The sequence below is a fragment of the Camelina sativa genome, chromosome 3 (genome assembly GCF_030686135.1).
Source record: "Camelina sativa cultivar CO46 ecotype springtype chromosome 3, ASM3068613v1".
In the NCBI taxonomy this organism is placed as follows: Eukaryota; Viridiplantae; Streptophyta; class Magnoliopsida; order Brassicales; family Brassicaceae; genus Camelina; species Camelina sativa.
This window is the reverse complement of record NC_141882.1, coordinates 12,591,076-12,842,312: the sequence shown is the minus strand read 5'-3', so window position 1 is coordinate 12,842,312 and position 251,237 is coordinate 12,591,076. Positions and strand designations below refer to the sequence as shown.

The 251,237-nt window shown below is 34.7% G+C and overlaps 34 protein-coding genes, 2 long non-coding RNA genes, 1 other non-coding gene and 9 pseudogenes across 75 annotated transcripts in view; 24 read left to right on the top strand and 22 right to left on the bottom strand.

Moving 5' to 3' along the window:
- The first annotated feature begins 1,173 nt into the window (after nt 1–1,173).
- On the top strand, nt 1,174–3,059 carry LOC104777035 (F-box/kelch-repeat protein At1g30090 pseudogene; annotated as a pseudogene). Its single transcript, XR_015595523.1, has 2 exons — nt 1,174–1,333; nt 1,583–3,059. The product of XR_015595523.1 is annotated as an F-box/kelch-repeat protein At1g30090 pseudogene (transcript).
- A 9,443-nt stretch (nt 3,060–12,502) lies between these two features.
- LOC104777034 (glucan endo-1,3-beta-glucosidase 11-like) lies at nt 12,503–14,811 on the top strand. Its single transcript, XM_010501220.2, has 4 exons — nt 12,503–12,661; nt 12,766–13,108; nt 13,303–14,029; nt 14,428–14,811. The coding sequence occupies exons 1-4, from the start codon at nt 12,586–12,588 to the stop codon at nt 14,512–14,514; spliced, it is 1,233 nt and encodes a 410-aa protein (XP_010499522.1). The 5' UTR covers nt 12,503–12,585; the 3' UTR covers nt 14,515–14,811.
- A 2,774-nt stretch (nt 14,812–17,585) lies between these two features.
- Nucleotides 17,586–19,202, top strand: LOC104777033 (uncharacterized). Its single transcript, XM_010501219.3, has 5 exons — nt 17,586–17,892; nt 18,165–18,320; nt 18,422–18,661; nt 18,762–18,821; nt 18,938–19,202. Exons 1-5 carry the CDS (start codon nt 17,782–17,784, stop codon nt 19,037–19,039), a joined length of 669 nt encoding a protein of 222 aa, XP_010499521.1. The 5' UTR covers nt 17,586–17,781; the 3' UTR covers nt 19,040–19,202.
- A 396-nt stretch (nt 19,203–19,598) lies between these two features.
- On the bottom strand, nt 19,599–21,192 carry LOC104778948 (uncharacterized). The gene is made up of 2 exons (XM_010503351.2): nt 20,817–21,192; nt 19,599–20,732 (listed from the first exon to the last, which is right to left on the bottom strand). Exons 1-2 carry the CDS (start codon nt 21,000–21,002, stop codon nt 19,758–19,760), a joined length of 1,161 nt encoding a protein of 386 aa, XP_010501653.2. The 5' UTR covers nt 21,003–21,192; the 3' UTR covers nt 19,599–19,757.
- A 3,855-nt stretch (nt 21,193–25,047) lies between these two features.
- Nucleotides 25,048–25,583, bottom strand: LOC104777032 (gibberellin 2-beta-dioxygenase 2 pseudogene; annotated as a pseudogene). Its single transcript, XR_015595524.1, has one exon. The product of XR_015595524.1 is annotated as a gibberellin 2-beta-dioxygenase 2 pseudogene (transcript).
- On the bottom strand, nt 25,048–27,249 carry LOC147946868 (gibberellin 2-beta-dioxygenase 2-like). The gene is made up of 3 exons (XM_087508945.1): nt 26,679–27,249; nt 26,117–26,459; nt 25,048–25,586 (listed from the first exon to the last, which is right to left on the bottom strand). The coding sequence occupies exons 1-2, from the start codon at nt 27,095–27,097 to the stop codon at nt 26,174–26,176; spliced, it is 705 nt and encodes a 234-aa protein (XP_087365071.1). The 5' UTR covers nt 27,098–27,249; the 3' UTR covers nt 25,048–25,586; nt 26,117–26,173.
- Nucleotides 27,250–34,201: 6,952 nt separating this feature from the next.
- On the top strand, nt 34,202–37,259 carry LOC147946867 (uncharacterized; annotated as a pseudogene).
- Nucleotides 37,260–43,606: 6,347 nt separating this feature from the next.
- On the bottom strand, nt 43,607–47,308 carry LOC109132266 (nuclear intron maturase 1, mitochondrial). The gene is made up of 2 exons (XM_019243731.2): nt 44,819–47,308; nt 43,607–44,216 (listed from the first exon to the last, which is right to left on the bottom strand). The coding sequence occupies exon 1, from the start codon at nt 47,138–47,140 to the stop codon at nt 45,002–45,004; it is 2,139 nt and encodes a 712-aa protein (XP_019099276.1). The 5' UTR covers nt 47,141–47,308; the 3' UTR covers nt 43,607–44,216; nt 44,819–45,001.
- LOC104777031 (uncharacterized) lies at nt 43,830–44,471 on the top strand. The gene has a single exon (XM_087508948.1). It carries the CDS (start codon nt 43,830–43,832, stop codon nt 44,259–44,261), a length of 432 nt encoding a protein of 143 aa, XP_087365074.1. The 3' UTR covers nt 44,262–44,471.
- A 16-nt stretch (nt 47,309–47,324) lies between the features above and the next one.
- LOC104777030 (mannosyl-oligosaccharide 1,2-alpha-mannosidase MNS3) lies at nt 47,325–50,593 on the top strand. Its single transcript, XM_010501218.3, has 6 exons — nt 47,325–47,612; nt 48,070–49,007; nt 49,117–49,378; nt 49,488–49,685; nt 49,792–49,940; nt 50,031–50,593. Exons 1-6 carry the CDS (start codon nt 47,535–47,537, stop codon nt 50,275–50,277), a joined length of 1,872 nt encoding a protein of 623 aa, XP_010499520.2. The 5' UTR covers nt 47,325–47,534; the 3' UTR covers nt 50,278–50,593.
- A 152-nt stretch (nt 50,594–50,745) lies between these two features.
- Nucleotides 50,746–52,436, bottom strand: LOC104777029 (prefoldin subunit 6). The gene is made up of 5 exons (XM_010501217.3): nt 52,237–52,436; nt 52,064–52,134; nt 51,782–51,906; nt 51,380–51,440; nt 50,746–51,030 (listed from the first exon to the last, which is right to left on the bottom strand). Exons 1-5 carry the CDS (start codon nt 52,313–52,315, stop codon nt 50,974–50,976), a joined length of 393 nt encoding a protein of 130 aa, XP_010499519.1. The 5' UTR covers nt 52,316–52,436; the 3' UTR covers nt 50,746–50,973.
- Nucleotides 52,437–53,727: 1,291 nt separating this feature from the next.
- On the top strand, nt 53,728–56,649 carry LOC104777028 (protein BIIDXI-like). Its single transcript, XM_010501215.3, has 3 exons — nt 53,728–54,066; nt 55,332–55,856; nt 55,955–56,649. Exons 1-3 carry the CDS (start codon nt 53,949–53,951, stop codon nt 56,542–56,544), a joined length of 1,233 nt encoding a protein of 410 aa, XP_010499517.1. The 5' UTR covers nt 53,728–53,948; the 3' UTR covers nt 56,545–56,649.
- A 264-nt stretch (nt 56,650–56,913) lies between these two features.
- Nucleotides 56,914–61,590, top strand: LOC104777027 (large ribosomal subunit protein eL20w). Of its 3 annotated transcripts, XM_087508946.1 has the most exons (7): nt 56,914–58,466; nt 58,563–58,616; nt 58,753–58,831; nt 59,490–59,604; nt 60,391–60,506; nt 60,609–60,672; nt 61,092–61,590. In XM_087508946.1, exons 1-7 carry the CDS (start codon nt 58,283–58,285, stop codon nt 61,431–61,433), a joined length of 954 nt encoding a protein of 317 aa, XP_087365072.1. In that variant the 5' UTR covers nt 56,914–58,282; the 3' UTR covers nt 61,434–61,590. The 3 variants fall into 3 exon arrangements, with proteins under 3 accessions (XP_087365072.1, XP_010499516.1, XP_010499515.1); XM_010501214.3 differs by lacking the exons at nt 60,391–60,506; nt 60,609–60,672; nt 61,092–61,590 and adding an exon at nt 59,701–60,011; XM_010501213.2 differs by lacking the exons at nt 56,914–58,466; nt 58,563–58,616; nt 58,753–58,831; nt 59,490–59,604 and adding an exon at nt 60,141–60,300.
- Nucleotides 61,591–70,885: 9,295 nt separating this feature from the next.
- On the bottom strand, nt 70,886–71,710 carry LOC104777025 (agamous-like MADS-box protein AGL62). The gene has a single exon (XM_010501212.3). The coding sequence runs from the start codon at nt 71,600–71,602 to the stop codon at nt 71,057–71,059; it is 546 nt and encodes a 181-aa protein (XP_010499514.1). The 5' UTR covers nt 71,603–71,710; the 3' UTR covers nt 70,886–71,056.
- A 198-nt stretch (nt 71,711–71,908) lies between these two features.
- Nucleotides 71,909–72,941, bottom strand: LOC104777024 (uncharacterized). Its single transcript, XR_766198.2, has 3 exons — nt 72,781–72,941; nt 72,298–72,408; nt 71,909–72,138 (listed from the first exon to the last, which is right to left on the bottom strand). It is a non-coding gene; the product is annotated as an uncharacterized LOC104777024 (long non-coding RNA).
- A 225-nt stretch (nt 72,942–73,166) lies between these two features.
- LOC104777023 (transcription factor bHLH144) lies at nt 73,167–76,427 on the bottom strand. Its single transcript, XM_087508949.1, has 4 exons — nt 76,074–76,427; nt 75,323–75,483; nt 74,886–75,057; nt 73,167–74,290 (listed from the first exon to the last, which is right to left on the bottom strand). The coding sequence occupies exons 3-4, from the start codon at nt 74,991–74,993 to the stop codon at nt 73,511–73,513; spliced, it is 888 nt and encodes a 295-aa protein (XP_087365075.1). The 5' UTR covers nt 74,994–75,057; nt 75,323–75,483; nt 76,074–76,427; the 3' UTR covers nt 73,167–73,510.
- An 8,803-nt stretch (nt 76,428–85,230) lies between these two features.
- On the top strand, nt 85,231–93,599 carry LOC104777021 (DNA-directed RNA polymerase I subunit 2). The gene is made up of 27 exons (XM_010501209.3): nt 85,231–85,637; nt 85,737–85,822; nt 85,938–86,057; nt 86,157–86,233; nt 86,325–86,388; nt 86,529–86,599; nt 86,711–86,788; nt 86,878–86,923; nt 87,031–87,211; nt 87,289–87,341; nt 87,591–87,664; nt 87,757–87,874; nt 88,069–88,162; nt 88,341–88,456; nt 88,574–88,701; nt 88,801–88,880; nt 89,243–89,484; nt 89,573–89,728; nt 89,808–89,972; nt 90,052–90,126; nt 90,247–90,350; nt 90,433–90,508; nt 90,716–90,844; nt 90,934–91,074; nt 91,153–91,365; nt 91,510–91,764; nt 91,870–93,599. The coding sequence occupies exons 1-27, from the start codon at nt 85,457–85,459 to the stop codon at nt 92,317–92,319; spliced, it is 3,573 nt and encodes a 1,190-aa protein (XP_010499511.1). The 5' UTR covers nt 85,231–85,456; the 3' UTR covers nt 92,320–93,599.
- LOC104777019 (chlorophyll a-b binding protein 1, chloroplastic) lies at nt 92,599–93,586 on the bottom strand. The gene has a single exon (XM_010501207.3). It carries the CDS (start codon nt 93,531–93,533, stop codon nt 92,730–92,732), a length of 804 nt encoding a protein of 267 aa, XP_010499509.1. The 5' UTR covers nt 93,534–93,586; the 3' UTR covers nt 92,599–92,729.
- A 1,420-nt stretch (nt 93,600–95,019) lies between the features above and the next one.
- On the top strand, nt 95,020–96,135 carry LOC104777017 (chlorophyll a-b binding protein 1, chloroplastic). The gene has a single exon (XM_010501203.3). It carries the CDS (start codon nt 95,162–95,164, stop codon nt 95,963–95,965), a length of 804 nt encoding a protein of 267 aa, XP_010499505.2. The 5' UTR covers nt 95,020–95,161; the 3' UTR covers nt 95,966–96,135.
- A 172-nt stretch (nt 96,136–96,307) lies between these two features.
- On the bottom strand, nt 96,308–100,804 carry LOC104777018 (carbamoyl phosphate synthase arginine-specific large chain, chloroplastic). Its single transcript, XM_087508942.1, has 3 exons — nt 98,868–100,804; nt 98,047–98,739; nt 96,308–97,955 (listed from the first exon to the last, which is right to left on the bottom strand). Exons 1-3 carry the CDS (start codon nt 100,209–100,211, stop codon nt 96,432–96,434), a joined length of 3,561 nt encoding a protein of 1,186 aa, XP_087365068.1. The 5' UTR covers nt 100,212–100,804; the 3' UTR covers nt 96,308–96,431.
- A 4,589-nt stretch (nt 100,805–105,393) lies between these two features.
- Nucleotides 105,394–108,560, top strand: LOC104777016 (glycine--tRNA ligase, mitochondrial 1-like). The gene is made up of 9 exons (XM_010501201.2): nt 105,394–105,723; nt 105,862–106,238; nt 106,344–106,461; nt 106,538–106,732; nt 106,827–107,051; nt 107,166–107,225; nt 107,301–107,381; nt 107,486–107,891; nt 107,980–108,560. The coding sequence occupies exons 1-9, from the start codon at nt 105,463–105,465 to the stop codon at nt 108,210–108,212; spliced, it is 1,956 nt and encodes a 651-aa protein (XP_010499503.2). The 5' UTR covers nt 105,394–105,462; the 3' UTR covers nt 108,213–108,560.
- Nucleotides 108,561–109,117: 557 nt separating this feature from the next.
- On the bottom strand, nt 109,118–110,638 carry LOC104777015 (WRKY transcription factor 71-like). The gene is made up of 3 exons (XM_010501200.2): nt 110,230–110,638; nt 109,920–110,066; nt 109,118–109,764 (listed from the first exon to the last, which is right to left on the bottom strand). Exons 1-3 carry the CDS (start codon nt 110,565–110,567, stop codon nt 109,383–109,385), a joined length of 867 nt encoding a protein of 288 aa, XP_010499502.1. The 5' UTR covers nt 110,568–110,638; the 3' UTR covers nt 109,118–109,382.
- A 4,538-nt stretch (nt 110,639–115,176) lies between these two features.
- On the bottom strand, nt 115,177–117,292 carry LOC104777011 (uncharacterized). Its single transcript, XM_010501198.3, has 7 exons — nt 117,109–117,292; nt 116,372–116,437; nt 116,194–116,255; nt 116,023–116,087; nt 115,776–115,867; nt 115,579–115,650; nt 115,177–115,485 (listed from the first exon to the last, which is right to left on the bottom strand). The coding sequence occupies exons 1-7, from the start codon at nt 117,109–117,111 to the stop codon at nt 115,453–115,455; spliced, it is 393 nt and encodes a 130-aa protein (XP_010499500.1). The 5' UTR covers nt 117,112–117,292; the 3' UTR covers nt 115,177–115,452.
- A 119-nt stretch (nt 117,293–117,411) lies between these two features.
- LOC104777012 (uncharacterized) lies at nt 117,412–119,064 on the top strand (annotated as a pseudogene). Its single transcript, XR_015595522.1, has 6 exons — nt 117,412–117,547; nt 117,931–118,013; nt 118,108–118,229; nt 118,336–118,498; nt 118,588–118,681; nt 118,759–119,064. The product of XR_015595522.1 is annotated as an uncharacterized LOC104777012 (transcript).
- Nucleotides 118,760–120,898, top strand: LOC104777014 (uncharacterized). Its single transcript, XM_087508940.1, has 7 exons — nt 118,760–118,898; nt 119,302–119,549; nt 119,767–119,849; nt 119,939–120,060; nt 120,148–120,306; nt 120,396–120,504; nt 120,573–120,898. Exons 2-7 carry the CDS (start codon nt 119,400–119,402, stop codon nt 120,757–120,759), a joined length of 810 nt encoding a protein of 269 aa, XP_087365066.1. The 5' UTR covers nt 118,760–118,898; nt 119,302–119,399; the 3' UTR covers nt 120,760–120,898.
- Nucleotides 120,899–121,514: 616 nt separating this feature from the next.
- Nucleotides 121,515–124,702, bottom strand: LOC104777010 (uncharacterized). The gene is made up of 8 exons (XM_010501197.3): nt 124,578–124,702; nt 123,490–124,158; nt 123,073–123,261; nt 122,872–122,963; nt 122,669–122,728; nt 122,510–122,579; nt 122,140–122,343; nt 121,515–122,045 (listed from the first exon to the last, which is right to left on the bottom strand). Exons 2-8 carry the CDS (start codon nt 124,114–124,116, stop codon nt 121,677–121,679), a joined length of 1,611 nt encoding a protein of 536 aa, XP_010499499.2. The 5' UTR covers nt 124,117–124,158; nt 124,578–124,702; the 3' UTR covers nt 121,515–121,676.
- A 94-nt stretch (nt 124,703–124,796) lies between these two features.
- Nucleotides 124,797–127,186, top strand: LOC104777008 (pterin-4-alpha-carbinolamine dehydratase 2, mitochondrial-like; annotated as a pseudogene). The gene is made up of 7 exons (XR_015595521.1): nt 124,797–124,938; nt 125,050–125,099; nt 125,481–125,560; nt 126,187–126,272; nt 126,350–126,473; nt 126,598–126,666; nt 126,817–127,186. The product of XR_015595521.1 is annotated as a pterin-4-alpha-carbinolamine dehydratase 2, mitochondrial-like (transcript).
- On the bottom strand, nt 127,150–129,909 carry LOC104777009 (uncharacterized). The gene is made up of 6 exons (XM_087508939.1): nt 129,737–129,909; nt 128,537–129,436; nt 128,179–128,379; nt 127,896–128,091; nt 127,471–127,651; nt 127,150–127,381 (listed from the first exon to the last, which is right to left on the bottom strand). Exons 1-6 carry the CDS (start codon nt 129,737–129,739, stop codon nt 127,336–127,338), a joined length of 1,527 nt encoding a protein of 508 aa, XP_087365065.1. The 5' UTR covers nt 129,740–129,909; the 3' UTR covers nt 127,150–127,335.
- A 797-nt stretch (nt 129,910–130,706) lies between these two features.
- LOC104777007 (putative methyltransferase At1g29790 pseudogene) lies at nt 130,707–132,828 on the bottom strand (annotated as a pseudogene). Its single transcript, XR_766197.3, has 2 exons — nt 131,343–132,828; nt 130,707–130,838 (listed from the first exon to the last, which is right to left on the bottom strand). The product of XR_766197.3 is annotated as a putative methyltransferase At1g29790 pseudogene (transcript).
- A 2,197-nt stretch (nt 132,829–135,025) lies between these two features.
- Nucleotides 135,026–136,583, bottom strand: LOC147946866 (uncharacterized). Its single transcript, XR_015586957.1, has 2 exons — nt 135,763–136,583; nt 135,026–135,673 (listed from the first exon to the last, which is right to left on the bottom strand). It is a non-coding gene; the product is annotated as an uncharacterized LOC147946866 (long non-coding RNA).
- Nucleotides 136,584–139,113: 2,530 nt separating this feature from the next.
- LOC104777006 (uncharacterized) lies at nt 139,114–139,782 on the bottom strand. The gene has a single exon (XM_010501195.1). The coding sequence runs from the start codon at nt 139,780–139,782 to the stop codon at nt 139,114–139,116; it is 669 nt and encodes a 222-aa protein (XP_010499497.1).
- LOC109130531 (uncharacterized) lies at nt 139,775–140,285 on the top strand. The gene is made up of 2 exons (XM_087507276.1): nt 139,775–139,963; nt 140,223–140,285. The coding sequence occupies exons 1-2, from the start codon at nt 139,841–139,843 to the stop codon at nt 140,283–140,285; spliced, it is 186 nt and encodes a 61-aa protein (XP_087363402.1). The 5' UTR covers nt 139,775–139,840.
- A 718-nt stretch (nt 140,286–141,003) lies between these two features.
- LOC104777005 (uncharacterized) lies at nt 141,004–141,936 on the bottom strand. Its single transcript, XM_010501194.2, has one exon. The coding sequence runs from the start codon at nt 141,934–141,936 to the stop codon at nt 141,085–141,087; it is 852 nt and encodes a 283-aa protein (XP_010499496.1). The 3' UTR covers nt 141,004–141,084.
- A 591-nt stretch (nt 141,937–142,527) lies between these two features.
- LOC104777004 (seipin-2-like) lies at nt 142,528–144,662 on the bottom strand. The gene is made up of 2 exons (XM_010501192.3): nt 143,306–144,662; nt 142,528–143,129 (listed from the first exon to the last, which is right to left on the bottom strand). The coding sequence occupies exons 1-2, from the start codon at nt 144,338–144,340 to the stop codon at nt 142,659–142,661; spliced, it is 1,506 nt and encodes a 501-aa protein (XP_010499494.1). The 5' UTR covers nt 144,341–144,662; the 3' UTR covers nt 142,528–142,658.
- Nucleotides 144,663–148,104: 3,442 nt separating this feature from the next.
- Nucleotides 148,105–156,391, top strand: LOC104777003 (putative LRR receptor-like serine/threonine-protein kinase RFK1). 5 transcript variants are annotated; one of them, XM_087508935.1, is made up of 24 exons: nt 148,105–148,618; nt 150,478–150,652; nt 150,938–151,006; nt 151,085–151,153; nt 151,227–151,298; nt 151,606–151,677; nt 151,785–151,856; nt 151,945–152,016; nt 152,098–152,169; nt 152,293–152,364; nt 152,451–152,522; nt 152,697–152,765; nt 152,849–152,914; nt 153,010–153,072; nt 153,164–153,208; nt 153,347–153,390; nt 153,570–153,958; nt 154,057–154,252; nt 154,371–154,517; nt 154,722–154,840; nt 154,931–155,141; nt 155,236–155,473; nt 155,562–155,712; nt 155,805–156,391. In XM_087508935.1, exons 2-24 carry the CDS (start codon nt 150,555–150,557, stop codon nt 156,171–156,173), a joined length of 2,847 nt encoding a protein of 948 aa, XP_087365061.1. In that variant the 5' UTR covers nt 148,105–148,618; nt 150,478–150,554; the 3' UTR covers nt 156,174–156,391. The 5 variants fall into 5 exon arrangements, with proteins under 5 accessions (XP_087365061.1, XP_087365059.1, XP_087365062.1 ...); XM_087508933.1 differs by lacking the exon at nt 148,105–148,618 and adding an exon at nt 149,130–149,772; XM_087508936.1 differs by lacking the exon at nt 148,105–148,618 and adding an exon at nt 149,273–149,772 and having other exon boundaries at nt 152,098–152,147.
- A 963-nt stretch (nt 156,392–157,354) lies between these two features.
- LOC109132264 (putative LRR receptor-like serine/threonine-protein kinase At1g29720) lies at nt 157,355–162,789 on the top strand. The gene is made up of 25 exons (XM_087508938.1): nt 157,355–157,504; nt 157,618–157,795; nt 157,886–157,957; nt 158,053–158,124; nt 158,206–158,277; nt 158,373–158,444; nt 158,558–158,629; nt 158,723–158,794; nt 158,890–158,961; nt 159,079–159,147; nt 159,238–159,309; nt 159,391–159,453; nt 159,550–159,618; nt 159,711–159,761; nt 159,844–159,885; nt 159,963–160,006; nt 160,090–160,478; nt 160,560–160,755; nt 160,841–160,861; nt 160,983–161,138; nt 161,217–161,308; nt 161,395–161,605; nt 161,718–161,949; nt 162,030–162,183; nt 162,284–162,789. Exons 1-25 carry the CDS (start codon nt 157,399–157,401, stop codon nt 162,632–162,634), a joined length of 3,000 nt encoding a protein of 999 aa, XP_087365064.1. The 5' UTR covers nt 157,355–157,398; the 3' UTR covers nt 162,635–162,789.
- A 6,069-nt stretch (nt 162,790–168,858) lies between these two features.
- Nucleotides 168,859–171,157, bottom strand: LOC104777001 (uroporphyrinogen decarboxylase 1, chloroplastic). 3 transcript variants are annotated; one of them, XM_010501188.3, is made up of 6 exons: nt 170,825–171,157; nt 170,156–170,521; nt 169,786–170,070; nt 169,467–169,702; nt 169,182–169,378; nt 168,859–169,101 (listed from the first exon to the last, which is right to left on the bottom strand). In XM_010501188.3, the coding sequence occupies exons 2-5, from the start codon at nt 170,480–170,482 to the stop codon at nt 169,222–169,224; spliced, it is 1,005 nt and encodes a 334-aa protein (XP_010499490.1). In that variant the 5' UTR covers nt 170,483–170,521; nt 170,825–171,157; the 3' UTR covers nt 168,859–169,101; nt 169,182–169,221. The 3 variants fall into 3 exon arrangements, with proteins under 3 accessions (XP_010499490.1, XP_010499491.1, XP_087365058.1); XM_010501189.3 differs by having other exon boundaries at nt 170,156–170,541; nt 170,825–171,045; XM_087508932.1 differs by having other exon boundaries at nt 170,156–170,559; nt 170,825–171,001.
- Nucleotides 171,106–174,496, top strand: LOC109132265 (uncharacterized). Of its 4 annotated transcripts, none has more exons than XM_087508930.1 (5): nt 171,163–171,686; nt 171,875–172,036; nt 172,144–172,209; nt 172,295–172,368; nt 172,468–174,496. In XM_087508930.1, the coding sequence occupies exons 2-5, from the start codon at nt 171,888–171,890 to the stop codon at nt 174,249–174,251; spliced, it is 2,073 nt and encodes a 690-aa protein (XP_087365056.1). In that variant the 5' UTR covers nt 171,163–171,686; nt 171,875–171,887; the 3' UTR covers nt 174,252–174,496. The 4 variants fall into 4 exon arrangements, with proteins under 4 accessions (XP_087365054.1, XP_087365055.1, XP_087365056.1 ...); XM_087508931.1 differs by having other exon boundaries at nt 171,203–171,674; XM_087508928.1 differs by having other exon boundaries at nt 171,106–171,686; nt 172,295–174,496.
- Nucleotides 174,497–178,491: 3,995 nt separating this feature from the next.
- On the top strand, nt 178,492–186,000 carry LOC104776999 (putative LRR receptor-like serine/threonine-protein kinase At1g29720). Of its 17 annotated transcripts, none has more exons than XR_015595514.1 (26): nt 178,692–178,906; nt 180,793–180,825; nt 180,925–181,102; nt 181,218–181,289; nt 181,369–181,440; nt 181,521–181,592; nt 181,691–181,762; nt 181,848–181,919; nt 182,014–182,085; nt 182,179–182,250; nt 182,338–182,406; nt 182,492–182,563; nt 182,642–182,704; nt 182,790–182,858; nt 182,969–183,019; nt 183,103–183,144; nt 183,219–183,262; nt 183,349–183,737; nt 183,830–184,025; nt 184,112–184,132; nt 184,232–184,378; nt 184,481–184,572; nt 184,663–184,873; nt 184,954–185,190; nt 185,276–185,429; nt 185,505–186,000. XR_015595514.1 is itself a non-coding variant. In XM_087508925.1 (26 exons), exons 5-26 carry the CDS (start codon nt 181,406–181,408, stop codon nt 185,859–185,861), a joined length of 2,604 nt encoding a protein of 867 aa, XP_087365051.1. In that variant the 5' UTR covers nt 178,722–178,906; nt 180,793–180,825; nt 180,925–181,102; nt 181,218–181,243; nt 181,369–181,405; the 3' UTR covers nt 185,862–186,000. The 17 variants fall into 17 exon arrangements, 10 of the variants coding, with proteins under 10 accessions (XP_087365048.1, XP_087365051.1, XP_087365049.1 ...); XR_015595516.1 differs by having other exon boundaries at nt 178,698–178,906; nt 181,218–181,243; XM_087508925.1 differs by having other exon boundaries at nt 178,722–178,906; nt 181,218–181,243; nt 184,959–185,190.
- A 679-nt stretch (nt 186,001–186,679) lies between these two features.
- Nucleotides 186,680–193,658, top strand: LOC104778946 (putative LRR receptor-like serine/threonine-protein kinase At1g29720; annotated as a pseudogene). Its single transcript, XR_015595509.1, has 25 exons — nt 186,680–186,911; nt 187,003–187,180; nt 187,269–187,340; nt 187,943–188,014; nt 188,093–188,164; nt 188,247–188,318; nt 188,408–188,484; nt 188,986–189,057; nt 189,146–189,217; nt 189,297–189,362; nt 189,455–189,526; nt 189,976–190,038; nt 190,114–190,183; nt 190,282–190,332; nt 190,416–190,457; nt 190,568–190,611; nt 190,776–191,161; nt 191,270–191,468; nt 191,622–191,642; nt 191,738–191,875; nt 191,981–192,099; nt 192,180–192,390; nt 192,513–192,743; nt 192,836–192,986; nt 193,075–193,658. The product of XR_015595509.1 is annotated as a putative LRR receptor-like serine/threonine-protein kinase At1g29720 (transcript).
- Nucleotides 193,659–203,303: 9,645 nt separating this feature from the next.
- On the bottom strand, nt 203,304–204,299 carry LOC147946865 (uncharacterized protein At2g29880-like). Its single transcript, XM_087508919.1, has 2 exons — nt 203,943–204,299; nt 203,304–203,864 (listed from the first exon to the last, which is right to left on the bottom strand). The coding sequence occupies exons 1-2, from the start codon at nt 204,297–204,299 to the stop codon at nt 203,304–203,306; spliced, it is 918 nt and encodes a 305-aa protein (XP_087365045.1).
- Nucleotides 204,300–209,906: 5,607 nt separating this feature from the next.
- LOC104778945 (putative LRR receptor-like serine/threonine-protein kinase At1g29720) lies at nt 209,907–214,188 on the top strand (annotated as a pseudogene). Its single transcript, XR_015594664.1, has 15 exons — nt 209,907–209,953; nt 210,630–210,692; nt 210,794–210,862; nt 210,968–211,018; nt 211,099–211,140; nt 211,276–211,319; nt 211,459–211,844; nt 211,954–212,152; nt 212,282–212,302; nt 212,383–212,517; nt 212,614–212,732; nt 212,817–213,027; nt 213,121–213,352; nt 213,438–213,588; nt 213,806–214,188. The product of XR_015594664.1 is annotated as a putative LRR receptor-like serine/threonine-protein kinase At1g29720 (transcript).
- A 196-nt stretch (nt 214,189–214,384) lies between these two features.
- Nucleotides 214,385–219,701, bottom strand: LOC104778944 (uncharacterized; annotated as a pseudogene).
- A 6,487-nt stretch (nt 219,702–226,188) lies between these two features.
- Nucleotides 226,189–226,295, top strand: LOC147946864 (small nucleolar RNA R71). The gene has a single exon (XR_015595690.1). It is a non-coding gene; the product is annotated as a small nucleolar RNA R71 (small nucleolar RNA).
- Nucleotides 226,296–230,155: 3,860 nt separating this feature from the next.
- LOC104777000 (putative LRR receptor-like serine/threonine-protein kinase At1g29720) lies at nt 230,156–243,474 on the top strand. 3 transcript variants are annotated; one of them, XM_010501187.3, is made up of 25 exons: nt 230,156–230,431; nt 230,578–230,764; nt 230,869–230,940; nt 238,078–238,149; nt 238,250–238,321; nt 238,395–238,466; nt 238,595–238,666; nt 238,909–238,980; nt 239,075–239,146; nt 239,220–239,282; nt 239,383–239,454; nt 239,841–239,900; nt 240,000–240,068; nt 240,182–240,229; nt 240,321–240,362; nt 240,492–240,535; nt 240,632–241,023; nt 241,138–241,336; nt 241,439–241,459; nt 241,560–241,691; nt 241,763–241,881; nt 241,990–242,200; nt 242,305–242,536; nt 242,623–242,773; nt 242,869–243,474. In XM_010501187.3, exons 1-25 carry the CDS (start codon nt 230,326–230,328, stop codon nt 243,244–243,246), a joined length of 3,030 nt encoding a protein of 1,009 aa, XP_010499489.2. In that variant the 5' UTR covers nt 230,156–230,325; the 3' UTR covers nt 243,247–243,474. The 3 variants fall into 3 exon arrangements, 2 of the variants coding, with proteins under 2 accessions (XP_010499489.2, XP_087365044.1); XR_015595510.1 differs by lacking the exons at nt 241,763–241,881; nt 241,990–242,200; nt 242,305–242,536; nt 242,623–242,773; nt 242,869–243,474 and having other exon boundaries at nt 240,637–241,023; nt 241,439–241,573; XM_087508918.1 differs by lacking the exons at nt 230,156–230,431; nt 230,578–230,764; nt 230,869–230,940; ... (3 more) ...; nt 242,623–242,773; nt 242,869–243,474 and adding an exon at nt 237,912–237,995 and having other exon boundaries at nt 241,439–241,688.
- Nucleotides 243,475–246,394: 2,920 nt separating this feature from the next.
- Nucleotides 246,395–251,237, top strand: part of LOC104776998 (putative LRR receptor-like serine/threonine-protein kinase At1g29720) — a 7,088-nt gene continuing 2,245 nt past the window's right edge. For all 3 annotated transcript variants that reach the window (XM_087508917.1, XM_087508916.1, XM_087508915.1), the window contains exons 1-18: nt 246,395–246,655; nt 246,769–246,946; nt 247,044–247,115; nt 247,961–248,032; nt 248,110–248,181; nt 248,269–248,340; nt 248,434–248,505; nt 248,748–248,819; nt 248,914–248,985; nt 249,059–249,121; nt 249,222–249,293; nt 249,680–249,739; nt 249,839–249,907; nt 250,021–250,068; nt 250,153–250,194; nt 250,329–250,372; nt 250,579–250,970; nt 251,085–251,237. The exon at nt 251,085–251,237 is cut by the window's right edge and continues 46 nt beyond it. In XM_087508917.1, the coding sequence (XP_087365043.1) occupies nt 246,553–246,655; nt 246,769–246,946; nt 247,044–247,115; nt 247,961–248,032; nt 248,110–248,181; nt 248,269–248,340; nt 248,434–248,505; nt 248,748–248,819; nt 248,914–248,985; nt 249,059–249,121; nt 249,222–249,293; nt 249,680–249,739; nt 249,839–249,907; nt 250,021–250,068; nt 250,153–250,194; nt 250,329–250,372; nt 250,579–250,970; nt 251,085–251,237 (1,728 nt within the window). In that variant the 5' untranslated portion in view covers nt 246,395–246,552. The remainder of the gene's footprint in view (nt 246,656–246,768; nt 246,947–247,043; nt 247,116–247,960; nt 248,033–248,109; nt 248,182–248,268; nt 248,341–248,433; nt 248,506–248,747; nt 248,820–248,913; nt 248,986–249,058; nt 249,122–249,221; nt 249,294–249,679; nt 249,740–249,838; nt 249,908–250,020; nt 250,069–250,152; nt 250,195–250,328; nt 250,373–250,578; nt 250,971–251,084) is intronic.

The following is a 251,237-nucleotide window of genomic DNA, read 5'->3' as shown; positions in this document are numbered from 1 at the left end:
AGATGTCGTCGGGTTTAGATATGCTTGGTGATCAAGTAGGCTAAATCTGCGAATATGGCAATTTAGATTTGATTAGTTTTGATCATATTTCCAAACTATCGGGATTTCTGTATTTATTTTGATTGTTTTTTGATTATGATTGTATGTAAAAGGTAAATGTGGTTAATTATAATATTTTTAATCAATAATAACAAACCACAAAAAGAAGCAAATATATTCTAGATTCTAAATTTTAAATTTTTTTAAAAGTTAAGTTTTTGTCGACAATTGAAGCGCAAATCTTTTATTCCTTAACAATTAAACTGATTTGGTGGACGATTTACCATATTTTACTTATTGACTTTCTGCAAATATGTAGGTATCAATTTTGTAAATAAAATTTTAAATAAGCAAAACTAAAAGGATAGAACTCATAATGTACTTCAAAAATATATATATAGATATTCAGTTTCTAAAGGAGATATATACATAAATAAATGTATTTTTTTACTTACAAAGTTAAATATTTGTTAAACTTTGATTTTAACCATTTGGGTTACCATGTTTATGAACGTTATCTTCGTTATAATTATAATTGAGAATGTAATATATTATTTCTCAAAGTCCCTCGAATTACATTCAACTATCATAAAGATGTATTAAAATAAGTTTTGAGCATTTAATCTCGATCTCTTAAATGAGGGTGTAATTCTGTATATGGCAATAACCGTAAATAAATTTGATCGATTAATATAGTTCTATTAATTGAGTTATGTAAAAATGTTATTTTAGGAAAATCTGCAAAGATTAATTAAATAGAAATATTATTTTAGGAAAATCTGTAAAGATTAATGTTGCAAAAAGCAAATTAAATAAAATAAACTTCGAAGGCATAAACCAAAATATAGTTCAAAAATGTTAATATAGATGTACTTTTTATCACCAAATGTAACAGGTCAATTATATCACGTAGGCCTAGTAATAAGCCCGTTTAAGTAAAAATCCCGCAAAAGGAAATATATTCCTTGTTAATTTACAGTTTCGTACGTAATCATTCTTTACAAACTTCTTAAGATAATAATTAATATATTACTTACTATAAGGAAACATCTACAGAAAAGATTTGCGGCAGTTACTTAAAAATAAAATAAAGAAATTGATACACACACATTTCTAATATATAGATGTATTATCATATAAATTGATAAAACAAAAGCATATATTATAATTTGCCCAAAACGATCACGTCTGATTAAAAAAAAAAAAAAAAAAAAAAGCAAGAGCTGAAAGATTCGCGACGAAGCAAAGACAACAGTGTTGTGTTGTTATATCATCTATCGCCGCCCTTTGTTCTGTAAGACTATGAAATCAGCTGATCATTTTTGTCTTCTTTATGTTCTTTAGCTTCGATCACTTGTTTCTCTGTTTCTTTCATCGACTTGGCTTCTTCTTGTGTGTGTTTTTTTTTTGCCCCTTTTTCTATTAGGGTTTTGATTCAATGAATTCGAATTTGGAATTTTTAGTTAGTTCAATCGATTTCTATTACAAAATCTGGAATTTGATTAGTCTTAGTGTTAGTGATGATACTAATTCTTCATTTCAGGGTGAACAAGAGTAGAAGAACCAAAGTTGGAATCTTTGAGCTTTTCCCACTGTTTTAAATAGTAAATTACTGATCCTTAGAATCTGGAATTGAAGCAAATTTGAGTGTGGATAGAAGAAGAAGAAGAAGAAGATGCAAAGGGTAAGGGTTTCATCTCAAAGAGCAGCTGTGCATAAGCTTGGTGACTCTCAGATGACTTTATCTCCCAAGTTTAGAGTAGCTGCATCTGTTCAATCCACATTATTCGATAGATCATCTGAATTAGAACTGTCTCTTAGTGGAGAGCCTTTGATTCCGGGTTTACCAGACGACGTTGCGCTTAACTGTCTTTTAAGGGTTCCAGTGCAAAGCCATGTATCTAGTAGATCCGTGTGCAAGAGATGGCATCTCTTGTTTGGTACTAAAGACACGTTTTTCGCCAAACGTAAGGAGTTCGGGTTTAAAGACCCGTGGCTGTTCGTAGTTGGGTTTAGTAGATGCACTGGGAAAATCCAATGGAAGGTTTTGGATTTGAGGAACCTCACTTGGCATGAGATCCCTGCTATGCCTTGTAGAGACAAAGTGTGTCCTCACGGTTTCAGATCGGTTTCGATGCCTCGTGAAGGTACTATGTTTGTGTGTGGAGGGATGGTTTCTGATTCTGATTGCCCTCTTGATCTGGTGTTGAAGTATGATATGGTGAGGAATCATTGGACTGTCACTAACAAAATGATAACCGCGAGGTCGTTCTTCGCTAGTGGTGTGATCGACGGGATGATATATGCAGCTGGTGGGAATGCTGCGGATTTGTTTGAGCTCGCTTCTGCTGAGGTTTTGAACCCTTTGGATGGTAGTTGGCGGCCAGTGTCGAACATGGTCGCACACATGGCGTCTTATGACACTGCGGTATTAAACGGGAAGCTACTGGTGACTGAAGGATGGTTATGGCCGTTCTTTGTATCCCCACGAGGTCAAGTTTATGATCCCAGGACTGATCAGTGGGAAACAATGCCAATGGGGTTAAGAGAAGGATGGACAGGGACGAGTGTCGTGATATATGATCGGTTGTTTATAGTGTCGGAGCTAGAGAGAATGAAGATGAAGGTTTATGATCCGGTTACAGATTCTTGGGAGACGATTAACGGACCGGAATTGCCTGAGCAGATTTGTAGACCGTTTGCGGTTAATTGTTATGGAAACAGAGTATATGTGGTTGGCAGGAACCTTCATCTGGCGGTTGGGAGTATTTGGAGGTCGGGGAATAAGTTTGGTGTGAGGTGGGAGGTTGGAAAGTCGTCAGAGCGTTATGCAGATATAACTCCATCGAATTCGCAGATTCTTTTTGCTTAAAGGAGCTGGTTGGTTTGGATTACATATTGTTATGAATAAGTAAACATGTCTTAGAAACACCATGATGTTTGTACTATTGTATCATATGCATATGTGTGTATAACTTATGTCCGAAAGAAAGTGTTATATAATATACATGGATTGAAAATGTTGTTTTCTACAAAGACTGTAATTTTTCCATACATACTTTCAAAAGTCTGTATCACACAGTATAATTCATACTACTGATTCAAAAGTCTGTATTACATGAATACTACAAAAATTCTATTAGGGATTTGATCAAACTCATCTTAGCCATAGATTCTATTAGGGATTAATTCTGATATAATTGATCAATGGAATTCTTTAATTTAAAATATTTTATTGGTTAGTTTGTTATTAACTACTGAAAATTATGTAGATAGAAAAGACAAAAATTGTAGATGCATTTGTGGAAATGGCAGCTTTTGGATGCAGTTTGGATCATTGGCTTAAACCAAAATGATATGGGATCTTCTTCCCTTATTGCATAAGCCTAAAGAAAAATGTTTAAGTTGTTGTGGATAAAGAGATTGCAAGATTTAGCTGGTCTAAAATCCACAATTTGACACAGCTCCGACCGGCGGCTTCAAGAATCTACCACCGCACTCCTTCATTTGTATTGTGTAGTACTTTTTGACTTTGGATTCCTTACTAAACTGCTAAATACATTTGTAATTAGTTAGAGGTAACTAACAAACTATTGTGCTTCTTATCTACCAACTTTTTACCAACTCACAAATAAGAGAGCTAAAATCTATCAGAAGATAGTTATGCATATGATATTCACACATAATGTTTAATACATATTAATTAACTATGCGTCGATCATTAATTATGATTTTCATATAATATATAACCAAGTTGGACTAATACTGTTTACGAAATGGATAACAGCCTAAAAGAAACTTAAAATAAATAAAAAGCGTCGAAGGTGAAATCCAATCTTATCGAGCTTCTAATCAAACCAATAAGCATTCTTGCTTTTCATTTCTCTCATTAGCTTATCTAGTTATCTTATCATTCATAGCCTCAACTCAATCATAGTACAAAGTATACACACATATTGACAATACACTATACGCATATTGACATATACATTTGCTATTTAATACGATGGCAAAATGTTTTTTTTTTCTTTTTCTAAAGGATGATCGGATCGAGCTATGAAATAAAAAGCTATTTATATAAATTTTCACTCTGAAATTTAAGGGTGTGATAAGAAGCTAGGATTACGAATTTATGAACATTCTTTTTCTTTTGTGTGTGTTCAACTTATGTATTTTATATTCTATGTAGATATTTTCGTCTATGACTAAGTTATAACTATATGAAACATCTAAGTGGTTAACTTTAAGTTTAACCAACGATCTCTAAGTCCAACTAAAGATTCAATGCAATACATATACATATAATATTTTTTTTTATATATGACACTGAATGTAATTAAAATCATATATACAATGTTGCTCGATATTACAACCTGCCAATGTTTCAATAAAGCAATCTATATAATTTAAAACTCACTGAAACATGGTCTAAAACTCAAATTTAAAAATTGACCAAATTAAAATTTATCTTAGATCGTTTTTTTTATTTGGTTAAAATAATTTAAGGAAGCCCTAAATTATTATTCCATACTTTTATTTTTACTGATATTTTCGAATTTCCCTTTTTATTTTATTTTAAGTGATCTTTTTATGAATTTGACTTTTTAACCATTTATAATTTTATATTAGACAGTTTATTTTAATTGGTTGAATCAGTTTTACTAGTGATATTTTTATGTGACAGAAGTAAATAAAATGAAAACTTATATGATTTTAAATCTATGTGAAAAAACCTTAAACACCATTTATAATAAAATAGAAAATGCTAATTTCTCATATTGCTTATAACTTTTTTAGAAATTATTCAAATGAAAACAAACCTTGGCTACTGAATTTGATGATGATTTGATAAGTCATCCCACAAATTAGAATTTTATAATATTGTATTTTCTTTCATTTAAAATTTTACTTTCTTCTTTTGACTTTAGAGATAATCCAAAAACCATCTAGTGCTTGTAATAGTTAAAGTCTAGTTAATTAGAGATTGATGTATAAATAGTTATATAGATTGCTTTATTGAAACATTGGTTTCCAGTATGACAGAAATGATTAGTAAAACATAATATGATGAATGATTTTTTGACAGTTTAACGAAGAAAAACAGAAAATATTGATGATAGATTTATAAAATTTAATATAAGAAAGAGTTTTAATGTATCTACGTTTTTATTTTATTTTTAAATACTGTTATTACCAATAAAATAATTTTACATCAGTAACAAATGTACAAAAAATTTCAACACACAAGTTCATGGGTTGAGTTTAGTCAATTAATAAACTTATATACCTTTGGACCTATTAGGTAACGAGTTGAGTTGGATTATCTATTTTGACACTCTTATATGTATTGTTATTCGTAAAGTATATATTTTGCAAGTATAGCACAAACCATATATACCACATTCTTGTCTAAATCTCAAGTTGTTAAAGAAGCAAACAAGATTAAAGAGAGTCAAATGAAAAAGAAACATGTCTTTAGAAAAACACTACACACACATGCACATGCTCTCTCCCATCTTCTCCCCCCTAACTTAGCCTTTCGTCTATTGTATATTGACATTTCAATTTATTTTTCTAAAAATAATGCTTATCTTTGTTATCTCCTTTTTGTTATTGTACTTTTACTAAAGTATGTTTCCGATGGTGATCCTCCTCACTAAGTTAATTTTAAACAACATACATATATATATATATATATTATATATATAATCTAGATATACCATGTATGTTGGTTTAACGAGTGTTCAAAGTATGTAGATCATCAGATCATGTACATCTACATTCCTATACAAATATATATATATATATATATATATATATATATATAAAAGCTTTCACGAAAAACCTTAGTATTTGGCTATAAAGTAGGTAATACTTATTTTTTTAGTTTGGCTTTACACATAGATAACGAAATAATATACTTTTTTTTATTTGATCATAAAAGTATTATTTTAATAGTTGTGTCTCCTGTTTTTATTTTATTTTAAATAAGAATATTATAGGGCAATTGGAGAAGGAAAGATATATGGTTATTGGTTAGATATGACAGTGTCATATATATCCTTCAAGTTGTAATGGTCGTGATCTTTATCAACATACAAACTTAATTCGAACATGGGAAATGATGGATTGACCACATTGGTCTTTACTCTTTAGATTTTGTAGATTCATTGCTGGAATAAAAGCAATGGAAGATACACAAGCATATGCTTTCTTCTCTTTTCTTCCCTTCTTTTTGCTTATTATTTTCATTTCATTTTTAATGATATTTCCTACTAAATCTTTTTAGGAAAAATGGTATTCTGGATACAATGTTTTAATGTGTTCATATTATCATATTCATGTTTTCTCTCTAGAACATGTTGTTAACTTTTCTTGTTTGAACATTAAAGCTATTTTCATTTTTTTTTTTTGAATTACTAAGAGGTTTTGGACCTAAGTCCGTACATCCCTCAGGTCAGGGACCAAAGCATTTGATATGGTTCTTTTCCAAACGCCGTCTCTCGAACCGGCGACTTCTACACTTTGGTAGAGAGTCTTTACCAGTTTCTTTGCTATCAATGCTTGGTTCATTTACTTTTTCAAGCTTTCAGTTTTCAAATTTTCTTTTACCAATCAGATCACATGCTGACATAAATATAATAGTAATATGACTTTTTTTCCCACACAAAAAAAAACAAGGCAATTCTTATTCAAACTACTGCTAAAGAAAACAATGAATTATTGACACTAAATCTACCATAAGCACCAGGCATGGTCTAACCATAAAACAGAGCTTTAGAACATTTCCTCTATACATCAAGCACGACATCTATGGAGTTAATCTTGTTAGCATAAGTACATTCAATCTGATCGATGACATACTTTGACGTAAAACCGAGTCTGGATTTTTTAAGGTTCAAACAAGATATTTAAGTGTCACTACGAAAACCGCTAAATAAGAGTAAACAAAACGAACAATAGCTAAATATTTTTATGATTTGATTATTCTTTGAGATTTTTTTGGACCGCAAATCAGTGCTCGACCGGATTAAAGTTAGGGTCAGTCTGGTGCATATACAGTATGTTTAGCAAACAATAACATTGGTTGGTGACCACTATGGAAAAACATTGAGATCCGACAAGTTTACAAGGTTACCCACTTGGCTGGCTTAACCTCCGAAAATAGTTTGAATAACAGTAGGTTTGCGTGATTTTTAGATTTTTAGATTTTTGGTTTTAATAGAAAAACTTATATATTCTCCAACTAAAATTTTAAAATTTTACTTTTTGCATTTTTTATCTTAAGATTTTCTATTTTATTTAAAAAGCTAAGATCTAATTAATTTTTCTTTTCTGAAAAATCTACCAAAAACAAAACATAAAACCTCATAGCCTCAAACATGAGTTGTGTCTAATGGGGATTACAAAGCCTCAAAGATCTTCACCTTGATCCGTGTGAAGTTTTGTAACATCTGCGAACCGGAAACTGCAATTTTGGTCTGAGTGTCGATCGACACCATGGGTGTGTCGATCGACATCATCTTTTTCGGTTTCGACCGGTTTGATTTAATTGTGGTTTGGTTCGGTTTGGTTCAATTTGAAATCCCTAAATCGTTATATTTAAGGGTGGGTCGACGAAAGGGGTTAAAAAAGTTCTCTTTTGTCGCCGCTTAAGTGTTTGAGAGAGAGAAAATGAGATTTGTGAGTGTTCTTGAGTTTTGGAGAGATTGTGGTGGTTTCTGGGGAGATCTATTGATGGGATTGCATCAGAAGATTGCTAGGAGTGTGGTACAGCTGTGTTTGAGTCAGATTCTCCTGCAAAAGAGGTGAGTGCATGACCATGGCTTATCTAAGCTTGAGAAATCTATGTTTCTTTGTGATTTTGAGTTGTTTGATTGATTCCTTTTTTGCTTGTGGTTGTTTTGGTGTTTTTACATCCTTATATGGCTTATGGATGAGTTTGAGATGAATGGGAGTCTTTGGGAAGCGGGGATCTGCGAGAGAGCGTTGAGGCAGACGATGCTCGGCATCAGTGTCGATCGACACCTTCGGTGTGTCGGTCGACACTTGTGCAAGGACGGCTCGGGAATCTTTGGGAGTGTCGATCGACACCATGTGGAGGTGTCGATCGACACAATTAGGGTTTTCGGGAGGTGTCGAGCAGGTGTCGGTCGACACCAGGTTGTCAGTGTCGATCGACACTGGTATGGTGTCGGTCGACACCAACCTTTGTTGGTCGACGATTGCTTGTTTTCGGGTTTGATTGTTACTGTTGATGATTGTTTGACATTAGATTCTCAAATGCTTGTGTGTATAGCACAATAGATGGGAGGATTGCCTCATTGTGTATTTTTAATAATACTCATGCATCTCAATATGTGTTTGTGGTGCAGGTAAAGGCAAAGTGTGATCGTGGAATCAGGGCGATGAGGAGGAGGATGTTCTAGAGGCTTGATTGATTGTGGTCTAGCCATTGTTAGATTGCTAGAATTGAGCTGATAGAACATTGTATGATGTTGGAACTTGGTTATTTCTTTGTTAGTTTTGGAGTATTGTTTTGTTGGTCATTGGATTGTTAATGTTGGAATTTTTATTGGTTTATTGGAACTGTTTTGGTTATCCGTTGTTGTTGATTGTTGCTAGGTTTTTAGTGGGTATGAGACCACTAGAAAATTAAAAAAAAAAAAAAAAAAAAAAAAGGTTGTTTCAAGTTTGGCTGGATTGTCATGCTGCATTCTCAGCTTTAAAATCGTCTTTGAAGTGACCAAAGTATCGTTCTGATTTGGATAAAATCATCAAAATATTACAGGTGATGGGTTAACCTCTCCTCACCTAGAGCCAATGCATTGGCAAGGGCTATTGCTTCTAGTGTCACAAGAGATAGATGACTTACTTCTTACCTTGCGGTAGATTGTCCGGCTTTGTTGCAGAATAAGGTTGAGCAGGATCGAGGAGGTTGAGTTGTAAGATTTTTGGCTATGGATGCTTTGTTCTTGGAGCTCTTGTCTGAAGTTTTACTTGTTGCTTTTACATTTATTATGCTCTTTCTTTGTTAAAACTATCATTTGATTGCTAATGAATACGTGTTTAAAAAAAAACATAAAGCTGCAACCATTCAAAGCCTTCATCACTCTCTTTTTAATGTAAAACGTATATGATCTAACTTTCTAATTTAAGAAATATATTTCTTTATACACGTATATACATATATATATATATATATATATCTGTGTGTTATTTATAAACGAGATTAGATGTATTTTATTTTATTAGGTTTTGCGCGTCTCTGTTTATTACTAACATACAACTTTTATTGAATTTTTGGTTTTCTGGTTTCTAACCGATGGGGGTGTTACCATTTTTATATGAAAGATCAAATAAATGGAAAAGGAGCCACAGATTGGTTCCTAACCATATTACTTAACTCGAAAGGTTTAATTAGTGGATTGTTAGTGACATAATTATCAATTATTTTGTTGAGTAATCAAACATGTGCTCTCTCTTTGCTTTCCCATGGAAAGACAAATCTTTTTGCTCCTCTCTCTCTCTCTTTTTACGTCGAATTTTCACCTTGGCTGATTTTATAATTGTCATAAGTCATAACCACCAACCTCACTAGTCACTAATTCATTATCCATCCATCACATCTATCACCATAAATAGCAATGTTCGTTATTTTGTTGGAAATAATATTATCAAAACTTTCTTTCTTACCAAACTATTGGATAAACGTTGAAAGATAACTTTATATTGTAGTCGTCGACGTTAAGAAAACGAATGTTCAATTCTGTACGAGAAAATATATGATATTTCATTTTACTCTGCTCCGGTATAATATAACTACTGATAATGGTAATTGGTAAGTTAAAAGAGCCTCGTAGAGAACAAAACATTTTTCTTCTTGTTATCATTTACATTGAAAACAAGCTATATCAAAAATTTCAGATACCTATACAAATTGGTAAGTTCATCATGCATAGAATATCGACTAGCAACACGATTTAACAACCTATTTTACTTTTAATTTATAACTTTGATTACATTAGAATCTCGCGTTGAGATTAAGGAAAACAAAGATTAGTGATTAAATCAGATCGGAGGCATCTAAGATGTCATAAAGCGCACCACTTGCATCAGCTCATTTGTCCTATTCCAAAACAAGCACACACGCATATTCATGTTAGATTTCAATTTTGTTACTGTATGTATTTTTGGGTGTATATATATATATATATATATGTGTAAGGTTTAACAAATAACAAGTATGGTTAGTGGAATTCATCTTCCAAAAAAGTTACTAGATTCTTGGGATAGTTACGTAAAGATAAAAATTGGGTCACTTTTGTTGCATCATTTCATAAAGCTACTTTATATATTTTTCAGATCTCTAATGTATTTAATCTAGATTTAAAACTTCAGAAATTAATCAAAATTCGATATAGTAAGTCGTTCTATAAGAAGCAACAAGCCAACAACACAATTTCCAAAAATATCGTAAAAACAAACCTTTATATGAAACAAATTGAAGTTGGATTACAATCACCATCCAGTGCATAGTTAAAGATCGGAATGTTTTTTCAATGTTTTTAATATCAAACTGAAAAAAATTGTACTAAGAAAAAAAAATTACGTACTAGCTAGACAACTTAATTTTTAGTTTGGACCAAGGCTCTATCAAATTTATATATCGACTATGTTTAGTTTTTATTCTTGATGTACCTAGTTTAAATCAATTTTCTTTTTAAGTTGGGTATTTATAATCGATTAATATTTTTGAATTTTATCTCTGAATTTTGTAAAAATAAATTATGAACCAGTGTACAACACAAATGTTTTGTTAATGTTGTTGGAGCGGTTTTGAAAGGACGTGTTAGATTGAACTTGTAAACGTTTACGTTTGTACAGTAAAACCTCTATAAATTAATAATGTTGGGACCAAGACATTTTATTAATTTATAGTGATATTAATTTATCTATAAATTAATAATTATTAATTTACACTGTAAATTAATAATTATTAATTTATAGATATATTTTTAATTTTTTATTTTTTTTAATTATGAATTGGAACAATTATAGCAAAATAAGATTAAACTTTCGGATGTTATAAATTTTATGGTTTAGGAATTGAACTTGTAATATTTATAAAACATTATTGACAATAAATTACAAATACTATAAACAAATTGACTTATACACATGACATACATAAATTCAAATTTATGAATAATAATAATATTAATTCTCATATTTTAATAATCTGTCTAATTATCAAATTGTAAATGATGCATATCTAAAAATTAAAACTTTAAAATTTAATTATTTGTATGACATGTTATAAAATATTTTAGATATCATTATAGTTTGAAAATACAACATTACAAATATTCTATAGAAATGAGTTTTAGGAGAAACATACACTATTATATCAGTATATATATATATATAAATTTACATGATTATTAATTTATGATATTATTGGGACCATATTTTACATTGAGATTTCAAAAAAATTATTATCTTATTATCTTATCGAATATTGTTAATTTTTACACTGGCCCGACTTGGGACCAGCAAAATTTATTAATTTATAGTGATTATTAATTTATAGAGTATTAATTTATAGAGGTTTTACTGTATGTAGGTGACTATAAATTCTGAATTTAATGTCAATTAGTTTTATATATGCGTAAGTTAAAATCAAAATCCAACCTAACCTAGATAGATTATCAAATTTAATAAATTTCATACTCTATTTTTATGTGAAATATAATTCTAACAATATAGAACAAAAAAAAGGGCGAAAGGAACTTTGATTTCACAAGATGCAAAAAATATATATATTTAAACTGAAGATAAGAGCACTATCCTTCTTATCATAATGAAGGTGTGATTTCTACTCTTTTATTTCCCATTATTTCGTTCACCCAACTCCCAAATTTGGGATCCTCCAGTTTCTATTGCCCAAAGCCAAAGACATATTGCTAAGATTAAAAACCCATTATAGTGGGCAATTCAATCTTTCCCACCTTTGCCTTTCTCTGAAGAAAGTGTCTTCTTTAGGCCACTTTTTCAATTTTATTTTTATTTTTGGACTGACATAGTTGGCAATGTGTTGGAAAGAGACAATCTCAGATGTCATATTTTTTTTGGCTTGGGTCCAAAATGTTTTATGAAACCCATGTTGCCTCACAAAGAATGTTTTCGACAAACAGTATCTCATTTTTACAATAGACTTCCATAAGATAAACCTATTGCCAAACCTACTCCCATCCCATTACCAAAATAACGAGTAAAATGAAAATAATACATTTACTTATTATTAAAATGAATTATTATACCTTTTACTATAGAAGACCCTATGTCTCACAAAATAAAAAGAGGCAGGCAGAGTAAAGTATTATTATCTCTAAATTATAAATTAATAATTATTCGTCTCCTACTTGGTCCCATATCTCTCAAACCTTCATCTCTATATCTATCCCCACATTTCATTGCATTGATTCTCTTACAAGCACTTTCTCCTTCAGTCTTTATCTCCCTCTCTCCTCCTCCAGTTCTAAAATGTTTAGAAGAATTGCCATGACCATGACCATGACCAACTCTATTGTTCTTCTTCTATTTTCCTTAACTTTCTTAGGTATCTTTCCTAATAATTGCTTACTTCTGCCTAACAAAAGAAACCATTATCTCGAATTCAATTTGTCAACACATTTATTTAATTTCTATTACATTTTTTCACAGAACGTGGATTGTTGTTTCAAAGGGTCTCCTCTCTTGGCATAAACTACGGTCAAGTCGGCGACAACCTTCCTCCACCGGACAAAGTTATACAACTCTTGAGCTCACTTCATATCAATAAGACAAGAATCTACGACACAAACCCTCGAGTCTTAACCTCATTCGCCAATTCCAACATCGAGCTCTTCGTCACCGTCGAAAATGAAATGCTTTCCAGTTTAGTCGACCCTCAACAAGCTCTCCAGTGGGTAACTACTCGTATAAAACCCTACTTTCCGGCCACCAAGATCGGTGGTATTGCCGTCGGCAATGAACTATACACTGACGATGACTCAAGCCTCATAGGGTTTGTTACATACATCCTCTCATTCCTATGTTATCCTTTTCAAATCTTGGCACATTAAGAATCTACCTTATTAACCAAATCATGGTAGTCAAGTGGTTATCATCTTGTTGAGATCGATTTAGATCGTGTTTTGTTTTGTGATCCACTAGACTAAAAAAAAAAGTATTCAATCTTGTTATTGCTATTTTTCGCAGATATCTTGTGCCTGCAATGATGAGCATTCATAGTGCTTTGGTCCAAACCGGGCTAGACAAGTACATTCAAGTATCGACTCCAAATTCACTATCAGTCCTTCAAGAATCTTACCCTCCCTCCGCCGGATGTTTTAGGCCGGAAGTAGCCGGAGTAATGACGCAGCTACTAACTTTCTTGCGTAACACGAAATCCCCCTTTTGGATTAATGCTTACCCTTACTTCGCTTACAAGGATAACCCAACTAAGATCCCATTAGAATACGTCCTCTTCAACCCTAACCCTGGAATGGTTGACCCCTTCACCAAGTACCACTACGACAACATGCTCTACGCTCAAGTAGATGCTGTGATCTTCGCCATGGCTAGGCTTGGCTTTAAGGATATTGAAGTTGGGGTCTCGGAGACAGGGTGGCCGTCTAAAGGTGATGGAGATGAGGTTGGAGCCACCGTGGCCAACGCAGCGGTTTATAACAAGAATCTTCTGAGGAGACAGCTTCAGGGTGAAGGAACGCCATTGAGGCAAAACATGAGTTTTGATGTTTATCTTTTTGCTCTCTTCAATGAAGACCTCAAACCAGGACCAACCTCTGAGAGAAACTATGGACTCTATCAGCCTGATGAGACCATGACTTACAATGTAGGTTTACTATCATCTTCGTCATCAACATCATCATCAACATCTACTTCTTCAACTTCTATTATTTCCCTCACTTCCTCTGCCTCCACGGTATGTTTTAACATTTGACTTTACCTACTCTGTTTCTTTTATTTCTGTCTTATAAATATCACATTAAATCCATTAGAAAAAAAAAATCTTTGATTGAGAAACATTTTTTTTTTAAACAAATTCTGACTGAGAATACTGTTGACGTTTTTTTCTTCTAATTGTGACGTTTAATACTTGAAAAGTTAGGCGCTTTTCTAGAACATATTCCTCTATCAAACATATTTCTTAATTAATAACGATAAAGTTAGATTTTTTTTTGGAGCGACATGATTAGTACTTACTACTAGTCATGATATTTATGATTATCCTCACCATCTGATTTTTTTAAAACATTAACTAATTGAAATTTGTGGTCTTAATTATTACTTATATCTGTTCGTATTTTATTCTATAAACAGGCTATCAAGAAGGGAACGCAAAATTTGATATATTGGACATGCATTTATTCGTTGGCCATTCAAATGCTAATTAGACGACCGTACTAGAAGCAAAAACAAATTGAAAAGAGCTTCTATGTGTAAATAGAAAGAGAGTCCACTAATGCGGTTCATTTTTTCAACGAGAAGAATTAAAATCTCAAAAGTGTTCTTAGATGATTCTTTGAAGGAAAAAAAAATCAGAAAATTTGTTCCGAGTAATTAATTAATTAACTTGAGGAGGGGATGATGCAGTACTGCGAAACGAATCCAATGTATAAAGAAAAAAACTGACGATTCATATTATAGTTATGTATTTGTATTTGTCTTATTAGTAAATAGTTACGTGTTAATTAGTTTTCATCATCTAAATTCTAACATAAAAATGTATAGTTGGGTCTGTCCATAGACATAAAGACTTATATATACGACAATCAGTTTTAATTATTTTCAAGAAGATACAATTTAAAAATAACATTTTAATCAAACTACAGAAGCTGGTTGGTTAAAAGCTATTTTAATCAAAAGTTTATTTAACTCTAGGTAGGTATACAGTAATGATTCATGATTCATAAGTGACGATCGTGTTTCTTGTTTAAATCGAAAGGAACAATGTCATTAGGCATCTAAAATCCACATTCATTAGGCAATATTGCAACATTTCATGTATATATAATGGTTGATTTCATATTATATATATACTAGTGTACATATATATTATATTTCATAAATTAAAGGAAGAGAAATAACTCCAAACAAAAAAGACTATATGTATATATATATATTACTAGTTTACTACGGTTACGTGAGGTAGAAAATAAAATCATTATTACTAAACAGGAAACATTTATCATTTTTCAACACTCCAAACATTACTTTTTTCTGTTTGGTTTAAACATTACTTTTAAGGACAGATTATATAATGATATCAGATCTTTTTATATACAATTTCTTGATTGGTTTACACCGAAGGTGATGGCTCTTTAATCTTTTGGACGTGGAATCCATAAACCTTAGACATACGATACCTTCCTTTTTCATCTCGATCACCGTCAACATTCGAAACTTATGTTGTCTGCTCTTACATACACACATGCATGCATTATACATATATATATGTACGTGTGCACTCACATGACACTACTCATACATGCAGACATGACACATGTATGAATATGTGTACATTATGTAAGGATTTTTTTTTGTTTATTTTCTTAATTATAAGGCCTCAACTTAAGAGTTAATTTTTTTTAAAAAACCTTATTTTTTTAATTTATTTTTAGTTGAGACCTCATTTTAAAAATTTCTTTAAGCTGAAGTCCCATTTAAAAAATTGCATTAAATTTTTTGAGAAAAACAATTTTAAAAAAATTATTATCAGACTTTATTTTAAAAGTACAACTTTTTTTCGTATTGAGTTTCCAATGTTGGTGGACAGGCACGGTGTATGTGGGATATTCATTCATTCACCAATTGATCTAATCAATAATAGTTTTATTTTTTGTTTGGACGGTAAAAGACTAAAAAGAGTAATGCTCCCTTTTTCTAACGGCAGAAAAGGAGGAAGTAAAAAATAATCAAACGTAAACTACTCTCATTATTTTATTAGGAAGCATATAAGTAGATATGGATGGTCCCAACTTTATTCCACGACCATGTTTTAAGTCGTCAGCATTTTGACAATAGTCATTTGGCCGTCCCTTTTCAAAGGAGCTTTCTCTTTTTTTATGAATTCTCTATTTTCTGCTTTTGTCATCTCGACTCAATTGTTACTTATTTTTATAACCAACATGTTTATTAAAATAATGAATATCGTCATCGCTTTTCCTAGTCCTTTCTGGTTTTGTATAAATTCATCACGGTTTAACTTAAAATTGCTACTAGCTATATCGAGTTTTACTCTGGAATGATTATATTGTTCGTATTTAAAGTTACAATTACTCGATAACACTTTGGAATCAAGGATTTTTCGAACATCAGTTTTATTACATTTTTCAGAAAACAATAACGTTTTCTAATTTTTGTTACACTTAAATAACGCCATCATTTGGATCTGGACTTTTTTGTATTGCTATTTGATTTGAAGTTTAATATTAAATGGAAACATTGAGTGGTGTCTTTGTTTGTTGACAGCACAATGAGTAATGGCTAATATTAGAAATTTAGAACCATTCATTCTACCTGGCATCAAGTTAACTCATGTGACTCTTTTCCTACGAATGAAAAATTAATTTACATCTACAAACCCACCCCATCAATATTTATTTAGACCACACCCATCATGTGAAATGAGAGAGTTAAGTTTATTTTGTATAAAGGCATACGCAAATAATTAAAATCCATGTAGTTAGAAATATTAAAGATCATATAATGTTACAAGAGAATCTGTTTCTCAATTGTTCTTCATACTTATATTGTGAACTTAAGATATCACGCCAGGTATGTGCATTTGGTAACATCCAATTCAAAAATATATTCATAGAATATAATAATTCAAAAGAGAAAAGTGAGAATTAGTTATACAGAGATGTCAATCAAACTCACCTCCATGTTAGCACATGGGGATACCTTTGGCAACTTTACGGTGCAAGAATAAAATCGTTAGATTCTTTATAGTTCATGTATGAATATTGTAACACTGAATCTTCTACTTTAAAACAAAATAAATCTAATCAATCTGTATGATAATTGATACACGTATTACTCTCTAGTTGGGCGATTCTGTTTTATACCCCTTCTTTATAGGGAACATGCAATATTTTACCAATCCAAAAATGGTGACAATCGTCTCTCATTTTTTGTGGCTCGATGAATGAGTTCAAGATTGTTGACTACCTTTATGTATTTAATTTTTATTCTGAGTAGAGAGTAGGACCGTGACTCGAAGATACTCACTCATAGGGGAAATGAAAAGAAGTATAAGGAGAAGAAAAAAATGGGACTCTCTAGATAGTAGAAGATCACTCTCAAGTCTTAAGAGTATTTTTCTTAACCTTCTTCAGTTAAAAAAATTAATCACAAGGGGTTTTACTTGGTTGTTGGCCTTATCAATATACCCTCTTGTCGGCCTTTCTTTTTGTAAACCCCTTTTTAAGGTCAAATTTTATTTAACGGGCTTGGCTCGGTATGCAATCTAAAAGCCCAATAAGCTTAAAAACTAGGCTTCTTCTAGTACGTTCCAGTATCCTCCACAAGACTCTCTCACTCCCTTCCTTCGCTTTGTGTCTGTCAGTAATATAAAAGACAAATTTGCAGCTTTTTCTCTGTGCAGACTCTTTACGTTTCGTATCCTCCTCTTTAACAAGGCTAGGCTGCTCTAACTGAGATTTCATATCCATGGCGGAAGAGTTAGGGCTTGATTTGGAAGAACTCAGACAACTCCAGAACATAGCCAAGAGACCTCGTGTTCTCAATCTCATCAATTCCGAGATTTCCAATTTGGAGAAGGTACCTATCCCACTTTTTTTTACCCCTTTTCTCGTCATAAATCGTTTTGTTATAAGTAGTTTCTCTTATCTAGAAACAGAACTTGGGATTAGTTTTGAGAGTTTAGAGAAGAACTGTTTCATTCTTTGTATTTGTGACATGTATGTGTGTCTGAATAATTAACAAGGAGAAAGGGGATAACTTTTGGAGTTAGACTTATCTCTTGGATTGAGTTTATGAAAATAAAAACCTCTACTTTGGTTTCTGATTAGATTGAGTCGTTCTTTTCGTAGCTGAGACACTCTGCTGCAATCACTTCAAATGCAAAGCCAGAGGCACCAGTGACAATTCCTGCACCAGTTTCTACTTCGGTTAAGCCGGTTTCTCCAGCAGTGAGCTATGTAACTCTTGGAACATTTAGCTGGGATCAAGACAATGAAAAAGTCAAGGTAGAAACCAATCAGTTTAGTCCGTAATCTAGAGTAGACTCAGTTTAGTCCCACAAGTGAAGGTTTTGGTTATGTTAATGAGGTGTTTTTTTTTAAAACAGGTGTACATATCTTTGGAAGGTGTTGATCAGGACAATGTTCACGCTGAGTTCAAGCCAATGTCTTTGGATATCAAAATCCATGATGTACAAGGGAAGAATTACCGATGTGCGATCCCGAAGTTGAATAAGGAGATTGTGCCTGAGAAATGTAAAGTGCTTGTTAAGCCTAAGAGGATAGTTATCACAATGTTCAAGTCTTCCCGAGGTAACTGGCCTGATATACACTACAAAGAAGATAAGGTAATAATACGAAAACTCGAGTACTAAGCTATCGTCTTAGTATAGTGGTGGAGCTTTTGTCTGGTGGAAACGAAACTAAGCTATTTTTTTGTTTGTTCAGATTAAACCGAGTTTGGAGAAAGAGAAAGACCCAATGGCTGGAATTATGGGTTTGATGAAGGTAAGGATCTCTTTCATTCGTGTGGTTGTCTGAGATATATGTTTGTGCATCTTCTCACTAGTTGCTTATGATTTTTTTTTTTTTTTTTTTATGTTTTGATGTGAATAAAACTACAGAACATGTATGAGGATGGAGATGAAGAAACAAAGAAGACAATAGCCAAAGCTTGGACAGATGCTAGGTCAGGCAAAGGAGCAGGTCCTCTTAAAGGACTATGAAGCTTCTTTGACCAGTAATCATCATCATTCACTAGTTCGTCTTTTGTATCCGAGCAAATGTGCTTTCATGTTCTAGTGTGACCGTATCTCTCTGAAAGAACTTAACAAAAGCAAAACATCTGTTTTTGAGTTTAGTCGAATGTTGCATTTGCTGTTTTGGATATTAGTTTCTTGCAAGCAAGCATTCGAACTTTTGTTTGATATTCCTAAGCAACTAGAACTAGAAAGCCTTTGTTTTCGAAGTTGAATATTAGATTTTGGCAGCTAAGCTTTGAAATAACTTCAATTCTGAGACGAGGCCCTACCCGTCAGTTTAGATGGGCTAAACGGGCCGCACCAGCCTGTACATGCACACCTACCTACCGCGCCAGCCTGTACATGCACTCCTACCTGAACGGGCAGCACCAGCCTAATTGACCAACAACTACTCATTTTTCAGATTTATAAATACGTAAGACGTGGCTACTTGTAAGTTGATAAAAGAAAACTTAGAGTCCGTTACGCCGTGAAAGTCGAACAGTTCACAACATCCAAAAACAAAATCGATAAAACTTCCATAGGAAAGAATGATTCACATTTAATGGATGTAAGGCAAAAAGAAAATGCTCATAACTCAAGAACCAAGTTATTATAACCAAGAACAAAATTGTACTAAACAAACAAATTATCCAAAACAGACATGATCAAAATGGTAGTAGTAATAAAACTCATTGATATACTAAACAGAGAGTTGTGACGATGGTCTCTTACCATCATCTGTGTATCCCAAAGAAGGTGGTCGAACTGGTTTAGGACTCTCGACGGCAACATCACTAGCTGAACTCTGCTGAACCAAAACCGGATAAATGTCGGTAGAAACCGAGAGCCGAGAAGGCGAAGCAGGGGAAGAAGGCGAAGGCGAGACCGATGGCAGTTCAGAAGCCGAAAACGAAGCCATAGAAAGAGTTCTAGTGATTGAAGGATTCACTTCAGCTACTTCTTCAATACCTTCATCGATATACACAACATCTTGCATAGTCAACTGATGGTACTCGACGATTTCTCTCAAGAACCGGTTCTCTCTAGCGTAAATGGAGTTTTCGTGAGCTAATCTTGCTTTCTCTGCCAACAACGTCTCTAGCTGAAGCCTGATTAGGTCATCATCAGCTGGATTGTTGTTACCTTTATCCCGGTTATCTCTTAACCGTTTGTTTTCTTCTTCCAATTGAGAGCACCGTTCTTTAGCGAAAGCTAAATCGGCTTTAACCGTTTTCAACTCACGGAGGAGAAGCTTGGCTTTAGCTGCTGTAGCCATGGCTACGTCACGTGAAGCTTTGAGTTGAGACTCGTGTGGGTTTGGTTGTGTTAATGGTTGCCATGGACTGCTTGATCCAGAGGATTGGTTATAATTGTTGTTGTCTGAATCGATTAGATCGGATCCTTTACGTCTGATTTGAGAAGCTACGATCGTACGACCTTCTCCGAACGCTTTCTCGAAACTGTCTCCGATCTGATTCAGAGAGGTTGTGATTTTGTCTATGCTTTTGCGTATGGTTGGATTCGAGGGTTCGGGAACGACGTCGTTATGTTGCTGTTGTTGTTGTTGTTGTTGTTGCTCTTCTTCGTCTTCGAGGATTGATTTAGCTTTCTGAGCTAGGATCCCCCAGAATCCACGGCTCTCGCTCTTATCCTCGTAGGCCGTGAATCCTTGAGCCTGAGATTTGGTGATGTTTCAGGTTTCTTGCAGGAAAAGTTATCTTATCTCATGAAAAGAGAAAAAGAGATAGAGAGATCAGACCTGAGAAGAGGCACGGATTGCTTGAGCGGCAAGGGAGGAATGAGAAGAGAAAGATTGAGAAGATCTGAAGGATCCGCCATTGGAGTGACCTTTGAGATCACCATGATCGTGATCAGGTGGTTGATTATAGATGTCTTCTTTGAAGGTTGAAGCCCTCGCGATCCCTTGTCTTCTCCGATACGCCATTTTTTTGTTTGGTCTTCCTTGTTTTGATTCTTTCTCTGTTTTTTTTTTTGTTTGTTGTTTTTTTTTTTTTGATGTTGTTATTAAGAAATGTTATTTATTGCAATTTTTACAACCTCTGATCCTCTGGTTTTACGTAATTCACGTTCTTAATAAGTTGATTAATCAGAAAAGGATACAAACATCAAAACGTGGCTTCTAAGGAAATGGGTTGACTTCTAAATAGTAAATAGGCATGTTATGAGTTGATTTTATGGGCTATAATAGTGATGGCCCAATGGCTCACAAAAGCTGAGTGTGAATCAATGTTGTAATGTCTAGAACTGACGACTATAAGACAGGCTAAATAGCATACTTTTTTTTGTTTTTTTTCTCTTTATACTTCTTTTAAGTTTTGTAATGAAAACGGTCGAGAGGTAGTGCTATTTTAATATTAGCTTTTTTAATCAATTATAAAGTTAAGAAAAATTTCAAGAAGATGACTTGGAACCCATAAAAAGATTGATTTGATAGAGGTTTTTCTAATTCGAAGGTTCCAAACTTTTCTATGCAAAAGAATGTCTAAAGGTTTGGGTAAAAAGGAAAAAAAAAACATCACGCAAGAATGTCAAAAAGATTCGGTCTCACCTTCTTCCATGAGACAGAAATTGAGGAGTGGGTTACTGGGTTTAGGCCTTGGGGTATAGGAATGACCGGTTTAGAGTTGGATTTTTGAAGTTTTCTTACGAATTAATTTACTTTAATTGAAGAGATTCAGTATTAAATTTTTTTCTGTGACCAATTTTCACGGTAGTCGTCACTCACTATAGTATTATTCTTGTGAAGCATAATTTATTCAATTTTGTGATTTAATTGCAAACTTTGAATGATTGAAAAATATTATATGGTTGACCAAATTTTGAATTTTGCTATATGTTTTACTAACTAAAACATTAACTTTTTCGAGTTTTCATGTTATTTTTAGATTTTATGTTTGATAGTCAAAGAAATGGTTAAGGATATGGTAGGTCACCAGTTTGATCCGTCTCGCGTGGACGTCCAATTAATTTCATGATTTTTTGGATCAGATTTGAATTTTTAACAAAAGTGATTTTTATATTTTTAAAAAGTAAAATTTTCACCAATCAATAGTAATTTAAAATTTTATATAAAGTAATATTTCATAACTGTCATCAATCATATATAATTTTTACTAAAATATTATATATCGGTTCAAAATCTAGTATATTTAAAATGTCATGATTGAGTCATAGATATAAGCAGTTTCGTACCTATTATAGAAGGAATGTTACCCTTTCCATTTCTCTTCGTAAATAAAACGATCATAGTGTAATTTTTCAGGGTGTAGATATTTCCCTACAGACACCGGAGAAATGCAAATCTACAACAGACAACGGGCCAAATATGAGCTGGCTTTGGACCCGTAGTTGCACTAAGAAAAGCTGCATGCAGTCACATCGTGCTCTTTTCCATTTAATGAAAATAATTTCACATGGAATATTAGGATACAATTCTGTTTTATAAATTTTTTAACGTGGCAGAAAATTCACCTATATATATTTCGATATGAATCATCTAAGAACACTTATAAATTGATGTTCAAGTGGTAGCTTTGGTTTTATTATCATTATTAGACGGTATTAATATTTTCGCTATTTATTTTTAGGAATCAAAGGTGTAAGTACTAAAATGTGTACATATTACATAGTTTGAAAGTGTGGTATATATATATATGCACAAGATTGAGAGAAAGTGTATGATTCGAAAGTTTAGTTTACATTAAAAAAAACAATCACATAATAAAAACATGTCATTTTAAAATTATTATGGATATATTTTAAGTTTTAAGTGAGCTTTTAATATAAAATTATTTTATTATTAATTGAACAATATCAAATTGAAAAAAAAAATATTTGTAATTTATATTCTTTTTTGTTTGTTTTAAACCTTATTTTCTTATCTTAATTTTTTGCTCTTTGTTTTAATGTCGTTCCGGGAACGTGTTTTTTTCGGTGGCTTTGTATATTTTTTTGATGTTTAAGAATATTAGATGACAAAGAAAAAGAAAAAAAAATCTTTGTGTATTTGCTATTGAAAAAAATATCTTTTAATATTTTAAAGAACTTTTTTTTCCAAACGGAAACCCACACAAGCTTTTTGATGAAAATATCCAAACAGTTCAAAATATCCAGTTTTTGTGACCATCACGGTAGTTGTCAAATGGGAGTACAATAGCTACCTATCTTGGATATATTGGAACAGTCGACCCATCAATCTTTAGTCTTTTGTACTACAACCACAACTTTGTTAAAATGAGAATGTTTGGTATTGAAGTAATGTAACTAGATCAATTAATTTACACATAAAATGTAACTAATTTACCTAAAAAATTTCGGGTTGGTGAGTATAGCCGATTCTATTAAAGTAATTTAAAAAAAAAAAAAAAAAACAGTATGAAACATATATCGCGCTTGATATTTGACACACTACCTGAAAGTCTGACAAGAGACAACCAAAAACTGTTGTCATACCAAATTTACTGCTCCATGTAAATTAAAGATCTTGCAGGTTATAAATTCAACGGTTTCAAAACTTTTTTAGTGACATGCTTGTTTTCAAAAACTTCTTCAAACCATAACTCTCTTACAAATCAACTAAAAGTTAAAAATAAGCTACGAGAATTGTTAATGTCGATGAGATGTTACATAACGATGAGAATATGAGATGTTACTTATGTATATGAAGATATAAAGATAAAGAGATTATGATATATTTTGGTATCATGAAAAAACAAGTAAAATGAAAAAATGGGGGTACTGGTGTCTAAATAAAAGTCGTAACCAACGACATTACGACAGTAACTGTACAGTTCGCTGTTCCGTTTCGTACAGTTCTAAAAGCTGTAAGAATCCCTAGCACGTAGCACCTGTCTCTCCTTTTTCTCTGTGGTCTCCACTTTTATTTTCCCCAATGCTTATTTTAATTTAAAACAATTGTTGTTTTATTCTCTGCTCTTTTTTCTTGTCAACTTTCAAACGTTGTTTTAGGAAGAAAAAAAAAATGAAAAAAATGTTTTAACCTTAATTGTCTTTCTAGATCTTTAAATACAACTGTTAATTAAGTCAGTATTTCCTCAAATTTAAAAATTCATTAGCTTTTCATTTTTTTCTTAATTTCATTGGCATTTGAATTGAGGGGGTGAGATGGGGAGAAAACTATTCTACTCTTTCTTTTGCTAGAGTGCCTTCCTATATCCATTATCCACATTCCACAATAAGATTTTGTTTTTTTTACAGCACAATAACATTTCGTTGGCTCTAAATAGTTCCACACAAAACTAGAGTAACAAATTCAAATAGAAATGATAGTTTAATGATGCGACTTAAAAGTTATTATTCATCGATGTATCGCATCATCGACTTCCTGTTTTATAACATTGACCGCATGTTCGATCTAAATATGTTTCTAGTTTAGCTAGTGATTTTCTTTGGTTTGCCATATCAATACAGTTGTTGATTTGTAATATGAATGAATGCTAAAATGAAAATTTCTATTTGGATTAAAATAACATAAATCGCAAAATTTGATATCATTTGTTCAAGATAAAATTAGTTATTAGGATTCGATATATCACAAATTATTCACAATTTCACATGGGCTAATTCCATAACACATAAAAACCTGAAGAAAAAAGATCTTCCGCATATGTGCATAGAGATAGACAGATATCATATCATTACATTGAGAAAGATATGCACGCAATGCAGAATTTGTTATATCACCAATTGTTTAGCTGAATTCCATATGTTTGACGGCGAGGAGCCCATCAAAATAGGAGAAAGATAGAGACATAGCAATAATTTCATTACATGAGGACACGCTGAGGACATTACATAAAGCGGAAGACTTGTATTTTGTTTTGTTTTGTTTCGTCTTTGTTAAAATGTAAATTTAGTTCAACACATTTGTTATATTTTAGAACCAAAGAAATTGATGCAGGAAATGGAAAAAAAAAAGGAACGAATCAAATCTTATATGAAATACTGTATAAAGAGAAGAATAAACACTAATTGCTATTTCCAAGAAAGGCAAACAAATTATGGTAAAAAGAAAAAGGAGAAGAAGAAGACGAGAAGATACAAAAGTTGGTTTGGTTGGGTCAAACTCTAAGCAAAGCCTAATGCTTTTTGGACCTAATGAAAAACATACCAAAAAAAGAAAAAACTAATCCAAAAGACTATCCGTTTCCATCTTTTTGTGATTATGACTTTTTATCATACAGAGGATGACAAGGATCATCACGATTCACGACTACTCTCATACAATAGTTTTATGAGTGAGAAGAGGTTGTTTCTCAAAGAGACCAAGTCTATAATCACCAAGCTTAGACTTGTAAGCAGAAGACTTGTACTGAGACCAAGTGAATTCTTTGTAAAGCCAATCCTCTTGCTCAGGGACAAGGCATGGCAATGGTGCGATCTTCTGGCTCAATGGCGGTCCCCCGAAATATATCATCGAAACCCTTGATCTCCTTGTATCAGCTAAGACTCTGTGTTTAACACTCTTGAACCTCCCGTTAGTCATAACCTGCAAACACCGAGTATTGTTAATTTATGCGTCCTACTTATATGGGAAATGGGAATTAGACTTTGAAGTTCAGAATAAAGACATTCTATATTATACTATTTCTTTTGCTTTTGAAATGTCTCACTTATAACAGAATATTATATTGCATACATGTCTATCGTGTAACAGTAATTGTCACGTGAGGCTCAATGTCTACAAAGATTTTCTAGACGTACACACAAGAAAAAGGAACTTTAAAAAACATCTTTTTATTTTCAACAAAAAAAAAAGAAGAGACGAGAATGAGCACTTTATCCCAAAAAAAAAAACTGTATATTCATTTTTTAAAAAGTATTTGAGTTTTTGACCAGCCAAAATACAAGGAATGTTTCAAACACAAACCATAAAAAATTTCTTAAACAAAAATATCAAATCAAACCTTAAATACATAAAATAAAATACAATAAAATAAAATTATCAAACCCTTACAAATTTAGATTTATATATATATATATAAAAAAAAAAGAGAATAAAAAGAGAAGAAAAGGTACCTGAAGAGCATCTCCAACATTAATGAAGAAAGAAGAGTGATCAGGAGGGACAGCGACCTAACTTCCATCTTTCACACAGATTTGAAGACCCGCCGTGTTATTGGATCTTAGCACTGAGATTATCTGTGGGTCTGTGTGTTCTCCAAACCCCACCTTCACCATCTTCTCCGCCTCTTCCTCCGCCGCCGGATAATGGTTTAGTCTCAGGCACGAGTCGCTCTTCTCGTCTCTCAGCATTTTACTCAGACTGTCCCTTGGTTCTATCCCTAGTTCTTCTGCAATCATCTCCAACAGCTTGCACGACACTTCTTTTATCTCCTTCATGTACTCCTCCACTGCCTTTCTGTTCAAATATCACTTACAACGGTTAGATTCCAACGGAGAAAACAGAGTGGTACTAGCTAGCTAGAGCGTGAATAAAAAAAAAGAGTGCTCTGTTTCTTGAAATGTATCAAGAAAAGGAGTGACGATTTTTTTTAAGAAATAATTTCCTTTTTTAAGTGATATTTTGAAGAGAAGAAGTGATGTAGTGTTTTTTTTTAGATTAAAGATAAATATTTACCGGAAAATTTGAGGGGTTTGACGGAAGACGGCGGAGGTTTTGGGAGATGAGAGCTGAGGGTTAGCATTGAGGAGGATATACTCAATCCAACCAACGTCACCGTTTGGTCCAATCCGTTTACTACCATAACCGTACGGTTCAGGCGGACCGGCTTGGTTTTTAAGAGACTGAGGCAAGGCAAAGAAGCCAATAGCCTCCTGCTCCAACCGAGTCATGAGTTCGGGTCGGACGCCGTGGTTTACGACCTTGAAGAACCCGAATTCCTCACAGGCTTTTACTATCCGGATTTTCGCCTCGGGGTCGGTTAGGTCCACGACGGGGATTGAATGTGAAGTTAGAACCGGAACCGGAACCGGTTTGTATGTTTGGAGTAGGGAGATGTGGTTATCTAAAGTGACTGGCTGTGGCAAAACCACCATGTTTGGGTTTTGTTGTTTTACAAGTTAAATTGCAAAATCTTTATTGGAAAAAAAAAAAGTCGTTGAAGTTTGAAACAAAGGTTGAAGAAGAAGAAGAAGAAGAGTTGTAGAGCTATATGATTTAGGAGCTATCGAGGAAAGCTATTTTGCTTGGCATTTATAGGGAGTGGTATGTGGGGGAGGACGGAGAAAAGGAATACGAAATTTTTAGAAAATGTTACTATTGTGATTTTTTTTTTAATTAGAGGATAGATATTATATGATTAATTATTTGGTCATATTTCTTATTTTTATTTTGCATGTCGAGTCTATTCTTGTATCTCGCACACATGGAAATACAGCGTGGAGTTTTTGTTTTTATTTCTTATTTGGGTTTATGAAATCGAAGTTGGTATAGTGAGAAAATGGTATTGGTATGGTCCTGTTTTATGTTTTTTTTTGCCTTCTTGTTTTGCCTTTTTGCATTTTACATTGACTAATCACGTATTCACGCGTATGGGTTGTTGACAAAAGGAGAAAAAGAATCACGGGTCGTAGTTTTTCTTAATTAATTTTTTTGACTCAAATTGTTTCAATAATTTTCGACTATAATTATTTAATTATAAGGTATGCTTTATCTAAGAAAAAACTATATTATGAAAATACTTTTTTTTTTCTTTTGTTAAAATGAAAATGCCTTTTTTACTTGAAAGAAAACTATTTAGTTTCCAAAAAGAAATTAGAGTGCGACCAAAAACAGAAAATAACAATAGTAAAGAAAGTGACGAAATGCTTTTTATAGAAAACATATTATTTGTTGGATATTTTTGAAGATAAAACCCAACCGCAAAGTCTTCTATATATAGTTATTTAAGAACGTCCTTCTATAAATAGGAATTAAATTGAGCAGGATTATATTTTAGACGGTGATATTCACACGATAGAAAAAAACGATTGCATCTTGCCAGTCTTCATTAAAACACTATTATTTGATTTTTAAAGTTCAGTTAAAGCAATGTGAAGTCGACATATTTCCGGTGGCCAGGACTTGGAGACCAAGGCTTCCCTCCGACGTGCAGTAATTAGCTTTTGTTTACTCTAATTTAATTTCTCTGTTTAATAATATATACTTTAAGTGCATGTACATATTTTAATTGGTTTTGGGAATGTATTATTATATACGGCTTTAAGGATGAATATAAAATTTAGAATATACAAATTGGAAGGTTTAAATCAGAATACCAGAAAGAACTCTTAAATATATATACACAAGAATAAATTGTTTTAAATCGATATATACTAATCGCACGCCCGATCCATAGGGCAAGCATGTAAAGCCAAAGATTAGGGCATCAAATTTTTTAGGACATATTTTAGCCCAAATAATTCATACATTTATGTAGAATTTTTCTTTTTTTCTAAATTTAGTTTTTATTAGATCTTTTTAGAAGTAGCAAAGTTAATTAAATTTAAAGTTTTATATAAAAAATAATATCTTATTTATGTAGATATATCAAATTTATTGATGGAGTTTTATTAGGTTTATGAAAAATATTAACACATCTTTTGAATTGTTGGTAAATGATCATTCATTAATGTTAATTAAATTTTTTGTCAATGAATTTAAAATTAAAATTTAATTTAGAAAAACAAATTTATAACTCTAATAAAAAAAGTTTTCATATTTGAAGAGTTTTAAACAATAATGAGTGATTAAACAATATAATATTTATTTTCATATAAAATTTTAAATGAACATAAAAGACAAAGAAAAATGAAAAAAGGAAGCAAGCAAAAGGAACATACAGTATTTGGGTTTATGATTTTGAATCTAAATTATGAAAATAATTATTTATATTACTATTTTTTTATTATATATAAAATAATAAAAAATGGTATTTTTTTTTTTTTTGGCGTAGGGCATCTAAAATTATCGGACCGGCAATGACTAATCGTGATGATTAAATCTTGCACTCAAAACAGCTGATTCGACTGTTATATATATTAACGATATTTCTGATACATAATGTAATTTTCATTGTTTCCAATAAAAATACGAGTGGTGAATATGATGTATAGTAGTAGGATGTATAAGGAACATGGTGTAATTGGTTAAGGTCATAAACTCATGTGTTTTCCAGGTTTTAGTTTTGATGCGATAGTACGTACGTGTATATTGTAGTATTATCATGATATGATGCTTTATGGTTCAGAAATTCCGATTACCTTAATAAATGCAAACTTCAGATAACATTTTCCACTACTTTCTCTCACATAATATGCAATGTAAGGATACGTATCTTCGAGTTTTGGTTTGATTCAGTTAGATTGGTTCGGTTGGTAAAAAGCGTAGAAACATTATCTTCTTTCAGTCTTTGATATAATAGTATAATTTTAGGCTTATATTTTGGTTCAAAAAGCTAAAGATCTTCTGAATGTTTTATGTTACTCATAATTCTCCTTTTGGTTTGTTTGGATAAGTATTGGAAGTATGATATAAATGGAAAACCAAAATAATTCTTCAAATATTGTAAGAACTCAAAAAACATTTTGCCATTTTAAACGTCTAATAATAATAGGGGGGGGTAAAAAAACTAGTATAGAGATGAGAGATCTATTTGATGGAGATGACTGGATCTCACGAGTCACGTCTAACCCCACCGATAAAATCTTCACCACTTTTTTTTTTGTTTTCATGGTTTTAGGAATGAGTAAAATAAGATACATATCCCCTACACACAGGGGAAGTCGTAGGAGTAAGGATGGTGATGTTGAAGAATAAAGCCTACCCATCAAAGAGGCCCAAGGCCAGCTTTCCTACACGTTTATTTTATTTTATTTTTGTTATAAAAATATAAATAAATAAAAACATCCTTATCCTCACTCTGTTCAATTCCACGTTCCCGTAGCATCGCAAATAATTGGTGCACCCATCTTTGCACTCTTCTTTCTATAAAAAATATATCACCAATGCACGTCCTTCTCTTAACTTTAACTACCTTACCTATATGTACAAATCATATATATGATTTTGATATTGCAATTTGTAAAATCTTTAAATTACTCATAACTTTTTTGATCATATTTTTGGCGAGCCTAAGTATTCTTTGAGTTAGTAGTAATCCTAAGTTGTAAATAGATGGAAGATATATATATATAACGTAATTATTACAAAGGAGATGAGCCGTTTAGTTACAGCCAATTTATTTTATATTGTAATATGAAATGCATCTTAATAACTTATCAACTTTAACAATTTCTGATATTACTTTAAATGCATCTTATATATTTTTAATACTCTCTCTCTTCACAAAGAATGTGACATAATGCACACAAGTTGAAATTTTTTATATTTTACTCATAAATACACTAATTTTTTTTTCTTTCTAAGGTCAAATAATAGTGATAAAAAATAAAAAACTGCATTGAAAACATAAAATAACACTCTTTTTGTAACAAAGAAAAAATGTGAAAATGATTCTAGAAACAATTATTACACAACAAATTTAGAAACAATTATAATACAAATCTTGAACATGATTCTAGCTCAAAGTTATTAACAGTACTCATAATTATGTTAGGTAGTTTTTTTTTCTTGGTTTTCTTTTTGACATCATGTTAATTTTTTTTTTAATATACTGAGTGGCTAATTCTACTATAGTCAAAAAGGCTCTGTTAGCTAGCCATCGAAACTCTAGCTAATGAATTTCTTTCTTGACAAAGATAGTACATAAATATGTTTTCCTTCATATTGATTTGGACTTTTCTTCACAATAATGATGTAGCAAATCATTTGGTGGCATTTAAGGTTATTTATGAGAGCATTTATTCTTTTATTTTTCTTGATATAAAATTATGAAAAGTCTAATAGGGAACCCATATTTGTTCCGGAAAAGAAAGAATCGTACAAAATTAAGTCAGCTATGAATTGTGAGAAAAAAAAAGTCGGCTGAATAATTGAACCATAACCACATATCATAAGATGATCATGACCTCTTATCAATTCTGTCAAGTCTAAATGTATCAAATCAGATGATAATCTTGAGGAAGTTGATATACACACAAATCTCTTACTATTTTTCTCCTCCCTAGAGTTTTCATATGTTTTTTTTAAAAGATCTTTGTCGTCCAATCTAGTTTGCTTTAGACATCAGATCTTTCCTATAAGTTTTCAATGATGAAATGGAGAAACAATCATCAATTCTCACAATGAGTGGTATATCTCGTCCAATACGTTGCCGCCATTTGTATAGTTTCTGGATGTGATCTTTTTGTGGCAGTAAATGTTACACACTTACACTTAAGACATTGCTCTAATCATTATTTGAATCTCACTATATATACCTTAGTGCTAAAGAACGAACGTATTTCAAGTTTTCAACTATAGATTTGCACGATTTTACGTCATTATCACTTAATAGTGGATCCCTATTCAACACATGATAAAAACAACAGTACTAATAAAAAGGAAGAGAGAGAGAGAGAGAGAGAGAGAGAGTAGGAAAAGATTGTCTAAATAGTTTTTATGGATTTTGAACCAATTATATAGTTTTTATGGATATGTGGTACATATAGAAAATCATGTTTTTTTGTGTGTGTGTGTGAACCATATCAATCATTCAGCGATGGATACTATTACACTTGACATCGGAAACCGAAGCTTAGAAAAGAACACAAGTTATAAACAAAGGAGTCATCGATAAGGAGATCACATATTGTGCAAATTGTACTGGCCCCTGAACTTTATTGTCATATTGTTAAGTTTTGGTGGTCGGAATGATTCACACAATGCTGCCTGAGTAGTGGTGGCTCGCTAGCAAAATCGTTTTTGTTACATTTAAAAGAATCTTAGAGACATTTTTCTCTCCTCTATGGCTCTATGCATAATCACATGAATTTATTTGGGAGATAATTTTTTTTTTCACCCACTGAAGTGCGATAGTTTCAAGATAAATTGCCTTAATTTATTAATAAGCTGGATGGTCTAGTTCTTCTTCAGGTTTAAATGAAGTTTGAAAGTTTATAATCACATTATTGCGTTTCTTTTGTTTCTTGTTTGAATAATATGCATGATGGTCACTTTGTCACACGAGTACATAACCTTATCTTTTCAAATGTGAGCTCTTCTAGTATCAGATTGGTTCTCCCAAAAGTGTTTTACAAGTCAACATTTTATAGGGGTTTTTATATGATGAAAAATAATCTTTGTGGTCAATTTTTAAAGTAACTAAATGCATATATTCTTTAGTTCCTTTGTCGATCTTTCTATTTTACCTACATATAAATTGTGCAAGTTATCCTCCATAGTTTATATTCTTCTTAAATTATGAATAAAACTTTGATAGTATTTGTAGTATTCAAACGAAATTTAAACTAGTACATGATTTTAAACAACGAATACATAATTGCATTTACGTAATATTTATCAAACAAGACTAAACTACCCAAATGTAGATGATCCTTTTGTTTGATGGTAGCCATTTTCTCAATCATTTGAAATGAAAATGGAAAAATCAGCCGACCAAACACGTGATGATTACAAAATAGTTACTATACATATATATATATATAAACGTACCAACACATATATATTTGTATACAATAAGTGACAATAACTACTCGAGGTCCCTGAATTAAGTGTGTTGGTTGAGACAAAATGAAAATTAAATGGGTTGGGTCGTCTTTAATTAGTTATGGTTCAAATGATTCGTTTTTCGTCAACCAATGATACAAATGATTGAAATAACTATACACTTTCACTTGATATTTTCATTCATTTAATTAATGTAATTAAATGTTGGATATGAGTTTTGCCTCATTACATTCCTGCTTGGTCTATACAAACTACGAAGATTAGGATTGTTCAGATTAGTGAGGATTGACCGAAAGTCAACCAATAACGACCCGTAATTAAGAATATGCCCATTAACGTTCAGTCCATCATCGGCCCTTCCGTACATGTCTTCGTCGCCACAAGTTAAGGCGAAAAGAAAACCCACATCCATGAGGTAAGGGAGGGTTATGAGACAATTGTTGAAGTAAGAGTTAGAAATATTACACGATTCTAGCTCTAAGACTAAGCTCGACAGTTCGACGACTAGTCTACTGACATTTCCTTTATTTGTACTTCTATTAAGAGGCTCAAGGTATTACAAAATCGGACATATATCACATTTTCTTCTTGTACTTCTATTTAGAGGCTCAAGGTATTACAAAATCGGACATATATCACATTTTCCCTTTGATCGAACGAAACAAGAGGAAAAGCATACGTTGAGAGTTAAATTTATTATAAAAAAAAAAAAAAAAGAGGGCATCTTTAGAATTTTTTTAAAGATAGCCCTCATAGAAGTTAATGATGATCTATAGATCATTGGGCGTCACAGGTTAGTGGTATAGATAAAGCTTAAATTGATGTCGACTAATTATTCTCCTTCGTTCTTTGTGATTGTCTTTCTCATCGTGTCTTAATCAAGTTTCTTCAAATGCCTAAAAGACTCAAAAAGTTGCATGATGAACGATAACTACTATTGTGTGTAACAAAGAATATCCCCTCTATGTAATTCTATAATCAACGAATGAATAGGTGGTCCCAAATTTTTCAATCAGTGACGTTATTGCAAATCCATCTACATGCGTGTTTATTCGTCCGTTTGACTCGGAGTGAGTCTTTCTGCAAGGTGTGTTCAGTGTAAAGGAAGTTGGAATTGGAAATACTACTAATTCGTAATCAAAAATTTGATTTTAAAAGTAATTCACCATAAATATACGGAAAAATTCAACTAATTAAAATTTGTCAAAAAAAACACAGACTAATTTTTTGATGATATTAAAAACATCAACTTTTCCGATTTGCTGATTTCACATTATCTTCGTTTAAACCGTCGACAACATTAGACGGAATCGAGATTACTATTAAACGAGGTAATTAAAATACACTTATACCCTATTCTTCTTTTCCCTCAAATCTTAAACGAAGCCAAAAACCCCCAAATCAAATTATAGAAAAGAAAAATTAGGGTTAGGGTTCTCCCAAATCGATTTGGGCGTTTTCAATGTTCTCTCCCAAATCGAGCTGAATCAAGTTGTTTGTGTTTGAGAAGACATATAAGTTCACTGGAGAAGATGAGGTATGTGTTTAGAAATGTGATTAGGGTCTTTATTTTGTGAAATCGAATTGAGAAATGGGTAATGGGTTTCGGATTTGAAATCGAATTGGGGCTTAAGGTTTTGTTGTTTTTCATGTTGTGGAATAGATTAACAACGATTTGCCCTATTAATGCAGTGGCATTATGAAAGTGAATATGCATTATGGTGGATATGGTTATGTGAAGCAAGATATCTTCGATTACAGAGGAGGAATAGTGAAGGAGGACATGATTATGGACCCTGATTATGTCACATGGTCCATATTCGACGAGTTTTGTAAAGAAAATGGGATGTGTGGGGTGGTTAAGAAAGTATGGTATAAGCTACGACATGAAGAAATTGGGTTAGCAAGGCTTATCTTTGGAGATAAAGATGCCCATATTAGGCAGATGTGTATGGAAGCAATGACATCAACATGTGAGATTGATATATACATTCATCAAATGGGTTGCGGAGAGCATGAAGAATCTGATGGTGAGGAACAACCTGAGTTAGTAGCTGAGGATAAAGGGGTTGAAGACAAGGGTGAAGATCCGGTTCAAGAAGTAGGTAATGATGATCCTAGGTTTGCAGCTTTGTTTGATAAAGGAGTGAATGAGGCTGAAGCTACTGTCATGAATGAGGCTGAAGCTACTGTCAGGAATGAGGCTGAAGTTGTTGTTGATGATCTAGAAGATGATGTTGAGTTTGAGCGACAATGTATTGATGATGAGCACCCTAACCCTGCACTTGACACAGACGATGAATGGGAAGCGTTTAATAAAGAAGAAAGATCAGTTTCCATAACCAATTATGTGAAAGATCAGCCTCCATAATTGTGGTTGAAACAGAAATTTCAAAGTGGGGAAGAGTTCAAGAATCAGTTGCTGAGGTATGTGTTAAAAACCAATTATGATGTGAAGTTATGTAGATGGGGTAATACACAACTGGCAGCTGTATGCAGGAATGAGAACTGCAAGTGGAGAATTTTTTGTTCTCTTGAGAAGCCGAAACAGAATTGGATGGTGAAAAAATATACTGATGTGCATCACCATAACATTTCTTCAAGAGCTAGGATGTTGAAACATGGGGTTGTCGCAAAACTATTTAGGGATGAAGTAAGAAGAAGGCCTATGATCAGATGGACTGATATAAAAGATGAAATAATGATGAGGTACAATCTATCAGTGTCTAAGTGGATATGTCAGAAAGCAAAAAGATTAGCCCTCAATATGGTTATAGAAACTCAGGCAGAACAGTTTTCAAAACTTTGGGATTATGTAGCTGAACTAAATCGATCTAACGAGATACATACAAAGATTGTCACAATTCCTCAGGCTGATGGTAAGAAACTATTTGATAAGTTTTATGTCTGTTTTGAGGTACTGAGAAAGAAATGGAAAAAGCTGTTGTAGGCCTATTATTGGTCTTGATGGAGCGTTTCTGAAGTGGGAGTTAAAAGGGGAAATATTAGCAGTTGTTGGAAGAGATGTGGATAACAGAATTTATCCTATAGCTTGGGCTATAGTAAGAGTAGAAGATAATGATTCTTGGGGTTGGTTTGTTGATAAGTTGAAGCATGATTTGGGTTTAGGGCTAGGCAATGGTTTTACCATTATTTCGGATAAGCAAAAAGGGTTGATAAATGCTGTCACAGACAACCTTCCAAACGCTGAGCATAGGCATTGTGCTAGATACATTTTTGCTAATTGGAAGAAGGTGTATGACGAGCTTGAATATGAAAACTATTTCTGGGCTGTTGCATTTAGTGGAAATGAGGGGGACTATAACTACAACATAAAAGCTCTGAAAAGTTATGATCCAAAAGCATATGAAGACTTGCTGAAAACATAACCGAGGACTTGGTGTAGATCTTTCTTCAGCAGCAATGCAGTTTGTCAGAATGTAACCAACAACTTGTGAGAGAGTTTCAACAAGACAATTAAGGAGTCACGAAAAATGCCTGTTATTGACATGCTTGAAGATATCAGAAGACAAACCATGAAGCGTGTACCTAAGAGGTATGAGAAAGCAAAGAAGTGTCATTCAAAGTTTACACCACACATAATGACATTGTATGAGGCAGCCCGCAATGCCGCAAAGTTATGTCAAGTATTAAAAAGCAGTGAGTCTTTATATGAGGTTAAAGAGGGCAAGGCAAGCTTTGAGGTGAATATTAGTCAGCGCCATTGTGGTTGTAACCAGTGGAACATCACCGGAATTCTTTGTCCTCATGCAATAACTATTATCACTGAACACAACCGTGATCCAGATGAGTAAGTATTTCTTCTCATTTTAATTCCTTTAAACGAGTTATTCATTGAATTTGTTGATTTAACTTTATATGTTGCAGCTATGTGGATAAACACTTCTTGACAAGTGTGTGGCAAGACACTTACTCAGACAACATTAAACCTGTAAGGGGTGAAAGGATGTGGAAACCACAAGATAAGGGACCTATTCAAGTGTCAGAAAAAAGGAAGCAAAGGGGAAGGCCAAAGAAGTATGCTAGGATAAAAGAGTCTCAATCGAAAAATCCTAACAAGTTAACAAGAGACGGAAGAACCATGATATGCTCCAATTACAAGAGAACTGGTCACAATAAAAGTACTTGTGACAAACCAGCTGCTCCCTCATATTCTCCAAGAAAGAGGGGGAGACCAAGGAAAAATCAAGTAAATATCCTACTTTGGTTGTCTTTGTAGTGTTGAGTTTTCTTTTGTTGAATGGAGTTTGCTTTGTTATATAGATTGAAAAAAATGATCCATGGAGTATACATAATGCACCTAAACGGTTAAGGACAGTTCAAAGCCAAACCATACCAGTTGTTCCTTTAAGCTAATCAACACCAACAGCTCCACATCCATCAACAGCTCCAACTTCTACTTCAATAGATCCTACTAAAAAAGCTCGTCGTGGTCGTCCTCCTGGTAGCCGAGGCAAGGGTCGTGGTAGGGGCCGTGGTCGTGAATCATATGCACCAAGACCTCCGGTGTTTTTCATGTCACCTTGGACTAACACTGTTTTTGACTCATGACGACCTCAAGACCTTTAACTCAAATCTTTTAATATTTTCTTTTGTATCAATACCATTATGTGTTCTTTTTTTGTCAAGAGTCACAACCATAATGATCCTTGTATCAGATGTTAAGTGTTGTTTTGAACCTTGATTAACTATTTATGAAGGAATCAGTTTATTTAGCCATCATTACACATCACTTGATTATAACATCATATTTAACAAGATAATTTGATTTGGGGATTTTTGGCTTCATTTAAGATTTGAGGGAAAAGAAGAAGAGGGTATAAGTGTCTTTTATTTACCTCGTTTAACAGTATTCCCGATTCCTTCTAACGCCGTCGACGGTTTAAACGAAGATAGTGTGAAATCGGCAAATCGGGAAAATTGATGTTTTTAATATCATCAAAAAATTAGTCTACGTTTGTTTCTGACAACGAAAAATTTTTGTGTTTTTTTCTGGCAAATTTTAATTAGTTCATGTTTTTTTGGGAATTTTTCCATAAACATACTGGATGGTTTACTGAATGGATAACAATTCGTTAACCAAAAATATAAATTTACATAATCGATAATTACTGTAAAAATAAAATCATATTATTGATTTTGCTAAACCAATACCCAAACGTATGTGCGAGTTTTTAGTTAGATCAATAATTTGTTCGCTACAACAATTCAACTGATTCATTTAAATTGATGCAAATTCTATTAATTTTATGTTTATGTATGCTTTTATAAAATTAGATACAATTAAATTTAAATTAGTTATTTTGTATATGCAATTAGCAATGTAGAGATAATGCATGGTTTAATTTTTTGAACCAAAGAAAATAAAATAATTATACATGTAACATGATGTTGTAACAAGTTAGGCATAGTGTCTTTCAACTATATATTATATTAGGTGTTAGCCGAGACGTTGTTACATAATCCCTCGCTATTCTAATTTGAAGAAATAACATAAATTAATTTGTTATTTTTATTTTGCTTTTTTTATTGTTTTGTATATCAAAATATTTTATTTATGTTTTGTTTATATTTTACATAAAATTTTATGCTTATTTTTTTTTGTTAATTTACTTTTTCATATTAAAAATATAAAAATATATGTTTGAAAGTCGACAACTCAACTATTTGTGCGTCTAATGGTCCTTACTCCTTACTGCGTAAGTGTTCCGTACCTCTGGAACTTGCCAATTGTCGATTGAAACGTGAAGCAAAAGAACTAAGACCACTGACAATCTTTGCTCGTTTTTGACCATTAGATAGTAGGCCTCAGTCAGATATAGTCCTATTGCTTAAGAATGGAAACCACCATGTTCTTTAATACCATGCCATTAGAAAAAAAAAAAAAAAAAAAAAAAAAACTGTTTTTGCATTAATTAATACTTGATATTTGTTATATCAAGGATTAGATTAGAGGATGTAGGTGGCCAGAAAGAAAAATTTTCCGACACTAGTTTTTTCAACTTATTTAAATTGCATATGTGCGTATGAATCTTAATTTGATGGTAACGTGTCTTTGATAACTTAATCATTGAACTCTTGAGAAAATTTTAGATTTTTAGTCACAAACATAAACTTCACTGCCGTAGTCTCGTAGAGTCACAAAGATGCAAACCAATTACCACATATAAAAAGAACCAAAATACGGATACGTGATCTCTCCAATTATAAAGAATCGTAATCTCATGATGGCTCGTACACACTTAACTACATACGAAACAAATACTTTTATATAGATTCGCATATATGAAAATGGAATAACCGCGAAAAAGGAAGTGATAATGTTGGAAAGCAGAGAGATGACTGGTGAAAGCATGTGCATGCATGTATATGTAAACTTTAATATTATTTACCTTTTGAAAATAGACCATTCGATGGACCGTTATTTTGTGTGGGGCACGCGTATAAATATGTACATATTAATAGTAAGAAAAAAGCGTTTCGTTGAACAGATGAGTCAAACAAACTGGAAGAGAAACCCAACTTGCACAAAAGGTCGATAATAAGTGACCGGACGACACAGCTTTCAGGTAAAGCAAAAAAAGAATAGTTAATCAAAAAAAAAAGTCTATAACATAATAAAATCTCAACGGTTTTAGCAAAGTATTTAGAAACCAGTTTGGCAAACCAAATTTGAATTGAATTCAAACTCTTGATTAGTTGTAATATGATCTTTGTTCAAAAAAAGAAAAAGATTAGTTGTAATATGATATGATAGTATAAATATCCTAGACATGTCGATTTTACAATAAAAGACTTTTAATTGCCTCTATATATATTCTTTTTTTTAATATATAGGATGTTTTAAGTTTTATTTTCGTTCTATTTTATTAGATTTTCTCAAATTTCTGTACATAATTTTTATTAATATAATTTCTAAAATTATCAAAAGAGGAAGGAAAAAAAGAGGAAAGAAGTGACTTATCATAAATGAGGTAATAGCTGATGAAAACTAAAATGGTACGTACGTGGAGAGCCAGGGTGCGTGAAGTAAGATGGGATGACGTGGGTTTTCATATATCCTCTCCTTTATGGATTGTTTCTTGACAAAGATTTTTGTCGCTCTCCCCATTTCCAAAAAAAAACTACACTCACCAAAAGATTCCGTGCCCTTTTCTATTCCATTGCGCCTACAAAAACACGTAACACATTATTCAACTTCTCATTTTTTTTTTCCTGATAATGCATCTTAACAGCTGAATTTGATCAGTATCTAGAATATTCAGAATTTAGACCGAATTTGGATGCTTTCCGCCCCCTAAGTAGCTCAACCGGTTGAATTTTTGGCCTCTCCACAAAGGAAAAGTTTTGAGTTCGAATACTGTAAAAATAAATAACTTTATATTTATCTTATTATGGTATTCGGTTCGAGGAAATATAAAGGCCGAAAGTCTTCAAATGACTACAACTTGCTATTTTTTTCTCGTATTTATGGTTCTCTGCTTTAGTTTCCTTTTTTTGCGACTAAACTGATAGCTAGTGTCTTAACCTTAATTAGACCAAGACAGACACTTGTATACATATTGATATTTTTTTTATGTTTAACTTTTTTTTTTCCAAAACTATGAATTTAGGATTAGTTTTCTGATCAATTAACAACACTAACTAGATTTTTTTTTATCTATACAACAAATTTATGTCTATGAAGCTTTATGTAATCCAATTATGAAAAAACATAAATTCAAATCATCTATATAGAAGGTTAATTAATACTATAAGAACTTATAAAATCTAAATATGTATTTTTCAAAACTACCAAAATATTTAAAAATTCATATAAAATTTAAGAAAATGTTTTGATAATTTGTCTTAAACAAAAGTTTTTAATAATCTCATTGTTGACCAAAAAATTTGTGGAACTTTCGGAAAAAAAAATCTGAATCGTACTATGGTTGTCTGAAATATATATATATATATATATTTACTCAGTTGTACGTTGTATATGTACTTGTGGTATCTATTCATCACTACTCATAGTAGAATATAAGATTTCATTTACTCTGAAATTTTAGACGGCGCAGCAAACTATTGTGATTTATATTGAGGACCACATATATTTTTTTCCAACACCATTTACATATATGTCCACAGACTGAAATTCATATTTGATTGAATTTATAGGGATTTTTTTCACTTCTCTTATTAGTGTTGATGGGATTATTTTGTTTATCATATGAAGAAGGGTTTTCAATTACGTGAAGAAAATGGTTTGAACACTGGACCGAGCCAATGCATTATTACAAATTAAAAATCAAAAAGGGGTAATTAATGAACACCATTCTAAGCTCTCATTTTTAAGAAATAAGAACTACTTATATTTATTTACATATAAAATCTGTAAAATCTTTGGTTGTATGCGACCCAACATAACCCCATACACAATCACGTGGCCCATGCATGCAGTTATTCAAAAGACTAATCAAAGTACCATATGCCGCACGAATTTTGACGACTACTTCATTTTTTTAGTTTTTTTTTTTTACCTTTCTCATAACTGTATGAACAATAAATCTCATTCATGAAAAAAATCTGAGCTACTGACTAGACTTAGAAGGGAGGAAAGGTCAGGAGGCCACTAAACGATCTGAGCTACTGATAACGATCAAGTTTTAGTTTTAAAATATTTTTGTTTTAAACAATCTAAATTAAAACACAATTTTTTTTGGAGAGAAATAATCGTAAATGACAAAAAATGATTTCTGAATCTTAGGAAAACCTGCAAGCATTTTAAAAAACTTGAGCGGTGATCTACAAAAGAAAAAAAAATGAAAATCTGCAAGCATTTCAAAACCATACTTTCGATATATCAAGTATTTTCACCATGTCAATTTCGAATTCGTTATTGCAGGTGCAGGATATAGGTCCCGATTATTTCTTTGCGTTTATATTGATATATTAGTGAGAATGCATTTAAAATGAAGCCACAATTTTAATCGCATTAAGTAAAATATGGTTGTTGATTGTAATATTAAACGTTTCACGTATGGATGTTTATGCTTCAACTTTGCAAAACATATTTGTGCCAAGAAAATGCTTATATCTCAAAACCGTTTTTTTTTTAATCTTAATATAAACGCAAACGTAAAACGTTATAAGTTTTATTTGAAACAATAGAGATCATAGCCGGTCTCTCTTATTTCAAGTGATCGTTCATGATGATTATGAATCTAAAAAGATTACGCAGCCTTTTTTTCATGCTACTTGCAGAAGTTGAGTCATTGGACACACTGTCCCATTTGATATATTTCACGTGATATTCATGCAGCTTTCAATATATGTACACGTCGATATACCTTAGTGGGCACATACGTTCGCGTTACGTGTACGTTCGTATGCAAATGGATATGCATGTTCGTTATTATTATTTGCCTTTGTCTTTTATATTTTGTGTTAGATTCGAGAAAGAAACCCTAGATTTGTGTCGAATTTTTAGGAGGCATATGGTACTGTATATATTCCTTTATTATTATTATCTTTTGTATGGAATATGCTTTATTTGGCCGGAAAATATCTCTCTTAGATGTATCATTTTTGGACGGCAGAGCTAGCGGATGTCTACAAATATACGAATTCCTTACACTAATATATTTCCAATTATTTCGTAATTTACTGAACTTAAAACAAAAGTTTGATTGCAACGTAGATTAAACATGTATATAAACATCATAATCGTGTTTTCTTTTCTTGACAGACAACTACCATGTTTTTAACCTTGATATATATAAAATCATAGAAACAACAATGTTTTTTTAAATCCGATTCCAATAGTTAATCAGTTTATTTTCTGGTTCACAAAATTGAAATGTTGTGAATCAATTCAAAGTTTTTTTAGTTACAAAAATCAATCACATGAACCATCTTTTTTTTTTTTTTTAATCACCATTCTGCTCACGTTCTTTAAGTGGCAATGTGGCATATATAGTAGAGTTCATCAAAATCTAAGATAATCACAAATAATATATATATACAACTAAAATGTAGTACATAAGAAAATTTAATTGATATTTTCAAAGACAATTTGTTTAATAAGTAATGCAAGCTCAGATTTTATGAATTTTACCAGGTTTTAAAGTTAGCAGATTGTAGTACTGAATCTAGTCCGGATCAATGATCGGGTCATTAGGTTTACCGATACGACCACAGATCCGCATTAGACCGTCCGAGGTTATGGTTAACCTTCGTCAGCAAAATCACAACATCTGGATCATCGTAAAATTGATAATTAACCACTTCACTTCATCAGAAATAAAAGCTGACTCGGAAACCTAAAAAATAAAGAAAAGCCCACTAACTCAAATAATATGGATTACATTGGGCCGAGATAGACGAGCTCATTGACTATACGATCTTCCCTATAAATGTAGGAGGTGTATTCAAACCATAATTTTGGAGAATTTGATAGAATTTAGAAAATTTAGAATTTGATAGATTTTAGAGAAGTTCACATGATTTTCTGTAAAATTCTTTCAAATCCCACATAAAACCATGAGATTTGGATTTCTGTATTTTTAACTAAACAAATCCTCCAGAATCCTAAAAATTATTAAAATCCTAATCCACAAAACTGTTTTGAATAACAGTAGATTTTAAAGTAGATTTTTAAATCATCAGTTCAATAACAAGGGATTTTAATAGATTTTCAAGTAGATTTTTAAATCATCAGTTCAATAACAATGAATTTTAATAAACTTTTTAAAATTCATGATTGAATAACATAGAATTTTAATAGACTTTTTAAAATTCATGATTGAATAACATAAAATTTGTAAATTTCACACAAATCACTTAAAATGTCAAGTTGAATACACCCCTCGTAATCTCCATTATTTTCCCATTTTAGTGAATCATCAAATAAGTCCTAAGTAGAGAGATGATAATGAAGAAAGTTGCAAAAAATAATATATATCACACATCACAGTGTTATGAACTTATGATGCAGCCAAATATGGGGCCTGAAAATGCTCATCACACACCTTTCATGTTCCACATTACGTACTCAAATACATCAAATGTTCCATAGAAACCCTACTATTTAGTGAAGAAACCAAAAGTCTGAGTAGAAGCATTCGACAATAGAAACAAAGTGATTTATCATCTATTATGGCGTTAAGAGAGATGATAATAGATGAGAGTGATGACACAGAGAGCTACAGTGACCAGTCTCTTTGTCTAGATAAAGCCAAGGAGCTTCTTGCTCTCATCAAGCTTCCCACGGGATTGTTGCCACTCAAGGATATGACAGAAGTTGGGTACAACAAAACGAAAGGGTTTGTGTGGATGAGGATGAAAAACAAGATTGATCATACATTCCGTGCAATAGGTCGCAGGGTGTTATATGACACGGAGATAACTGCGTTTGTTGAGGACGGTCGTATGAGGAGACTTACCGGAGTCAAAAGCAAGGAGCTCATGATCTGGGTTCCTGTGAATGATATCTTCATCAGAGAGAAAGATCCTGAGAAGATCACCTTTGCTAATTCCACCGGCCTATCACAAACATTTAAAGTTTCAGCATTCCAATGTGAGGGTTGATAATATCAGAAGAAAAGGGGAGCAACCAATATAGAACAAAACTTGTTCCATATTTAATAAGAGAGAGTGTAACTAAATATCATAAAGATAAGTCCTCTCTTACAGTGAATTGCTTATGGATCGTAAGACTAAATGAACAAGTTAAGATCATGCCTTGATGTATAACCGTTAGTTTCTAATCAACATATTAGAATCGATTCACTGGTTAAATATGGCGGAAGATGTGTGTTATGTTCTTTATCTATAAGCCAATACATTATTTCACCTTAAAAAAAAAAGGAAAGACACGCTAAACCTAAACAATCAGATGGATTAAACAAACAACATGAACGATTGACTATATATCTGAACTACAAACAAATTGAGATGCAAAGATTATATATAAAGAAAGAGATGTAAGCTTCAAAGTTTAAACAGCGTGCACATCCTAGGATTCTAGCTAAAGTAAAAAACATGGAAATCTGCTAAGTGAAATCTATCAACTTAACCAAACAAGACATAATGCATAAGCACCTTTTCCTAAGTTTTTCACATAACCTACGTCAGAAAATACTCACCTCTGGGAAATGTCTATGAAGTGAGACAATGCTTCGCTGAGTAAGGAAGCCAAATCCATAATCAGGGCCTCTCTTGAGAAGAAGGGGATCAAAGAAAGAAACTGCCCGCTAAAGCTCTCAGTCTCTCTGGTGTATCAAGATCCTTGTACCAAAACCACAAAAAATGGAGGCAATTGTATATAATTATGTTGGTGAGTCTAATGTCTCCAACCCATCATCTGCTTCTCTTTTACTTCCATCCTTTGATCTCCAAGCACCAAGAGTCTTGAAATCCCACACAACCTCTGAGATTTCATCCTGAGGCAAGGTTAGACCTTCGCGTTTTATTGACCTATGCAACTCACAGAAGAATTTAGGGTCTTGTAGCCTGATGTACTCCTGCAAAAGTTGCTCATGATTTGGGATCCAATTCCTAGGGAATGGAGTATAATCACATGACGGAATCAAAGACATGCGAGAGAATTGAACTCCTTCTATAGCATCCACAAGTCCCATCCTCAGAAGATCAGAGTATTCAGGTGCAGAATTATTACTACTCTCACTTAATGGATGGCTAAGATCCCGTGAGGCAATGCTGTACACTTTGGCACGAGATTTAAGTCTATACCTAGCAGCGTATAGTTTAGCCAAAGAGCTTCTAATTACATAAGCACAGAACCCAACAGCCTTCTTGCGATTGTCAGCATATTTATACCAATCAGCCATTGTTTCAAGAAACTTATTCATCTGAGAGTTACTATGAGACTGGCTTGAATAAAGCATTGGGTTACACGGTAAAGGCTCAGGATCTTTATCACCTTTAACAAACGCAAGCCGTCTAAACTGGCGGATACATTGTTCTAAACTAGCAGACACAGATAGCAACGTTCCCACACCCTTTTTGCTCACAATGCTGCCTCCACTTCCTGTGTAACGGAGGGTAGGGTATATAACTCTTCGGCAAATTATGTGGTCAAGAAACTGAATACCCCTGCTTATATGTTCAATCTCTAACTTTGAATTATCCAATCTCAAACCGAAAACCTTATCGCAAAACTCAATGATTTCCTTCCGAATCTTTACTGCCTCCTCTCTAGGCCCTCTAATGCCAATCAGAAAATGACCCCCATACCTAATATAATCCATTTTCCTAGTTTTCTCCTTCCCACTTGACGGAACAAACTCCGGCCAGGCTGGGTTATGACAGCCATCTTCAATAGACTCCTTCCATATTGAATCGTCTTTACAAGGTCTAAAAAACTCAACTATCTTCGTTTCCATAAAGCGATCCAGCTCATTAAGACATACATTAGCAAGCAAAGGACTCAATATGCCACAATAGCCATAAGAAGGCACCTTTGCAGCTTCCTTAGGAGCAAAACTGTAGAAAGTCCTCAGCCAATAAGGATCCGGTTTAGGCTCATCCTCACTCAGAATCTTCTTCTTCGTCTTGTTTCTCTTTTCACGTTCGATCCTCCTTTTCGTCCCCAATCCATTATCATTACCATTTCTCTCGACAACTCGCTTTAACACTCTCTTATCAGGCAACGTCAAAGAAGATTCAATCAAGCCGAGAACTTTCCTATCCTTGACAACCTTTTGCATACAATTCATCACTACATCTACATCCACATGGTCCAACAGTTCACTAACATCACCCTTCATGAACCACAAGTACCCAGCAAAATTACTTCTGATAGTTCTAATCACAGTATGTGGATTTCTACCTGGTCTAAACCCATGGGACTTACTCGAAAACCTAGCTTCAAAGAAAGGCTCAAGAATCATCAATAAAACCTCATGAACCACCCGATCCTGAAAAATCGGTTCTTCCGACTCAATCATCCTCTTCACCTTCCCTTTCGACATACCCTCTACACCATTCGTCGAGAACTTATCACTAGGACTCCTCACGTGCTGATTCATCTTATCGTTCCACCGGAACTTGCCACCGGAACGAGTCACGGCGTTCTGGAGGGAGAGAAGCGAGCGGAGAGCGTTGGCGTGAATGGCATTGCGCGGCGGGAATGTTCCGGTGACGTGAGCACATGTACGTTGATATGCTAAGACCCATAAATCGAATTTAGAGAGAAACCCAGTGAGGTTGGAAAAAGTAGCAGAAGGAGGAGACGAGAATGATTTGACCCAAAGGGAGAGACAGATATCGACGGGATCTTGCTTGAGTAGTGAATACAGGTCTTGCGTCGACGAAGGTTCCGGTGATTCGGGTTTGCGACGATTTGTGGAGATTGAAAGGGAAGAGATTGGTTTGAGGAAAGAGTTGCAGTGAAAGTGTTCGACGATATTCCTCACCGAAGTTAAAGAATACTTCAGTCTTCTCATTCTCTAACACTCTGAGGCTGAGTAGAGAGGACAACGCGTGAGTTTTAAGTAAATAAATTGTTTTCAGTTCAGCCCCTAGATTTTTCTATTAATACGAATCAAGCACTTAGGTTTTGAGAAAGAACTAATACACCCCTACACAAGCTTAGAGTTAATTGATACGGTGTTGGAAGAAAGAAGAATTGGAAGCTAGTGTTTGTTGGGTCGGTCAATGCTTCTAAAGAAGGTGCCGTAAGATTTCAGAGAAGACTTCTTTCTGCGTTGGCTGTGCCTGTGAAGAGATAGCATCTGATCCCGAGGAAACCTCATCTTATTCTTCGGGTCATTCCCTTCCCGTTTAGATCGGCGGCGGAAAGATTCCGATTCCTAAGTCAATTCTACGAGGATCTGAACAATGTCGAAATCTCTACCATATTCAGTGAAAGATATTCATTACGACAATGCCAAGTTCAGACATCGATCTCCTTTAAAGGTTAGATCTTGATCTCTGTGTGATATGGGTTCTGTCCAAGTTTTTGTTCTTTCTTATTGATTAATACATGTTTTAGATGGATTTGATGTCACTAGTACTTGCTTCTGGTTCGTCTTTTTGGCTTTTACATAAGTTGCTTTTTGTGTCGAAATTGGCCTGGGGGTTGGGGAATACGAAATTACCTGATAACATAGAAGAATTTAGCTTAGCTCTTAGTGTAAAGTCTCTACCTTTAGATAAAAGTATTAGGCTTCTTGGTGTGATACTCCTGAAATAAATTTATTAATAGAGCAATAAAAAGGTATGCTTAGAAGCAGTAAGTGCTATGAATCTAGTAATGGGATGACCCCAAGCTTCTGGTTGTATGTGTTATGAAATTTGATCTAGTTTCTCTCTCTCTCTCTCTCTGTTGCTTTTCTTTTGACATTTGCAGTGTCTCCTTTGTTTTGGATTCTAGGTTCTTTCTCAAAGCTTGCTTACGCTTAACACAAAACGCAACTACGCAAGCTGTAGCACAGGAAAGTTCCTGATATTAATATTGGTCTTTGGACTAGTATGTCTAATGCTGATGAGTAAGAGTCCAAATGAGTCTGCTCTGAATGAAAAAGGAAAGGTCACTTTTGTTGGGGGACTTAGGCTAGGGAGACTTTTGAGAAAGCCACCTAGGCTTCCACCTCGATTATCACCTGATGAAGGACAATTGAAAGGTAGTTCTACTAATGGCTCTACGATTTCAATTTCCGACCCAAAATGGGCAGCCAGACAGCAAAGTGTGAAGGATGCTTTTGACCATGCATGGTCTGGATATAGAAAGTATGCCATGGGTTATGACGAGCTTATGCCTATTAGCCAGAAAGGTGTGGATGGCTTAGGGGGACTGGGTGCCACTGTGGTGGATGCTCTTGACACAGCCATGATAATGGGTCTTGACAATATCGTTTCTGAAGCAGGATCATGGGTTGAGACTTATCTCTTAGAGAGAATCAGTCAAAAGGGTCAAGTTAATTTGTTTGAAACTACAATACGTGTCTTGGGTGGGCTTCTAAGTGCATACCATCTGAGTGGAGGAGAGCAGGGTACGATGAACATGACCCATAATGGACCTAAACCAGCTATCTATTTGAATATTGCAAAGGATTTGGCTGACCGTCTACTTACGGCTTTTACCTCTAGTCCTACTCCAGTTCCCTTTTGCGATGTCATATTACATGAATCGACCGCTCATCCAGCTCCAGGAGGAGCGAGCAGTACAGCAGAAGCTGCCTCTGTACAGCTTGAATTTAATTACCTCAGTGCTATTTCTGGTGATCCAAAGTATAGTACAGAGGCCATGAAGGTCTTAGCTCATATCAAAACTCTTCCAAATACGGAAGGTCTTGTTCCAATCTACATCAGGTAATTACTTTTTGCTCTTTCCAACTATAAATACCATATGACTAGTGATAATGGTTTCCTTGCTTTCCTGGCCTCTTTTGATCTGACATGTTGTTTCTACTTGGTGCAGCCCTCAAACAGGTGAATTTGTTGGTGAGAATATCAGGTTGGGATCTCGTGGTGATAGCTACTATGAGTATTTAATCAAGGTGTGGCTTCAACAAGGAGCCGAGTTCAACAGTAACTTCACATATTTGCATGATATGTACATCGAGGCAATGAAAGGAGTCAGACATTTACTTGTGCGTAATTCAATTCCAAAAGGTCTCGTCTTTGTAGGGGAGTTACCTTATGGGTCTAAGGGAGAGTTCAGTCCAAAAATGGACCATCTTGTAAGTGTCACTAGCTACATAGTATTACACTATTTTCATTCGCTGAGAGATTTCACGCCGTTTGTTGTTCGTGTCTTTTTGATTCATTCAGTTGTTTTCATTTCTTTAGGTTTGCTTCTTGCCTGGTACTCTTGCTCTAGGTGCTACCAAGGGGCTCACAAAGGAACAAGCCCTGAAGGAAAATCTTTTATCCTTTGAGGACCTAGAAAACTTGAAACTTGCAGAAGATTTAGCGAAAACATGTTTTGAGATGTATGAAGTAACTGCCACTGGCCTTGCTCCAGAAATTGCTTACTTTCACACAAATGTAAGTTTTGCTTGTACCTTAATCCAAAACATAACCTTTGCTTTTTGCATGTCAGCCTTGGTGACTTGGTTTAATTCTTTGTTTATTCTTGGATTCTATTAAGCAGGAGTACTCTGAGGACGGTCTTCAAGGTGGGAATAAGAGTTCAATGTATGAAAATGATATAATTATAAAGCACGCTGATCGACATAATCTACTGCGCCCTGAAACTGTTGAATCACTCTTTGTCCTCTATCGTATCACAAAAGATACAAAGTAGGAAAACTATTCATCCGATTTTCTCTCATCATCTGAGTTCTTGGGGAATATTCTACTTGTAAAGCTAACACATTTTAAAAATTGCAGATACCGAGATCAAGGTTGGCAAATCTTTGAAGCTTTTGAGAAGTACACAAAGGTGAAATCAGGTGGATATACATCATTGGATGATGTAACAGAAGTGCCGCCTCATAGGAGAGATAAGATGGAAACATTTTTCCTTGGTGAAACATTGAAATATTTATACTTGCTTTTTGGAGATGACTCGGTGATACCGTTGGATAAGTTTGTTTTCAACACTGAAGCTCATCCATTGCCAATAAGAAACACCTAAAGGATTAGTTTTGAAGACTGGTCCAGACAATACACACACACACATACACAAATTGAAGAGAGGGTATGGAGGAAGTGATGTATAGTACAGTGCCAATTGGAGAAGAGATTGGTTCGTTGAGGAAAGGAAGTTTCAACTTTCTATGTAAGATAATTATCAGCATCCAATTATATAATTTAAGTGGAAAGTTTTTGTTTGTAATAGTAGGTTTCTTGAGACTAAATATTCTCTTTTCTTTGAGCTCTCACTTGGCAAATTGTAATCAGATACCTTGGAGATGAATTTTTTGTGTTTTTAATACGTTTCATTTGGTCCTTTTAGCTTCTTTCAAATCTGACTCGTAAACCTTGAATTATGAAATTATTTGGTCCTTTGAAGTTTCAACTCTTCGTAACCCTGCAAGGTATTCCATAAAACCAACCCTTGAAATATGAACAAGGACCAGCTTTGAGGTGTGCACAAAATATATTTTTGTAAATCACCAAATTCATCATAACTTGAGAAAGGGCGACAAGATCCTTTATAAGTTACACATTTAAGTTTAGTTGTCAACAAAAAAAAGATTAGAGACACAGAGACATAACCCACAAAACTGAAACCACAAGAACCCTCAGTAACTGAATATGACACCATCGAGACAAGGCCGAGCACAAGGGAAGGGGGTTCAACAAATGTGGTAGCAACTGACTAGCCCAATCAAGCCTTTGCTTTTCCTGCCTGGATTGACTGTAGCCTTTGTTGTAACTTCATTATCTGCAAAAATTTCGTCTCCATGAATTGAAACCAGAGGATGATTCACCACTTTAAGCCAAGCAAGTTAAGAAAAAAGTTTCATTTCCATGGGTCCTCTTGTTCTATCAAAACAGTAAATTCTCAGATGGCGCCACGGCCACTCAACAAAACAGAGGAGAGAACAAAGTTCAGGTATTTTACTTCCAGGGCAGACTTAAACTGACAACGATAAGCCATCTACCAATTACCAAAGTAACTTTTCAGAGCTTAGTAAAGTGAGCATCAATGTTTGGACTAGCAGTGCCTAGCATAACTGGTTTAATGCCCCAATATTTAAGTATATAATGCATGAGAGAGGTCGATGTCTTACCGCTTCTCTCTTGTTGTTTTGTTTTTCTTCCATATCTTGAAGAATTGCATCAAGCCGTTTCCTGCAAAGGATATTAACAATATTCTTGAGGTCACGACCCTATAGCTCAAAACAGTTGATCAACCTTCCTCATAGTTGCTATATAGCTATAAGAGCCAATATATATTTCTACACAAATGCTATACCCGGCTTATCCACATTCTCACAGGTTTACTCGTTCAAAAAGAGACAGAATGATTTTCACTACCTACAGTATATTAGCTACTAATATTCTAATCTTTACCCTAATTAGATAACTTATCAACAGCATTCACTAACTAGTCACTATCACCCTAGGATGAAAGGTTATTTTATTCTTCAACTAGTTTTGCTTCAATCACAGGAAAAAAGAAAGAAACTCACAATTCAGCAGAGATGTACTCAATTCTTTTACGGATATTAGCATTAGCTTCAGCCAAATCCTGCTTCACTAGCACCGGACCAATCAATTTGTAAACGTTTGCATCCTCTTCCAGCAAATCCAACTCCTGTATACACACACACACACCACAAAGGATTAAAGCTGGAAGTATACAGTATGATGAAGCCAAACAAGCCTTCTTTCGAATCCACAAATTAGAGATTTCCACCATTTTAAGTAGCCACAAAACCTAGAGAAAACAGTGAGAACATAATGTTATATACCTTAAGGACGAGCTCATTCTCACCGAGTTGGATCGTATACTTCTTCCTCAGCTGGTGATTCTTCGCGATATCTGGAATATGAATGAACACAATTAAAGTAGGGTTTCCCGCCTCCAGGGAAGAAAACAAATTCACATGGAGAAAGGTGAAAAAAAAGAATATCAGAAACTTGCCTTTTTGAATTTTGCCGAGATCATTGGCCTTGTTTTCTAGGTCTCTCTGCAAATCTCGAACAGCCGTCGATGAACTCATCTTCGTCGCCGTCGTCTTCTCTAATGCCTCACTCGCAGTCGCAGATCCACCAAAGAACAACAAAACGCCGAGTTTTTAAAGTCACCGTGTATTTAGTACGGCTGAAGCCCGTTGGAATTAACTTGGACTTTTTTCGGCCCAACATATCTTTTTGTTTTTTTAATTTTCAGAACAGAGGAAACTAAAAGCGACAATTTACCAACAAAAAAATGTCACTCCCATGCGATGTAACATCATCATCCATGGTAAAACTCTAAACTTTGAAATTCATTATTGGATTCGAGATATATGTATGTGGAGCAATTCGTTTACAGAAGCTCATTTTCAGTGGACTGTAAGACTTCAAAATCAAGTAGCAGAGGGACTTGCAAAAGCCAACCTTGATCAGGATCAATTTTTATGTATCTTTTTTACTTTCCTCATATGATAACAAACATTATCCATGCTTGACTATTGTGACAATTTCAAATTATTAAGTCAATATAATCGACCTTCAACAAAAATATCATTATTAAACTGTAAAATACATATTTACTTCGGATCACCCGTCTTCTCTATAAACTCTAATAAAATCATAATGATAAAAATGGTAAAAAAATTGTAGCGGTTAGACGTGAAAATAAACAAGCTAAAGTTATCTGATAAGCTAACCAAAGATTTTCTTAGCCTTAATTCGTGTAAACGATGAATCTGTTTTCTATCAATTTTTTGTTTTAATTTTTTTTATAGCAATCTTGATTACTAAAATTGCTATTTTCATTAATAAAAAAAAGTTTGCTAGTGTTTCAATATTATGATAGATTTTCGAGACAAATTTAATAAAACGTTCACAACAAAAATATGTGAAGAAACAATTCGGACACTTTAGGATGTCATTTGTATAGAATTAGCTCTCCATTTTGTCTGTGTCAGCAAATAGAATTAGTTAAAATCTTCTAAATACCTTAAATATCTATTAATAATAATTCACTCCACAGCCTAAAAGAAATACAGTTTTACCAAAAAAGCACACACACACAACTCTTTAATTTTCCTGCCTTTTGTACGTGAATCTACAATAGTGAAAAGGTGAAGATTATTAAAGAGACATTTTTTTTTTGTTTGTTGTCAAACTAATAATTCACTCCATGACCTAAAAAGAAATAGAGTTGGATCAAAAGTAAAAAAGCAGCCACTTTAATCTCACCTCTAACACACAGATCCAATAAGGGGAAAGAAAGAAAAAGAGAGCATAGGTATAAAATTTATTCCATCGTGGCTAATCTGATTATGAGAATTAAATATGTTTTGATTAAATTAGCAATGAAACGAGTGAAGGAAAGAAACATTTCTTACCCTATTCTTTTACTTTATTTTTTGTTATGCGTGCATGGAGTTTTGTCTAAATATCTGTAAACAGCTTTAAATATAGTGGAAATTAAATGTGAAATTAGAAAATAATTGAGAAAAAAAAGAAAAAAAAAAAGAGACAACGAGTGCGGAATCTTGGATAAAAGGACACTACCCTTCCCTGTCTTTGCTCGCTGCCCGAAAAGAACATACAGAAAAAACACTTTCACATTTCACACTTACAGAGAGAGAGAGAGAAAGAAGAGAGCATTAGGTAGTAGTGAGGAAGAAGAAGGAGAAAATAATGGCTATCAACTCCATTTCTGGGTGCAGATGGGGTTCCATTTTCATGTTTTTGTTTAGTCTCTCCATCGCCGTCTTAGTCGCCGTCGCCGAAGACAAGGCTCCCCTTGTCGAAGATGGTACGCTTTTCCCTTACTCCTTCTTTGTGGTTTTTTTTTTGTTGAATCCTCAATGCCATCTATAAATCTTGGCTTCTTAAGATTCGATTTCTTGAATCTCTTTCGCTCTGTTCCAAGAACAGAGGACCAATAGAGATTTACTTTCATAATATTGATTTTTTTGGAAGAAAAAAAAATATTGAATGAACACTGAGTTATATAACATTTGTCTGGATTTAGAGAGTTTAGGTTTTAGGGGGTTTCCTCCAATTATTTACTTCACTGTTCTGTTGCTTAGCTTTAGAATCTAAGATAAATATGCTTCTTTACTAATTAAGATTAGGAGTCAAATAGTAAGAACTTACAGTTAGTACTTAGTAGTATAAGCTGTACACAAGTTTCAGTCTATGTAGAAGATAAATAATGCTAATCAATATCAATCCAGTAAAATATTTGATTTAGCTATAAGTTCTCTCTCATATTTAGAGGTAATTTGTCAAATTCAATTTAATGCCCCACAATAGAAAAAAAAATGTAAGTCTCGGGGGTTTATTTGTCAGTTAAGTATAAAGTATCTTATTCGTGCTTTCGGCGGCGGCAAAATTAGAATGGAAGCCCTTGAGCTTACAAGTTACAACTCCATTTACAGTTTAAACTTTAAACAAGCATGGTAGCAACTATTTTATTTTCTCTATGTTAATTTTATCTTTTAAGATCTTAATAGTCAATAATAAAAATAATTCAGGTAGAAGGATTCCCGCGAAATAAATTGGTGATTTTTGGGTTAGTCTTACCGTCGTAGACTCGTAATATTATGAAAACGACAAAGAGTACATGATAAGACGACATACAAGTGTTCGAAAACTTCTTTGTTTTTTCAACGTCTTTCAATTTTCAACACGCTTTCGTTTTTTTTTCTTCTTTCCACCGAAAATACATTTGTCTCTACTTCCCCCCCTACTATAAGGGGCATTTGTAAGGTGTAAATTGGGACTGTAGAGTGTAGAGTTTAGCTAGTAGGAAGGTATGGTCCATATATATAAGACGTTACCCGCGTGTCTCCTACTTATTTTTGTTTATTTTTCATCATGTTACTATCAATTAAAATTAAAGTGTTATGTCGAATCAACAACAACTTATCTGTTTGTCTGAGACAAGACAAAGAAATGTCTCTTTTCACACAGCTAGCCTTCTAACAACACTAACGTGATAATTTGGCGTTTCCTAATATTTTGTCTATCCAAAAAATCCTAATGTAAATTTGTTTTTTTTTTTTTTACTTACAGGTTTGGTAATAAACGGTGACTTCGAAACATCACCGTCAAATGGTTTCCCAGACGACGGAGTAACCGACGGACTATCCCAGATTCCGGGCTGGAAATTAAACGGAACGGTGGAGCTAATTAATTCCGGTCAAAAACAAGGAGGAATGATCCTGATCGTCCCACAAGGCAGACACGCCGTCCGATTAGGCAACGACGCAGAGATCAGCCAAGATCTAACGGTTGAGAAAGGTTTTGTCTACTCGGTCACGTTCAGCGCTGCACGCACGTGCGCGCAACTCGAGTCAATTAATGTGTCGGTAGCGTCTGTGAACGCAGACGCGGACGATATGGTCGCGTCGCGGAACGTGGATTTGCAAACGCTTTATAACGTTCAGGGTTGGGATCCTTACGCGTGGGCGTTTGAAGCTGAAGAGGATCACGTACGTTTGGTTTTTAAGAACCCTGGTATGGAAGATGACCCGACTTGTGGTCCAATCATCGATGACATTGCTATTAAGAAGCTCTTTACTCCTGATAAACCCAAAGGTTACAACATCAACAACCCTGAGTTTCTCTATTTTTCTATTTTCCACCCCAAAGTTCTGAAATTTGAAATTTTGACCCTTTTTAAAACCATTTTGAAGATAACGCGGTGATTAATGGAGATTTCGAAGAAGGTCCATGGATGTTTAGGAACACGTCACTTGGTGTACTACTACCGACAAACCTCGACGAAGAGATATCTTCTCTTCCGGGTTGGACTGTTGAATCGAACCGGGCGGTCTGGTTTGTTGACTCTGATCACTTCTCGGTTCCAGGTGGTAAACGAGCCGTCGAGCTTCTCTCGGGCAAAGAAGGCATTATTTCTCAAATGGTCGAAACCAAAGCAGATAAGCCGTACTTATTATCATTCTCGCTCGGCCACGCTGGTGATAAATGCAAGGAGCCGTTGGCTATAATGGCGTTCGCAGGCGATCAGGCGCAGAACTATCATTACATTGCTCAAGCGAACTCGAGTTTCGAAAAGGTTGGTTTGAATTTCACGGCAAAGGCTGATCGAACCAGAGTTGCGTTCTACAGTGTTTATTACAATACGAGGACTGATGATATGAGCTCCTTGTGTGGACCTGTGATCGATGACGTTATAGTTTGGTTCTCCGGGTCGAAGAGAGTCGGAGCTGGGTTTGGATTCTGGGTTTCGGTTTTGGTTCTTCTAGCTATCGGTTTGTTTTAGATTTAGCTGTTCCGGTTTTATTCTAGTGTACCAAAAAAATGGTATTGCAAAAAACCAAGAATTCTGTATGGTTTATTTATTAAGGTTAAAGCAATTTCGAAGGTATTTTAATCGTTTTAAATGTAAAAGCATGTTCGAATGTAGTACGAGAGATTGTACTAAAATGTTTTTACGTTTTCGAGTATTTATAGATAAAATCTACAGACTATCACTAAAATTTTAGAAAATTTACCAACGTCAACTCAAAACCAAACCGGAGTATACATATTTCGGTTTGGTTTGGTACGAAATTCTACGAATTAATAGGTTTTTTTTATAAATTTGTACACTCCTATAAAACGGCGTTCGTCGCATTTGTACTAAAAATCTGAACTTTTTTTTTTCACCATTGCTTCTTTCTCCGCCGCCATCGTCGTCTCCGATTCCCATAAGCAATTCTTTTATTACTGGAGGTTTCATTAGTAGATACACTTTTTTTTTTGTTTGCCATTCTTTGCTTCCTTGATTAAATCAGATTTTAGGATTGGATCTATGATTTAGACTTTTAGAGTAATAGGGATTGGAGTTGGGGTTTAATTTAATGTTTTTTTTTCTAATAATTCTGGGAATAGTAGATGATGAAGATGAGGAGATATAGCAGGTACTTAAGACCAGTCTGATTGTCCTTGGAATGTTTCTTGGTGCAGCTTTAAACTAACGTTTAGGCTATGCCAGAATCTTCCGGATACTCAGTCTGAATGACTTTGCAAATCAGCTTCTTTCTGATTCATTCATCTTCTTGTTCTTTTTTTTTTTTTTTTTTTTTTTAATTGAGAAATCTCATTTTTGTATTTGGGAAAAACAAAAAAAAAAAAGATTTCTTCATTGTTATGAGTTATGAGGTAGCATCCTGTTTCAGGTTTGATATGTTCTTCGCTCAACTTTATTTTTAGCAGGCAGTGCTTTTTGGATTGATTCAGATTTGATTTTTTTTTCTTAAGTCGAAGATCACTTTAGTGTTTGTTCTTTAGGTGTCGAAATACTTCTTTGTATAGAGGAATCAACCGAAGTTGGATCTTCATGTTAATGGTAAAACCTTTGTGAACGGAATTGTCAAAACTAATGTTAACGAAGTTATTGAACCAGTTCACTAATAAGTAAAAGAGCAAATCATCGTTTTCATCTCATTTGATAAAAGATAATATTTGTAAAGGATGCCAAACAAATATGACTATATGATTTTGAATTTTGCTATTGGTTTGTCCTCATTTGGGCACAACTTTTGTATATTAAAGACAAGGGAATTGTTGTTATTCATAGATGATTCAAGAAACATATGTTTTGAAGCACCACATTTGTTTTTCAAACATATGTTACAAAGTTGTAACTTTGCAACCAGAAAAATACAGGATACTCTCTCTCTCTCTATTCTCACTCACGTTCGGTCAGAAGAAATAGCAAGTGTTAAAAGGCTTTTTAGTGAGCCCATATTGAGAAAAATCGAAATTCGGGTGACCCGGTTTAATATCCGGATCGCGAATCGGGTCAACAATACCGTGTCATTTGACTCTCCGTCTCTCCCTTTCCCTCGTCTCTACGTCGGTCGAGTCTCCTTCTTCTATTCGTCTTCCCATCGCCGATAGATTCGCCGTTACTCATCGGTAAACGCAGCGGAGGAGCTAGATTATTCTCTCTATTCTCTGTGTCAAACCGGTGTGGAAGCGAATTTTCTTATTAATTAATCTGATCTGTATCAAACATGGACGAAGAGGCAGCAAAACCTAGAGACTCCACCGTGAATCAGCAGCAGCAGCAACAATACTATTACGGAACGTTTCAAGGCGTTGCAAATTATCCTACTCCGACTCCTCCACCGCAATTTCTACCGCCGTCGCAGCAACCGATTGCTACGTTTCCTCGACATGCTTATCAGAATTTCCAAGGTTTTTAACATCTCTCTTCGTTTGATTTTGTTGCTATGTGCTTTTTTTTAGGGTATTTTGTTTGTTATGTGATCGTTTCGTGTTTGAATTGATTAGGTCCTCCTGGTGGTGGTTTTGTGAATTATGCTCAAGGTTTCCCAGTTGTTCCTGGTAAGTTCAATGTCTTTACCCTCAATTTTGGAGACAAAATCTTATCTTTGTTATATGAAGTTGTAATCTTTAAGTGAATTTGTTTGGATTATGATCAGATAATGAGTAATTTGATTATGGGTTTTTGTTGTTTTAGATTATACAGTGGTTGAGGTGAGACCTATGATGAGAGAGCATGACCTTCCTTGCTGTGGCTTGGGCATGGGATGGTTTCTGTAAGTTTTTCTTTTTCTTACTTTCCTTTTCATTTTGATTGATTTATACATTGTCTCGCAATACGAATTCCCGCCAAATTCATTTGGTTCTTCTGGTTGTTTATTTTCCCATTTATGTTCTGATCAAAAACACAAAAGCTTAGGTTTTGTGGATTTTGGAAATTGGGTTTATGGCATGTAGGTTTTAGAATGCTATCACAAATATCGTGTTTTGGCAGTGTTAAGTCACAGTTCGTTGTGGAACTTGCCCTAGATTCAAGAACAGGCTCTCTTTAATTTCGATCCCGACTCTGATTGATTTGATTGCATATCTCTTCTACTTAACCTTTTGAACTCTAGTCATTGTGGATATTTTTCTTTTTGGAAAACATCTTTGTACTGAACCAATATAGAAATGTCTGTGGAAAAACTTCTTGTGGCTTGCTTGTCTCCAATCCACTAATGTAAAGATATAGAAGAGCACCGAGATAGCTATTAATCGAGAAATGGATGTGTTGATCATGCGTACTCCTCCTGAAGCGTTGGTACAAGAGAAACCTGGCTTATATGATTCTGTTGTTTCTCACTAACAAGAGAAAGCTGAAAGCATACATCTTATGACTTGAAACTTGTTCTAGATGCTAATTTAAAGGTTTTTTTTTTTGGTCTATGGTCTTAGGTTTATCATGGGCTTCTTGTTCGGTGGGATCCCTTGGTACCTCGGTGCTTTTATTATTCTAGTCACATCTGTTGATCATCGCGAGAAGGCTGGTTACGTAGCCTGCTCAGTCGCAGTGAGTTACTCTCTCTGTCTCTTTCATTACATTGTATACATTATCATAGTGTCTCATACATCTTCGTTTTTCCTTTTTTGGTCTGAAATCATCCAGTCTGTTGTGTATATGATCGCCGTCATGCTCGGGATGGCTGGGGATGTTAACATCTGGTGAAGCTACTCCCCAAAACTGAACTCACATCATGTATATATTATCTACATGTACACACGAAAATGTAGATATGTATCATTAGGCCAGTTATCTGAAGATTTAATGATTTACAGAAGTAAACATTTTGTAACGCTGTGTCGAACTTATATATTGCTCAAATACGTATGTTGTTGATTCCCTTGGTTCTTCATGTAATATATATTATGTGGTCTGCTTTGACGATTGCTTTGCTACAATATAAAAGTTCCCATGAATCTGAACTCCTTTCAAAGTCTGTTGGTTTGAAATTTGTAAAAATTAGAAAAAAAAAAAACTCAGTAAAATTAATAAATTATTTTGGAGGAGTACAGAATTTGACCATATGGGGTGTGAAATTAAACAAGCCCAATGGGCTTTAGGATCTGGTAAGAAAGTGTGAGATTAGGGTTTTAAATTCACCATCTCTAAAAACTAGGTCACATATATAAAAGCTGCAAGGAAGAGTGTTTCGCGTCTTCTGGAGGATTCAATCATCGGCGGAGAACGAAAATGGGAGTTTTCAGGGTAATGCCTCGTTGAGTTCTTGCGATTTATAGCGCATTTGGTATTCTTAAGATTCGGCGTAATCTGATCGGAATTTTTGTTATTTGGCAGCTTCACCAGTACCAGGTTGTCGGAAGAGCACTCCCGACGGAGAAGGATGAGCAACCTAAGATTTATAGGATGAAGCTCTGGGCTACGAACGAGGTTCTTGCCAAGTCCAAGTTCTGGTTCGTATAATAATATTTACATATCCATTCTTGATGTCAGGATTAAAATGTATTTAAATCATTGATTGAAGAATTGTTTCTGAATGTGTTTGGATGATTTAGGTACTTCTTGAGGAGGCAAAAGAAGGTGAAGAAGAGCAATGGACAGATGCTAGCCATCAACGAGGTTATACTTCGTTTTCTCTATTCTTTGATATGTGAATTATGGTGTAAGGATCTATATTGATTTGCGTTTGGTATTGATTGTTGTTGATATGCTCTCAGTGACATTGAACATTTCTTTACATTTTTGTTCATCTGTGTTTATTTTCTTGTTTAGAGTTTAGTTTATTATCATGATTTGTTTCAATCAACTGATCCCATTGATTGTGTTTTATATATTCATCTGAAATTATATTCAAAGCATGTTTTATAAGTTTGTTTTAGAATTGATGGTGTGAAGTGTTTGGTGATTTTGACATTCTGTAATCGAAGTACCATCTACATGTTGATATGTCATTCCTTTTAGGGTGTACTATGTTTGGCTACTCCATTTGTTTCTATGATCGTCTGCTGATGCATTAGAAAACTTTATTGTTGTGACAGATCTTTGAGAAGAACCCAACAACGATCAAGAACTTTGGAATCTGGCTGAGATACCAGAGTCGTACAGGTTACCATAACATGTACAAAGAGTTCCGTGACACAACTTTGAACGGAGCAGTGGAGCAAATGTACACCGAGATGGCATCAAGGCACAGAGTCAGGTTCCCTTGCATTCAGATCATCAAGACAGCTACAGTCCCAGCCAACCTCTGCAAGAGAGAGAGCACTAAACAGTTTCACAACAGCAAGATCAAGTTCCCCTTGGTCTTCAGGAAGGTTAGACCTCCCACCAGAAAGCTCAAGACCACCTACAAGGCCTCCAGGCCTAACTTGTTCATGTAGAATCTCTATCTCTCTCTCTCTCTCTCACTTTTATCATAAGGTAATTTGACTATTTCATACTTTTTTCGAGGGATCAAAGTTGCTGGTTTTGTCTTTTTAAAATTTTGAGTGTAGAAGAATCTTTGAAGTATTATTATGCATTATCTTGGTTTTGATTCTGGATTTTCTTGTTTATCTTTACTAGTTTGCACTCTTGAGACTCTAAAGAATTCAAATTTTCTACTTCTTAACTGAGTAACTTGCTAATCATGATGTTAACGATTAATACAGAGATCCTTCTCATATCTAATAAAAATAGTAAATCTTGACGAGGGTAATACAATACGCATGAGTTGAGGTGACGAATAAAAGAACTCAGCATAAACTAAAACCCTCGTCAATGAGTTCAACTAGCGCTTCTCCTGTGAAGTGTTTGAAGCTGCGTGACGAACCAAACTAATCGGTTATAGCGAATGAACAATCTTTGAAAGACTTTATCCCTAATCCTAAATCACATCAGTAGACAAACACAAAACTTCATTTTCTCGTACAGTTTGAGATGTTAAAATCTCTTCCCGAGACATCTCTTTGACAAATTTTATAACTTTGGTAATAAATTGTAAAACTTTTATAAAACATATCGCAAATATATAATATTATTATATTATATATATAATATTATTATATTATATATATAATATTATTATATTATATATATAATATATGTATATATCTATACTAGTATTTTTGCAGCAGTTTTTGCTCAAAAATACTTTTTAGAAAGTTTTTACATTTAGTGCATTGACTTTAATATTAGTTACCAAAAATTTCAAAATTAATTATAGATAAGATTTAAAAAATAAGAAAATCTTTCTACCTCGTTCAAACATAAATATATCATTCACTTTCATTTTTATTTGAATTTATATTTAATTATTCTATAATACATTTAGTTATGTAATACAATTTTTTTGAAACGGAGATATATTACTAAAATATCATTAATTTGGTGTTAAACGGGTAAAACACCATTTCATTATTTTGTTAACACTATTGGTATCTGAGAATAGATATATCTAATTAAATTGATTAATAAATATTATGTAAAAAAAATTATATTGCAGTATTATATAGTTTAAACTTTAAGCCATAAAATTAACAATTATTCTATAAACTAGGTTTTGAATCCACGCTACGCGTGAGTATATTTGATATATTTTGATGAAAACTATATATGATTGATGATAATAGTAAAATATTATCTTATAAAAAATTTAAATTAGTATTAAGGAAAAAGTTAAATTTCCGATATACAGTTTTTTGAAATATAAAAATCATTTGTGTTATAAAATCAAATCTGATAAAAAACAAATCATGAATTTAACTCGACATCCAGGCGAGGCGAATTAAACTAATGACCTCACATATCCTAAACCATTTCTTTGACCACCAGAAAAACAAAACAATTTTATCATCATGAATTTAACTCGTTTTCATATTTAATTGATCGCTACCACCTATGCTTTCGTGTTTTTTATTCAATGTTTTCTTATTATTCATATTCTTTCTTGTCATTTCTATTGTCAAATTTTGTGGTAATCGTCATCATTACTTTTACCGTCTGGTTCTTCGCTATACTCTTTTTCTTCTTCATCCTCGTCAACTTCTTCACTTTCTTCCACTAAAAAACCTTTTTTTTAGACTACCACACAACTTGTTAATCCATCAAACTCCAAGAACAAAATCATTTCTTTTCTCATAACAATAAAAAATAAGATAAAAAATAAAAAATTAATAAAAAATATCAACATATCTATAAAATCATACACAAAAATATGTTTTACAGCTCATAAGACATAAAAAGCACAAACGTAGATAAATAAGATAATTTATGTTTTACATAAATATTTATAATATTTTAAACTTTTAAAAGTTTCGAAATATAAATATTGAACCTTTAAAAAAGTTTCAATATTTATAATATTTTAAACTTTTAAAATTTAAAAATTATAATATTTAAAAACTTTTTAAAAGCTAAGGACTTTTAAAAGTTTCAATATTTATAATATTTAAACTTTTAAAAAGTTTCAATATTTATAATATTTTAAACTTTTAAAATTTAAAAATTATAATATTTAAAAACTTTTTAAAAGCTAAGAACTTTTAAAAGTTCCAATATTTATAATATTAAAATTTTTAAATATTATAATTTTTTTTTTTGAAACTTTTGAAACTTTTATTTTGATCAAATAAAAAACCGGATCAAACCGAATATACTTTTAAACTTGGATGCGTGACAAATCAAGCTTTCATGCTCATTTGTTGTTGGAAGCATATTAATCTTATTTATACTGGTTCTGAACCATTGTCTAAAAATTTTCTAGCCGATGTGGGATATTGTGCATAGTTCTTTTATATCCATAAATTTAAAATTTTCTTTTTTCTAGAAAATTCTGGAAATTTAAAAATGTTAATGAATGACATGTCAAATCATGATTGGTTGTTTAAAATAATTCTTAATATAGAAAATTCTGGAGATTTTAAAAAATGTTAATTAGTGAAGTGTCTAATCACAATTGGAGGTTTAAAATCCTATGTGGACGCCTTTAAGCTCCTACTTTTTATTAGTATAGATTATAACATATTTAACCAACAAATACAACTTATAATTTAAATGTTTTAGTTATAAATAATTTGTCCCGTGGTGTACCGCGGGTCCTAATCTAGTATATATGTATATACACTACGATAATAAAAAGAGAGACAAGAGGGTAAATGAAGAAAGTTGTTACTTATTCTTCTCTCTTATTGTTGTGTTACTATTACATTGAAGCAAATGAACGTATATATAAAGAAGTTAAGGATAAGAAGATAACAGCAAAATACTACTCGGAACCCAAGTTACACAGAGGGGAAGTATGTGATGGATAATCACAAAAGTAATTATCCATTTTATAAAAGTAATTATCCATCACTATTAACATATTACGTACCGTCTCGTTAAAAACCGTATCATAGAAAAACTGTATAGGATAAAAACCATGATTCAGAAAAGAAAGTGTGCAGTGACGCAATTTCCCTTTAGAACAGATGAGTCTTGTTCTCATTGACATTCTTCTTTAAGGTGGATATTCTGCGTGTTATTTACTACCTTGTTAAAAACCTTGTCATGGAAAAATCCATAAGAATAAAAACCATGATAACGGAAAAAGATTGAAGCCACGTGAATCATCATATTCTCCCCCTCGAAGTATCATCTTCAAAAGATGCATTTAATCTCTGAAGATACATTCTGAATGAAGTAGCAGAAAGCACCTTTGTAAGTAACTCTGCTACATTGCTACTTGATTCGACGTACTTGCTATCAAATTTCTTATTCTTCTCGAATTTTTGAGCGTAAGAAAGGAATATGTCTTGTTTGTCGCTTTTGGTGTATCTTCCTTTGATTTGGGCGACATATGGAACAATCTTCAAACATTGTTGTTGCCTTTGGTGACTACTTTAGTTGTGTCTTGCTAATGCGTCTTAACAAGCATTAACTAGTTGATGTTGATCGAACCCTCAGTTCGAAGTTCTTTGCCAACATGTTACGAGGCTCCAGTCTTAGGCGGCTATTGGTTGACATTCGGGCATCATCTGAACCATTCTGGATTCTTGATATGGCATATGAAGCACAACTAATTTGGCATGACTTGAACAAGCAACGACCAAATTCTGTCACTGAAACTCTACGAACTCATTGTTTTGAGATATATTTTTATATGAAACGATACAAATTCTCCATCTGCAAAACCAACTAAACCAAACTCGGGGTTCCAAAATATATTAAGACCAAGTTAATCATACATTTGTAATAGAAGATACTTTTTAACTCATCTCAAAATCTACTCATAGAGAATGAGTTATATGTTGCAAAGAGATTAGTAGACAATGCTATGCACAACTCATAAGATATATAAATGCTCGTCAGCATTTATATATGATCTTATATGACTATATATATATATATATGACTTCCTTTAGAAGTGATTAGTATAACATCTATTTCGATAGATATTTAGTTTGGAATATCTGGAGACATATTTGTCTTTCCAAGATCTTTTATTCCAAATATCAAGAATTTTGATGATGTTCAAAATCATCATTGTTAGGAGTTGTCGAGAACATAATTATGATATCATATGTCTTTCGCGATAAGCTCTTTAAGCATTCCATGAGGCATACTTCAAGTCATGGAATCAATTTTATTTGATATAGGGTATTTTAACAAAACATGGCGCGACACACCATTTTTTTATATATCTCTATACTCTTTTGATGCTTCGACCACTAGTCTAAAAGTTATTCGTCTTTTATACAAGTTTAATATAGACTTGGTTACCTCTTTATTGGCCAATATGTATCTCTCTATGCTCACAGAGCATAGATTTATGATCCTCATTAATCACATTTGCGCTATATCATATTATTGTCGACATGCATATCAATCGGTTTCTCTACTCCTCTTGAGGAGTATATTGCTCCTCTTTAGGAGTATCTTGCTGTTCTTTAGGAGTCTATGTGCCCCTTTCTGGGAGTCTATTAGATCTTCTTAAAGAGTCTATCTACTATTCTTTAGGAGTTTATTTGCTCCTCTTTTGAGAGTATAATCTTTTTTTTAATTTGCTCCTTTTTATTTTCGAGGATTTTATTTATCATAGGAACCAAAATAGTCTATCACGTTTCTTATGTGTCAGAGTCTTAGTATGTTATCCGTGAGAGACATATGTTTACTGGAGCATTTTTAGCTGGGATATGAGATTTCTCAGAACTACAAGTTCATTTCATTTATGTGAGAACTACAAGTTCATATTCATTTTTGTGAGGATCAATAGTTATATGAAATCTCATCCTTCAGCTTTTTTCTGCATTTGATTTGCAATATATATTTTGAATAGTGATCTTTTAATCTTTTGAACTTTCAAGTTCATATCCATTATATTCATTTGTTCAAAGATTCAAACTATTCAATGATTCTCCCATAATGACAGAGAGAACTTTTATCATCCAATTTGATGATATGCAAATCTTGCAATACGCACATCTCTAATAAGATGACTTTATATATTTAGAGCGGAGACTCATTTCTCGTATCTATATATTTCATCCTCTTTGGATCATATTTTTATGCTGTTTAGAGGAGCATTTTCAATATATATCACACACCCATAAGATTCAAAATGAGAAATATTTAATCTACAACCATGAATATATAATATGGGAGAAATATTTCTTTATAAATTGTTGGTCTCATAATATTGACTACATGCAAAACTGCATGTTCCATGTTTTGACATGGAGATTAAATCACCAAGAACCGTTATGCAATCTCTTGGGGTTGCGCTATGAACGGGTCATTATAGCTCATTTCAAGAGTGAACATCATGGATGTTCCACTTTATCTCATGCGACATATATATGTGATAAACTAAAAGATATGACTTCACCAAAGTTATATCGCTCTGGGATGTCAAATGCACTAAATTTTATGGACTTATTGTCGATGTGGGATTCCTTGAATTCTCCCCCTTGAGATGTGGGATTCCTTGAATTCTCCCCCTTGAGATGATAACTCTTGGAGTTCATTCATCTCGTACTGAATTCCACTTTAAGATCAACAACATACTGATTTTGGTTATGTGTATTATCTTAGATCCTTATAAATATGTGGGAATAGTATTACCCCTCTCAAGATGATGACTTTCAAATCCATTCACCTTTGACCAAATCTTATTATTAGGTCGGTTATATTTGGGGTTTATTTTGGGGATTTATCAAAGAAATCAAACCACCATATATATACAATGAGCTTATTAAACCAAAAGGATGGTGATTGGACCAACATTATATGATTTTGGAGGCTTAGCCTACCACATAAGTAAGAAGGGGTATACAACCATCGACTCCATAAATAATAAATAGAAATTTAAATGAATTTAAATAAACTAATATAAATTTCACATAAATTAGATGTTACCTGAAAGATGAATGAAGTATGCAATACTTTTAAAAAAAACTTGTATTTTTCCAAACAAATTCTCAATGATTTTTAATATCATTGATTGACCGGGATGACTTGACCAGTAACTCTATGCTTGAAGCATTAGGAAATTTCATATTTACTATCATTTTGACATCTTTGTTTTTGTATGATATAATCATATACATCATACATGTGTGTCTCCAATATGGTCGAACTTGTGATACCATATTTATTTATAGTCTCAACAAAATAATTTTATTAATACAAAATGTCATTAAAACTCCATGAGTTTCTTTGAGACTTTGGAGAACACTAGACATCGATAATTATGAATATGATGTCTTTAGAAGTCAAAGACTAGCTTATCTAGACCTTCCAATTATTTTTGCAACGTCTATAATACGTTGACATGTACTTCATATATTCTCATAAGAGAAATATATTCTTCATTTTAAAGACATTGAATTGTCTTTAAATCGCATATAACACTTATAGTTATTCTTTAATAATAAACGGAACTCAATAAACAAACATAAATTTCAAAAATAATATAAGAGTTATAGCCTTATATATAAGAATTTAGTAGACAACTTTTCTTTGATCGTAGAATAGGCAGAGAGCTTATCATATATAACGATCAATACAGAAAAAGACAAAGCTTTTTTATTTGATCATTAATGAGGCAGAACCTCTATATGTATAACGATCAGTCCGAAAATGACATAGTCTATATATTTGATCGTATAGAAGGCAAAGCCGATCTTTCCGGAAAGGACATAGCCTTTTGTTAGATCGTGAAGGAGGGGCGAAGCCCACCATATCAAATGATCAATTCAAATATTATATAGCTTTCTATATGATGGTAAAGGAGGCAAAGCCTACCATATATAATGATCTATCTATCTGGAAAAGATATAGCTTTTATTTGATCGTGAAGGAGGTAGAGCCTACCATATATCAAACAATCAATTCGGATATAACATAGTTATATATTTGATCGCAACGGAGGTAAAGCCTACCACTTATAATGATGAATCCAGAAAATGACATAGCCTTTATATTTGATCATATAGGAGGCATAGCCTGCCATTTTTAACGATGTTTTCGGAAAAGACATAGTCTTTTGTTAGATATGGAAGGAGGCAAAGCCTACCATATAAAACGATCCATCCAAAAATTATATATGTAGCTTTATGTATGATCGTAAAGAAGGCAAAACCTATCATATATAACGATCTATCTATCCATAAAAGAAATAGCTTTTATTTGATCCTGAAAGAGGCAGAACCTACTATATATATATATATATAACGATCTATCCAAATATGATTTAGCTATAGATTTGATCGTAAAGGAGGCAATGCCTACAAATTATGACGATCAATCCGGTAAAGGCATAATTTTACGATGTCTATAATATTTATGTTCTATAAACATAAATGGAAACAATATGAATTTACTTACCTTGTAAAAGCTCCAGCGGTAAAGACATCATGCTGATAACATGTTATAAAATATAACGCAAATATATAAGATTATTCCGCCCTTCTTTCACGATCTAAAAAAGGCTCTGTCCTTTCCAGAAAGATCGGCTTTGCCTTCTATACGATCAAATATAAAGAATATGTCATTTTCGGACTGATTGTTACAAAGCTGACCAGAGTCCTCCTTTACCCTACGTGCACTATTTAGCTCTGCCTACTCAGATCACACTTTTATTTGTCTATTTTTTATTTGTGATTCCCGTGTAGACATATAGAGGTTCTGCCTCATTAATGATCAAATAAAAAGTTTTAACTATCGTGAAAGAGGCAGAGCCTACTATATATTTAACGATCTATCCAAATATGATTTAGCTATAGATTTGATCGTAAAGGAGGCAACGCCTACATTTTATGACGATCAATCCGAAAAAAAACATAATTTCACGATGTCTATAATATTTATGTTCTATAAACATGAATATAAACAATAGAAATTTACTTACCTCGTAAAAGCTCCAGCGGTAAAGACATCGTGCTGATAACGTGTTATAAAACATAATGCAAATATATAAGATTATTTCACCCCTGTTTCACGATCTAACAAAAGGTTATGTCCTTTCCGGAAAGATTGGCTTTGCCTTATATACGATCAAATATAAAGAATATGTCATTTTCGGACTGATCGTTACAAAGCTGACCAGAGTCCTTGTTTACCCTACGTGCACTATTTAGCTCTGCCTACTCATATCACGCTTTAATTTGACTATTTTTTATTGGCTGATTCCCCAGGTATACATATAGAGGTTCTGCCTTATTAATGATCAAATAGAAAGCTTTAACGATCGTGAAAGAGGCAGAGCCTACTATATATTTATTGATCTATCCAAATATGATTTAGCTATATATTTGATCGTAAAGGAGGCAACGCCTACATTTTTAATGACGATCAATCCGAAAAAAGCCTAATTTCACGATGTCAATAATATTTATGTTCTATAAACATGAATAGAAACAATAGAAATTTACTTACCTCGTAAAAGCTCCAGCGGTAAAGACATCGTGCTGATAACGTGTTATAAAACATAACGCAAATATATAAGATTATTTCACCCCTCCTTCACGATCTAACAAAAGGTTATGTCCTTTCCGGAAAGATTGGCTTTGCCTTCTATACGATCAAATATAAAGACTATGTCATTTTCGGACTGATCGTTACAAAGCTGACCAGAGTCCTTGTTTACCCTACGTGCACTATTTAGCTCTGCCTACTCATATCACGCTTTTATTTGAGTATTTTTTATTGGCTGATTCCGAGGTATACATATAGAGGTTCTGCCTCACTAATGATCAAATAGAAAGTTTTAACGATCGTGAAAGAGGCAGAGCCTACTATATATTTAATGATCTATCCAAATATGATTTAGCTATATATTTGATCGTAAAAGAGACAACACGTACAACTTATGACGATTAATCCAGAAAAAGGCATAATTTCAAGATGTCTATAATATTTATGTTTTATATAAACATAAATAGATACAATATAAATTTATTTACCTTCTAAATGCTCTAGCAGTAAAGACATTGTGCAAATATACAATATTATTATATTATAATATTACACTACTATAATAAAGAGAGAGACGAGAGGGTAAGTGAAGGAAGTTGTTACTTCTTCTTCTCTCTTATCGTTGTGTTACTTCTTCTTCTCTCTTATTGTTGTGTTACTATTACATTGAAGCAAATGAACGTACATATAGAGAAGTTAAGGATAAGAAAATAAGAGCAAAATACTACTTGGAGCCCAAATTACTTAGAGAGGAAGTATGTTGATGGATACTCACAAAAGTAGTTATCCATTTTATAACAAAAACTTTTTTTTTCTTATAGTGAATTTGGAAACGAAACGAAACCATTAGTCGTTAGTCGTTAGTAACATCCTTTCTGTGGACTGACCAGAGATCGAATTGATTAACTTTTTCCCTTTGTTGTATTTTTTTCCCAAATAACATTAAAATAAATTATTTCTGTTTTATTAAAGAGTGCACATAACCTTTGACCGGTTAGAAAACTAAGTAAATAAAGAAAAGATGGCTATCCTAATCATAAGGACTACATAGCTATTGAGGGATCATTTGTTAATTTTTCGCAGCAGCATCTTCTCTCTGGTTCCTCACATCAACTTCATCACACAGTTTCTCATAGAGCCCTTCAAACTTCTCCAGCAACTGCTTCCTCTCTTCTTCATCAGTCACCGCCATCGGATCCACTTTCCACCACGCATCTTCAGGCAACGGCTCCACGGACGCAGCCGCCTTCATCTCTTCCGCTTCCTCTTCACGTGCCTTGTCCACCAAACTGTTGTACAGTTCGCAAAGTTCTTGAATCTTCGCTTTGTGGTGAGCATCAAAGACCGATCGTTGCAAATGAGAAGACGACGAGGAGGCTTCGCCGTTGAGAAACCGCTCCACAACGGCTTGGAAGGATGGACTGCCGAACGTATATGCTTTTCCGGAGCCAGAGTACCCGAGAAATGCAAAGTCGGCGCCGCAGAGAATAGCGAGCTCACTGAGCTTGGTGTAGATACCATTGCGACGCTTTGACAATGTGACCAACCTGTCTTCGTCTTTTTCAATTTTCTTTATATAGATCCTTTGCTTTCCTTTGGTTTTCTTGGAACTCATTTTGGTGGAAAACAAAAAAGATATGAGTTTCTTTACTCAAAAAAAAAAAAGAAAAATGAAGAGAAATTTTAAACTAGTATGTGTTTCTTTCTCTTTTCCTTTCAACTTAGGAATAAAATTTTATGAAGCAAGATTTGGTTTTATATAGATGAAAAAGACTGATACATATTAGATTGCATTAAACTAGTCAATTCTAAGATTGATTTGTCTTTTTCATTCTTTTTCTGTCAATCCTTAGATTAATGTTTGCAAGTCTTGAACATTTATGCTCACTTATGTCAGTCAAAAATTGAGAACATGATATAATAAACATAACACTCATACCAAAAAAAAAAGGAAGTTTGAACTTTGAACACAATATGATAAACTTTGACATCCATACCAAAAAATTAAGAAACTTTTATGTAACAGTGACTAAAATTTATTACGAAAAATCATAGTCAAAGTAAGAAATCAATTATACTTTAGGACCAAGCTAATTCATGGAGCTAAGAAGGGGTTGGTCCAAGCGGTCCAAAATCCTGAAATGGCCAAACCTGCACAAAATTTCACATTCCAAAGATGAGCCAAACAGATCACCAAAGCAAATGCAAATACCGCATTTGAAATGTCGAAAGCGCTTTAATTCGACTTAATTTGTATCATACGATCATATAGTATAACGTTAATGACAAAAAAAAAAACAAAGCTTATACCCTCCAAAGCACTCTGCCTTGAATAAGACCGTATGGTACAGGACCAAAGGTTCTTGAGTCTCTTGAGTTATGAGTATAGTCACCTTGAACAAAGACATGTCCTTTAGGAACCTATAACCAAACAAAAAAACATCCATGGAAAGATCACTTCGCCACAAATCCAACAAACTAACTTCTCTATTTGACAACAACTAATAATGTCGAACTGAAACTAAGCAATCTACAAGGAAAATGTATGTATACCAATAGCATTAACATATCTTGAAGAAACAAAAAGTTTCCAAGAATTGCAACAACTAAAGCTCAATACTGATAAACACCGACATTGCTGAAACTGAAACAACTTGTTTTTAAAACTCTAATCACTCAATTTACCAACTCACTACTACTCTCAAGTCTCAACAGAACATTCATTCACAAATCTGATTCATAAGCAAGAAGAACAAAGTGAAGTGAAGTCAAAGAAAAAAACATAAAACATACCACAATGGTTTGAGATTTATCGCTCTTGATAATCTCACTTCATCTCACTTCATCTCAAAAAAAATCGGCAACTTTATCTCGATTTCGCGAATTCTGAAACTTTGAGTTTGAAGTTGAACTTTTGAGCCAATGGTGTTTTGTGTTAGCTTTGGTATAATCATAACTCAATTTTCAAATCCGGTTTATGTTTAACCGAGTTAAATTAATCAAGAACTGAAATGTCGTTACGTTAATAAAACCCCGGTTTATGGTATGTTACTAAATACCAATTTTCAAACCCGGTTTATTTTTACCCGATCTTTATGTTATTCATTTGCTTTTGTTCAAGTGAGTCATAAAGATCAAATGCTTAACATAGAGATCAAATGCTTAAAACAAGAAGCAAATGAATAACACAGTTGGTCACATACTATTATACTAAGCAAATCACTAACCCTAATTGTTCATTGTCGTAAATGAGTACATTGAAAAGTTAAAACAATACAAAATCAAAAGCTCAAAACAAATCCGCTAAGTACTTGTGCAAACCCATCGAAGCAATACCAAACACAAAACGCAAAATACATAGAGAGAAATAGAGAGAGATTCAACGTTAGGCAGTAGATCCCATCCTGCAAGAGGAAGAGAGGAGAGAGTGGGAGGAATAAAGAGAGAGAGGTCCAGATAGCGCTGGACCTTATTAACCTCCCAAGAAACAATATGCAATGGAAGAAACAGATATCGGAAGCATTCAAGATTGGTTCGAGTAATGTCCAACGCCAAGTTTCTGAGCTTCGATTTTAAGTGACTTGAGGTACTGAACAGCTTCATCAAGAACGGAAGCTGTATTCATCTGTTCTCCTCCCGGAACAATTCTCCTCAACACTCCCATCATTTTCTTCATTTTTCTCCGTCCTTTCCCATCATTGTTACTACTAGCACTGCCTGATAAACTCTGCTTCCTTGAGTTGTTGTTGCTGTTGCTGTTGTTGTTGTTGTTATAACCATAGCTGGAACAACAAGATTCAGCTGAGCTGTTTCCATAATCCCTGTAAGAATTACGAGCAGTGCTGACCTCTTCTGAATCACCTTCCTCATGACCTTCATTGTCATCCTCTTCGTAATCTTCATCTGCACTCAAGAGTGCATCAATCTCATTCGGATCCTCTTGATGAGAAGAGGAAACTTCTTGGTCGTAGTTACCATAATAACTTCCCCCAGCATACTCGTTCTGATATGTCGAAGCTCCATACTCGTTCTGAAACGTCGAAGCTAATGCGTTCAATGATGGGTTGTTCATGAGCTTATGAGTCAGCTCAGGATGGTACATCACTTGGCTGTGGTCGTATGTTTGATCGAAGATGACAAAATTCTTTGGACAGACCTCAGACGGTTGAAGTTCAACACCATGGTATGGCAACTTTGCGCATGGTGGGAACAAAGCATCAAAGGATGACCCTGATGCATAAGGGTTGTGGTGCATGTTTCTGTCACCCACTTCATCTGAGAAGTGAGGATACTGATTGTTGTTCTGCATCAGAAAACCCCGTGCAAAGGTAAAATGTGAAACACACAAAAGAGAAAAAAAACAAGTTGTACACCTCAAACTTGCAAGCTGCTTCAAAATTTCTACTAGGGATTGATTCGCCTTTGTAAGCTTCCAGCTGCTCAGTTACTACTAAACTAAGTTGACAGTCGAACACAAATGCTAGATCAAGTTATGGCCATCATACTAAAGATCTCACGAATTTTCCACCAGTGCCCTTACTCCCCAACAAACCAGAAGCTCCCCCCACAGACAGCTCTTCAGAAAACCAGACTCTGTAATACCTCACAATAATTCTTTCGAAATCAAAAGTAGATAGCCGCCCAAAAAAAACAAATTCTCGAAAACTCCAAACGACAGACTACGTTACAGGCTTAAGCAACTGTCTGAAATATTCAGCCTGCAATGATTAATAAGAAAAGGTTGAAAATATCAGACAAATTATGGTTTAGACTAAACATCTATTAGACTATTCACATACAATCAAGAGGAACAAAGTTCTTTTAAATGACATAAATGGGTGTTGCCTAAGCGTTAAAAGTGTTAGGAGAAACAGTAAATCAAGGAGAGGCAATGTTACCTGGCAAACTTGAACGGATTGGTAATTAGCAATGAAACATGTAGTCATCATAAAAGTTCCTATTTCCTTCAATGATCGGTTTCCCTTCTTGTTTACAACAATGCACATTCTCACACTAACCAGTAAAATAAGCACAACAACAAAGAGCTATTCCGGATTACGGAAACAACACCTGCAAAACAAGAAAGAGGACACCAATTGTTTTAACACAAGAAGCTAGTAAATAAGGTGGCAATGAAGAAATTTTTTCCCACATGGCACCATCAATGCAAGAAAGAAACCAAATTGTTACATTTGTTAAGATAATCAGTTTTGTGAAGGGTAAGTGCTTAATCAAGAGGCAAAAGAAAGACTTGACATGAATGGCTTAGTAATAATAGCAAGCCAGAAATATGGAATAAAATTAAAAAAAAAAACACACAGACGAAGCTGCTCACCTGACAGGAACAAATTTACAGAATAACGAGGAAAAAGACAACCAGACGAGTGCAAGTCCTGTTGAAAAACATGAAGAAGGCTGTCCACGGCATCTTTGGTTCTTCCACTATTAAAACTTCAGTTTTTAAGTGTATCCAATAACCGTTCCTCTTCTCACAAACTGCACAAACAAACAAACAAATTAGGACCAACAATTCTATTCAAATATTAGTAGTATATGAAGTCGAAAGGCACTAACTTCGAGGTGGAATAACAAACAAAAAGAAAAATCAATTGGAAAACAAAACAGACTGAGTTACTAAAACATGGGAAGTGTCTAATTCCTGATTCAGAAAGAGTACAACATTATGCATCTGCTGCGGACAATAAACAGTAACATAGCAGCATGACAAAAGACATAAACAGTCGGATCCACGATAAAATGTTTTTCAATCCCATAGTGATCACAAAGCAAAATAAAAAAACAACTCTGCTTAAAGAAAACAGAACACGTAGACGAAACAAAACATCAACAAAAAAGAGTTTGACTTGTCTAAGGGAAAAGATCGATCATGAATAGTTCAGAATAACACGAAACAAAGAAAGAACAGAACATTCAATAGCAAAAGAAAAATCAAATTTTTAGCAATCATCTGATGAGGAAATAAACCATAAAAATAGCTAACTGAAGTAATCCAAACGACCATCAGAGTAATACGAGAAACCAATTACAATAAAAGTCAGAAATTGCGGCGGCAGGAAACAACATACCGTAGAAGAAATCAAAAACCCTTTGGATGAAACGAATCGATGATGCGTAAAAACTTAAGCTTTTTTGTTTTGAAGGTTCTGATAAAATTCGGGAAGACTCTCTCTTTTTTTTTTTTTTTTTTAATTGAGCAAGAGAGGGAGAAGAAGAAGACGATCTAATAGAGAGAAAGAGAATGATGATGATGTGTGGCAAAAATAAGAAGAGAGAAAGAAAGAGAGAGAGAGAGAGAGAAGGGGAATGAAATAAGGGAAGCAAGTGACAGAGAAGCGTGGCTTTCTTTTTCTGGTGCGGTTTGTTTGTTTTTGTTTGGTTTGGTTTAAATCACTCACACACACTCACCTCACTAGTCACTCATCTCACTTACATCGTCTCTTTTATATATATAAGTATTTAGTATTTTTTTTTTTTACTTAATTATTATTAATTTACTTTCACGCTTTTCGTGCGTGAATCTATAATAACTTGTTTTTTTATATAAAATGTGTAAGCAAAAAAGATGTTAAACTTTTTAGTGGGAATTTTTGGAGTTATCAAAACACGATTTTGCACTCCCTTGTTTCATCCAAGATAAAAAAAAATACACAATCTTGGACAAAATTCATCTTTTTACGAGTAATATATACATTTAAAATTAATTCTTTATGAATTTGTCATTTTCATGATAATATTTACTGATTTTTCTGTTTTGTTTAAAATTATATGGATTTACGATTTTTTTAGGTTACAAAAATACAATTAAACATGTGTCAAACTCGTTATGTTTTGGGTTTAATCAATTTTATTTATTTTTTTAAGTTTAGTATTTGTTATAAAATATGTATTTTAGCAACAAAAAAAATCATAAATGTGGATATTTTAAGTGTTAAAAAATGGGAAATCTATCATACTTTAGCAAAATGACATTTTCGTAAAAATTTTCTTAGATCATTGCATGTTCTGTAAGAATCTCCATAATTAAATCCAAAAAAATAACCATCTAATAATTTATAAAAAATGTTGTTTCTTTATATTTTCTTATGAGAATCCAAATTATGTAATGATGGAATACACTAGGAGGATGACAGTGTAAAACCCATGTAAATCACTATGTCGATGGTTTTTTTTTTATGAATTGGAATACATACATTAGCAATAAGTTTGTAAACAACAATAATAATATGAAAAGATGTGTTAGTGAGTGTAGCATTTGATGAGTATAAAATAAAATATAAGTAGTAGTAGTAAGGAATAGTGGTAATGGATGGGGGAGCACGCGTGAGGGGATGGACAGAAGAGAGTCAAACACGGGGTAGTGTGAGCCGTTGGATGAAACAAAATTCTCGAATGGTTTCCGTTTAATGCGGGCATGATGGTGACCGTAGGATTGCTCCCTTAGCACGCGTGAAAAGCCTTTTTGTTTTTGTGGACCTCCACCCAAACCACTCTTCTTTCTTCTTCTTCTTCTTTCACAACAACAAATACTTGTAATTTTTTAGACGACACTCTCTTCTCTCTTGGGGGCTCTTGTCCCAACCCATACTTCCAAAGAATATACTTACTTATTTCCAAACCAAACTCATCATTCGTGTCCCTCCTACACATTGATTGAGCTGTAATAATAAGTTTTTCTTTTTTTTTTTTTTTAAAAAAGAGAGAACTGAGAGAGAGCTGTAATTTATGTTTGGCATGCGGATTTGAGTAAAATATCTTGTGTTTTTGTTTTGGCCTAGCACCACAAACAAGAAAGTAAAAATATTTGGTGAAAAAAGTAGACATTTGGCTGCAATAAGCCAGTAAATATAACGATGACTAGATTTTAATCCGCGGTACACCGCGAGACAATTTTTTAAAAAATAATAAGATTTTTTTTTTATATATATTTAGTTTGTTTTGTTTAAGTAAATAATATTTTTGTTTGGATTGTCAATTATTAGAACAATAATAGGGGAAATAAATATATAAATATGTAATTTATAAGCTATTGTCGGATTAAGTCTCAATTTTACCAATGATTTAATTGTTTTACTAAGTTTTAGTTAAATTACTCTGATTTAATATGTCTAATATTCTTATATTAGTGGTATTGACCAAATAATTAAAGGAAGATTTAACCCGTGTTTCAAAACCGAATTAATAATATTTTATATTTATACTAATGTTATTTCAAACCGCCATGTTAATAACATGTCCCGCTATATAACAACAAAGCGTCATATTAGTGGTTTAACTCGTGTTTCAAAACTGCATATTAGTGGTTTTGGTTGTGTGTTGTGTTTTGTTTGTGAAGTTGATATTTATACATGGAAAATGCTTGATGAGCAAGGAGTTTACGATCCATAGCAATAAAAGAGAGATTTTAGTGTTTTCCTATTTGAGTTGATAACATTATCGCATAATAATATTCAGTTTCTTAACACGTATATTTTATATTAAATGTTTTTCTTGATGCTAAAGTTAAATATACCCGATTATTGAGTTTCTAAAGTTGGGTTCTCGTTTTTATGAACTTTATTAACGTTATAATAATTATTGTGATTGTAATCATTTGTTACTCAAACTCGGTTGTGTCATTTAAATTTAAGAGATCATACAGTCTCTAAAGATCTATTGAAATAGGTTTTTAGATTTTTGTGGGATTAAAAATTTAATGCGTAGAGTTGTTTTGGAAAAATTGAAATGTATAGATGTTGTCAAGCTATTTATGGCAATAAATGTATCAAATTAGGTCGATTTAAATAGTTCCATTAAATGAGTTTCCAGGAATTATTATTTTAGTAAAATAGTTCGGGGTTAATGTTGTAAATAAAACAAATTAAATAAGCAAAACTTAAAGGGCATAACACAAAATGTACTTCAAAAATCAGATTCTCCTAATTATTATCTAGGATTTAACCCGCGGTACACCACAGAATAATCTTTTATATATAATATAATTTAGTTTTTATAGTTTTTAATTTGATATTAAAATTAGAATTTTGATTTTGATTTTTTTTTGTAAATTTGACCTGTAATATATGTGTAATTTAGTAATTTAAACTGTAGTACATGGATTTATTTTATTATATATGTGTAATATATGATTTCAAATTATTAGTGTTTTTAGATTTAATCTATGGTAAATGACTACATATGTAATTTTTTAAACTCATGGTACATTGCAAAATAATATTTTATTTATATATATAATAATTTAGTTACCTTTTAATTGTATGATTTAGATGTTTAGTGTTTTTAGATTAAACTTGTGGTACATATGTAATTGAATATATAAAAAAAGATAAAAACAAATCTATTTACATCATCGTATATGGAACTAAAGCCAATACTAAGAATGGGCTAATGTCGATTATGATCAGTTCAACCAAGTTTTCTTTTCACTTTAGTCATATTTTACAGTAAAAATTATTTAAGAATATATGTAGTTATAATTAATAAATAATAATCAATATGATTTTGATATTATGCTAATCAAAATAATTTGCGAAGAGAGAGAGAAATAGTAACAATCCAAAAGAAATATATATTAATTGTGATTTAGATTGGTTGATATATTTAGTTCCAATCTTTATTTTAATTCGGAATTTTCACTATGATATGACTATTTTTTCTTCTCCTAAATTAAAAAAAAAAATTATGTATTCTAAATTTATTTTTAAAAATCATTATCGGTATAGATGCAGATTTTTGAGATCTTTTAATTCTAGTTGTGTTGTTTTAATCTTAATAACTAATATTAATTATGATAATTCTTGTTGTGTAAATAATTAAATAGAAAAATAATGATACAATATTAAAGAGAGTATGCTTATTTTGTGGTTTATATAAGGACAATACCTTTTCAAATAATAGAGGACCGTAAAACTTAGTGAAAAGGCAAATACAATTTTTAAATTTTTGCCTTTTTGGTTAGTATGTTATGGTTAGTATGTTTGGTTGTTATAATAATTGGTAGATTATAAAACGAAAAAAATAAGATGTACTGCTGAAAAAAAAATGAAACAGAAAACTTTATTCTATTGATATAATAAGCAAAACTATATACATCATGATAGAACATGGATTCATCTCTTAAAGATGAGAGTGACTTACTTACAACGAATATTAAATAACATCAAAAGCAAAAGAAAAAAAAATAAAGAAAACACAAAACCGTTTTCATATATTACTGTAATGTTTACTGAAAAAAAAAAATACTATTGTAAGGTTTCTTTGGTGGTTGTAAGTATGTTTGGTGCATTCTCCATTAGGTAGTGAGAGATTATTTATAGTATTTTAAAAATGCATTCTGTGTGATATGAAATTAAGACTAAATTGGTGAGCATGCAAAAAATCATTTAAAATGTCATGAATGATCTTTCAAAACGTGAAGGATTTAAGGTGTATTTATGGAATATACCATTTATTAGTTTTATATGTTAAATTTTAAATTTACTTTCCATTTAGTTTTATATATTGATTTTGTGTACCATAGAAATTGGAAATGAATATTGGATTAACATAATTATTATGATAACATTAAACGATGAAATCTATATTTGAAGTATTAGGAATATTATTCGATTTTAATGGACTGTCGATTTTACGTATTCTAGTTTTTATTATTTTGGAAAACTTTCTAGGGATTAATTTTGTAAAATTTAAGTTATGCACTCATTTAAAGAGAGATTTCAGAAATCAATGTTTTATTAAAACAAAGATTTCTTCGGTCAATATTTACTTTACAAATAAGATATATAGACAATTAAATATTTGTCTTGGTGGTGTCATTATGGACGTCTTTGGAAATATGAATTTAATAGGTTGATAATTATGCACTCGACTTTAGTACCATCGAGATTTGAACAGATTGTAGTAATCAAATGTGAAGGATTACGTACTTAAAGGGCATAACACAACAATAAAATCTGATTTAATAAGTCTAATATTCTTATATTAGTTTCAATAATTGAGTTAAGTAGAACTGTTTATTTTAGGAAAATCTGTAGGAGTTAATTAAGTAGAAATATTATTTTAAGAAATTTTGTAGGGGTTAATGTTGCAAATAAACAAATTAAATAAGATAAATTTCAAGGGCATAAACCAAAATGTACTTCAAAAATGTTAATATAGATTAAAATAACCGTGTAACTACATATGAATCGTGTGGTTTAATTAAAATCATGATTTGTACAGTGTTAGCTTCAAAGGAAACGATGCCATATACTACATAGTTTTTGAACTTAGAAGCAATAAATGTATTTCTTCTCCACTTGGTTTCATTTAATTTTTAATATATTGCTTAATGTTTGATCTGATGATACATGTTCCTTTCTAAATCCATCATTATGTTTCTATTCCTTCTTTTTCGTATTTTAAATTCATAAGATTGAAGTGGTATTTTAAAAAAATATAAATTAGATTATGATTATTTGTTACGACATTTTGATTTTAAAAAACAGATTGTAGGACACTTGAACAATTTGGAACTTTGTTATCAGTGTTGCTAGAAGGACCGAACCAATACAATTCATTCCACAGACATTAAATCGTTACTAACCGAAGCATTGCTCCAAAAGACAAAAGTGTTTTTTCAAACATCAACAAAGAGGCATTCGTTTTATCGGCCTTATTTTTTTCTTTTTCTTTTTTTTTTTTTTGGGTAAAATCGGCCTTATTTAGAAGACAAGAATCTAAAGCAAAACATTTTTGGTATGAGAACATCCAAGTGCCAAGTGAAAAAGATTGAAAAAAAACTAAGAGGGGTTATTGGTTCTATGATTTTAATGGATCTGGAAATCAAAACAAAAATCATGTGTTATTCAATCATTGATTTTAAAATACTTATCAAAATTATGTGTTATTGGTTCTATGATTTACAAATACTTACTAAACTCCCATGTTATTCATTTAATGATTTGTTTTTGGATTTCAAAATCCACATTATGTTTTAAATGGATTTGAATAGAATTGAAAGTGTAAAATAGAATGATTCAAATTCAAGGATAAAACATGTTATTTCAAAATACATGTATTTTGATTTTTAAAATTTATGATTCCATATGGATTTAGAAATCACATCTCCAATAATAGCCCCTAAGATTAAAAACAAGTGAAGAGAAGTTATAACAGTGTATTGTGTTTGTTAAGATTACAATAGCGTTTTCCTATATCATCCAACTATCCAAGATTTAAACTATAAAGGACTAAAACCTTCCAAACAAAGAAATGTCGAAGTTTCTACTTGGATAGAGCATTCTGACACATAAATAAAGTATAGTATTTTTGTATTTGTGACTTGTGATTCTTTTCCAACGATTTTTTTTTAAATAGCAAGAGGATAGTTTGGTTTAAGAAATGTTGTGTAGTTTACTCATAGTTTTTTAACTGTTTTAACACGAGTCTTATTTTGTCTATTAATTTTTTTTTTCAAAATAATATTTATTTTCGTTACATAAACATATTATCTATTAAATTAGAATACAACATCATAAAAAAATTGCATATTCTGCGTAATTATTTACATGTTAAATATCAATTTATCTATTGACAAAAGTACCAAATGAATACATTACTTTTAGAGTGATATTTTAAAATAATGTGTTACATTTCACCAACGTTTTGTTGGTACGTTTTTGCCATTTTCTAATCACACTGCCATTTACCTATACTCATTTCGTTTCTTATTATTCACCTAATTAATTCCAGATGATTCGTATGTATTTATAACTATGTTAGAAAACTTTTTTGAATAAATATTGGCCATGAATGGGTTTTATACGAAAAAAATTGGATATCCTATTCGTTTTTCTTCTATCTTTTTTGTTTTTGTTTTTATAATGTTACAACTATCCTTGTGTTTTTTGTTTATATAGAAAACTAAGGAATTCTAATCGTGAGCACTAAAAGATGATCGACTTGTAAGGAAAGGGAAAATTAGTGTTTCGGAATGATCTTTGGTTAATGGCAAAAGACCATTTGCTCATTTTAGTGACAAATATCCAAAAGTCTTTAATTGCCGAAGAAAACCCCTTAATGCATTGCTGACAGAAGCCATTTACTACTAACAATTTGCAATTTAGCGTTGACAGAAGGCCTTGTAGTGCTATATAGGAAGGTTCTTTACCTTCTTTAGTGCTGTGAATAGAAGAAGGTGGTCTCGATGGCTAACTTCTAACTATTTTATCATCTTACTGTTGGAAATCGAATGCATCAATTTTTTTTATAAAAAAATACACAATCAGAATAATAAATTATGATGTTTTGATAATTCCGACCACTTGAATGTTCGAAATATACATCACGAGTTGGATAAGATGATTGATGGGTACGTTGTCATCATCATATTATCCTACACTCTTAGAAATTGGAAGCCAAAACAAAGAAACTTTAAAATTGGAGTCAGTACATCATAAGGTCGAATAATGAATTATTATGTTTTGACACACCAAAGCCTAGGTTAGGTACTTGAGTTTACGTTGGTGAACGTCTAAATCATCACATAAATCTCACATACAAAACATTGATGCCCATCGATATACCCCTAAAGAGATCTAATTAGGTGACACAAAATCTCATACGTCAGCTTTGTCATAGGGCCATGTAAGTTTTGAAACACATTCATTATGTTTAAGATGTTAGACTGACTTGCATATAGTGTGAGACATTGTAAAGTACAACGGCTAGTCTTATTGCATTAAAATTGTTTTGATGCGTATAGGTATAGAGTATAGGGGTATATCATCATGTTTATTGCTTTGATCTTTTAGGATATCTATAAATCGGCATTAGAATCATCTGCATGTTAGCATTTAGACTACAACATAATTTTGGAATTGTGGCACAGTGATATACTAACTTTGGATCATATTCATTTTTTTTTTGGACAAAACTTTGGATCATATTCATAAGTTATGATTACAGTAGAAAATATGAGAGCTTTTATATATCATTGTTTCTAATAAGGAGGGGATCCAACATCGAGCATGGGATTATGCTTTATATAAGATTGAACATCAAGTGACCACAACTCTAACCCTCAAACACTACACACCCCTCACGGTGGAAAGAAACATTCGACCTTAAGTAGAAAGTGTTTCTCTTTCGTTCATCTCTTGCACCAATTTTTTTTTGTCTAGGAACAATCCTCCCAACCGCACTTGCCTCCTAGAAGGCTATAATGGTTCAAATCCCCCTCCTCAGGGATAGTCTTTAGCTTCTTTTCTTTGAAACCATTCTAAACTCAGCCAAAGAATAGATTGAGTCTCAAATCACTTCTTAATCAAGTCTATACATGTACTTACCCTCTCCTATTGTAAATGAAACCCAGATTAGTCACATTACATCTTCTAATTTGAACGTTGAAAAAGCTATTGTTGTCCTCCTAAACATCATTTGAACTAAATCATTGCATACCCCAAACGGAAAGTGTTACAACCTCACCCTCGAGATCACCCAACACAGACTTGTGTTGTTGTATGCAACAGAGAAAGACAATATTTTAGAAAAGACACATAGCTTTAATGAGTTCAGGTATCGAATGAGTACCCTACGTCTCGGCTTGACGTCAAAAGCAATTCACTAGTATTTTTCTTTTGTTATGTTACATCACATACAAAGGATCCTTATATATAGACTAGTCCTAGATTTGAACTTATCTTTATCTCTATACCTATCCAACTTTGATTCTAACTTATCTTAATAACAAACTCTTCTTATCACGCATATAAATAGAATGAACCGGTTACAACTTGAACCAACCAAATAACAAACACTTAACCAATGATCTTCAATCGACTCTTTGCACATGTTTAAGTTACAACCAAACCGGTTTAACTTAAACCACAAGTGTTGTCTGTCACATTCAAGATCAACAAAAAGCCAAAGAAAAAAACCCAAATTGAATGTTTTAATCAATTTTGTTATATGTAACAGTGGAACCGCCTAATCACAGTAACTCATACAACAAACACAACGTCCCCCCAACGAAATTGACTAACATTGTTTTGATGAGGATTAGGAAAAAAATCAAAGTCTTAAAATTCGCAAAACAGTTAAGTTCCATTACAAATTACACCAAAAAAAAGAAGGAAAAATGGTAAAATCTGTACCAAATCACTTCCTTCCCAATTGATCGAATTACAGCATTGGTTTAAAAAGTTAGTGGTTAATAATATAACATATAAAAAGATAAAGGGTATTATCTGCAATAAACATAAAATTTAAGACACCAGTTAAACCCAAAACCCTTGTCCTTTTTTCTCGCGCCGCCTCCGGTCTCAAACTTCTCATCTTCTCCTCCATCGAGACTCAATTCTTAAGTTTCCGTTGTCTTGAGTTCATCATTGTGACGGCGAAACCCTAATTTACAGCAACCTCAACCTCAGAGTCAGAACCAGCCCTGTTTTGAGAGCAAACCCTAGTCACCATGGTTGTGAACGCGAAAGACTCGACGGTTCCTAATGTCGAAGACTTCAGGGAGCTTCACAATCTCGTCACACATCATATAGAGTCGTTCGATTACATGACAGACAAAGGTCTCGATGTTATGTTCAATCGAATCAAACCCGTTACTGTCTACGATTCAGACTCCGACAACAACTTGAGCAATATCCTTATTTTTTTTTATGGTGTTAAAATCTTTGCTTTGTGCTTATATAATGTTGAATTAGTGTTTGTGAATGTGATTCCCTTGACAAGTATGATACTTTGGTTAGAGAATCCTGTAGTATTCGCTCCTCAGAAGGAGAGTTTCAGTTCAACATCAAGGAAAGAGCCTTTGTTTCCCTTTGAGGTGAAGTGTTTGTGTTTGAACTTGTTTCTGGCTTCTTCTTATCAAAGGTTTATACTTTTTGGTTATGTTAATAACTTTTTTTTTTTGTGTGTTTCTTGGTTTCTTGAATAAACAGGCTAGGCAGGCGAAAATTTCGTATACAGGAACGTTTATGGCTGATGTTTGCTTTAAGTATAATGATGGAGTTGTTGTCAGAGACAAATTTGATTTTGGGCAATTTCCCATTATGCTTATGGTTGGTGCTCTGTTCTCTTCTTTACTTTGCTTATTATGATTACATAGTCTTTATTTATGAAGCTAATGGAAAATTGATCTCCGTAATTTGTTATTGCAGTCAAAGCTTTGCAGCTTAAGGGGTGCTGATTGCCGGAAACTGTTAAAGTGTAAAGAGTCAACTTCTGAAATGGGAGGGTAAACGTTCTTCCCACCTCTTATGCGTTTATGATATATCTTTTTTTCTATAAGTCGATTGTGATAATAATTTTAGCTTTTCTTGAAATAGGTACTTTGTTTTGAATGGGATCGAGAGAGTGTTCCGATGTGTTATTGCACCTAAGCGAAACCATGTAAGCTACTTCGGCTTTTAACTGACTAAGTTTATGAGTATAGTGTTTTGCTTATAAAGTTTCTGGTTTTAGTGTATCCCCATGAAGTTCCTTGTATCATGTCTCTCATAATTTAACTGACTAAGAGTCTCTTATGATAGCCAACAAGTATGATCCGAAACTCATTCCGTGATCGTCGGGAAGGATACAGTGACAAGGCAGTTGCCATTAGGTATGTGAATTTTATCTCTTTGTTAAGATCTTTTCATATAATAATAATGCCAAGTCTAAGCGATATATCGTATAGAGTTGTTCATGCGGTTTTCTTCTTCTTAATTCATAGGTGTGTTAGGGACGACCAGTCATCTGTCACTGTTAAACTGTATTATCTTCGCAATGGAAGTGCCACAGTTGGATTTTGGTGAGTGTTAGTTAACTTGACTTGTGGAATATGGAAGACATTACCTGCAGTTTGACCTACATGTTAAACTTTATCTCTAATGGACACAGGATAGGGGGAAGGGAATATTTGTTTCCTGTCGGTCTTGTTCTCAAGGTATTAGTGACTCTAATGTATCTTTCCCTATATCATGAGAACAAAATGTTATTTAAGGCGAAGTGTTTTCTGTTAGTATATTTTCTTATCTGTCCACATATTCTTAGGCTCTCACTAAAACCAACGATGAGGAAATATATAAATGCCTGAACTGTTGCTACAATGAGAATTATGGAAGAGGCGATGGAGCTATTGGAACCCAACTCGTTCGTGAGAGAGCCAAAATTATTCTTGATGAAGTGCGAGACTTGGGTCTTTTTACCCGGGAACAGTGCCGGAAGCACTTAGGTGATCTAACTGTCTCAGTGTTTATGTATGCTTATCTCAAAACTAGTAAGCTAATGTTTTACTTCTAATACCAACAGGAGAGCATTTTCAACCTGTTCTTGATGGGTTAGAAAAAGAAAAATATCCTACTGTAAGTTTTCTTGATCATTCTTAACCTCCTTTATTAGTTCATTACAACAATAGAGGTTTTGTTTGGAAAAAAGGTTTCTTTGCAGTAGGCTTTCTAAACAAAAATAAGTAAATAACTAACTTCTTTGAGATTGGCCTTGGGCTGTTAGCTTCTTGGATTTCCTGATTGGTTTTAATTTCGTAAACCAATTTCTACAACTGCAGTAAGTCCTTTCTAATTACTTTTCTCGCTTCATTCTTACATATTTAGGTTGCTGAAGCTGTGCTCAGGGATTTTATATTTGTTCATCTTGACAATGATGACGACAAGTTCAATTTGCTCATGTAATATTTTACCTTTGCCTCTTGATGGCTCTCACGTTGATTTTCTTTTTTGGTGTGTGTTGTGGTCAACATTCTTTTTTTTGGCTTTGCAGCTTCATAACTCAGAAGCTCTATTCTTTGGTGGATCAGACTTCTTTACCTGACAATCCGGATTCTTTGCAAAATCAGGAAATTTTGGTCCCAGGTCACCTTATAACTATTTACCTCAAGGTATACAATAATTTCCCATATGGTAGAAACATGTATGTGGAGGCTCATTATATAAGGGCGTGTGATTTTGTCTATCAAATGTTTCTGAAAATTTACAGTTCTGTTTTGCATAACCATTAAGTGTTGTGCTTACTAGACAAAGCGTTTCCTTCATTAAAAAGAGTTAACTGACGTCGCATGCATTGGTCATCTAGGAAAAACTTGAAGATTGGCTGCGGAAGTGCAAAAGTCTTCTTAAAGATGAGTTGCATAACAAGAGCTCAAAATCAAAATTTTCATTTGAAAGCCGTAAGTTCTTTTTTACTGTTTTCCCTTTTTAATGTTCTTATCCTCTGCATTCCTTCTAAGTTGAAACTATGAAACTCATTTGTTTGGTATATCCACATTTATTTTCTGCATGAAATTTTTGCTTTTTCTATTCTACAAAATGTCATGTGCTTGGTGTTGATTCCTTAACTGAATGCAGTTGCTGATGTCAAGAAGGTTATTAACAAAAATCCCCCCAGGAGTGTTGGTACGTTAATTGAAACATTGTTGAAGACAGGAAGAATGAATACACAGTCAGGTTTGGATTTACAGCAGGTAAGCGCTTTAGTTGATCACTTGTTTGGGAAGCTTTAATCTTATGTAGCTAATCTCCATCGAGTATGATGTAGTTCGATAGAACAGTACTAATATATATTCTCAATTCTTTACCAGAGAGCAGGTTACACTGTTCAGGCTGAGAGATTGAACTTCCTCCGTTTCCTTTCATTTTTCCGGGCGGTTCATCGAGGTGCTTCATTTGCTGGACTTCGTACAACAACTGTGAGGAAGCTGCTTCCTGAGTAGGTTCTTTCATTTTGTACCCATCAAACACTAGATGTGATGATGCGGTCCCAAAATAGTAGGCTTCACATTTTTCCTGTTTCATTGTTATCTTGTAGATCTTGGGGGTTTCTTTGCCCTGTTCACACTCCTGATGGGGAACCTTGTGGATTACTGAATCATATGACTCGTACTAGCCGTGAGTTTCTCTAGCTCTCTTCTTCACACATCATTTTGTGATATTCACTATTCTCTTAACTTGACATGTCATTAAACCAAGTTGGAGTTTACATAGAATGATGTTTGTTTAGTTAGAGTGTCTTTTATTTCTCAAGGTAAATCATAGTAGACTGGAATTTCAAACTATATGTTATATTAGATAAATGTTTTTATTTCGTTGTCCCATTTGTCTCTATTTATCCATAGTGTTTTTTTTTTTTTTTTTTTTTTTTTTTGTGTGGATGCAATAAGATTGTGTTCCCTCGTCATACCATAAAATGTCACTCTTTTCCAGTAGTACAACTTTGCTTATTGTGTTCTGATTGATTATGGTGTTTTCAGGAATCACTTCTCAGTTCGATTCGAAAGGAAACATCAGAGATTTTCTGAAAATAAGAAAGTCAGTTGTTGAAGTTCTTGTTGGGGTGGGTATGGTACCTTCATTGCCAAAGCTAGTACGAGCGGCACCACCAGAAGTCATTCATGTTCTTTTAGATGGTCAAGTTGTAGGCACGCTATCTTCTAACGTAGTCACGGACGTTGTCTCCTATTTGCGGAGACTGAAAGTTGAGGCTCCTTCAGTGGTAAGGCATATTCACTTCTTAACAGTATTTGTTTGACCGTAAAATCTTTCATTAGAAGATAATTATATATGTGAATGCTACTCTACAGATTCCTGAAGACCTCGAAGTGGGATATGTACCTACAAGCATGGGTGGATCTTATCCTGGATTGTATTTGGCATCATGTCCTGCAAGATTCATTAGGCCTGTTAAAAATATATCTATACCTTCTGAAAATATTGAACTTATTGGACCATTCGAACAGGTAGCAAATCCTACGAATATGATCATCATATCCACCTTTTCTGTATAATAAATGAAAAAGTTGATTTCTACCAAACCAGGTTTTCATGGAAATAAGCTGTCCTGATGGAGGAAATGGGGGAAGGAATAACTCTTCCCCAGCAACTCACGAGGAAATTCATCCAACTGGGATGATAAGTGTGGTTGCTAATCTTACACCTTGGTCAGATCATAACCAAAGTCCGCGGAACATGTATCAGTGTCAGGTATTTATTAGAAAATTTGATTCAAGTTTTATATGATTATGTCACTGGACGTTGTCCTTAAAAACTTTACGTTATACAGATGGCCAAACAAACCATGGCATACTCTACTCAAGCTCTCCAATTTCGTGCCGACCAGAAGATTTACCATTTGCAGGTCAATTCTAATTTTCTATCTTATTCTTTAGAAATCTGAAAGTACATGGTACAATTTTCATTTGAACATTTTGTCTTTTTTTTGGTCCCATGTCTTGTTAAATTCTTTTGTTCTCTACAGACTCCTCAATCCCCTGTTGTGCGCACAAAAACATACACCACTTACAGTATTGATGAGAATCCTACAGGGACTAATGCTATTGTTGCTGTCCTCGCTCATACAGGGTAAGAAGTTTCTTTTGCATATAAGAGTTTGACAATAAGCTTTTTGTTCTCTTATCCCTTTTTCCACCTATCTGTCTCACAGATTTGACATGGAAGATGCTATGATTTTGAACAAATCATCTGTGGAGCGGGGAATGTGCCATGGGCAAATATACCAGGTTCGAGTTCCCATTCTTATTTTTTGATTAAGAGTCCTGAAATATGGTCTGAAACTCTAATGTAAATCTGGTCAATATCCCCTGCACTCATTCTTATATGAACCCCAGAGAATAATAGTCTTGTAGTTGCAGCAAGCAATTTAGTACATATTTCAGAGATTTAATCTTCTGTGGATTTCTTCTAACTCTTGTTATATGCTCGTGCAGACAGAAACTATTGATCTGTCAGATCAGAATAGCCGATATGATAGTGGTCATAAAAGTTTTAGGAGGAGTCATGCTGACAAATCAGTTCATTCTAGTATCGATGCTGATGGATTACCATATGTTGGGCAGGTAAATACTGCTTTATTTCCTCTCTATGTACTGTAGGTTAATTATTTAATTTTAGTTTCCTTGTCGCTAATTTGTTGGGTGTAACGCAGAAAATATATCCAGATGAGCCGTATTATAGTGTCTATGATGAGGTAACTAGCAGAATAAGGACCACGAGGCGAAAAGGTACAGACCCTGTCATAGTTGACTTTGTCTCTGTTGACATGAAAAGCAAGAAACATCCTCAAAAGGTGAGATTTAACTCCCAACTATAATCGTGTAGACTGATTACGATTTGTTTAGAATCTAATTTTCGAGTTTCTTGGCAGGCGAATATTCGTTTCCGGCATGCAAGAAACCCCATTATTGGAGACAAGTTTAGTAGTAGACATGGGCAAAAGGGTGTTTGTTCCCAGTTGTGGCCTGATGTTGATATGCCGTTTAATGGAGTTACTGGCATGCGTCCAGATCTCATCATTAACCCTCATGCTTTCCCATCAAGAATGACAATTGCTATGCTTTTGGAATCTATTGCTGCTAAGGTATCCTTAGAAATTTGTCTGATTCTTGGGTTCTATTGACGCTGTTGCTGTGCATATTATGTTTGTGTGTCGTTTAACCAACTTCCCATTTTATTTTGCTGGTAAGTGAAGTATATATAATGCTTATATCCTCGGCTTTTGCAGGGAGGTAGTTTGCATGGAAAGTTTGTAGATGCAACGCCGTTTCGTAATGCAATGAAAAAACCAAATGGAGATAAGGAGAGCAAGTCCAGTTTGCTCGTTGATGATCTCGGTTCCATGTTAACGGAGAAAGGGTTCAACTACTATGGGACTGAGACATTATATAGTGGACTTTTAGGAGTAGAACTGGAGTGTGATATATTTATGGGCCCTGTTTACTACCAAAGATTGCGTCACATGGTCTCAGACAAATTCCAGGTTTTGCAACCCCTCTGGTTTCATCTCTTATATCATATCGTCTCCAACTTGCACTTCTCTCATCTTCGTAGTACTTCGTCTGAATCATTATATTCTGGCTTGCAGGTTAGGTCCACTGGACAAGTGGATCAACTAACTCATCAGCCAATCAAGGGAAGGAAACGAGGTGGAGGGATTCGGTTTGGTGAAATGGAAAGAGACTCACTACTTGCTCATGGAGCTTCGTATCTATTACACGACAGGCTTCACACTTCTTCAGATCACCACATTGCAGATGTATGTTCACTGTGTGGAAGCTTGCTCACTTCGTCTATTGTGAACGTTCAACAGAAGAAGCTAATTCAAGTTGCTGGAAAGTTACCTCCTGGTAGAACTCCAAAGAAGGTAACTTGCCATTCCTGTAAGACAAGTAAAGGCATGGAGACAGTTGCAATGCCATATGTGTTCAGATACTTGGCTGCAGAGTTGGCTTCAATGAATATTAAGATGACTCTTCAGTTGAGCGAGAGAGAAGGAGCAACCGATGAAGATTTAATACCAGAGGAAGAAAAATAATTAGATCTCACAATGTACTAGTGTGTAGAATAATATTCTTAAATCATTTTTGGTTTTGCTTCGTTAGTATTCCCTAGTGGAAAACGTTACCTATTTTGAATCAAAGTGATTGTCTTAAACATCTGTGTATGATGACTTGTATGGATAAAACCAATGCGTTTGATCTACAATACCATTAACTTGATTGGTGACATGTTCAACTAAGTTGCTCAATTGTGATTGCTGCAATTCAGCAAACCTAATTTCAAAATATTATCATTGTATATTAAGAGATTAGTATGAGAGAAAAGCAGAGTTATTTGATTAATGACAAATCATACAAAAGTCTTTGCAAATTTTACATCTAAACAACCTCTTTCTCCTCTCACACACGAAGCAAAGACTGAAACAAATTACAGATAAAACTCCGCTCACTTTCCGGGAACAAAGTTGGTGGCGAAGGCCCATGCGTTGTTGTTGACTGGATCGGCCAAATGGTCAGCAAGGTTCTCTATCGGTCCCTTACCAGTGACAATGGCTTGAACGAAGAATCCAAACATGGAGAACATAGCCAATCTTCCGTTCTTGAGCTCCTTCACCTTCAACTCAGCGAAGGCTTCTGGGTCGGTAGCCAAACCCAATGGGTCGAAGCTGCCTCCGGGGTAAAGCAAGTCCTCGGCCTCTCCCAAGGGACCATCTCCTGCAACTCTGTAGCCTTCAACGGCTCCCATCAAGATCACTTGAGTGGCCCAGATCGCCAAAATGCTCTGAGCGTGGACCAAGCTAGGGTTTCCCAAGTAATCGAGACCTCCATCGCTGAAGATCTGTGAGCCGGCCTTGAACCAAACGGCCTCTCCGAACTTGACTCCGTTCCTGGCCAAAAGCTCAGGGAAGACGCAGCCTAGGGCTCCGAGCATGGCCCACCTGCTGTGGATAACTTCTAGCTCACGGTTCCTTGCGAATGTCTCGGGGTCAGCAGAGAGTCCGGCGGTGTCCCATCCGTAGTCTCCCGGGAACTCTCCGGTAAGGTAGCTTGGTGATTCGCCAGAGAATGGGCCCAAGTACTTGACTCGGTCAGATCCGTACCATGGGCTGCCTGATGGTCCCTTTGGCTTGGCAACAGTCTTCCTCATTGTCACACGGCCGCTTCCGAGGACTTCTGATGCCGCTGGGGAAAGCTTGACGGCCTTACCGGCGAAGGCAGGGGAGGAGAGAGCCATTGTTGAGGCGGCCATTGCGGTTGAAGTGTTGCACAAAGTAAAAAAAAACGTTTAAGATTTGTTGTAGGCCAAGAAATGGGTGGTTTGGGATCGATGGAGTTTTCAGGTATATATAATATAAAAATCTAAACAACGTCTTATCTTGTAATATCAATCTCTAGAGTTTCTATTGGCTGGTCACAACTATTTTTGAGACTTTAGATTTTTTGTTTGCTTACGTGGTGAATAGCTCGCACTTCGCAGATTCGCAGTTGATTTGTGTCTTAAGATATCTTGGTGCGTTTCAAGGATGATGAAACACCCACTCATGACGTGACACGTATAAGACTTGATCTCTCTATCCTTTTGAAATCTTGAGAGTCTGAGACTATCAAACAAACAAATCTCTAATAATTACATTTTATATTGTTGACCAAAAAAAAAAAAATTACATTTTACATTTTATTGAACCTTTTTGACAGCTGGTGAACCTTTTCTATGTATATGCTCTTTTTCCTAAATGTGTTCTTATAAAGTTAAAAAAACAAATAATAACAATTCATTAGATATAGTCATATAGACAATTAAAACAAAGTAGATAAAACTATTACAAGTGTTGGAAATAGGTTGTCAAATTTATATAAAAAAATTATGGGGACATTATCTAAAATGCAGAAATGTAATCAAACTTAACCTCAAAAACATAAGAAATTATATATAACCTCCTAAAACCCTGTATTGACCATAGTATATATCACAAGAAGTAGGAAAATAATGACCTGTAATTTTATTAGCGACTTATAATAATGTCAATGTCAGGACAAAAGTGGAATCCACCAGATCATGGTGACTGATGGTCATGGTCACAAGACAACTCCACGAGTCAAATTCATAGACGCATAGCCACAAGTTAGCATCTCCCTAAGAATCTTCGAACGGCTATAACAACGGCCACAATAAGCCAACGTAACAGTCCATCTGATAAGACGGCTGATACTGTAGATAGACCCAACAACGGCTACAATATAAGGTCAAAGGATTAGAAAAGCTTTCAAAGGATTCTACAATCTTTCTCACTTGAAATTTTCTTGGTCATGGGTCAAAATTTTCAGTTTGAAGCATATAAAAGAATGCATGCACAGCGTATTAATTAGTGTTATCAGCTCTCACTCAAAACTTAGAGAGTAGATATCTTCTGGAATGATTCTTAGTGTTGATAGTCATGATCAAAATATGATATCTAATATGTGTATTAGAGAGTGCTTTCAGCCCTAAAATAGTGTTTGATAGTCATGATCAAACCACACAAATCATTAAACTCTTGTCAGGAGCTAAATTCACAAAAATTCAAGTTTTTATGCAAAGCAAAGTCACGAGGGTGTTACCGTTAAAGTATACGACGGCTCATAACTTGTGGTCACAAAAATGCTTTGGCTGCGACGATAAAATCAAAGTAAAAGCTGGTGGACTAGAGATTGCCACGTAAGAGTAATAAACGATAAAACCAAAATCTCACAAACCCAATGACTAAAGAGATAAAGATTACTTCAGAGATAACAAATTACTCACAATATCCCTATATAATCCAAACCTAGCTAACCCTTTTCAATCACTCTCACTCACAAGTTAGTCACCAAAAAAAAAAAAAAATCAAAAACATTTCAATGGCTGCCTCAACAATGGCTCTGTCCTCCCCTGCCTTCGCCGGAAAGGCTGTGAAACTTTCCCCGGCGGCATCAGAAGTCCTCGGAAGCGGCCGTGTGACAATGAGGAAGACTGTTGCCAAGCCAAAGGGACCATCAGGCAGCCCATGGTACGGATCTGACCGAGTCAAGTACTTGGGCCCATTCTCCGGCGAATCACCGAGCTACCTCACTGGAGAGTTCCCCGGAGACTACGGATGGGACACAGCTGGTCTATCCGCTGACCCCGAGACATTTGCAAGGAACCGTGAGCTAGAAGTTATCCACAGCAGGTGGGCCATGCTCGGAGCCCTAGGCTGCGTCTTCCCTGAGCTTTTGGCCAGGAACGGAGTCAAGTTCGGAGAGGCCGTTTGGTTCAAGGCCGGTTCACAAATCTTCAGCGATGGAGGTCTCGATTACTTGGGAAACCCTAGCTTGGTCCACGCTCAGAGCATTTTGGCGATCTGGGCCACTCAAGTGATCTTGATGGGAGCCGTTGAAGGCTACAGAGTTGCAGGAGATGGTCCCTTGGGAGAGGCCGAGGACTTGCTTTACCCCGGAGGCAGCTTCGACCCATTGGGTTTGGCTACCGACCCAGAAGCCTTCGCTGAGTTGAAGGTGAAGGAGCTCAAGAACGGAAGATTGGCTATGTTCTCCATGTTTGGATTCTTCGTTCAAGCCATTGTCACTGGTAAGGGACCGATAGAGAACCTTGCTGACCATTTGGCCGATCCAGTCAACAACAACGCATGGGCCTTCGCCACCAACTTTGTTCCCGGAAAGTGAGCGGAGTTTTATCAGTTTGTAATTTTCTTTTTTCAGTCTTTTGAATTCGAGTGAGAGACAGGAGAAAGAGAAGGTTTGTGTTTGTGGTGGATGGTTCGAGACTTTCAGATGTAAATTTGCAAAGACTTTTGTATGATTTGTCATTAATCAAATAACTCATTTTTCTCTCATACTCGTCTCGTAATATGGTAACTCAAAAACTGAAATGGATCTATGTTCCTGGATTCTACAATTGCGCAATTTGATTACATAAACATGACACAAGTCTAAGCCATAATGGCTACATGATCTGATATTCTGATACAAACAGCGACTTACTGATAAAATAAAATGTATATTGCATTTCGAAAATGGGACCTTAGAGGATTATTCATAGAAATGCTTATGGTAAACAAAATCCGTTGAAATTTAGTCGACATCGTAAAAGTTCCACACAAACGATCAAACATGTAAATTAAAAACTAACTCAGACGAGCAAAGAAGATACATTCTTTACCTCAAAGAAGTCCTGAAGAGCAGTCATTTTAATGGCACTTGACTTCAAGCTCTTGATTCCCTCAGCAGTGGCTAATGCTCCAGCCACCGTGGTTATAACAGGGACCTTGTAGGCTAGAGCCATTTGTCTGAGCTCTCTCCCATCTTTCTGATCTAGAGCATCTCCCGAGCTTGTGATCAACATCAAATGGATCTGACCATTAGCCACCATATCAGCAGCATGTGGTCTTCCTTCATGCAACTTCAGCACTTTCTCCACGGGAATGCCTTTCAGTTCTAGGAAATGAGCTGTTCCCGAGGTGGCAATGATCTTGAACCCGAGTTCGAGGAAGGACACCGCGATTTTCTCTAGGTGTGATTTGGTCATATCGTTTAAGCTGAGGAAGACTGTGCCGGTTAAAGGTAACTTTTGACCTGCAGCGATCTGAGCCATTGCAAACGCGCTAGAGAATTCAGAACTGATACTCATCACTTCTCCTGTGCTTCTCATCTCTGGCCCAAGTATCACATCACATCCTTGGAACTTCTCAAACGGGAAAACAGCTTCTTTTACAGAGATGTGTTTAGGGATGACTTCTTTTTCAAAGTTTAGATCTTTGAGAGATTTGCCCGACATGACCAGCGCTGCATACTTGGCAAGAGGGTGTCCAATAGCTTTTGAGACAAAAGGGACAGTACGGGAAGCTCTGGGATTGGCTTCAAGCAAGAAAACATCCCCAGATGTAGTGATTGCGTACTGACAGTTCATCAGCCCACATACATTTAGCTTCTTCGCCAGCTTAGTGGTCCATGTACGGATAGTTTCCAAACAAGAAGATGGGATGGTTTGTGTTGGAAGCATACAAGCCGAGTCACCAGAATGCACACCAGCTTGTTCGATATGCTCCATTATTCCACCAATTACCACATTTCCATAGGAATCAGTAAGGGTATCAACGTCGATCTCAATGGCATCTGAGAGATATTTATCTACCAAAACAGGTCTCTCTGGGTCAACTTCAACCGCATTTTCCAAGTAGGTTATTAGTCTACTGTCATCATAAACTATCTCCATTGCCCGCCCACCTAGAACATAAGAAGGTCTTACCACAACTGGGTAGCCTACCTCCTTCGCTATGGCTAATGCATCAGCTTCGCTCTTTGCAATGCCTCCCTTGGGCTGCTCAATCTTCAGCTCGTCGAGAATTGCATTGAACCTCTCTCTGTCTTCAGCAGCATCAATGGAGTCAGGTGATGTACCCCAGATGCGAACAGGTCCCGCTCCGCTCAAGCTCATGGGCATGTGCTTATCCAAATAATGTTTGATCGGGAGAGCAAGTTTCAGAGGAGTTTGACCACCAAACTGCACAATGATTCCATCAGGTTTCTCAAGGTCGATAACATTGAGAACATCCTCAATTGTGAGAGGTTCAAAGTAGAGCCTATCACTTGTATCATAATCTGTGGATACGGTTTCAGGGTTTGAGTTCAACATTATGGTCTCATATCCAGCATCCTGCAAATATATTTAAATAGTAGATAAGTAATTTAGCTAAACAAAGTTAACTGGCTTTTGGGAGAGACACTTAGATTGTCTAGGGACAGACCTGTAAGGCGAAAGAAGTGTGGCAACAACAGTAATCAAATTCAATCCCTTGACCAATACGGTTTGGCCCTCCACCCAAAATCAAAACCTTCTTCTTGTTGTTCGGAGCTGATTCACATTCAAAATCATATGAAGAGTACATGTATGGAGTATGCGCCTCAAACTCTGCTGCACATGTATCCACTCGCTTGTAAGATGGAACAACTCCTAGAGAAATCCGCTTGGTACGGACTTCTTCCTCGGTTTTCTTTGTAGCAAAAGCGATTTGCTTGTCACTAAATCCCCGCTTTTTGATTTCGTAAAGGTCTTCTTTTGTAATCTCTGACAATGATCCGCACATAAGATACTGTTCCACGTCCACGAGCTCTTTAAGCTGGGTTAGGAACCACTTGTCTACCATGCTCAACTCGTGGATTTCATCAATTTTCATACCCTTTTTCATGGCAGCATATATCGCATGGATCCTGTCCGGATTTGGGACTCTAAGGCTGTATTTCAGCTGATCCCAGTCCCAGTCTAGCTCTTTAATTTTTGCACAACCCCAACCTGAGAATCCACACTCCAGAGACCTCAGAGCTTTCTGGAAAGATTCTTGGAATGTGCGGCCGAGTGCCATAGATTCCCCAACAGACTTCATCTGGGTCGTTAGCAAGGGCTTAGATCCTGGAAACTTTTCAAATGCGAATCTAGGAATCTGCATGATAAAGAAATATATATGGATAAGCAAAAAATGCATGAAGTTTGTATATCTTCAAAGTCAAGAGCATCTCATAAGGCAACACAAGAGAAGCCAAAAAGTACGCAGACGAAAGAATGACAAACCTTAGTCACGACATAATCGATGGAGGGCTCGAAGCTAGCCGGTGTTTTCCTGGTGATATCATTAGGAATCTGATCCAAGGTATAACCAACAGACAACTTGGCCGCCATTTTAGCAATGGGAAACCCTGTAGCCTTGGAAGCAAGAGCAGAAGATCTCGAGACCCTAGGGTTCATCTCTATGATCATAACTTCACCATCAACAGGGTTAACAGCAAACTGCACATTAGATCCACCACACTCAACACCAATCTCCCGTATAATGGCAATGGAATAATCCCTAAGCCGCTGGTACTCTCTATCCGTTAGTGTCTGTGCAGGCGCCACAGTAATGGAATCACCCGTATGCACACCCATAGGATCAATGTTCTCAATGGAACAGATAATGACAACATTGTCAGCTAAGTCTCTCATCACCTCAAGCTCATACTCTTTCCAACCCAACAACGACTTCTCAACAAGAACCTGACTAGTCACACTCGCAGCCAAACCGGCTTTACAAATGGACTCAAACTCCTCTTTGTTATACGCAATCCCACCACCAGTACCACCTAAAGTAAACGCAGGACGAATAATCAAAGGGAACTCACCAATCCTCTCAGCAATGTCGAAACACTCATCAAGAGTGTTACCAATCCCTGAAGGTGGAGTCTTTAGGCCGATGTTCTTCATAGCCTGCTTAAACAAATCACGATCCTCAGCTTTCTGAATCGCACCAAGCTTAGCACCAATCAACTCAACACCGTATCTCTCGAGAGCACCACTCTCAGCGAGAGCAACAGCAAGGTTCAACGCGGTCTGACCACCCATGGTAGGTAACAAAGCATCAGGCCTCTCTTTCTCAATAACCTGCTCAACGAGCTCAGGAGTCATCGGAGCGATATAAGTCCGGTTAGCAGTTTCCGGGTCGGTCATGATAGTAGCCGGATTCGAATTGATGAGAATCACCTCGTAACCTTCTTCTCTTAGGGCTTTACAAGCTTGAGTACCAGAGTAATCGAACTCGCAGGCTTGCCCAATCACAATCGGACCAGCGCCGAGGATCATAATCTTCTTCAGATCGGTTCTTTTCCCGACTACCTCCGGGGAAAAGGCCTTGGTGGTGGTGGTGTCGGCTAGCTCTGAGACGGGTTTGAGAACACGTGTAACGGAGCCATTTCTTCGGTTGAGACATGGGAGAAAAGTGGAGAAAGAAGAAGAAGAAGAGGCAAGCTTGGATTTTGCTCTGTAGTTGTTGGCGGAACGAGAGAAGAAGGTGGGATTGGAGAGCTTGGAAGGAGAGAAACGATGATGAGATTTGGAAGAAGCGAGAATGTTAGAAGAGAGTTCTAAGCAATGGTTACTCATTTTTTGCTTCTTCTTCTCTTCTGAGTTTCGTCTGTGGTGTCGGCTCTGTAACTGTGTGGGAGAGAGATACTGAGAGAGAGAAGAGAGAGAGAGAGAGAGAAGAGAGAGAGAGAGAGAGAGAGAGAGAGGGGTTTTAGGGTTTTCTCGGCGGAATTTGGATTATTCCGGTTTAATTTTTATTTTGTCGTTTTTTAATTGGTATTATCCACGTTTTCAACAAAGGACCAATTATATTTTGGGAAAATCATAATAACGTAAAATATATGATCAATGACAACTGTATATGACACATTGCGACGATGTACATCGATCACTGCTTTCCTCGTTTCTTATAAACTTTTGTAAAGAACAAATGTTATTGTTATTTGTTTTTAAAATATTGTAACATAAACATTATTATAGCTTATTTCCTTTATGTAAGTATAAGTATAGGTAGAAGTTATTGGTTTGAGATTTGAATATAGTTTTCAAGGTTTAAATATTATATAGAATCTGTTGTTATTAGATCAAGATTTTGTTAAACTCTGTTAAAGTTTAGTGTTATTAGTTTGCGATTTGTAAAAAGTCATTTAAAATCTTAACAAATTTAGATTATTGGATTCAGACTTTTATAACGTCATTTATTAAAACAAAATAATCTAGAATTTTAATGAATTCAATTATTATGTTATTGGTTCATGATTTTAGACACTTTCTTTACAAAATAAAGTCATGGAAAGTATCATAAAAATATATGAATTGTTTGGAGGACTTTACAAGATTTTAGAAAACTAATCAACAAAACTCTCTAACAAACTTTAACAATCTTTCACTTATCCACTTTTAATGATTTTGTTGAACTTTTCAAAAATCTTCATAAATTATAATCAAATACTACCCCTAATATAGTATAAATATATAAATTAACAAATTCTGAAATGAATTAATAACCACTTATTTTTTAAAAAAAGAATTGACCAAAAATAGGTTAAAAATAGATACACAGAAATAATTATTAATGAGTGATTTTAGTAGCTCATTAAAGTAGTATTTAACAAATGTACACATCCCCTATATATTAATAGAGAAGTACTTTGAGAAAAATGATATTTACCCATATTTGGTAATATATTTATAATACATGCCATTATATGTTTAACCAAAAAAATAATATTAAATTTTGTTAAATTTTTCTTTTTTTCACCTGTACTATATTTTGTTACTGTGTACTTTAACTTTTTTTTTTTAAAATGTAACATCTAATTTTATTAGTAAAAATAGTTGTTCATCAAATAATATACCAAAATTTTTTCCCAAACACTAAAAAAAGAAATGAATGTAACAAAAAAATCAGCAAATTAAAAAACAAATTTGAACTTAATAGTACTCATATCTTTACATTTTATGTAAATACATATTACACTTCTTAAAATTTACAAAATTTTGAATTTTTTTTTATTTAATCATTTGTCCTGTTTCAATAAATTGCACAAAAGACATGTTGCCATAAATAATAATATTTTATCAAAATTTTCTCGACTACGTTAAAGCTTTTTCACATTCAAAAATTTTACAGGTGAAACGTATTTTAACGCGAAAGAAACAAAAATTTGAATTAAAAATATTTTAATTACATATTACGTTTGACACAAACTAATATTAATTTAATTATTATAGTTTTACCCATAATAATTTTATTTAAATTGATTTATTCCGCACATTAGTATGTGTTGCTATCTAGTGATAGAATAAACCTCGTTTCAAGTACAGTACTGTGTTTTTCTACTGTACAATTTTCTTCGCGTAAAAAAACCGAAAAAATCAACAACTATTTTTATCTGTTTGAAAAAATACTAGTAAGTAGTAACAATCTTTTTCTCTGTGCAACTTTTAACTTCCATGTTTCTTATTTGTGAAGTCTTTTTACAAGTTCATATTTCTCATACTGAATAGCGAATATAGTCAATATACTCCAAACAAACATATATTCCAAGCTTAGGGTCAGCTGAAGATTTTTGTTTCGTTTTTGTTTGTTTGTTTTCCTTTTGTATTTTTTGTTTGTTTCACTTTCATGCCCAGACCACTTGTCAATCTTCTATCAATAGCTTATTCATTTTCGGCCAAAATCTCTATTTGTGTTACAAAACGAAGACATAAATGTTAGAAAAGATGTGTAAGTAGCGTAGTTTCATTTATTTACATTTTTTTGTTAGAATTTTAGAGTAAATTTCCTTAAACTTTTTTTACTTATATATATGGGATGCATAATTTCTTTAAAACCAAAACTCATGGTATTTTTTAACAAAAAAAAAAACTCATGGTATAATTTTGCATGTTGATATTAATCTATATATAATAACAATCCGAATAAATGCGACTAACATTTGTGTTTTCATACCTTTTGGACATTTTCCGAGAAGTCGTGATGGTTCATTAAAACTGTTATTTATGAAAAGTTACAACTGTTCACTGTAGAGTTGTGTTTATTAGGACATTCATATCTTTTGAAATCTATATATATTTGTTTGTTTGAACTGTTTTCATTTTTTTGCAATAACACAAAACAAAATAAATTTTCAATCTCAACAGTTTTTACAGCTTTCTAAATTATTCTTTAGCATTCATTCTTTTAAAAGTAAAGAAAATCCTCCAATTCTTGATCTAACAAAAGATTTTTGGAATGATGAATCTAATTTACAACTTTTAGTCAATTTTAAATATAAAAAATTTAATAAAAATTGTTAGAGTTTTTTTTCCAACAGTTATATGGATTATATAGTGAGTTTTTGAATTTGATCTTTTCAATAAGGTAATAAAGATATCTTTTATTTAAAAGCAATTTATATGGATTATTAGGTACAATGAAGTGCAGACAGTTACGATTTTTCGTAGTACCTTTACGTAAATTTTTTGTTTTTATATGCGTTTTAAAAAATCAAAACGGTTGTATCCGTTCATTATAGAGTTGTATCTTTTCACTATATTTTATTTATACTTTTTCATCACAACTTTCATTCTAATAGGTGTATGACGTCATTGGCGTGTGTCTATTTAAATAGTCATGTCATTTGAACTCTCTTTATCGTAACTTTTCATTAAAACAATATTTTAATATTTAATATTTAAAAGTAATAATAATAATATGAATAAATGAGAACAACAATTGCGACTTTTTTTAGTATTTTTTGTGAAAAAAAAATTATTTGTTTTTTTTAACTCAAACAGTTGTATCTGTTCATTGTAGAGTTGTGTCTTTTTGCACTATATTTTATTCTTATTTTATCATCACAATTTTTTCGTTCTAATATGTGTGTCTATTTAAATAGTCATGTCTTTTGAACTTTCTATATTATTGTCTCTTCATCAATAATTAACAAATCATAGTTCGTTGCAAATTTCTATAATATAAAATTTAATATCTAATATTAAATGTTATACTATAATCTAACTAAAATTTTAGAAATAATTATAGCAATATAGAAATTTAATAAAACTTACTATAGAATTTACAGTTGCGTCTAATTATCATAACTTATTGTTATAAACTATTTTAATATTTAAAATTTATTTTACCATGTTTTCTAAAGTTTTGTATTTTAATTTCAATATTTCTTTGATATAGTTTCACTCTTATTAAATACATTTTTAATTATAATTATTTCATAAAAATTACATTTACTCATTACAACCATCAGTTCAATATTCTCAGTTAAGATCACTTTGTCATTATGATTTTTTTTTAATTGTAGCTATTTACCATAATTCTTCATAAAATATCTTATATATTTATTATACTTTAGAAAATGTTTTTTTTGCAAATTTACGTTTATTCTACATAATATTTTTTGTTTATAAGTTTTCATTTTGATGGTTGTGCTTTTAGTAACAGTTTCTGTTTAATGTTTATATATTCAAACTATTCTATTACATTCAAATGATTTTATAATGTATAATTTCAAATTTCAAATTTATTATCTTTTTCTAAAATACTTTCCGGCGACGTTGCGGGAGGTCTGAGGCCTATTAAATTTAAAATCAACACGGAAAGTGCGAGAATCACAAAAGGTTTATATGTATTGTATTATTACGTTTGGGTCTCTTAATCAATTAAAAGAAGGCTTCAAATTAAAAGGTAAGACTCGTCCCATTATCCTTTGGAAGGTTTGGGACGAGGTAGGTAATTAAATCTTAGTTTCAAACTTGCAATCTAAGAACGTAACACTCGAACCCACTACATGGAGCATGGCTAACATGTTAAATTCCTGAACCGGTCCTAAACATTATTTAAATCATCTCATTCCCATTTTCTATACCCATAATAGAACCCGACATGGGTTTCGACTCGTGTTACCATGCATTTATGAGTCGGTGACGAATCAATGGATAGACTTCGAGAGAAGGGAAACGACCAGGCGAAGTTGGAATGCCTTGGAGGCGTGGAAGAGAGAGGTGAACGAGATGGTGAAGAAGTGAATCTAGATTATTTACTTTTAACTATAGTGTTCAACTTTCGTGTTCTTCTTTTATCAACCGTTTCTGTGCCTTATGAGTTGTTTGAGATTCTATTGTTGATAGTCTCTGTTTTTGTTGGTATTAGTGTTTTTATGAGTTAGTTCTCTTTGTGATTAAACTCCTCTGCTCCTTTTCTTTGTACGATGGGTAGGGATTATTGTTCCAAATATCCTAAAATCACCAAAAATTTCATAATAATATCTCACTAAATCCTAAATCATTTAATAAAAATCTCTAACAAATAACTAAATCTCCTAAAATAGTAATCAAATCTTTCAAAATATTAAAATCCCACCAAATTCCCTGAAATATCAAGTTTTCAATACACTTCTTTCATTAAATTACACATGATTTTGCTCATTTGTTTGTGTATGTTCTCATCTATATTAATTAAATATCTAATATTAATATTAAAAAATCATGTTTTGAATAAAAATTTTAGCTTAAAAAATCATGTTTAAAAGATCGGAGGGAGTATATGTATTGATGGGAGCCAGATGATATAAATGTAAAAAATAAACAACACAAATTTTAACATGGTTCACCATATGGTAATTAGGATTGAAAACTATTTATAGAGAAGCAACCCTAATTAATCTAAACTGATTGGGCCTAATATCATGGCCCAAACTAATTGAAGTCATGTCTAATTAACAATATATATAATTATATGTACCACAGCTTCCCGTTAATACCTAGAGGCTAGAGGTGAACAAATTCACTTTTTCTTTTATTTCGATACCATTAACCCATCGCTCCGATGCAGACTACAATGGAAGCTGCCGAACAATCGAAGAAACCCTCCTCCGTCGAGTCTCATGGTAACGCCGTCGAGATTAGCCTCCAAACTGCCCTAAGCTCCGGAAACCTTGAGGCTTTCCGAAAAGCCGTAGTCAATACGCTCGAGCGGCGTTTGTTCTACAAACCTTCTTTTGAGATCTACAAAGGTGTCGCCGGACTATACGATCTCGGCGCTCCTGGCTTTCTTGTTGAACTCAATATTATTAACTTTTGGCGCAAGGTAAGAGTTAAGGATCATTCTCATATATATATATATATATATATATATATATATATATATATATATATATATATCTCTGCACAACTCGGTAGACAAGAACATGATTTGTGTTTTGGTTTTGGTTTTTGTCGTTTATAGTTTTTCGTACGTGAGGAGAACATGGCGGAAGTTCGTTGTGCAAGCTTGACACCGGAGGCTGTTCTCAAGGCATCTGGTCATGTGGATAAGTTCACTGATCCTATGGTTAATGATGTGATAACTGGAGAATGTCACCGTGCGGACCACTTGCTCAAGGATTATTGTGAAAAGAAACTGGAGAAAGACCACTCTGGTGAGGAAGCTGATGAGTTGAAGAATGTTCTTGCTGTTTTGGAAGATCTTTCTATTGAGGATCTTGGTAGGAAAATCAAAGAGTATGGGATCACTGCTCCGGTCACAAAGAATCCACTTTCTGATCTTTACCCGTTTAACTTGATGTTTCAAACATCCATTGGCCCAGCTGGTTTGATTCCTGGGTGAGAGTATATCTAACATATTTCATGTTATGATTAATTAGGTGTTTCTGAACTCCTTTAGTTTCTCTGTTAACAAGTTACTTTCTGTGTGTGCTTCTGCTTCAGGTACATGCGTCCCGAAACTGCTCAAGGCATCTTTGTCAACTTTAAGGACTATTATTATGACAATGGAAAAAAACTTCCCTTAGCCGTGGCTCAAACTGGTCTAGTCTTTAGGAACGAGGTGTGTAGTTATCTTTTAGGGTGATCGTGTTTCTTATTATCTCTGGTTTTCACTAAGTAGCACATTACTTTTGCAGATATCTCCTCGTCAAGGGCTTCTTCGAACTCGTGAATTCATGCTAGCAGAAATTGAGCACTTTGTTGATCCTGACAATAAGTCACATCCTAAATTCCCTGATGTATCCAAACTGGAAATCCTTATGTTCCCAAGGGAGGAACAAACGTCTGGCCAAGCTGCAAAAAAACTTGTCCTTGGTGAAGCTGTTTCCAAGGTCAGTTAGCTATCGCCTACTTATTTACATTATATGCACTCTCACAGACTTATTATACTAATGCCTGCAAGTGAAAATGTGTTGGAACAAGCAGGGTACTGTGAATAGTGAAACTCTAGGATACTTCATTGGGAGAGTGTATCTGTTCCTAACCCGTCTTGGCATAGACAAGGAACGGTTGCGCTTCCGTCAGCATCTAGCAAATGAAATGGCTCACTATGCAGCAGATTGTTGGGATGCTGAAATTGAATGCTCATATGGGTGGAAAGAATGTGTTGGGATTGCAGATAGGTCTGCATACGACTTATATGCTCACTCTGTAAGAAACTTTAACATTGTATCTCTATTTTTTCAGCAGTTTGCTTCACAGCTAGAGAGTTGATATGATCAAAACCCATTGGGGTACGTAATTTCCTATTTATAACTTACTCAGGAAAAAAGTCGAGTTGCTCTTGTCGCGGAAGTGAAACTACCAGAACCTAAAGAAGTAGAGGTATATATGAGCACTCAACATTTTCATCTCTGTCTTTACAACTTGCCCTTAAATAATGATTCTCTTTTATTTCAGAAAATTGTTATTACTCCTGAAAAGAGAGAATTGGGTCTTGCATTTAAGGGAGATCAAAAGAAGGTTGTTGAAGCTTTGGAGGTTAGACTGACTTGAGTCTATTGTTTTACTGAATAGCTTCTTTATCTCATATTGATGGGATTATAATAAAAAGAACATGCTCCGTGTAATTAATGTTTTGTTAGGCGATGAGTGAGCAAGAAGCTATGGAGATGAAGGCAGCCCTAGAATCCAAAGGGGAAATGGAGTTTGAAGTCTGCACCCTCGGGAGAAACGTGAGCATCAAGAAGAACATGGTGTCTATCACAAAGAAGATGACGAAAGAGCACGTGAGGGTTTTCACTCCGTCAGTTATTGAACCATCATTTGGGATTGGTCGGATCATGTACTGTCTGTACGAGCATAAGTTCACCACAAGGCCAAGCAAGGCAGGGGATGAACAGCTGAACGTGTACCGTTTTGATCCTCTTTTAGCTCCTTACAAGTGCATGGTTTTCCCGCTTGTTCAGAACCAACAGTTCGAGGAAGCAGCCAAGTTCATTTCCAAGGAACTCAAGTCTTTTGACATGTCACATAAGATTGACATCACTGGTACGTAGGACCAAATTGAAAACTGAAGTTATTTAAAATTTTGAAATGAAGAAAAAACGAGTGAAGATTTGTTTGTGTATGTGAACAGGTACATCAATAGGAAAGAGATATGCCAAATCCGATGAATTTGGAGCGCCATTTGCAATAACTGTGGACTCAGAGACATCAGTGACAATCAGAGAAAGAGATAGCAAAGACCAAGTCCGAGTCAGCTTGAAGGAGGCAGCTTCCGTCGTGAGCTCAGTCGTAGAGGGGAAGATGACGTGGCAAGACGTCTGGGCAAGCTTCCCACACCACTCTTCTGCTGCTTCAGACGAGTGAGTAGCAAGCTCTTTAAATCACCATGGCCTAGCTATATGATGGGTTCTTTCATGTTGAAATGTGATATTATCTTCAAACAATTAACCATCCTTGCAGATATATATACTAAGGGCTAATAGGATGCTTTACCTTAAATTTCGACTTTTCTAGCTTGAACAAGGTTTAATTAGCTGAATCCGGCCATTTTAGTGTCTTTTTTTCTTTTAAGTGTCTGATACTAGATTATTTATTAAACAGAATTGGGTAAGTAAACTACAGTAAAGTGTTTATCATTGTGTTACTTTCGTCCTTTCTACTATAGACTTGTCAAATTTTGTCCGTGTGACAATAAATATTTATTTTTCTATTTTTTTCCTATTTTTTTCTATACTCTTTCCAGTTTTATTTTTTAGTGCTATTAATTAAGTTTTTTTATTATTATTTTTAACACATTAATTATTTTTTAAAAATTTGTTTTATTAATACATTTTATAAACAAAAATTTATTGGTCACTACATTAAAACAATAGAAATAAAACAGAATTTTTTAAAATCAAATATTTACTTTAAAAACCTATAGTGAGATCATTTTGAAACAAATTTAAAGTCTTTTAACGGAAGTATATAAAACACATGTATTTTATCTATTCTTAATTGTTGTTTTGACATACAGAAAAATACTTTTGGGTTGACACTCAAGATGAGACTTTACCACTGTGGAGCGGTTTTTTGCAAAGTTTTCGTTAGTATAACCACGAGTCAACAATTTCTGCATTTCCACGCGACCAACAAATAAAGTGAAGACTTTTATTTAAAGGCAAATTAAAACATAAGTTAGCAATATTTTTGACCAATAATGAAATCATATTCAGAATACTCGAACCACATGATACAATTAATATACCAAGCTTTCGAAGAGCACGACATGTAAAACATATATAGAGATTATAGACGTTCACAAAGTTTTAACTCTTACAAGAATCAAAGTTCAAATAATTAGTAGTAGCTAGGGGCTGTCAGCAGTGAAATACATATACACATGCATTTAAAGATATTAATAATTATTAGAAACACCTAATAATCTACTCTTCTATATATATATATATATACTATATAGAGTACTAAATTATTTATCTTTATATACTTTATAATGTAATCATAAAGCTTCGATTATATAGTACGTGCCCTCTTTCAAGATTCGTGCTTCAAGAACATTGAAGGAACAATATCTTGAAGAAGACCATAGTCAACACCTGGTTGATAGTTATTATTATTGTAACTATTGATCACATGACCTTGTTCGTACGACATAGAAACCACTGGTTGATAATTGGCCGGAGGATGCTTTACCATGAGAAGATCTTGATGGTGACGAGGGGAGCTATGGAGGAAACTGCTTCCACCACCACGGTGGCCTAATAGATGTTCAGCGGTCACGGTTCCTCTCAACGTCGATGGGATCGGATGGTTGTGTTTTCCTTCGTATGTTGTAATTACGATCGACGGATCATGGAACGATCTCTCTACACGTTTCTTCACGTTGCACTTCTGTGTTGTGCACCGATAGTAACTCCTGACAACGCAAACAAAAACTCTTAAATAGATATTATGATAATATATACCTTTTTTTTATAACCATTATGATATATACTTGTAACTTGTAATAATTGCATATGGACACGTAAATAAATGTGTTGGATTTGAATAGGGTGTGGTGAAGAAGTAAACCTTGGAAAAGCGCTGTTCTTGACGGCCTTTTGTCCATATTTTCTCCATCTATAACCATCTTCAAGATGATCAATCTCGCTTTTGGTCATAAATGCAACCCTAGCTTCTCTCTCTTTCTTCTCTCCTTTCTTTTTACCTTCTTTTTTCCTGACCATATTCATCCACCAAAAGCATATTAATCTCTAGGGGTTCAATGTTCTAAAACCTTTAATTGCTTTGTCAAGTGATTGTTGATTTTCATAAGCTTGATCACATTATATCGTCTAAATTTGGTTCCAAATGAATTGTTAAAGGTCGAAAAAGAACTCACACTAGCTTGGAACATTCACCTACACCATGTTGGTCGCCTTCGATGTCCTCCTCCATTCGGTCACTCTTATTATCGTTGGGGTTCTCTTTAGGATCGGCTTCATTGGAGGAAGATGAGACCATCGGAGAATTCGAGCTGAGATTTAGGTGAGGGTTGTTTACTGTATGGCCCATATTGGATGGTGTAACGGGTTGAAAAGGGGAACTATAAGGTGGGAATTTGAAGACCTTCTCGAGTAAGTTATAATCCATTAGTAATGAGCTTTGTAAGCAATCAGTTAAACTCATGAAGGATACTTCTTCTAAAGATGTGTTCTTGTGCTCAACATGGCCATCCATTGAAGAAGGGGAGAAGGAGAAAGAAAAGGAAGAGATTTGGTTCTTCAAACTTAAGTGTTCGGTTATATGTGGACTTTGGGTGAGCAAGTCTTATAAATACAAGTCCATTCAACTTTAGTTTATTACTTCGATGGTCTTTAGTTCTGAATATTCAATAATTAAGGTCTTAAATATATATTTTGGAGCGATAAAATTTGGAGAACAAATAGTAAACCACTCTCATTTTATTTGAGAAACCCGGCCGCAATGACAGAAAATGGTCATAGATGATGAATTCTACTATAAAATTTTGTGTATATAACTTTACGTTTAAAACGAAGAGCTCTACGAAATTCTCTATGATATTCGTGTTTTATCTTTCGCTTTGATGAAATTTCTTTTTCTATTGTGCCTCGTGAAAACAATCTGTCGAGCTGATGAACTTGCAAAATCAGTTATACGTTCAATTTGTAATTTACCAATTCTAGTAACGATTTAATTAAAGAAAATCTCTATCGAATTAACAGAAAAAAAAACTTATGCTTAAATCGTTATTGGCTGGATCCAAATTTTAACATATAATGTATCATCAACCTACGTACGTATGACCAATCTAAAACCCCTAACAATTGTTCTTAAGTAATTATTTTTTTTTCTTCAACAGAAATATCAAAAATTGTATGTAATTTGAAATTATAATATATCTGTAGTCTCCCTAAAATGTGATATAAAAAGTAATTTGAAAGAATTCAAGAGGGATATCGGAAAGTTCAAAAGGGTCATAATCTTTGAAGACTTTAGTGGGTATAAACATTGCTAAAATATCTTTATGTATGTGAAAAAGAGAGGTTTGAAAAATTTCAACTTAAAAAATAATCAGCTAGAGAGCTATCTAACAAAAAGTGGTTTCTATAAAGGAAACATTTAACTATATTTTTCTCTCTAATCCTATCTGCCACACTATGCTTTAATTTGGCTTCTTTTTTCTTTTCTTTTTCGTTTTGTAACTTCATGATATAGCTATAAACTGATCAAATGAATTAATCTACAATATTTTTTGTTTGTAAAATGGATAGAGTATTTGCTATTGAGAACGAAAACCATATATATAATATAAAACAATATGGTTAATTAACGCACGGTACATGTATTAGATAATCACAATAATACAGCAATGATGCTTTTGATATCTTATTTGTTTTTTTTTTGTCTTGTAAACATACATTTGGTTGCGTCGATGAATAGTTTTTTCTTAAAAGTATACGTTATCAAAATTCACTATGAATATGGTTTTGAGTTTTGACTAAACAAACATAAAAGTAAAATAGGAAACTCGTTTGACAGACATAGGTACATCCTCTTAAATATGTCGTAGTAGACATGATCATGATCACCATATGGTGTTTTGTATAGCAAATTTTAGCCATCATGTCCTTTAGTAACGATCGATTAAAATCATAAGACAATATCAGAAATTGAGATCTATGTAAATGCAATATATATTCAAAAAGTATACTTACGTAAAAAGTCCTATTGATGGATATTACAAATAAAGATAAAGTAGAAGTCAAATGCATAAAGCAATGTAGACATTGTACATCTACTTCCAACATCTTTGCACTCGTCAAAAGCAAACTTTCTTGGTGAATTATAACGAATCATATATTAATTATGCATAAACACAAAACGAGTGAAAATTTAAACTAAAAAAAACAAAAGTCTCCATTAATTTACCCTCTCCCTAGAACCCTTAATTTTTTTTTATATTATAACATTTTTTGTTTTTGTTTTTACTACAAATAACCTCCATAAGAAAAGAAGCTAATTGATGTAAAAAAAGCTAACTAATTTCTTTAATTTCATATTTAAATAAGGGTTTTAATTAGATATATACGAGCTACATTATTGTTGTTGATTCAAAGTCAACGAAGACCACTTGCTTTATGAACATTCAACGTCCTTCAAAGCAATAACCTCACTTTCCATAGCTTTATAAATTACTTAAATAAGATAAGTCTTAAAACATTAGTCTTATCCTGATAATAGTAGGAAAAAATCTGATCGTATAGCAACTAATATTCTTATATACTCAAATGGTTGGATCTTAAAAAACATTTTGGTCTTTTGGAATTCGGAGAACATAAATATACTATATGATTACATTTTTAATCTTAGAAACATAAAAGTTAAAGAAGAGACGTGGAGGCAAATGGCAGAGTCTTTGACCATTAGGGTCAGCATAGTCGTGCGTGCATGTCATGTGTTCTTCCTTCCTCTTTTTTGATAATGATGAGCGAAACCCTATGTCATTTTATATATTTAGTCCACGCTTGATACTATTTCTGTCACGAATTTGTGTTCGTTTAATTAAAGTGATATTAGTTACTTAAAAATTCTATAATCACCGCTTGAATTTAACTATGTGAGCTGGTCGAACCCACTATTCATATTCGTATGTGTTATATTTTGCAGTACAACTAAGTAACTAACCTTAAAGGCTTAAACCCAAAATAACATTCTTTGACCAAAAGTGTTCAGGTGGGAACAGGTTCAACTTTCTTGGATATTAAGGAGCCAAAAAAGCTTCATTCACTCGCTTTTTGTTTTTGCTATTGGAGTTAGAAAATGCTAAAGCACTAGTCGGAGTTTTCTGTAGCATATCTAATTTTTTTTTATCACAAAACCAAGAAAAGTTTTATAATAATACACTTAAAGTCTAGGTGGTTTGATAAGTCAATTAGACGTTTGAGCTTTTTAGTTATTATAAAATAAACAGAAAATGTTTCTAGAAATAAAAACTGATCATAACAGATTATTATCATATAAAGAAATTAAAATAGTACGATTGATAGGTAAAATGTGAGACACTTGTACAAGTATAAGGGGTGCATGGTTGTCGCTTTCTCTTAAAAATTTCACCTACAAATTACTGCTTATATTACCCTTTAAATTTCCCTTAAATTTAAACTCTATACTGTTATCATAAAGGACTTAATCGAATTTTCTTTATATAAAATCATATTGTATTTCTGAATTGTTTTCTAGACGAACACGTGTATTTTTAGTTACATAAATAACTAATTAATCTATTAAAACATATCACCAAAGTTCTGATAGGTTGAATGATCAATTCCTTTACCATAAATTAAATACATTTTCACATTCAATCATCATCTATGTATGTCGTGTGATACTTTTAGTTTCAATAAAGCTCTATGACTCATCCAAACTAGAGAGTTTATCAGTTTCAATTATATAACTAAAACATGAAATATAAACTTTGAACTAACTACTCATGTCAGCTTGACAAAAAAGAAAAGACAAAAGAACCACTCATGTCAATTCTTCTTAGTTGAGTGTGAGTGTGACACTAAATTATGAATGTTTCGACGATCAGAGCAGGTGCTGTGTTTGGTAATATGTATTGTTACCCATAGGTAAATGGCAATCTTTCAACTTATGAGTTAACATAAAAGTTAATTAATATTTAGAGTTGTTTAATAGGTCACAATCTAATATATTCGCTAAGTATTTTTTACTTATCCTTAATTTCGTCAAAACAATGAGAAAAATCAATTACCGTGATGTCCTTGCCGTTCAGGGACATACGTTTCTCCTTTCTAACCATCGACTGTCTAAAAAAATCGAAATTGTTGACTGATTTTTCATTGTTTATTTATGACCTAATAAATGCTTTTTTTTTTTTAAATAACATCATCAACAAATGGGTAGTGTTACATTCATCTATGCTATATTTTGTATGAGATAAATATGAAATATATAACAAAGGTCAAAGACAAGCCGACAAATAATTAGGAAATTTAAATAAGAAATCAAAAGTCAAAAGTCAACGTTTAGGCTTAGTTGAATTAGAGATATGAAGTTTCAACATCCACTCCACTAATGTCGTTTTCTTATCACTTATTTAAGATTAACAATTGATATTAATCGGATAAATTGTACGGACCGTAACACACTTTGCATAAAATGTAGTTTAGTTGTCTTTTTAGTTTACGTTTTCTAAAATAGCCACGTCTTCATCATTGCAGAACTGCGTCATATGGTCTACGTCTACGCGAAAAGATGGTTTACCGAATGGTTAAAAAGAAAATTATTTCGAAAATATAAACGTTTTGAAGAGGAGATATATATATAGATCACGACGACGTCGCCTTTTTCTCTACGATTCTTTGAAGTAACAACTAACAACTTTGAGTGTCAAATGAACTAAGAGCATTCTATTTTTTTATTGGGGTGGTAAATAGTAAGGTAGATGTGTCGACATAATAGCAAGTCTTACATTGCATTCATCTATGTTGGCTACAATAATGCCCCCTTTCTTTAATTATTTGAAATAACAGCTAACTACTTCGAGTGTCAAAGCTAATTTACTAAGAGCAATTTTTATTTCTCACTGTTTTTGAGAATCAAAACTAACAGGGCTTAAACTAAAGGCGTTACTTATTATGATGGAGTAGGCTACAATCAATCCTTCACTACCAACAGAAGTTGAAACATCTATTTGAATCATTCAAATTTAAAATTAGAGCATGAACTATTTATCCACAAAATGACTTTGAGTAAATCAAGAATTAGTAGCAATATCATCAAAATTATGCGAAGTAGAAAATAGAACAGAATCGTTTTTCTTTCTAATAATATTCAAATCATAGCAGGCAATGTGAAAAGAGAGCATCATAAGATGAAGATAGTTAACAGACGAAATGCCAAAAAATAAAAATGCAGAGTTTCAGTTTTACTTTAATCTCATCCCAAGCATCTAGAAGAAAATCATCAAAGATTCACTGACAATAAACATATTTAACAGTAGCTTTTAAGTAGTGAACGCACACTCGACAGTGAGATCCCCCATAGATTTGCAAAGTACAGCATAACATTCTTCTTCCTAATCGTCATCCACCCCACGGCGCCTATGGATCTGTAAACACATCCGAGATAAACTTAAACTCAATGACATTGATGGTTAAGGCAAGACCTGGTTTTGTGTTTTTGAGGATTGTGTAGACTGTACCGTGACTTTCGTTTGCTTGGCAGTTTGGCTGTTTATTTGTTCCAAGAGTGTTATGAGCCGTTCCTCAGAAACCTGTAAAGCAAACAGAGTATTTCAATAACTCTTAGATGCATAACAGTCATACAGACTCTTGGATAAAACCAGATGATACCTAAGAACTATGAAATACGAAATGGGAAAAGCGTCTGGATCTTTACCTTTTCAACTATCTGTCCCATTTGAGCAGCCCTCAAAATAACATCCTCTACACCTCTAGCTTTCTCAGGTTTTACCAGGGCAATTCGAGCAACTATAGAGAAAAATAGAAGAAGAAGAAAGAGAAGCATCAAAGATATATAAACACAATAAATATTGTCTCACTCGAGCTTTGGAAGATCTAACATAATAAAGGAAAAAAGGGAGAGTAGCTAGATGAACTCCCAAAACATACTAGATGGGACTTACTTCTCTCTCTGGCTTGGGAAGACAATATTTGACTAAGCATCATTTGTCTACGTTCATCAGCTTCCCTACACGAGAATGTTCAAATAAGAGAATACATTAGTTCAAAAACAGAATTCCAAACCGAAGAAAATCATATATACATGTCAAACTAATACACAAGGATACACACACCTTCTAGCATCATCCTGTTGTTTCTCTTGCTCTGGATTCTGCTGATTACCACCCTGCTTACCCTGCAAAATTATGCAGTTTAGTGAAAATCTCACAAGGGAAACGAGACACAAAAAGTACACATTAATTATTTGAGAAGAAATCAGATATCAGTTAAAGATTTATCAAGAAATTTTACCAAGCCTTGTCGACCCATAAGCTCTTGCATTCTCCTCTGCCTAATAGCTTCTAGTTCAGGATCCGCCTACACACATCAGGAGCAGATATAATAATCATGAAAAATTGCAGTGTCTGCAGCTAACAATAATACAGTGCCCATGTCTATCTTATGTGACACCCAACAACCATTTCCCTACTTAGATATATAACTCACCCAATGACAAAGTGCAATGAATGTTAACCAGATAGAGATGAAAGGCGAATTCAATGAGTTTGATTTCACTAAAGGTATAATAATAATAATCACACACCTTATTCACACAAGACAGATTCAATAAATAAAAAAAGAAGGGCCGGGGCAACTAGAAATCAAGCAGATCCAACTGATTCAAACCCTAACGTAACAATCATGAAATTTCAAAACTCTCTTAAGCATACCAACACTTGGCACTGATACTTTTGCATCAATTGTTTTTTTTTTTTTTACCGAGATAAAAGAGATTGAATCTAATATCAAGCAGCGAACTCAGTTTCAAATCAAAGAACAGAATCACGTTAAATTCGTTCAAATCACGTTCTAGTCCCGAAACAAAGAGGTGTTACGAGGGAAAACGAAATCAACTCAATGAGAAATCTAACTTAGGCATAAATTGAAAGAAGAATCTAACCATTATTGCACAAAACCCTAAGAAAAATTCGACAACAAAAAGAAATTGAAAGAAGCGTAAATAATTAGAAGAGAGAAAAGAATCTAACCATTGGAGCAGTGTTCGTCTCTTTCCTCTTGGATGCCAAATCGAAATCAAAAGAGCCAATACAGAACAGAGCTCTCTCTCTCTCTCAAAGGAGAAATGCTTTAAAAACCCAAACGAAGCTTAGCTTTTGTTAGACGCGCTTCATCATCATATACAGTCTGTCTGTCTTATAATTTACATAATCGCCCCCATATATTTTTAAAGTTTTGTTACTAACACAACAACTTATGATTTATGGCATTTACCCCCATTTATTTTATTAGTCAACCCTTCTTCAGCGTTAGAAGAAGAATAAAATCTGAGAAATGGATTCGTCTCAGGGAAGCTCAGCTGCTACGATTGTGATTCCGAACATCAACAACGAGAAGCTGGTGGGTCTGCTTCATGATACTGGTTCTACTGAAATTGTGGTCTTGTGCCATGGCTATCGATCTAACAAGGTTAAGTTTTTGCTTTTACTCTTTCTTCTTCTCAGCTCTTGTGGTCGTGACTGACACTTGGATCACTTCCGACTTCCGAGTTCCGCTGTGTTTCGAAACTTACATGTGGTTGCCTAATTTATTTGATCAGTTTGTGTAATTGTGCCTTTAAAATAGCTAGGCATCTTTTAGTTGTTTTGTAACTTTGTTTTGTCTTTTTTACTCATTGGAGTTAGGTAAATGGGTGACTCTGGATTGTAATCAATATGAATGTTTAGGGTAAAAACTTCAAATCTGTTGATGCCAATTTGACTTCTTCAAGCTGTTTGCTTTTTTGACAATTAGATCATAACATTTCATGGTGTTTGACTTGTCATTTAGCTTATGATATTATATATATGCAGAATGACCCAGTCATGATAAGTGTTGCTACTGCTATAGAGAAAGAAGGTATCAGTGCTTTCCGTTTTGATTTCTCTGGGAATGGGTATGTTTTCTCTTGCTTGCTTGCTTAGTTTATAATTTGTTTTGTATAGTTAGTTTTGATCTTTAAGGGGTTTGTGGTGCTTCCATTGTTGCAGAGAGAGTGAAGGCAGTTTCTATTTTGGTAACTACAACTACGAAGCTGATGATCTACATTCTGTTATTTGTTACTTCACTAACATGAACCGTGTGGTTCCTATCATTCTCGGCCACAGTAAAGGTAAATAGGACTGTTTCATTGTTTCATTTTCTGCCTCGAGCCACGGATTCATACAAGGGGACATTTGCAAGAAACTCTTTAACTTATTTTGACATTGCATATGTAGGAGGTGATGTGGTCCTCGTCTATGCCTCCAAGTACCACGATATCCGCAATGTAATCAATCTTTCCGGACGATATGATCTAAAGTAAGGCATAGGAGAGCGTCTTGGGGAAGATTTTTTGGAAAGAGTTACGCAACAAGGATTCATTGATGTTAAAGAAGGTAGGTATATATTGTTATCACTCCTTTGGTCTTCCTGTACTGTGTCATATCAGCACTCTACTTGTCTTCATTAAATGTGATGGTATCTTACAGGAAACTCCGGGTATCGTGTTACCGAGGAGAGCTTAATGGAGAGGTTGAACACTGATATGCATGAAGCTGGTCTCAAGATTGACAAAGAATGCAGGTTTGGATAGCTGAGTTCTCTCTAAATCATATGGCATGTTTGGGATATAAACAAACTATGATTAATTGTAATTGCAGGGTCTTGACGGTTCATGGATCCGCGGATGAGGTTATACCCCTGGAAGATGCCAAGGAGTTTGCGAAAATCATACCGAACCACAAGCTGGAGATTGTGGAAGGAGCTGATCATTGTTATACCAAACATCTAAGTCAACTAGGTACAACAGTTATGAAGTTCATAAAGACAGTCATTGTGACCAACTAGTTTTTTTCTTTTTCCCTTTTAAGTAATGTTCATGACATTTTCCACACTGAGTCCGCAATTTTGGTTTGTTTTCCGGTTTAAGAATAATGGTAACCAAAATAAATTGAAGATTGATTAAACCTGATGTTAATATTATTTTTGTTAATGGCAATCAAATACACTGTTCTACATGGATTTGTCACTAAACTAGCAGGATACCAATGGCAAATCAAAATTGTTTGCTCAAATACTGTTATTATTTAGGCTCTTCTTCATAAAGTTTGAAATTAATTAAAAATCTTATCCATTGCTATCACTCGACAACAATGAAAGGTCTTATTTTCAATAATTGACAATATAACGTTACTGTCATCCAGATATGAAAAGAAAACAATGACAGGACAGCTCTTCTTACAATCAATTGCAATAATTGTTCCTCTTTTTCCTCTCCTGCAACAAAGCAAACAAGTTGAAAATGGATTCGTCTCAGGGAAGCTTAGCTGCTACTAGTACACTACAAAAGATTGTGATTCCTAACAGCCACAACGAGAAGCTGGTGGGTCTGCTTCATGAAACTGGTTCTCCTGAAATTGTGGTCTTGTGCCACGGCTGTCTATCAAACAAGGTTAGTTTTGGTTTATTTTGATTAAAAGGTTTTGCCTTTAATATAGCTAGAAACATACTGACACATAGAGTTAGATAATGGGTGAATCTTGATTGTGTAATCAATACAAATGTCGAGGGCAAACTTCAGATCTGTTGATAAGACATCAAGGGTAGCCTATGTTGCTAGGAGTTCTACATAGAATTAACTTGTCCTTTTGGATTATGAAACTATGCAGAATGACCCAATCATCAAATATGTTGCTGCTGCTATAGAAAAAGAAGGGATCAGCGCTTTCCGTTTTGATTTCTCTGGGAATGGGTATGCTTTCTCTTGCTTGCTTACTTTATCATTTGTTTTACCTAGTTAGTTTTGATATTGAAGGGTTTGTGGTGCTTTTATGGTTGCAGAGAGAGTGAAGGCAGTTTCTATTTTGGTAACTACAACTATGAAGCTGATGATCTACGTTCTGTTATCCGATACTTCACTAACATGAACCGTGTGGTTCCTATCATTCTTGGCCACAGTAAAGGTAAATAGGACTATTTGATTTTTCTCTGCCTCGAGCAACGGATGGGGTGAACCTGACATTGCAAGAAACTATTTTGACATTGCATAGGTGGTAATGTGGTCCTCGTTTATGCCTCCAAGTATCACGATATCCGCAATGTAATCAATCTCACTGGATATTCTGATCTGAAGAAAGACTTAGTAAGGCGTCTTGGGGAAAATTATTTGGAAAGAATTGAGCAACAAGGATACATTGATGCTAGGGAAGGTACTGTTATGGCTCATTACTTTTTACTGTGCTGTCTCAGATCAGTTGTCTAGTACTGTCTTTATCCATGCGCTGGTCTGTTGTTACAGAATGGCGTAATATAAAGGTTATCGACTATCGTGTTACCAAGGAGAGCTTAATGGAAAGGTTAAACACTAATATGCATGAAGTTTGCCTCAAGATTGACAAAGAATGCAGGTGAGGTTCGCTGAGTTTTTCTTTTAACTGGGATACAAACAAACCATGATTGATTGTAATGATGGCAGGGTCTTGACGGTTCATGGATCGGCTGATGAGGTAATACCTCTGGAAGATGCCAAGGCGTTTGAGAAGATCATACCCAACCACAAGCTGGAGATTGTGGAAGGAGCTGATCATTGTTTTAACGAACATCTAAGTCAGCTAGCTACAACAGTTATGGAGTTCATAAAGACAGTCATTGTGAACAACTAGTTTTTTTCTCTCTCTCTTTGAGTAGTAATAATGTTCATGACGCCATAAAACATACATTTTCCAAACGCAGTCCGCATTTTAATTTGTTTTTGGGTTCAAGAATAATGGTGACCAAAATAAAAATGTATCTTGCTTGTCATCTAAGTCTTTATGCCTGCTATAAACATCATGCGGGGACTGAATTATGTACCCCATATGATGGGTCTAGAATCATGGAATTGATAGGTATGCGGCTCAACATCCTCCCATTCTCTATCAGTATCGAAGAAAGAAGAAAAGCCACTGAATGAACCGTTACAGCCATATGCAGTGACCTTTATTCTTTACTTAGATAACTCTCTCTCTCCAAGGCCCAATACTACTTCTTAAGGAGCTACTGGATCCACTTAGCTTGACTCTTAGCCACTTGGGCTTTTCTTCTTTCTTCGATACTGATAGAGAATGGGAGGATGTTGAGCCGCATACGTATCAGGAACATTACAATCAGCAACAGTCATCTTTTGTCTCAAAGCACACAACATTAGTTTGTGATATTAGGCAACCACACATGTGAGAAGCCCTTTGGTTTGCTTGGAAACTTTGTAGAGCAAACCTAACAGCAACTTCGGCCTCTGCTTTGTATATGGCACTTGGAAACTTTGTAGAGCAAACCTAACAGCAAGTTCGGCCTCTTCTTTGTATATGGCTCACATCATATGGAGTACATGAACATATGGTCAAATTCGTGGCGAAAAAGTTGATTGGCACATAGAAAATTTAACAGAGACCTCGTCTTATGAGCTTTGTTATCTCAATGATTCAGACTATTTTACGTGTCTTTTATGCAACAAGGTGACAACTGACATGACAAGGTGACAGCTGACATGTATCATTTAAGAGTACAGTACTATCAATACAAAAACTGATTCTGATTTTGTTTACTGGATGAGAATATAATCAGCATCAAACATATCTCCAGCCGTTGGAGAGAGGTTGTTTCTCCTGAGTTGGGCATGAGTCTCTGCTTCATGTTGAAATATTTTGACGACATCTTGTAGCTCCAACTTTCTAACTTCCACTTGTTCTTCTGTGATGGGCGGTTTAAGCCCCAAGTATACCAGACCAATCACAATCAAAACAACTCCAAGAAGAACCATAAGGATAGTGAACAAAAGAAACGCATAAGGCGTGTTCTGTGCCCCAGGTATACCATCAACATTGATTCCAAAGAGTCCTACAATTATCGTAAGCACAAGCCCACATCCTCCAAAGACAGCTAAGTTGTGGCTTACTCGTAGGCTTTTGTCCTGAAAGTGCAAATTGTGGTTTCAGCAAAAGGTTCTATTATGCTAGATCTATGAGTAATAATACGATGATAATTTTATTCGTTATAGGAAGAACCTGTAACCAAGCGCGAACACTGCTTTGCATTACGTCCTGAATTGTGAAGAGACGTCCACGGACGGCTTCTTGTTCCTCAAGCATTTCTCTTGTGTTCTTCCTCAAACCCTCTAACAAATGTCGAGGTATGTTTCCCCTTAGATGCTGAAGAAGCTCAAAGATAATCTCCTCTCTTGCGTGTAGTGACCACTTCACTCGGATGACCTGCCATGAGAAAACAAAGACTTCATGTTCATGACTATAGTTCAGTTTGTCGCACATGTCACCATCAAGTCTCGATTATAACGTCAACAAAGGCCTTTCCAACTCAAGACCAATTATTTTCCATTTAATTTTGTATTGAGTTTAGCTACACTGAAGAGAGGATGACCTGTCTGGATAATTTTCTGATCTCTTGGTTGAGAATAATACTGAAAAGATTCAAATCCTCATGGTTTCTCCTAATAAACAAGAAAATATAGTATTTGTTACTAAAACAAATATAGTATTGTTTATCATCCCACAAAAATGGATATGTATCTGTTAGAACCTGTTCATAAACTTCAATTCGATTTCATCGGCTGCACCAAATATAGATTTACGGAATAATCTATCACCAATCAATGACAACAAAAAGATCTTGTTAGATACTCTCCAGAAAAGAACATTATATAGAACACAAGTCGCTTGTTTGATCAGCAAAACTAGATTAGTGTTCATCAAAGAAAAGATAAACCAGAAAATTTTCGTCACCTATCATCCCATCGAGAAAGACGGCAAGCCAAGTGCGCTATAACTTCATGAACTGTCCTTGGTACATTATAGCCTCCTGCATAAAGCAACTCCTATCATGTAAAAGAAACAGATACAAAAACGCATGTCAGTATCCATATTGCAGGCCTATGTAATTTAAGCTTAAAACACTTGGAATATTTGGAAACTTTTTGAACGAACCTCTACTTCAGTGATGCCGAGGACATTAGTGTTGGACACATTTCCTTTTATGTGCATCACAGATACCAAAAAGTTCTTCGCTTGCCAAGAACGAAAAACAACGGGTACATCATCCTCACTGATTACTGGATCACCGACTGATTGTCCTAAAAGCTCAAACAATAAACCCCCAGCAACCCTCACTGGAACCTAAGAAAATAAACCGGAATGGAAATTAGACAAAACATCCAAGCAAAATACACTAAACATGATTAAACAACTGTAATAATCCATCTCAAGTAACACTAAATGAAAAAACTTTACTATGTTAAGAGACCATCACACATCTTTTATCCTATCTAAAACCACTATGATCCATGTGGAATTTGTACACTCAACTTGCATTGTATTTGGTTAGGGAGCAAGGGACATATATACCTCATATAGAAGGTGTCTCATGCGTTCACTTATGAGCTTACTTTCATCCCTCAATGCGAGACTAATTGCAGGATGCAACCATGTAGCACATTTAAGCCATCCCTCAACGAAAGAATGTCCAGCAGCCATGTGACACCACCATGTTGGGCCACCTGGTCGTTCCCAATAAGGAGCAGCTAAATCAGTAACAGGGACATCCTCTTCTTCATCCATTAACTCGAGGTTAGGCCACTCCGCATTGACTTGAACCATTTGAACAAGTTCAGAGATTCTAGTCCAACCAATAGGTACCCAATGACTCCCCTCGTATCTCTCAATTTGTCCGGTTGGATTCAAATCCAAAGAAGGTACCGACCTTGACCTTGACATATCGACTGGAGACGAATCAACAAAGGGGTTATGATGAGCAGGGGACGTATGTTTGGTTAGTCCATCTTCTTGCTTCAAGCTGCTTTTGTCAAGATGTTTCGAATCAACATGTTTTTTGGGGCCTCGGATAAATTCAAAGGCGCAAATAATCCCATCAGTCCAAAGATCACTCTTGGCAATACCGGAATGATTTTTGCTGTCAACCTTCTTGGCATTACTCTCTTTAGAAACTGAATGATTCTCCCCATTTTCACCCATGGCCAAATCACTAGAATATGAACATCAACCAGCTTCTTCTTACTGCATGTATCAAAGAATGAGACAGTGAAAAAATCATCAAGACAGATAACTTGAACTCTGCATAGAATTTAAACATGTGCACTTTAAATCTGTCACAACACAAAAGAGAATCTGAAATCAAAGCAGCAAAAAAACTGCAAATCAACAAATACTAGTTACATACATGCAAGAAACAGAACTAATGTACGGAGTAGCATAACTTGAGAAACCATAGGGTTAAGAACGAATATTATTATTTAAAAAAAAAAAATCGCAAGGATGCGGTTACAATCAAAAGTAACCTCCCTAGTAAGGGTTTTTGGCAGAAACCCAGAATTTTATAATTAGAAATAGCAAGTTCAACAGAATCCAAAGACGAAGATTGATTGAGATAAGTAGAGATACAAATCCAAAGTAATAAGATCATAAAAGTTGCTCACCATAAAAGCAGATGTATCTCTTTTCTGTAGATGCCAAACCCCAAACACTTCAGAGTTCGCAACCACACTTTTAATAAAGGAATACTTTTTTTTTTGTTCATTCTATTTACACCCTAATCAGGAATATGTACTTTAGAAGCAAATAGCGGCTTTAACAGACGCGCGTCAAAAGTGTTTCACATTCTTAGCACCATATGTTTTGGATTCTTACAAATTTAACCGTAAACTTACGAAATGTAGGATTTAACCCCCCTCACTTTCACAAAAATTCTCACAAGTCTCTGTTTCGTTTCCGCAACTGCTTGCCGCACCAATGAGACGGCTTTTGCTGCCTAAACTTTTCTCAATCTCTAGAACACAGGTTCCCCCCCCCCCAAATTATCTCTCTTTCTTCGTTTTTGTATACATTTATATCAGGATTTGCGTGTGTTAAATTTCTCAAATTTTTGTGTTTTTTTGGTGATACTTTAAGGTTCCAGCTGCTGCATCAGTATTGCATAATCTGTACGGACGTCACAAACGGTAATGATTTGATATGGATTTTAATACTTCAGTGAATCTTTTGGGTTTGAATTTTACAATTTTTTTTTTTTTGGTTTTGCTTAGGAATAGTGGGCAAAGGACGGATTTTGATACTTGGGTTGTGATTATAATCTGGGTTTTGATATGTATGTGTTCTATCTTTTTGATTGTTCTTGTTCTTGTTGTGCGTTTGAATCTCAAGATGTTGAAATCAAATTCACTTATTTGTTTTATACCTAGTACTTCTTGTGTAGTTTTGATCATATGTAAAATGAACCAGTTCATTACTGTTGGTGAATTTGGATGTTCTATAGAGGAAAAGCTTCTATGGGATTTACACAATTACTGGCATGTAAAGATAAATTGCAATTTTCTTTGCAGCTTTGTTCATTGGACAAGTAAGATTTTACAAGATGGTGTTGGCTCTGCTTCTGGAGTTAGAACATTTTGCTCCCTAGAGGGTAAAAGTTAGTCGTTCCGCTGCTTTACAACTTGATGTTTGAACCAAGATTTTGCTTCTTTTTTTTTTTTTTGACTGAATCGTGACATGACGTACATGCTTCCTTTGTTGGTAGTACTTGTGTTTGTAGAGTTTTGATGTCTATGAACATCCAATCGACTGAGTTCTGTATCGTATATGGCCAAATTAGGTCCTCTTATAGAGAAACCATACTAGGCATCCTAAGCTTTTTCTATAATGTAAAACCAGCAACTGATGTCAACTCACCTCTGTAATATTATAACAACTTCTATTAAGGACCCCTTAGCCTCTTCCCATCTCTACTTTAGATAAGTCCGTGGTGAATTAGAGGCAAGATGATGATGATGATTAAGGAAGTATAAGTTTCAAACAAGTGTCACTCTTCTAATGTGGTACACTAGATCAATTCAAACAAGTGTCACTCTTTTGAAATATTGCTATGATTTCCTTGTTGCTGCCCTCATAAACAACTTCTTCACCCAATTGGTTAAATGATGGATTTGATATTTACATTCTTCAGCATTTGTGTAGCCAAAAACTCCTCAACCATGTAACTTGGTAATTAATACGGTATTCTTTTCACTCTGTTTTATATTTTTGTTTTAGATTTATTAGCCAAATAGTGTGTGCCATGCAATGCGAAGGATCTGCGCCCCATGACCGAACAAAGTGCCCAAGATCTACTTCAAAAGGTAATATGTTTGTACTTCTCGTTGTGACAGGTGAGATCTATAGTCTGTATCCCTCCTCAATTATTCCTTTTACACAGGTTGCTGGATGGGATTTGGCCAGTGACAATGATACATTAAAGCTGCATCGGTCATGGACAGTGAAAAGTTTTACAAAGGGGCTAGATTTCTTCAAACGTGTAGCTGATGTCGCTGAATCAGAAGGTAAATAAATCATCAACAATACATCACACATGTTCTTGGACCATTCTGAATAAGATTAAAAAAAAAGATAGTCCAAGGAAGATCTGTTACTGTTTTGTCTCACGCATGGACTGATATGATGCAGGTCATCACCCAGATTTGCATCTGGTCGGCTGGAATAATGTGAAAATCGAGATATGGACACATGCGATAGGTGAGAATCATGGTCTCTGATTGCTGATTTGAAGATATGAATCTTATCAATTGCCTGAACCTTAAGAAGCCTCTCATCAAAAACTGTTTTCTTTTGTGAACTTTATAAGTTGCAAGTGCAGACTAAGTGACACGGATTCTCTTGCAACAGGTGGTTTGACGGAAAACGACTTCATTCTTGCCGCTAAGATCAACGAGCTCCAAGTGGAAGATCTTCTGGGGAAGAAGAAAGTTGCCAAATGAAACGGGACTTAGATGAATTCTGCAAGCTAAAGTAACATCGTTATAGACTAGTTCAGATTCGATATGAATAAAATATCTTTACTGGGATGCGTTGGTCTTAAAACTTTGTGAAGCTCACACAAGCGTTCGATCTATGTAAGATAATAACAAAATGAGAGAGAGATTGAGACTTCTGGGTCTATGGTTCTTGTATACCTGTTTCTGGCCTTGAAATCTCAAAACCCAAAAATAAGGCAGTGGCTTTAAGTTTGAAACAAGTAACTTTCATTCCAGAACAATTTATAATTTCAGATATATCATAATGTATGTTTATTTACAACCACAAACTATCCAAACCTCCATAAACTATGTACATTCAAGAATTGCATGAATATATATACAAGATTGTTGTCATTTCATCCAAAGAGATGAAGCCAACTCAACAAGTTCAGTCTTCAGACAACGGAGGGATTGCCGAAGACGGAACAGTTTCACTGCACATCATCAAGAAATTTTCCGGGTCAAGAACTTTCCCATCATTAAAGTCAGAATTACAAATTCCCTTCAACTGTGTTAAAATCACCTCCCCATCTTCTGATACAGATCGCCAAGTGCACGGTAGAGAGAAGCAGCAGCTGGTGGTCTTGGCAAAGAGCCAAGGAGGATGTCAGGCGCAGATAAGGACTGGCTCCCATAGAACCGTGAGTTCTCACTTGTACGTGTCGTGAAGATGCTTCCTTCAAGCGAGCAGCCGACAAATGCACCTGTTCATTTAATGGCAGTTAACAAAGGTTTATGCAACCAAAAAATCATAGGACTGGTCATAACTTATGAGGCTTAGTTTCAAAATCAACTTTTTATATATGAATATTAGAATGGTTGCAGATTTAGAGTGGCCCATGAAATTTCGTTTTAGACATGGAAGGGAAGAAGTCTAAAAACCATTAACCAAACATTAACATACTAAAAACTTTTGGCTAAGGGAGACAATCATATTCATATGGTTACCTTTGCTGCAGCTGTAGGTATAGGAAGCAGCATATCCACCGCTACCTGCTCGGATATCTGCTTCAACTGCTCGTCCAGTCAAACCAACTGCAGCGCTTAAAGCAGCTCCAACAACAAGATGGGTGTTACTCCCAAACGTTTGGATGGCTTCACGAGTTCTTAAAACGATAATAAAGTCTATGAACTCTCCTCCTGCCTACACAGGTGAATGATGCGAATGATGAGAATATAGACCAAGCAGTGTTTGCAATATCTACGGATTACTAAAAAAGAGCTATGTTACCTGAGCACCCCATCCCAAACCAAATGAAGAGATGGCAGAGGGTGGAGACCAGGAGCCATCATCTCTACGAGCAACCACAAGTCCAGTCCCAATTTTATATGTAACCATAACTCCAACTCTGGCAACAGTGATTACTGCCAGACCTTTTGCTTGTCTTAAAATAGCATCTGGGATCGACCTCTCAGTTCTCGAAGAACCAACCTGATGAGAAATTTTCAAGTCAAAGACACACTATTAGAATTCTGGATTTCATGGACAGACGCTAGTTGGCCATTAACACAGTGATATAGTTGACATGTAAGTATGCTCACACATTAAAAAAAAAGTTGAGAGTGAGCTCAGAACCCACAAATCTTACCTTGGTTATATAACCCCGAATAGTGTTAGTCGCCTTATAAATCTCGTACTCCATGGATTGTCCCCAAGGAAAATTCACCCATGATCTCAACGTACTAAGATCTGTCAAGTCATGGGTTGGCAACTGAGCAGCAGGACTAACTTGGTCCATCAAATAAGGCTGGACAGACTCCAACCTCACAAAACACACATCACAAACCCTTTGAGGATCTGAAACACGAAACTTTGCAGGAACCAAGCTTCTTCCTTTAGAACAGTCCCTACAGAATATTCCACCACAATATCGACAATGATGACGGGAACACATAATCGGATGAAACCTCACACTACACAGCATACAAGCAGAAGCAGCGCTATCCGGTAACCATTTAGGTGGCTCCGTCTCCAGAATCTCTCTCGCATTACCAAAGTTAGCCTCGGTGAGAGTATGAGCCATCTCTTGCCAAGCTTGTTCAAGAAGATGCCCGGACAAAAAATTAATGCCACATCTCTCAAGGTTTCCAGAACTAAGAGCACTCGCTTTACCACGAGCTGCAATCAACATATCCACTATGACATCCCACATAGTTAACTCCTTGTCTTCATCAAATATCTGGTTCCATCCCATATCTCCCTCGGGGAAGTAACCACCATTGAAACTAAGACCTCTTGACCACTCCTCGTGATCAGGTTCTAACATGGGCGGGACTGAAACAGGTATCCAAACCCCTGTTTCCTCAGATAGCGGCGTGTCGTAGAAAAAATATTTACCGCGCTTTTGTTGTTGTTCTGCTGGTTCCAGTGTTTTGCTCTCTTCAACAAAGCCATCACATAAACCAGAATCTTCTTCTCTAGTATCTTTTATACTTTGATCAGCATCAGAATCACCATGAGAAGCACGAGTTTCTCGATCTCTTTCATCCTATGATCACCATTTAACAAACCATTTCGAGCTTAAATTTTAGACCTTTAACTTAAAACTAATACAGAACAATCAAACTTGAGACACCAAACACAGGTGAGATCAGAGATGGCTATACGTTAACGATCATCATAATCACAATTGTTTGTAACAAAAAAAAAATCTCCAAAACCACGATTTTGTTTTTTTTTGTGAATTGAAGTGATAACCCTAGAAATTTTGTATAATTGCGTAGAAAAATTAAAAAGGGAAGAAACAAAATTGGGAGTGGAATCAAAATCGGTAAAGCGTAAAACTCACCATATTCTAGAATTGTTCCTTCTCTTGATTGCCGAAGCTGATCTTTTGATTCTTACAAATTTGTAGTTGTTTGGGGGAAACTCAGATACACGAGAGAGAAGAGAAACGATTTACAACTTTACAAGTTAACACACCGTCGCTAACCTTTCTGAGACGCGACCACATAACATATCATCATCATCATCATCATCATCATCATATATACATCTTTACTCAATTTTACATTTTAATCCTCATATTTTCTAACTATTAATACATCTGACACCAAACTTTGATTAGTTATGATTTTGTCCCATTTGTTAAACGAACGTGTTTTATGTCGGTAAGATGTTACACTGACTGACGCGTAGCCTTTTTATAGTCCACATCTACACACCATCACTAAGCTCTAGCGTATGTGTGATAAGTTCTTTATTAACTGGTGTATGAGTGCAACGAGATTACGAGATATAGGGCATGAATCTTGATTATCTTGTTCATAGATCTTTTTGATTGAGCAATTTGCTAGCTCTAAGACCTATTTTGCATGCAGGCAAAGCAAAACGAAGTTTTATAAAAGCAAGTCAGGCTCAATTTCAGGTTCATGTTGGGATTTGCGTTCAGTATCGAGCCAGGTCTTGTGTGGGATGATTGGCTACAGTATCAGTATGGAGATAGATGATTTATACTGAAGGAGAAGAAATATATACGTTCTTAGCATTATAAAACATCAAAAGTTAACTTGCAAAAGTTTGAAACTTAACCCTGAAACTGAAAACTTCTTTAAACAATTTTGCAATCTGCCTTCCACAAAAAAAAAAAAAATACCATCTAAGGAATAATATAAATGCATATTAGCTATGATAGAAACAAGCAGAAGATTCCATAATTTCTGTATACCACCATGTTTCTCTCTAACAACAATATCAAATCTTGGTTATAAATACCCCCTCTACTTCTTGTTCCGCAGAAGAAATAACATCGCTGCTTCTGTGCTTACAGCTGGAAAAAAAGCTTTCATGTCTGAGCTGAAATCATCCAAGAATCTTGTCTCTATTAAATCTTCAACAACAGTAAGCTGTTTGCTACAAACATACACATTCTGATACTCGAGGAAAGTGCCCTACAAAAACAACCCACAAGTTCCGATCAGGCGAATAACTTAACACCAAAACAATCAGGAGCTCTTAAAGACCAAACAAAGACACAGTATCTGAGTTTCCTATAACTAAATGTTTCTTTAAAACAGAGTAAATGACTAAAGAGCAGTTTTACTTATCATCATCACTAGTACAACACCGGTCTCTAAGAACTAGCTTCATAACTTATCATCATCACTAATACAACACCGGTCTCTAAGAACTAGCTTCATAACTTATCACGATTTGAACTTAACTACAATTTCTCTGATGTTCTTCTACAATTTTGCATCTCTTACCTAAAAAACCAAAGTTCTACAAAGTCCAACATAAGTTGCACTATTTAAAGCAACAAAAAAAGCACACATCTACTACAGTGAACTCAAACTACATATATGGTTGATTAGGCAATTCTCCAAAGTTGGATCATTTGATCAAACAGAGCAAACTTGAGGATTGAACCAACTTCCAAATTCACAATTTAATACCTCAAAAAAAAAAAAAAAAGGATTCATCATCTTGCAACAGGTTTCTGAAGCAGAGCCGTCAAGAACACTTCACCATGTTTCGAATCAGCTTTATTCGCCACCGCCCATTTCACCTTCTTATAACCCAACTTCCCAATCATGGGCGCATAAACGTTTTCAAGATCAACTTTTTTACTAAAGAACCGATCCAACCAAAGATAACCACCGCCACGAAGTATCCGATCCAAATCAAAGAAGAAAAACTCCATAACCGTAACCGGAATCCACCGGTTAACCGCTCTCCTACACCTAACCAAATCCACAACTCCATCAAACACGGGAAGCCTCTGCTGAAGCGGCACGTGAAGCGGCACAAGCCCTCTCATCGCCACCGCTTCACTATACGGCGCGTTGAAGTTCATCGTCGTGGTCAGAACCGTGACGTTACGAGCCTTCATCGCCGCGGCGAAAGAGCCAGTCCCACCACCGACATCGATCCCGAGACGGAGAACTGAATTGGCGGATTTAGCGATCTGGAGAAGCTGCGAGATCGGTAAATCGAGCTCGGATTTGTAAACGGAGAACTGAGATTTGGATTTCTCTAAGGAGAGATCGAACCCTAGATTTGGGAATTTAGTAACCAAGCAATCGAAGCTCTTGCAAGGGTAGTAAGACCAGATGACATTAGTATCAGGCTTCGAATCTGACGGGCTCCGCGGCGTTCGTGAGAAGCAGCGACGGCGAGGGAGCGGGTGGCAACCGCGGAGGATGAGTTTCTCGACGAGATCGGTGTCGGAAGGACAAAGAGAGAAAGGAGTGTAGTTCATGTACTCGTGGAGAAGGTCAGGGTAGTTATGGCAAGAAGAAGCTATAGGTGAGAGCTTTGAGTAGATGAGAAGCTCTTTAGGTGCGGAGGATGAGGAGGATGAGGAGGAGCGTGAGGTTGCTGTAGAGGTTGATTTGTCTGGTTGGCGAGTAGTGAGGTGGTTAATGGCGGCGCGGATAGTGTGGAGCTGACGGAGGAGGTGGTCGGGGACAGTGGGAACAGAGGATTGCGTGGATTTGACGGTGGATTGGAAGAAGTTAGTGGTGGAGGAGAGATGGTAGAGTGAGAGGATGTTTGTAGCTACCATTGCTACTAGTAGAATCAAGTTCAAGCTCATGGTGAATCCCGCCATTTTTGCTTTCTCTGGGTGTGTGGATCCAAGTTCTTGAAGTTTCTTGATTTGGATGGCAGTAAGCTGAATCTTGGGGCTTTTAATTGTGGGTTACGGTTTATTTTTAGAATCTTGGGAGGTAGTGACACTACTTGTGAGAGATGTAAGCAAGTGTAGTAGTTAAGATAAGCTTTTTTTTCATCTGAGGAGAGGCTCAAGCAAGTCAAATCTTTGTAGTCAATGGTTGAGATACAAAACAGAGAGATCTGAGTTTAGGTGTATTTATATATAAAGTATTATTACGACGGGAAAGGGGAAATATATCGAATCCAATGTCATTATTAGTGTTTTTTTTTTTTTGCATGGGAGAGTAATAATCCTGGTGAAAAGTTGTTGGAACAGTAAATAAAAGGGACCTCTTTCTTGGTTTTTAATAGGCAGACTAAGAAATTTAAGCAGATCTGTGAGTTTAGTAGTAGTGTTCACATGTCTTGTCTTTTTATTCCCTTTTTAGACAAGTTATGTCTTTATTGCAACAAGATGATGTATCTAAAATTAGTAGAGAGTATCAATACATGAAAACTTAATGGAGTTTGTTTTGCTACAAACTGCGTATGAATGAAGCTAACTTGCTAAGATATTAAAACAAAGTAACAAACACCTCGAATCTATCACATAACATAGATCTAAAAGAATAAGAATCAAAAACTAATTGTATGAAACTAAATGTTCACATAGACCAATTTGGGAAATTTTCTTGAAGAAACCAAATGTAACAAACAGAGTTCTCTACTACTAAAAGTTGGGAAGCACAAAAGTGACTGCCTTTGTTAATGGTGAGTAACCCGCTAACATGCGCGCACACACGCGTGAATATATTCTCACACGTGTGTAGATTTGTAGGCCGACTCGAGGAAGAAAGATCTCGACAGGGTCTCCCCCTTTTCGCCGAGTTATAACAGAGAAACAAATTAAAAAAAGACAACTTTCCAAAAATACTTTTTTTTTTTTTTTTTGCTGTTTGTTGTGTCAATCAATGGCAGAATCTAGCTCAAGCTTCTCGTCACTCTTTCTCATACTAATCATCTTCTACCTCCTTATACTCTGCCCATCGCTGTCTTCTTCCGAATCTGAAGTTCATGTCTTAGATCGAGAGCTATTAGAGAATCGTACAAATCCGAAGCTGCAGGGAAAGGTTAATAGGAAACCCAAATGCTGCGAGATGCGATCTAGATCTCAGTGCTCGGCTTTCCCTAGATGCAGGTGGTGTCGTAGTGAAGCTCTCGACGACTTGTGCTTCAGTAAAGCTGAATCCTTGCGACTTCCAAGTCAAGTCTTCCTCTGTGAATTATAAATTTTTTAACAGGTTTGATCTTAAATAGGTTGTTGTAGTAGTTCTTGCTGAGTTTTAGCGGATATAAAAGAGAGAGACTTGTGTTGAATAGCTTGTTCCGTTTTGTAATGTCTGTTTGATGTTGTTGTAATTTTGTTTTGTGTATCACAAGTTTTGAATTGTACTACTGGATCTTCATCTTCATATCTGTTATAAAGGTTGCTTCTTTATTGTTTCTTCCCTGTTTTTTTTTAATTGTACTACTGGATCTTGATCTTTCATATCTACTGGAAGTTGCTTCTTTATTGTTTGTAATCGTTTTTGCTAACAAGATCGGATGAATTTGCAATCACTGATATACTTCGTTATCTTGGAACATTGTTAGAGAAGTTGATTTCTAATCAAGAAGTGCTGGTTTGCTTATAATTGTGGAAGTAGCTGAATATATCAAGTATTTTACTATATTATCTCATCTTTGTATGCGATAGAGAAGACTCTGGCCTCGATAGAAAAAAAAAATGTTAGCTTATCGTTGTAGATGTAAATATAATGTTTAGAAATGTAAACACCGCAATGACACGATCAAACCCTTAGTGAATCAACCAGGATTTGTGTCTGATATGCAGCCTTTTAGTATGATATGTTCTAGTGATCTTGATTGTTTCGAACGCAACTTCACATGGTGATTCATTCTTAGATTGACTTCAGCTCAGTTAGTTCACAGAAAGATGATATAACCTCTCTCATTACTTTCTCAGTCGTTACAACAACTATACTTTGTTATGTAGGTTTACTATTTTTTTTTTCCCTCTCAGAGGATCTCCGGATGTCTAATTTGCAGAACCCAATTAAGGAAGCATATATATCTAAAGAACCTCATTGCTCGTCCTGATGATGAAAAGACGGTTCAAGAAAGAGAGCTCCTCCTCTCAATCTTCTTCTTCTCAAAGGCTCACGGTTCTGTCTGTCTTTTACATTTAGCACGTTGGTCAATGCTGGCTGATTCATAGCAAACAAAAAGAGCATCGTATTGGCTGATCATGGATCTTCTCCTTCTCCCCTCCAACCCTCGCCTGATCCTAATAGAATCTTTATAATTGAACCATCCCATTATATTTATATTATAAAGTCTCTTATCATATGCTATGATATAATCGATCATCTGAGTTACATAAACAAGCACAAATTACTCCACTGAATCACACATAGTCATATAGACTAAAAAAGAGTGCATTTTGATTAATAGAATAAAAGAGTGCATCGAAGGCAAAATGTCAAAACAGTACTTTGACATTCATTCAGTATTACGATGTGTAACGGGGTGTGAATGGTTGCAACGGTTAAGACGGAAAAATCCATCAGCGGATTAGACCGCTTTTTATTTACCATTCATGAATACAGTCTGCAGTGGTGCGGTCTAAAGATAATATAAATAAAACCGCTGCGGACCAACTGCGGACCGTTTTTGTGTACAAATAGAGTTGGTCCGCAGCGGTTAAACAGCTGATGGATTTGGCCGCTCCGACCGCAGTCACCATTCAGACCCTAAGACTACAACATTATGTTTCTCCACCACCACCAATCGATCCCCCAATCAAAAAACAAAAAAGAAATATGTTTCTTCTTCTATGAACTAAACTAAACCAAATGTTCCGTGTCATTAACCTAATGTCATTAAAACCTTTCAAGCTTCCATCTTCTTGCAACTCCTGCATCTGTAATATTTGGTGTGCTCCTCAGGTTTGATGTTTAAGCATCGTACATGGAACCATGTGTCATAGGCATGGCAAGAGATCCATACCCCCAAATCCTCTGTACTTGAATCCACACAAGCCACAAAACCTCACCTTGTTTGAAGAAACCTAGAGTCCAAAATATATTATTAGAAAGCCTCCAAGGAGAGAGACAAAGAGAGATACAAAAATAGAAAAAAAAAAAAAAGAGAAGCTACCTCGCCGCCGCTAGAGATGATCCTTTTTGATATGAGACGGGAAAGGTCTCTGCCTCGGATGGTCGGAGAAAGCCGTAGCCATGTCGTCATGAGAGAAGTCGCAGTCATACCCTTTCCAACAGATCCCTCGGGCTCCAGAGTAGAAACTGCAGAGGCCTTTCTTCCTCCGTGGTGGGGTGGAACTGGAAGCAATTCCGCCGGTAGAACAGGCGGTTCTATGAAATTTAGCTCTTCATACCTGTTCAGACATTCTACGGTAGAGTGTCTGAAACTTAACATCGCACTAACCGTTGACATAGTCGCCGATAGCCCTGGACAAATAATCCGAAACCTAACAAACCGAACCCTCCGGTGGTAAAGATCAACAAACGTACCCTCCGGTGGTAAATATCAACAAACGATATGAAGAACAAAAGGCAGAGAACCAAGATCCACAAAAATCTGATTAACCACATAATCCAAAAACAAAACTCGTCGATCCGGTGGTTTACTGAAGCAACAAAAGCAGAAAACAAACCTCAGAGATTCATTTTCTAGACGGTGTCGTCCGCACCACCACCACCACTAGACGACGACCCACGACGCATGCTTGCGGACTAACAAATGCGATCCATAAACCTTATACTACGGGTGAAAAAGAATCTAACAAATATTATATTTTTATGAAATAATCTATCCAATATCCTTATACTGGATAGATTATTTCATAACAATATAATATTTGTTAGATTGTTATGGATCACTTTGTAAATAATAACCAACTAAAATTGAAAAAGTTGCATAACTATGAAATATAGTTAATACACTTAAATCAGGTGTACAACTAAAAAAACATAATTTCAAGGTCAATACTGCTTAAAACGAAACAGCCAAAATAGAACTACGTGAAACTTTGGTACAACTACTATCTTGTGACTATATTGCATACTAGACTATGATCCGCGGTATACTACATAATAAATTTTTTTTGTTAATGTTTTATTTTAATATTAATTTTGCTAATGTACTATTTTCTTAATTTTAGTGATTTAGTGTATAAATATATAATCTGCGGTATACCGCACAATAATTTTTGTTTACTACAATTTTAGTTAAATTAGTTTGATTAGACATACTTTGTATTGTTGTTGTTAAAATAGTAAAATGAGGATTTAACTTGTATTGAAATTTTATTTTTTAGTATTATTAATTCATTTATGTCATGTCATATAACCCGTCATGTAATATAACTCATTTCTGCTATTTTGAAAATTTAATATGTTTAAATATTCATAATTTTGAACTTTTTATTAAGTTTAGATATATCAGTTATCTTATTATATAAAATTTAGTTTTCAAAATTAGTAACTCATGTGATCGTGACACGTGTCAATTTTATCGATTAGAGATTTTTTCATGTGTTATAAAAATACTTTGTTTCAAAAAAAATTAAAATTAATAAGATAATTGTAAGAAATAAAAAAATTAAACAATTTTAATAAATATAAAAAGATAATTCTTATATGTATACAAAAAGATAATACTCTTTCTAATTTTAAATTACTAATTCTATAAGGAAAGGAATTATGGAAATTATACAATTAATTTATATATTACCATAATTAATAAAATATACTATCAATTATGAATCCTAAAAGAAAAAGGATTTTAGATATTCACCATTATATAAACAAATAAATTGTTGTTATATTTTTTTCAAATACACCACCATTAAACTTCGTTATATTATTAAAGCTATGCACAATTTCTTATGAACAATATTAATTATATTTTCTCTCTTTTTTTCTTTAAGTTTGTCAAAATTTAACTATGGGATCAAACTTTAAATAAATATATATACATATATTTACGTAATTTAGAGCATATATATATATATATATATTCTTGGAAGTAAATCTATCTTTAAATTCATAAAAATTTGAGGAAAATTAATAAATTTCTATGAACTTTTGATATTGTTATTTTTCAATTATGAGATAATGTTAGTACTGTATTCAGTTTTTTCTTTGAGAATTATGTTTCACTAATTTTTAATTGTTTTTAATATTAAGTAAGATATAACTTTGATATAACTTTAATATTCGGATTGAGTACATAAAACTAAAATATAATTTTATTATGATGTAATAATATATAGTATAATTGTATTGCCAAATGGAATGCATGAACTATATATCATTTTACATATTTTTCTTATATCCACGTTAATACGCGGGTCTAATCTTGTACATTATAAACTTCTTAAAGTTTTATAATTTACTATATACGGTAAATTTACTATATATGTATGTTGAACACACACTTTGGGGAATTTAATTATATTCCACCCAAACAATCTCAAATATATTAATATGGGGAATTTCATTAGAAATGTCATTTTCTAAACAAAAGTTATGGGAAATGCTAATTTCAAACTATTTTTTTTGGAAATACCACTTTCGGGTTTTATGTCATATATAGAAAAGATGAAAATATCTTTGAATTTAAAAACAAAAAAAAGACTAAGGATAGTGGTGAACCAAAATCTTGGCGGATAGATCTCGTCCATCGAATTTGGAGACCTACAATGTGGACAAGATTTTTTTGTTAGCAATAGACACTAAATGTCAGACCAAACAGATACGATCAATTCAAGAGTATGAAGGATAGAACCATGGATGTATAAAAATCTTGGATTTTGGATCTGGTCCATCGGATTTGCAGATCTATAGGGTGGACAAGTTGTTTTGTTAGAAATTGACAAAAATTGACAAAAATCGCTAGACCAAGCGGATATGGTCGACTTAAGATAACAAATGACATAATAGTGATGGACAAAAACCTTGGGTCTGATTGTACTGACCATGTTTAAACGAGGCGATTAGAAAATTTTGAGCGGTTATAGCGAAGGCGGTTAAAAGAAAAGCGGTTGTAAGTACTGTTTCATTTTTTTTTTTTTGGGTCAAAATACTGCTCCATTAATAAACCTTGTAAAGACTGAAGAAATGCTTTTACTCAGGAACAGAACCCTTGTTATTTGCAATAGTTTCTCTTTTCGGAGAAGTTGTTTTGCATATCATTACGTGACAATATCATATCATAAGGCAGTTGGGAAGCTTCTTACTATAACTAAACCACTTTTTTATTCACAAATATATGCTAGTACAAGAGTGTCTTTTTGTTTTTGTTTCTAGTTAAAATCCCTTTTCAACGCAAATATATGTAGGTGCAACATTGAAGAAGGAAACATCCCTTTTCAACGCAAAAACTGATTACCTATATCATCATTCCCCTATCCGGCTATCCCCCGTAAAACGAACAAGAAAAGGATAAACAGAAAAAAAGAGATACAATATATGCACACTAAACCAGCTAATTCGCCAGCAAATCCTTGACTGCATCCCTCATATCCTCATATGAGTCACAGCATTCGAGGAACTCCACAAGTTTCAGCAGTTCTTGATCTTTTAGGTCACCCACAAAAGCCTTTATGGGCACTCCATTCTCTGGCTGCAATGAGTAAGAAGATGGATTGTCATCAACGATCAAAGCACTTCTGAGGTCTTCCCCCACTACCAAAGATAAGTCCTTTGCATATTTCCCGTTCACTTCCGTGCATGAGTCTCGATATAGCCTCTGTGAGATCACATGGTTCTTGTCTATCTTATCCAAAACCTGTGAAGCATAATCTTCTAGACCGGCTGTGAAAACCGCCACTGTGTAATTTTCACCAAGTCTATCCAAGAATTCAGTCACACCGGGACGTTTCACCACAAAGATGGGCATTATCTCCATTTCCATTTTCACCATCACCATGAAATCATATTTAACTCCCGGGATTTGTGTTGTTGAGTGAACCAACGTTTCATCAAGATCGAGGATGATTGTCCTTTTCATGTTGGTATGTTCTGTCAGAGGATCCTGAGGTTCCTCATCAAGAATTGTGTAGCCATGTTTTGTGGCTGGATAGCTGACGGTCGTGACCTTAAAGCATCTGGTAAAACAACGCAGAAGACGACAATGAAACTTCAAGATGGACATCAATGGGTAAGTTTTCTGTTGGTGTTTGTGGAACTTGGAATTTTCTGGCTTTTCTTCGATGATTCTTTCAGATGCAAATGCCATTGAGTACTTCTCCCGGCTGCTTGGTTCCCCAATGAAGAAAACAAGTTTCGTTGAACAAAATAAGCTTGCAGCTCTTCAGATGAAAGGCTTGGTAGTGGTATGTTGTTTCCTAATTTTATCTGCTTACTTTTATACGTTAATATACAATTGGTTTTAGTTTAATTCGTTTATGGGAATTTAGTGGTGAAGTAGAGCAGATGCCTACTTTTAGAAAAGTTCAGTTTAGAAAATTAGAGTACAGTTTTACTGTTTCCATGTATTCATGGACATAAATGTACATACAACATGAACCAACAAGACACACATTAAAAGTTTAGTTAAGATTAAGAGGTTTGGAGATTATATTGGGATTACAGTTGAAGTATATTGCAGCTGCTATTATTGCTACTGCACAGCTTTGGCTTTGGTGTACCTGGTGAACTAGTTAAACTATAAAACCTGTTGGAATTTGTTTCTAACTTAAAGTTGTTTATGGTTTTACATAATTTTTTACAATAAAAAAATAAAAGAAATTAATATAGTATAGAATCACTTATTGAAATTTAATAAGTGATAATAGTTTAGGTTTCGTTTATTGAAATCATTCTTCTTTAGTGTCAAGTCCAAAAGGAGCCAAGAATGAAAAATATCTTAAATGAGTTTTATGGGTCAAGCATCAACAACTCAGCTTCAAGAGTGATTACTCTGTGAAAATGTGTCAACTGTCAAGCATAGAAAGTTTATAGTCTCAGCGGTAAAATTGGCCCGAGTCGTTTTCTTGCAGTCAGTTCTTAATCATTACTCTTGTTTTCTTTGTCCAACAGAATATCTAGTAACCTATATAAGCATTCAATATATGTTTCAAAACCAGTTAAGATTACTTTCTTAAGTATTTTATTTCTTGATATCATATTGAATCAGATCAATATCTTTAAACAAAAGATGTTAATTGCTCTTCCAAAACTTTTTTTTTCCTTCCTTTTCTAAATTTTCTTGGTTACATGATACACTTTATAATGTTCTGAAGTGAAAAAAAAGCATACACAAATATTATGTAGGGGCTTTTTAAGTAGGTAAAAACGCTGAAGAAGGATGCAGAAGCATCCTTAATCAACACAAAAATACCGTTTGGCTGTATCATCCATCCCAAAAGAAAATTCAACAAAAAGAAAAAAAGAATCCCAAAAAAAAATTGAAAATAGGTTCTGCAAACAAAATTCATGTATATATATGTGCACATCAAATCAGCTTCTTAGATAGAAACTCTGTTGCTGCATCCCTTAGATCTTCGTACTGATAACATCTATCAAAGAATTCAGCAAGCTTCATCAGTTCTTGATCTTCCATGTCATCCACAAAAGGTATAATGGGAATTCCATTGTCCGGCTGCAACGAGTAGGAGAAAGGGTTGTCGTCAACTAGCAAAACACTCCCGAGGTCGGTTTTGGTCACCAGAGATAAATCTTTGGCATATCTTCCATTCATTTCTGTGCATGAATCTCGATATAGCCGCTGTGAGATCACACGGTTCTTGTCAACTTTATCAAGAATCTGTGAAGCATATTCTGGTAACCCGGCTGTGAAAATTGCCACTCGGTAGTTCTTACTGATCCTTTCAAGAAACTCTGTAACTCCTGGTCGTTTCACCACAAACATAGGTATAACCTCTCTTTCCATCTTTATCCTCACCATGAAATCGGCATTAACCCTGGTTGGCGGTTCCATTGTTGAGTGCACCAATGTTTCATCAAGATCAAGAACGACCGTCCTTTTCTTGTCATTGCGTTTCCTCAGATGAGGCTGATACTCGGGTTTCTGGAGCTTTTTGTAGCCTTGTTTCATGGTGGCTCGATGGCTAGGAGTTGCACTAGATGTGGTGGCTAGACGGAAAAACCTAGAGACGCAACGCAAGAGGCGGTTGTGGAATGTGAAGATAGAGGTGTTGAGGGACCTGAAGATGGAGCCAGCTGCTGCAACGGCCGCAGCCGAACATCTAGATTGATGATGATGATGACGGTGGTTTCTCCTTCCATGATTATGACGCCCAAATGATTTCGGTTTCGGTTTCACCAGAAATCCATGGCACGTCATTATCAAGAAATCAGAGTTCAAAACTGTGAGGAGAAATCCCGGGTTCTTTTTCTGCAGCTGGCTCAAATGGGAAACCTGGAGAAATGATAATATGTATATAGGAGCTTTAAACGTTCTAACTTCCATGCTACTGGCTTTGGTTTAGTTTTAGTTTATTATGGAGCTTTAAACGTTCTAACGTTCTAACTTTCATGGAACAGAAGAGTACTTGATTTGGTATAGTTTAGTTTATTAAGGTTGTGATCTAGAAGCTCTTGAGTTATTTTTAGCAAAATAACAATTTTTAGTCATTGACACATATATTTGAGTTCTGATTGTTTCCTCCATGGGTTCTCTCAATGGGACAGCAATATAATTTATAAATGTAAGACAGAACATTAAGCAAAAAGTGTTGGAAATATTAGGAAGGTTCAACTTAATATGCTTTGGGTGCTTATAAAACAAATGTTAGACTTCCTGTACATGTACAACAGTTATATTGCCTAATTTATAAGCACACTTGTTCTCTCAGATACTGATATACAACTGTGCTCTCTTCCATTATATATACTCACATTCGTTTAAACGACATACTTCTAAATCCAAACCACATGTGTTAAGTATAACTTTCATTAGTAAGCATGAATTTACAATTAAATCAAAGAACTCGGAAGTAAAGTTAACAGAAACTGAAAATACCATTTCAGAGTGTTACAAACATGCTGTACACAGTATTGGATTCATCATCTACTTCCAGTCGTTGGGTTTGAAGGTGGTCTGTTTCTAGGTCGTGTTCTTGGGATGATCAGAGGTCTGCAACAAACCAACGTGAAAAGCAATTCTGTAATGAACAAACTCATGCTGATCCAGACGAACAAAGTTTTCCGCCATTTCCATATAACTTTTCTGAAGAAAGGAAGACCGGATTCAACCGACAGGGATGCATCGTACAGCTCTGGAATACCTGCTCCCGGTCGAAACTCTGCACGTTGTTCGATAATTATCTTTAAGCAAGCGGTGGGAATATCCTTTTCTACAAAGCCTTTCAACTTCAGTCTTAAGGTTTGGATCTCAGAGACATATCCTGTCACTAACGGAACCACTTTAAAGAACGTCTGCACAAGACGGATAGGCTCACTTCTGAATCTTAACATGCAGGGACGCCTTATACTAGATATCGTTTGACCATCCGCAGATAAGAAGTCTACCCGAACCTTAACAAACACAAGAAGTTCCCATATCAGAATGGATAAACAAACACAAGTAAATAATGTAGTGATTTACCCTACTTATTCAAGTTTATTGAAGAAAAACGAATACGCATAAGATACTATTATAAGCCAGAGAAATGCAATGATTAACAGGGTTTGGATATAGCTAATACGAATACCTGAAACATGCCGAGATTTTTATTGTATGCAGACTCAGGTAACGTCATTGACAGAGTGATATCTAACTTCTGGTCTCGAGGTATAGCACGCAATCCCCTGATCTTCGACATTTCATTACTCTCCTTGCAACTTCCAACACAATCAACACCAACACACGAGGTTATTGGCACATACGCTTCTGGACTATTCTTGGTGTAATCGAAATTCAAAGTCTCCTTGACAACAAATGGTTCATCCGTAATACGGTTTATCATATAACCACCAACCATAAGAGACGAAACCAACAAGGCAAGAAGCACAATGCCTACATAAACAGCCCAAAACATACCCCAACCAAACTTGTACGCAACACTCAACATCCGTTTGGTATCATTTAACCAACTCAACCTAAACGGATTCATAGTCCCAAATAACATATCACTAATCTCTGCAACTCTAGCCATTAGAAACCGTCTGCCAAACCTAACTGTGCTAAAGGGATCGAGAAAGATGAGAAAGCAGTAATGGAGTAACCATGGAGGAAATGTGAGTAAGCTTGTCATCAAACTGATCTGAAACTCGATTGCTTTGATCACTAGCCCAGCCAAAAACCCAAGAAGAGACCACTCTGATGGTTCACGAAGCTGCGGTGCAGATCCGTCGTTGTCATCATCATCATCGCTGCTCACGGTTGTCACCGTGGATTCTTCGTGAAACGGGTCAACCCGGTTCAGAACCGGATCAATTACATTCATATCGTTCCCTTTATCATCAATTACATCCACGTCGTTTTTTTTCCCCGGAGATTGATCAATCAGGTCATCGGTTGATTCGATTACGTCGTTATTAAGCTCCTCCCTCTTTTCCACATTTCTATCGGAGGAGATTGAATCGCGGCGATGTGCGGACTTTCGCCGCCGTAAAAGAGACGGATGAGGGTGGGAATTGGAACGGATCGGAAAGCAATCGTAATAAAACTCGTCAGGTGCGTCGAGGAATCGATCGAATTCTTCTTCAGTGGTGGTGCTAGGGTTTGAATCGGACTCGGACTCCATTGATGATGATAACACAGAAGAAGAAGAAGAAGATTGCGTGTGAGTAGCCAAAGGTTTCAAAAGCTTCGGTGACGATAAGCGTGATAGAGCTCACAAACGGCGTGACCAGGTTTCTTTTTTTTCTTTTTCGATTTTAATTTTACACGTCACCCGATAACCGGAGCGGACTATCAAACCGGATTATTTATTAACCGGAGTTGATTAGTGAGAGATTACATTTCATTCAAACACTATCATAATCTTTGTGGAAGAAGACTATCTAACTATGATACCAAAAGATGGATTAGAAAATGATTGATTGTTTGTTTGGTGGTAATGTGGTATCATAGTTAGATAGTCTTCCACAAAGATTATGATAGTGTTTGAATGAAATGTAATCTCTCACTAATCAACTTTATTTAGGTATAAAATCATTTACTAGGTTTTATAAACGTGATAGAATGTAAAAATCATAAGACTAGGACTAAAGGATACTTATGATTCTTTTTGTCCCCTCTTAATCATAAAAAAATCGTTCATCATATGGGGGATATGATTCTCCTAATACTCCTTGTATTATAGTTGGTTGTTGACTTTTAGAATTCAAAGTGACCTATTATTAGCTTTAACTTATTTTTTAATTATTATTATTTAGTCATACCAAAATACTACTACTACTTATTACTTGACAATTTATAGCATTTTTTTTGGTCATTAGCAACTTAATGTGGCTAATATAGATCTAGAGATGTAATTAGTTTGTTTATCAAGATTTTGTTGTTGTTGTTGTTATTGTCTTGTTGATGTTCTTGTTGTTGTGTATTGCAAATAAGATATCTCTAAAGCCATATAGATGATACTTGACTTAAATTCATCAAACAGTGATGCTTTGCTAGTTTTGCTTATGGGCGAATTTGCCTGATAGCCAAAACAAAAAAAAGTAACAAAGAAAATAGCCTAATAATAAACAAAATTAAGTGAGTAACCATTGGCTGAGGTAAAAAAACAAGAAAGGAGTAAGGTGAGGAACACGCGCAGCAGCAAAGAGTGTTGGTGTAGAAGATTTTTATTTTAATTATTTATTTATTTGGATAAATAGATTATACCCCTTTACATTTTATTTTAATATATCTTTTCAACAAAATTAATTAAAATTTTGAAATTTATCATAAAAAGTTATATTATTTTTTCTGCATTCGACATAACTTGAATTTTTAAATTCGGATATTGAAAATTTTACAAAATGAATAGTGTTTACAATAAGAACATGTTAGAGCAAGTTTAACGGTGGAGTGTTAGAAAAAGATTTTATTTATGCTTTTAATTATAATAATTAAAAATAATAAAGTTAAAAACTTTTTAAAAACTGTAAAATGGTATGCTCCATTGGTAGATCCTAATTTTGGGTTCTTAAATTAAAATTTTTTTTTTTTGAAAATTGTAATATGTTAAGTACAATTTGGTTTGTTGACCACTGTAAAATAGTATGCTCCAAGACTGACAAACCAAGAAAATAACCAATGTAAGCAGAGAGATTTCTAAACAAACGATTACAACTTGCTCAGCTTGCTAGTAAAACCAGTTTCTCGTCTAGTCCCATTTTTTTTGATAGTTTAGGTCCTGCTAGGCTCTTGGCAGCCTCATTGGCATCTGGATGTAGATGAATCAACATGTGAGTTAGACATTTAAAAGCTACAAGAAGTTTAACCGAAAAGATTGGATATGCATGCGCTTATATATCAAGCAAGTGAGTTACCATCTGAATATGAAATTTCCTCATCGGAATTGCTTCCATCTTCATTACGATTCCAAAACTCGGAGTACTGTCCCTCATTGGTTATTTTGTTCGAGCTTGAAAAAGAAAGGGTACAGAGTTCAGTTAGACTTTGTATATACCTTGCGACGCATATTTAGAAGCGGTTAAAGGCAAAACCTGGTGATGAAAATTCGAGAAGAATTGTGTCTTCGAGAGACAGTGGTCATGAGCTCCTCCAAGGAATGAGCAACTTGATTTGGATGCTTACATGCATCACACGTTTTTTTTTGCATTGCTACGCAGGAAACTTCTTGCAACAAGAAAGTTAGCAGCTTACCTTAATAGAGCGTTAAAGGATTTGATTGAATAAAAACAGAATAAAGCATAACTGAAGCAAAAACATCACACAATGTAATCCTAAAGATAATACAACTCATGGTACAATGCTATAATCATGCCTCTTCTTGAGTTAAACCTAAAGATTTAGAAACAATAAGTCGATTCTAGAACTAACATAAGACTAAGTGGTAACCCAAAATGCTCAATATATCATCCATCTCTATGACAAGTGAAAGAGCTTAACAACAAAAACATAGCAGAAGAGAGAAACTTAAGTAACCGGTGTAAAGTGTTGATCTAGGTTAGAAAAAACCTGAATAGATTGGGCAATATGAGTGATAAATGCAGAGGAAAATTTCAAGTCTTTAACAGTTCTTTTGGCAAAGACAACGACTTCATTGTTCGGGTCTTAATCAATTTCAAACAAATTAATCGAAGAAGAAGTAGAGGAAGAGATGAAACTCACATCCTGAACTTGCTAAAATCAAACACCCAATCGAAAGACCCAATCGACAAACACCCAATATTAATCAAACAAACTCACATCCTGAACCCTAATTTTACTAGTAAATTCCCAAATCAGTAAACCCTAAATTTCTAATTTCTACTCTCAATTCAGAAGATAGTAAAGATCTACACTTTAAATCAGAGATATGCGTACCATGAGAACAAGATTGGAGCGTCCTTAAACCAAACTCATCGATTTCTTTAACTTCCCGATTGGTGTTTGCGGTTGAGGAATCAGGCCGAAGTTGTCACCAGCGTCGCTTAGATGGTGATAACGACAAATTAGAAACCGATTTCCGACACATCTCTTCTCTCAATTCGACGAATTGAGACTTCAGAGGAAAATCACAGAGAAGGAGGTCGACAGAAACGAAAGAAAGAAGAAAAAATCTTTGTGCGACTTTTTTTTTTGTTTTTGTTAATTTCTCCAACCAATGACAGAGCAACACATATACAATCCTAAACAATTCTAAAAATGCTTAACTTAGAATCGGTTTTAGCATTATTAATGTGTTTTGATTTATTTTTAATCATAAGCATTCCTTAACAATCAGTTAAAAATCACCGTTGAACTTGCTCTTATACTAGGATTATACATATATCTGATCTATAAGATTTTAACTCAAAGCGGTATAAATAAAATTTTAATGTAAAAATATAACTTAAATCAAATTAAACTTATAATAAAGAAAAAATGTTATATCCTAATAAATGAATTTTTGAAATAGTATAGAAAAATAAAATGGTATAGAACATAGATACAACTCAAATCGCGAAATAAACTCACAACAAAGAAAAATGCTATACCCTAAGATATACAACATAAGCAACCCAATCAATCGTAAAACATAAAAGATAGACAACTCAAACGACCGAATTAAACGCACAAAAAAAAACACTATACCCTAAGGGACACAAAATAGGCAACCCAAACAACCGTGTTAAACACTAACTGTATATGTTTTACATATTAATCGAGTTAAATGCCGACAATCAAACAATACAATATATAAATTGTTTATGTATTTTTATTTATAGTTTAAATTAATGTATGTATGCAATGTAAACAATTTGAAACTTGAGAAACATACTTTTAAAAATGGAATAGTGTTGTTGTGTTCTATATATTACAAATATTTTTGTTATTTTAGTTAGTGTATTAATTATTTTTTCTTGTCTTAATATCTTTAAATCATAGTAAACATAAAAAAATAATCTATAGTTTTAAGGGGAATTGGGTTGTATAACCAAAAAAAAAACTATAATTCACAAACTAACCACACTAACCATATATCAATTATATTCTGTGTATTTATGTATTAATGACAGTTTTTGCTCTTTTTATTTTCTTCTGACCACCACCACCTCCCAACCTCCGGCCATCACCACCGCCGGCAACCACCGCCCAACCTCCGGCCATCACCACCGCCGGCAACCACCACCACCGCCGGCCACTACCTCTTCCGGCAGCCGACTTCTGGCAACCTCTCCTGGCCGCCGACCTCCGCCTGCCAGCCTCCGGCCACCAACTCCGGCCGTCGATCTCCGGTTACTACCTCCGGCCGCCGACCTCCGGCCGCTTCTTCCAAAGCTCCGACCACCGGTCTCCAGCCATCTTCTCTGCCGCCGGCCACCTACTCCGCCGCCGGCCGCTGGCCAACAGCCACCACCCCTTCTCTATCTAAAATACTAAATTGGTAATTTTACCCTATCCTTATCCTGATTTCTTAATTTTTTTGAATATGGTGATATATTCTTCTATGATTTTTTTATTTTGGTCACCCACTTAATTCATCCTAGTTTTAACTGAGTTTGTGAAATTAAAAATAATTTGTTTAAAGAAAATTTATTGCAAAATATGAAAAAGTAAAGAAAAAAGGAAAAAAAAATGAGAGCAAATGAGAGATGGCATATATATGTAAAGCATAGAGAAAGAAAAATACAAACGTAGACACAAGAATAGGGGCCAGTGACAACTATTAATCATGTAGTGAGGATAGAATTGTCATTAATATATATTATATAGTGTATATGATTTTTTCATGGTTAGAGTGGTTACACACTGAACTATAATTTTTTTGTTGGTCATTCCTGCCAATTTCCCTTTGCCTATTACCCCTGGTTTTGCGACCTGTCAATTTCATATTGTTTTGTCTTTTTCATTTTGTGTTCTTTTAAATTTAAGAGAATGTACATGTTCTTTAAAGAAGCTTCATAATGAATAATTGTTTTTTTACTATTTTGGAAACCTTTTTCTTTTTTTCTTTGTGCGACTACTATTTTCGTCATTCAATAACAAACCATTCACACAAAGGATTAAAATTCTTTAAACGGATATAAACACTATTTTTGATCTCTGTCTTTTTCTAGTGGATGATAAGACTTTTGTAGGGTTAGTGATTTGTTTTTTTTTTTTGCTTTTTCTCTTGGGTGGGTTTATACCATTCTTTTTTGGTTTTATACGTCTCTCTGTAAACCCAAAATTTGACTGAAAGATTGTAAATTAGAAAGAAAAAAATTTGACTAGTAAAAAAATATGTTTTTTGAAAAAAACGAGGGGATGAGAAATCACTGTTCGTGGATTCTTTATTGCCATTACATAATTCTAGCAATCCTCTAAAACCATCATCACACTTGCCAACAAACCAAACCCAGGAAAAATTCCAGATCTTCCCTTACCATTTTCTATATTACATTGATTTAGGGAGATTTGTTGTTGCTGTGTATGAAATGTATACCGAGAAGAAGAAGAAGAAGAAGGATGTTAATATCTTCTTTGCATTTTCTGTTTTTGCAATGATTTGCTTCAATTTTTACAGTATAAATGCTCTCAAATTACCCCAAGAAGAAGGTTTGTTCCAAGTTAGTCCCTTTCTGGTTTTGCCACCTTTTTTATAAGAAATATGAATCCTTTCTTCTCTTTCCTTTTTGGATGTTGGGTTTACAGATTCTTTTAGCAAAGTTCGCTCTTTTATCATTTGTTTGGTTCGTGAATTTTTGTTTATATGGTAAAAAGTTTTGATTTTTTTTTGTTACATTTTTTACAAAGGGGATGTTCTTATTGGTCACCTGTAAATATCTGGTGAAGTTAGTTTTTTTTCTTTTAATTGAAGTAGTCGAGACCAGAATCTACAGGAGAATTATAAATCTTGATTAGTTGATTGGGTCAATTTGCGTTTACTGAATCATGTTTTGATTTTAAATTCCCTTTGACCATTGAGTTTCCTTGAGCAAAGAACTTGTCATGTCTCAGTATTAAACTCTTATTTAGACCGTTTAAATTCTTATTAGACCTTTCACATGATGATGGTGTTCATGTGTCAAGAGTGAAAGGCAATTTCTTTAACAATTCTATATAGACCGTTTAAATTCTTATTTGTTGAAGCAATCATACATGTTTTTTTTGGTGTGAATGAAGATGTTTAGATAAATTGCTCGTCTTGATTTCGATTCATGTTAGTTTCATGATTGTTGGACTCATTATGAGTATAAATCTTTTGTTCTTACACAACTCATTTCTACTGATATATGATGCTGTTATTGCTTCTGTGCTTAGTCGATGCTCTGGAGCAAATCGCTACCACATTGGGCTCGAGATTCTGGAAATTTGATGCTGAAAGTTGTAAGGTTGAAATGGTGGGGTTAACCGAAACTCCTCCTCCAACAGCTAAGCAAGAGATAGAATGTGAATGCAGTCCCACCAACGACACTGATTGTCATATTATCAGATTGTAAGAATTCTCAGGCTTCCTTCAGAGTTGAATGTCTTTTCCCCTTATAAGATCTCAAAGAACTTATGGTTATATCCGTGTTTGGTAATGCACCGTTGATTAGTGATATTTGCTATGTAGTAGAAAAGGTAAAATTGTTGTCTCTAGGTTTAGAGATTCTTCTGTACAGATGCTAGAGTTAAATTTGCTTGATGTTATCTACTGTATGACCCACTTTACTTGAGTTTATCTTTGGTGCATCTTTGTGGTAGTTATTTTCTAATTGCTCTTTGACTTGTTCTTTAGTGCATTCAAGTACCATAATCTTCCAGGAACTCTTCCTCAAATAGTCAAGCTTCCCTACCTTCAGGAGATGTAAGAGCTCTCGTAAAAGTATCTCAACCTAAGATGAAAGCTGCTAATTTTGACCACTGTTTTCTTGCTATATTTTAGAGATTTGGCCTACAATTACATCAATGGGACCTTACCACGGGAATGGGCTTTTTCAAATTTAACTTTTATGTAAGAACAATTCCCTATTATTTTTAGCTTTATTGTCAAAATGCTCTTGTACAGTAACAGACTGTCTCCGCAGATCTCTTCTTGCGAACCGGCTGTCAGGGGAAATTCCGAAAGAGTTTGGAAACTCTTCGACACTAACATACTTGTAAGTCTAGAGCATTGGTCAATCTTCTTTGTTCTGGAAATTGGTTTGGTGTTTTTTTCAGCGGAAAGTTCATGTACTATCCGTCAACTTTAGCTGGTGGAGATATTAGTTCTTTTTACCTCTTGAAACTTGCACTGCTAGATCTCACTATTAGCATTTCCTGAAGGGGAACCCGTTAAAGTTTTCAACTTATCATGTTGTATGCTTAGCTGAACAATTCGAATACTTCGGTGCACTTCACGTTTGAAAAAGTTTTAGCATTCTCTAGGGATGTGCTATTATATTATTTTTGGCTGCTCTTGTATAGGGATCTCGAGGCGAATGCATTTTCTGGAACTATTCCTCAGGAGCTTGGAAACTTGGTCCACTTGGAAACAATGTGAGAGTTTCTCATTCTCTGTCTATTCTTTGTTTCCTTTATTGTGCCGATATTTTAGCGTGTGGTGTGTTTCTGAAGGGTTTCTGGTGGGTCATTTCTTCTTACAGGTTGCTTTCCTCCAACAAATTGACGGGACATTTGCCAGCTTCACTAGCTAGACTACAGAATATGACGGATTTGTAAGCTTTTGTTATATGTTTCCCCCTAACTTCTACTCATTATGGTGGACTTTGTTGTTCATCTGCTACTTGGTTTTTCATAATGCAGCAGGATTAACGATCTCAAACTTAGCGGAACAATACCTAGTTACATACAGAATTGGAAGGAACTCAAGAGACTGTAAATTCCTTTCTTTTTTTATTTAACTCTTCTCTGTTTTTATCAAGCACTCAGTGATGGTATTCTTTTCATTCCTTGTAGTGAAATTATTGCATCTGGTCTTACTGGTCCAATCCCAGCGGTCATCTCAGGTCTGAGCAATCTTAATCATTTGTGAGTAGACACTAGACACCACTCTTATGACGTTCATTTTTTTTTCTCTCTCCATAAACTTAGTTTGTTTTCATCTATCGTAATGTAATTGACACTTTTATTACAATGATCTATTGTTTTCAGGAGGATCAGTGATATAGGTGGACCAGTCCAACCATTCCCTTCGTTAAAGAACGTAACAGGTTTAGTTAAACTGTAAGTTAGTCCTGTCATATGCTTTTTGAAGCTGTTTCATCTATCTCTGATTTAATATATTATTTATGTGTATGTTTACATTGTAGGGTATTGAAGGACTGTAACATTTCTGGACAAATTCCTGTTTATCTCTCATATATGAAAAAGTTGGAGACACTGTAAGCCTATCTTCCGACCTTTTTATCAAGTATCAGTGGTTCCCAGCGAACTACGTATCAGTGATTATTAGTTGATGTACTACTGAAGAATTATGAACTTAAATGAAATGAAGATTAGGTTTGTACATGAAACAATGACATGATTTGATTGATTCTTGTTATGTTGGTGCATAGGGACTTGAGTTTTAATAGGTTGGTTGGGGGAATTCCATCGTTTGCACATTCAGAAGACTTACGGTTTATGTAAGTGAAAAGATTCTACTGTCATCTACGTTAAATATCTATCTTGCTTTGACTTAAAATTATCAGTTGACTGATTTTTGCAGAATTTTGACTGGAAACATGCTTGAGGGAGATGCTCCAGATGAATTACTAAGGGATGGAATCACTATGTGTGTATATCTCTGGAGTTTGCAAATTGCCTAATAAAATTGCCACCTCAAAAGAATTTGAATCCATTTTGATGTGAATTCACTTGTTGATGCAGAGATCTTTCATATAACAATCTCAAGTGGCAGAGTCCCGAGAGTCGTTCTTGTCGGCCAAACATGTGAGGATACTGTCATGTTTTCCTCTTTTACGTTTTGGTTGTCATAATTGGCATGTTTAACTGATATTTAACTCAACTTTTATTGTTTTAGGAATTTGAATCTAAACTTGTTTCAGAGCACTTCCACGAAAAAATCGTAAGGTCTTTTCTTTTGAATGTGTTTATCATCTAGCTTCCATATTTGTATGTAGTTTAAATCTACACAAGTGTTTGTACTTTTCCGGAAAAGATATTGCACAAATGATATGCAATTCCCAATTGATGTTTTTTGTAGGAGCAAATTTCTGCCGTGCATCAAAGATTTCAAATGTCCTCGATGTAAGTACCCACAATCACATTAGGACTAGTAGACCACCTGCTAAAATGCCTTCTACTTTAGTCCCACATCAATATTGTTATTTCCTGTCTTGTTATCATCATATAATATATATGTTGATGGGGAAAATTCACTTGTTTATTCTCTCTCTCACTTTATGCAATTTGTGTTTTAATGGCAGATTCTAGCTGCTTGCATGTGAACTGCGGTGGAAGCGATATATATGTGAAGGAGAAAAACACAAAAGAATTATATGAAGGAGACGGAGGGGTTGAAGGTGGTGCTGCTAAGTATTATTTGAAACCTGGCGCTAACTGGGGATTTAGCAGTACAGGGGACTTTATGGACGACAATAATTTCCAAAATACAAGATTTACCATGTTTGTTCCAGCTTCTAACCTGTCTGATCTATACAAAACAGCAAGAGTAGCTCCAGTAACTCTTACTTACTTCCATGCCTGCTTGGAAAATGGAAACTACACTATAAATCTAGACTTTGCTGAGATGCGGTTCACCAATGATGACACCTATAACCGGCTTGGGAGGCGTTTGTTTGACATTTACATTCAGGTTAGCTTTTGCCATTGCTGGTGAAATTTAAAGTGGCTTTGAATGTGATGTGTGTTTTTTTTTATTTTTATTTTTGTCTTAACGCCTCTTATTGGCAGGAGAAATTAGTGGCTAAGGACTTCAACATCATGGATGAAGCCAAGGGAGCTCTAAAACCTGTAATAAAACCATTTACTGCCAATGTGACAAACCACTTTTTAACAATCAGGTTGCGTTGGACCGGTAAAGGAACAACCAGGATTCCCACTAGAGGGGTTTATGGTCCTATCATATCGGCTATTTCCATAGTTTCAGGTAGCTTTCTTATTATCTCGCAGAAGCCAGGCAGATATGCGCATCTGATTTTCTATGCATTTTGAACTCTTTTCTCACCGCAGTGATTTTTCGTAATACTAATACCCTAAATGTACAGATTCTAAGCCGTGCGAACGTCCAAAAACTGGAATGAGCTTGGGAGGATCTATTGCTATTGGAATTGGAGTCCCATGTCTTATTATCTTTATCGTTGGAATTCTGTGGTGGTGTGGCTGCCTCCCCGGATGTGGTCAAAGGCGAAAAGGTGAACACTGATTTTTTTCATTCTTTCTTGCTTTTGATATGGAGTTGATAATACATATATATACTGGAGTGTTTCTTATATCAAGTCTGAGCGAAGAAGCCAGGTTATTTTCATTTGAAAAGAGAAACATTGTGAATTTCTGTAAGAAACGGAAGTAAGTGTTTTTTTTTTTTGTTTATTGATTCTGAGTTTTTTGAATCACAGACCCCAATGAAGAAGAGTTGCCTTCTGGAACTTTTACATTAAGGCAAATCAAATTTGCTACAGATGACTTCAATCCAACTAACAAGATTGGAGAAGGTGGTTTCGGTCCAGTATTTAAGGTAAGATTACAGGATGGGGTGATTCTTGATATATGAAGAAACTAAAGTTGTAGTGCAGCTCATGAGGCTGATAGAGAATCTCAATTGCAGGGTGTGTTAGCAGATGGAAGAGTTGTAGCAGTCAAGCAACTCTCATCTAAATCGAGACAAGGGAACCGAGAATTTCTAAACGAGATTGGCGCAATATCTTGTCTTCAACATCCATATCTAGTCAAGCTTCATGGCTTCTGCGTCGAGCGGGCTCAGCTATTACTGGTGTATGAATACATGGAAAATAACAGTTTATCTCACGCGTTATTCAGTGAGTTCTTTTTTTTTAGAATTTAACCTATGGCGAATGAAAGCTTTTTGATGCTTTAGCTCTAAATGATATGTGTTTGTCTTCCAATGTTTAGGTCCAAAGCATGAACAGATTCCACTGGACTGGCCTACTAGGTATAAAATTTGCAGCGGGATTGCGAAGGGTCTCGCGTTTCTCCATGAGGAGTCACCGTTGAAGTTTGTACACAGAGACATCAAGGCCACAAATATTCTATTGGACAAGGATTTAACTCCCAAGATATCTGATTTCGGATTGGCTAGGCTTGACGAAGAGGAGAAAACACATGTCAGCACAAAAGTCGCTGGGACTATGTGAGGCTTGAGCCTGCCCTTAATCTTTGTTATTTTTATTACAATTACGTTTGTTTGTTAACTAGAAGAATCATGTGAACCTATGCAGAGGATATATGGCACCAGAATACGCACTGTGGGGTTACCTAAGTTTCAAAGCAGATGTCTATAGCTTTGGCGTTTTGGTTCTAGAGATTGTTGCTGGCATAACCAACAGTAATTTCATGGCAGCAGGAGATTCCGTCTGTCTCTTGGAATGGGTAAATATGATTCCAAGTCTCAACTGCTTATGAACTTTTTTAGAACCACAAAAAAACAGTTTTCTTGATAAACACGTTTGGTGTATCTGCAGGCTAACGAGTGCCTAGAATCAGGGCACTTGATGCAAGTGGTGGATGAGAGATTGAGGCCGGAAGTGGACAAAAAAGAAGCAGAAGCAGTTATAAAAGTAGCTCTCGTGTGCACGAGCGCTTCTCCAACAGATCGACCTATTATGTCAGAGGTCGTTGCGATGCTCGAAGGTCTCTATCCAGTGCCAGAGACAACACCAGGAACAAGTAGGAACTCAGGGGATATAAGGTTTAAAGCATTTAAAGATTTAAGGAAAGAAATGGAGAACAGCAGTAAAACACAGCGTTCTGTTAAAAGTTATCCGTCTTCTTCTTCGACTTCCTCTGGGGCCGGACAAGAAAGAAACAAAGAAGAAGAGTCAAGGAGTTGAACAATTTATCCCAATTCCTAGTTCCCTCTGTTTTTGTAAAATGATCTGAGTACTATTAATTTTGTAAAATGTTTTTGAGTTTATTCCACGGCTTAGTCATTTACAGCAATTCCCCATATCTGTATTTAGGTTCTGTTTAGCTGGGGACTGAATGTTGTGGAGAATGAGAATCGAAACTCAAACGATATGTAATCAATCAGTGATCTTTTCATTCCCAAGTCATGCCTGCCTAGTACATCGGAGTGCTTCTTAAATGTATAACAAATCTAACCTATTGAACCAGATTTGTGAAATGATCTGTACACAAACCATGAAATGTCTTCATTTTCTTAATATAGAATGTAATCGTAATAAACTAGTTCCTGTGTGTACCTAATTGTCTAAAATAGTCTATTTGACGAGTTGACTTACCAAGGAAAGGACCAAATTGACTCAAGTCCGTATAGTACTATAGTACCTTGTTGCATGAAACTATAAAATACTTTGAAAGAGGATCAATAAAAAAGGAGCAAACGAATTTTAATCCCAACTTGTTCTTGGATCCATGGGAAAGTTTAAGTCAACCATCAAGAAGGTTGATTAATAAATAAATAGAATAACCAACTAGTTCAAGTATTCAGCATAAGAAATTTCATGTAATATTCCATCAAGTTTTTTTTATACAAAACTGGTTAACCCCTCCAGTTTCTATTTATTGACAAACTAGCCACGGTCTTTGAAATTGGGACTGAATATCTAAAATTAGAGTTGTTTATGCAAGTTTTTTAAATCCGAAAGTGGTGACAAATATGACTTAAGAATCATGAGATCTCACAGGTTTTAACTTTTAAGTATGTTCTTTTAGTAGTTTTAAGAGTAAAATGCAAAGGACAAGGGTGAATAAACTTCAAATTAAAAGTTCTCCTCAGAATGTAAGTAAACAGAAACAGAGAGCCCGGACCGTAATTACCAAAAGTGATACATTTATCCGGCTTTAACAAGCAACATACCCCATGTGTAAACTCTTAAATCTTCAGCTTAGTCAAACTTCATATCAAGATACTTCATATCTTTCACAATTTTCTATAGATACGATTATACATGCATATATAGCTTTTTAATATATTAATGTATTAATGAAGAGTTTTTGTTTTCTTCTTTAGCAATTAGTACTATATATGCAGTGTTTTCAAGTTTTATATAGATCACTTTCACATAATCTTCCTTGTCTGAAGCTTACAAACTCATGATCATGTCTCATAGCCACCACTTTTCCTCTCTACTCTTTGTTCTCACTCTTATCTACTTTGTCTATACCATTTCTGCTTCTCCTTCTCTTCATCCAGATGAAGGTTTACTGATTTTAAATGCATCATATATACAGTGGCAAACAAAATGGTTTGTCTTTGTGAGTTTGAACTAACTTGATTGTGTTTCTAATTTAATATTTTTTTGTCTTTGCCAGTGGAAGCACTTAAGGATATAGCATTGACACTGGGTGTGAAACATTTGAACCTAAGTGAAGATCCATGTCTCTCAAATACTCTAGTAATAACTCAAGAAGTTCTCAAGGAAGGACAAAACAGCACAATCAAATGTGACTGTGGTTTTAACAACAACAACACTTGTCATATCACACACTTGTAAGAAACTAGCCCGTTTTTGTTTTCAGTTTACTTCCAGGGGAAATCTATGGTTTTTGGCTCTATAAACTAATGTTACTTCATGTACAGTGTCCTTAAAACATTCAGTCTTCCTGGTAGACTTCCACCAGAATTTTCCAAGCTTCGGTATCTTGAATTTATGTAAGGAGGTTTCTTTGTGTTCTCTTCCCTCTGTTTTTCCAATGCTGTTGTTGAGGAAACATTATAAACCAAACTTTTTTTGCTTGTTTGTGCAGTGACTTGTGCCGTAATTATCTTTACGGCTCAATTCCTATGGAATGGGCCTCACTGCCTTATCTAAAATCTATGTAAGCTTTTGCTCTTAAGTTTCTTGGTTGTCAAAGAAGTAAGAAATGCTTTTGAATTTACTTGAAAATGTTTTTCCCTAGCTCTGTTTGCGCAAATCGGTTATCAGGAGACATTCCTAAAGGACTGGGCAAATTTACTAACCTCACTCTCTTGTATGTTTCTTTGTTCATCTGATGTCATTACATATAAAGTTTCATCCTTTTGGAATTCAGAACTAAGTTGTTTCGTTTGTTTGTATGATTTACAGAGTTCTTGAAGCCAATCAATTCTCTGGAACTATCCCTAAGGAACTAGGGAATCTACTTAACCTAAAAGGATTGTAAGCAATAATCTGTTGACCAGAATTTAAATAACTTTTTCAAGATTTTTCAATTAGGTGATTCTCTCATACATTATTCTTTAATCTTGTTTTTGTTTTGCTGAATCTATCAGAGCACTCTCATCTAATCAATTAGTTGGAGGCGTACCCAAGACATTAGCAAGACTAAGAAATTTGACTAATCTGTAAGAACAACTTACTTTTCTTTACAAGATTACCGGTTTTTAAATGTGGTCAGTATAATCATTATGTATAACTCGTCGTTCTATCATTTGCAGGCGGTTTAGTGATAATCGCCTTAACGGATCCATCCCTGAGTTTATAGGGAACTTATCAAAACTTCAAAGATTGTAAGCCAAGAAAATGTGTATCAACAGTTTTAAGAGCTTCTTGAAGCATGACAGTGAGTTTCAATGTTTTCTGAATTGTGCTCATCTTTGATCAGAGAACTTTACGCAAGCGGCTTAACCGAACCTGTTCCAGAGTCCATTTTCCGTCTAGAGAATTTGATTGACCTGTAAGTATTCATTAGTACATCAAATGTGAGACTTACAATCTGACTCGATATGATTTTTGATTAGAGTAGCATGTTGCTCTTCTTCAGTCTAAACGTTAGCCATTTCTTTCAATGCAGGAGGATCAGCGACACAACCGCAGGATTGGGACAAGTTCCTCTTATAACTAGCAAGAGCCTGATATATTTGTATGCAGTGTGTCCATAATTATGTGAATAGTCTAGCTACATGATCCTATTTTTAAGACTCAAGATTTGATTATTTTGTAAACTTTTCAGGGTTCTAAGAAACATGAACTTAACAGGCTCAATCCCAACCAGTTTCTGGGATCTTCCCAATCTCGTGACTCTGTAAGTTTCATGTATATATGTTTATATCATAACGATCTGATACTTTTTTTTTACTATGATTTTTTTTCTTTTCCCGGGCAGCGATCTTTCTTTTAATAGACTGACAGGAGAAATACCACCAGATGCATCCGCGCCAAAATATACGTATGTTCCATCATAGTGTTAAAAGATGAAAGCATATTATAGTATGACGTAATAGTTTTGAACTCATCTCCTGGTTGGTTTCAATGTCTTTTTCAGATATTTGGCTGGGAATATGTTTTCAGGAAAAGTTGAATCAGGATCTTTCCTTACTGCAAGCACTAATATGTATGGCCAACATCACCTTCTCTGATACTCATTTATGTCAAAATTATTTCAATCTAACATCTTGTGTTGCGGATGTATAAACATATCTACAGTGATCTTTCTTATAATAACTTCACATGGTCTCCAACCTGCAAAGAGAGGAAGTATGTTCTTCTATATTGTTATCTCCTAAACACATTTTTAAGAAATTTTCAGAAAGCTTTTTATAATAATGTTTTGATGCAGGAATGTAAACACATATGAGAGCTCACGTTCAAGAAACAGTCTGTAAGAACATTTTTCACCAATCTTATCAAGCACAGGTCACCTTGCATAATGCTACTAACTCATTGTTCTTGATACAGAACCAGACTTCTTCCATGTTCAGCAATAAACCAATGCCAAAATTGTAAAGATTTTTTTAGTTGTCTATTGTTTTGCCAAATATCCATTTCTTGAATATGATCTTGAAAGAAAATATTTTTTCTGTAGATAGTAGATCGCTGCATATAAACTGCGGGGGACCTGATGTAACTATCGAAAACTCCCGAGGAAAGTTTCTATATGAGGGTGATAACTATGGACTAACCAGTTCAGCTATGAGCTATCATGGGAAATATTGGGGATTCAGCAATACTGGTGACTTTATGGATGATGCAATAACAGAAGATACATACTCAGTTTCATCAGAATCTGCAGTCTCAGCAAAATATCCTGAGCTTTACAAGAGTGCTCGGCGTTCTCCTCTGAGTTTGGCTTATTTTGGGTTTTGTTTAGAAAATGGAAGCTACAATGTGAAACTCCATTTTGCTGAGATTCAGTTCTCAGATGAGGAACCATTCGCTAAACTAGCAAAACGGTTTTTTAACATTTATGTTCAGGTACATATAGCCTTTTGCTGTGGGTTCCTTAAGAAGTTCTTTTAGCTGCTTCTTAAAGTTTGAAGTTTGTTATCTGTTCAGGGGAAGTTGATTTGGGAGGATTTCAGCATCAGGGAAGAGGCCAATGGAACTCATAAGGAAGTTATAAGAGAAGTGAACACGACTGTGACTGATAACACTTTAGAGATACGGTTGTACTGGGCGGGGAAAGGCACAACGATCATTCCCAAAAGAGGGAACTACGGCTCTCTTATCTCTGCAATCTCAGTCTGTCCCAGTGAGTAAAATTTTCTGTAAAAGAAAACATCAAGAATATCTCAGAAACTTTCATCCTAATTCTTTTCTTGTTATTGTTTTATCAGGTTCTGAATCTGAATGTGGCGGTAAGAGGAAGAATTGTCAACTCAAGTCTTTGTACCAGAAAATGAATCACTCTTTTTATCTACCATATATATCTGAAAATGAATCACTCTTTTTCTCTTTTTTACTTCTGTTAATCTTCAGTTCCGGTGCAAATTCAACCACTCATAAAACATCACAAACCAAGAAAATATCCTCTCATTATCGGCATAGCAGCCTTAATACTCTCTCTTGCTTTCTTGATATTGGGCGTGTTCTATTGGAGAATATGCGTTAGAAATGTAGCGGCAGGAAAAAGAGGTAACGTGGGTTGTTATAGTTTTACTGTCAGTGTTTTTTGGTTGATGAAGAGCTCAAAAGGATTTTATCTGATAACAGGTTCCTTCAATCTGAGGCAACTAAAAGTTGCCACTGACAATTTTAATCCCTTAAACAAGATTGGGGAAGGCGGCTTTGGATCTGTTTATAAGGTACAAAAGAGTCTTCATCAATCTCTGGAAATCAATGTTAGTATTATTAAAAACAGGACGTTAAAGCCTAAAATGTGACAATGCAGGGGCGACTACCGAATGGTACATTGATTGCTGTAAAGAAGCTATCTTCCAAATCATGTCAAGGAAACAAAGAGTTTATAAACGAGATTGGTATAATCACTTGCCTACAGCACCCGAACCTTGTAAAGCTCTACGGATGTTGTGTTGACAAAAACCAGCTCCTTCTTGTCTATGAGTACATGGAGAACAATTGTCTTGCAGATGCATTATTTGGTAAAGTTCTGCTTCTTATAAACCACTCTGTAAATGAAAGAGACCAAAAACTTTTACTGCATTCTTCTTTTGTCTTGAAGATTCATTGGTTTCTTCTAACTGTTGAGTACAGGAAGAAGCAGTCTGAAACTAGACTGGCAAACAAGACGCAAAATATGCTTGGGAATAGCGAAAGGGCTTGCGTTTCTTCACGAAGATTCAGCGGTCAAGATCATTCACCGAGACATCAAAGGGACAAATGTACTGCTTGACAAGGATCTGAACTCAAAGATCTCAGACTTCGGATTGGCCAGGCTCCATGAAGATGATCAGAGTCACATTACCACCAGAGTTGCAGGAACAATGTCAGTCTTATACTCAGTCATACACACTTGAATCCTACTTATTAATGATAATGTAACAGTCAATGTTGTTATGGTTGCAGAGGATATATGGCTCCTGAATATGCAATGAGAGGTCACCTAACAGAGAAGGCAGACGTTTACAGCTTCGGTGTGGTAGCAATGGAGATCATTAGCGGAAAAAGCAACGCAAATTACACTCCAGATAACGAATGTTGCGTTGGCCTTCTCGATTGGGTAACACAACACACTAAACCAATCATATTCCCCCAAAAAAAGAACTCAGCTTTCTCTCAACTGGGGTACTCAAAAAGGTTTCTTGATTTTTCAATTTCAGGCGTTTGCACTACAAAAGAAAGGGGCTTTCTCGGAGATTCTTGATCCCAAGCTTGAAGGAGTGTTCGACGTGATGGAAGCAGAGAGAATGATAAAGGTTTCACTTTTATGCTCCAGCAAGTATCCAACATCAAGGCCGAGCATGTCGGAAGTTGTAAAGATGCTCGAAGGAGAGACTGAGATAGAACAGAGCATCTCAGACCCCGGAGGTGAATTCAGGTTCAAGAGATCGTCGGAGATAGGGACATCGTCTTCACCTTTAGATTACCTCGTGTCGGTTACTTCGTCCTGTGAATCTGCTTACGATTTGTACCCTCTTAGTGCGGAATCCATTGTTTTCTCTAGACCATAATAGCGTACACGGAGGTTTCGATTAAGATCTCTGTTACGTTAGGTTTTTTTTTCTAATAAATTTCATTGTCAAAGACTGAAACTTTGGTTTATAAGAATAATAATAATAATGACGCGTCACGGACCCAAAACATTGTTCAATTGGGTTATGAAATCAGGATAATAGTAGGACCCACCTTTCGGATTCTTTAGTTGCTTCCGGTACGATTCTCTGGTTCGGTTTATAACGGTTCATATACAGTGATTACCACTTCAAATTGATCGGTTAGTTCTCACTTTCACCGTGAGCCTTCTTGCATAATGACATATATCAAATCTGACCAAACACATCGTCTGACAACTGGAAAAATCAGAAGGAACATGGAAAAGTTTATTATTTATTTGTGATTTTTCTTTTTCCCATTGTTAAAGAGCGGGATTTTAGTCTCTGGTCATATATCAAACCAGTAAAGGATGTTGTCTTGGCCGCTCGAGCCCTCACGGCAGCTTCAACGTTTTCTTCTTGCAAACAGTTTCACGCTTGTCATATAGAATGGTGTAGTTGGAGTTGCTAATGTTTCTGAAGTAGCATTGGTCACTTCCAACATATTTATACACTTGTTGTGTGCTTCCATATCCATTGACCACTAAGTTATTCTTCACCACCATAATCCCTTGCCCATCTTGCTTGTTTTCAAGCTTGCTCTTGAATGTTGTCATCAACCATTTGTCACTCTCTGATCTCTCCTCGTTGAATCCCATCGTGACATTCGAAATCTCCAGAGATGTGTCATTCTGCTGCTCCAAAGAGTCAGAGTAGAGGTAAAAAGGAAACCTCTTGATGGATTTTGCGCAGTAGACCTCTCTCCAGTCTCTCTTGGCGTGAATATGATCATCGGCTTCGATCAACTGATCTATGATCTGCAAACCCCCATCTTTACCTAAAACCATCGTGTTTCCATAGGTGAATTCTTGATTAGCATTGGTTATAATGTCCCCATGAGAGGATTTGACCAACTCGATCGAAGTTATCGACCTCTTTGCTTTCGTCGTGAAGTTCCCATTCAAGCCTTTAAAGTCTGAGACAGAGCTAAGCTTCAACGAGCTTTTACTGAATTCCAACACCTTCCCTTCCACTATCTCCCTCTCCTTATCGAACCAAAGATGCAAATTCGCATCGATATACCAAACATTCAACGCGTTTAATTTGTCACACTAAACCCAACGCGTTTGACAAACTGATAACTATTGAACACACAAGAACTCTTAAAGAAATATCTCTTCTTATTAATCTCTCTCTCACAAGGTAAAAATAACTCAAAACCTTACAACTCCAAGCAATACCACAACTCGGTATATATGCTTTTTTTCTCTAGGCCCTTAGAAATGGAAACAATTAGGAAAATAGAAGTTTAACATAACTCGATAACTTCCTATTCTCTTAAGATACATATATTTAGATTGCTCCTAAATATATTTTGCTTGAGCTCCAATCTACTTCAAGATTACAACATTTTCCCCCTTAATCTTGAAGTTATCTTCTCCCACATCTTGAACTCCAATGAGATCTCTCATCTCTTTAAACTTGATTCTTCCAAGTGCCTTAGTTAGAATATCTGTCTTCTGCTCATTACCAGGAACATGTTCTACCTTCACTTGCTCATTTTCAACACATTCTCTAATAAAATGAAATCTAGTATGAATGTGTTTACTACGACCATGAAAGACTGTATTCTTGGTGAGTGCAATCGCAGATTTGTTATCAACTCGTATGGTCCCCTTCTTGCTAGACTCTCCGACAGCTTTGCCTTGAAGATCTTGGAGCCAGATTGCTTGTTTAGCAGCTTCTGTAGCTGCCATAAATTCAGCTTCACAAGAGGATAACGCTACAGTCTCTTGTTTTTGTGAACACCAAGTGATTGGACACCCTTCTAGATAGAATATATGACCCGTCGTACTCTTCCCATCATCTATATCAACATGACAACATTGTGTGAACTATCGCTATAGCCCACTAAGCCTTTCTCAGCCGATTTTTGATAAAAGAGTCCAAGAGAAACTGTTCCACGTAAGTACCTTAAGACCTGCTTCAATGCCGCTCCATGTGATTCTTTGGGATCTTGCATGTATCGGCTCAAGACTCCAACACTATAAGATAAGTCTGGTCGTGTGTGGAGCAAGTATCGAAGGCACCCAATAGTTTTTCTATATCCCTTTTCTTTTATCCCTCTCTCCTTTTGTGATTTGGAAAGTTTTAAGTTGAGCTCCATTGGTACTTGCGTCGAGTTGCAGCTGTCCATTCCGGTGTCACACAGTATCTTGCGTGCATATCTCTCTTGCTTCAAACTAATTCCACTTTCCTGTTGACTTACTTCAATTCCAAGATAATAGGTGAGCCTTCCAAGATCGCTCATCTCGAATTTGGTTGCCATTTCTTCCTTGAACTCCCCAATCGTTCTCATTGAAGAACCTGTCACCAGCAAATCATCAACGTATACACCTACAATAAGAAGATTTTCTTTGTCGTTTCTTTGGTACAAAGATGGTTCCTTCGAGCATCGATGAAAGTTCAGCTCTTTGAGTATGTGATTAAGCTTAGTATTCCAGGCTCTTGGAGCTTATTTTAACCCGTAAAGAGTTTTTCTCAACTTGTAAACTTTGTGCTCACTTCCACAAATGGCAAAACCCTCTGGTTGATTAACATAGACTTCTTCTTTTAATTCACCGTGCAAAAATGCGGTTTTGACATCGAGATGATGAATTTGCCAACCTCTTGATGCTGCTAGAGCAATGATGAAGCGAACAGTTTCCATGCAAGCTACCGGAGCAAACACCTCGTCGTAGTCAATACCATGTTTTTGAACATAGCCTTTAGCCACTAAACGTGCTTTATGCTTGATGATACTTCCATCCGAGTTACGTTTGATTTTGAAGACCCACTTTAGACCAATCGGTTTAATACTTGGTGGAAGATCAACTAAACTCCATGTTTGGTTCCTCTCAATAGATGAAAGCTCATCCTCACACGCTTCTATCCAAATTATGTGTTCTTTAGCCTTGTCAAAGTCCCAAGGTTCGTCATTAACCACAGACAGAAGTCTCTCGCATTCTGTCTTCGCAACCATAATATAATCGTTTGTCCATGCAGGTTTCATTCGAGGTTTCATTCTTGGTAATGAGCAGAAGGCAGATATTCTAACTAAGACACTTGGAAGAATCAAGTTTAAAGAGATGAGAGATCTCATTGGAGTTCAAGATGTGGGAGAAGATAACTTCAAGATTAAGGGGGAAAATGTTGTAATCTTGAAGTAGATTGGGGCTCAAGCAAAGTATATTTAGGAGCAATCTAAATATATGTATCTTAAGAGAATAGGAAGTTATCGAGTTATGTTAAACTTCTATTTTCCTAATTGTTGTGGTGAATACGGTGCAGTCAGATGCCTTTTGATTCCAGACTCATCACAGAATCTCTGAAACTCATGAGATGTAAACTCTCCACCTCTATCGGTTCTAAATGTCTTGACCATAACTCCAGTTTCTTGCTCAACAATTCTCTTAAATGCTTTAAACTTGTCTAAGGCTTCACTCTTCTCCTTCAAGAGAATAGTCCACATGTATCGTGAATAATCATCGATAATCACAAATACATACCTTTTATGAGATGGAGTTGGCGGTGTGATAGGACCACACAAGTCTCCATGAATGAGTTCGAGAGCCTTAGAAGCTCGATATGAAGTCGATTGTGGAAAAGATTTTCTTGTTTGTTTGCCAAGTAAACACGACGCACACATCTCCCTTTCGACTATGATGCTTTGTATCCCAATCACAAGTTCTGTGTTGATCATTGTCTTCATTGTCTCGATATTAATATGACCCAAACGAGCATGCCACTTAGTTGATTCCGTCGAAGAAGTTAACTGCAGACATTTGAGATTGTCAACCTCCATAACCACTTTGTATTGACGATTCCTTGACCTGCCAGTCTCTATTAGTAAACCACCCATTCGATCATAGATTCTCAATCTACTCTCCTTCATTCGCACCTCACAGCCTACTTCAGTGGCTTGCCCAAGACTTATTATATTGCTTCGTAGATTTGGTATGTAATAAACATTGCTCAACACCTTCTTATCTCCGTTTGCAAACACAAAGCGTACAGAACCTTTTCCTTGTATTTTGATCCGCGAGTCATCACCAAATCTCACCATTCCCTGAATTGTTTCATCTAGACTTACGAAAAAAATCTCAATTTCCACTCATATGGTTGCTAGCACCATTATCGAGATACCACACATTCCTTGTGTCCAGATCAGATTCGAACATGCTTGGTTTCACCTTATTCTCATTCAAGAAAATGCTTCATGCATCATTAGCCTCTTGAGTCTCTTCGGTCGTCTTCTTCTCATGAGTTTCTTGAAGCTTTAGCAATCTATCAGGGCAATTAGAGGCGTAATGTCCCACCTTGTCGCATCGATAACATGTTATTGATGAAGCATCCTTTTCTTTGTCTTGTGATACGTTACCATAACCATAACGACCACGACTTCTTTCTCTCCAACTTGATCGACCTCCTCGTCCTCTTCCTCTGTTTCCGCTATTTCACTCTTGATAATAGCTTTGTGAATCAGAGGTTGCATACATCAATTTTTCTTGATCTTCGGTTTGTTCTTCTTCTTCTTCGCAGATCCTTTCTTCGTAAGCTTTGAGTCGCCCAACAATATCTTCGAAGCTAGTACTGTTTAAATCAAGTACTTGCTCGAGGGAAGCTACGATGTGTATGTATTTCTTCCGTGGTAAACTCTTCAAAAATTTCTTCACAAGCCTTGTCTCGTCGATAGTTTCTCCGAGAGAGGCTGACTTTGAAGAGATTTCTGAGAGTTTTCCCACAAATACATCGCTAGTGTCGGTTTTTTTCATCTTGATCCTGTCAAATTCAGCCATCAACGTTTGTAGCCTAGCCTCCTTTACCCTTTCAGCTCCAATATGCCTTGCTTTGATTGCCTCCCAAACTCCTTTGGATGTATCAAGGTCTCCTAATTGTAATATTAACGCCTCTGGGATAGATTGAAATAACAGAGCAATCGCCATGTTATTCTTCTCTTCATCCTTCGTGCCTGGGTCAATTGTCTCCCACACCTTATTAACCTTTAGGGCAATCTTCATTCTCATGGACCAAACAGTGTAATTTGAGGAGCTCAGCATTGGACACTTGATAGAGGAAGGTCCCGTCTCTTTAGACTTCAGGTCACCATCTTCAATCTTCTTGACATCGGCCATGGTGATCTTCATACACGAGTTGGGATTCTCCTTACGCTCTGATACCAATTATTGAACACACAAGAACTCTTAAAGAAATATCTCTTCTTATTAATCTCTCTCACAAGGTAAAAATAACTCAAAACCTTACAACTCCAAGCAATACCACAACTCGGTATATATGCTTTTTTCTCTAGGCTCTTAGAAATAAAAACAATCAGAAAAATAGAAGTTTAACATAACTCGATAATTTCTTATTCTCTTAAGTAAAAACGTATATTTAGATTGCTCCTAAATATACTTTGTTTGAGCCTTAATCTATTTCAAGATTACAACAATAACTCGGTTGACGTATTAAGATGATAAGTTAACATTATTTATCAGAAATATTCGAGGAGGGTAACGACAATAGCCTTCATTTTATATTTTAGTTTTTGATTAATGAATAATCACAGGTGGGATGATTCATGAAAGCAAATATGGTGAGGCTTAAAAAAACGTTGTATGGCGCGATGTCATTTGACTGTAGATCACATATAAATTATCTTGTTATCATATACTACTTTTTTTTTGTTTTTTTTAATATGTTGCTCTTTCTTATCTTTAATTTTTTGCAAATATTTTTTTCAAGATATATTTATTTTGTTCTATATGTTTAACTATATTAAATTTATTAAAATTAACAAAAAATAATAATATTACAATTAGATTATAATTGACGAAAGAAGTAAAGTAGGCCCATTAAGAAGCAAAATATGACGGTACGTTTTAATTCGGTTAACAGTTTTAGATACCAAACTGGTAAACTGAATCTAACTAGACCAAACCAGATGAGACAAAAAATTAAAAATTGATCAGGCTGCGCTCAGGATCTCTTCTGCGTTTTTTTCTTCGGTTCAATTACAATAATTCAAAGCTACTTGGTTTCAGATAAGATAACCGAGATCGAGATAAAACCATATGAAAAAAGTGGGACAACAAAGAGAAAGCTTTAAGAGCAACCAAATTTGATGTTTGGTTAAAACTTGAGTCATACATATCTCCAAATGAAGCCGCAACATTGAAGCCCATGAGCAACTCAAGACATTGTTAATAGTTGAGCTCAGCTTGGTCCAGAAGACTGGAGGCTAGCAAAAAAAAAAGAAAAAGGGGGCAGCTTCCAATGTTATCTCCTAGCAAGTTACCAACTTTGGCATCGATTATGGGTCAGACATGGAAGTCTTTCTATGATCCCTGCACCAAATTTAAGAAATTCAAACATATGTTCACCAAACTCAAACAGGAGATGTCTTTGGCGTAGGGACTTGTCTTACTTGTCTGTCTGTTCAACAGCAGATTACTCAGGCAACCAACTCAGATTACTGCAGGAGTATGATTTTGGAAGACTGTTTGGTAATCCAAGCTTCTAGCGGTTTTAAAGAAATGAGCCACGGCTTCCTCTGGTGTTCCTACCAAGACACCGTGTCCTAGATTGAGAATATGCCCCTTTGGTCCAGCACACTTCACAACTCTGACAACAAAAGAAACATTACTTTCAGTTTCTTGAATTGAATTTACAAGCATAACTCTGTCATCAGCTGAACAAAGTAACTACCTACCTTAGAATTTCTTCGGTTAAAGCAGGGAGCGGAGAGAATAGGTAAGCTGGATCCACATTTCCCTGCACACTAACATCGCTTCCCAGTCGCCTCCTTCCATCAGCCATATCTACAGTCCAGTCAAGCCCAATAACATCAGCTCCAGTAGTCTTCATTCGCTCAAGAAGGCCACCATTTCCATTGATGTAGAAAACTATAGGCGTATCTGGACATCTTTTCTTTACAGCATGAATGATCTGGCGAGCCCAAATGACATGAAAAACGTCAAAAATCAGCAAAAGAGAATGTAGTCCTCAAGATGAAAGCAGTTAAATTATACCTCTTCGATGTAAGGTTTGGACCAGCGTTCCCACATCTCAGGAGTCAGTTGGCCACCCCATGAATCGAATATTTGTATGCAATGAGCTCCATGCTCAACTTGGTAAACAACATACTCGGTAATGGCCTTAGTTAAATGAGACAATAGAGCTCTCAACACATTTGGTGCAGTGTGGCACATATTCTTTATGACAGTATATGTCCGAGTTGTTCCTCCTTCAACAATATATGTTGCAATTGTCCAAGGAGCTCCAACGAAACCTAATACAGCAGCATGTTCCCCAACCTTTCAAAACAAGAATCCGTTTTCACAAACTGGAAAGTATTGGTTAAGTCTAGGGGAAAGCTGAGAAGGAGGAGGGGAAACCCACCTCTTGTCTCAGAATCTTAAGAGAATCTCCAACGAACTGCTGTTTCTCGAAATCAATGGGATGTAATTCCTTTAAATCTTCTTCAGTTCGGATGGGAGATTGGATCACGGGACCTTTTACATCTTCAATGTCAAATGGGACACCGAATGCGGGTAAAGGCGTGAGGATGTCAGAGAAAATGATGACACCGTCTGGTCTGAAAGCTTGCCAAGGCTGCAAAGAGATTTCCACGATTAGATCAGTGTTCTCTGATCTTTCTCTGAAGGACGGGTGTTTCTTGGCGAGCTTTTGGTAAACAGCCATATACCTTCCTGCTTGCCTCATCATCCAAGCTGGAGGGCGACTCACAACTTGCCCTTTCGCAGCCTTAACCAACAACAATGGATCTGTAAAGCTCGTTCAGACTTACAAAAGAATAAGGCTACAGTTTCCATTGATCGTTACTAGCTAAAATATCAAGTTAAGTGACCTAAAACTGGAAATTTCGTCTTCTGTTCCACATGGTCAAAAGATAAACTAACACCAATCCAAGCTAAAAACATCTACACTCAAGAGCTGTTCAAAATTGACATTCCAATGAGCAGCTAGAAACCCGAACCTACCAAAATCACTTCACAATCGAAAAGCACAAAATCTTCAAAAATTTAGATTGCAGGAGATACGACTTACCGGAAGAGGAGGAGGAGCAAGCTACGAGGAGGAGCTTCCGAGCAGCAGGACTGTGTCTTTTTGGATCACAAACCAATCCCACATTGACGGGATTCGATCGAAACCCTATCGGTAACGACAATCCCGAGGAGTAGCATCTCGAAGAGCTACAGGCACTGCTTACAACAAATATTTAGCAAAGAGAAATTAGCTAGAATCTCACTTTTATATTGAAAAAACCTGGTATTTTTAATTTTGGGTAACATAGTTAATAATTAATAAGGTATTTTCAATTTAAAACTGATCAAACCAAAAAATCAAACATTGAAATTACAAATTGTGATAACTAAGAGTGGTCCAGTGAGAAAAATATAATTTGTTTTAAAAGTTTTTTAGGGCGATGGAGAAGGTGACGGCGGATCTAGGTTTCTAAATGTTTCTCGGTGAGATTGAATCGGTTTGCTATTGGGTTTTTGATGTTCTTGGACTCTCTTGTTCGTCCCCTCGACCTTGCCTCTTGTGGCAGGTAGAGATACGATTCAATGGTTACGGCGAAGGAGGCGTAATCGCTACATGGAGATATGGTTTTAATTGGGTATTTTGGTCTTCATTGGATAAAAGGATTCGGGAACGAGTGCTAAGACCAACTTTAATGAGATCCGTGTTTGAGACATTCCATATCTCTCAGTCGACACGATCTGCTTGGTCTATCCGATATGTGAATCCCGATGATGGCGGAAGCTTGATTCGGGTCAACCTCTTAATCTCTTCTTGCAATAGATCGAGGGTCGATCTGCAATGGAGCATATCAGGGTTTCAGTCTCTCTCTTTGACTAGCTCATTGATACTATCGGATTCTCAACTCACTTTGGTAATTCCCAAGGTTATTGCTTACCTTTCTTGGATTGTTAACACACGAAAGACACAATTGGAGGATACCAAATCACACTGGTTTCTGACTTGGAACATTTATGTTTTGATTCGGGTTTCTCCTTTGCTTCGATTTGGTTCACTAGTTGATGAATTATGGTTCTGGTTTTTGATTCTGTTATCTTTTTGGAATGGTTCCAGGGCAAACCTAGATATGTATTTGATGTCGGCGTATCAAGAATCTCTCTCCTGGCACCTACGAAATAAATTGGAGGATTCTCTAGCTGGATATCTCTGGAGAGTATGGAAACACATAATGAAGCGCATCATTTTGAAGATTGGTCCGAAGTGGAACATATCAAGGTTTCTTCCCCTAGCTTTATCTGGTTTAATAATGTTATCGGATTCCTTGTTTATCTTGGTGGATCATAAGCGCTTTGTTTACCTTTTATGGATTGATAACAAATCAGAGATGCACTTGGAAGATACTCAAGCACAATGGCCATTACTTCAAAGCAGCTTTGTTGGGATTCGAGGTTTATTTCTATCTCGAACTAAATCATTAAGTGTTGAACAGGGGAGATCATTATTGATTTTACTCTCCATTTGGAATGATTTCAGGGTGATACGGGATATGCTTGTGATTCTACCAAATCAAGAGAATATCGTATATCATTTATGTGTTGAATCGATAGGTGTGATAGCAGATTATTTCTGGGATATTTGGGACTATATAAAGGGTTGTGTTGCGGTCTCTAGTACTCATCACATTTTCCTTCATCACTTTGTTTCAGCTCTTGGTTTCCTTGCAACAACTTTTGAGTGTTTCGTTTCTCTTTCTGGTTGGTGTTTGCGGGTTTGGGTGGTGACTTTCAGCATGTCTCAGAGCGGCTTATTGGGAAAGAATGTGGGGAGTACGAATGATGAGGTCGTGACTCCTAAGAGGAGAATCAAAATTCCGTATTTTGATAACACAGCTTTGATTGCGGGGTATTCAAAGACAATGGTGGGGCGCTGTATGAACCCGAAGGTGCAGGATATGAAGGCTCTCCTGATCATGCTACCCAAGTTCTGGCATGTTGAAGGTAGAGTTGTGGGAGCTGACCTTGGGTTAGGGAAGTTTCAATTTGATTTTGACAATGAGGAAGACATCCTGGAGGTTCTTCAGATGGGACCATTTCATTTTGATGGTTGGATGGTATCACTGGTTCGATGGAGTCCAACAGTGGATCCTGCTTACCCTTCAGACTTAACCTTTTGGGTCAGAGTCCTGGATGTTCCATTCCAATTCTGGGCAGAACCAACCTTTCGTGCCATTGGCTCAGAGTTTGGGAGAGTGGAGGCGGTGGATATCGATGGTGGGAGGGTGAAAGTGACGGTTAATGGGTTCAAGCCCTTATGCTTGGTTACGGTAATTGAATTCTACAATGGCCAGGAGACTATCGTCAATCTCCGCTATGAGCGTCTTCATGGTTGCTGCAAGAAGTGTTCTAGTTTGTGCCATGATGAGAATCACTGTCCACTATGGGCTACTAATAAGATTACTCCAGCTTTGCATTTCCCGGTGGAAGACGACTCAGCTCGTCCGCTGCAGAGTTACAAAGGGGCTGTCATGAATGACAGAAATAACGGAAAAGGCAAGGAGGTGGATACTCGGGGACTGCCTCAGCCCAGTCAGCGCCTACCCAAGGGTACGCAGGACGCAAGATCAAAGAACCGGACCTCACGGGAAACGGGTGAGTCTTCATCCAAACCACGTCGATCCAACAATTCGGTGGCTTTTAAGGATTACCGCCAAAAGGCTAGAGCCTCCACGACGGTGGCACCTCCTTTGGGTGTGGTTCCGGTGGGAGAGCTGGAACCTGGACAGATTCCGGATCAGGTCGAGCATGTGGCGGTTCTGGCTGCAACCTTTGGGGTTCCACCACTGAAGCGGGTTCGGAGGCCTCTCTTTCAGGAACCGGAACTGCCTTTACAATCACATTTGCGAGAAGAGGTGATCTTGGCTGATGCGGGCTCCTCTGTCCCGGGTGACGGGTTTGCTCCACAGTCTACAGGCTCTGGAGCTCTGCAGGCGGGCTCAACTCAGGTGCCTATGGGCGATATTTCAGGAACGTTACCGGTTTTGCCAACAGCAAAGGAAACTCTGGAGGAGAATTTTGAGCAGCGGATGGAGGAGGTCGAAACAGAGGTGTTGGATAAAACGGTTGATGATCCACAACAACAGACTAATGGAGACATGGAGGTTTCGGTGGAAGATCAGGCCTTGAATCCAACCGTTGCTATTTCGACTCACGGAGGAACAACAGCAAACTCAGGTGATGGTCCAGTGGAAGCAAAACTTGACTCAGGTGCAACCTCTGTCATGGCTCCGCAAGGGGAAAAAGTCCACAAGGTGAAACCTCCTTTGTCTCTTAAAGGAGCTGATTCCAGGAAATTGAACGTGTATCTACGCACAACGCCAAGGAGACGCCCTGTCCCTAAAGAGGCTGGAGAAGGATCAAACATGAGGAATTCAGATCAGGAGAAGGGTCCAATTGGTGGAGTCAAGCCACCCAAACCAACAACAAATAAATGAAGATTTTAAGTTGGAATTGTCAAGGACTGGGGAATAAAGCAACTTTTGGGTATCTCAGGGATTTGTGGGGAAAGCATAGACCTGACTTTTTATTTTTATCTGAAACTAGACAGTCTTTATCTGTTTTGGAACCTTTTGTTGGTTATTTTGGTTATTCAAATTTAAAAACAGTTGATCCTATTGGATGTAGTGGCGGTTTGACCTTATTTTATAATAATAATTATGATGTTTCCATTTTATTTGAATCCAATCGGTTGATTGATTTGGAACTTACTTATAAAGGACATATTATTTACTTTACTTTTGTCTATGGTGATCCGGTTCCAACGAATCGAGATTTAGTGTGGGAAAGATTAACACGGATTGGCTTGTCTCGTGATGCCCCTTGGTTTCTTATAGGTGATTTTAATGAACTTAAAGGTAATCACGAAAAACGGGGCGGAAGGCTCCGCCACGCCTCTTCCTTTGTGAATTTTAACACAATGATTCGGCATTGTGGATTATTATAGTTTCCGGCGGTTGGGGATAGCTTGTCTTGGCGTGGTTGGTGTGATAAGAAGCCAATCAGGTGTCGTCTTGACCGCGCCCTAGCCAATGAGAAACTTCATGACTTGTTTCGGAATGCGTTCACGGAATATCTACCAATGATAGCCTCAGATCATAAACCGGTGTTAGCCTTTTTAGAGGATACAATTCGGAGAGGGAAGAGCGTTTTTCGCTTTGACCGCCGATGGCTGGAGAAAGAGGGTCTCTTTGGAGCTATTTCAGAGGGATGGTTCTCAGGGGAGACAGTGGAGTCTGGGAATTTAATGGACAAAATAATAAAGTGCCGCCAAGCAATCTCCCGCTGGAGGAAAGCACAAGCCCCATTTGGACGGGAAACAATTGAGGATTTAAAATCCCAGCTAGCCATTGCTCAGGAGGATGACTCTATCTCTGTTGAGGTTATCTCGGAATTGAATTGGAAATTGTGGGAAGCTTATCGGGATGAGGAAATTTACTGGTATCAGAAGAGTCGAAGTAAGTGGATGCGCTTCGGAGACCAAAATACCAGCTATTTTCATGCCCAAACGAAGTTAAGAAGAGCTAATAATCGGATTGTTGGAATGTATGATGAGTTGGGTCACTGGACCACAGAGGAGCCTCGGATCCAGAATATCGCAACTTCATATTTTCAAGAGGTATTCATTACCACCGATCCCTCAGAAATTGAGGACTCGTTGGGTGAAATCAGCACCTCTATAACGGACGAAATCTATGAGAAACTGACTAAGCCAGTCACAGAACAGGAAATCAAGGAGGCTCTATTTATGATGCACCCTGATAAAGCCCCAGGACCGGATGGTATGACGGTCCTGTTTTATCAGCGTGCTTGGGATACGGTTAAAGCTGACATAAAGCTTTCGGTGGAGTCTTTCTTTCAGGTTGGCAGTTTTGACAAACGCCTCAATAAGACTAATATTTATCTTCTCCCGAAAGTAGAAAAACCGACCCGGATGACTGAATGGCGCCCCATTAGTCTATGTAATGTCGGGTACAAGATTATTTCAAAAATTTTATGTCAACGGTTGCGTAAGTTCTTGCCAGCATTAATTTTTGAGACACAGTCAGCGTTTGTAGAAGGCCGTTTAATTACGGATAATATTTTGATTGTTCAGGAAATGTTTCATGGACTCCGCACTAATCCCTCTTGTAAGGGCAAGTTTATGGCCATCAAAACAGATATGAGTAAGGCCTATGATCGGGTAGAATGGTCCTTTATTGATTCCTTAATGCGGAAATTTGGTTTTTGTGAGACATGGATTTCCTGGATCATGTGGTGTGTGACATCAGTGGAATATAGCGTCTTATTAAATGGGCAACCCCATGGATCAATAATACCATCTAGAGGGCTCCGTCAAGGAGATCCCTTGTCACCTTATCTTTTTATCCTCTGTACTGAGGTACTTATTGCAAATTTACGGAAAGCGGAATGGTCTAAGCTTATCACGGGTATCAAGGTTTCCACTGTATGTCCGGCAATTTCACATTTACTGTTTGCAGATGACAGTCTGTTTTTCTGTCGGGCCACAAAGGAACAGTGCGAAGTTATTTTGGGGATTCTTAGGCAATATGAGAGGATTTCTGGACAGAGGATAAACTTCCAGAAATCTTCAGTTCAATTTGGACATACAGTAGATGTGGATGTGCGTGAAGACTTAAAGGGTATCCTGGGGATTACCACTTTAGGTGGCATGAATTCCTATTTGGGAATCCCGGAAAGTCTTGGTGGATCGAAAACCAAAATTTTCTCTTTCGTCCAAGATCGGTTACAAAAAAGGGCTGGTGGTTGGCCTGCCAGGTTACTGTCCCGGGGGGTAAAGAAGTCATGATCAAATCGGTCGCGACGGCTGTCCCTACTTTTGTTATGTCCTGTTTTAGAATTCCCAAAACAGTTACACGGAAACTTACGAGTGCCATCTCCAACTTCTGGTGGAGCTCTTCGGGAGAAACTCGGGGTTTACATTGGATCGCCTGGGACAGATTGTGTGTCGATAAAATGGAGGGAGGCTTGGGGTTTAGGTGTCTGGACGATTTCAATACCGCACTGTTGGCTAAGCAACTTTGGCGGTTGATATCAGTTCCAGATTCACTATTTGCAAAGGTTTTCAAAGGACGGTATTATAGGCATTCGGATCCATTAGATCCTATTAAATCTTATTCTCCATCTTATGGATGGCGAAGTATGATTTCTGCTCGCTCTCTGGTGAACAAAGGACTCATTAAACGGGTAGGAACTGGGGCCTCCATTTCAGTATGGTCTGACCCTTGGATACCTGCTCAATCCCCGAGACCAGCATTGCGTTCAGGATCGCCAGTCGATCCAACGCTTAGAGTTGAAAATTTCATTGATAGGACTTCACGTTCCTGGGATCTGGCATTACTTTCGGCTTCTTTCGAGCCGGAGGATGTAGCCCTTATTTCTGCTTTACCTCTTGGTAATCTTACCACACCGGATAGCTTGGGATGGCATTTGACTAAAACCGGTAGCTGTACTGTTAAATCTGGATATCAGGCATTGCGGCAGAAACCAGAGAGAGGTCTTCCCATTTCTGGCCCCAATATTATCCCTCTACAGGCATATGTCTGGCAGATTAGGTGTCCACCAAAACTCAGACATTTTTTGTGGCAAGCAATTACGGGTTGCATGGCGACAACAACTAATCTACGGCGTCGTGGATTAAGCTGTGATATGGACTGCGAAATTTGTGGGGAGACGGAAGAGACAGTCAACCATGCCCTCTTTTTATGCCCTCCGGCTAGGCAGGTTTGGGGACTGTCCCAATTTCCGACCTCTATGGGTTGTTTCCCGTCGGATTCTATATATGCTAATATGGATTCTTTATTTTGGAGGTTTCAAGACATTCCTTCGGTGGCAATGTTTCCATGGATTCTATGGTATATCTCGAAGGCTTGGAACGATAAACTATTTAGTAACTTGGACTCCAACCCGGTAGCAACCCTACGGTTAGCAGAGGAGGAATCCAGGCTGTGGTCTTCAGCCCAGGAAGACCTATCCGGATCCTTTTCTACTGATGTCCCTCGGCCTCTACCCAGATCTATGACTCAGACTTGTAATGTGGCTCACAGTTATGAATCTAGTTACCGATGCTTTGTAGATGGATCTTGGAAGGCGACTGATCAGTTTATGGGCAGAGGATGGTATTGCATTTCTCCTAACGGAGAATCTCCCACCATGGGTGCATCTAATTCTCGTCGTAGCTTGTCACCGCTCTACGCAGAGGTAGAGGCCCTTACCTGGGCAATGAGGTGTATGATTGGTGCTGATAACGAGAAAGTCGTCTTTCTCACAGACTGTTCTGATTTGGTGAAGATGGTGTCTTCGCCTTCCGAGTGGCCTGCTTTCAAGACATATCTGGACGCTATTGATGAAGATAAGGGTGAATTCCTTTCATTCTCTCTTGTTCAGGTACCAAGATCATAGAATGGTAGAGCGGACAAACTGGCGTGTCGTGCTAGAGTGGAATCGCTTCCAATCACCTTTGTGAATAACTTCCCGTCTAATTGGCTCGTTTGAATCAATCTTGTAACCTGGTGGCAAAAAAAAGAAAAAATTGTGATAACTAATATATTTACGTACATTCTTAGATTAATATAGTGGATGTTTCAATATATTTAATTTTTATTGTTGTTTTTCCTCATGTATGATATTAATTGTTATTTTAGAAACTTTTGTTTTATATGGATTGTTGAAGAACAAATTTCAACACCGCCTCGTGCCTCCATATCTCTAGGCACGGCTCTGCTAGTCTTAGTGCGGAATCCATTGTTTTCTCTAGACCATAGCGTAAACGGAGGTTCGATTAAGATCTCTGTTACGTTAAGTTTTTTTTCCAATAAAATTTCATTGTTTAAATAAAGACTGTAACTTTGGTTTATAAGAATAATAATAATAATAATGACGCTTTCAAGTCATGGACCCAAAGAAATGTTCAATTGGGTTGTGAAATCAGGGTTTATAAGAACTCGTTCGCGCCGTGGATGTACTCGTAGTCCGGCTACGTCGACGTAATCCCCCTCTCTACTGGCGAGGATATCACGATGATACTTCCCGGTGTCTCCGACCTGAGCTCGACAATGGCACCTACATTGAGGTCTGTGATTCTTTTTTTTTTTTTTTTCTTTTTAAATGAGACAGAGATAAATTCGTCAATTTGCAGATACTAAGCTTTCCGATGATTCAAATGCACAATGACTTGTGTAAGCGTAAAGCTGCATTTGCATTATCTATGAACAATGAGCACGCTTTAGGTTCGATTAGGACCGGAAAAATTTACACTACTACATAATTAGACCATAGCTGTAGAATGTCATTACTTTGTGGTGTGGATACTGATGTAGTGGTGGTCATGAAACTCAGATCACAGTTATGAAACATGTCCCGACAGACACGATTAGACTAAGTAAAACCGTCTAGTTAGGCTGTGTTGTGCATTTCTTGAAATCTTCTTTAGCCACTGTTATAGATCTCATAAAGACTCCACAACACTACTCTTCATCTCCCCCCCCCCCCCCCCCCCCCCCCCCCCCCCCCCCAATTGAGTGTTACCCACCCTTTCCAAAATAGGATGCTGCTTAAGTATCTTCGTTTAAGGTGAAATAGAGTCAACTAAGTACTCTTTGCTGTGATAAGTTTCTAGCAACATTTAGGTTTGGGTTTAGGATTTGTTCACAGAAAGCTAATTAAATGCTTTTTAATTAACATCTATTGCAAGTTTGCAACTGAGGTATCAATGCCCATGTTACCAACTACTAAGGTGACATCTTTGGTGTCTAGTTACAGTATAAATCCTCTTTTCAGTCCCGTAAACGTTTCAAGTAAAACGCGTTTTGGTTAACTAACACCAATTGCAACTGAGGTCTCAACTACTAAGGTTACATCTGGAGTTTCTGTTTACATCATACTTCCTCTTTTAGTCCTGCATCTGTTTCTCTTTGCACTTGAGAACTTTTTATTGGCTGAGCATATGTTTCTAGATTGTGGTGCTGATGATGATTTGGGATTAACCATTCCCAAGCGTGTAAATTATAACCATGAAGTCTCTAGAGCAAAAGATATCATGTAACGGGGACATATTGTTTTCTTGTCCTGTAAACGTTTTACACCATTGGTCAGATGATTTTCGGTGTACAGGAACTTTTCGAATAACAAGTATGTCACTGTAGTGTTCTCTGATCTAACAGTGATATCTCAATTATGTGATGAGCTAGGCATATGGAATTTTTGCATATGAGAGGGTTTGGATCTCTCCCTCAGGCAGTTGCAGAGCTTCCAACATCATTGGCCTTGAGCATAGGAGATTTAATAAGATTAATATGGAGTAAACCAATTTTTATACCCACTAGCTTTCAGATCCAAAGGAAAGTAGAAGTCAACTCTCAAGAAGACTGAATAAAATATGCAACTAGTTGAAGTCTTGTTTCATAGATACTCAACCAAAGTTATGCATAAAAACTTGTCAATCCCTGCAGTTTTTAGTTACTAACAAAACAAGCCATGATCTTCAAATTCTGACTCAAGATCTAAAATTAGAATTGTTTAGGCTATGTTTTCTTGAAAGTGGTGTCAATAATGCTTTTGGAATCATAAATTCTTAGTAGTTTCTTCTAGTAGTTCTGAGGAGATTTTTCTAATGTTTCTGCTCATATTGTAAATAAATCCAGATAGAGAGGCTGGATTGCAATTATCCCCTAAAAATTTGGCAAGTTGCCTAATACAAGCAATGACTAACCCATGTGTTTACTCTTAACCTCAACTTGGTCAAACTGCATTTCACATTTTCACAATTTTCTATATATACATATATGTTTTTAACTATATTTATGTGTGTGCATTCGTATTTAAGGAGGGTTTTAGTTATATATTTATAGATAGATCACTTGAACACAATTTTCCATGTCTGAGCTTACAACCTCATGATTATGTCAAAAATGTCCCTTTTCAGCTTTATTCTTACACTTATCTACTGTCTATTTACAGTATCTTCTTCTCCTTCTCTACACCCAGATGAAGGTTTAGTACTTTCAAAGCACTATCTCATATTTATATGTGTCACGAAATTGGCCTCTCTTTGTGAACTTGATTGTGTTTCTGGTTTGCTGTCTTCGCCAGTGGAAGCCCTTAAGGATATCGCAGCAACACTGGGTGTGAAGCACTTGAACCTAAGTGAAGATCCATGTCTCACAAAGACTCTGGTAATACCTCAAGGTGTTCTGGATGAAGGACAGAACAGCACAATCAGATGTGACTGTCATTTCGATAACTACAGCACTTGTCATATCACACACTTGTAAGAAACTAACCAATCAAAAAAGGAAACTAACCATTCAAAAAAAGGAAACGAACCGTTTCTGCTGCTTATTTCTCTGGTTTTGTGACCCAATTACTCTGTACCTCATGTTCAGTGTCCTCAAGAAATCCAGTCTTCCAGGTAGACTTCCTCCGATGCTGTACAAGTTTCAGTATCTTGAATCGATGTGAGGAGGGTCTCCAGTGTTTCAACTATTTTCAATTTCTACTACTACTGCTATATTATTCTTTTGCTTGTTTTTGTAGTGACTTATACCATAATTACCTTCATGGCTCAATTCCTATGGAATGGTCCTCACTGCCTTACCTCAAATCTATGTAAATCTTTGCTCTCACGTGTCTTTATTGTTAGGAAAGTAAGAAAAGCTTCTAAAGTTACTTGAAATGTTTCTCTGCAGCTCTCTCTGCGCAAACCGCTTATCAGGAGACATTCCCAAAGGATTGGGGAAGTTTATTAACCTCACCCTTTTGTATGTTTTTTACCATTGTTTTGTTAATCTTATGAGATTACATATAAAGTTTTGTCCTTTCTGGAAACTAAATCTATTGTCCGTTTGTATGATTTTAGAACTCTTGAAGCCAATCAATTTTCTGGAACTATTCCTAAGGAACTTGGGAACCTAGTGAATCTACAAGGATTGTACGTAAGACTGTTTTTTAATCAAACAGATTCATGAGTGATTTTATCGAATATGATCCATTTGATTTTGTTTTGTTGATTCCAGAGGACTCTCTTCCAACCAACTTGTCGGAGGCCTCCCCAAGACATTAGCAAGACTAAAAAAGCTAACTAATCTGTAAGATCATCTTTCTCTTGTGTTTTTTCTTACAATACATCATCTTTTAAATGTGTTCATCATGTCTAATTGATTTTCATTCTATTGTTTACAGCATCTTAAGTGATAACCTCCTGAACGGATCGATTCCAGAGTTTATTGGGAAATTATCCCAACTTCAAAGATTGTGAGTAAAGTAACTTTCTTTTGCATTACACTTGAAAAGTTTGTAGTTTTACATTTCAATGTTTTCTGACTTGTGGTAATAACGTTGTATCAGAGAACTCTATGCGAGTGGCCTTAGAGGACCTATTCCAGACTCCATTTTTTATCTGGAGAATTTGATCGACCTGTAATTTACTTTATCTGATAATATTGTATGTTGCAGAAGCCAATGCTCTTTTCTGAAACGAAACTGTGGCGTTTACTTTTTATGCAGGAGGATCAGTGACACGGCTGCAGGATTGGGACATGTTCCTCAGATAGCTAGCAAGAGCCTCACACATTTGTATGTAATACATCTTTATGTCTCAAGTCCAGATACGATACTATGGTCAAATATATATGTTTAGACTGATATTTATAATTTTCAGGATTCTGAGAAACTTAAACTTATCAGGACCAATTCCAACCAGTCTCTGGGATCTGCCGAGTCTAATGACTCTGTAAGTCTCATGTTATATCACTACGCATCTTGTTAAAACACTGTCCAATCTCTTATGATGCCTTTCTTTTTCGGGCAGGGATCTTTCCTTTAATAGGCTGACTGGAGAAATTCCAGCATATGCAACCGCCCCGAGATACACGTAAGTCCTAAAGTGTCAAAAGGATTACCTATGCAATTGAAATGTGCTAAAACTGTTGAACTCATCTCCTGGTTTCATATTTCAGGTATTTGGCTGGAAACATGTTGTCTGGAAAGGTTGAAACAGGAGCTTTCCTTACTGCAAGCACAAATATGTATGGCCAATCTTATTTTCTAGCAGTCATATACGTCAAAATATTTCTCGGTATTACACTAATCTTTCCTTTGCTTCTTGGCTTTAATATTCATATCATAATATATGCAGTGATCTGTCCTATAATAATTTCACGTGGTCTCCTATGTGCAAAGAGAGGAAGTATGTTCTTTTGTTGTTATCTTAACCACCGCCTTTTTTCTTGTTTAACATTCGGGATGCTTTTAACATAAGTATTCATGCAGGAATATAAACACATATGAGAGCTCCCACTCAAGAAACCGTCTGTAAGAACATTTTTTCAATCTTATTAATCACTGATACTTTTTGTACTGTTATTAAATTGTTGCTCTTAATACAGAACCAGACTTCTTCCATGTTCTGCCATAAAGCAATGCCATAATTGTAGGTTCTTTTGCTTTTCTATTGATTTTCTAAAATACCCATTTTTGAGTTTCTGCCTATGAAGTGGAATTGTTTACTTTCCTCAGATAGTAGATCTCTGCATATAAACTGCGGGGGACCTAATGTAACTATCGAAAACTCTCGTGGAAAGTTTCTGTACCAGGGTGATAACTATGGACCTATAGGTTCAGCTATGAACTATCATAGCACAAACTGGGGATTCAGCAACACTGGTGACTTTATGGATGATGGAATAACGGAAGATACATACTCAGTTTCATCAGAATCTGCAGTCTCAGCAAAATATCCTGAGCTTTATCAGACAGCTAGACGTTCACCCTTGAGTTTGGCTTACTTTGCATTTTGCTTCGAAAATGGAAGCTACAACGTGAAACTCCATTTTGCAGAGATACAGTTCTCAGATGAGGAACCATACATTAGACTAGCGAAACGTGTTTTCAACATTTACATTCAGGTACATATAACCTTTTGTCGTATATTCTTTAAGAACCCCTTTTCAGAGTTTTTAGCTGATTGTTGAAGTTATAAAATTTACTATCCGTCCAGGGGAAGTTAATTTGGGAGGATTTCAACATCAGAGAGGAGGCTAATGGAACTCACAGAGAAGTTGTAAGAGAAGTAAACACTACCGTGACTGATAACACTTTAGAGATACGGCTTTACTGGGCAGGGAAAGGCACGATGATCATTCCTCAAAGAGGGTACTATGGCTCTCTTATCTCTGCGATCTCAGTCTGTCCCAGTGAGTTAAAAGTTCTGTGGAAGTAAACATCACATTTCCCTGAGATATCTTTATCCTAATTATTTACTTGTTCTTGTTTCCATTAGGTTCGGAATCTGAATGCGGTGGTATGAAGAAGAAATCTCAAGTCTTTGAGTCTTTTTATTCCTGCTTATGCCTGCATATGGGTTTATCTTTTCTCTTTGTTTTCTTCTGCCCACCTTCAGTTCCGTTGCAGATTCTTCCAGTAAAAAAAGATCATAAACCAACAAAATATCCTCTCATTCTTGGCTTAGCAGTCTCTCTTGCTTTCTTGCTCCTCGTCTTATTATGTTGGATAAAGTGTGTTAGCAATGCAAATGCAGCAGAACGAGGTACTACTTCACTTGAATCCGCTACTTAACAACTATGTAAAGTTCTGTTATCGGATATTTAGTGCTTAAATAAAGAGCTTAAGGGAGCTGATCTAATAACAGGTTCCTTCAGTTTGAGGCAACTAAAAGTTGCAACCGACAATTTTAATCCCTTGAACAAGCTTGGAGAAGGCGGCTTTGGATCTGTTTATAAGGTACAAAAAAGTCTTCAAGCTTTAGAAATCAATGTTAGTATTCTTAAAAACAGGTAAGGTGACGTTAAAGCCAAAAATTTGACAATGCAGGGACGATTACCAGATGGAACAATGATTGCGGTAAAGAAGTTATCTTCCAAATCACATCAAGGTAACAAAGAGTTTGTAACCGAGATCGGTATGATCGCTTGCCTGCAGCACCCGAATCTTGTGAAGCTTTATGGATGCTGTGTTGAGAAAAACCAGTTGCTTCTTGTCTATGAGTACTTGGAGAACAATTGTCTTTCTGATGCATTATTTGGTAAATTATCTGACTGAACCAAATTCTCTGACTGCATTCTCTTCTTTCTTGAGATTGATTGTTTGCTTGTTAACTGTCAGAGCAGGAAGAAGCAGTCTGAAACTAGAATGGAGAACAAGACACAAAATATGCGTAGGAATCGCGAGAGGGCTTGCTTTCCTTCATGAAGATTCGGCGGTTAAGATCATTCACCGAGACATCAAAGGGACAAATGTACTGCTTGACAAGGATCTGAACTCAAAGATATCAGATTTCGGGTTGGCCAGGCTCCATGAAGACGATCAGAGTCACATTACCACCAGAGTTGCTGGAACAATGTCAGTCTTTCAGTCAGTCATATACACTTGAATCCTACTTTTAATGAAAATGTTCCTGTGACAGTTATTGCTGTTATGGTTGCAGAGGATATATGGCTCCTGAATATGCAATGAGGGGTCACCTAACAGAAAAGGCAGATGTTTACAGCTTCGGTGTGGTGGCAATGGAGATTGTTAGCGGAAAGAACAACGCAAAATACACGCCAGATGACGAATGTTGTGTTGGCCTTCTCGATTGGGTACTGATTCAGTCCTTTTCTCCACAAGAACTCTGCTTTCTCTCAAATAAAATGGTTCTTAATTTTCAATTTCAGGCATTTATGCTGCAAAAGAAAGGGAATTTCACAGAGATTCTGGATCCAAGGCTGGAAGGAATGTTCAATGTGATGGAGGCAGAGAGAATGATAAAGGTTTCACTTATATGCTCCAACAAGTCTCCGACATTAAGGCCAAGCATGTCGGAAGTTGTAAAGATGCTTGAAGGGGAGACTGATATAGAGCAGATCATATCAGACCCTGGAGTGTATGGTGATGACTTGCGCTTCAATCCATCATCTTTGCCTTCTGATGGTATCATGTCGATTCCGTCATCCTCTGAATCTGCTTATGATCTCATACAGATCAATGATCTGTACCCACTCAGTCCTGAGTCCATTGTCTTTACTAGCTAGGGAGTTTTAAAAAAAAAAACAATGGACTTAGCTATTTTAAAATTTTGTGTCCTCTAAAAAACTTCAAAATATGTATATATGCAAACAATCGTGTATGCCATCGTTTCAAATTCTAAAAACGGATACAAGTTTCTCGAAACTTTGGATAAGTAAACCTAAGTAAGTATACTCATTCTATATTAGAACAAAAAATTATTTCGATGTTTATATATATTGGGAAAAATATAACATTTTTGGGAGTTTAGTTTTAATTAGGTAGGGCTTGAAATTAAAACTTAATATTTTGGGTAAGCAATTTGCATTTAATGTTTAAATTAATTTTCCTAATTAGAAAAACTATAGTACACATATTATGGAATGCATTATGTGATACATGATTTCATTCTCTCTGTTCTACTTTAAACGCTACTTTTTAACTCAAAATCATACATCCACGTATGTGTAATTTTGTTTCGTCGTTTTCAGTAATTCAAATGATGACATGCAAAAATAATTTTATATTTCTGTGTAAGATCACCGAAGTTGAATAATTTTTTCTTCAGTGATCATTTCCGCCATGATTGTGGGATTAAAATGGGTGGTTCGATCTACGTTATTGACGTTGCTTCAAAGTCCAATGACATGATCTGTCAAGTGCAAAAGTGCGTTTTCATAGATAGTAATAGTATAGTAAAGATATACTCGATGTATATTCAAAAAAAAATATATCACATCACCACCATTAAAACTTTTTTGGTCATATATGTTTTGTCGCCACGCGACGACCAAGAAGACCTTAAACATAAATCAAGCGTTCACATCACCATTATACAACTTTTGGTCATATATGTTTTGTACGTAGTCGCCGACGACTAAGAAGACCTTAGAAATAAAAACTATAGATAAAATTTTATTATATGGCACTGATTGAATCTCTTTGATGGTGCAATCCTGTGACTAAGCAAACAATGTGGATTCTCTTCTCGGCTCTTGTTCTGTTATTCACCATCATCACAAGCTTCTTCGCGACTCTAACAACATCCACTTCACCAGCTTTACATCCAGATGAATGTATCAACTCAAAAGATTAATTCTTCTAATATTAAAGGTCAACAACATCAACACTTTTCCATATATGTATTTATACTCATAATTTGTGCAGTGAATGCACTTGAGGAGATAGCTACTACACTTGGCATAAAGAGATTGAACCTAAGTTATGGAGACCCTTGCCATTTAGGAACTCTAAAGATGGATGTCGTTTCGAAACCGGAGCTAGAAAACATCATTAAGTGTGATTGTTCCTTCCACAACAACACGACATGTCATATTACAGTGTTGTGAGTGTTAATCTTTATTTTGTGTTCTCTTATCAGACATATATTGACTTTTATACTAATTCTTTTTGTTGTATGTGAAAAAACACAGAATTCTCAAGTCCACGAGTCTTTCAGGAAAACTTCCGCCTGAGTTGGCCAAGCTTCTATATCTTCAGAAGATGTAAGAATTTTTTTAAAAGAATTTGTTGAAGCATAATCAAATCTGGCATCATAACACAACATATTTACATAACAGAACACGTTTATATAAGTTAGTTATTTAATCAAGGGACACAAGTTGTTCTGTTTTACAGTTGTGTCTTTAGATCAAAAATTTGTGTCTGGTCAGTTATAACACAATGGTTTCGATTCATATAAGTATAGATCGAGTACTTGTATCACAACACAATTGAGTCTGTAATACAACAAGTCATTTCAGTTTATGAATGAAATCACAAGTTCCATAAAACATAGAAACAAGTAGCTTGTTATTTTTCTTTGTGAGAGAGAAGCTTCTGCTTCTAACAGAATCCGTGATTAGTCGGAGGATTTGCACAATCCATGGTTGGTAATTTATATATCAGGGAAATTTAATGCTGAAACAACAACTCAGCCGTTATTTTAGGTCAAAATACTCAACCTCTTAATTAAACCAAAAAATTGTAGCAAAAAATAAGATTGTTTTAGCTCTTATTTTTAACAAGAGAAATACAAACAAACTTATTATGTATGTATCAAGAAAATATGAAGTACAACTTATTATTGTGTTGCTCTTGTTTGCAGAAACTTTTGCAGGAACTACCTCTCAGGCACAATCCCAGTGGAGTGGGCTTCATTGCCTTACCTCACTTTCATGTAAGCTTTCTCTCCATCTTCTCTCTCCATGATGCTTCTTCTTCATGATCCACGAGTAACTTAGACTTTTCCTCACAGCTCGGTTTGCGCAAATCGTTTGTCTGGGAATTTACCTACTGGATTGCAAAACTTTAAGAGTCTGACATTCTTGTACGTCACAAATTGTTTCCTAGCTATACCAGAATATGCCTTTTAATTTTATCTAATACTACGGTTATATGACAATTTGTAGAGGGGTTGAAGCAAACCAGTTCTCTGGCCTGATTCCTAATGAGCTTGGTTACTTAACCAACCTAACAGGATTGTAAGACCATTTACATATAATATTTTAACCATTTTTGAAAAGCCACAAGTGTTTTTAGAATGTTCTTGTGTGAAACTGGGTTTTTTTAGGGAACTTGCGTCCAATCGATTTACCGGATCGGAAGCCTTCCTATCACTCTCGGTAGACTGGTAAACCTTGAAAAATTGTAAGTTGTTGATATATATAACAATGATTGTTTCTTAAATCTTTTGGCCTTTTTAATTGGAAATGATCTGATCTTGAATATATAATCAGACTGAATTAAAGGCTAGTAGATTTATGAAGTTGATGGGTGTGTATATATCGTTGGAAACTTTGAAGGTGTTCTTTTATTGCCAATGCCACCTATAATTATATATTGACATGACACCAGTTAATTAGTACTTTTGCGTTGAGAATCTTCCTTGACTTTAGGTATGTTGTCTCTTTTTCTTTTGGTAGTGAATTGATTTGACACATGCATACGAAAGGCGTAAATAAGTGTGTGAATAGATATTCCAATATAGAGCATATATAAAGTAGTCTAAGAAGATAAGTTTAGCAAAGCTCCAAACTAGTTGTTTTTTTTTTTTGAAAAACAGACCTCTACAAATTTGATCATCATGTGTTATAGCCACTATTTTTTTTTTTGGTGGGTCCAAACTAGTTGTTTGTTTTCATTATGCAGTAGGATATGTGATAATAACTTCATTGGCATCATCCCAGAATATATCGGCAACTGGTCGCGGCTTAATAGGCTGTAAGATTGTCCATGATTGCTAATTTTAATTATTTCTCTTATAGTTTTTGTTTTTGTGTCATCTAACATGTGTCGGTTTGATATACAGAGATTTATACGCAAGTGGACTGAAAGGACCTATTCCTGATGCAGTGGCCCGCCTAGAAAATCTTACTGAACTGTAATGAACTATTTTCGATAGATTAGCCAAAGCAAAATTGAGAAGATACTGATGTTTTTAGCGGTATATTCATATGCAGGAGTATTAGTGATACAACTGGGATAAACTTCTTTCCTAATATATCTAGCAAAGTCATCAGAAACTTGTATGTGTTTGCAAATGAAGCTTAGTTATTATTATTATTATTATTTTTTTTTTTTTGAGAATGTCAAATTTAAGTCTTCGTTCTCGTTTCAGGATTTTGAGGAATGCGAGTATGTCTGGCCCAATTCCTTCATACATATTCATGAAGTCGAACTTAAGAACTCTGTAAGTATTCTTTTTCATTTTTGGATGAAATGTGAAAAGAATGTAAATTCAAAGCAAGGTAGCCCAATATTCCACCTGCTGAGATGTTGGTGTGAAATATAACATTTTACATTTATTTTAGTATGACTATTATCAATTAAGTAGGCCCTTCTCCTCTTGAAAATCAGTTTCTACAGAGAGTCAATAGCTCAACTGGTAAAGATTTCTGATAAAACTAACTTAGAGGTCGTTGGTTCAAGTAACATTGCCCCATAATTTTTTTGCTATTCAAAAAAAGAGAGTCCGTTTCTAGGTGTAAATATTGATTTTCTTGGAACACATAAATAAATATCATAGAGAGACGAAATGGTGTATGACATGATCCAAATATAGGCAATATTTACTCATGATTTACATTCATACCAAAAAAAAAAAAAGTTCATTTGTTTTGTTCATGTTGTTTGCTGCAGTGACTTATCCTTTAACAAGTTGACGGGTGAAGTTCGTGGAATAAAATTAGCACCATTATATACGTAAGTACTTTCAATGTGAATATCATAGACTAATCCTTGCGGATATATAGTTTAACTTTTGACATGGTCTTACAGCTATCTGACCGGCAATATGCTTTCTGGACACATCAATTCTAGTGCCTTTCCTCAACAAGATATCTAACATGTACGTTTCAAGTTTTCTCTTGTTTCTGTGGCTTGAGAAATCTTTTGTCATGTAAACTAATATTCTAGTTGGTTTTCTACATTTGGTGAACTTCTCAGTGATCTCTCTTATAACAATTTCTCATGGTCGTCTAGCTGCCAGGAAAAGAGGTACCTACATAAATATATTTGTTAAATAATTAATCTGCTAATATAGAATTTTGACATTATGCTCTCAATATCTGTTGAATCAGTAACATTAACACATACAAGAGCTCATATATGAAAAACAATTTGTAAGTACAGTCTTGTACCTCATCATCTTACAATAATGGATTAAACTTAGTAATCTGAAAGCGTTGTGCTGATTAGTTGCCAAATTACTATGATTGGTTTTGTTATACAGAGCTGGGCTTCTTCCATGGGATGGTCCAATCAACTGTAGGAACTGTACGTACCTGTATATATTGATGTCTAACATGCATGCATTCAATACTTGACCTAAGAATTAATATTTATTGTTATTTCTACGTACTATCTCATCTTACGCTGTTAATTCCCTCCTTTTAATATTAAGAAATCAAACACCCTTTTACTTCTTTTGTTGATTGTAGATCAACGATCACTACATATAAATTGTGGTGGAGAAAGTGTTAATATTACAACCCCTCTGGGTAAAATCACTTATCAAGCTGATAACAGTGAACTCAGAGCTGCTACAAGTCAACACTTCAAAAACTGGGGAGTCAGTAACACCGGTGACTTTGGCGATGATAAGGAAGATGAGGATACATACATCACTTCAAATACTTCAGCACTATCAGGAGATTTTCCTGATATTTATAAGACTGCACGTCGATCTGCTCTCTCTCTAGTTTATTATGCGTATTGCTTGGAAAATGGGCCATACAATTTGAAACTCCATTTTATGGAGCTTCAGTTTTCAGAAGAAGACCTATATAATCGTTTAGCTAGGCGTATATTTGATGTCTACGTTCAGGTATAGCGTCACTATTTACTGAATACTTTAATATAATAATAATCTTTAAAAATAAGTTGTGGAAGATTAAAGTTCATTTGCTTTTTGTTCTTTTCTTTTGCTTGTCAGGGAGAATTGTTCTTGAGGGATTTTAACATCAACGAAGAAGCTAATGGTACTCTAAAGCCTGTTGTGAAAGAAAATAAAGCTGTTAACGTGACGGATCATATGCTAGAGATTAGGTTGTATTGGGCGGGGAAAGGGACAACCCTCATTCCCCATAGAGGAAATTATGGTCTTCTTATCTCTGCAATCTCCTTGTGTCACAGTAAGTACCCCTTTTCCTCTGCCAAGTCTCTGCTTGAGAAAACTCCGGATTCTTAAACTTTCGTATATAGCTTCTTTTCTGAGCTTCACTTTCATCTTCCTGATACTTGTTTTTTTTCTCCTGGCCATAATGTTCATCCTTCAAAAATTTCAGGTCTGGAACGACGATGTGGAGGTTGAAAAAGAAATTTAAAACTACGTTGTTAAAATTATTTTCTGTAGGTTAGTGTATATGCATGGTGTTAAGACTTTTTAGTGTTTAATGTGCAGTGGAGATTATAAAACATCAAAGTAATTATCCTCTAATTTTCGGGGCAACGGGTGCCTTGGTAACAGTACTTATTCTCTTGACTTTGGGAATATATGCTGGGAGGAGATACAGAAGAGACAATAACACAAGAGAACGAGGTACCACTTAGCAGAATCCAATTATATATGAAACCATTCTTGGTACATACGACCGATTTGTATTCGCATTAGTAATGTTATTATTTTGTGAACGTGATCACATAGACCTGAGAGCCCATGGTCTACAAACAGTTTGCTTTACTTGGAGGCAACTGCAAGCTGCAACAAACAATTTTGATGAAGCCAACAAACTTGGAGAAGGAGGTTTCGGATCCGTATTCAAAGTATGTTAAATCAGACACCGAGTTCTTCTCAAACGAAAACATGGCTTTAGTGGTTTATTGATAAATGTAACTTAATGTAGGGAGAGCTGTCAGATGGGACTATTATAGCAGTCAAGCAGCTTTCTTCCAAGTCAAGCCAAGGAAACCGAGAATTTGTGAATGAGATAGGAATGATCTCAGGTCTGAATCATCCAAACCTTGTCAAGCTTTATGGTTGTTGTGTCGAGAAGAAACAATTGCTGCTAGTTTATGAGTACATGGAAAATAACTCTCTTGCACTTGCGTTGTTTGGTAATTTAAAGTCGCTCAGCTTTTTTTTTGTTTTAAATATGTTTTGAGTCTAATTAAAGTGTACGCATATGTTATTACATGTAAAGTGATATGGTTTCTCCTTGGTTTACTTCCATTACCAGGAAAGAGCTCCCTCAAACTAGACTGGGCAGCGAGACAAAAGATCTGTGTGGGGATTGCACAAGGCCTTGAATTCCTCCACGAAGGATCGATGATCAAAATGGTTCACCGTGACATAAAAGCCCCTAATGTGCTCCTAGACACCGACCTTAATGCAAAGATATCTGACTTTGGATTGGCTAGGCTCCATGAAAATGAAAACACGCATACAACACCAACGTTGCAGGAACCATGTAAGTAGTTTTGCATAAACACACCCATGACACAGAAAACATAATAGTTTGGTACAAGTTCTAAATATATCTTAATTTATTTTATGCTGTAGTGGGTATATGGCTCCAGAATATGCGTTACAGGGTCACTTGACAGAGAAAGCAGACGTGTACAACTTCGGAGTTGTGGCAATGGAAATTGTTAGTGGAAAGAGTATTACAAAACAGCTGGGAAGTGCTGATAACGTCTCGCTTATTAATTGGGTAACTGGAGTGTTTATGTTTCTCTTTCCCAATTAATAGTTGAATCTGTGATTTCTTTTACCATTAAGTTGTTCACATCAAATCTCAGGCGCTGACCTTAGAACAGAGAGGGGACATAATGGAGATCGTAGATCCGTTGCTGGAAGGTGAATGCGACAGCAAAGAAGCAACGAGGATGATCAAAGTTGCTCTTGTTTGCACAAATGCAGTTCCTTTTTTTAAGGCCATTGATGTCTGAGGCTGTGAAAATGCTCCAGGGAAAGATGGAAATAACACAGGTTCTGTCAGACCATGCTGTGTATGTACACGACTTGAACTTCTCAAAGCTGATGGAGACGACACCAGAAAAATCGTCGACGTCTGGTTATGATCTGTATCCACACAACACAGAATCCACAACTCTAAACTCCACAGTAGAGTTTTCTTCCTCGTTGCTTCAGACATCAATGGCCTTAAAAAAGAGACAAAGGTTGTGCATATTGCCTTTGTCTCTTGTGAGTTTTGAGGGGTTTGTGGATCTCATATCTTATTAACTAATAACTACAAAGTCATACAACTAAAAGTTGTATGAAACCTTATATTAGCTAGAATGTTTGTAGAATAATAGTATCTTTCGATGAAAGTTTCTTGTGTTTGCTGTGATTTTCCTTTTTGAATGGAATTTTTTACCAAGAGCCAATAGCTCAGGTTACAATGAATGCGACCTTAGACCTGAGATGAAAGTTACAAGAGTTTGAATCACACTTTGGGCTATGAACTAGGAAGGGAGGGCGAGTGGCTAACCAAACCACAAGGTTAGGTCATCGTCGTAATTATAGTCTCCTCTGTTTCGGATGGAGTTATGTTTTTATCGATGAGTTTTGCAAGACGAGATGTATTGATCTTTCTCTCCATGTGGCTGAGTCAGCTGGCATCAAATGGGAAAAGGGAAGTTGAACAATATTTTAACCAAATCAAGAATGTCTATATATAACTGCATCAATTCAATTTTATATCTTGTATTGGTGCAAATTAACTAAAGGCTTTGAAAAAGAGAAAAATTATATTGCATTTGGTGTTAAACAAAGGGATATTTGGAGTTTTAGTACGTTTTTGGAAAGTAATGGGAAAAGTGTACGTTTCTAATCTCTATATTAGTAAAAGAGAAGTACAAACTGAATTCGGACCGGGTCAAAATTAGAAAATTACCCGAAATCAACCAAATTGGATTCGGGTCAGAAATATCCGTTTCGTTTATAATGGGTTATCGGGTTAGAATCTGAAAATTTTGCAATATTTATTTAAATTATACTCCTAAGGAAAACGAAACAAACATTTCAAATAAAAAAACCATATTAATTACGAAAATCAAATATTGGTTTTCCTATTATTTAGGAAACCCATATATATAATTTTTTTAGTAAAATCATATTTCTTATTTAGAAAATAGCATATTTCTTATATGACTAAAGTTATTAATAACAAATTAAGAAAAAATATAAATTTTACTACGAAATAATTCAATAAAAAATCTTTAATTTTTTGAAAACAGAATATATTTTAAATTTTTTTTAAAAATTTACAAAAATAATATTAAGTTTGTTATAAAATTATCTCTGTAATTCTAATAAAGTACATAATAATGATAATGTAATTTATCTACACCATCAAATAGAAAATAATTTAATTATATGATGATTTTAAGTTTATAAACCATTAGATAACCTTTAATGGATTATCGTTTAAACAAACTTACCATAATTAAAATGTATAAATATATTTTTAATTTTTGATTTAAGGGAAATATCTTAGAAGATCAATTTAAATTTAGCACTCCCCAAATATATATATTTGAATCCCAAAAACCTTTAATATTAATTATTCGAAGAAGAAAACTAACCATATTTAAATATTGTTTAGAGATAATAAGGAAATCTAAATAAAATCAATCACCCTAATAATTAGCACTTTACATAAGTCACATAACTACTCGAAAATTCAATAAATAATCTGATTTTGATATTTTTGGGAACAATAGTGTATAATTTGATTTCAAATCTACAAACTAACCAAAAATGAAAGTAAATTTTCAGTTACACGTAATAGTTTACAAAATCATATCACAATAGTTATTATATTTGCAAGTATAATCTTAATTTGAAATATGTTGAAAAAAAAACTTATTCATAAATATAGATTTCGATTTTTTTGGAAACTGAGCATATCTCGAATCTATATTTAAACATTTGATTCACAAATATATTATTAAGATCATATTTATAACAGTGTTAATTAACCCTAAATATTGAAACCAACTTTATTTATCCTATAAATATAGAATTCGACTAACATATTCACTCCTCACTAATCATTGAAAGTTTTCTATTTTTATTGATCTTTTTAACTGATGTCGAAACTATGATTGTTGCATGGTTTCAAACGCGATATACATGTTTCTTGAATCACTTCAATGAAACATATGATGCTTTTTGAATCTTCTTTTTTTGATAGGAATGATTTGCTCATGTGTCAATCTGTTAGTTTTTATATAAAGACCAATTATTTTTTTCTTTGGTCATGATTTGTTGATAGATTATGTTTAACTTGGATACAAAAATAAATCTCAATGTTTCCAAAAATAATATGGATTTATAAATAAAAAAAAATACAAATTTGAATGTAGCTTTTGTTTTTATGTGCTTCAATTTGACAGATAAACACATTTCACGGCCATATATTTTAATGCCTCTTAACATATTTTTCAAAAATATTAAGAACAGATTTGACTTTCTTTTGCATGAATGAGAGAAAGGGAGACATGTTGGCTGAGATAAGATAATTGTTGATAGAAGGGAGATAATTTGATATATAAGCTCATTGAGATTTGATATTACCAAATTTTTTTTAATTCTACTATTTTATCCAAACCCATTACACAAAGATATGATTTAATATGATTGATAATACAAAAATTTATATGTCGTATATGTCCGCAATTATTCCACTACGCTGTAGCACGAGTGAGATCCTAGTTCATAATTATACAAATAGTCAGTCTCTCACACGGTAGCAACCTGAGACTCTAGCTATGTTTTTTTTTTCATTTTTTTTTTGAGCATACGCCTCATGTTTACTTACTCAAATACTTGATAATTTAGTGTTTTTTTTTTCTAATTTCTTTTCAGATATAAAAAATCTATGTTTTTTCTTTATAATTTGATATGCATATTGTTTGATAATGTTAAATATTTTTTACAAATTTTATATTCGTACAACTTATTAACTGTACAGACATCTGAAAACCTAAAAATTAAACAAATTACATACTTAATAATGTTTACAAATGATAATGTGTACATATATCTACACAGAACCATTACATGTATAAATTTTGATATGAATATATATTTGATAATGTTGTATTCGTATACTTTATTAGCTGTACAGACATCTGAAAACATAAGGAATTAAACAAATTTACATCTGTACACTTAATAATATGTATATATGGTAATGTGAACATATGTCTGTATAGAAACATTATATATATCATTTTTGATATGAAAATAATATTTGAAATTACTAAAACAAAATGTATATATATATAGACATTTGTACTGAACCATTGCATATATTATTTTTGATATGAAAATTTATTTGAAATTACTAAAACAAAATGAATGTCAAATTATAAAGAAAAAAACATATATTTTTTCAATCTATTTTCTTAAAAATAAATATTATTAATTAATAAATATTTAAATTGTTAAAGATAATGAGATGTGATGAAAATAATAATATTGTTATAAAACATAACGCAAAATATAAAATTATTATATTATATATGTGCAGTGTATGTACGTATGTATAATAGTATAAGTATAATAATATATACTACTATAATAAAGGGAGAGAGCGAGAGTTAAGATAAAGAATTATTATCTCTTATTGTTGTGTTGTGTTAGAATGAGCAAAACTAACACATATATATGGTAATTACTTGACGAGGAAGTAAAAGATGAAGGGATAACTACTACAAATAGATATATATCACTAATAGATAAGTATATATGTAAATGGATAAGATTAAAGTTACTTAGAGTAGAAGTAATGTGATGGATAATCACAAGTGTTATTATCCGGTTTATAACACTCCCTCTTAATTATCCATCAATAATCACAAGTGCTATTATCCGGTTTATAACACTCCCCCTTGATTATCCATCACCAATTACTTATTTTGTATTGCATTGTTAAAAACCTTATCATAGAAAAACTATATAGGATAAAAACCATGATAAGGGAAAAAGAGTACAATATCACAATCTCCCCTAGAATAGAAGAGTTTTTTTCTCTTCATAGGTTTCGCAGATAACTTATATCGATCATTCTTTCATTCGAACAAACAAGTCTACCTTTTTTTCATATCTTCCGTAGATGATCGATATCGATCATTCTCTTCATTCTTCTGATCTAGTCGATATAGGACAAAGATTTTGAAGAGAGATAGGCCTTCCCCATTGACATTCTTCTTTGAGGTCGATCTTCTGCATGTTATTTGTTGCCTCGTTAAAAACCTTATCATGGAAAAACCCAGTACGATAAAAACCATAATAAGGGAAAAAGAGTGCAGCCACGCGAATCATCATATTCTCCCCTTGGAAGTATCATCTTCAAAAGATGCATTTTGATCTCTGAAGATGCATTCTGAATTAGGTAGTCGGAATTAACTAGTTGATGTTGATCGAACCCTTGGTTCGAAGTTCTTTGTCAACATGTTACGAGGCTCCCGTCTTAGGCGGGTAACTATTGGTTGATGTTCGGACATCATCTGAGCCATTAGGGATTTTCGATATGGCATATGAAGCACAACTATTTTGGCATGACTTGAATAAGCGATAACCAAAAAGTCTATCACTGAAACGTCACAAAGTCGTTGTTTTGCGATATATCTTGGTACTGATCCGATATAAATCTTCCATCTGCAAAACCAACTAAACCAAACTTGGGAGTTCCAAAATATATTAAGCCCAAGTTAATCATACCTTTGCAATAGAAGATATTTTTTAACTCATACTCAAAATCTACTCATAGAGAATGAGTTATATGCTGCAAAAAGATTAGTAGAAAATGCTATGCATAATTCATAAAATATATAAATACTCGTCAGCATTTATATATGATCTTACATGAGTATATATATATATATATGTATTTGACTTCCTTTAAAAGTGACTAGTATAACATCTATCATATCTATTTCGATAGATGTTTAATTTGGAATATCTGGAGACATATTTGTCTTTCCAAGATCTTTCATTCCATATAACTCTTCCAGAGTTTTGATGATGTTCAAAATCATCACTGTTATGAGTTCTCGAGAACATAATTATGATATCATATATATTTCGGGGTAAGCTCTTCAAGCATCCATGAGGCATATTTCAAGTCATTCATATAGCATCCATTTTGTTTGATAAGGTATTTTAACAAAACATGGCGTGACACACCATTTCGTTGTATCATTATAAGTTTATAACCTTTTGATGCTTGGACCACTAGTCCAAAAATTACTCGTCTTTCATACGAGTTTAATATAGACTTGATTAGCTTTTTATTGGCCAATATATATCTCTATACGCTCACAGATCGGAGATTTATGATTCTCATTAATCACATTGCCCGATTTAATATTTTTATTGTTGACATTATGTCTTTGGTTCCATATTTCCCGTAATGACATGGTTAATCGAGATCTCTTTAATCATTATATAAATGATTTTATATAGGTACATGATTTCATTATTAACCATATCAGTCGGTTTCTCTACTCTTGAGGAGTATCTTGCTCCTCTTTAGGAGTCTATGTGCTCTTCTCAGGGAGTCTATTAGCTCTTCTTTAAGAGTCTATCTACTCCTCTTTAGGAGTTCATTTGCTCCTCTTTTGAGAGTATAAGTCTCTTTTTAATTTGCTCCTTTTTCTTTTCGAGGATTTTATTTATCTTAGGAACCAAAGTAGTCTATCACGTTTCTTGTGTGTCATAGACTTAGTATGTCATCTGTCAGAGACATATTTTATTGGAGCATTTCTAGCTGGGATGTGAGATTTCTTAGAACTACAAGTTCATATTCATTTAAGCGAGGATCAATATGAAATCTCATCCATCAGCTTTTTGCATTTGATTTGCAATAAACATTTTGAATAGTGGTCTTTTGAACTTTTGAACAATCAATTTCATATTTATAATATTCATTTGTTCAAAGATCCAAGCTATTCTATGATTTCCCCATAGTGATGGGATCTTTATCATCCAACATGATGATATGCAAATCTTGCAATAAGCACATCTCTCATAAGATGGCTTTAACATTATTAGAACAGAGATTCATCTCCCGCATCTATATATTTCATCATCTGTGGATGATATTTTTTATGCGGTGTAGAGGAGCATTTTAAAATATATATCACACACCTATAAGATTCAAAATGAGAAATATTTGATCTTCAACCGTGAATATATAACATGGGAGAAATATTTCTTTATAAATATTGGCCTCATATATAATATTGACTACATGCAAAACTGCATGTTCCATGTTTTGACATGGAAATTAAATCACCGGGAACCGTTTTGTAATATCTTGCGGTTGCACTATAAATGATTATATAGCTCATTTTAAGAGTGAACATCATGGATGTTCCACTTTATCACATGCGACATATATATGTGATAAACTAAAAGATATAACTTCACCAAAGTTATATTGCTATAAGGTGTCAAATTCACTAAAGTTTATCTATTATCGATAGATATGTATCACTAATGGATAAATATATACATAAATAGATAAAATTAAAGTTACTTAAGAGTAGAAGTGTGTCATGGATAATCACGTGTTATTATCCAGTTTATAACAAATATATATTTTTCTTTTCTTTCTTATGTCCCACTCTTCTCTCTCACACATTCAGACATCCATACCCTACTTTGCCACTTTTCTCTCTCACACACGTTTCCAATCACCTTCTCTCTCTATTTTACTGTAGCTATTAGACAAAAAGCAGATGTACATTTTCCTAGGTTGCACGGAATCGCCGGTGAAGCTCCGATTCTCGCTCTAGAATCGGAATCGGAAGCGGAAGCGGTCAGAATCGTTGGGAAGCGCAAGGAAATCGCGATTCTTAGAAAAGGTGATTGGAAACGTTTTAGAATCTTCGATTCGATGATGGAAACGTGATTGATTATAAATCGGAATCGTAAATGGTTTTTTGTCGTTGATCCAAAGGAAGAAGATGATTTAGAGGGGGGTATTGGATGAAAGAATTTGATTGAATAGATTTGAAGACATAAACAATAGATTTTCAAGTATTCTAAAAGCTTTCAAATCTTTCTCGTTAATTCTATCAATTATATTTTGCAGCACTTTAATAGAATAAAAGAGAGTTTTTAACAGAATTGAAAAGATATCAATTCCACTAATTTCTCTATTTCTTTTTTCACCACGTTAACAAAAAAAAAAAGCAAACTGAGCATCACGAGCACACAACAACCTTAGCAGAAATTGCAGGCACCAAAAAAGCAAACACGTTGTCATCTTTCGTTCATGAGAGTAAAGAGATCGAGCCGAAGTTATTTTGTTGCCGTTTGTCGTCGTTTTAGTTGAAGAGAAAAAGAGACGTCGCGGAGTGGTGGAAATCACAAACGGGTCTCTGATCAAGCATGTCATGGTTGTAGAAAACGCATGAATAAAAGAAGAGCTGGAAGGGACGACGTGAGGAAAACACCAATCGCTGATGGTTGTATTCCCAATCGTTAAAGAGTTGTAAGCAAAGAAAAGACAAGATAGAGCCAAGCAACGGAGGCGAGAAGAAGATAGGTGCTAACACCATAACATGACACAACCAATATCACCTTAATCAAAAACTGCAGGAAACAAAACAAAGAACTGAATTCAAAACAACAGAAACAACAGAAACAAATTGAAATGGATAAGTTCGCTCCTTCATCCTCTATCCACGAAGGCTAGGAGTTTAAAATTCAACATAAACAAACACTACAATAGTTTATTAGATGTAGCAATTTTATTAAATGCAAAACTTGAAAACTAAAATCTATCTATCAATGAACTTTTAAATCGTAGCATCTTTCCACATGTCTTCGGCCATAGATTGTCTCCAATTATTTGCATTTTCTCTGTCTTGCTCTTGCGTCTCGAGAGATTCTTCTCTATCACTTTCATCTATATTGACAGAATTATTTCCATTGTTAACTGCATTATTTTCATTAGGGAACACACCTTCGTCCGATCGACATTCTCTACGAAGAAAGTTATGCAGCCCTGCACATGCTAAGACTAATCCAGCTTGTTTCTTGTAAGAAAAAGGAGATGCTGATTTAAAAATAGCAAAATGAGATTTAAAGATTCCAAATATCCTTTCGATCACGTTTCTCAGAGAAGCATGGCGAAGATTAAATAACTCATATGGAGTTTCAGGATCACGACCTTGACCAGCAAATTCCTGTAGATGATACTTAACACCTCGGAATGGAGCTAAAAAGCTGAGACGATTCGCAAATCCACAATCAACTAGATAAAATTTTCCTGAAATTTGGATGATATATGTTACTATATATAAGACATATGATCTATAGAAAATTTATAAATGTTTTACCATTGGGCACTTGGAACTTGTTAGTTCCTCTAGTTAACGCATCACTTAACACTCTTGAATCGTGGGCCGAACCCTCCCATCCACTCAGAATGTAAATAAACTCCAGATCAAAGTTATATACAGCCAAAACGTTCTGAGATATTGTTCCTTTTCGATTGCGATAGCTTGCCACCTCACGCCCAACTACTGTTGCTGGTATATGTGTACCATCTATCGCTCCAACGCAATTCTATAATACATGCAAAAAAAAAGAGTCAAATTCTATGAAGAAAAAACTAAAAGAATCAATTTAAACAAAAGATGAAATAATGCACCTTAAAATATGGATAAAATCGTGTACTTTCTCTGATCTTCAGTGGCACTAAACCATCTGGTTTCACCATCTGACTTGGAGCTATAATAAGCAGAGCTTTTAAATTTTTATTAAAGCTTGTGCTCACTGCAAACTTGGACCTTTGAAATGTGTTTTTTCACGTAGCCATATCTTGCATTTTGTCCAACTGTGAGCATGAAGACAGCAAGCATCTCTTCGACAGATATTTTTTTTGTGTTTTGTAAACCAGTTTTGTCTCTGATGATCCTAGACAGCTTCAAAAACATATCTGGAATCATACGATACAGCACCCGAAAATCTTCGGGATTATCTTTTAATACCTTTTGTATATATTCTTCTCCGAGCTGTGTGACTGGTCGACGAATGGGACGTTCTATATAATCACCACCCGTGAGTTGCTGTCGTGTGTTATGAATCTGAGCTCCTACCGTCATCATTACCACCATTATAGATACGTCCACATCAAAATCATCGTCTTCATGCACTCTTGTGTCCTCTTCCTCTTCATGGTCATTTAGATCCATCAAAAAAAGTAACCTATTAAAACAAATTAGTAATTATGACCATGTCTCCCATATAATACAAATATATCTTCAGCACAACTGGGTGCAGTGACAATAACAACAAGAACTAGTAACGATTCAGAAGAACAAATATATACCTCTTGAAACAGCTTACGAACAGCTTTTGGTTGATGTGGGCTTCTTTTCTTCTATTTGTTTTGAAAATATAAATGTTAGTCGACTGATCTAGAAACAGAAAAGAAAAGTTATATATATAAGTGCTGAAATTTTAAATCTTAATAAGACTAATATGTAGGGATTCTTATGAGATATAGTTGGAAAAAATCATATGTTATATATTTTGAATTTGAAAGTTTGTTTAAATCTTAATACACGTGTATTGTTTCCCTAATTTTGGGGACTTTTCTTTTGGTATCATTGACTTAGCAAGGATTCATTTACGTGTTCTCTTTCACATATATATATGCTTTAAAGGAATCACACATTCGACCATGTATAGATATTTGCATTATTTGATTCGTGTAAGCTTGTAAATAATAACAGTTGTCAACGAATTTGTCTTTTGATGCACGAATTGTTTAGCTCGTGTAAAGCGTATGTGATCCAGAGGTGAACAAAAACACATGTTATTATTATTATTATGATCATTTAAACTTCAAAACTAAGCACTTATTATTCTGATTTTTAAGGAAAAAAGCAACATTGAAAAGTGAGAATTTAAAATAAAAGAAAACTACTATTAGAATAATTATTTTAAACTTAGCTATTGTTTTATTCGATTCAACAGAAAATAAAAAAATAATACGCTAAGTATTACGGAGAATCCAGCCCAAGCGGTCTTCGACAGACATGCTCACAAATACGTCTTTCATTTTCAACGTATGGATTTTGGTTACTGCATCATAGCGGACATGATCTTCCAAATCAGGAATCTCTTTGACAGCATCCCAAACATTATTCTTTTTTTTCTGAATTTCTCTAAGCTCAACTTCTCTTTGTTGTCTTTCTTCTCTTTGTTGAATCAGACTTATAATCTGAGTGCTAACTCCAACCATTTCAGTTAATACCTTCTCTGAAGACTCACCATGATTATTAGTTGAATCTAATGGATCTCCATTACGACTGGTTTTAGCTCTTTTCCTAGTAGGTAACTTTGGTTTAACAGAGACTTCATCCACCTCGTCGTCATCCCCCAAATCATCTCTTGCTTGAAGATCATCATCTTCGTCTTCAAAAGTTTCAGCATTTGAATCACTACCAAGTCCAAACGTGTTGATTCCCTTTGCTATAACAGTTTCAAAAATCAATTGTAAATCCTCAAAATCTTCAAAAGTGTTGGTCCTCAGGTTTTCATGCCTTGGATGCCCCTGAAAAAACATCATACATTAATTATTATTTATCAATCGTGATTAAAATATATTTAAATTTGGGAAAGTTAGAGTTACCAACAAGTAGGCTGCCCACACATCATCTGGAGCTGTAAATTGTTTTCTGATGGGATCCCATCCAAAACCAGAGCTAAAGCGTAAGAGTTCAGAATACACATTATATTCCCTTCTTAAAGTCTTCATTCGACTTAAGTAATTCGTGTAAGTCTTATTGCATTTAAGCTTTTTATTTAGCATTGGTAGTATCTTTGTCTCTACCGTAGCTTTACTTATCGAACCGTTTTTGTCACGCCACCCCCGTTTGATAGCTTCAACTAATGTAGCCTGCAACTCTTGACACTCTTCATATGTCCAAGAATTATATGAATTTTTCTTGGTTTTTGTTTTTGTGTGCGACCCTTCTCCGGTATCCATTCTAAAGAGAAAAAGCAAAAAAACAAAAACAAAAAAAAACATAAAGAAATGAATAAACATGGGAGTGTAAGTAACTATATAAAATTAAAACAGAGAACTTACGAAAGATGACTTCAAATTGTTTTCGTGAGATGGTTTGTTTTGCTTTTGAGAAGTGAAAGGATCTCCAATATTATATAGGAGAAGTAAGTGTAACAAATACTACTTTTTAGGGATTTTATGATATATGATTGATAAGAGTGTATGTTAATTTAAAATTTGAAAATGTAGAATATCCATAAAGAATATTTAGTCAATAACACTTTTACCAAATCACAATCTGAATTAAAACAAACACTAATAACGTCTCTCATTTGACAATAATAGTCTCATTTTCAATATCTCGATGTTTAAAAGACGTATGTGTCAAAGGATGGAGGATGGAGGATGGAGGTAAAGTGGTAAGTTGGACGGTGAAGTTTCCGGGACCATCCAAAGGATGAAGGTAAAGTGGTGAGAGAGATGCTTCTTCCGTCATACGAGCACTTGGTGTTGTCGTCATCATCTCTCAATTGTCTTCGTCTTTCTTCTTCTTTTCCTTCTTCCTCTGTTTTTTTTTAATGTTTCTGCTCTGATACTATGTCAAAGGTTCTGCAGAGAATTGTATATCTTCCTCATTCATCACCAAACGATATATATACATAGAGGGATATGTTGCCCTACGAGAATATTACATACGTGCTATACAATGGTAACTCTAAGCGATAAAGGAAAGGTCTTCTAACATGGTCCAATAGTATGCTCTGTACGCAACGGTACAAAAGAGGAAGTGAGCTCGTTGAGGGAGAAGATGGAGAAGGAGAAAGCAAAGCTGAGAGAGAAGAAAGCAAAGCTGAGAGAGATGAAAGGTGTCTCAAATAAGAGCGAGAACGACACTGCTGTGGTGGCTGATACAGGAGCAAAGGTCGCAAAGATGGCTGATACATGAGAGCAAAGGTTGCAAAGAGACAGATGGGTGATGGGAATGTCAATGGCAATAATGGTATTACTGTGAAGAAATTCAAAGCGGCCGGTTAATGCTACCAAGGAGTCTACGCTTCTCTCTTTACTCTTGAAGAAGTCTGTTTTCTGGCCATTTTTTATTTTACGTGTAAAGTATTATCCAAATCCTACGTTAAAAGGTCAGACTTTTTTCTTCATAATTTGCACTAACAATTCTTTAACATTCTAGTTAAATCAAGTTGCTATTATAAAATACATAACATCCAATAACACCAGAATTTAATAGCAATGAAAAGTTAACGACTTGAATAACACTAGATTCTAAAGTAATTTAAAAGACTACTTAAAAGTACTTAATCCAATAACAGATGAATTTAAAAGACTTGATAAAATGTTTAGTCCAATAACACTGGAATTCAAATGTCTAATAAATTCTTTCACATTCTCCCGTCCAATACCACCCCCTTATTCTTCGTCCACGTGCCTTCAGATTTGTTTAGTCTTTTATTTCTTCTTAGGCTCAAGCGAGGCCCATTTTTTTTTTTTTACTAATTTACTTTTTTTTTTCCTTTTACGTTTCTTGTTTTGGGTTTTTTTATATCAAAAATACAATTATTTTTAAACAACTAATTCTCATACTAACTTACATTATTTTTTAAAAAAAAGTATAACCTTTAAACTTATTTTTTTTAATCGTAAGACCTTTTTCTATTAGAATTTTGATTCTAATCTTGTACATAGTAATTTACATACATAAAATTATATGTTTTAGACTATATATCATTATTATTAACTATATATATATATTATATGCTTTCAAAGCGTACCCGATTCTAATATTTTTCATAAAATAAACCGGCTTCTACGCATCCTGATTCCATGGAGGTTAGACCTTTTCTCTAATTGCAAATAGTAAAAGTGCTATAAAACACAATATTTTCTCAAAATGTACTACTTTTACAACTCACCCTTAAACGGCCGGGTCACAGAAAAGGAGACATTAAATTAAAAATCAAGTGTTCACATCACCATTATAATTTTTTGGTCATTGTAGCTGGGCGACGACCAAGAAGAGTGAGAAGACCTTAAAAAGAAAAATAATAGATAAGAAGACCAAGACACCAAGACGACCAAGACGACCTTAAAAAAAAAAAATTATAGATAAGCTTTTTATTATTGATTGAATCTCTTTTTTTTTTTGCCCGCAGCACTGATTGATGGTAATAATGGGACTAACCAAATAAATTCACGGTGCCAAAAAAAAAAACAGGTGTATAATCGACAATGTGGTTTGTTTTCTCGACTCTTTTTATGTTATTCAGCATCATCACAAGCTTCTTCGCGACTCAAACAACATCCACTTCACCAGCTTTACATCCAGATGAATGTATTAACTCAAAAGATTAACAACATCCATACTTTTCCATATGTATTATACTAGAAATAGGCTCGTGCGATGCGCGAGATATATTTATTTTTATTTTTATTAATTATGATATATCTTAAATATAGAAATCTATTTATGAAATGCATCTTTTTAATATGAAAAATTTATTGTTAAAATGTTTAATATGTGTTCCTTTATATATAGGGCCTTTGTGTATATGGTTCTTGAAAATAAAAGTGTGTCAAATTTAATGTTTTTTAATTTTGATATATTATCTCTATTTTCTAATCATTTTAAAATAAATAGTATTATTAACATTAAATTATTTTGTGTAACTATTGTTTTCTATTATTTCATGGGGTGATTAAGCAATTATGTTATTTGTATTTTCTTTTAGTACATACGTTTTAAAGACAGTCAAACTGTAACTTATTGAATATTAAATAAAATTTAATTTTATCTAAGTTTTGTCTTTAATACAATATAAATGATTATTGAGTACAATGTGATTTTTTAAATATATAATAACATATTTTATATTTTTAAATTAGTTTGTCATAAAGTCATTGGCTTCAATTTTTATTTTAACATTAAAGTATAAAAACTTTTTTTTGTTTTAATTGGTTTGGTCAGTAGTTTTATTATTGAATATATGGTATATGCTTTCATGAGGAAATATATTATATGTCAAAACTAAAGATTATGTTATGATACCATTATGTTATTTTTATTTTCTTTTAGTGCAGATATTTTAACGATATTCAAACGGTAACTTATATAATATTAAATACAATTTAATTTTATCCGAGTTTTGTCTTTAATGCAATATATATGATTATTGAGTACAATGTGAAAACTTGGTTAAATTATAAACTTGGTTTAATGTGGATACAATATACTGATATATTTTTAAATTAGTCTATCATAAATTAACTTGGTTTCAATTTTGACTTTGAAAGTATAAAAACTTTTTGTTTTTGTTTTAATTGGTTTGATCAGTAGTTTTATTTTTTTTGTTATATTATGGTATATGGTTTCATTATGAAATATATTATATGTTAAAACTAAAAGTTGGAAGAAATATATTTTTGTAACAACGTGTTTGTTTTTTTAAAGCAAACTATACACCATATAAAATATAAATAAAATGAAATCTATACTGATAAAAAGTAGAAGCTATTAGCTCCTTAAGGCGTCCACCTAAGCTTTAAAATCACCAATAGTGATTAGGCACCTCACTAATTAACATTTTTAAAAATCTCCAGAATTTTCTATATTAAGAATTGTTAAACAACCTATAAGGATTTGACATGTCATTCATTAACATTTTTTAAATTTCCAGAATTTTTTAGAAAATGGAAAATTTTAAATTTATGGAAATAAAAGAACTATATACAATATCCCACATCGGCTAGAAATTTTTTAGACAATGATTCAGAACCAGTATAAATAAGATTAATATGCTTCCAACAACGAATGAGTAGGAAAACTTGATTTATCAGACGTCCAAGTTTATAAGTTTTATTCGGTTTGATCCAGTTTTTTATTTGATCAAATTAAAACTTTAAAAAGTTTCAAAAAACTATAAATTTTTTAAATATTATAAATATTGATACTTTTTAAAGTTCTTAGCTTTTAATAGTTTTTAAATATTATTATTTTAAAATTTTAAAATATTATAAATATTGAAACTTTTTAAAGGTTCAAATTTATTTTATTTTTTATTTTTATGAGAAAAGAAATCATTTTGTTCTTGGAGTTTGATGGATTAATAAGTTGTGTAGTAGTCTAAAAAATGATTTTTTAGTGGAAGAATGTGAAGAAGTTGACGAGGAGAAGAACAAAAAGAGTATAGCGAAGAACCAGATGGTAAAAATAATGATGACTGACGATTACCACAAAATTTGACAATAGAAATGACAAGAAAGAATATGAAGAATAAGAAAACATTGAATAAAAAACACGAAAACATAGGTGGTAGCGATCAATTAAATATGAAAACGAGTTAAATTCATGATGATAAAATTGTTTTGTTTTTCTGGTGGTCAAAGAAATGGTTTAGGATATGTGAGGTCATCAGTTTAATTCGCCTTGCTTGGATGTCGAGTTAAATTCATGATTTTTTTTATCAGATTTGATTTTATAACACAACTGATTTTTATATTTCAAAAAATTGTGTATCTGAAATTTAACTTTTTCCTTAATACTAATTTAAATGTTTTATAAGTATTTTACTACTGTCATCAATCATCTATAGTTTTCATCAAAACCTAGTATATATAAAAATATTTAATTTAAGATTAGTGAAAAAGACATGTGTCACAAATATAAAGCGCCAATTGTTAGTACAAACCTTCTTATATTATATAAGATACTAGTAATTTTTGCAGTGATCGCACTTGAGGAGATAGCTACCAGACTTGGCATAAAGAGACTAAATCTAAGTTATGGAGACCCTTGCCGTTTAACATATTTTTTTCCTCACATATCTTATTTTAAAATCATCAAAATCTGATGGAAAAATCAACATATAGATATTATAAGTTCAAATATAGTTAATAAAAAAAAAGATTTAGATGTAAGTTAAAATGTGCTAAGCCTTTTCCTTCACTTTATGCATGCATGGTTACTTCGTAGTATGTGTCGTTTGGTAGCAAATTAATCTGTTACTTTCAAAACACGCTTACTTAAGTGTGTGGAATGATAGTACGTAACACCTATAAGCCAGTTCAAGAAAATTAGTTTTCCGAAGTTCTAAATTAAATTAGTGGTTTGTTTTCATTTTGCAGTGTGATATTTGACAATAACCTTACTGGAATCATCCCAGGATATATTGGCAATTGGTCTCGGCTTAAAAAGCTGTTAGTTTCTCTTCCATCACTAACAATAAATTTTCTTTTAGTTTATTTCTTCCTACCATCTAACATATGTTGGTTTTAATTAACAGACATCTTTATGCAAGTGGACTGAGAGGACCTATCCCCGATGGAGTGGTCAGCCTAGAAAGTCTTGCTATACTGTAGTTCACTACCTTCAATAGATTACCAAAGGGCCATTAAAATGAGGACGATAGTTTTTAAACGTATGAATGATTTTTTTCATGCAGGACTATTAGTGATACAACTGGGATAAACTCCTTTCCAAATATATCCAGCAAATCCATCAAAACCTTGTATCCATTTTCCACTGAAGCTTAATTATTGTTTCTTGTCATCCTAGTATTAGAAAAGTTCAAACTAATGTCTCCACACTTGTTCCAGGATTTTGAGGACTGTGGGATTGTCGGGTCCAATTCCTTCTTCCATCTGGAATATGCCAAACCTAAATGTTCTATAAGTTATATATATTTTTTTCTTTTTTAATGATATGTGGCAAGACTTTGTAAATTTTAAACTTATCTGAACTCGGTTGTATAATGTGTTCCACATCTATCTGCCTAAGATATTGCGTATGTGTAAATTCTTGTGTTTGAATTTAGTAGGCTATATGAGTTTTATGTGTAAATTCTAGAGAGAAAGAAATAGTAACATTTTGTGAGAGCGGATCCAAGTATGACAAGATATGTTTAAACCTGATAAAGAATCTTTATGTGTGTATATTTGCAGAATTTTTATATATATCAAAATAGTGTCCCATAGGCTAGGTTACAGGCGGAATAATTTTCCTCACTGGAATATGGCAAACTAGCTTGTTCAATATGTATACGTAGTAAGGAACTTTGCCTATGTCTAGATATGTATAGTCATAACAACATTTAATTTATATGTTTGGAGTTTGGACTGAGTGAAATTAAAGATTGTCAGTGTCATAAGTAAGCACATGCATGAAAATTTTACTAAGAGCTGTATGCAAATAAGAAATGATCTTTTAAAAGATTTACTCTGTTTTCTTATGCAAACAAATAGAATATCTGGTACAATTACGTTTTGTACCAAATAATATTTACAAATTGTTTGTTGTAGTGATTTATCGTTTAACAAGTTGACTGGTGAAGTCCACGCAATACAAAGAACACCCAAATATAGGTAAGTACTGACACTGCATTCCAGGATTGAGTATTTTAAAGTGATGACGACCTTTTAATTATGTGAATACCGCTCAATATTGGTTCAAATTGTTCTTTCAGCTATTTGATAGGCAACATGCTTTCTGGAAAAATTGAATCCGGTGTTTTCCTTAAAAGCAAATCTAATATGTACGTGTTTGGATTTTTCTTTTTTTGTACGGCTTTTGGTAATTTTTCGTCATGCATGCAAACTAATCTTCTTCTTGATTTTTTATATTTGGTGAATTTTAATAGTGATCTTTCTTACAACAATTTTTTATGGTCTTCAACCTGTCAGGAAAAAAGGTATGAACACAATCTTGGTAGATAGGATACATCTTCTATATATAGTAACCTGCTCATGATGAAGTTTTTTGTTGATTCAGTAACATTAACACATACCGGAGCTCATATTTGAAAACTAGTTTGTAAGTAGAGTCTTCTGCCTTATATATCTTTAAACAATAATGAATTTAACTTCGTAAAATTATTGCTTTCCAATAGGGCAATAGAGTTGGTGTGCTGATTACATGTGTAATTACTATGATCGTCTTATTATACAGAGTTGGGCTTCTTCCATGCGCTGGTCCAATCAACTGTAGGAAATGTGTGTACAATACATGTATTAACTTATTGTTACTTCTACTATCTAGTTACTACGTTAATTTCTTCCGTAACTTTCAGAAATATTAAACACCTTAATTTTTCTTAATTATGTTGATTGTGATTTTCTTTATGGATTGTAGATCAGCGATCACTACATATAAATTGTGGTGGAGAAACTTTAACTAATACAAACTCATTTGGTAAAATCACTTATCAAGCTGACAACAGCGAAACCAATGCCGCAACAAATCAACACTTCGAAAACTGGGGAATCAGTAACACGGGTCACTTTACCGATGATGGAAGCGATAATGACGCATACGTCATTTCAACTAGTTTAAAATCATCTGGAGATTTTCCTGATATTTATAAGACCGCACGTAGATCTGCTCTTTCTCTAGTTTATTATGCGTTTTGCTTAGAAAATGGAGCATACAATGTGAATCTTCATTTTATGGAGATTCAGTTTTCAAACGAGGAACCATACAGTCGTCTCGGTAGGCGCATATTTGATATCTATGTTCAGGTGAAGCGTCACTATTTCACTTAATAAAGTTTTCATTAATCATCCTTGAAAATAAATTCCATGGAAAACTGAAGTATCTTTTATTTTTGTCCTTTGCCTCCCCACTTAGGGAATCTTGTTTGTGAAGGATTTTAACATTAATGAGGAAACTAATGGGACCCTGAAGCCTGTTGTGAAAGAAGTGAAAGATGTTAATGTGACGGATCATATGTTAGAGATTCGGTTGTATTGGGCGGGGAAAGGGACAACCCACATTCCAAACAGAGGATATTATGGTCCCCTGATCTCTGCAATCTCCTTGTGTCACAGTAAGTACCCTCAACTGGCTTGAGTACCCCAACTCTATCCAAAGTAATTATAGGCAGTTGGTTTGCTCTCCACTGTCTATTATTTCAGATTAATACTTCCAATCATAATATTTCTTTTAATACTTACAGGTCAGGAGCTACACTGTGGAGGTCTATATTACATTTATAAAGATAAGTTTCTGTAGTTGCTATATATATTTAAACTTAAACTTGAGGTGTCTCATTTGCAGCGGAGAAAACAAAACATCACACAAAATATCTACTATATTTCGGAATAACGGGTGCCTTGGTGACAATTATTATCTTGGCTATGGGATTATATGCTCTGAAAATATACAGAGCAGGCAAGAACATGAGAGAAAGAGGTATTGAAGTTAACAGCGTATATGAATCCATTCCTCATGTATATATGCTCATAGCATTTACTGATGAATTTCTCTTGTGTGGACCTGATCATATAGAAATGAGATCCCAGGGTCTGCAAACGGTTTGCTTTACTTGGAGACAACTGCAAGCTGCGACAAACAATTTTGATCAAGCTAACAAACTTGGAGAAGGAGGTTTCGGATCCGTATTCAAAGTAGTACTGAAAAATATGCCAAGTTCTTCTTAGATATAGATACCTGAGATGTTTTGGGTTTCTGATATGAGACACTTAATGCAGGGGAAACTGTCGGATGGGACTATTATAGCAGTCAAGCAGCTTTCTTCCAAGTCAAGCCAAGGAAACCGCGAGTTTGTGAATGAGATAGGAATGATCTCAGGTCTGAACCATCCAAACCTTGTCAAGCTTTATGGTTGCTGTGTCGAGAAGAATCAATTGATGCTCGTGTATGAGTACATGGAAAACAACTCCCTTGCTCTTGTGTTGTGTGGTAATTTAAAATCATTCAGCCTTTATGTTATATTTTGAGTTTAATTCAAGTGTTAAGTGATACTATTTCTCTTTGGTTTACATCCATTGCCAGGAAAGAACTCTCTGAAATTGGACTGGCCAGCAAGACAAAACATATGTGTTGGAATAGCAAGAGGGCTTGAATTCCTTCACGAAGGATCGTTGATCAGGATGGTTCACCGTGACATAAAAACCAGTAACGTTCTTCTTGATGCCGACCTCAATGCAAAGATATCTGACTTTGGATTAGCTAGGCTCCATGAAGAAGACCACACTCACATTAGCACCAAAGTTGCAGGAACCATGTAAGTGTAATAATTGTATTACATTTTAAAACCACATTGTGGCAAACTTAAATAACATAGTCTTTGTTTCTCTTATAATGCACAGGGGATATATGGCTCCAGAATATGTATTATGGGGCCAATTAACAGAGAAAGCAGACGTGTACAGCTTCGGGGTTGTGGCAATGGAAATTGTTAGTGGCAAGAGTAATACAAAACACAAGGGAATATCTGAAAACGTCTCGCTTATCGATTGGGTAATTAAACATGGAGTTTCTTTCTCATTAGCCCCCTATATACTTTTTTTTTTGAAAATATTAAGAGCTTTTGGGCTGAAGCGTACATCCTCTCATGCTTTTATATGGTCTCGTCCCAAGCGCTACTGGAACCAGCTACCTATAGGCTTTTGCAGATATCTTTTATCAGTTGAGCTATTGTCTCTTGGTATTATAATATTTTTACATTTAATCTCAGGCGCTGACGCTGCAACAGAAAGGGGACATATTGGAGATTGTAGATCCAAAGCTGGAACGTAATTTCAACAGAAAAGAAGCCGTGAGGATGATAAATATGGCTCTTGTTTGCACAAATTTATCTCCTTCATTGAGACATTGAGACCAACAATGTTAGAGGTCGTGCGAATGCTCGAGGGAGTGATGGAGATAACACCGGTTATGTCAGATCCTGGTTTATATGGACAAAACTGGTGCTCAAAGCTGAAGAACATTGATACAGATGGTAGCTCCAGCACGTCTGGTATGACCGATCAAATAACAAGGACAAGGAAATCATCTGTTTCTGGTTATGATCTCTACCCGTTATACCCAGAATCCATTATCCAGAACTCCACATCATAGTGTTCTCCATAGTCACTGTAATATTAAAACCTGTTTACATGCATTCATGAAGAGCCGTTGCTTCTTCTAAAGCCTCTGCTTCATTACATAATTTCGCTAACGTTAAATATGTACCATAACCCCCACCCGAGGTTTCACTTTTATTTTCCAATAAGTCTTTGACATGAAGGCCAACACATTTCGGAAGTTGTGCAGATCACCAGATGCTAGATGAAAAGAGTAAGATAAAAGAGATCATATTATATCAGTTGTACGGTGGTGACTTGCTCTTCAAGTCATCGTGTGATTATATCGTGTCAATTACGTTATACCCTTTTCGTTGTTGGCTACAATGGGCTCAAAAGAAGTGTGAAATTAGGGTTCCATCGTTCTGGCTGCAAATGGTCAGGGTTTTATTTTGATCAATATGTTCAAAAATATACTTTAATTCTTCTTTTAATTTTATTTTTATATCAACACAAACACTTGAAATTCTTTATAAACATAAAAACTTGACATTGATTTCCAGAAGGTACACTTCTAAGTTCGAACCAGTGGCTGATCCATAAATATTTTTTATGAGGTCAAAATATAATTAAAAATAATTTCTAAATATTTTAAAATAAATAAATTTGCAGCAAAAGTAACATTATCCAAATGCAAACTACTCAGACTTTCCATTGCCCATTCCCAACTCTTTATCTTAGCTTCAAAAACATACCTGACTCGAGCAAAAGATCTTCTACTGTGATAGAGAACATTCCCATAAAAGTCTCTTACAACCCAAGAGGCACCAGAAAGAGCCAATCTTCTACACCATGAGAAACCTATATTGCATTTAACTTCATTTCTAAAAGGCGGTTGCCACGATGCTGTCTGAGAAAGTGAAGTCTTGTTGGCTTTCAAATTTAACAACTGAGCTAAAGTCCAATCTTTGGACGCATCCCCAACTTTGTGAACTAATAAATTAGGAGCCAAATGATATCCATCAAAGAGCATTGAATTCCTATTCTTCCACAAATGCCACAGGATCCAAGCAAAAACTGACTCAAGCTCTTTAAGAGGGGACACAAAATTCTTCAAGCTGAAGAGATAATGCATATTTTGAAAAATTGAGTCACCAAACCCCAAAATGGGAGATGGTATATTAGCTAAAGCCCATACCTGTCTTGCAAAAGGGCAAAGGAACATAATGTGATTTATTGATTCACATTCCTCATCATAAAACAAACAGCCATCAAAAACTCTAATTCCTCTTGATCTCAGTCTTTCACTGACAGCTAGAGCACCTTTGAGAGCTTTCCAAAGAAAGACTTTAATTTTAGGGACAGTTTCCACTTTCCAACAATCTTGAAAAACTGGATTTCTAGACGGATATGCTTCCTCTTCTGCTAATCTGACTTTATTCACCTTTCTAAACATCAATTCATAACCTTATTTAGCAGAGTAAACACCAGTTTTTGTTTTTCCCCAACAATATGTATGAGGATAACCAATCATAGGCTTTATATCTTTGATGATGCTAACTTCAGAATGGTTAAACAAGGACCTTAATAAATTATCATCCCATACACCAGTAACCGGATTAAAAAGATCAGCCACTTTGAGATTTATATTCATCAGGGAATGGTTACCCACATGTCTTCTTGGGCTACCTTCATATAACCAATTATCTATCCATACAAGAGTATTGTCCCCATTTCAAATGATGCGTTTAAGTCCCTTAGTAAGCAAAATTTTGCCAAACTGCAAACTTCTCCATGCATAAGAAGGGAGTCTACCCATTGTAGCTGATAAGTAAGAAGAACTAACAAAATATCTGCTTTTAAAAAAATCTTGAGAAAAGGTAATCCTGATCATGTAGAAGTATCCATGCTTGTTTTGCCAAAAGAGCCTGATTGAAGATTTCCAAGTCTTTAAAACCAAAACCTCCTATTGCCTTCAGAAGAGTTAGCTTATCATAACTTAACCAGTGGATCTTATTATGATATTGAGTATTATTCCACCAATATTCCATCATCACCGAAATCAGTTTTCGAATCGTTCCTTTAGGAAGCTTAAAACAAGACATCGCATATACTGGTAAGGCCATAGCAACATACTTCAGTAATATATCTTTCCCTCCCTAAGATAGATTTTTGGCATACCATCCTGTCAATTTAGACTGTAACCTATCCTTTATAGAACCTAAAAGTTGTTGCTTCGATCCGCTTAAACACTCTGGAAGACCCAAGTATTCTCCAGTTCCTCCTTCCAACTCAATGCCTATCTTCAACTTAATCCAACCCAATAAGCTTTTATCGGTTTTAGACCCAAAGGTGATGGTTGATCTCTGTTTGTTTATTACTTAACCAAATAAAGATTCATAATTCTCTAAACAATTCATCATCTCGGCACATTGATCTTTATTAGCTTTGCAGATAAAAAGACTATCATCTGCAAACAACAAGTGATTTATTGCTGGACCAAAATGATGAAATTGTATACCATAAATTTTACCTTTGCATTCAGCTTGGATGAAAAGATGAATCAATGCTTCAGTGCATAACACAAAGAGAAACGGAGAGAGAGGGTCTCCTTGACGAATACCTCTTTCTGGTTTAAAATATCCAAAAGCCTGCCCGTTAATCACCACAGAAAAACTGACCGAAGTAACACAGCCCATTACCCAAGAAATCCACCGGTCTTGAAAACCTAGAGCTTGAAGCATGTATTATACAAAATTCCACTCCAATCTATCATAAGCTTTAGACATGTCAGTTTTGAGCATCATAGCAGATTGAGAAATCTCCGGATGAGTATGAAGACTATGGACTACTTCATGAGCAATCAAAATATTGTCAGAAATCAATCTCTCTGGAACAAAGGCTGCTTGTGTTGGGGAGACAATAGAAGGTAAGTGCAACTTCAATCTGTTAACCAAGTTTTTTGAAACTATCTTACATATCATAGAACATATACTTATAGGCGGAAGATCTGACATTCTGTTTGGAGCTTTGATTTTTGGAATTAAACACAAATGTGTATGATTCCATTCCTCCGGCATACAACCAATATCAAAAAACTTGAGCACCTCAGATAGAAATTGATCTTCTATCACAGACCAGTACTTTTTGATGAAAAAACCAGTAAGACCATCTGGACCTGGTTCACTTTAACTTTTAATGGAGAACGCAGCTTGCCTAATCTCAGAATTTGAATTTTTTTTAAAAGATATCTTTATTCATACTTTCTGTGACCCGAGGCTGAAAATTTCTCAGCAATTCTTTAATCTGATTTGGTTGAGAGGACATGAAAAGATCCGTGAAATATTTAATAGCAACCTCTCCTTTCTCATTGTATGAACATTGATCTTTCCCATTTTCATCGATAAGAAATGGCAACGAATTTTTCACTCTATCAGATTTTACTGAGGCTTGAAAATTTTTTGTATTCCTTTCTCCATCAAGAAGCCATTTCTCTTGGCTTCTCTGTCTCCAAAAAAATTCTTCTTCCCTAAAGGCAATTGCTAATTCTCTCTTGATCACATTAATCCTTTGAAAACAAGGATTTCTAGATTCATCTTGAGCAGTCAATTCCTTTCTTAGTTTCCTAATTCTAATCTCTGAACTAGACCAAACCTTTTTCTTACAAACACTAATGGTTTTTCTACAGTTTTCAGTCCTTGCCAGTAAAGAGGTTACACCACAAGAACTATCTTCATTCCATGCTTTTTGAATTACTTCCAAGAAAGAGGGGTCTTCAGCCCATCTTTTACAAACCAAAATTTTCCTCTAAAGAACTCTTTGTCACTAGTGAATTTGATCAAGACAGGTTTATGATCATAGCCAAGCTTCTCAAGAAACCATTGATGAGCATTCAGGAACATAGAAAACCAAGCAGGATTACCAAAGCCTCTATCCAATTTGCATTGAATCCACTGTTTGCTTCTAACTCCACCCCAAGTAAAACCATTTCCTGAACTACCAATTTCTGACATATCACAATTCTTCACCAGATATCTAAAGGTATGAAAAGAATTCCCAACTTTTCCTCATTAGATAAAATCGCATTGAAGTCCCTAACCATGCACCAAGCTTCTGTTCTTAGTACTCCAATACTTGTAATTGTATCCCAAACTAAGGATCTAAGCTTACGAACTTGATTCCCATATACACAAGAAACAAACCAAGACTTTAAACCAGAAGAAACTTTCATATCTATAAGATTCTTATCCACAAAAAGAAAGTCAACAGCTAGACTCTCTTTCCAAAAAATTGCTCGACCACCACTGCATCCCACAGGCTCCACTGTTTTAAGATTATTAAGCCAACCTTGCACTTTTTTCACAAAATCATCCTTTTTCTTCGTCTCCACAAGGAACAGTATATCAGGAAAATGTTATTTTCTCATTTCCTTAAGGTGCCGAATTGTCCAAGGATTCCAACTTAATATGCCTTACTGATCCAACGGTAGTTCACTCAGAACTACCACTCCTTTGCCTTTCCGAAACAAACTCTAAGGAAACTGGAATAATTTTCAAATTTTTACCCTTTTTATCCTTAGAATTTTTTAGACAAGATCTAGGCCTTTTGCAAGAAACAATCTCCTTAGGGAAGACCTTTGAAGAGCTAGCCTCTAAGCTCCCAGAGTGAAAGATATATGGAGAACCAAAAAGGGAATTACCTGGAACCGATTCCATAAACAGATTTGCTGAAATTTCCTTCATTGGCAGAGACACTTGTGATTTCATAGCATCAGCTAAGACCTTTGTTGTTTGAACAACGGAAGAATTAACATCTTGAACCGAAGATCTAAACTTTTTCCATGCCTTGCATCATTAGTAGAGTCAGCAATATTCTCACCCAACGGAGTTATAGGATTCTTAGTAGTGAAAGGGCAGCGAGTTTTATCATGAGTCATTCTTTGACACTGAAAGCATCTTTTACGGATTCGCTCATAATCAATTCCAACTGAAACTACTGACCCGTTTGGTAATTGAAGCCCTTTAGAATTTCTCAACCTCCTCGATACATCTAAAAGAACCCGAACCCGTACATAGTCTTTACTTTGAGCTTCCTCCACATCAAATGGAAAATCTAGTATGCGACCCACATACTCCGCAAACCTTGAAATTGTATCCTTAGTATAGTGATTAACCGGGATGTTGCGCAGCCGAATCCATACCGGAAGAAACATCAAATACTCTGGAGGGGGATTTTCAACCCATTTATCCATGACCATACCCCAATCATCTTGCGTCCAAACCCCTGTCTTAAGAACCTCATTCATATCTTCTTCATACTTAAGATGAATTGAAAACGATCCCTTGACAGAGCCACCCCTCTAACTCTGTCATACAAACGCCACATCCTAGGCATATCTAAAATCCATTTAGACATCCTTTGAAAATCCAGATTCAAGAACCAACCTATAACAGTTCGCAAATTTCTAGCTGAAGAACTAAAATTAGAATGGTCAGAGATGATCAGAGGAACTTCTTCTTCTTCCTCAAGTGACATCGTCTGAAGACATTTTTCCAGCTGAAAATCCATATCAGAACCCATAACCATAGTCGACAGATTCAATTTATGAAACACAATCGATGATTATGTCAATAACCGGACAGAAAACGTTGAAATCTCCGGTAAAAGCTCTGCACAGAAACTAGATCTGAGAGAGAAGTTCTTAAGCCCACAAGAAATTGGGACGACAGCGTTAGACAGCGAAAAAGAAACGGCAAGAAGAAAACAACGGTCGAATGACCAGGTAAGAGAGAGAAGAGAGCGTTTATATATTTTAATTTACACAGTTCTATATGCTAGTAACGCATTCAAACAGTACATTTTAGAATCAATAAAATAATAACATATTTTGAAAAAAGATAACCAAAAAATAAGTTTAATATGTAGGGGTCAAAAAACAAATAAAAAACTATAAAACATGTATCAAATAGTGTCAAACACATTTAAAAAGTAGAAAAAAATCACAAATTTTGAGGATAGTTACACAAGTGTGAATCATAAAAAGGGGCTCCAAAATACAATTTTAAAATTTAGAGGGTTCAAAACATAAAATTTAAAATTTAGAAGATTCAAAAGTAGACTATATATTACATAATTCTAAAACGTTGACCCTTCTTCCTTTATTCCCTCCGTCCATGGTTCTGACGAATGTACTTAACTATTGCATGCGTTTACTTTTAGGCCTTGAATGTATAGAAATTTTAAATTAGTTTTTAGCTTTTGGTTTTTAGATTTTAGTTATTGGTTTCTAGAGATTTGGTTTTTGGTTTTTGCTAAAAAGTTTAAAACATTTAAAAAAAAAATAATAATAAATTGAAAAATGAAAGAATAACACTAACAATTAGAAAAACTAAGATGGTTTTTGGTTTTTTTTTGTAAATGAGTAAAATCTGCAAAAAAACTAGACTCTTTATTTTTTTTAAAAACCAATTTTATAAAATCCTGAATGGCAAAAAATTCGTTTTTTTAAAAAAACTAAACCAAAATCTATTGAAAAACTTGTAATCATTCAAGACCTTAGTTTTTTCTCCTAGGAACATGATTTTAAAAGCTTTCTTTTGCGTTTACTTTTGTGTCTTCCTCACGTGATTTTGTAATATTATTTTGCTTTTTGACTTTTCTGCGTTCTCAAATATATTGTAATATTGTATCAATCAATTTGGGAAAGTAACACTCGTTTAATTTTTTCTTACGGTTGTTAGGTTGGATCAAAATCTTATTCACATTTTTTTTATCTAATATTAAATTATATATTTTTTAAAATAAAACGTTTTTACAATTTGTACAACATTTTTGAATACAATTAGCTGAGAGAAAACAATTAGAACCCAAAGTTAAACGACCATTTGGCTGCCACAACATCAACGAGGCGTACCCATGTTGGACCAGTTATCAAACCATAAAAAAGTGTGCCAGACTAGTCGTACTCTTTAGCGACCTAAAGAAGCTTGCTTCAACAAATTCATATAAACCTATTGCACCCATAGGGAATCACCTTTAGAAACTATTCGCCAGATTAGTCTTAAACAACAAACTATGTTAGCCTCTTGAAGTGACCTTTAACCTAAGACCAACCTCTGTTTTAAATTTGCAAACAACCTCCAAAGCAACCTTTGCCTTTCTAGAGTTCATATATGTCCCCGACCAAAGAAACCCAAAACACATGGAATTAAACTCATCAAGACACTCACTAGGCAAGCGACAAGCAGCCATCCAATTAAAACTTATAAACACTCCAAAGAACAAAATATATCAGGTTCAACCGACCAGCAAAGGAGAGATAGTGAGCCGTCCATGAGAAAATTCGCTTCTAAATCTGTTCCAATAACGGTGAATAGTCTGCAATTGTAAGACTTTTTCTGACCAAGGGGAGCCCCAAATAGCGAATCGGCAAAGATCCAGTGACATAAAGGAGATTTGCAGAATCAGAGCGATGTACTATATCCCCTACCATATACAGCGTAGATTTCTCCATGCTAATTGTTAGACCATATATCTTTCTAAATTGATTTAATAACGCTATAATTCCCCTCAATAGACCGTGCCTTTCAATATGAGAGAACCATAAGATCATCCACAAAGCTGAGATGAGTGAGGCCAAGATTTCGACACCGAGGATGATTACCCAAATAAGTGCTCACCTGCCGCTTTGTCAAGCAGTTTAGAGAGAACATCCATATTGATTACAAACAAATATGGAGAAAGGGAACATCCCTGAGAGCTTCTGAAAAAACATGCGAGTTCGCAATTGACTTGCATAGAGAATGAGGTTGTGGTTACACATAATATTATCCAGTAAATGAACATCGGCAGAAACTGTATTGCAGAGTGGACCTTAGAGAGAAAAGACCATTGAACTGAATCAGACGCCTTTGAAATGTCGATCTTAATAGCACACTGTCCTGAAATGGAGGCTTATGGTAGTCTTTAACGATTTCAGTAGCAAACAACACATTCTTTATCAACAAACAGTCGTTCACAAAAGCACACTAATTACTAGAAACAAACATCTAAAGCACCTTCACAAGTCTGTTAGCAATAATCTTCGAGATGACTTTATAGAACATATTACAACAAGAGATTGGTTTATAATCTTTCATCTCCTTCGTAGATACTTTTTAGGGATTAGCGCTAGAATGGTGGAGTTCATACCTTTTGGCAGAAAACCTTTGTAAAAAATGATTGAATCGCAAGGACAAACTCCGCTCCCAGGATGTCCCAAGTAGATTTGTAATTAAACTCCAAAGTGAATCCATCATGACCAGATGATTTATTATTCAGCATGGAGAATAGAACCTTTTATATTTTCTCACCCGAAACTTCCCTTGTTAATGCTTGTTGATCCACTGTATGAGCAGCGAAATGGCAATAAAAGCTCAAACTCCTCCATTGTGGAACCTTTAAAACCAATGGGGATAGTCTACAGAAACTCTCTAAAGTGTTGTTCAGCCTCAACTTTGATTTCATCCTCCCTTGCAACCACTCGTCCATCCTGACACTAAATCTTCTTAAAACAATTCAGAGCTGCCCGCAAAGTAGCCGTTCGATGAAAAGCTTTGTTATTCTTGCCCTCCACTTGCATCCAATGCAACTTTGACTTCTGTTTAAGGTATTTTTCTTACAACTCCGCCAAGAAATTCCATCACTTATAAGCTGCATTCTCCTCCTCCATCGCGGTGATGGGTTGGTCAAATTTGCTTGCTGTTTATGGCATAAAGTATCAAAAGTCTCTTTAGTCTTTAAAACCAGATACTCCAACCGACGCTTTGCCAAAAAGCGTAGAGCTGGCTTTAATCCTTTTAGCTTCTTTGAAAATCTGAAGAGTGAAGAGGTTGACAGAAACAAAGGTTGCATGTCCTGCCAGGAGGTGTGAACTAGTGGCCTAAACTCCTCCATCACAATCATTAAATTGAAAAACTTAATCGATTTACGCCTTTGAGCATGATTATCAACGTCACCCTTAACCATGATCCCACAGTTTAGATGATCAAAACAACCCTCAGCTGCAAACACGCTATACGCATGTGGATACAACCGCTCCCATGCAGCATTCACCATCACTCGATCCAACTTTTTGAGAATCAAATCATGATCCCTCTTACTACACCATATATATATGGTACCATAGAAGGCCATATATGAGAGGGAGCAGTTGTTGACCACTGCTTGAAAATCCCGCATACCACCAGATATTATCGGATTAACATCAACCTTAGAATGCTCCACCATGTGCAAAGTCTCGTTGAAATCATCAAATAAGAGCCACAAATTATTTTGGAAAATAGGCAAGTTATGGTGGTCTCTAAGCTTCTCCCATAAGACCTTACGAGCCTCCGCAATGGTTAAAGCATATACAAAATAGCAAAAGAACTCCTTTGTTTGACAATCGAGCTTCACAGAGCAAGTTATTAACTGATCACTTTTGTAGATTAGATCCAACCGCACTTTGTCCTTCCACATTACCAAAAGCGGCTCTGACGATTATATTCATAATTTCTCAAAACAGACCAACCAGGAAACAAGTGACTCCATAACCGCTTAGCCTTCGTTTCCCTAACCCGAGTCTCAAGCAGACAACCAAACTGAAATTTATTACCCTCCAACCACTTTTTATTATGGAATGTTTAGACCACGAACATTCTAACAGAACCCCGACATTAATGTTTCAAGAGAGACTTCTTACTCTGATTTTTAGGAAAGATCCCTAGCGGATTGAGTAGGAAGGTTTGAATTTTTCTGACGAGCAGTTTTTGTGCGTCAAAGCAAATAAGTCCGCAAAGGGACATCCGCCTGTGACTGTGATCCAAGCTTTGCAGCAGTCCTTGGTTGATGGATTGTGACCTGGTTGTCTTCCACCATTTTCTGATTAGCTACCTCCCTATACATCATGTTGGGATACATTCTCTTGAAATAAATTTGTTTCCTCATTAGCCTCTGCTGCCTCCCCCAAAACAGAGTATGACTTTTTCAAAAGAGAAACTGCTCCAAACTCGATTTTGTCCTGTCTTTCCGGGACTCCCACGACCAGATCTCAGAGTATTACACTTGTCCGTCTCATTCTCCTCCACTAAGGTCGGTGGAGTGGTTTCGTTGTTCTTATTAATCAGAATCAAAACAACTGCGAGACTGGCAGACCCTTGAGCCATAAGTGGAACAGAGCTAAGAGGCGTAGTCCCAACCGTAGCATGGAAAAGTGGCTGAGTTTGGTTATCAAGAACGACCCCAGAGGACAAGCAAGTGGAGTTAAGATGTCCCCATTTCTTGCAACTAGTACACCTTGGTGGAAGCCAAGGGTAACTGTAATGGAGTACGAAATCGAGTTCCCCTCTTCCTCTCCCATGAACACATACTTTGTAGGCAAATCCTTCATTAAATTTGTTTCAACCAAGATTTAAGCTTCATCAAAACTTACAAACGCCATTGTTTTAGGATTCAACCTAATAGGCAAACTCACAACACTCACAAGAAATTCCAGTCCCTTCTCCGTGAATAGTTTGTAGAACATTCTTAAGCATTACCCATAATGGAACTGACCTCATAGCTGGTTGAGCTTCCTCTGCTAAGGGATTCCACTTTGAAACAATCATAGGGAGATCCGCTATATTTCACATACCATGGTTCAACACCTATTGCCTCATTCCTTGATTTCGAATACAAAATTTAACCGTTGATTCATTCACAGCAAACACATCAATAACCGACGTCTGATCTCGTAGTCTCCAGATCTTATTCAACATCCATTTCGATAGAGAAGATGGGATCAATCGGTCTAGCATATTGATCAATTGTTCCTGTTTGTATGTCGAGAAAGGAGACTTCGTTTTCGAGTTTTTTTGCAGCATCAAGTGTTCTCACTAGCCATGCAGTTTTCTCAGCTAGATAACCCAACTTTGGTTCTTCCTTAGTTAATGCAACAACCAATTTATCATTTGAGCATACCTCCTCATAGATATCGTTTGTTGTCTCTTCAACCGTGTCAATCCAGAAAGTTTGACCATCAATGGTAGGTTTCTTAGCCGCCTTCTTATCACCAAATCATCTATATGCAGATCAATTTTTCCTTCATGGACATTTATCATCGGGCCCACAGTAGCAAGGAAAGGCCTTCCAAAGATAATGGGATCTTGAGGTTCCTCATCAAGCCTCAACACGATGAAGTCGATCAGTATATAGAAGTTTCCAATCTGAACTGGTAGATTCTCTAATTATCCTTCTGGACGTCGAGTAGAGCGATCATCTAAAACCAAACTAACATGTGTCAGTTTAAATGTGTACAGTACAAGTCACGTAGCAACAATTAATGGCATCTAACTTAGACTAGCACCAAGATCGCAGAGAAAATTGCTGAACTTAAAATCTCTAATTATGCAGGGCTGCGTAAATGACCTAGATCTCCACATTTTTCTGGCATATGGTTTTCAAGTATCACACTACGTACATGCGTGAGATACATCACTCCTTATTCCAAACTGAGATTGTTAGTGAGGATCTCTTTCATGTATTTCTGAAGCGATGGGTCCATTCTAAATGCTTCGATGAAAGGAAGCCTAACATGATGCTCTCCTACCAATAATTTCAGCTTCTCATACTCTCGTTCTTGGATGATCAAAGGTCAATTAAAACCTAATGTGCACTCAACCACGATCTAGGGGTGTCGTTGTAACACTTCAGGATCGAATCCACAAAGACCAAACTACTGCACTTTGAAACTATGAAGAACGAATATAGCTAAAGCAAAAAAAGAAGTTTGAGGAACAAGTAATAATTAAAAACGGAAAGTAAATAAGTTGTTTCTAAATCAAAAAAAGGAAATATTGAGCGCATGGAATCTATGGGGAATATAATCTCGGACTAAGGTAGTTAGATGGGGATGCATTAGACATCGTTTTAGAACTCAAATCACTGCTGTAAAACTAACCTACTTCTGCTGCGTTAGCTATCTATGCAACAAATTAACTAGACCGTAAACCATCGTTTGGATCTAGCAAACCATGTTTTCATTAAGTTTTCTTGTGTGTAGCCGTGATGAGGATAGTCCCTCAAATACTCCTTAAATCTTTCCCATGCTTAACAAAAAGAGTCCATACTACCTTCTAAGAAGGTGGTGATCTTGCTTCGTAGCTTGGCTGACAGAGACTTAGTGTAAAAATGATTTGCAAAAGCTGATATACACTGCTCCCAAGTGGTGAGTGATCCTGGATCCAAGAGATTTAGCCATCTCAAAGATTTTTCTCCTAAAGAGAATTGGAACAAAGTCATCATGAGATAGTCATACAAAATTCCATTAGACCATGTCGTACTGGTCAACCTCTCAAAGGCTTCAATATGGTCCAGAGGGCTCTCTAAGGGTAATCCATTAAACACTCGATTCTGAACCATATTAATGAGACTATGCTTAATCTCGTAATCTTGTCTCGCTGGAGCAGGAGGTTGAATCGCAGATCGATTCGCCAAAACCCTGTTGTGAGTACCTTCATCCGCGTTCCACTCTTGTGGAACCTGTCCTTGTGGAGCCTGTCTTTGTGAACATGGGGAGGGGGAACAAAAACCTCTTGAGGGTTATGCTGACGACCATCTGTATTATGTCCATCTGCCATCTTATCAAGCTCAACTTTTGCTTTTTTTGTTTTCTCGTGCTATCTCTTCATTACGCAATATATGTAAATCAATAGGCTTTTGACTTCTTGTTTGCATGCACCTGAAACACAAGAGAAAGAACACAAGAACTAATTAGTAAATTAAAATAAAAGAAATCTTAGACTAAACTTAAATCTAAAATCTCAAAGACAATCGTTTTGGTCCCCGGAAACGGCGCCAAATTGATCAAAGATCAATTAATAACCTAATGTTTACTCCAAATTGGTATCATTGTAACACTTTAGGATCGAATTCTCAGAGACCAAGCAATAACAATATGAAAATTAAATTTAGCTAAGAAAATGAAAAAGTTTTCTAATGAAAATAACTATCAAAAACAAAAAGTAAACAAGTGGTTTATTTCAATAGAGAAACATAGGGCGTAGAGAATCATCAGGAAATATGATCAAAAATTTGGATAATTAGATAGGGATGCATTAAACACCGTTCTCGAACTCAAATCACGGTTGTAAAGCTAACTCCTCTCGCAGCGTTAACTATCTAAGCAATGAATTAACTAGACCCTAAACTCTCGCTTGAATCTAGCAAACCAAGCAAGCCTTAACAAGTTCAAGTTTGATTTATTCACAAAGTGTCTTAGCTTCAACTCTCGTTGGCTAAGGGTCAACTTGCTCACCTATATTCTTTTCAAGCAACTCAACAACACTTTTGGTGTCCCGATGAATTAAACCTAAGATCAAAAACTAGGTAGCTAGTCTAGTTTCAGCGGTAAGAACAAAAATAGATGAAGAACAAAATAGATCAATCCCAAATCTAACACACATATGTTAGCTGATCATAAGTCCATTTTAAAACCTTGAACCCAACTGAAAAACTACTCAGACATGAAGAAACAAGAACAACAAATCAATGATGAAGAAAGCATAACTGATTTGCAAAAATATAGATTAAAAAAAGTTCAGAATTCTTCTCCAAATCAAGATCAAGAGTAGGAATAAATCTCCTCAAGCTTACAAGTGCTCAAAATCTGCGTAGAATAAAACTTATGTCTCTAACTTAAATACTAAAATAAAACCCTAAAAGTCAGTTTAAAACAATAAATTAAAAGTTGCTTTGGGTACGGGACCGGTTGACCCCAAGTGAGGACCGGTCGATCATGGGTGCTTCTTCTGCGTCTGCTCCATCTGCTTGCTAGACTGATCAGTCTTCACCATATTAGCTCCAAATGCATGTTTTCATCCCAAAACGTTTAGTTTACTTCCAGAGCAATCTAAAACCTGTAAAGCCTCATAAATGACAAAAAAAATATTCTAAAAGCATACTTTAACTCAATTAAAAAAAAAATCTCAAAACAAGTGAAAAAGCTATGGTTAAAACCCTATCAAAGATAAAGACATCAATTACCTAACCCTTTATTGAAGAAAAATGGTTTGTGAAGTTATATCATTAAAGTTGTTTGAAACCTTATTATTATCATCGTTAACATCTATATGAATGTTTGTCAGACTTGAATCATACCTTTTTATGAAGCTCGCTACTGCTCGCTGAATCAAATTCTCTTAATTTGGGGTAACACTTTTCTGAACTTATTTTCATCAATTTCTCTCCATGATATTGACTTGGATGGTATCCAAGGACACGAACGAGTAACTTGATGGTCATTTTAACCAAGTCTAAAAACTTACTGCCAATATAAATGATTTAGAAAAAGATGTCTCTATAAGTTGAAAACATATTCGAGTAGAGGAAAATGCCTCTATAAGTTGAAAAAATATCATATCAATGAATTTTTTATTTCTTTGAATTATCAGATAATACATCAAATTAATAAAAATCATCATATACTATATAATGCATATGTTGGGATTCTAATGTTTGTTAGAAAGGACATATATTATTCAATTAATGAAAGAAAAATGTGTCTAATGTCTCATATGGCCTAAAAGTTGTAGATTCATGGTCATATTATAAATAAAATTACGAAGCTTAACTTAACAAACATCCAAATTTAAAAATTTGTATCAGTTAAATTTACTTGGAATTTTTTAATTATATCAGATATAATATTATAGAAATTTTTGAAATATTAATAATAGTATAAGTATTTAAATTTATAAAGTTTAAAATATCACGAGACAAAGTTATATGGCATGACGGGTTTGGATGGACATTAATAAGAATTGAAAATATCATTAATTCAGTACTAATAAAAAAAGATAAATCATCATTTTATTATTTTATTAACACCATAATAGTACAATGTTGGACCTATCAAATTAAAAAAAAATTTATGATATGTAAAATAATATTATCCTAGACAAGTGTTTCTATTCCAGTGGTTAACAGTTCGAGAAAAAAGTAAGTAAGCCACTGGTATTCACCTTTATTGTCTTTTCACCAATTCCGGGTTTGAACCCAATTCATGCGTATAATTTGTAATGTTGTCAAAAAAAAAGAAATTGGTGAACAGTTCATTTCTGCAACATTTTCCATCAGAATTGATTTCACCAAATCGCGTTATACCTTGTAATAGAGATTGAATATGTATTGAAAATGTTTAGTATATATAAAAAACGAATATACCAGTTTTTTTTTGTTTCCCGCACGGCTTACAGAATTTACCACGTACGGGAGAAAAGGCGCAAGGAGACATGAAAATTTATCAAGCGTTCACATCACCATTATAACTTTTGGTCATATATGTATAATTACTTTTGTAGCCGAGCGACGACGACCAAGAAGACCTTAAAGGTTTAAACATAAAAATCATTGGTAAGATTTATATTATATGCCACCGATTATAAGTCTCCTGTTGATGGTAATACTGTGACTAAACAAATACACAAAAAAACAGGTGTTAATTTGTGGCACTCTCATAGTGTTCCGTGAAATTTGTGATTCCATGTACTCTGTACATAAATTCTCTACACATAGCTTCACAATGCAATAATCTCTCGTTAACACCTTCACAATGCATAGATCATAACTAAGTATTTCTTCCGAAAACAAGTTTTAGACCACCTCCAACAATAAGAGACTCATTTGAGTTTATTAAAATTAAAATATTAAATATTTTATTTATAAAAGAAAATTGACCAATAAAAGAGAAAGAAAAGAGAAGAAGGGTTTCTTAGAGAAGTTCTAAAATATCTAAAACAAGATAACATATATCACCGTTGGAGGTTCGATTTAGTAAGATGCTAATTAATCAAATGAAAATTTTCAAAGGTTTCAGTATAAGATTTTAGTAAACCGGAAACTTGAGTTCAAGACCAAAAACATCAGGACACATAAAGTGATAAAACATCAATTATTCACCCCTACAACTTGACGTCAACAATTATTTTCGCCAATATATACAGTAATATATCCATATCTTTACTATCTAGTCACGGACGAGGCGACGAGGAGACCACACAAAATAAAATAAAATATCAACAACATTTCCTCATGCATGTTATATAAGTAACTTCTCTATCGCTTGTTAACATTGTGGTTAACCACCAAGCACATTACACACACAAAAAAAATCACTATATACATAATTTCTATCAATATGTGGATCGTTTTCTCGAGTTTTCTTCTGCTCTTCACCATCATCACAAGTTCTCTTCCAAATATAACAACAGCGGCCTCTTCACCAGCTCTTGATCCAGACGAATGTATGAGAAGAATCTCCCATTTTGGAAAATTCTTACAAAACACAGACATAATAATAATCCGTATATATATATTTTTATATACAATCTCCATGTTTTATTTTTTTACTATTATATATATATATATATATATATATATATTAATGCAGTGAATGCGCTAAAGGAGATAGTTACTACACTTGGAATCACGAGACGATTGAACCTAAGCAATGGATACCCTTGTCCTAAAGGAAAACTGATGACCATACCAGAAATTGAGTCTGTTTCGGGGATGAACAACACCATTGTTTGTGATTGTAGCTTCAACAAAAACGCCACATGTCATATTACAGAATTGTGAGTATTATAATTCTTCTGTATTCTCTTCGTTTGATCTTTTTCTTTTTATATCTTATTAATTTTCATTTACTTTTTTTTGCTGCATTATTAAACAAATACAGAACTCTCAGAACTATGAGTCTTCGTGGGAAACTTCCGCCTCAGTTGGTCAAGCTTCAATATCTCCGGACAATGTAAGTTTGGATTTATATGATTAATGGATGTTTTCCTATTTTGCAAGACATATTTGTATGTTAGGAGAAAATTGATTTTCCTACAAAAATAGGGAACCTAAATTTTAATGGTTTTTGTCAATTTTCGAAAAAAAATATATGAAATTTATACATGACTTGTTTTTTTGTTTGGGTAAAACTCATAAATAACACAAAAAAAAAAGTTTTGTTCCAAATTTATCGTACCATCTTTAAAGTTCTAAACATAGCATCATGTTTTAAGTTTAAAGTTTTGAAATTAAACCTTAAAGGCTAAACCCTATCTCTTAAAAATTATACCCCTAAATGTAAAATATTCAATCCAAATCTAAATACTTTTTTTTTTAGTTTTTTTTTTAAAATAATGTAATTGTGTCAATTAATGCTATTTTTGAAAGTTTGTTGGACCAGGGGTGTGTTATAATTTCCTACAAAACTTGTTTTAGTATTACTAGGTTTTGAACCCAGGCTACGCGTAGGTTTATTTTATATATTTTAGTGAAAATTATATATAATTGATGAGAGTTATGAAATATTATCTTATAGAAAACTTTAAGTTACTATTAAGGAAAAACTTTTATTTCAAATACACAATTTTTATAAAATATAATATTTAATAATACTTAAATTTTTTATTTTTCTTATAGAGTTTAAATATTATGTTATATTTAAAATTTAGATGTAATTTAAATATTTATAACATTTTAATTTTTTAGAGTAAAATATTAATGACACTTAAACTTTTGATAGAGTATAAATATTTATAATTTATAATATTTTTAAATATTCTATAATGTTTAAATATTTATCATATTTTTGAACTTTTAAAATTTTTGTTAATTACAATATTTTAAACTTTTAAAAATTTTAAATTTGGACGCCTGATAAATCAAGCATCCGGCTCATTCATAGTTGGAATTATATTATACTTATTTATAATGGTTCTAAGTCATTTTCCACAAAATTTCTAGCTGATGTGGGATGTTGTGCATACAATTATTTATAAGAATTTTAATATAGAAATTTTACTAATTTCAAAAATGTTAAATATTGAGATGTCTGATTTCGATTGGTCGCTTTAAAAATCTTAATATAGAAAATTCTAGAAATTTACAAAATGTAAATCAGTGACATGTCGAATCTTTGTTGGTTGTTTAAAATCCTAGATGGATGCCTTAAGGAGCTTAACTCCTACTTTTATTTAGTATTTAGTATAGATTTGAGGGTATTTGTTTTTTTCCATTTTTAATCAAGCTCTTAATTGTTTTTTACGTTGGTTTTTTCCTTAACAGGTTTTTAGTTTGTATAATTATGAGTAACCGATTACCAGTAAATTGTGATTACAAGTACTCATCATTACAATAGTGTAAAGCTTACTTTAAAAAAGCTAAAGCTATATTATATTCTAAATAAAAAGCTAAAGCTAAATTAGATTAAAAAAGCTAAAGATTGCTTTAAAAAAGCTAAAGCTTACTTTAGTTTCATGATGATATATATAAAGCATTAGATAATTCTGATATACAGGATAGAAACTTTATAAACAATCCAAAACATGATATATGTCATAATCACGTTAAGGATCGATGCTTTATTTACTCCTCAGAAGTATCGCATTGTACCAAAACTACATAAACTATGATCTCATCTCAAATATTCTCGAATCATAAGTTCTCAACTTCTTTCTACCTGAATCAAAAGTTTTCATATATTTCTCTATATACCTGGATTTAACGGTTTATGAACCAAATTCGATAGTGTGACAACCCGTCTCGTGGACCCCACTAGCCCCTCGCTAGCTTGCCCCCATAAGCCCTAAGCTGGCCTTGTAGGGCATCGATCATAACCCCTCACTTTGGACATCCAAATCTACCAGTAGGTTATTGGTGCGCCAGGCGTTTCTCGAACTCTGGTCCCCACCCTTTAACAACTTTTCCACAGGACAAACTGTCACCAATTGATCTGTATAGGATAGATGCCTTATTAAGGATAGATGTCTTATTTACTCATCAGAAGTATCGCATTGTACCAAAACTACTTAGAACTATGACCTCACCTCAGATATTCTCGAATCGTAAGTTCTCAACTTATTTCTACTCGAATCATGATTTCTCATATATTTCTCTATATACCTGGATTTAAATGGTTTACGAACCAAATTCGATAGAAAACACACATAAATCAGGTATGAAACCAATTTTAAAACGGTTTACCGTTCCAATTCCCAAATTACAAAATCGCTTCTCAATTACTCGGTCAAACAGCTCTTGTTTCAGTACCGGAATCATTGACATTATCCAGAAGAGAAAACTCTAGATTTTGACCAAATACATCAACCACCGACTAATCTTCGAAACTTATAACGCTACTAACTGTAGAATTACTTTTGGAACCTCCATCAGTGTATCCATCCTCGATTAATTTAGCGGGCTTTATATACTTTGATTCCATTTCATTGCATCCGATAACTTCCATTTCATTTCATCTGATAGCTTCCATTAAAGAACCTGCACGAATAAAAGACCCAAAATAGATCGGCAAAATTATATCAGAAATTAAAATCAAAGCTTAAAACTTTTCATAAAAACATCTAAATTTTCTGTAGATATAATGTTATTTACTTAATTAGCTGTTTTATTACATTTCAAAAATAATAATTCTTTTGACATAATTTTTGTTATTTTTTTTAGATTTGTTATTCACTATTTCTTGATTAATAATAATATACATGCTTAATGAATTATTTTTTTGTTAATAAATGTCAAAATCTAATTGAGAACATTCATATAATATAATTCGCCTACAATGGAAAATATATTAGTTCTGTTAATTTTTGTTTTTGATTTAGGAAATTTTTTTATACATACAAAAAGGTAAATTTTATGTAGATTTAATGTCATTATCTTAATTAGCTGTTTTGAAAAAATAATAATTTTTTATGTTATTATCTTAATTAGCTGGTTTGAAAAATAATAATTTTTTGACACATGTCAACATATCATCAGTATATTTGACACGTGAATGATCATGTTAATGACTAACTTTGAAAACTCAACTTTATATAATACTAGATAAGGACCTGCCCGATGTGCGAGTTTAAAATTTTGTAAATAAAATTAAATTTAACAAAAATATGTTAAAATTTGTTATATGTTATTTATAATTTTTTTGCTATAATACACTGATTTATATCCATTTACAAATATTTGATGTATATTACCATTAAAGTGTATTTTTTACACCTAAATATATTGTATGTTACAAATATATTCTTTACCACCACCTAAAAATGTCTATATGAATACATTAAGCTAACTATTATATATCTCTTTACTTACACTTTTGTATAGGTTTTTTAATTACAAAAATTGTTAGCTCAAAAAATATTTCAATTAAAAAATATATTACATAGTATACTAATCAAGGATGTATCGTCACAATAGTGTATGACCAACCATGTAGAGAACTTCGGCTCCGCCCTCCTCCCTCCCTTATGGAGAGAACATTGTGTCCAACCTCAGCTACCATGGAGAGAACCTTGCCTCTGTCTTCCTCCCTTGGGGAGATAACCATGCGTCCAACCTCCTCTACCTTCTTTTCTTGGAAAGATAACCTTGCGTCAAACCTCCTCCACGATAGAGAGAACCTCGGCTCTACACTCCTCCTATGTGGAGAGAACATGTACACGTATTTTAGCTATCTCAAAATGGTTTGCTCCAACAACCAAAGAAACTAAAGACCCTATTCTAACATCACAAAAAATATTTTGATAGTAACTAATGATAAATTTCTTTCGTGGAAGCTTCTTTGACATACTATGATGTAGCCTCTGTCTCTGTAACGCCCTGACAGCCACCTTCTTTACTGGGCCCCACGTCCACTTCCGACCTATGGGCCTATCCATATCCGACGGGCAGTTTGTTACATCTGGGTGTCTTTAAATACTTTAGCGACCCTACAAATCACCACATGATCTTTTCATGTGTTTTGTCATCACTCTTACAGTTCCTACAATCACTTCCGAGAAGGTCACCCATCCTGAAACTACTCCAACTCAAGCACGCTTAACTCTGGAGTTCTCTTAGCACCCTAGACTGAAAATATAAGTGCACTTTGGTGACATAGGTTGTCAAATCAATTCTTTTAAACCTTTTTGCAAACAAGGGTGTCACAGTCTCCGAGCTCCTATGGATCTTTCAACAACGATTTATGTATTTCCAATCTATCTATCTATGTTTTTGGTAAGGTTGTATTTGATTAGCCTATTTTATCAAAGCATTATGTTTTTGTAAAAACTATTATTTTACATCTCAATATACTCAATTTTGGACCCATTAAATTTTTTTTACCAATAAAACAAAGTCGAAAGCAGTGTTTTTGAATAGATTATTTTGTTAGATGAAAAATATGAGATGATCTATGTTTATATAGAAGTGAGTATTTACAAAATTTAGAATTAATAGTTAACTGTATATTTTCCGTAATCCATTTTCTATTGTTTTTGTAGAATTAATAACTTAGAATTAAAAATAAGTAAATAATGTTATAATTTTGAATTTTATGAAATATATATATATATATATATATAATCTTCTTATAATTTTTTTTTTAACTTTTAGTTTTTGTAATTTTTTGATAATTATCTTTTTACATTATTAATATTGTTTAAAACAAAATATTTTGTACTTTGTTAAAAATTCAAATCTCTCTTATTAAAAATTAACTTTTACACATTTCAAAATCTTGTTAATGGCTAACTTTCAAATCCAACTTTATATAATAAGATAACATTTCAATTATATGAAATTATTAAAACGATTTATATATTCATTAAAATTTCGTATAAAAACAAGAGAATTTGTTAAAAATACCCTTTTTGATATACCCCTTTTCAAAAATACCCCATTTTTTGGTCATTTTAATTTTTGCCCTCCTTTAATTTTTAATGACTTTTTTACCCTTAGACGAAAAAAAAATTCAATAAAAAGAAAAACAAAATTTTCCCGTCAAAAGAATTTCTGACATATTTTCCCGCCAAAACAAAATTCAAAAAAATTTCTCGCCAAAAAAAAATTACAAGGTTTTATAAGGTAGAAGCCTTAGGGCTTCTCCATCAAAGGATTTAACCAAAGTTTGTTAAAACATATTTTATTCTTAATATTAGAAAAAAGTGAAATTAAGAACTTATTAAAAAACTTTATTATTTCATGGGTCAGGTTGTTATATTTGGAGTTCTTAATTAAAATTTCTTGTTCTTGATTAAAAGAGATTTGTTTGCCTGATTCTGTTTTTTCTTGTTCTTTACCTAAGCTCCAATGCACTTGTATTCAATCATAGATAGCTCAAATGAATTGGGAGAATTGAGCCTATTCACATCATGTAGAAAATCAGCAGCAGGAGATGGCAAATGAGATACAAATACTAGGATTATATTAACACACTTTCAAGCATCAAGTATTGATAACCTAACAATCTCAGACTTTGACAATAAGTGAGAACCAAAATAATCAATCAATATGTCACAAACAAGATTGTCTTTGGTCTGATCAACTTGAGCTGCATAATTGCTAAACGAACGCTCACTAGTAGTAGCAATAGTTCTTGACATTGAGCCTGAACCAACGTGGTAAAGGATATACACAAGAACGGAGGAGACCACAACTAAGTATTGATTTCACATCACCACACACATATATTAACATTCATCAAACACTTACAAAAGAATCAGATTCTTATTCTAAATCAAAAACAAGGTTTCTTATCATCAAACAAAGTATTCAATGCAAAGTATTCAAACAAACAGATCAATTTCAAATTCCCAAACAACTATCATCATAATTTCGCTAGCATCAATTCCAATTTGTAGAACCCTAATTTCTTCTCACATCCATAAAACTCTAATTCATGTAGATCTAGAAGTGAAATCAAAGAAATCATTACCCAGCTTTTTCGATTATTTCACCTCTCAATTCTTCGCTTCTTCTCCAAAGCTTTTGCCATCGATCAATGCAGAGACGAAAGAGAGAGGACAACAGAGAGAATAAAAAAAAATCTTTTCAATCAAAATTTGACACACACGGGTTTCTAAATGAATCTAAAACATCTTATCTAACGATCGATGCTTAGTAAAAGTAAGTTGTTTTCATTATTTTTATTCTGTTTTATTATTAGCAAACTTATAAGAAACTTATAAGATGCATTGATGGAGGTGACCTTATAAAAGCTTTATAAACGCTTTTACAAAAATTTTAAAAGAATTTTAAAAGCTCTTTTTAAACACCTTTTAAACGCTTTTAAAAGAATTTTAAAAGGTCTTTTTAAACACCTTTTAAACGCTTTTAAAAGGTTTTTAAGCATCTTGTAAACAATTTTACAAGGTTTTTATAAGGTTTTTAAACACCTTGTAAATGATTTTACAAGTTTTTTAAAAGCGTTTAAAAGGTTTTTAAAATGTATAAATTTCAAAAAATTTGGCGGGACAATTTTTCGATTTTGGCGGGAAATTTTTTTTTTTGGCGGGAAAATTTTTATTTTTGGCAGGAAAATTTTTCATTTTTGGCTGGAAATTTTTTTGATTTTGGTGACTGTACATTCTTGTTGTCATTCAAAGAAAAGGTAATTTGTTCATTTTGTACCTAAAGAGGGGTAGTCTTAAAAAAGGTAAACATGGAAGGGTATTTTTTTAAAAAAACATAGAAAATGGGGTATTTTTGAAAATGCCCCTAAAAACAATCACAATTTATGCCTTCATGAATTTGATAATCAATAGTTACGGACCAAAAATCTTTGAATGTATTTTAAAACTAATGGACAAAATAGGTAAAATTGTGATATGCATGTAAAATTGAGATAGTAGTTAATCTTTTTTTGTTTCACGTTGATCTAATAGAAAGGAAAAAAAAACTTCACAATTTCTCTTATAAATTAAATAGTTACACATTTGAAGAAAATAAATCAAAAAAAACAACTACAAACATTTTAGGCTTCATAAATACTCCAATACTTTACTCCAAATATAAATGGAGAGATACAGAGAACCTGTACGTAGCACTATAGCCAGAGAATTGTGATCAACGAGAGTGATGGGCAAATATTCTAACTCGTTTTTGTTCTTGTTTGCAGAGGCTTGGCCCGAAACTACCTTTCGGGCACAATCCCGATGGAGTGGGGTTCAATGCCATACCTTACGAAAATGTTAGCTCCTTCTCTCTTCTTTCTTCCCGATGTTTCTTTATCTTCATGTTTTGCATGCCTGTACGTATTTTGATTTTGATTTTTTTTTATTTTCTCCCAGCTCGCTCGCCGCTAATCAGTTGTCTGGAAAGTTACCACCTGAGTTGCAAAATCTCAAGAATCTGACGTTTTTGTACGTCTCTAATAGTTCCTCATCTGTATGGTGCCTTTTAATTACATCTAACACATTAGAGTAAAAATTTCAGAGCGGTTGAAGCCAACAATTTCTCTGGTACGATTCCTGATGAGCTTGGTAATTTGACCAACCTAATAACATTGTAAGATCCCTTATGCATCTTAACCATTTGTGAAAAAAGCAGAATATATATATATAGTCTTTTTTTGTTTTTTTTTTTTTTTGGGAAAAATACAGTTTTGATCCTTTTTGTGAAACCGTGTTTTGCAGGGAACTTGCGTCCAATCAATTTACTGGAAGCCTTCCTACCTCTTTCGCTAAACTAGTCAACCTTGAGAAATTGTAAGTTGTTGCTCTACTTCGCTATGAAACAGTTTTCAAAAGGCTTTTTGCCTTTTTAAATGGAAATGCTCTTCTTAAATAATTAGACTTGAAGATGATTAACACATGAATACATGTTGATTAGGATTTTTGCTTTGAGAGTGTTCCTCACTGTAGGTATGGTACTTAAGGATGTGAAGAGATAGTCCAGAAGATAAGTTTAACAAAGCTCTAAACTAGTTCTGTTTGTTTTCATTATGCAGTAGGATATCTGACAATAACTTTACTGGCACCATCCCAGAATATATCGGCAACTGGTCTCGTCTTCAAAGGCTGTAAGATTGTCCATCATCACTATTTCTAATTAATCTCCTATATAGTTTGTGTTTCTGTGTCATTCTAACATGTGTTGTCGGTTATGATTTACAGAGATATATACGCATGTGGACTGAAAGGACCTGTTCCTGATGCAGTGGCCCGCCTAGAAAATCTTACTGAACTGTAATGAACTATTTTCAATATAGATTACCAAAACTAACATTGAAATTATACTGACGTTTCGAGCAATATGCAGGAGCATTAGTGATACGACTGGGATAAACTCGTTTCCAAAACTACCTAACAAACTCAAACATCTGTATGTTTTTTTTTTACCTATGAAGCTTTATGTGTCTCGTCTTGAGGCTTGATTTCATCTGAGCGAGGATGTTAAACTTAAACTCCTCCGGTTGTTACAGGATTTTGAGGAATGTGAATTTGTCTGGTCCAATTCCTCCTTACATATGGGATATGACAACTCTAAAGACTCTGTAAGTTTCCTTGATTACATTTTAAAAGTGTTTGTAACTTTGAAACATATATCCAAACTAGCTTTTTTTTTTAATAAAAAAAAAAAGCTTGTTTAAGTTTACTTGCGGAGTAGTTTTGCGTAGGACTAAGTGTGTATAGTGTACGTTTTATTTCGGTGAGAACTGAGAAGTGTGTATAGTGTACTGTGTAGTGTGTACATAAAACATTGGTTTGGGCCCCTATTTTATGAGTTTTGTACTTTTTGTATGTGGCATCGATAGAGAAAGATAACTTGTTGTTAGAGATAGGCAAGTATGAGAAAAATATATTTATGAATGTTTGCAAAAACTATAAATAAGCAAATTCATTTATTATTATTATATACGTAATACGTGGTTTGCTGCAGTGATTTATCGTTTAACAAATTGACTGGTGAAATTCAACTACAAAACCTTCCAAAAAAGACGTAAGTGCTATAATCTTTGTCTTTCGAAGCCTTTTAATGTGAACACGTACAACAGAACTACTCTGTATAATTTATTTACCGTTTAACATGTTCTTTTAGCTATTTGACTGGCAATTTGCTTTCTGGAAACATTGAATCTGGTGCTTTGAGCAACAGCAAATCTTATATGTACGTTCCAGGCCTTAACTTGTTTTGTATGTATAGCTTGATTATTTTTCTGCCATGCATGTCAACTAATATATCTTCTTGTCGGTTTTTCTATGTTTGGTGAATCTTCACAGCGATCTCTCTTATAACAATTTCTCATGGTCGTCTAACTGCCAGGAGAGGTACGTACGTGCATGAAATTATGGTAGAAGTGATAGTTCTGTTTTCTATATATTTATTTGTTTATGCTCTCACTTTCTGTTGAATGATCAGTAACATTAACAAATACCGGAGCTCATATTTGAAGAACAATTTGTAAGTACACTCTTCTTCTCCAATTTGCTACAATAACAAATCAAGCTTAACAACATCTTACTTTCATATATGGCAATAATTAAATAGTATTTTGAGATGCCTAATTATTTTGATCGCCTTGTCATACAGAACTGGGATTCTTCCATGGGCGGCTCCAATCCAATGCAACAAATGTAAGTTTGTACTGAGCTAGCCGCTCTGATTTATATCTCTCTAACATGCATTAGTTTTTTAACTACTGATGGTAATACTTATTATATGGATTGTAGATCAGCGATCACTGCATATAAATTGTGGTGGAGAAAATGTAACTATCACAAACTCCTTTGGTAAAACAACTTATCAAACTGATAACAGTCGTCAAACCACCTCTGCATCAAATCAGCACTTCGGAAACTGGGGAGTCAGTAACACAGGTGACTTTACCGATAATGGAAGTAAGGATGATGTGTACTCCATTTCAAATACTTCAACACTATCTGGAGATTATCCTCATGATCTTTATAAGACTGCACGTCGATCTGCTCTCTCTCTCGTTTATTATGCGTTTTGCTTGGAAAATGGAGCCTACGATGTGAAACTCCATTTTATGGAGCTTCAGTTTTTAAACAACGAACTATACACTCATGTCGGTAGGCGCATATTTGATGTCTATGTTCAGGTAAAACACAAACATATACTGAATATATAATTTAACTTTTTGTAATCATATTTGAAAATAATTAAGGTGCATGGAATTGGAAGTCACATTATTTTATATTATCTCACTTGTTAGGATGAATTGGTTTTGAAAGACTTTAACATCAAAGAGGAGGCTAACTATACTCTGAAGCCTGTTGTGAAAAGTATGAATGTCAATGTGACGGATCATTTGTTAGAGATTCGGTTTTATTGGGCAGGGAAAGGGACAACCCTTATTCCTGAAAGAGGAAATTATGGTCCCCTTATCTCTGCAATTTCCTTGTGTCATCACAGTAAGTAGCCTTCTCCTCAGCTCGTCAGACTTCAGTTTACTTAACAATCTCAATTCTCTGCTTCAGTGACCTTACTTTAGTATTCATCATCTAAAATTTCAGGTCTGGAGCCACGTTGTGGAGGTCCAAAAACAAAACAAAAAAATACTTAAAAAAAAAAATCTTTCTATAATGGATAACAAAAAAAAACATATTTACACTTATGTTGTGTCTCATTTTGCAGCGGAGAAAATAAAACATCCCATGAATTACCTCCTAATTATGGGGGTTTTGGGTGCCTTTGTAGCAATTCTCTTGGCTTTGGGAATATATGCTAGGAGAAGATGGATTAGACACAATAAAAAGAAAGAAAGAGGTATATATGAAACCATTTCGTATTAGCATTAGCATTAGTAATGTTTTTCGGTTGTGAACGTGATCACACAGATCTGAGAGCCGAGAGTCTACAAACGGTTTGCTTTACTTGGAGGCAACTACAAGCTGCAACAAACAATTTTGATGAAGCCAACAAACTCGGAGAAGGAGGTTTCGGATCTGTATTCAAAGTATGCTAAATGATCATAGACCAAGTTCTTCTCAAACCGTAGGCACATACCTGAGAGAATATGGCATTAGTAGGAAGGTTACTGATATGAGAAACTTATATATTGCAGGGAGAACTGTCGGATGGAACTATGATAGCAGTCAAGCAACTTTCTTCTAAGTCATGCCAAGGAAACCGCGAATTTGTGAATGAGATAGGAATGATCTCAGGTCTTAATCATCCAAACCTTGTCAAGCTTTATGGTTGCTGTGTCGACAAAGATCAATTGCTGCTCGTGTATGAGTACATGGAAAATAACTCTCTTGCTCTTGCCTTGTTTGGTAATTTAAATGCATGAATGTTTCTCATTACATTTTTAAATCAAGCGTCAATGTTATTATATGTAATGTAGTGTAATATCACTTTGGTTAACATCCATTTCCAGGAAAGGGTTCCTTGAAACTGGACTGGAAAGCAAGACAAAAAATCTGTGTTGGAATCGCAAGAGGTCTTGCATTCCTCCACGAAGGATCGACGATGAAGATGGTTCACCGTGACATAAAAACAACTAATGTGCTTCTAGATGCCGGCCTTAATGCAAAGATATCTGATTTTGGGTTGGCTAGGCTCCATGAATCAGAAGACCGTCACATTAGCACCAAAATTGCAGGAACCATGTAAGTATATATAGAAGTAGAACGTAAAACTAAAACCGCATCATGGTTTAAAAAATACCTCATTCTTGGTTTCTCTAATGCTGCAGCGGATATATGGCTCCTGAATATGCATTATGGGGTCAACTGACAGAGAAAGCAGACGTTTACAGCTTCGGTGTTGTGGCAATAGAAATTGTTAGTGGAAAAAATAATGCGAAACAGAAGGGAAGTGTTGATCACGTCTCGCTTATCAATTGGGTAACAATGGAGCTTTTCTTTCTCTTTAGGCCATTCTGTATTAATTTCTTTTTCCATAACTTAACTTTAACCCCTTTTGTTATATCAAATCACAGGCATTGACGCTGCAACAGACAGGGGATATAATGGAGATCATAGATTCAAAGCTCGAAGGTGAGTTCAACAGCGATGAAGCCATAAGAATGATCAAAGTTGCTCTCATTTGCACAAACTCATCCCCTTCCTTGAGGCCAGCAATGTCAGATGCTGTTAAAATGCTCCAGGGAGAGATCGAAATACCAAAGGTTATGTCAGATCCTGGTTTATATGGAGAAAACTGGAGCATGTCAAAGCTGAGTGACTTTGATACACATGGTAGCTCGAGCACGTCTGGTCTGACCGACCAAACAACAACAACAACAATAAAATCCTCTGTTTCTGATCTCTACCCATTATACCCACAATCCGTGATCCAAACTCCAACCGTAGAATAACCATCCTCGTCTCAGTAAAATCAAAAGCTGTGCACGTTACCTTTTTTCTTATTACTTTATGAGAGGCTTGTGAGGTTATATTCCTAAAGTTATAGTTATATCACTAAATTTGTCTGGAGCTGTACTATAAGCTAAAATTAATGTACGTCCAAAAGCACATGTATGTATCTCTTATGAATGTTTGTCAAACTCAAATCAAATATTTTTATGGAAGTCTCTTTGTTCTCACTTTGGTTGAACATTTCTTCCGAACTCATTTCCATTACAAATTGGATTGACTCGGATGACATAAAATGGAACATTGATTGGATTAACTATATGAATATGGTCATTTAAGCAAATCTAGAGTTTATTTTTTACATAAGTGACCCTGCAGAAACAATTTTCTTCATTAACTATATATATCATTTTTTTCTAAACATTTTTTCTATTGAAAAAGAATAAAAATTCGAGTAGGGAAATGATCAGTTACAGTTAGAGTGAAGGAGGCAGAGAGAATGATCAAGGTTTCACGAAGTTGTAAAGATGCTTGAAGGAGAGACTAAGATAGAACTTGTATTATCAAATCCTAGAGTGTACTGGTAATGACTTGCATTTCAATCCATCGTCTTTGTCTTATGATTATGTTGTGCTGAATAAGATCAAGATCAAAGGGACCGAAACCTCTTATACCACAATTTTAGAAAAAAGATAGTAGAACAGAGATCTCTAATACTTCCAAAAAAAAAAAAACAGAGGCCTCTGAACAGAGAACAATAATACTTTTGTTGAATGCTATTTTATTGTCTGAATTTTCTCATATGATTAGGAATGAAAGAGACCACATGATTATATGATATAGAAAGTAAAATGTAACTGCACCCATTAATCATTATATCTTACAATTAAAACAAAAATTGAAACTCTCAAATTGATTAGAAATGAATGAGAGTACATGATTATATATATAGAAAATAAAATGTAACTTCACTCATTAATGCCATAGACTCATTATGTCTTACAATTAAAACCCCCAAGTTGATTAGAAATAAATGAGACTATGTGATTATATAGAAAATAAAATGTAACTGCAATTAAAAGTTAAAACAGAAATTAAAACCCCCAAATTGATTAGAGATGAATAAGAGATTACGTGATTATATAGAAAATAAAATGTAACTACAATTGAAACAGAAAGTGAAACCCCCAAATTGATTAGAAAATAAAAACCGACAAATACTTTAAATTTAGATCACATTTCAATAAGTGCATCATCAACACATCCGTAACCAGAAACATCTCCATTATTACATTGCGCGAGTTAACATCAGAATGAGAAACCAGAGCAACTATGCATTGGTGAACAACCTCTGCTTCTCCCAAAGCTTCTGATTTATCACATAGTTTCGTCAACCTTAAAATTTCGATAGAATCCATAGCATAAACCCTCATCCCCACCCCTCGCACAAGGTTTCACATTTTTTCCTAAAATAAGTCCCCGTCTCCCGTCCCCGACATGAATGAGTAGTAAGGACAAGCATGTCGGAAGTTGTGAAGATGTTTGAAGGTGAAACTGAGATAGAGTCGACCATTTTAGACTGTGTACAGTGCTGACTTGCCGTTTAAGCCATCATCTTTTCTTCTCACTATGACGTGTCGATTACGTTATCCTCTGAACTTCGTTATGATCTATGCTCATGCATTCCTGAATCCATTGTTTTCACTGGAAAATAACTAAAACTCTTTGATATTCTCTACACGAGGGAGTCTAAGGTTATCGTTGTGGTCTAATTAAAGTTTAGAATCTCATATCGCTGATTCGCTGCGAACGTGTGATACTTGGAAAGTTTGTCTTATAACAGATAAATTAAATTGAGATCCAAAAATTCCCTTATACCAAAGTTGACTTTGAATCTTCACCGCGCTTACTTTGAATCTTCGTCCTGGGAACATACTTTAAATGCGTTCTTCTTTTATTTATTTTGGACATCACTTTAATAAATGCTTTATCTTGGTAGTACTGTATTAGATGGGGTGATGTGTACGTAGTGATGTGAATGTGATTATGTGTTTACCATTTGCTTTTCGACATAGATTTAAAATTAATTTGAAAAGTAACACATACAAAAAAAAAGAAACATCAATATCATTCCTCGTTTTCAAAAAAGAAACATCCACTAATTATGAACATCACTATTCACTCCTATCAACTCGACATTCACATTTTTTTTTTGGACTTTTCGTCGATATATAGGTCCGAATAGTAACACTGAATTTGGTTATGCGAGATAAACGATTTGATACTGCGGTATGTGCGGAACAAATGTATTTGTGGGACAAGTGCGGTTAATGTAAAATAAGCGATACATAATAATGTTTGATTGGTAAAAACTACTTGTGGTGCGGATTTCATATTATTGTATTAATAATTAGTATAATTATATATTATAAATACAAATTATAAATAAAGATTATAAGGAAATATATTATAAATTAAATTATTTTTTATTGCTATTATTTGTAAACTTTTAAAACCAAAAAATATTAAATTAATCATGTAATCATGTATATTGTTACTAGTGAAGAAATATATTGTTTTAAACATAAATTCGTTTCTTGAGAAAACTATTATTTCTTTTTCAAAATTTTAAATCTAATTAAAATAGATATTATACTTTTTGAATGATATAATTTAATCATATATTTTGATTAAAATTGACTACAGTTTTTATTGTCTATAAATCTATTTTATATTTAAATGATTATTTTATAATTTGTGGAGAAATAATGTATTTTTTGACAAAAAAGTAATTTATTTATGAGAACTTTTAAAAATTTTAAAATTGAAAAAAAGTTTAACATAGAATTATAATTAAAATAGGAGTATATTAACATAATTCTAATCATTAAATAAATAACAAAATAAAAAAATAAAAAATTGTTCGATCATATGCGTTATTAGAATACGGCTAGGTATCTAGTTGCTGAAGAAAAAAAGTGTGGTCCATATTTAATTACTACTACTACAAAAACACCAACTGTTTTTTTTTTTACTTTTTATGAAAAACGCAAATTACTAAGTAAGTGTGTGATTGGTGACTTGATACAGATTTCCTAAAAATAATTGAAATACGCATTTAAAGGGTTTCCATTCACCGCCTATATCTCTACTCTCTCTAGTCACCGACAACCCATGAGGACCCTAGCTAATAGATAATTGATGTTATATAAGTAACTGTTTTTTGGCTTGTTGATGAGAGATTTTTCATTAACTAAACAAATACACATACAAAAAATCAGTACTACATACACAGTTTCTACCGAGATATGTCGATCGCCTTCTCAAGTTTTCTTCTGTTTATCACCATCATCACAAGTTCCCTCACAAATATAACAGTGGCCTCTTCGCAAGCTCTTCCTCCAGATGAATGTACAAGAAGAATCGCCATTTTGGAAAATTCTTACAAAACATAGTCATCTGTAATCAGTACATATAAATAATTTGTATACACAATCGATTTGTTTGTTGTTATATTGATGTAGTGAATGCTCTAAAGGAGATAGCTATTACACTTGGACTCACGAGACGGTTGAACCTAAGCAACGGATACCCTTGTCCTAAAGGAAAACTGATGACCATACCAGAAATTGAGTTTGTTCCGGAGATGAACAACACCATTGTTTGTGATTGTAACAACGCCACATGTCATATTACAGAAATGTGAGTGTTATTCTTTAGTCTTTTCTTCGTTTAGTCTTTCTTCTCTTCTATCTTAATATACTTTTTTCTGCATAATAAAAAAAAATTATAAAAACAGAGATCTTAAGACCATGAGTCTTCCTGGAAAACTTCCACCTCAGTTAGTCAAGCTTCGATATCTCCGGAGAATGTAAGTTCAGATATATATGATTAGTTAATTCGATGTTTTTCAATTTGCAAGACATGGTTACAATACATGTTAAGAAAACAAAGGGCTTCTTTTTCAAAAAGGAAAAAACAAAAAAAAATAAAGGGCTATATAAATTGCAGAAATTATAAACAGCAAACGCAAAAACGAAATGGAAGTGGAATGGAAAAAGTAACAAACAAAATCTGAAATAATTGAATGGAAACGTATGTTTGATTTTAGAGAATAGAAATTATCTGAGCTTTTCTTTTTTTGTTATTTAAATTGTGACAGTAATAACGTATAAATGCAAACCCAAACGTACACTTTTGAACGTAGAATACTAGAATCTATATATATATATATATATATATATATATATATACATATAAATCGGAGGTACCTTTCGGGCTACATTAATATTTGTCTCTTCACTGCAAACTGAGATATCATGTTGTGCTATTGGTTGGGCTTTATCATTTTTCAACGGTAAAACAATTTTAAAAATTGCAGTTTCAATATTACACCAATCCAGCTTTAGCTATTTTTAAGAGCTGTAGAAAATAGAATTTCTATCTTCTTAATTATATTTATCCAATAAATTTTAATAAAGCATTTAGTTATTGTATCATATCATTACGTTGTTTTTCAAATGGATATTTAACCAACTGATAGTATACAATAGGCCTTGTTTAACCAAATGGATATTTCTAAGTTTTTTTTTACAAGAAATTTAATAAACTGATATATTGTCTACTCTAATTAAATTATCTTAATTCGCCTTAATTATATCTTTTTTTTTTGTTGTAGTATTTCTAATGGCATTTGCTCTTGTTTGCACTTTGCAGAGACTTGTGTCGAAACTACCTTTCGGGAACAATCCCAATGGAGTGGGCTTCAATGCAATACCTCACTTATATGTTAGCTAGCTCTCTCTATTCTCTCTCTCCGCTGCTTCATTCTCATGATCTGCGAGTAACATTGATTTTTCTCACAGCTCGCTTTGTGCAAATCGTTTGTCTGGGCAATTACCAATTGGTTTACAAAACTTCAAGAATCTGACATTCCTGTACGTCTCAAAATATTACCCCCCCCCCCCCCCCCCCAACTTGTATAAATGTATCTTTAATAACATTATAATCTTTAAAATGTTCAGAGGGATTGAAGCAAACCAGTTTTCTGGTCCAATACCTGAGGAGCTTGGTTACTTAACCAACCTAAAAGGATTGTAAGTGCTTTTGCCTTTTAACCATTTTTGGTAAACAATATTAATCTCTAGTACATTTTTACTTGTCATCTTTTCTGAAACTGGGTTTTGCAGGGAACTTGCGTCCAATCAATTTACAGGAAGCCTTCCTACATCTTTCGCTAAACTAGTTAACCTTGAGAAATTGTAAGTTGTTGCTCTACTTCGCTATGAAACAGTTTTCAAAAGGCTTTTTGCCTTTTTAAATGGAAATGCTCTTCTTAAATAATTAGACTTGAAGATGATTAACACATGAATACATGTTGATTAGGATTTTTGCTTTGAGAGTGTTCCTCACTGTAGGTATGGTACTTAAGGATGTGAAGAGATAGTCCAGAAGATAAGTTTAACAAAGCTCTAAACTAGTTCTGTTTGTTTTCATTATGCAGTAGGATATCTGACAATAACTTTACTGGCACCATCCCAGAATATATCGGCAACTGGTCTCGTCTTCAAAGGCTGTAAGATTGTCCATCATCACTATTTCTAATTAATCTCCTATAAAGTTTGTGTTTCTGTGTCATTCTAACATGTGTTGTCGGTTATGATTTACAGAGATATATACGCATGTGGACTGAAAGGACCTGTTCCTGATGCAGTGGCCCGCCTAGAAAATCTTACTGAACTGTAATGAACTATTTTCAATATAGATTACCAAAACTAACATTGAAATTATACTGACGTTTCGAGCAATATGCAGGAGCATTAGTGATACGACTGGGATAAACTCGTTTCCAAAACTACCTAACAAACTCAAACATCTGTATGTTTTTTTTTTACCTATGAAGCTTTATGTGTCTCGTCTTGAGGCTTGATTTCATCTGAGCGAGGATGTTAAACTTAAACTCCTCCGGTTGTTACAGGATTTTGAGGAATGTGAATTTGTCTGGTCCAATTCCTCCTTACATATGGGATATGACAACTCTAAAGACTCTGTAAGTTTCCTTGATTACATTTTAAAAGTGTTTGTAACTTTGAAACATATATCCAAACTAGCTTTTTTTTTTAATAAAAAAAAAAAGCTTGTTTAAGTTTACTTGCGGAGTAGTTTTGCGTAGGACTAAGTGTGTATAGTGTACGTTTTATTTCGGTGAGAACTGAGAAGTGTGTATAGTGTACTGTGTAGTGTGTACATAAAACATTGGTTTGGGCCCCTATTTTATGAGTTTTGTACTTTTTGTATGTGGCATCGATAGAGAAAGATAACTTGTTGTTAGAGATAGGCAAGTATGAGAAAAATATATTTATGAATGTTTGCAAAAACTATAAATAAGCAAATTCATTTATTATTATTATATACGTAATACGTGGTTTGCTGCAGTGATTTATCGTTTAACAAATTGACTGGTGAAATTCAACTACAAAACCTTCCAAAAAAGACGTAAGTGCTATAATCTTTGTCTTTCGAAGCCTTTTAATGTGAACACGTACAACAGAACTACTCTGTATAATTTATTTACCGTTTAACATGTTCTTTTAGCTATTTGACTGGCAATTTGCTTTCTGGAAACATTGAATCTGGTGCTTTGAGCAACAGCAAATCTTATATGTACGTTCCAGGCCTTAACTTGTTTTGTATGTATAGCTTGATTATTTTTCTGCCATGCATGTCAACTAATATATCTTCTTGTCGGTTTTTCTATGTTTGGTGAATATTCACAGCGATCTCTCTTATAACAATTTCTCATGGTCGTCTAACTGCCAGGAGAGGTACGTACGTGCATGAAATTATGGTAGTAGTGATAGTGTTTTCTATATATTTCTTTATGCTCTCACTTTCTGTTGAATGATCAGTAACATTAACAAATACCGGAGCTCATATTTGAAGAACAATTTGTAAGTACTACACTCTTATGCGCAATATGTTGCTACAAGAAAAAATCAAGCTTAACAATATCTTACTTTCGTATTTGGCAATAATTAAGTAGTATTTTGAGATGCCTAATTATTTTGAGCGCCTTTTCATACAGAACTGGGCTTCTTCCATGCGCGGCTCCAATCCAATGCAGCAAATGTAAGTTTGTACCGAGCTTGCCGTTCTGACTTATATCTCTCTAACATGCATTGATTTTTTTTTTGATTAAAATGTAAAATTTATTTGAAAAAGTTTTTTCTCATCAAGTGCAACATATGGCTATAAGAGTTTACTTTTGCACTATGGCTAAGTGCAACATGCATTAGTTTTTTACTACTGATGGTGATACTTATTATGGATTGTAGATCAGCGATCACTACATATAAATTGTGGTGGAGAAAATGTAACTATTACAAACTCCTTTGGTAAAACAACTTATCAAACTGATAACAGTCGTCAAACCACCGCTGCATCAAATCAGCACTTCGAATACTGGGGAGTTAGTAACACTGGTGACTTTACCGATGATAATTATGATCTTGATGAGTACTTCATTTCAACTAATTCAATACTATCTGGGGATTATCCTCATGATCTTTATAAGACTGCACGTCGATCTGCTCTCTCCCTCGTTTATTATGCGTTTTGCTTGAAAAATGGACCCTACAATTTGACACTTCATTTTATGGAGATTCGGTTTTTAGACAAAGAACTATACACTCATCTCGGTAGGCGTATATTTGATGTCTATGTTCAGGTGAAACGCAAACATATACTGAATATATAATTGCACTTTTTGTAATCATATTTGAAAATTATTAAGGTGCATGGAATTGGAAGTGACATTATTTTATATGATCTCACTTGTTAGGGAGAATTGTTCTTGAGGGACTTTAACATCAAAGAGGATGCTAACGACACTCTGAAGCCTGTTGTGAAAAGTATGAATGTCAATGTGACAGATCATATGTTAGAGATTCGGTTTTATTGGGCAGGGAAAGGGACAACCCTCATTCCTGAAAGA

Coding starts and splice junctions, on each gene's coding strand:
- LOC104777034 (XM_010501220.2), top strand. CDS start 12,586: ATGTTTAGAAGAATTGCCATGACCATGACCATGACCAACTCTATTGTT. Junction 13,109..13,302: donor GATGACTCAAGCCTCATAGG/GTTTGTTACATA, acceptor TATTTTTCGCAG/ATATCTTGTGCCTGCAATGA. Junction 14,030..14,427: donor TCACTTCCTCTGCCTCCACG/GTATGTTTTAAC, acceptor TTCTATAAACAG/GCTATCAAGAAGGGAACGCA.
- LOC104777033 (XM_010501219.3), top strand. CDS start 17,782: ATGGCGGAAGAGTTAGGGCTTGATTTGGAAGAACTCAGACAACTCCAG. Junction 18,321..18,421: donor AAGACAATGAAAAAGTCAAG/GTAGAAACCAAT, acceptor TTTTTAAAACAG/GTGTACATATCTTTGGAAGG. Junction 18,822..18,937: donor GAATTATGGGTTTGATGAAG/GTAAGGATCTCT, acceptor ATAAAACTACAG/AACATGTATGAGGATGGAGA.
- LOC104778948 (XM_010503351.2), bottom strand. CDS start 21,002: ATGGCGTATCGGAGAAGACAAGGGATCGCGAGGGCTTCAACCTTCAAA. Junction 20,733..20,816: donor CAATCCGTGCCTCTTCTCAG/GTCTGATCTCTC, acceptor ACCAAATCTCAG/GCTCAAGGATTCACGGCCTA.
- LOC147946868 (XM_087508945.1), bottom strand. CDS start 27,097: ATGGTGGTTTTGCCACAGCCAGTCACTTTAGATAACCACATCTCCCTA. Junction 26,460..26,678: donor CAAACCCCTCAAATTTTCCG/GTAAATATTTAT, acceptor ATATTTGAACAG/AAAGGCAGTGGAGGAGTACA.
- LOC104777031 (XM_087508948.1), top strand. CDS start 43,830: ATGGCGTTAAGAGAGATGATAATAGATGAGAGTGATGACACAGAGAGC.
- LOC109132266 (XM_019243731.2), bottom strand. CDS start 47,140: ATGAGAAGACTGAAGTATTCTTTAACTTCGGTGAGGAATATCGTCGAA.
- LOC104777030 (XM_010501218.3), top strand. CDS start 47,535: ATGTCGAAATCTCTACCATATTCAGTGAAAGATATTCATTACGACAAT. Junction 47,613..48,069: donor GACATCGATCTCCTTTAAAG/GTTAGATCTTGA, acceptor TTTGGATTCTAG/GTTCTTTCTCAAAGCTTGCT. Junction 49,379..49,487: donor GTCCAAAAATGGACCATCTT/GTAAGTGTCACT, acceptor TCATTTCTTTAG/GTTTGCTTCTTGCCTGGTAC.
- LOC104777029 (XM_010501217.3), bottom strand. CDS start 52,315: ATGAGTTCATCGACGGCTGTTCGAGATTTGCAGAGAGACCTAGAAAAC. Junction 52,135..52,236: donor TCTCGGCAAAATTCAAAAAG/GCAAGTTTCTGA, acceptor TTCATATTCCAG/ATATCGCGAAGAATCACCAG. Junction 51,031..51,379: donor AAAACAACAAGAGAGAAGCG/GTAAGACATCGA, acceptor AAATTTTTGCAG/ATAATGAAGTTACAACAAAG.
- LOC104777028 (XM_010501215.3), top strand. CDS start 53,949: ATGGCTATCAACTCCATTTCTGGGTGCAGATGGGGTTCCATTTTCATG. Junction 54,067..55,331: donor GGCTCCCCTTGTCGAAGATG/GTACGCTTTTCC, acceptor TTTTACTTACAG/GTTTGGTAATAAACGGTGAC. Junction 55,857..55,954: donor TACTCCTGATAAACCCAAAG/GTTACAACATCA, acceptor ACCATTTTGAAG/ATAACGCGGTGATTAATGGA.
- LOC104777027 (XM_087508946.1), top strand. CDS start 58,283: ATGGACGAAGAGGCAGCAAAACCTAGAGACTCCACCGTGAATCAGCAG. Junction 58,832..59,489: donor TTGGGCATGGGATGGTTTCT/GTAAGTTTTTCT, acceptor CTATGGTCTTAG/GTTTATCATGGGCTTCTTGT. Junction 60,673..61,091: donor AGATGCTAGCCATCAACGAG/GTTATACTTCGT, acceptor TTGTTGTGACAG/ATCTTTGAGAAGAACCCAAC.
- LOC104777025 (XM_010501212.3), bottom strand. CDS start 71,602: ATGAGTTCCAAGAAAACCAAAGGAAAGCAAAGGATCTATATAAAGAAA.
- LOC104777023 (XM_087508949.1), bottom strand. CDS start 74,993: ATGTGCATTGTTGTAAACAAGAAGGGAAACCGATCATTGAAGGAAATA. Junction 74,291..74,885: donor AATCCGTTCAAGTTTGCCAG/GTAACATTGCCT, acceptor TTTCTGATGCAG/AACAACAATCAGTATCCTCA.
- LOC104777021 (XM_010501209.3), top strand. CDS start 85,457: ATGGTTGTGAACGCGAAAGACTCGACGGTTCCTAATGTCGAAGACTTC. Junction 88,881..89,242: donor TCATATGACTCGTACTAGCC/GTGAGTTTCTCT, acceptor TGGTGTTTTCAG/GAATCACTTCTCAGTTCGAT. Junction 90,351..90,432: donor GCTGTCCTCGCTCATACAGG/GTAAGAAGTTTC, acceptor TCTGTCTCACAG/ATTTGACATGGAAGATGCTA.
- LOC104777019 (XM_010501207.3), bottom strand. CDS start 93,533: ATGGCCGCCTCAACAATGGCTCTCTCCTCCCCTGCCTTCGCCGGTAAG.
- LOC104777017 (XM_010501203.3), top strand. CDS start 95,162: ATGGCTGCCTCAACAATGGCTCTGTCCTCCCCTGCCTTCGCCGGAAAG.
- LOC104777018 (XM_087508942.1), bottom strand. CDS start 100,211: ATGAGTAACCATTGCTTAGAACTCTCTTCTAACATTCTCGCTTCTTCC. Junction 98,740..98,867: donor TCGATTATGTCGTGACTAAG/GTTTGTCATTCT, acceptor TTTATCATGCAG/ATTCCTAGATTCGCATTTGA. Junction 97,956..98,046: donor ACACTTCTTTCGCCTTACAG/GTCTGTCCCTAG, acceptor ATATATTTGCAG/GATGCTGGATATGAGACCAT.
- LOC104777016 (XM_010501201.2), top strand. CDS start 105,463: ATGCAGACTACAATGGAAGCTGCCGAACAATCGAAGAAACCCTCCTCC. Junction 106,733..106,826: donor TTGGTGAAGCTGTTTCCAAG/GTCAGTTAGCTA, acceptor TGGAACAAGCAG/GGTACTGTGAATAGTGAAAC. Junction 107,052..107,165: donor ACGACTTATATGCTCACTCT/GTAAGAAACTTT, acceptor TAACTTACTCAG/GAAAAAAGTCGAGTTGCTCT.
- LOC104777015 (XM_010501200.2), bottom strand. CDS start 110,567: ATGGATGGCCATGTTGAGCACAAGAACACATCTTTAGAAGAAGTATCC. Junction 110,067..110,229: donor GGTGAATGTTCCAAGCTAGT/GTGAGTTCTTTT, acceptor GAATATGGTCAG/GAAAAAAGAAGGTAAAAAGA. Junction 109,765..109,919: donor AAGAACAGCGCTTTTCCAAG/GTTTACTTCTTC, acceptor TTGCGTTGTCAG/GAGTTACTATCGGTGCACAA.
- LOC104777011 (XM_010501198.3), bottom strand. Junction 116,256..116,371: donor TTATGGGTCGACAAGGCTTG/GTAAAATTTCTT, acceptor ATAATTTTGCAG/GGTAAGCAGGGTGGTAATCA. Junction 115,486..115,578: donor CCAAGCAAACGAAAGTCACG/GTACAGTCTACA, acceptor ATGTGTTTACAG/ATCCATAGGCGCCGTGGGGT.
- LOC104777014 (XM_087508940.1), top strand. CDS start 119,400: ATGGATTCGTCTCAGGGAAGCTTAGCTGCTACTAGTACACTACAAAAG. Junction 120,061..120,147: donor CATTCTTGGCCACAGTAAAG/GTAAATAGGACT, acceptor GACATTGCATAG/GTGGTAATGTGGTCCTCGTT. Junction 120,505..120,572: donor AAGATTGACAAAGAATGCAG/GTGAGGTTCGCT, acceptor TAATGATGGCAG/GGTCTTGACGGTTCATGGAT.
- LOC104777010 (XM_010501197.3), bottom strand. CDS start 124,116: ATGGGTGAAAATGGGGAGAATCATTCAGTTTCTAAAGAGAGTAATGCC. Junction 123,262..123,489: donor TGAGACACCTTCTATATGAG/GTATATATGTCC, acceptor TTATTTTCTTAG/GTTCCAGTGAGGGTTGCTGG. Junction 122,580..122,668: donor GAATTGAAGTTTATGAACAG/GTTCTAACAGAT, acceptor CTTGTTTATTAG/GAGAAACCATGAGGATTTGA.
- LOC104777009 (XM_087508939.1), bottom strand. Junction 128,092..128,178: donor GTTTGGGATGGGGTGCTCAG/GTAACATAGCTC, acceptor TCACCTGTGTAG/GCAGGAGGAGAGTTCATAGA. Junction 127,652..127,895: donor TACCTACAGCTGCAGCAAAG/GTAACCATATGA, acceptor TTAAATGAACAG/GTGCATTTGTCGGCTGCTCG.
- LOC104777006 (XM_010501195.1), bottom strand. CDS start 139,782: ATGTCCATCTTGAAGTTTCATTGTCGTCTTCTGCGTTGTTTTACCAGA.
- LOC109130531 (XM_087507276.1), top strand. CDS start 139,841: ATGATTCTTTCAGATGCAAATGCCATTGAGTACTTCTCCCGGCTGCTT. Junction 139,964..140,222: donor AGATGAAAGGCTTGGTAGTG/GTATGTTGTTTC, acceptor TTGGGATTACAG/TTGAAGTATATTGCAGCTGC.
- LOC104777005 (XM_010501194.2), bottom strand. CDS start 141,936: ATGACGTGCCATGGATTTCTGGTGAAACCGAAACCGAAATCATTTGGG.
- LOC104777004 (XM_010501192.3), bottom strand. CDS start 144,340: ATGGAGTCCGAGTCCGATTCAAACCCTAGCACCACCACTGAAGAAGAA. Junction 143,130..143,305: donor AAAATCTCGGCATGTTTCAG/GTATTCGTATTA, acceptor GTGTTTGTTAAG/GTTCGGGTAGACTTCTTATC.
- LOC104777003 (XM_087508933.1), top strand. CDS start 149,652: ATGTATACCGAGAAGAAGAAGAAGAAGAAGGATGTTAATATCTTCTTT. Junction 153,959..154,056: donor TGTTTGACATTTACATTCAG/GTTAGCTTTTGC, acceptor TCTTATTGGCAG/GAGAAATTAGTGGCTAAGGA. Junction 154,253..154,370: donor GGCTATTTCCATAGTTTCAG/GTAGCTTTCTTA, acceptor CTAAATGTACAG/ATTCTAAGCCGTGCGAACGT.
- LOC109132264 (XM_087508938.1), top strand. CDS start 157,399: ATGATCATGTCTCATAGCCACCACTTTTCCTCTCTACTCTTTGTTCTC. Junction 157,505..157,617: donor TTCTCTTCATCCAGATGAAG/GTTTACTGATTT, acceptor TGTCTTTGCCAG/TGGAAGCACTTAAGGATATA. Junction 158,795..158,889: donor TTATCAAAACTTCAAAGATT/GTAAGCCAAGAA, acceptor ATCTTTGATCAG/AGAACTTTACGCAAGCGGCT.
- LOC104777001 (XM_010501188.3), bottom strand. CDS start 170,482: ATGATGAGGCAAGCAGGAAGGTATATGGCTGTTTACCAAAAGCTCGCC. Junction 169,703..169,785: donor CCAAACCTTACATCGAAGAG/GTATAATTTAAC, acceptor TGGGCTCGCCAG/ATCATTCATGCTGTAAAGAA. Junction 169,379..169,466: donor TTAACCGAAGAAATTCTAAG/GTAGGTAGTTAC, acceptor TTTTGTTGTCAG/AGTTGTGAAGTGTGCTGGAC.
- LOC109132265 (XM_087508928.1), top strand. CDS start 171,888: ATGTATTTGATGTCGGCGTATCAAGAATCTCTCTCCTGGCACCTACGA. Junction 172,037..172,143: donor CCGAAGTGGAACATATCAAG/GTTTCTTCCCCT, acceptor ATAACAAATCAG/AGATGCACTTGGAAGATACT. Junction 172,210..172,294: donor CAGCTTTGTTGGGATTCGAG/GTTTATTTCTAT, acceptor GAATGATTTCAG/GGTGATACGGGATATGCTTG.
- LOC104776999 (XM_087508920.1), top strand. CDS start 180,729: ATGATTATGTCAAAAATGTCCCTTTTCAGCTTTATTCTTACACTTATC. Junction 181,763..181,847: donor CTAGTGAATCTACAAGGATT/GTACGTAAGACT, acceptor TGTTGATTCCAG/AGGACTCTCTTCCAACCAAC. Junction 181,920..182,013: donor CTAAAAAAGCTAACTAATCT/GTAAGATCATCT, acceptor TATTGTTTACAG/CATCTTAAGTGATAACCTCC.
- LOC147946865 (XM_087508919.1), bottom strand. CDS start 204,299: ATGGATACCGGAGAAGGGTCGCACACAAAAACAAAAACCAAGAAAAAT. Junction 203,865..203,942: donor TGTGGGCAGCCTACTTGTTG/GTAACTCTAACT, acceptor ATGTTTTTTCAG/GGGCATCCAAGGCATGAAAA.
- LOC104777000 (XM_010501187.3), top strand. CDS start 230,326: ATGTGGATCGTTTTCTCGAGTTTTCTTCTGCTCTTCACCATCATCACA. Junction 238,150..238,249: donor ATGCCATACCTTACGAAAAT/GTTAGCTCCTTC, acceptor ATTTTCTCCCAG/CTCGCTCGCCGCTAATCAGT. Junction 240,230..240,320: donor TCGTCTAACTGCCAGGAGAG/GTACGTACGTGC, acceptor TTGAATGATCAG/TAACATTAACAAATACCGGA.